The sequence below is a fragment of the Eumetopias jubatus genome, unplaced genomic scaffold (genome assembly GCF_037043125.1).
Source record: "Eumetopias jubatus isolate StellerSeaLion01/CBP00866 unplaced genomic scaffold, mEumJub1_p1.0 scaffold_17, whole genome shotgun sequence".
Taxonomy (NCBI): domain Eukaryota; kingdom Metazoa; phylum Chordata; class Mammalia; order Carnivora; family Otariidae; genus Eumetopias; species Eumetopias jubatus.
The window spans coordinates 71,159,698-71,364,795 of NW_028274823.1; the positions used below are offsets into that span (position 1 = coordinate 71,159,698).

Genomic DNA, 205,098 nt, shown 5'->3' on the forward strand with positions numbered 1-205,098 from the left:
CTTCTCTGGGGAAATTTCACTTTCTTTCTTGTGTGTTCCTAATTCTCACACTCCCATAGCCATTCACACCCAGTTTTGGCTTCCCTTGTTCTCATCTCATCCGACACGGGCTACTTCTGGCTTTCCGCAAGCCCCCAGCTCTGATTCCTCCGTCCCCACCCAGCCCACCCCTTACCCACCCAGCCCACCGCCTGGGTGGGCCTGCGCATGCCCTCTCCACCAGCAGCCTGGAAAGGTTTTCCATGGTGCCCCACCTGTTCCCCAGGCCTTAGCTGTTTGGAGAGGGAGATACATTTTACTCACTCCAGCCAATCAAACATTCAATTCCTGGGGCTCAGGAGTTGAACTTCAGAGAGAATCCCTGAAATCTGTAGGGGGTAGGACTGGGGAGCCATGTGAGGCTGGGCCTGGGAGGGCCACGCTGGCTTCATCAGCCCTGAAGTGCAGAACGCAGGTGCTTTAGAGAGAAAAATGAAGCAATGGGCAGAACGGGGGGCTCTGGGAAGGGGCAGGGAAACCAGGTCTTGTGGAAATCTCAGTTCTGAAAACCAGTTCCTCTGGAGCCTGGCCACATTTCCTGAGCTTCCCTTTTCTGCTTAAGCAGAGAGGATTCTGTTTATTGTAGCCCTAACCATTGCTGCTCTTGGCTTTACTCTTAATTTGGTGGGGAGATTTAGCTGACAACATCTGCCCCTAGCTCAAATGCAGCTTTATTCTGACACTAGCTTTACTACCTCAAGAGGAAATGTGATCTAATCTAATCTCTATGTGTCATGGGCTGAATTATGTCACCCCAAAAGTTGGACACTGAAGCCCTAATTCCCAGTTCCTCGGAGTGTGACTGTGTTTGGAGACATGGCTTTTTAAGAGGTGATTAAGGTAAAACGAGGTCAGTAGGGTGGGCCCTGATCCAATGGGACTGGTGTCCTTATAAGAAGACATTAGGACACACACACACGCAGAGGGAAGATCACATGAGGACACAAGGAGAAGCCGGCCGTGGGCAAGCCGAGGAGAGAGGCCTCAGAAGGAGCCAGGCCTGCCGACACCTTGACCTTGGACTTCCAGCCCCCAGGACTGTTGCTGAATGACTTGTTGAAGCCCCAAGTCTGTGGTGGTTTGTCATGGCAGCCCCAGCCGACCGAACGCCATAGGTCTCCATCCTGGCCTAGGGCTTGCTCATACCTTCCTCCGGAGGCCAGTGTCCACCCCCTGAAGGAGCCCCTGTCCCTGAACTTCAACACAGATGGCTAACATCTCTTGCTGAGGCTCCCCTGGCCCCTCTCACCCCTCGACTTCCTTCCTCAGGCCAGGCATCCCTTCCAGTGTCTCTCTATTCATTTTTAACTTGCTTCGGCCCCTCCCTCATGTTAGGGACCCATCTATCACAGCCTCGAACTAAGGAAAGGAACAGGTGAGCCCTGGAACGCTGCTGAGGCTGACTGCTCCATCCCAGGGAACCCCAGGGGCTGGACAAATCAGAGCCGTAGCTCCTGGTTGGGTTGGCCAACAGTGTTGCCAAACAAACTCAGATACACTCATCGAAAGAGAAGCCAACGATTCAAGAGATGAGGGTTTGGACAGGAGAAACAGGGAAATTTATTTCGGCTGCCAGCAGCCAGGGGAGGTGGCAAGCTCAAGCCCTTGCCAACCTTTCCACCTGCAGGATGGACACCTAGAGCTTTACGGGAGAGGCTCAGGGGGTATGTGTGAGACAACAGGCAGAGAGTGCGTGATCACGGCTGCAGGGCAGGACGTGTTCAGCCCACAGTCACGGGCAGGGAAGCGGACGTGTGGGGGGGTGGTCTTCCAGGCATTTCATTGCTATCAGGGCTTTGCTGCTCTGGAGGTTGGGAAGTTCCAGTCATTGCAAAACACCTTCATCAGTGCCTCAAGAAAGTGCGACAGGAAATAAGCACGAGGGGTTTAGTCAGCGCACGAGGTAAGCAGTCTTGTCTATTTCCGGTTTTAACCATCGGGATCCACGGCCGAGCAAGACTCAGGTCAGCTGAGCAGGTGCCAGTGGCCTCACCCGTGCGATGGCCTTTCTCAGCGGGCCCTACGCTGTTGACAGTGACCGGCATTTTCACCAGATGGCCTGCCATCTCAGACTCAAAGTCATCTCGCTGTCCAACCTGGTCCCCTTGACAAGCTCCCCTTCCTCAGACACAATGTTCATTTCTTGATCCTCATCTTACCAATATGCCCCATTTCTCTGCTCCTCTTTGCAGCAAAACTCCAAAGTGTCCATTCAGTTCTCTCCCTGTTTCCCCTCCTCCCATTCTCTTTATTTGCATGCTAGACGTACAGTGTATTTTACTGTGTTTAATTTTTAAGTAACGTTAGAGAGAGCCCGGTCCTTGGCCTACCTCTTGGTGTCCTCCGCCATCTTTACACGCCCTCTCTGCACCCAGCCCCTCAGACGTCTTCCCCATGCCTCTCTCCCACACTCCAGGCACGTGCATCTTACTGCCTCTTGACTTCCTCACTTGGAGTCCCGGAGATGGCTCAGACCCCACACATCCCACAGTGAACTCCTGACCATCCCTCAAGAGCCAGCCCCGGCTGCCACCTTCCATTCCCGGCCGAGGCATCTCCTGATTTGCAGGGACTCAGGGCCAAATCCTTGGGATCTGCCTTAGCTGCTTTTTTCTTCCCATACCTCACCTCCCGCCTCACAGAAATCTTGTTGGTTCTACCTTGAAACCATCTAGAGGCTGAACCTCTGGCCTCCTCCTCTGTTCCCACCCTGGTCTGAGTTACCATCCTGTCTCTGTCCCTTTCTGAAAGATCTTTCTGCTTCTGACCCCCCACCCCCCCACAATCAAATCTCAACATAGTGGTCAGTGCCACACCATGTCACTCTTCTGCCCCAACCACCCCCCCACCACTGCCAGAGGCTTTTTGTTTTGCTCAAAATAGAAGCAAAATCCTTATGATAGCCCATGGGACCCTACATTCTCAACTCGGCTGCGACCTTTGGCCCATCTGTGACCTCTTTTCCTTCACTTTCATTTTGTTCCAGCAACACTGACTTTCCTGGGTTCCTCTTGCAGGGCAGGTTAGCTCCTGCCCCGGGGCCTTTGCACTGGCCACTCTGGCTCCTGCTTGGGATCCCCTTCTCCCAGGTACCTGCTTGGCTAATTCTCTCACCTCCCCTCATCCTAGGCTTGGATCTCACCTGTTCCACAGGGCCTGACCATCCACTGTGCACGCACATCACTCACCCTTCCCTTGCTCTGCTGGCCTCTGTCCAGTGCACCTTCTACCTCCCGGCATACTGTTTACTTACTGATTATGTGCAATGCCTAGTGCCTGTCCCGCCCCTCCCTCGTCTGCTAGAACAGAAACTCCAGAGGGAACCTAAGTCTGTTCTGTCCCAGATGTAACCCAAGTTCCTAGAACAGCGCCTGGCCCCAAGCATGTGCCCAATAGATATTGGTTGAAGGAAGAAATAGAAGTCTCCTCTAAGCCCATCCACCACTGCCCTGCATTCCCTGAAGTGTGAGGTTTCGGAGGCATCTTTCACACCGAGCCTCCTTCCCTTTGGAAACATCCTCGCTCCACAGGTGCCGTCTGCCATCCCAAGGCGAGGAATGGTCCTCTTCACCCCAGTGCATCCTGGAATCATCTATTAAATTAATCTTCTAAACATGCTGCTTTTGGTCTATCTTGTTCCCCACCACAGCCTGTTGGATCAAGTTTGATGTGAGTCTCTCACGGACGTGGGTACCGCTTCTCTGACTTCTCATAACGGCAACCGAGGGCAGCTTCTGATTTAAAGCCAGATCAATACAGCAAGAGATTAAGCACAGTAAACCTTTCTTCATTCGGAAATCCAAAAGGGACTCGGGTAGAAACCTGGCTTGCTCTCGATCATGTATATTGCATTTTAAATTTTCTCTTGACCCCTTAATTGTCCATACCCCACATTTTGTCACCTTATTTATGGCCTTCCTATCAATTCCACAGGTGCGTGCTCTGTCTTTCAAGCAAGGCCATAAGTTCCTTGAGGGTAAAGGCTGTTTTATACAGCAATACCTTGATTAGACATTCCTCAGGAACAAGACTCATTTACTCAAAGTCAACTATGTGCAAAAATAAAAACAAAACATCTTCATAAATCATTCTAAGCAGAGCTGCCTGCTCACAGCTGTGTGTCAGAAATACTTCAGCGCAGTTTCTGTTTGTCTCCACGGATGCTGAAGTCGACAGGGCCCATCACAGGAGCTGGCAGCAGCCTGGAAGGTTTGTCCCTGGGCCTGGAGTCTCTTCACCAGGACTTGGGCCTCGGCAGTGCCATCTTCAGGCTCCTTGGGCGACTCTTCAGGATGTACCCGCAGCTCCCCGCTCCCACAGCCTCCTCTGGAGCAGATGGGTCTGGGAGCCTGTCCTTCATGTGCACTGATGAATGGTTGTATACACGACACTAGACGCTGTGAGATTTTCCTCTGTGTTCTTCCTTGGTGTGTTCCAGGAATCTAGAACAGACCTTGGCACAAAGCACAGACTTGAAAATGTCTTCGTGGAACAGGGGACTGTGAGCTGAGGAGGAGTTTGTGCTTGGAAATCTTGATCCCCAGTTACTCAATGAAATGTTCAGGAATTATCAATTATCTTCATAGGGAGAAATGTTCTCCCTCCTGCTACCCTTTGAAGCAAAAATACCCCTGAAATTACCCCTAGGCTTGTTAAACAGATCCGGACCTGCCCTGCGGTGACTTCCTCACTGCCTGCCATCCCTGCTCCTTGCTGGTCCTCGGAGGAGGACGGACCGTGGCTGTGTCCCTCTCTCATGGACCAACCTCATTGTGTCTACAGATCCTTTAGGCCTCTCTCGAGCTCTCTTCTCTCCTGGGCTCTCTGCATCCCTCATCCCCTTTGAGGTCAGACCTTGCTTCCCTTCGTCCTTAACGTTGACCCAGCCCTGCTCTCATCTCCTTTCCTAGGGTTTCCAGACACAGCAGGTCACGTTTCCAGAACATGTGGTTGTATTTGGGATCTGGTTCAGGAATTTTCTTAGTATCTGGCAGCAGCCTGGAAGGTTGCTTTTCTGACATCCTGGAGCATCCTGGAAGAAGAGGAACACTCTTTCTGGTGAAGTTTCGGACAAAGACATTCTTCCTGGGACTGAGAAGTCTTTGCTCACAGAGGTATAACTTGGTGCTTTTTTAGAATCTCCCAAGGAATTAGACCCAGAGCAAAAAAAGTTTCATGAAACGGAATTTAATCATTAGGGCCTGAAGCACAGGAACCCCATGGTGTACAACTTCATTTCCCTTTCACTGTTTAGAGAAGTTCTAGACCCAGCACAGACCTGTAATAAACACCTGTTGAATAATTGATCGACTGACAGCCAGCCAAGCATGCCGGATGTTTCTGTCTGGCTACAATGTCTGGGATTTTTTTTTTTCCCCCAGGAAAAATTGTGATTATTTTCACGGCAGTTATTCTCCAGCTCACAAGTTCTCCTTCATTTGTTCGTTATTCTTTCTTTTTCTCCCAACTTTTCATTTTGAAAAATTTTAAATAGAGACAAAGCTGAAAGAATAGAACAATAACCCCAGTATTGTTGGATTACACTTGGGTTCCACAATTAGCATTTTTCTACATTTGTTTTTTTTTCTCTCTCTCTCCATATATTTCTCTCTCTATATCATAGGTATATATATCTATGCCTATATTTTTATAACTCTGTCTATAAATATAAAAACTTTGTTGCGGCTATTTTGAAAGTCAGTTGCAGACATCATGACACTTCACCTTCTAAATGCTTCCTGCATCTCCTAAGAATGAGGACATTTTTCTACATATAACCACAGCAGCATTATCACAGCTAAAAATTAATAATCATTTGGAAATAGAATCCAATGTCCTTTTGTTTATTCTTAAGTTGGAGAGGTCTGCTTTTGGACCACACAATGACTTTGCTTTCTCCAAAACTGAATTCTAGTCCTTGCTCCTTATAGATTCCTTGGGTTTGACAGGTGTGGTAAGGTCCTGTAGTTCATAGAACACAGTTGCATTCTCTGGTTCTTGGATGATAAAGGGCTATTTGGGCCCCAAAGATGGATTGTTTCCAGAACAGACCATGTCCATCCTCAACAGGGGCAAAGGAAGTGTTGTTTTGGGACACTGAGGGCTGCTCTGCGCCCCACATAGCCGTTAGAGCTTCTCAGCCCATACAGCTATCCACCCTATGATCTCATTCTCTCTTAAATCTGTCTCTAGCCTCCTTTATCTCCTTGTATTATGGAATAAAAACACTATATACAAGTCAGCTCATCTCTTGGCAATTCTGATTCAGTAGGTCTGGGATGGGAATCTCAAGAAATTATATTTTTACAAAGCTCTCCAGGATTAGAAATCTGGCAGGGGGAAGGGAGAACGGAAAATCCCCCATGACATGGTCTGCCTACACAACACTTCTCTGTACATCTTATGTATGTGTGTTTGTGGGTTGTGTAAGATGACTCCAGTTATCTTTGGAAGTGAGTGGAGTATAAACTATAAATAAACCAGAGACTTCCTCAGAACATCCACACGCACTGGAGCTGATCTTGGGACTCCGCGTCTGGCGTGGGCAGGCAGGGTGGAGCGAGCTGGGGTTTTAGAGGGAGGTGACCTGGCTCTGCCCTTGGTGCTGCTGTCGACAAGCCCGGGGATGGTTTGGGATAACTTACTTGAGTTCTCGGAGCCTCAGGTCATCCTCCAAGATGAGCAGAGCACTACCTACCTCAGGAGGAACGCAGAGGGATGGTGTGTGGGAAGACACTGTGAAATCCGCAGCAGGAATCTAGTAGAGCCGGAGACAGATTCACCCTGGAACCCAGAGCTATCTGGGGGGCTGCTGGAGCAGGCACCGGGGACCTTCATTTACCCAATGAACTGAGAGGCCTCCCGGGAAAAAAGCTCATCAGAAAGGAAGGGAACTCATCCACAGGGGAGGAGGGGCAGAGGTATCTGAGGTTAGGGAAGCATCTGCCCTTCATCCAGAGGCTTCTCCTCGCTCTCCGGGGCACAGGCAGGGAAAGGCTCTCAGAGCAGGGTGTACCAAAACTAAAGGAACTGGGTTTTTGTCATCCCTGGGGAATATGGGCAGGGCAAGGGGCCAGGCAGCCTTCAGCTGTCCTGACCCTGCACCCCTGCTTCCTGGGGGCAGCTCTCAAGTGCACGGGCATTAACAGAGGTGGTATTACAGGGGGCGCTAGGGGCACAGCCACGGGGCAGGGGGCTGGCGGGCAGGCTTCCTGGGAGTCTTGGGTAAAGGGATGTACAAAAGGGGGAGTTGAGAGCATGAACACCACCTTCCAGCTGACAACACAGCATAGGCAGAGAGAACTTGGAGGGGCCGGACGTCAATTCGAAGCCACCAACAAGCCTCTTTCCCCAGGCCTGTGTGGCCTACGACCCAAGCATTTTAAGGGGGAAAAGAGCTATGGGGAATGAGGGACTATGGTGCTGACATCCCAGCTCTCATCTGGAGCTCCTCTCCCCACGTCTAGAGCACAAGAGGCTGGGACGAGGCCCCAGGCAGAAGGATCCATGAGATTAACAGCGAGAGTCAGGTGTCTGAGCAGCCCTGGTGGCCTGTTCATCATCCTTAATGGCTTGACACTCCCCTCATGTGAGGTGAGGAGCTCCATGTCCACAAGCCCGGGAGACTGTGTGGAGGTTTCTGGGGATGTTTCCAGCAGTGTGGGTTGCAGGGCAGGCAAGGAAGGGAAGCGGTGACAGGAAGTAGCTGGGCCGCGGTCGCTCTAGACAGAGGCTGATGAGAGGGGGCGAGTTTCACCAAGCATTTATGGAGACTGAAAGGAAGTCAATGATTTTTCATCCTGAGGGTTTGTGTTTTTTTGTTTGTTTTTTTTACTGAAGTATAATTTCATATAGAGAGTGAATATGTCATAGGTGTACAACCCATTAACTGTTTCCACACACAACACAGCCGGTAAGCAGCACCCAGATCACTAGCCTGAAGGTCTCCAGCATCCCCCAAGTCCCTGCTGTGCTATTTTCATCAGGCCCCAGCCCTATCCCTCCAGGTGACGCGTTTTGCCTGTGGTGTGGGCAAATGTTTCCTTGTCACTCACATTCCCAGGCTCTGCAGCCCTCAGAGCTGCCCTGGGCGAGGAACGTTAACCGCGTTTCTCGTCCATATAAAACTAGAATAATAATGACATTTGCTTCATCAGGCTGTTGCAAAAGATTAATAATAATCACATAAAATAATATACGAACGGCACTTGGAACAGTGCCTGGCATGTAGTAAGCACATCATTAATGTTTATATTTTTAGGGCAATTGAATTCCTTAACTTAAATCACATTGACGAATTATTTCTCAGTTGCGATACAAGTCAGGAAATTTCTGGGAAGATTGTGGCAGGTGGTTACCACATGTCTCCATGGGGTATGCGGGGTTTGAGCTTCTGTCACTAAGAGTGGCACCTTTGAGGGACAGTGGTCCTTGACTCACAATGGATGGAAGTGTTCTACTTCAAAGTGTCCTTTCCCATTAAAGCCAGCCTGTGGTGGGTCCTGGGACTCTGACGGGACCTGAGCAGTGTTCTTTAATCTCCCCTTTTGACAAAAGCCTCTGTGTAAACACATTTCAAAATTTTGCCGGGGGCGGGGGGGCGGGAAGATTTCTGAGATCCAATCTTAGTGTTTAATATTTTGGTCCTATTGAAGGCGTAATAATTTTGTTTTTCTGTTCTCTCTTAGCTGGGTATTTTGCCCTCATTCAAATATTTGAGGCAAAGGAAAATGGAGCTATCAGATTATAAAAAAGTTTCCATTGTATAAAGACACAAGTATCATTAAATTGTACAGGGCTCCTGACATTTCTGACAACAGTTACCGGCACGGCACGGCAAACTGGCAGGAGAAATATCTAAGTTATATTTATATGTTGCTACAAATATGTAGCTGTTCATACTGTACTATACAGTCAAGAAAAAAGCCCTGAGGGCTTCCAGCATGAAAATCTTACATTGATAAATGGCAGCCACAGTGCTATATGGTGCCAGGGGCTGAATAAAGGGCAAGTCAACACTTACAGAGACTTTGCGCCTCAGCTCATTACCTATAAAAATACAGAAACCATGCACGAGTGACTGACAGTGTGAGTGGAGGTGTGGCAGAAGAAGCAAAGGTAAAAGAAATGGAAAGAAGGAGCTACATGTTGTGCTGGCTGCCTAGGGAAAAGAGATGCATGGAGTTTAGAGTGCAGGGTTGTAAGAGCTTTAGCCAAATGATTTCAGGCTTCCACACCTTCCCTAATCTGCAAAATGACACCAATATGTTCTTCACCCAGACTCACCACTTTCTAATATTTTGCCATATTGGTTGCATTATCCTCTGTGTCTATTTCTTCTGACCTTTTGGGAGTAACTTGTGTTCTATCTCGCCCCTTGAACCTTTGATCTTTCCATTCGCATTTCCGGAGAACAAGAATCCTCCTGCGTGACAGACAATAGTGCCGTTCTCACCATCAGAAAGTGCAACACCGCGTGATTCGCTAAGGCGTGCTATAGTAGGTAACACGATACTGTTTCCTAATCTATGGTCCATAGTCCAATTTTGTTAATTGTCTTATTCATATCCTCCACAGCGTTCTTTGGTCCCCAACACAGGATCGTGTATTGCATTTAGTTATCATGTCTCATTAGGGCCACTAATCTGCAATAGTTCTTTGCCCTTTCCTTGTCTTTCATAATAGTGACGTCTCTGCAGAATACAGACCAGTTATTTTACAGACTGTTCTTGAATTTTGTTTTTTTCCAATATTTATTCATTATTAGACTGAAGTTATGAATCCTTGGCCAGAATACCAAAACTGTGAAATGTCCTTCTTGGGGCATCTGCAGACACAGGATATCCATCTGACTCTCATGAGTGATGTTAACTTTGATCACCTGGCCAAGGTATTGTCCAGTTTCTCCTCTATACAGTTACTCCGTTCCCTCTGCAACGAATAAGTATCCTACTGAAAGATATTTGAAGATGCTATAAATATCCTCCTGATCATCAAACTCCCCTTTCACCAACCAATCTCTACTGGGATGGTTGCAAGATGGCGATTTTCAATTTCACCGTTCCTTTCACATTTATCAGTTGGCATTTTCTGGGAACAAAGATCTCTCCCATCTCCTTCATTTGGTTATCTATTTATTATCAGCATGTACTCAAAGATTCTTAATTTATTCAGTATTTATTTTGATATATATATGTCTAGATTTAGCCAGTGGGGGCCCTTCAAGCTGGCTCCTGTGATGTTTTAACATTCCTCCACCACTATTTCTTACTTTCCATTACAACAAGATCTTCTAGGCTCATTAGTACCTTCTAGGCTCTGGTCATTGAATCAATCATCTCTCCAAGGAAATCTTACGGCAGAGAATGGTGTTAGAGACCAAGATCTGGTTGCAAGATGTGCTCATTGCTATTGTGATATCATTGCTCTGGGATCTTCTCAGTGGACAGATCTAGGGAACATGCACATGTGTGTATATGTATAAATATATATGTACATATTTACAGCTCATACTGCTAATTCTGATTCCAAATCTACTCCATAGGAATCTTCCTTGCCTTCCTCACCCTTTCCTTGTCTTTCATTATAGATCATTTGGTATCATATCTCTCTTCTTTCACAGTGAAAACCCTAGCTCCCCAAAGCAATATATTTTCTTTTTTTTTAGGATTTTATTTATTTATTTGTCAGAGAGAAAGATAGAGAGAGAGTGCACAAGCAGGGGGAGCGACAGGCAGAGGGAGAAGCAGACTCCCCAGCAATACATTTTCTTATATGCTCAGTTGCACAATATGCATAAAATAGATTAATTGCCACACCATAACACTATGAAAAACACATAAGGAAGAGTTCAAAAATTGCTTGAATTTCTTTCATTCTCTAGGCTGGGGTTATCTAACCCAAGTACTTTGTTCAAAAGGTGTGCATATTAGTTCTTTTACCCCCTTGCAGTGTGGTTATGTTATTCATTTGCATTATAGTTGGGTTCAAGTCTTTCTCTTTGGATCACATTTTTAGGGCCTCCCATCTTTGTTGGTTGTATTTTACTTTTTGGAGGACATCAACATGTTTCCAAAAGTCAAACCTAGGAAAACGGTGTACTCAGGGAGGTGTCACTCCTCTGTCCCCTCTACCCTCTCGCCCTTTATAAGTAAGTCATTTCATTGTTTTCTGGTATATCATTATTGTATGTGTGTGAGTGTGTGTGTGTGTGTGTGTGTGTGCGCGCGCGTTGCCAAAAAAAGCAGATATTTGTATGTTTTCTTATTTTTCCTTATTTCTTACAAAAAATAGCATATAATATATATACTCTGTCGCAGTTTGCTTTTTAAATTTAATAACATATCCTGGAAGTCACTCCATATCTGTTCACAGAAGTCTTCCTTATTCTTTCTTATAGTCCAGCCAACAGTGTTTTGTCAAGCTTTTGAATTTTGTGGGGTGGGGAGAGGGATAAATCGTTTCTCTGTACTGTTAATTTGCAATTCCGCTATGAGTGAAGTTGAGCATTTTTTCATATGTTTACAGACTCTTAAGATCTTTACCGTGAATTGTCTTTTTATGTGTTTTGCCCATCTCAATGTCTAAGTTCCTTATATATTAGGATATTACCCCTTTATCTATGATATGTATGGAAATAATTCTGTCCAATTTGTCATGTCTTTTTTCTTTTTTCAAATTGAGGTAAAATACACATAACATAAAATTTACCGTTTGAACCATTTTTAAGTATATAGCTCTGTGGCACTAAGTACATTCACACTGTTGTGCGACCATCACCACCATCCATCTCCAGAACTTTCTCATCTTCCCAAACTGAAGCTCTGTACTTAGGAATTCTACTACTCTAGGTACCGCATATCAGTGGAGTCCTATAGTATTTGTCTTCCTGTGACTGGTTTATTTCCTTGGCCTCACATCCGCAAGGTTCAGTGACTTCAGTGACTTCAGACTGCCACATCTAGCAATTTTTTTTTTTTTTTTGACTGCTAGGTCTGAAAGCTACAGACTTCAGACCTGTTGCCACACAATGGAAATAGAGTTCCATCGACTTTTTTTCTACCCTGCAACACTGTACAAAGTTTAAGCCCCATCTTATGTCCCTTACTCTATAACATTAATAACGGTTTTACTCCTCTGGTCAAATCCTAACTGATACACAACTGATACGCCTTCATTGAGACTTGAAGTTTTGGCTATAAATTGTCCTTCTCCCATGTTCTTCGGCCTGTTCTACTTTGATATTATGATCACAGCTCCTCCTTTTTTTAGATTTTGGTTTTCTTTCCTTTTTTTTTTTTAAGATTTATTTATTTATTTTGAGGGAGGAGAGGCAGAGGGAGAGATTCTCAAGCAGACTCCATGCTGAGCACAGAGCCCAACTTGAGGCTCCATCTCAGGACCCTGAGTCATGACCTGAGCCTAAAACAAGAGTCCAATGCTCAAGTGACTGAGCCATCCAGGTGCCCCTCGATTTGGGTATTCTTTTATAAACAGATTTGAAAATCTTTTTTTTTTTTAAGATTTATTTATTTTTTTGAGAGAGAGAGAGAGAATGAGCAGAGGGAGGAGCAGAGGGAGGGGGAGAGAGAATCCTCAAGCAGACTTCCTGCTGAGTGCATAGCTTGACTCGGTCCTCAATCCCAGGATCCTGAGATCATGACCTGAGCTGAAATCAAGTCAGACGCTCAACTGACTGAGCCACCCAGGCGCCCCTTGAAAATCTTTTAATAGGCAAATTAGGCCCTTTTGTAAATGATATCGTGATATGGTTTGATCTCATATGCTCTGTCATATTATTTTCTTTTACAATTGCTACATGTGTTATGATATACTTACTCTGTTTTTTTTTTTTTCTCCCACTATCTGGTATGTATTCTTTGCTATTTTAAAATTTTTTCTCCTGGGTTTTAGAACAAGGTTTCTGATATCTAGGAATATATGTATTTTGCTTTGTGGTCAAGTTTTATATTTTTATGTTACCCTTAGTTCCTTCCTTTGTTTCTTAACCTTTTAACAACTGGGTGTGCATTTTATATGGTCTCCTTTGACTTCCACCTATTGCCTTTTTATAGTCAATGATATGATTCTGTTTTCTCTTTTCTCTCTCCTTTCTCCTTCAATTGCTTTTAGTTGTTGGTGTTTTACTTTACCAGAAATTATAATGTTTACATACTATTCTTCCACCAATTAAATATATAAATTGTTCTCCATCAGTCATTTTGCTGGCTTTCCTCTGTTTTCTCTTGGATGGGGGAAGCCCACTCTCCAGGAAAGGCATATAATGGTCTCTGAATTTTTGCACTCAGTTCCTTTCTGTTTGTTTATAGCTGCACACAAAAATCCTTGGCTGGTATTTGCTCACATTGAGTTTCTTGTAAATGCTGCTCCATTGTTGCCTTGCTTTGTAGGTTGTTCTTAGGAAGTCTGACGCCAGCCTAAATTTGTGATCTCTATAAGTAATTTGATCTTGATGCCTTTAAAAGCCAATAGTTTTACTAAGATATGTTTTGGAGTTGATTATTCCAGAACAGTTTTTCAGGGTACTTGGAAGTTACTTTTGATATACAATTTAAATTTTTTCTTATTTTTGAATTCTCTTCTGGGATTTCAGCTTTCCCCCAGTTTTAATTTTATAATTGACCTAACTGTATAAGCACTGTATAAGTTGTACAGTATAATGACTTGACTAACATATATTGCGAAATGAGGAGCACAATAAAGTTGACATCCATCACCTCATAGATACAGAAAGAAAAAAAAGTGTTGTTTTCCTTGTAATGAGAACTCTCAGGACCTACCCTCTTAATAACTTTCAAATGTGCCATACAGCATTATCCATCATGATGTAGTTATGTTGAATATTACATCTGAGATTACAGTTTCTTTTTTTGTTTTTTGTTGTTGTTTTCTTTTTTCTTTTTTTAAAGATTTTATTTATTTATTTGAGAGAGAGAGAATGAGAGATAGAGAGCACGAAAAGGAAGAGGGTCAGAGGGAGAAGCAGACTCCCTGCTGAGCAGGGAGCCCGATGTGGGACTCGATCCCAGGACTCCAGGATCATGACCTGAGCCGAAGGCAGTCGCTTAACCAACTGAGCCACCCAGGCACCCTGTTGTTGTTGTTTTCTGCTTCACTGGTGTTTCCACGTTGAGGACTCTAGTTCTATGTAGTTTGGTTCTTCTTTCCTTTCATTTCAACCACTTCTCTTTGAACACTTTTTGCTTCTTTCTTTACCTTATTTTCAATTTCTTGATTATTTTCTTGCCTTTCTTCAGTGTCCTTTTACATACTTTTTTTTCCATTGAGGCCTTTTATTTGCAAGTATGTATTACATCCCTAGAAAAAGAATCCCAGGATTTTCTCTCCTGTGTGTTTTTGTCTTGCTTGTTCATGGTCCATGATGCCAGCTGAGGTTGTCAGTACAATGAAACCAAACTGGCGGGATGGGAGAAGGTTATTCTGCCATTTTTCTAGATCTTTCAGTTGTACATCAAATCTGGGGCTGATCACTCCACACTTGTTTAACCTGCCCATGAGGTTCACAACAATTTTCCCTGCTCTGTGATCATCAATGATTTCAATTTCGCCAATGTAACCATGCTTCATCATCACAGTGAGAAACAGGACAATGACTTTGGAGCACGGCCTAATAAGAACCTGGCGTTTGCCTCTCTTCTCAGCATTGTTAATGCTCTTGAGAGCATCTGCCAGGACATTCATACGCGCCATTATGGCGGCACAGAAAGATGGCAGAAAGAACCTTTTTACATATTTTTATTTGACTATATTCTCCCGTGGGCATTTTATAATTATTCTTTGTTTCTCAGAGAGTACCAATTTCTTTCCTGAATTTGATAAACTTTTGTTACATTTCTTCCTAATTTTTGTCTAGTCTGTTCTTAGTTTTTGAATTTCTGATTGCAGTTGTCTATATGTATGCATATATATATGTCTGCGTGTGCACACAGGTCCACATACATGATGCTTTGGTCAGTTAGGTAGTTTGATCTGTGGTGTTACAATTTCTCCCGCTTCCTGGTTTTATGTGTGTGTGTGTATTTTCATTGGCTGAAAATGTTAGGATTCATTTTTTTTTCATCATAAGAAATGTGATTCCTTTTTTGTTTTCTTTTTGTGGTAGCTTTGTATGCAGTCAATCTGATGTTATTCTGTTACTAGGAATTTTGACACAGGGTTCCCACTTCAAGAATGTTCTCTTCTATCTGTAGAGTGAAGTGAAGTTTTTAATAGATAACGGTGTCTGGGGGAGGGACTGACTGTCCTTTATTTCTGTAGGATCTTTTATTTGCCCTTTTTACTTCCTTCTTTCCCTTCACTACCAGGCCTCCAAAGGGCATTACCCTTTCTTTATTTATTTGACTTTTCCCAGAAGCAAGGCTTCTTCAAGGCTGCCACCTCCTGTCCCATTCTCTTTCAAACCTCTTCCCTGTTAAGTACCCGACCTGTGTTCAGCTTTAGTTCTTGGTGTTGGACTTTCTCTTTGTAGAGGCTTTAAGCCCGGACTTCACTTAAGTCCTTGGCAATAGCCAAGGGAGCTCTGCTGGAATTTGATGTCTTTTCTTTCTTCTACTTACGAAGTAATTAGAAGTTCAGTTCACAGCATTGGCATTCTGTCTCCTAGCAGGGCTGACGGCTTGTTGGTGTTTGTATTTTGCTGAAGATGTGAGTAGGGATTGAGATTCAGACAGCTGCCATTATCCTCCAGACTGAGAAGCTCCTGAAATCACTTTTGAAATACCAAGTGCCAACTAACATTTCTTTCTTTCCTAGGAGTACGGGAAACTTTGCGTGTGGCAAGGGCATCGTCAAGGTTACACAGATTCTGTTACGAGACAGATGTGTCTTCCTGAGATGTTTATGTGTTAACTCTTCTTTTAAGAAAGCAACAAATTAAAAGGAAAAGATTGAAAAAAATATTGCGTCCCTTCTTCCTCTTTCATGTTTATTAAAAACAAAATAAAACAAAGAATCCTGCTATTCAGGGCTGTCCATTCTCGGAAAAATATTCGCTTGACCTCTCTTATTCTACCTGTGGGCCCCCACCTCTGACTAAATAATTACATAAAATTGACAGCTGGGGATCAGGGATGTTTTGCTGCAAGATTAGTAAGAAAACTGCAGAAGTCGGGTCCAGGAGGCGGGTTTGCACCAAAACACTCAGGTGGGCCGGCCAGTAAGAGCGAGGCCGTTAAGGGTCTGAGGCGGTCCCCAACACCCGAGACCCAAGAGGTGACAGCCTCGGCGGCGCGGCCGCAGGCAGCAGGGACCGCCAGGGTCCCGGGTGCATGTGCACGTGTGTGCGCGCGCGCGCTCCGCGCGGTCCCGGGCAGCCACCTGTCACTCACGGGGGCGGAGGGGCAGCGGCGGGGAGGACGCAGAGGGGGCGGGGAGGCGGCCGGAGCGGGGCGGTGCCGAGGCCCGGCCCCGCGGAGGCCCTCCCGGCGGAACCCCCCCCCCCAACGCCAGCCCCCCGCGTGCTGCCGCCATGGAGACGCGGTAATCCCCTCCTCCGGCCCGCGCCCCGGCCCCCACAGCCGCCGCCGATTGGTCGCCCTTTGCTCCCTGACCCGCTCGCCTCCTCCGAGGCCGCCGCTTCCTGCTCGGGCGCCGCGCCGCGCCGCGCTCCCGGCCCGGGGCGGAGCTCGCGCGCCAGGCGCGCGCCGCCTTCGCCGCCGCCGAGCAGCAGCCCGCGCCGGAGGAGGAGCCGCCGCCGCGCCCTTCCCCTTCCTCCGCTCCTCCCCCGGCCCAGCTCCCCGCCCGCGCCGGCCCCAGGCAGCACTCGCGAGCAGCGGCGGCCGCGGCCGGCGGCCGAGAGGAGAGAATGCGGCGGCGCTCGCGGATGCTGCTCTGCTTCGCCTTCCTGTGGGTGCTGGGCATCGCCTACTACATGTACTCGGGGGGCGGCTCCGCGCTGGCCGCGGGCGCGGGCGGCGGCGCCGGCAGGAAGGTGAGTGGGGCGCCCTGCCCGGGCCCGGCCACCCCCCTCCCCTCGAGCCCCCGACTCCCCTTCCTCCCGCCGGCCCCTCCCGCGCCGACGCGCCCCCTGCCCGGCTGCAGACGGTCTGCTCGGACGTGGCCGGCCGGGCACCGAGGGGGGCTCCCGCCCTCCTGCTCCTCGGCCCGGACCTCGGCTCGGGCCCCCGCTCCCCTCCCCGGGCCTCCCAGCCGATTCCCCAGGGCACGGGGCGCACCCGGCCCCTCTGCGCTCGCCGGGCTCGGGAGAGGGCGACCCGGCGCAGCCCCGCAGAGCTGGGGACCCCGGACACCTTTCTCGGTCGCCGTAGACGTCCCCCTCCGTAGACGTCCCCCTGTGTCTCCTCCACGTAATTGAAGTTGAGTCTTGTCCGGCCGCCGGGAGCCCCATCCCCTGCGGTGGGAAGTTTAGCGGTGGGGGTGTTGGGACACACAAAAGGGGGTGGGAGGCGTGGAGGGAGAGGCGGCTGCCTTTCCAAAGTGTCATGTACAGGAGAGAGGAGTCCCAAGTTTCTTTTCAGCCTTTTGATACAAGCCGCTGCAAATCCCCACCCCTTTCCCTCTTGTCACCCCGCGGCCAGGGATGGTGGTCGGGGGCGCAGCTCGGGGTCTCTGCCCCTTTCTCCCTCTGCCCATTGCCTCTGGCGGGGGGGGGGGGCGGAATGCAGCCAGCCCCGCGCCAGATAGAACGGACTCCCTGGGCGGGTGTAAGCGGAGGGCCAGCGCGCCTCTGCGCCCCGAGTGAGGCCGGCCACGGACATCCCGGAGCCGCCCCCCCCGACCTTCCCCTCTCCGCCCCGGCTTTACGCTCTGGCCGCTCGGCCCCCGCCGCCCCCGCCGCCCCCGCCGCGGCCCCCTGCGCGTTCCTTCCCCTGCCCCGCTGCCGGGTTACGCGGGGATGGTCCCTGTTCTATGGGTGTGCTTTGAGCAGGCTCCCAAGGGCCGAGTGGTTAGGCCGTGGGGACCGTGTGAGCCACCTGGACCCCCCGGCGTATTCGGGAGGAAATCGAGCGGCCAGAGACGCCCCGACGGCGGGGTTCTGCGGCCGTCGCCCGCTGGGAGCGGAGGGCTTTGGCTGTGCACATGCCGCCGGCGGGGTTGTGCTGTTTGGTGGGGAAGAGGCTTTGAAAGCCGCGTTATCTTTTCCAAAATCCTGTAACCCTCATTACTGTGACGTTTAGTGTCACCGCAAACCCAGGAAATTCTGAGTTAATGGAGGTGGACCACGGGTTGGGCTGGGACTAGGGAATGATATTCTGGAACAAGGCAAACGGGACTGACTGTATATGAACAGACTTTTTAGCCTTAAAGTCAGACACCAGTGAAGTCAACGCTGAGGTTTGGCTGCTCCAGAGACTGCTTCAGAGGTTTCCCTCCTGGTTTGTTTCTTTCTCCCATTCATTCATTCATTCTCACCTGAAGGTATGAGATGGAGGTAGTAGGTATCTTGTTTGAGTCTTGAGAAATTGCATGGGTTTGCTTTATCTGGAGGGGGCAGAAATGAAAAGTCTTTCCATGTGCTGAATTGGCCTAGCTTAGTTCTGAGCCAGCAGTGCTCTTTGCCCAATTTTTTCATGCAGGGAACTGCTGTATATGTACCTGAAGTCTCTTGTTTATTCACCCGGTAGGAGCAGTGCAGCCCTTTGAAAACTACACTCATGTTAAACTGGAATTATTTTCAAAACTTTGCTTTGCAGTTAAATGGGCCTTGGCAGGTCCACATGGCCTGGTGTGCCGGTAGGACCTGGCAAAGCCTCTGCCTTTCATGCAAAAGAAAAACAAACAAATAAGCCGTACTGGTATTTCTCTTTCCTTGGTTTGGCACTTTCATTAGTACATGTGATTAGAAATAGCACAGTGTGGCCTTAGCATCCAGAGAGGCTGATTTCTCCCTGGTGGGCTTCATTCAGCTGCTGGGTTTTGATGGGTCCTCTGTGTTGACCTCTGAAGTGGTATCCTTAATTAAAAAAAAAAAAAAAAATCCAAGAACTCTTCGTGACCTAGTGGCAATAGGGAGGTACAGGGATCAGGTAGGAAAAAAATGTGTGGAAAATGAACAATTATACATGGATTGGTGATTTGGGATTCTATTCTTTCTGTGAACGAACCATAAAATTTAATCCTAGCTCTTAGAATGGTTTAGTGATTTGTCAGTTGAGGAAGAGGTGTGTAAATGCAATAGCTTTTGAAATCGCAGTAAAAGACTCATTAACTTAGTGTTGTGGACCCTGGTATAAAAGTCGAAACCGTGAGACTATTCTGGAGGGCCTGAATAGAACCCCGCTGTCCTGAATTGCCGAATCTAGAGTATAGAACTGCATAGTATTCCTTCCTCCTGAAGTGTTTCCATGGATTTCAGGACTAAAGAGTCTTCAAATTTAGTTCATCCTTATGATAAAATATGTAGTTGATCACGTGGTATGCAAGTAAAGGCAGAATTTAAATACTAGTGATAGTTTTTTAGATGCAAGTGGAATTAATGTTTCTTCTCTTGTTTCATACTATGCTATAGTAAGTCAGGGCTCTCATTCGGTATTTAGCCAATTTCTCTCTGCCCCGGCGTTTTTCACGGGGTACCAGGCTTCAGTATTAGGCTTTGGGGGATTGTCTGATGGGAACGTGCATGGTGTTTCTGCTGCTTCAGCACCTCTGCCCAGGCTTGTCACTGTGTGCCCTCCTGTAAAATAACTCATCTCAGGACTGTTATTCTCCATTTGCCAAAACCCAGAAAGCCAACTCACCTCAGATTGCAGATCTAATAAAGTGAATAGGAGCAGGTGCTCGAAAGCAATTGGGGCATTGCCACACCATTTGGGACTCAGTGCTGAGGTTCAGAGTGTGCGGTCAATCAGTTTATGCGTAATATTGTTTAAAATTATTTCATTTGTATAGATCTCTTCGCACCTCCCGTAGTTTGCTCTTTCCCCCTAAATTAAAGATTTGCACTCTGAGAATGCCTTTCCTTTAAGCCTCTTAAATACTTTAAAATTTTAATCATGTTAAGTCTTCCCCAGGCCTTGGCAAGTTGGCAGTGGATGGAGCTGTATAGGAGAGAAGGGATTTCTGTTGTAGTGAACCTGCCTCTGGGTAAAGTGTGGCTGTTGAGGCTGGAAAGGGAAGGGTTTCCCAGTATGTGAAGAATGATCGCTCCTGAAAGAGAGTGTGTCCAGCCTGCGACTCCTTGTCTGTGCTGCTCACATCCTTGGGAGGTAAGGGAAAGTGTTAGCTGAAGGACATGGCCAAGGGCCTGGGCAGCCTGTTTACTTTCCACCACCCTTCCTTGATGAACAGGCACAGTGCTGCAGCCCTTGCTGTGGGGGTTCAAGGGTGGAGGACTTTGGGGGTGATCTTGTAAGAGGCATTTGGGGGAGGAGGGAGTGATGAGGGGCCCCAGTTGGCTGGAGCATGGGACATGTGTAGGGGAACAGTAGGGTTTGAAATTGGAGAAGGATTTGGGGACTAGGCTGTAGAGAGAGGGCTCCGCACGCCAAGCTGACCTGTTGGTTCTTAATTTGGTCAATCCTAAGGAAGCAGTCATGTGTTTTGAGCTGGGTAGTGGACTTTCACGGGAAGAGGAATAGCATGAATCCATTTATTGGTAGTGAGTGACCTTAGCTCTCTACCCCCTTGGTGACCTTTACTAATTAACTGAACTTCTCTGACCCTCAGTTTCTCAGCTTCACAGTGGGGATCATCATATTCATCTTGGGGCAGCAAGCTCAATGCCATTAGTAGGTGTTGAGGAATAGTAGACACCGAATAAATGGTTTTGAGGATTGGGGCATAAAGAAAAAGTAAAAAGCCGAAATACTCCTTGAAAATATATTGAACCAGGAATCTGCAGTGTCTTCTTGCTCTCTGGAAAATCGTTGATGTTTTTATTTTTTCTTTTATCCTTTATCCATTCCTCTGAGATTGATTTGTTTGGTGTATTTGGGTGCGTACTAAAGAACCTTGAATGACATTAAGGACTGCCTTTTGGGGAAGTGGTCCAGACATGCCAGCTCTCTTGGTACCCAGCTGTGGTTGTCAGAGTGGGGTTCCCACCTGTGGGCAGCCAGCAGGAAAGCTTGGGTGGAAGACACACCTTTCTCTGGTGGTTGTATGAACAGTGGGAGTGGCTCTGTGTATGTGGCCCTAAGTGGAGATTTCTTGTGGCAAGGAAGCCGGCCCGCTCCACTCCCCACTAGGACCTGGACTCCCCTACTCTGCCTCTGCAGCCTTGCTTCTCCAGGCAGGAGGGGAGAGGCTGTGACTGCTCCTCCTGTGACAGGTTTGAGGTGGGACATGAAGCCATCACGGGCCTTGATGGGTGTCAGTGGAGTCTGTGGGTGGACGCGCAGGAGGGGACCCATACTATACCTCGCCACCTACAATCAGTTTGGAGTTTAAGGAAATTCCATTTGAGATGAGAGTTTGAAGCTAGGGTAGGGAGGGCAGTAGTGGGGGTGGGGGGGACTCTAGCCAGAGAATCTGACAAATGGCACTGTAATAGAAACTTTTCTCCAAGGAAAATCAAGTTTCCCTGTTCCCGAGTTATGTTGTGGCTGCCTTGGGTGCTCAAACATAATGGAAACAGATTGTGACTGATAAACAGTGCCAGAGCAGTGAGCGCTTCCCTTAACCTTCTAGCAAACACGAGAAAGCTGCTGTACCCAGTACAAAGTAGGGTCAGCTTGCTCGGGCTCTCAGACCTTGAGGTAGGGCTGGGGAGACCCAACCGGTAAAGTTGTGTGTGGGCTTCAGGCCCTCTGTCAATCTCTCCACTGTACCTCCTCGTGCGTGGTGGGTTTCCTCTTTGCAACAGAGGAAGAGGTAATCGAGAGGTGGTCAGGAAAATGATTGGGCATGCACGCATTTATATCTATATATACATATAATATCTTGTTTCTGCCATTCATGTTTTTCAGATCTTTGGGGAGCGGGAAGTTAAGTTTGGGAAAGATGTCGATTTCAAAGCAGGCAATGCTGTGCCGCCTACCTTCTAGCAAAGCTGAGGCGGTTGGCTTGGTGGAAGGAGGAGGAGGTGGTGGTGGTGAGGGTGAGGCTGCCTGGGGCAGAGACCCAGGCGCACGCAGGAGTTGACTTTGAGGTTCTGGCTGAGATCCCGGGAGAGACACAGGGTTTTTCTGGGGAAAAAAAAAAATCTATGAAGTCCCCTAGCTGGCCCAGCAGAATTCGTGGGAGGAGAAAATAGCCAAACCTGGCCAAATCCACTCCCTTTTTTTGTTCTCCTGATTTTCTCCTTGTGAATCCTGTTCTGGAAGGTTCGCGTGGATGATGCTGAGACATACAAGCCGGGTGGATGTCCAGATGGAAACGCCCATACAGTGATGCCACACAGATTAAAATAGGGGGTGCTTCCATACTGGTTGTTAAATAAATGCCCCTCTCGTGACCTCGAGGGACTCCTAGCCCCCGGCTGTCCTGGTCGCTTCCCTTGGGATCCCTCCTCCATGATCAGCAACCAAAGAATTGAAACCTGCCACCACAGGGACCTTTTGGACGCTGAGTGTTGAGTATCAGTCCTGTAAGTGTGCCACTTGGACCCAAAGAAGTGTTGGCCTGGTCTCACTTCTCTGACCTGAAAGGTCACCTTTCCCTTGAGGGAGTGTTAGATTGATTCTCTGTTGCTACTGGGGACCCTAGTTCCCCTACTGTTGTCTTGGATCCTTGCCTCCAGATTGCCTCATTGGTAAAGTTTTTGAAGGCGGACCTTCTGGCACTTCCACGAGCAAACCCTCCTGGGTGGGTTTCAGGATAGGCTGGGCCTGGTGAGGAACTCTCCTCCTTCGAGAATTAGATAGAAAGTGTTGGAGGGAGCACCCCAGTAGACACTCGTGCCCTCAGGGTGGAACCTGACCTTGTCTCTTAGCTGGCGTGAGGATTCTCTAGCCTTTGGTCATGTGCTTGACCTGAAGAATTGACTCCAGGTGAGGAGGTACCAGGAATGCCTGTCTGGTTTGCCTGGCCACTCAAGAGAGCCTTCTCCACCTTTCTCCTTTCTGACCATGGGCCCATTTCTAGGAAATAAAAACCAGACTCGAGGAGCAAACAAGGCCTTGCGTGGTGGACCATATCCTCCCCGCCCTCGGCCCCTTGCCCTGGGCAGGAAGCTCTCTGTTCCTGGCCTCACTCTGCCCCTCACAGCCTGGGGTGAGACATTCCGTCATGTCCAGTATTAGGGGCCCGGGAAACATGGCATTTTCTACACTTTGGGTTTCGTAGCGTGCTGGAATGTAGAAGAAGTGATTCTTTGGGGCTGGGTTTGAAGAAACCAAAAACGGTCACATAGAATCTCACTCGTGGGCCTAAATGGAAACTGCTTTCCTGGGCTTTGGGAATTCTATGCTGTGTGCCCAGTGTCTTCCAGGAGCTGGCTGTTGGGCAGCAGCAGCTGAGGGTGGCTGTCTGGGGCCGTGAAGTGGGCCACTCACTGTGGCTCACTGAGCTTTTGTGGGGCCGCCTGCCTTGGCACACTGTCGCCTGGGCCTCTGCCCTCCCCGGGTCTCTCAGGCCCGGAGCGCCGGCCACCCGATCCTGCCAGGGCTGGCTGTTTCTTGCCATCTGACTCTTCGGGAGGAGGAATGGTCGGCACGGCCGGGACAGAGTTACTGGATTTCCAGAGCCCAGCTCCGGACCTGTGTTTTGTCAGGGTCAAGGGGCCTTTGGGGGCGTGGTCAGTCCAGATCAGCGTTGCTCAGTCTTGATCCTGGTTGTCATTTCGAGCCGGATCATCTTGGTTGTGTGGGGTTGCCCTGTATGTGGTCGGGTGTTTAGGGGCTTCCCTGGCCTCCACCCCATATGTGACAACCGCCATATGTCACTTGGAGGACACAGTCCCCCCTCATTTAGAGCCACTGCTGTGTCTCTGTTAACTTTGATTGCTTTTCTTCTCCCTGTGACCTTTGCAGACCCTGTTAGACCCTTGCAGAACAGGACGGCCTTTTCGTGTGGTCTGGGCTGGAGCCCTGGGCAAAGGGTTTTAATCTAATAAACACTTGCCCTGTTAGCACCCGCTGTGTGCCAGGCCCCGTCCTAAAGCTGCTGTATCCATATGAACTCAGAGACTCCTCGTAACAGCCCTTTTGTTCCTCTCATTTTACTGATGAAGCCCGAAGCACAGAAAGGGTAAGTCACTTTCCCAAGGTCGTGGAGCCAGTGGACGGCAGACCCAGTCGTCCACTGGGAGGCCTCTGTGTGGACCCCCGGAGGCAGGGGGCTTTGTCCGCAGCATAGGGCCCGGAGGTGTGTGCCGGCCCGCGGCGTGGCCTGTGGCTTGCTCTTGGGAGCTGGGCTTCCCCTGCTCCCTTCCATGCTTTTTGGCACTTCCCTCATCCTGCTGCACCATGTCGGAACATTCCTGGGAGGCATTTTGGAGCACACTCAGTAATGCTTTGATGGTAACATCGGTCCATTTTGCTCTTTTCTTCATTTTCACCTTTTGTGCCGGGAGAGGTTTGGTGTGTTCTTATCCGCCCGACATCTGCGTGTCCCGAGGACGACATCCTCAGCTGCCCCTCTGGCAGGAGCAGAAATGAAAACAGGCTCTGGTCCCTTTCATTCATTCTTTCAATGAGTATTTCTTCAACCCCTGCTATGTGACAGGCACTATGTGGGTATTTGGGAATATGACAGTGAATATAACAGACAAAATCCCTGTGTTCATAGAACTTTCATTCTTGGGGGGGAGGGGGCGGAGGGTAGCTAGACCAAAACATGACAGGTAAGGAAATGACATGGTATGGAAACAGGTGCTAAGTGCCATGGGAAACACAGCAGCATAAGGGGCTTAGGAATGGGTGGGGGTTGTCGTGTTCCCGCGATGGTCCCTCCGGCTCGATGGGGAAGTGAGGCTTGGGCAGGTTTGAGCCAAGACTGGAAGCAGGTGAATTTCTGCTTCACCTGGGGCTCACTCTGCTTCCCATGCAGCCCCTTGTTTTAGCTGTGTCCTGTCTTTTGGTGATACTTCCTTTTGCTGGCTTTTGCTAAATTGAGCTGGTTTTCTTTCCCATAGGTTGTTGCCTTTGGTTTGTCACAGATGAAATTTCTTCTGTGATGTGGAAATCTTGGGTCTTCTTGTTCCAGTGGTGTCTTGGGTGATGTGTGTACTCCTAGTGAAAATGGTATGCATACTCCCATGCCCCCGGCTCCCACTTCGGACCTGGGACTGCTTGAGGTGCCCACAGGTTAATTTGCTCGTTGACTCAGTAGAATGTGCTTGTGGAACAATCTCGTTGCCTGCTCTCTGAGCTGATCTCTGTGAAATGCTAGGTTGGACCAGGTAAGCATCCATTGTCCATTGTTGAGTGCACTAAGTGACATTGCACATGGGTAGAGTGCTTTCCACGCATATTATCATGTAATGAGAAATCCTTGTGGGTCTCTGTGCACCTGCTCTAGCGCAGGATTTCCACTGTGATGTAATCTCCGTGAGTTGCTGTGGATGATGGGGCTTGTTGATTCCTGCAGGAAAACCAGCCCATAGGTTTGAAACCAGAGGTCAGAAACCTGCCCGATACCAGGGCTTTGGAGAGGTCCTTCTCAGCAGTGTGGGTTATGTTGAGGCTCTGCAGTCTGTAGTATTTGTGGGAAATAAAATGGACCTGTGACTTCATTGCCCACAGCCGTTGTAGGGAGGTGGGATGGTAGGAAATTGCAGGTCCTCCTGGTTCTCACGGGGAAGCATCCAGCTGCTTTTCAAAGAAAATGTTGGCATTTATGAGGTTATTAGATATTTTATGAGTTTATGTTTGGTGCCCCCAGTGTGTTTCTGGGTACAACAACTGGAACCGTTTGCATGGCAGCAAAGGAAAGGTAATTTTCAAGTCCTTCAGACTTAGGAGTGGTTGTGGTGGTTTCTTTGTCTCTGCTTCTTCAGAGGTCAGTGCGGGGAGTGAACTCTTTCTTTGTGGAAGGGTGCTGCTCTAGAAAGATGACACACTTCAATTGAAGGGTCCTTCGTAGCTGAATCACGCGGGAGAGCGTGAGTAGCTGGTGTAAGTTAGAGGTCCGCATTTGGGAGTTGCCCATAAACTAAGCACTCTTGTTATCAGGCGGTGGCGAGTGGCGGTGACTGCTGTCCTGGATGATGGGCTGCTTGGCCCAGCGGGGACGCCTTCAGGTCTCATTGTCTTGGCACTTTCTGCCTCAAGGGCTCTCCCGTTGACCTAGATTTGGAGCTTTTGCTCTGTGACCTTCACGAGGCTTAACCTCTTTTCTTCTCTCTTCACTGCCCCCTCTGCCCAGTTCCGGGCCTTTCCCTGCTCCCTTGTGCCAGTCAGCTCACCCACCTGCTTTTCTGCTGCTCACTCTTGATAATCACTGACTTTCCCCTTCTTAGAGAATATACCTCTTTTTATCATATCTAAAATGCCATTCTTCATGAAACCATTATTTTATGTACCACCAGGCAAGGAAAAAAATGCTGTTCATTGAACTGTGACACAGTGGTTTCTTCATCAGTTAACATTTTTATTTGTCTACTTATTTAAAGAGCTCTTTTAGACTTAATTAGACATTGATTTTTCCATATATCACCCTTGTACATAGATAAAAAGGAAAATGCACATGAAATACATTGGGTAAGATGCTCTTAAAACTTTTCCAGTGCCTAGCTTTTGACTCAGAGATATTTGTGCCTGTTTTCCTCAAAGTCTTCTGTGTCACCAAGACCTTTCGTGATGCAGCATTAAAAAAAAAAAAAAGAAATCAATGAAAGCGCTAAAAGCTCTTGGTTCTGGGCTCTTAATGTAGCTTGGCAATTACATAGAGTTAGCCAGTTTTTGACTCATTTGGGAATTTTCCCTAATTCCCCAATTCACCATCCATTTCTACCCCATTTGATTTGGTTTCTAAGGATTATGAGTGCTGTCTTGTCGTTTCTGAGATTTTCTTCCAGGCCACTGATGCGCATCATGTGGGCTTTGCCGCTGGTGTGTTGTATGTTTGAGCATGTGCTGGTCATGACAGGTGCATCATGGCCCTTGCCTGACCCACAGCATCATAACGGTGTCCTTTGTTGTGAGGTGCATCCCAATTTCATGTTGAACTGTGAAAAGTAGTGCAAATTAGAATTGACGAGTTACGGTCTTCTTTTTCTCCTGTGTGAGATAACTCACCTTTATGAGAACACAGCCCTGGGCCTCCTGTCCTTGATAAAAGAAAATGGTAGCCCTCATTGGAATGTGTCCATCTGTTCACTCCCAAATCCCAGGATCCGTGTAAACAGAAGTTTACTTCTTTTTATTTCTTTTCTTTTCTTTTTATTTTTGAGAGATGAACAATGATGAGCATGAACCCATTCAGAAACTCTTGGGAGCATTCTCTGTCTACATGTTAGCCTATTGAATGCTGGGATCTGCAGAAGTGAGCAAGGCACTCTGTCTTGCTTCGTGGAGCTCAGAATCATGGAACAAACCAACTAGAGAAAGACCTAAAAAGAAAAAAAAAAAAGAAAGAAAATTAGGGGTAAGTTGAGTAGGGACTGGATAGTAGATGAAATGAAAAGCATCGTTATTGATTTTACTAGCGGCAGCAGTGGTCTTGCGGGGTTTGTTTTTTGAAAATTCTTATCTTATGTAGATCCAGTCTAAAGTGTTTATGGATGATGACACCAGGTCTGGAAGGAAAACTATGGGAATTTTACTGATGGGTACCTGGGGTCCATCCTACTATTTTAGTTTTTGTACTTTTGAAAATTTCATTAACATTTAAAAAAAAGTTTATAGATGTTTGTAGCTAAAACTAGCAAACTGGGTGAAAACTAATTTTTTTTTAAAGATTTTATTTATTTATTCGACAGAGAGAGACACAGAGAGAGAGGGAACACAAGCAGGGGGAGTGGGAGAGGGAGAGGCAGGCTTCCCGCCAAGCAGGGAGCCCGATGCGGGGCTCGATCCCAGGACCCTGGGATCATGACCTGAGCCGAAGGCAGACGCTTAACGACTGAGCCACCCAGGTGCCCTGAAAACTAATATTTTTTTAAAACACAGCTTGAAGGCTGAGTGATGGAGTCAGTGGAAGGTTTCTGCTCCCAGTTTCTGTTTTCCCAGGCGATGCTGCAGCCCCAGCTGAGTGTCTTATAGTTTGGTCCAGTTCTGACACGGTCTACCTGGAGACAGTGTGAGATGCTGCAGGTCAAAGGCTCCATCCTACAAGATTGTCCTCTACTTCTGATGCCAGTCACAAGCCCAGGTTTTCACCTGTGCTTCTGACTGACGGGCTCTACGTTAGAGGTTCCCACCACCCTTTTCTTGGGTCCAATTAGTTTGCTAGAGCAGCTCACAGAATTCAAGAAACCCATTTACTGACTAGATGACTGGTTGATTACAAAGAATATCAAAGGATATGAATGGACAGCCAGATGAAGAGATACACAGGGCAGAGTCCCAAACAGAGAAGCTTCTGTCCTCGTGGAGTTTGGGGCCTGGCATGGTGACACGTAGAAATGTTCTGGTTCTCCAGCCTGGAAGCTCTTCGAACCCCCTCCTTTGGGGTTTTTATTATGTAGGCATGATTGATCAAATCATTGGCCACTGGTAATTTATTCAGTCTTTTGCTCCCTACCGGTCCCCAGAAATCAGGGGGGGTGGGACTGAAAGTTCCCAGCCCTCTAGTCACATGGTTGGTTCCCATGGTGCTTTCCAAAAAGTCACCTCATTAACATAAACCCAGTTGTGGAAGGGGCCTTGTTAAATGAATAACGAGACACCCATTTCACCTTTCTGGCTTTGAAGAGTTTTCAGGAACAGAGGACAACAGACTGAATATTATGAGAAAAGATGCTCCTGTTGCGCTCAGGAAATTCAAGGGTTTGGGCAGTCATGAGCCAGGAACTGTGGACGAAGAGCATATATGTATTTCTCATAACTCATGGTATCACAGTTAGGGAAGATCTACATCAGCCTTGTGTATCCTCTGTAATTTAGGAATATCCAGTGGTGATTCTTTCCAAAGGATGCTTCAGAAGTTGCCTAAGATCCTGGAATTGTCACCTGTACCAGCAGGAAAACACTCTTACATTTGATACCATTTCTTCTATAAAAATTATCTAGGGGTGCCTGGGTGGCTCAGTTGGGTAAGTGTCTGCCTTTGGCTCAGGTCATGATCCCAGGGTCCTGGGATTGAGCCCTGTATTGGGTTCTGTGCTCAGTGAGGAGTCTGCTTGTCCCTCTGCCCCTCTCCCCATTTGTGATGCTCACATGTGTGTGCGCTCTCTCTTTCTCTCAAATAAATAAAATGGCTTCATAAAAAATTAAACTCTTAGGAAATGGCTAGTTTTGATGATCGTTTTGGTGGTAGAGTATCAGTTAGGGTGTTCTGTGAGTTTGCTTGCACCTAACCAGCCTGCTCATGTGGCCCAGAGACTGTATCACCCACCACAGTTTGGTGTGGATATTAAATCACATAGACTACACCCTTCTCATCGGACAGGTTGGAGTGGACAGAAAACACGTCTCTGTGTTTAGTCCTTCTGCTAGCTTTTCCACTCGTCCTGGGCAGTTTGCGTGTTGTAATAAACAATCCATTAGGAGCCGTGCATGATTTGGGAAGACGGGGTAGGAGACCTTTAATAAACATGTATTATTCCTTTTTCTCGTTTCCCCAGCAGGCTATTATTCCTAACACCTCATACTTTACATTGGATTTGTAAATGAGCGATTTGTGACAAATGTATGATAATTCATGTTTTCTGGAAGGTATAATTCCTGGTACTTCAAATTTATATCAGCCTTGTCACTGAGATGCCCCAAACACTCTAGAGACATTGCTCGTTTATCTTTCATTTCTGCATGCCCGGAAGAATGTCAGGAGCTAGTTTTTCTTCCTGCATTCACGTGTGTGGTTTCCGGCGGGCCCCAGGTCGTGAACTTGCCCCCCAGGTCATGCGGTAGCAGTGTCGGGGCTAGGATTGTCATGGTCCCCCAGCTACCTGAAATATGCCTTTGGAGAAAGCTATGGCTGATCCTGGTTTTAGAGCTGCAGTCCCGGACCCAGGAACGAATTACAAATCACAGGTGCAGGCCTGCAAGGTGCGGATCACTGGGGCTGGGGGTCATCTCTGTCACCTTTTTCACTGCAAGCTGCTGATGTGTGTGAGCTGGCAGTGAGCTAGGTGGGGGAATGGTCTAGGTTCTTAGGCGGTCTGAGCTCCAGCCTGAGTGTGGGTGTCACAGAAGTAGCCTAGCCGGTGTGGTCCGGGCCTCATAGATGGGCTCCCAGAGGCAGGTGGGGCCTCCTGTGCAACATCCCTGTGTGAGAGATGCCGAGGCTCGTGCTCTGTCCGCACTGTGCTGGCCCCAGAATGGCATTTCTGAGGATCTGGTCTGTCTGGTTTTTCACGCAAGCATCGGAAAGTGCTGAAAGTGCTGGTGTCCTTACCACCTGCACCATAGGTGTCTTCAAGCAAAGCTGTCCTCAGTACTGTGAGATTTTATTTTAGGTTTCAGCAGCAGCCAGGAGGCCCCTGTGGAGTGCTAGAGGGTGTTCAGGGTCCGAGCTGCCACAGAGCGGAGTCTCGATGACCCAGGCTCCGTGTGTGACATGAGGTGACTTCTGAGCACTGGGAGCTCGGCCCGCTTGGCCCCCTAAGAGCTGGTGTCTGGAGGGGGACTGAGTCTCGGGGGGCAGCTCAGGAAATCCACGTTGGGGCAGAGCCCAGAGAGATTGTGCAGGGAAGCTCTCGGCAGGGGAGCTGGCTCTGGGGTGACGTGGCTGAGGGGATGTGTTGCACGGGGGCGGTGGGCCTGGGTTTGACGTCTGGCTTCTCCAGTTAGCTATGGAAACTCAGGCAAGTTACCTAACTCCTCTGTTCATCAGTTTCCTCATTTATGTGTCTCATCGGGTTGTTCAGAAGAATAAGTCAGAATGGGGCCTGGTACTTGGGTAGTAAGTGCCCCTAACCGCTGGTGCTGATGTAAACTCTCAGGTTGTTAGAGTGACAGGTGCTGGCTCCCCGAGCTGGGCGGGGCTGCCCTCCGTGGCCGGTGTTCACCAGCCCGGGGCTCCTGTGCCCTCTGCCGTGTTGAAGCAGACGAGCCTACTTCCCCAGGACGGCCCTCCACCTCCATGGACCTTGCCTGGAACCTTCGCCTTGGAAGGAGGGTAAGGACATAAGGGATTACTGCAGCCCTTGCTCCTTCTCCAGTGAGGAAACTGAGTCCCAGGGCGAGTGGGTGAGTGGGGCAGGGTGCCTGGGTGGCCGGGGTGGGCACGGAGTGGATGCGGGGTCTGCGGACCGGATGCAGGAGGTGGCAGGCCGGCACCTTCTCCTCCAGTGCATCGTTACTGAGAGCTTATTTCCCGATTTTACCCCTTAATCTCTCGTCTTTGCAAATTACACCAGGATGTGGTTTTTAACTATGTGACTGTATAATTAATTTTTTAACTCTAATTGGCAATTGGTTTTTTTCAATATCTTGAGCTGTTATTATCCGAATGCAGCGTGTTATTTGAAAACTTTTCCACAAGGTTTTAATTAGTAAACGTTCTTTTAGTTTCATTAGTTCAGTTTCTGGCTTGCTTTTGAAACCGTAGGTGAGTGACAAGTGGAAGACAAATTAATAATTGTGGCAACGCAACAAAGCCGTCCCCCCCCCCCCCCCGTGAGTGCTGAGGACTAGTTCTGTCAATTAGCATGGTGTTCGTGTGGTTTCCTCTGATGCCTCTAATTAAGACAACTTACAGCTAGACTGCAGATTAATAGATACACGGCATGATGATTTCAAGAAAGAACAATCCATGCAGAACCCTGGATGTTTGGTGATGATAACTCAAAGAGGCCGGGTTCCGATGCTGCCGGTACCCTGGCCTCCATTTCCTCATCTGTGGAAAGGGTTGTTGGAATTTCATGAGCTGACGGGGGGTGGTGGTGCTCACCAGTGTCATGACGGCCTACTTTTATTTTTCCCGGCACATGGGCTTCTTCTCCTTTTCCGCAAAGGCTTCTGGGGGCTGACTCTGGGCTTCTCTGCTGGACAAGGAGGTTTGCTTGGAGGAAGACACCCTACTGGGTGGTGACATCATGGTGTGACTCACTGGACTAGGGGTTGGGCATGAAATCAGGTGCAGAAGCCCCTGTTGGTGAAAGCTTTCCTTTCCTTGGTGGTCTGTCTCCCTTTCTTAGACCACATGGAATCGCTGGGCATATGTAGGGAGGTCCCTGTTCTTAAGGTGAAGCTGTGGTGCTGAGGAAGACCAGAAGTGTCACATTGGGGTTACATTTTTAAGATATCATAACTGGTCAAAGTGCAGTGTGGTTCTCAGGGGCACGAGAACGGAGCAGACCTAATGGATTAATGGCCTGAGGGAGTGAGCTGATGGGAGGTCAATTTCATGGGTGTCTGCCTTCAAGTCCTGCCTTCACAGTCCACAGACGTTCAGGCTGGGCATCTCCTCCCAAGGCCTCTGGAGCTGGCCCACCCTTGGAGATCCCGCCAGTGCCCCATGGCCCCCAAGGTGGGCTCTCCTTGTCCCTCCCACTCCGTGCGGAGCTGGGGGAGAGTCTGGCTTAGGAACTTTCCATACGGTCTGCAGTATTTATTTGTTCCAAGAAGGGAGTGTCACATTGTGAGAAGGAGAGTTCTGGCTTTGGATGTCTGCACACAGAGGAATAGTGGACAAAGCCTAGAAACCTAGGCCCTGCCCGGCCTGACAATCAGGACGCCGCGTGCTCAGAACATACCCATTTAAGTGCTAATTAGGCACCTGGGATGTTGGAGCCAGGGAGCCAGGCTAAGAGATGACCTTTAAAGGTTGTCTGCAGACCTCTGATACTTGCAGCACATTGAGGTGTCTGAAGATAGAGAATCCCCATTCTAAGGCATTGTTCTTTCCTTTAAAAAGGCTGTCTGGGCTTGTTAAAGGTGCCCAGAGAGTTTAGGAGGTGGACAGCATTCAGCATTTAGTTTCTTCTGGGTGGTAACAACGGGGACACTATGTTTGTGCTCAGCGTCTCTGGAATGATTGGGACCAACTGTACCTGTGTGTGTATGAAGTCTTGAAGATCGCCCTGGGCATCTCTCAGCCTTTCCCCCGGGAGGGGGCCCTACTGCTCTGTCCTCTGATCTGTGTGCCAGTGGAGGGAAGTGGTGCCTGGGACAAAGGAGGAAAGGGACTGGAGCTGGGGGTTGGCTCGGGCTCTTCTCAGCAGCCCCTGACACTGGGATGTGTGCCCATGGGGGAGGAGATTTGCATCTCCAGAATCCTGCTAGTCCAGCAGTTTGCAAGGCACGGCCTTCCACTGTCCCCGGGTCCCTCACCATGGGCCACTGTTGACACCCAGGAGCTCCCCAGCCTGCCCTGCGGCGCCATGTAAATTTTGATTGCCTGTATCCCACAGGCTCTTGAGCGTCTTGAGGGCTGACATGTGCTTAGCTACTCCCCTTCCTGCCCTCCTCCCTCTTGCAGAGATGCATTAGCAGCCATAGTGTATCGAACCTGAGGGAGGCTTTGGGGAATGAGGCCCTTGTGGGCCTGGGAATCTGCATTCTGGGAGGGGTGCAGGTTGAAGGCCAACAAACCGATATTGGATAGCCCTGCGTGGAGCTCCAAGGGGGCTCACGTAATCAGCAGAAAGGACTGGGGGGGGGCGGCATTTGGGGAAGAAGGATCTAGCCATGAGGATGTGGTAGAAGACGGTCCAGGCATGGAGAGGAATGTGCAAAGGTCCTGAGGCCAGAGTGAATTTGGTGTGGTTGGGCAACTAAAAGCAAAAAGAAAGTGGTGAATGGAAGCATGGTGGGCAAGGGAGGCACCAGGTCAGTAAGCATTAGGAATTTATTCGTGTGTGTAATTGGGTACCCTAAGTGTGGCTCAACACCCGACACACAGTTGGTGCTCTGTAAACCTTGGTCAGTGAGATGAATCTCAGACTGGTGGGGTCACCGTGATGAGAACGGCCGTGAGCCCAGACTCAGTAGAGGGTCTGCTGTTTGGTAAACCCTGCCATACTATTATAACACATGCTCGCCCCTGCCACCACCCTTCCCTGGGCTTTTCCCCTGCTGGGTGACCTAGCCTTCAGTTATAAGTCACTTGCCCCTTTATGCACTGTCTCCGGTCTGTAACAGCTGTGGTCTGGCAGACGTGGTCAAGGTAGAGAGTCACTATCATTTCTGGGTGTAGGTCTGGCTTTTCCCCAAGTGCAGTGCATCCTAGAGCGTTTTTTCCTCCAGAAATACTGCATTGCTGTTGCGGCCAAGCAGGCCCCCGCTGTATCTGTGTGCTGTTAAATCACTGGGCCTTAATCAGTGTGGGGGAGCCGCTTCACCTCGTCGGAGGAGTGCGGGGAGACCATCCAGGGATGCTGAAGTCGAGGAGAGAGAGATAATGAGCAATAGAATTATCAGTTGTTTTTAAAAACCCTCTTAGTTCCTTCCAGCTGTATTTAGCAAAGAGTTTTTCATTATGAGCTCTCCTTCCACCAATTCATCATCATAAAACTGCTCTGCCTTTAGATGGTAATCTGGAGGCAGTCACCTAGGTTAAAGTAGTCTCTGGGCAGTCTGGCTGGGGGAGGAGACCTGCTGATAGACTTGGAGTAAGCATCTGATGTGCTCTTATTCATTACATTCCTGAGTTTTGGGAGCTACCTCTGACTGCTTATTTTAATGCTCTGTGCCTTCGACGACCACTTATGAGATAAAGCTGTGTTGATAACACCACCTGCCTTCTGTTATAGCGGATGGGAGCTTTAGGACATCGGACAGATAGGATGGAGGTGGATTTATGTTGTGAAATGTGGGGACACCTCTAGGCAATACTCTGGGAGGCCATTGGGTGGGCGCACAGTGTGTTCACACCTCAGTCAGCACCCCTGAAGTCATTGGACGCTGCTTGCCAAGGGAGCAGGCTCTTCAGGAGCATCTGTTGGAATGCCTGCAGCAACTTGCGAAGTGTTTGAAGCCAACCTGCCAAGTTCAGGGAGGAACACAGGTGCCACCGGAAATGTGCCGAGCAACAGGGGAGAGTTCTGTCCGCCTTTGTGGAATGTAGAGAACCAACAAGAGGATTTTACTCCAGGACTTGGCATTCTTAGGAACCGAGAAAATTCTGTCCTCCCTTGTTTGGAGAGTTTGGAGGTACAAAATAATGAGACCCAGGGGGATGGCATCTGGAGTCATTTGAACAAGAATTTAGAATGGATAGTGGTGATGAGCACATCCCTCTGCCCTGCCCTGAGACGTGGTTAGTTCAGCCTTTAAGCACTAGTGGGTGAGTGGGGTGCAGGGGGCTGGAGAAATGCCTAAGTCAAGGAAAAAGGGAGAACAGGGGAAGAGGGAAGCCTGGAGAATTTCCTACAGCACGACTCACTCCCCTTTGGAGGTTGGAGCTTTCTGTCTCTTACTTTTTGGGGGGTGTTCTTATCGGCTGGGGAGGAAGACAGCTGTAAAACGAGTTCTTTGTGTGTCGAGGGCATTGATTACCCTTTTTGCTCCTTGTTCCTCCTTGCCCCCCACGCCCACCCCGCAGGCCGTAACTTCTGCAGAAATGAGGATTCAACTGCAGACTGAACCTCCTGCATTGGATCTCCTGGAGCAGTTAATAACTTATTATTAATAACATGGATTTAGGGCACAGCACTTTCTCCCCAGCTGTTGTTGGACATGCTGCTTGTGCTCTCAGGAACCCATAGAGTGTGCACAGAGAGGTGGCGTGGGCAGCTTGGGGCTTCAGAGTCATTGCCTGGGTCCAGTCTCAGCCCTTCTTACTGCTGTCTATCCCCGGACAGGTACCTTCCTTAAGTCTCTGTCACCTCCTCTGTAAGATGGAAATAACAGGGCCTTTTCTGTTACAAGGATTGAATGAGATGTTGTCTGTCCAGCACTTAGTATAACCCTGTGCCCCGGCACATGGGTAGAAAGTGCTCAGTATAGTGTGTATGTGCGTGTGCATGCGTGTTGTCTTTAACTCAGCTGAAAGTCATTCTCTGTCTGCAGCTGCAGACACGTGTCCCTGTGCACGTGCATGTACACACACGTACAGCCATGCACTCCCACGTCTTTGCTTCTTCCTGGCTGAAAAGGTATATATGTCATTTTGTTAGAAATACGAAGTTTCTTTGTGCAGTCAGCGTGCTTTTTGTCCACCACAGGGAGAAACGTGTTTCACCAGGGAAGGTGGAAATGAAGATCCTGCTTCGAAGCTCGCTTCTGTCCCCTTCTTTCACGTGGCAGGCACCAAGCAAGCATCTGGTACAGCCCCTTCAAAACCCGTGCACGGTGTTCCCAGAGAGACGGGGACGTGGCATGTTAGGGCATGCGTAGTGTCCATATCTTAAGAGCTGCCTCATCTGATGACCAGTACCAATTAGTGAATTTCGCAAAGGGAGTAGACGCGGAGTGAAGGAATTTGCCCGAGGATTGCCCTTGATTTGCTGCATTTTGAAGGACTGCAGTGGCCTCGGACTCTGTTACACCTTACTCTGCCCCCTTCCTTCTCTGTGTCTTAATTGGTTTTCCTTGCAGCTTACATCTTTCATCCCCACCCCACCCCCAAACTATTGTCCAGCGTTTCTCAACGTGGGCACGCGGGAGGAATACCTGGGGAGATTTAAGAGTACAGATGCCTAGGACCTACCCCAGACCAATTAAATTGGAATGTTGGGCCACAGGGCTGAAGCATGTTTTAGAAAAAGCTCCCCACACCCGATTCTCATGCAGTCAGGTTTGGAAACAGTTGGTCAGAAGGCATTACTGAGAGTTTCCATCTTTTGGCCGTAACTGCTAAACATCATGGAGTCCTTGCATGTGTGTTTGGTACATTTTGTGGACTTTGGATTTGAGTTGGGTCTTCTCTCTGGGTGCTTGATTTTATATTCAGAGTTGAATATTGACGAACATATAACGGATTGCCCACTGGATTACCAAATGAGGCTCTTTGTCATAAGTAGTTATTCTTGAATCTCTAAGAAGCTTGCTGTTTACGATAGAAAATAATGATTAAAAGATACCAAAATGACAGTGTAGAGCTTAAAGAAAATATAACTTTTCTTATAGGCTCTGGACTGAATGTATATAGGGAGTGGGGTATTCAGTAATTGAGCAATCATGGGTTTTATTTTTCTGTATTTTTTTAATCTGGGGTTTGGTTGATTTTGTCTTTTGGGTTTGTTTTTGTTGTTGTTGTTTTTTAAGGAAGGAGGTTTGACCCCGTAATGTGGAGTGTCAGTGACCGTGTGGTTGTAAATCTCCAGAAAAAATCATTCCAGACAACCTATTCTGGATCTTGCATCAACTGATTGGGAGGGTTGGGAACTTTTTCATAATTAGAGGACACTGACATTTGTCATCAGACTGCCTGTGAGCCACTTATCTGCTGGGGGGAAACAAACAAAGCTGTCTGTCCTGGTCTGACCTGGAATCGGTCAGTGCTACTAAGCTCTCTGCACAGCGGCCTGACCGCTTCCCCTCCACAGCCTTGCACATGCTCATTTGAATGGAAGGTAGAGGGCCTTCCAGGAGCACATCTGTCCTTGTCTCCCTGCTGTTGTCACCTCTTAGGATGGATCACGTCGTGCATGTTGAGAAGCAGAGTGGGGAGGGAAGGGCTAGAGGTCCCCGTGCTTCTGAGGTTTCTGAAATCCATGGGCTTTGGCTGATTTCTCTGTTGAAGGATAAACTGGCCAGAATTTAGGAATGCCATGAATAGGTTTATCCACGGGGAGGTTGAAGTTTTGTGTCTGTTTTCTTTATTCTGCCCAGTTGTGTGTGTGTGTGTGTGTGTAACACATTGTAGAAACAGTTGAGACCTCCATGATTATTTTCTTCAGAATACCTGATAAATTTTCCTGTGTGCAAATCACATGTGGTCAAACACATAGTTAAAAAAGAGAAGGCACTCAGCTGTCTCGGACAGAGCTTTGAGAGAGGAATTGCCACAGGCCCAGGGTCTCACTCTGGGTGTCACAGATTTAGAAACTCAGTTGTATTAGTTCACCTTGGAAGTTATCAATCAAAGATTGGGGTTTCCATGAATCAGAGTTGTAAAATGCTGGTAAATAAGATTGACAGTTCATTAACTGATGACGAGAAGCATGTTGTTGTAAGAAGGCTCCTGGGGGCTCATGTGCTCACCCACAACATTGCTGGGTGAGCAGCTATGTTTTCTGTAGCCTTATTTCCCTCTGCCTATGAAGCTTGATGAATTGGCCTTCACCATTCTGGGGATATTTGTGTGTATAGAATCAATACCCTCTCCCTAGGGTAGCAGTGGAGACTCATTTTTCACAAAAACCCAGTCTGCAGTTTATTAAACCATTGTCTCAGCCCCAAATCCTTCCAGACTCCACTCTGACGCCCAAGCTTGTCAGCCCATTTCTGCTCTTGTCAGCAGCTCATGGGGGGTGGGGTGGGGCAGCAGTCAAGGGACCAGCAAGACGGGCAGCAGAGAAGGGACTTGGTCCTTCCCCTAGGCTGCCTCTTCCCATGAGCTGCCCTCAGGGACACTTGTCCACTTCACTTGTGGCAGCTGAATCTAGTTTTCCCGATGCTGGAGAATCCGCCTCGTGGCCCCCGCTCATTGTAGCATCCCGTCCTCAGAGCCCTGGGCTTCAGGGCCCCGTCTCTGAGTTTGTAAGGGTCAGGCCTTCCAAGTTCTCCCCTTTATTCCCTCCATCCTGGGGGCGATGGCTGCTTAGTTACCTGGTTAACAACTTTACACCTAGTTAATGATTTCTATTAGAGTCCCTCTGTTCAAAAAGCTGGTGTGGCATCTGAATTCTCTTTGGATCCTGACTGATACATCTGACTTTGTTTTCAACATTCTTTAGTATTCAGCCGGCAGAACTATTTCCTGAGACATATTGGTACTTAATTAGATTACGGTTTATGTTACGTTCCTTAGATTTTTTGCTGAAGTCATCCTGATGAGATTATGTTTTCGATTCCTCCATGAGATTTGAGACATACTCTCTTCTCATCAGCTATACTTATAAATCATCAGCTAGAGTGAGCTATTTCCTGGAAAGATTGCCCTAGATGGCAAATGCCATTCATTCTCTTCGTTCTTTTGGGCTTTATTTTCAGAGGGTGGCATTTTCCAACCTTATCGCCCAATTCTATGCCCCTTATGTGGCAACTCTGAAATTTTCTTCAACTTCTAGACGATGGTTCTTGTGTATTTAAGCCGTATATACTTCTAAAAAGCTTTGAGGCAGTACATAAGAAAAAGCATATATATTGTGTGTAAACATAGACTCATTAAAACCAGAGTTTAAAAATCTAGGGCCCAGTAACTTGCAGGGGTGGGGAGGTGGCAGCATAAGGTGGGGAGAAAAAGGGGAAGAAAATAGAAGTGCTCAGAGAATTAAAGGTTGAAGGAGAAGGAACATTGAGCATCTCCGTTGGGCCAGATCCTGGGTGGGTGTTGCCCGTCTGTGTTGAGTTTATTCCCCAACATAATCTTGCCCGATGGGTGTTATTATCTCCATATATAGAGCAGGAGCCTGAAACCCAAAGAGTTGACTGGATAGGACTCCTGTGCCCATGAACTTTTTATCCGCTGACAGCGGACTGAGAGAAGTGCCATCAGCTGCACACAAAGTTGGATCTCGGGAACCAGAGGAAACATGTTGGGTTACATAGCCCTCATTCTTCAAACAAAATGAAGCACTTCCTTGTGAGAGACAAGTATTTCGTAGCCTTTGCACTTGATAAGAATCTCCTGGACTTTAAAGGTCACTGCACGTCCTAATGGATAGTGTCAGTTCAACAAAAAAAAATAACGAAAACCAAATGCAGAGAGGCACACGTGGCCATTTACTTAAGTCAGTGCCTGAAGCTGAAGCAAGGACACGGAGTTCATCGTTGGGTAAAGGCATTCTACGAGAGAGAATGATGGCCTCTTTGTAGAGCCCACCTTCTGCAGTTCTGACCTGGTCACGGAGAAGACCTGGGGGCCGTTGGCCGCACGCCTCCCTGCATGTCACTTCATTGCTGAGACGCAGCATGAGGCGGCTGCCAAGGGGGCAGGCTTCTGATAAGCGGGTTTGAACCCACCCTGTACCCTTTATTGGCCACGCAAACTTGGGCAAGCTGCTCAGTCTGTCCGAGCCTCAGTTCTGTCACTCAGAAGATGGGGGTAATAATCGTGTTATTGTTCTTTTGATTTAAGTCCACACAGTTTCCCAAAACATCTCATGTGAAACGCAATGTATGTAGTAGAAGCCAAAACTATCAGAAGGGAAATAGAGCCAAACAACTTGGGGAAAGGAGATAAAGAGCCGGGTGGGTGGGGACTAACCTTGAATACTGTTAGGTGACTGTTAATTGTCCCCATGGTCTGCAGGGGCCTGGTGATGTCCGCCTTGATAGACGAAACAGATTCCGATGTGGAACCTAACCTGTGTCAGGTGTGCTGTGCTCTAACTCCTGTTGGGGTGGCAAGGGTTAGGGTGAGTGATGTGGACAAAGCTCTCGGCGCAGGGCTTGAGTCACACGTGGTTCCCGGTCACTGGGATTTCACTGTGATTGCACACTGGCCCCTCTGCTCGCGGGGCCTTCTGGTTCCCAGATTGTTGCTGTCTGTCTCTGATTGAACAGGGTGAGAGAGGAAAAGCAGTCAGAGTGAGCTGGGGACCCAGACCCTGGCCCTTCCTCATGCATCCAGCTTGCAGAGGCCTGGCGTGTGGCAGTGGGCAGCGGGCCTGTGGGGCTGTGACCGTCCGTCCTGTGGGTTGGGCGGACTTCGGTGTGGCCCCTCCAGCGGGCAATAAAAACAGTGACCCCGAGAACTGACTGTGTACCCCATACTCTTCTGAGCATGTTGTGTTGTGTGTGTTAACTCCTCTAATCCTGCTAAACACTGCATGAGGCAGTGTTACCCCTCTGTGGACAGACGGCTGGGTAAAGAGGGGTTAATCGAGGTGCCTTAGGTGGCAGACGTGGAAATAGGGCTGGGCCTGCCTTTAACCGGCACACGCCACTGCTGTCCCCATGTGGCGGGTTCCGGTGGCGTCAGAGGAGATGGTGACTCTGGTGTCCTGTTGTGAGAGAGGGTCTCCGGCGATGTCCCATCCTGACAGGCTCTCCCTGTTCGCTTCGCATGCCCCTTCTCCGTCAGGGCTGGAATCCGGGCCAGTCTGCTGGCTTCCTGGACCAGTGGACCGCCTAAGGGAGGGACACTGGGCTCTGGAGGCCCAGTCTGAAGAGGCCTGGTAGCCTCTGCCTGCCTTTCCTGGAGCTGGGCTGCTGTGCTGTGACATGTCCCAGCGGCTCTGCTACAGAGAGAAGCCCTGGCGAGCTGCCCTGGAGGCTAGGACACCCCACGGCGGAGGTGGCGTGGAGGAGAGCCTGGGCCTGGGCCTCAGGTGACAGAGCCCCCCCCACCCCCTTATGCCCAGCACCTGTGGCCTCACCCTGGGGACGCCGCTGGGCTACCAGAACTGCCCAGGCAACCCAGAACATTCCAAGATGCAAGAAATCATTGTCATCTAAGCATTGGAGGAGGGCTTCCTGGGCAGTGGGATGTCCTGGGTTCTGCCGCCTGTCAGAAGGTGTTTGCTGTCATGATTCGTCTCACTGAGCCGGTCTGGCTTCAGTTGGGTTTGCTTTCAGGTTTTTGTTTTTTTTTAATACAATTTTTTATTAATTTTATTTTATTATGTTAATCACCATACATTACATCATTAGTTTTTGATGTAGTGTTCCATGATTCATTGTTTGCATATAACACCCAGTGCTCCATGCAGTACGTGCCCTCTTTAATACCCATCACCGGGCTAACCCATCCCCCCACCCCCTCCCCTCTAGAACCCTCAGTTTGTTTCTCAGAGTCCATCGTCTCTCATGGTTCGTCTCCCCCTCCGATCCCCCCCTTCATTCTTCCCCTCCTGCTATCTTCTTTTTTTTTTTAAACATATATTGTATTATTTGTTTAAGAGGTGTAGATCTGTGATTCAACAGCCTTGCACAATTCACTCACCATAGCACACACCCTCCCCAATGTCTATCACCCAGCCACCCCATCCCTCCCACCCCCCACCACTCCAGCAACCCTCAGTTTGTTTCCTGAGATTAAGAATTCCTCATATCAGTGAGGTCATATGATACATGTCTTTCTCTGATTGACTTATTTCACTCAGCATAACACTCTCCAGTTCCATCCACGTCGTTGCAAATGGCAAGATCTCATTCCTTTTGATGGCTGCATAATACTCCACTGTGTATATATACCACATCTTTATCCATTCATCTGTTGTTGGACATCTTGGCTCTTTCCACAGTTTGGCTATTGTGGACATTGCTGCTATAAACATTGGGGTACACGTACCCCTTTGGATCACTACATTTGTATCTTTGGGGTGATACTTTCAGTTTTAAGAAAACCTACAAACCAGCCTGCATTTGTGGCATCTTCTCATTCTAGAGCCTGTCAGTGTGGCTTGAGCCATGATAGAAAATTTTCCCTTTTCAGATTTTAATTACTGAAACTGAACATATCAAATATGTAGTTATCTGTGATAATTATGACTAAAGAATTCCTTATCAATGCAGCTTAGTCATTTGCTTAAGTGATTTAAATATGATAGCTGTTAATCTGCATATCTTGTCAAAGGGAATCATGAGGGGCAGGGTGATTAGGGGAAATGCTGGCTACATCCTACTGAGGGGGCCAAGGGGCCATCCTGAGGGCCCCACAGCAGGTGCTCCTTCCTGCCCTCCCTCCTCTCCAGGACCTCTTCAATGTTTCTGTATTTGACCCTCATCTTATTTGAGAGTTTTTTTTTTATCCATTAGGTAAAGTCTTTCTTAATGAATAATTTTTAAAAAATATTTTTTAAAGATTTTATTTATTTATTTGAGAGAGGGAGACCAAACATGAGCAGGGTGGAGAGGCAGAGGGAGAGGGAGAAGCAGACTCCCCGCTGAGCAGGGAGCCGAATGTAGGGCTCGATCCCAGGACCCTGGGGTCATGACCTGAGCCGAAGGCAGAGGTTTAACTGACTGAGCCACCCAGGCACCCCTCTTAATTCATAATTAATTCAGTTTTCCAATCTCTTCCCCATAATCCTTAGCAGCCCTGGGGTTCCGGGGGAGCTGTTGTCCATGTTGGATCTTCTCATGACGCTTCATGTATTTCTTCTCAAGGGAAGAATCCGTTTGATCTGAATTATATACAAGCGTAGAATCAGTGGGACCTGAAACCTGGAAGGGTTTAATTCACTCTGAGGTCCTCCAACTCAGGCTCCCATTCAGTGAAGACTTGCCTTCAGCAACAGATGGTAAATGGATTCTGCAGAATGAGTAATTCCTTCATTTCTGTCTGAATGGTTTGTTTAGAAGCAAACAAAATGATTCCCTCTTCCTATTAAATTTGTTGTGAGAACATCAGGATCATACTGAGTTACTGTCCAAAGCTATGTCTGGGAGGAGGGGATGGAGATTTCACAGTTCAGGCCCCGGATCACGGGGGACCTTGGTAACATTACCCGCCAGACTGTTAATTTAATCAGCTATTAATCCAGATCGTTAAAACACTAGGTACTTTGCTCAGGAGATACAATTTTTATCATGTTGAGATAACCATTTTTCAGCGTATTTTCAGTATATTTCCTTTTCCATAGTGACCATTTTTGCTGGTGGCGGTTCGGTGACATTAAGTCCGTTCACGTTGTCGGGCATGCGTCCCCACCACCCATCCACCCCCCAGAACTCTTTCATCTTGTAAAACGGAAACTCTGTCCCTATTCAGCATTAACTCCCAGTTTCCCCTCCCCCAGCCCCCATCCAGCACCATTCTGCTTTCTGTCTCTAGGAATTTGATTCCTCTAGGGACCTTGTGTGAGCAGAACTGTGGAACATTTGTCCTTTTGTGATTGGTTTATAACTCAGCATCATGTCTTCCAGATTCATCCACATTGTAGCATGCGTCTGAATTCTTTCTTTGTAAGGCTGAGTTATATTCTGTTGTATGGAATGTAGACCACGTTTTGTTTTTCTCTTCCTCTGTCAATAGACGCTTGGGTGGCTTTCAGTTTTTGGCTGTTGTAAATAACGTTGTTTTGTACATCTTAACTTTAAAAATGAAACAATTATCTATGATATTTAGAAATTCTGAAATATCTTTTTATTTATTTATTTTTTTTCTGAGAGAGAGATAGCATGCCCGTCTCTGCCACACAAGCAGGGAGGGGCAGAGGAGAGGGAGAGAGAGAATCTCAAGCCGACTTCCCACTGAGTGCGGAGTCGACATGGGCCTCGATCCCACGACCTTGAGATCCTGACCTGGTCCGAAATCATGAGACAGATGCTTAACCAACTGCGCCAACCAGGCGCCCCTGAAATATCTTTTAATAGTAGAGAATTGTGGTAACATGTACCAAATACATGTTGTATCATACTTAACTGGTTGGCCGTTTAGGGCAACGCACGTACCTGAGTCTTTAGGTTGGCCTCTATAAAATAGATGATACTGCTAATTCTGCTTTGATTTCAGAGATCAAAGATGAGTTAATATGTATGAGTGCCCCTCGTAAAAAAGAGTATATAAATGCTACTAGTTAATACCAGAATAAATTCTGAATGTCCTTGTTTACACTCTGGGTAAGTAGACATTTTATAACCGTGTTTTTCTAGAAACTTCAAACACTTTACACTCACTGTTTTTAGCATAGACTTGAACTGTAAGGGGTTATTTGTGGGATTACGAGGTTTGAAGGCATATCTAAATATTTTGCAAGTTCTCTAGACATCCTATACTCTTGTAGAATGCTAGAGTTTTCTCTTTTCTGCTGTCTTCTCTCTTTGCTCGGCCCTATCTGTTCCTATAAGGTGTGAGGGCCATAATGTAGGATAGCATACTTTCTAGACTGCATGTACATGATTTTTTTCTTTTCTTTTTTTTAGGCTCAGTATAGATAGTCTTTATTGACAGTGCAAAATAGTAACAAATCCAGCATGATGGAAAAGGACGTGAGGCATGGCTCCCCTTACCCTTGAGGGCCCTGTAACCAGGCAGGTGGTACCAGGGCATTTGACTTGACTGTGGACGCTTTGGGCCCAGCATCCTCTGAAGAACAAGCTCCCAGGCAGGAGGGCAATACCCCAGAAGTGGCATGGGCTATGTCCTACCCTAGGCTACTTGGCCCCTACCCACCACACACCTTGACAGCTCAGCTCAGGGTAGGGGTGTTAGGGGACTGGGTTAAACCTACCTCTCTCCAAACTTGCGTATCTAGCTACCTTCTGCCTCAGTTTCTTTCCTCCCAGTGATTGGCCAGGTTGGACCACCAGGCCCAGTTGGTAGCCCAGCCCGAACCAATGTGAGACATTCCTATAACATACCATATTTTAGCCATTGTGTGGGTTGCAGACTCTTGGAGGCTGCTGGGATCACTGGGGGCTGGCCCTAGCCAAAAAGACCCTCTCTAGGGCACAGACATTAATCCAAGATGATAGGCATCGAGGCTACCACCCAAATGTCTTATGGATTTGCCATGTTCCCTTTCAGGATGTATTTATTGATTGTACACCAGGGACTGCCCAAGATGTGGCATGAGATGTGGGGGAATTCAGTCCTAGATGAATCTGGGACATTGGCTAGAAATTTCAGCTGGTCTGGTGTTACAGATCCGATCATATGTTAAGTTTCAATGTTCCTGATCACGCAAAATCACATGCACGAGAGAAGGAGATTCTGAGCTTCAGCAGTGTCATCTAACCATAGACTTTTAATTGCTTTCTTGGCAAGGTTGGCCTTCCGTGTCCTCCTGTATCATACTGGCCATCTTTGATGGTGGCATTTCTGCAAAGTACAAGCGACCCACTGTGGTTCCAGGGTCAGCTGTGTGTGTGTCTGCCTACGTGTACATTTCCCCGACACCTGCTTGTGGACCTAGAATAGTCTTAATGCCCCCTGGCCCAGGTTTTCTTATCCTGGCATCGTGTGGTCTGTTTTGCTAATTCCCAGTCATGCACGCAGGCTGTTCCACAATCCTACAACAGCAGTTCCAGGGTTCTCTGAACCCCAGGCAGGGGGTGGGGGAGCGTGGCAGGAGCACGTCACATCAGACGTCTTGGGGAGTCTAGGACAGTAAACAGAGTTAATACATATTCTGTGCTGCAAGTTTCTTGAAAGCATTAAATGATGAGTGTGTTTGACGAGTCTGCCGCGAGTCCATACAGCTCTGGACTTTTCTCCCCTGGTCCGTGTCCCACGCCGCAATGCCCAAGAGAGGCCGGCAGGGAGACCCAGCTCGGTGGTGGCATAAGTCACATGCCGTGCCCACAGCCACCGCGAGGCTGTTGGCAGCTGCCCCTGCCCTTGGAGGGTTCACTGTGGACAGCTTAATGGCATTTTGGCCTTTGTTCCTGGAAGGCTTTTTCTTCCCCCCATGTTGTGGGGCCGCCAGGCAGGAGTTCCTGGAGTCTCCCTCCATCTGGCTCCGCAGATGGCTTTGCCGACCCAGGCAAGAGGGCCCTGTCCTTCTGTCGGGCCCGGCGCCTGCAGGAAGGGCCAGTTGCTCCCATCACTCCCAGCTTCTTGCCGTTCTAGGGTTCTGAGACGTCTGGCTCCCTTTCCCGTGGCTGGTGCCCCGATGCTGCATGTGTGAATAGTTAGCGAAGAGTATTTCTTTCCTTTCCCCTAGGAGCCGGGTGCCTGGAGGGCAAGGCCCATGGTTTATCCCAGCTTCTTGTGCCATCTGTGGTGAAGAGTGGGAGTTCAGCGTGGTGTTTGTTCAGTGAGCGATTGGAAAATGAAGGGTCAAGTTCTGGAAGTGGCTTTAACGTGCTGCAGTTCCAGGCAACGTGCCCACCAGTCTGCCTCCGTTTTCTAAATTCTAAGGTGTAGCTAATATTCCTCAAATGGCTCCAGAGGGCATTGGAGCAACTTCCTTGGTTCTCTGCGTACCGTATGCCTGCTACTGCCGTGCAGAGGGGGGCATCCAGGGTTTGTTTTCAACAGTAGGAATCCCGTGAGGTGTAGCTTTACTCACCTGATCCCGCAAATGAGCAGGTGCAAAGAGCTGCATAGCTTGCTCGTGGTCACACCGCTCTTAAGTTAGACAAGTGTAACTAGCATGCAGGGCTGCCTCACTCCACAGTCTGTGTGTGTGTGTGTTCGCATACCTAGAAGTATATATATGCACGTACTTACATATGTGTGTGTACATATTTAGGAGGTGGGGGCTACACATGTATACATGCATGGTATACACACACACACTCCTGGTATATGACACATTCAGGAGGTGTGTGTGTGGGAAGTATGCATACACACACACACACACACACACACACGTACATATGTATGTACCGTTGACCCTTGAACAACAGTTTTAACCGTGGAGGCCCACTTATACACAGATCTTTTCCAATAAATAAGGCACAGTATTATAAATATATTTTTCTTATGATTCTCTTAACATTTTCTTTAACTTACTTCATTGTAAGTTAGAATACATATACACAGTATGTGTTAATTGGCTGTTTATTTCCTCTGTAAGGCTTCTGGTCAACAGTAGGCTGTTAGTACTTAAGTTTTGGGGGACTCCGAAGTTAGACGCAGATTTTCGACTCTGCAGGGTGTTGGTGCCCTTAACCCTCGTGTGGTTCCAGGGTCAGCTGTGTGTGTGTCTACAGACGTGTACATTTCCCCGACACCTCCTGCATGTGCTGTACACCAGAGGTGCCTCGTTGTAATTCTGGCTTTGACAGTAAACGTTGCACAAGCCTTTCCCCCAGGCTACCCTTCTTTGAGGGGCTATGACCCCTTGGCCCTTGCGGTTGGCTCCCATCAGGTGCCTGCCGGGTCCAGTCGCTCCTGCACCCGTTTTCTCAGACAGTTCTGCCTACTCTTGAGCGAATCAGGTGCTGGGGTGTGTCTGCTGAACTGAAATGCCTAAGCCTGCATGGTATATTCCCAGTTTGTCAAGACAGAGAAAACAGATGCCTTTTTTAGATGACTTAAAAGATCCTTGACACGATCCTCATGGTATTTTAACAAGTTTTAAGTCCTGCTCAGCCAAACTCTGGGCCAGGAGTAAATGTTTAATAAACAATATAAAGGTGATGGAGGAAAAAGCATGGATCTTAAGTGGAACTGTGGGGTCTGTGAGTCTGTGATGGATTATTGTTCCTGCTTTTTTTGTGTGTCATGATTCATGTTCTTCCTGAGAGGCTTCCTCTCTTTGCTGAGGAAGCTATATGATATGGATTCCTTTCCTGGCCCTTTGGAGCAGGTTGGCCTGGGATGGAGGGTTGATGTGTAGTGAGATGTTCCCAGGGGAGGTTTGGGGACAGTTTATGTATTCCTCTTCAGTCCCTCTGCCAGACAGAAGCCCAAGAAGTGGTTGGAGCGAAAAGTCGCCTCCTAAAATTAGCTCTCCTTTTCGTTTCCCCAACGGTTTTTCCTGGTTGACACAGGTACTCTTTGCCCTTCTGGGTGAGCCATCTGCATTGTGTAAAAGTGCAAAGACAAATTGTCCATCAGAGCAGCTTATTTTAGGTGCTAGTAAATTTTAAGGGCTTACAAGACCCGAATCTGTTTCTGTTCTTCCAGAAGAAGCACTTTGTCCACCTGCAAAACAAGCCTGTTTTAAGGTCTGAAAAGGAGAGACCAGACGAAACCCCTTGAGGGCAGATGTGCCTCGTTGGCTGCCCCCGGAGCTACTGCGGCTAGGCGCACTGGGCACCCGGGAACCCCTGGCTGGCAGCTGGGCTTTCCCTGCTGTAAATGCAGGGGCGGAGCGTGCTCAGGGGAGCTTCTGCTCGGGATGGCAACTGCAGCTCCAAAATAAATCAGTAATTTTGGTCTCTAGAGTGAAGTAGTGTCTCTCTGAAATTTTAAGCCCAAATGGATGAATTCCTGTTTTAGAATTCCCAGTTTATTTTCTGGAAGAGCTTGTGGCAGATGTGGTTTTGTGGGGAAAGTTTATACCCTGTTCAGGGTCTTTGAAGTATTAGTATCTGCAAGAGCGAGGTGGAAATTGCTCGTCAATTTGACCTAAGGCTGCACGGGCTTCTTGGTTGAAAGGACATGCACTTAGTGGGAGAACTTGGGAGAAGCTTGTAGTTTTTTTGTTTTTTTTTTTTTAAGAAAGAGCAAACTAAGTCGCTCGCAGTTTTTCAGGTTGGCATTGATGGAAACGCAGATTCCGTGGGGCAAATAGCAAAGAGACGCTTGGGTGGTGCAGAGGTTGAAAACGTTGCAGTAACCGTGACAGTGGAGTGCCAGGGGGCTGTTCTGGGGGCAGCAGTGATGAGGCTGGGTCATAGGAGAAGAGCCGAGAATCCTCAGAAGTGGCACGGGGAAGGGTGTTATTTGAGGGCTCCCTCTGTGGGACCAGAAGTGACATTTTGCTTTTTGTAGGTCATACCAAGGCTGAGACCCAGGTCTTCCTGAGGCGGTGCTGGGAATACAGCACTTTGAGGTAAGGGGATCTGACAGCCCTCGCCAAGTTTTGGAGAAATTCTCACAGCCTCCACTTCCTCCTCGGCGAGGCTGTCCAGAAAAACAGTTGCTAGAAAGAGCTGTATCCAGAGGCAGAGGGTTGTGGTCCTTTGTGTTTCAGGAGTCGTCCCTTAGATTTCCAGGAGCCCCAGATCCCCTTAATGGGTGTTAATAACCATCGTGGACTCTCAGTTTGCGCGTCATGGGACCTAATGGGGCTTTTACTCTCTCCGCCTTGGTTTATCTTGTTCTTGTTCATGGATATAAGTGACCATGCTGCTCTCACGTGAAGGGGATTATTTTTCATTCAGCAGGAATGGGATTGAGTGTGGAGATAGATGCTTTCCCACAGCTGCCTTCTTTCCGGGGGATGAACATCCACAGCCAGGAGCAGGCTTCTGTCCTCAGCCTTGGGGCTTGACAAGAAATGCAAGCCGGCCTCCCTCCTCCCTCCCGCTGGTTTGGGGCAGATGTGGGCGGGTTGCTGGGGCTTGTCTTTATCTCTGGGGCTCTCAAGGATAAGTTGCTGCTTCCAGGAGAGAGATTCTTGCAGGATTTTCTGTGTGGCTCTAAGGAAGGGAGGAGGTGGCTGTAAAAGAAGGGCGGGAGGGAGGAAGGAAGGAAAGAAAAAGAAAAAGAAGAAAAAGAAAAAGAGAAAAAGAAAAAGAAACACCAAAAGCCCCCGAACCCATAATTACCATGTAGCCACTGTTGCAGTTAAACCTGATTTTGGCCTCAATTCTGGAACAAGTTAGCTGTTTAGACAGACCCTTTATTAGGCAATGGCTGGTTATTTATCCGTTTCCTTCCCTAGTCATTTACTGGGGGCGAGTTGCTCCTACCTGACCTTGGCTGATTTCCATGCAGCCCGTCCTGGAGTGACGCTGTGCTTCCCCAGCAGGATTCCTTACTCGGGGTAGGCGCTTGCCCCAGAGAGCCGTGAATTGGCTTTAATTAACTAATCGACTCAACCGACGCTCACTGTGCGCTCACCCTGCGAGGCTCGCACCGTGTCCCTTTTCAGTATATGGCAGCATTCAGGGTACTGCACCCTCGCTTCTCTGTGTCGTCCCAGGATGTGGGACGGGGATCCCAGCCTCTCTGCGGCCGGTGTCACCCTGGCTCCTTTCCCTAAAGCTTCATGGAACCACTCTCTTAAAAAAAAAACCCTGAAATCCTGTCTTCTGGGGAATTGGGCATGGCTGGTTGGGGAATCCCTCTCCTCCCGTGGTACAGTGGGTTGTCAGAACCAGCTGGTGGGCCTCAGAAGGCCGTAGCTGATATTTTCCCTTGAGGATCTGGATTCTCAGCCCCCCTGGTGCTCTAGCATCAGAAATGGGAAGCTTTAAAGCCCCTGCCTCATTGGATACCTTGAGTCATAAAATAAATGTGATGTGCTGAGCCAGGGTGGGAGGAGAGAACGGGTGGCTGGAGCTGCTTCATGCCCTCCACCCACTTAGGCTCCCCTTTCTTAATAGGGCTTCAGAAATCCTGGAGTGCATAATTTGCAGCCACGGAGTTGTACCCCTGTCCCCTGTCGCTTCAAAATGTAAATGAAACTTGCAGGGCTGGGAGGAAGGAGCCCGCATCACTGCTCTTTCCCTGGGTCCCGGGAGGTGCGGCAAATGTGCCGCTGAGCAGCCATTGGCCCGTTATTACTAGTCTTTGCTGCTTGCGCAGCTAATAAAGGGGCAGAAGGAAGCCTCTATAAAGGCACTTGGGGCTTTGCCAGGCTGAGTCACAGCTGATTTAGGGAAATGCCACACAGGACGCCTTCAGTTCCCCCCTGTTCTAAATGGAGGTTTGCAACTGCATACTCAGAGAATGAATCAGAGTGGGGGGAAAGTGTGCAAGAGAAACTCAGCAGAAATGGAAGTGTGGGAGAGCCACAGAATGGTGCTGGATATAGAGACCCACACCTTCGGTCCTGCTCAGTCTTCACAAAGGTGTGTCCTGATGCCAGAGGTGAGGGGGGAGGGAAGGAAGTGGGGGACCGAGGTGGAGTAGATCCATTCTGTTAGTTTAGCCAGGCTTTAACCCTGGCTGGCACAGGGTACCCTAGGCATGGAAACCTCTCTCCACCTTATCAGCCTGGGGCCTGGCAGTGGGCTGGGGTGGCGAAGGCCAGCTGGAGGGAGGCGGCAGCCCTTTCAGACTGGAGGGCCTGCATGACATGTCACCTGAGAAACTTTGAAGAAAGGGTCCCCAGGCCCCATTCCAGACCCACTGAGTCAGAATCTGCAGGAGGGTCGGGGAGTCTGGAATGTGTGCAAGTTCCCAGGGGTTCTCATTCTCCACTGGACACCCACTGCTCAGTGGGCTCACACTGGCCTTGGACCTTGTCCAGCGAGGACCAGAACCTGAGTTCCAGGCCACCCTGGGGTCCTCGTCACACCGTGTCTCATTGATTCCAGAATGCACCTTTTTTTCCCTCACGTTTTAACATCTTTGAAATCAGGATGCATCTTACGAGGGACGGTGTTTCATGGTTTAATTGATACCATTTTTCTTCCTAAGTGGTGTGTAAAATTAGTGGTGTGCCCGGCAGTTGATGGTGGCTCAATTCAATGACCCATGTTGCTCTTGCTTGAGCTCTTGTGGGAGGAATATGCTCCCCCGATGAGGCCTGCCTCATCTGTAACTCATGGTGGTCAGCACGGGGGACGCATTGAAGCTTACATAAACAGTGGCATGCGACAGTGAGGACTTCTGTCCCCGTTGTCACAGTGCGGCTTTACAGGAGACTAATACCTGTGTTTTACTCTGCTTTGGGGTTCATGTCCCATTGGTTCATGAGGATGATTATCCCCATTTTACACTTTGGGGCACTGGCCCCCAGGGAGTGGCTGAGCAGCTTGGTCAGGATGGACGGTTAGTAAGTGACAGAGGAGCTGTGTCTGACACCAAGTCCAGTACCCCGTGTGCCTGTCCGCGGGCCCACTGTCTTGCCAGCCTGTCCTGCTCACCTCTGTTTACCGCCCTTCCCTGTGCCCCGATAGTGGTTGGGTGAACGCAGTAGAGATGATTCATTCTTTCAGTCCAGTCTTCGAACCTGACTTCTCAGTAGCCAGTGTTGTGCAATAGTTGTACATTAACCACTTGGAGATTCCAGGAAGGAGGGCACGCAGACTCTTTTGGCTTAGGGCTGCATGCTGGAGAATTGCCAGGCATTGTCTGCTCTGTGTCCTGGACTTTTGAGTGATCACAGAGTTCTGTGTTCTTCGCACGGATGAGCCACGGATCTCTGCACAGCAAGTTTGTTCCTCTTTGTGAGCTTGGTCATGCCTGTCAGGGAGGGTGTTCCATCGCCCCACGAATTTCAGCATAAGGAGTGGCAGCGGGGGGAGATAATGACTGAATGCCTGCCGCCAGGAGCTGGTGCATCCTTGTGGCCTGGGGGCGGGTCCCCGGGCACCTGGGGCTCCGTGTCCCTGGGCCCCTGGGGCTCCGTGTCCCTGGGCCCCTGGGGCTCCGTGTCCCTGCAGATGCTGAAGCCCTTGGCGATTTGGCCTGCTGTCTGGGGATCGGGTCGCTGAGGTTGTGACCTCAGTGCCGCTATTTGTGTTTCGCTTTAGTCCCTGTTCCCTTTACATTGAAGGCTTTGGGGGTTGAGGTGGGAACTGGATGATGTAACAGTAACGAGTGAGGATCTAGTACTTACTGTAGGCCAGGCATCTGTGAGAGTGCATTTGGTGATACTCCTTCCTTATCAGCCCTCATTTAGACAGTCCCTCTTAGCAGGTTGGCCATGTGCTGGTGTCGCGGGCGGTCCTGGGGTGCTCACTGCGCTGCCCCGGTGTGGCGATTAACACACTCCCTTTCACTTGCACAGGCGTTCATCCCGTTCACGTGCATCATCTCATTTAATCCTTGTAACACCACCACACAAAAGGCAGTATTATTCTCCCCCCATTTTCAGTGATAAACGGAGGCCCCGCATTTGTGAGACTTGCCAGCGGGCATGTGGCAACAATGCGGGGGTCACCCTGTGGATCCAGATGGGCCGAGCCCCGAACCGCGCTGGTTCCAGAAGCTAGACGTCAGTGTCCGGGAGGCTGGGCTCTGCAGGCAGTCTTGTTGGAAGCTTGTGTCCCAGCAGTAGAATGGGTGCTCTGGGGGTACACGTCGTGGTGAAGGGCCTGGCTGAGGCAGAGATGGGGGGTGGCTGGTAAACGCAGGCCCTTACCTCCTCATTCGGGGGGTGGGGGTCAGCCCACCATTCTGTGGCCCTTCTCACAGACTCTGTGTGTGTGTGTGTGTGTGTGTGTGTGTGTGTGTGTTTTAAGCTGTTGATTAAACAAAAGAGAATTAGGGAGATCTTCTAACTTCCAAATAGAGTTTCTATGATTAAATGTAGTTTACATATTGCTGCTAGAGCAGGAATTTCAGAGGGTGGTTTATATGAGTAATTAAGACAAAAAATTTTCCTAGGAGATGTTCATGAGACTTGAGATGTTAAAAGTCCGAGTGAAAGTTCAGAGGAGGGAGAAGCAGAGCCTGTGCAGTCCCCTGGGGAGCCATGGTGGGGATGAGGCTGCCTCTTAAGGGCAGTCGCGTTGTGCGCCCAGATTCCTGGACTCAGCGCGGCCTTGGGCAGGGCGTGCACCCCCCTTCTTCAGGCAGGTGTGGACAGGTGGATGCTAGCGGTGCGTAAGAGGTGTTGCTGAGAGCTGCTGAAGTCGGGGTCACTGGCTCGCATGGCCCAGGGTGCAGGGTTGGGCTACACACAGCAGGGGAAGACAAGCTAACCGCCACGTGGAATTGTTGAGCCCACGGAGCTGATTTCACACCCCACTGCTGGCCTCCCCTGGCAGTTGGAAAGCACTCCCCTAAGATCGGTGTCTCCCTGAGGGAAGTGGCTGCCACAGCCCTGTGAAGGGGATCTGGTTGCTTTGGGCTGATTGGGGCCAGGTGCTTTGGGAGTAGTGGGTGGGCCCACGCAGGTGTTCTTGCTGCAGGCACGAGGGAGCGGGGAGAGGCGCAGGCTGGCGACCTGCTGCGGCAGTGGGCATGGGGCCAGGCTCCCCGTGGCGTGTGGCAGGGAGCCACCAGCGGTCAGCGGGAGGAGGGCCACCAGCCCTGCCAGGTGCACAGGCTTCATGGTCAGTCTCTCTGGGACATCTGTCTGCATCTGGGGCCACCAGTGCCTCAGGGTCCCCAGGGGTTGCCCCTGGATTCTCTGGCGCAGCTGGGGCTGACTCACATATACCTATTGTGGCTTGATTACTGTTTAGGTCACGACTCCGGCTGCAACATTCTGAAATTGCTGGATCTATAAAGTTTAGACCTACTGACGTTTAGAGACGGTGAAATGGGGGCAGGCAGAAGCTGCTCAGGTTGGACACGAAAGGGTTAACAGCAGAACTATAAATGGGCCCTGCTTATTAAAATATAGCTCTTGGGGCGCCTGGGTGGCTCAGTCGGTTCAGCGTCCGACTCTTGGTTTCGGCTCAGGTCATGATCTCAGGGTCGTGGGACTGAGCCCCACGTCGGGCTCTGTGCTCAGCTCTGCTTCTCCCTCTCCCTCTGCTCCCCCCCATCCCTAAAATAATTTTTTTTTAAATCATAAAAGGAAAAAGAGGTGGCTCTTTCCTTTTAGAGATGTGCATTTGATTGGCAGATCATTCATCAGGATTCACCAGAAACCAGCCAGTGTTTATTCAGCGATTGTCCTGGGCTCCGTGGGACGCAAGAGAAGTGTAACGTGCCAAGACCGTGCTCACCCGTGAGGAACAGGGGTGACCCTGCTACGTGAAGGCCAGAGGCTTGTTCTGTGGAAGACCTGATGCCAGGGCAGCCCTCGTTCAGGCTCAGAGTCTCTGGGGGCCGGGGACAGGCATCAGCAGCCGAGGTCAAGAACCACTCTTCTCAAATAAGTTGCCCCTTTGCTACTACCAGAGCCTCTTTCCTGTATCTCTTACAATGCTCGGTTACTTTCTCCCTGGCACCGTTGTGTACCTGTTTATTTTCCACCCCCGGGAATTTGTAAGGGAAGGAGGACTAAAATTATACCCTGGGCCTTGAAGAAGAAGCAGGTGGGCCTGGGCAGCCGGGGGCAGGGGGCCCCAAATGACCCTTCCAGGTTCACACCCCCCTGTGGCCCCCTCCCGGTCACTGCTATCGTCACACCGGCCTGGGGATGGGAGAGCTGCCCTTGAATTCTCTTGCCCAGACATGAGCACACATCTCTTGCTTCGAGTTCTTGTAACACAAATGGGTCCCATCTGGGCATTTTGGCAGAGGGCTTTGCAGCTAGAGTGCTGGTAACCAGTTTAACTAGGTCTGACCACCTTCTTGCAGTTGGGGACTGGTTTGGGTGCCCTGCCTTCTCCCGCCTTCTTCCATGGGGCGGCAGCCATCTTGCTCACAAGTGGACTCGGAGTCTGACCTGCTTTGCTTGGTTTCCCTACTTATGAAGGGACGGAAATACAAACATCCATCTGCTGTGAGGCCTGCAAAGGCTTATTAGCTCAGTGCTGGTGCTGACCAAGCACAGTGAATGTAAGCTGTTTTTCTGGACACCACCTGCCTCGCCCCACCCAGACCCCCAGAGTCCTAGAGCACAGAGAGCCCAAGGAGAAGCGGGAGGACCCTGGCTACCTATATCCTGCTCACTTGTTTTTCTGTCAGAAGACCTTTCTTCCCCAGATGACCATTACCCACTCGCCCATAGGACAGGAGGAGCCTAGCAGCAGTGCCAGAATTGGGCATTTGGGTTCCAGGGGTCTTGAGGGAGGCTGCAGACCAGAGGGATTTTAGGAAGCGGGCCTGACACTGGTGCCCGGGTGATCTGGGCAGGAGGGCTGGGGGCACAGGGGTCAGCCCTGGGATGCAGGGCGGTGGGAGGGGCTACGCTTAGGGAAAAGCCTTCAGGCAAGCAGGCAGTGAGCCCCCAAGTCAGAGGGCCAAAAAGTCCATTTCACAAGTGTGCTGATCGTTTACCTCACTTTGGACATGGGTTAGCGATCGTTCTGCGTCTGTTTCTGTTTCTGTCGTGGAATCAGAGGTGGAGAACCACCTGCGCAGTCTGTGCTCCATGTGCCTGTGACCTCACCCTCTGGTAGGCACTGGGGTGATGGTCTCTCCTGCTCAGAGTGCTAGCACGAGCAACTGGTAAGAGCCACCTCAGGACCTGACCGCCCGCTGGATGGTCCCTCTGGCCCCTCTGGTTCCTCCCGTCCTCTCAGTCTGGCCTGTAGCTCATTTGTTAGAGGCTATGGTGGCTTTTTTGTTTGTTTTTAAGATTTTTATTTATTAGAGAGAGAGAGAGAGAAGCAGACTCCCTGCTGAGCAGGGAGCCCGATGTGGGGCTCGATCCCAGGACCCTGAGATCGTGACCTGAGCCGAAGGCAGATGCTTAATGACTGAGCCACCCAGGCGCCCCGCTATGGTGGTTTTTAAGTTCTGTGCCTCCTTCACCCTCCCCTTTGTGTCTTTCCTGTGTGGTGGGGACATTTTAAGGGAAGAAAGGATCTCTGTCTCGGCCCTGTGCATGCTCTGAGGATGGAACACAGACTATGCTGGCTGTTCTCGTCTGAGTCGCTGGGCTGTCATGACCTGCAGGGGCCGGGGTGCCTCACTAGCATCACGCAGAGGCAGGACTTAGAGTGACCCCAGGATGGCTCATTCGGGTCTGTCCCCAGCCCTGTTATTTGGGGGGTGTTTGACTTCTGCCCTCAGTTTCTCCTCACACCGTGGGGATGGCCAGAGGCTTGTGGTAGGACTGAGTGAGTGAGTGTAACGGGTGTTGGACATGCTAATAATGTAATAAACTGCTCATGCCACTGCTGTTCTTTATTTATGTGGTTTCTGGACATCTCTGCCTACGCCCTGGGGGTCCCTCGCAGCTGTGCTTTTCTGTTTCTGTTTTGTTTTGTTTTGTTTGTCTCCAGGATTTTTCTAGGGACTCTTCCGGCTTGAGACCGGGAACGCAGATGCATTGAGTTTGAGTTCAGAGGGGTTTGGACCTGAGCCTGGCCTTCTTGCAGAAATGGAGAGGCTGTGGTATATACTGTTCTTTGGGCAGGTTACTGGCATGATCGTAGGGCCTCGGAGGAAATTCATGCTCTTCTCTTTAATACAAGAGGCACCGCTACCAGCAGAAGCTGATCAGGGATGAGTTGAGAGTGTCATGAGACTATGTGTGTGGGGTGGGTGTGTATTTGTATGTAGGTGTATAAGCACCTGTGTATATACGCATGTTCGTGTGTGTGTGTGTTTGCATGTTCCACGGTGAGGCTTTCCCGCTCAGTTCTGACTAATGATGCTCTTGGGGTCCTCCAGACACTGTCCCAAGAAAGCAGGTCAGGGACCCAGGTAGGCTTTCTCTAGCCAACTGAAATCATCAGGGATTGTTTTAAAGTTTTAACTTCTTATTTTTTTAAAGCCCAGAGCCAGCCCTTGAATGGAACCAAGTTTGCTGTTGTGCCTCTCACTGTGATTAGTTTGTTGCATCAAATTAATTGTCAGGATGCCTGGAACCAAAGCTTCCTAAAATGAAAACTGTTTCACTCTGGAATGTCTTACGAGGAAAGAGAAAATTATCATGAATGCAGAGTCTAGAGCTAAGGACCTGAAATTTGGGTGCAAACCCTTCTTGCTCTTTTCCGGTATTGGATTCACCTGCAGCCGCCTGTTTTTGTTGTTCTTTGATTTTTAATGAACATCCTTTTAAAAGGTCCTCTTGGTTACAAGCAAAAGCAGCCTGGCTGGGGCGGAGAAGGGGATTCGTTGTGGGGGGTGGGGGGTGGGGTGAGGGTGTGTCACGTGACTGAGAGTAGGAAGGCTGCCTGGCCTGGGAAAGCCAGGTGGGAAGAGGAGGTGGACGCAGCCCAGAGCACAGCCTGGGTCATGACTCAGACCGCAGCAGCCCCCGCCGCCGCCCCCCCAGGTCGCTGCTCCCTCCTCTCTCTGTACAGGGCTTTTCTCTGCCTTGGGAATCCTATGTCTGCTCGCCTTGGATTTGGCCTCCCAGCCTCGAGGAAGCCAGCCCCTCCCTGGAGGAACCGACCCCTCCCTGGAGGAACCGAATGGCTTAGCTGAGCGTGGGTGCCCGCTTCTGGTACATCTGGAGGGGGCATGGCGTGGCCTGTGTGCCTGGGCTGGGGCACTGCTTAAAGAAAGGAGGTGCTGGGAGTACCTGCCTTCAAAGCAGGTGTCTGAAGCGCGTAGGTTGCTTCTGGTGTCCGGGAGTCCAAAGGATCTGAAAGCACTTTGTTTCCAGCTCTGCTGGAGATGGTCTGTGGCCTGAGCTGACAGGGGACAGGCGGAGAGGGGGCAAAGAGGTGGCTGTGGTCTGTCTGGAGGCCCAGGGCTAGTGACTCTGCCCACGCCGGCTTGTTGTTGGTCCTCTCCCAGGTGATTCAGTGTAAGCCTTTCCTCTGGTGTGTGGTGTGAGGGTGGTGCAGGGGGACGAGGGAGGGCTGGGCAGGGAGAAAGGAAGCATGGCTGTCCGGTGGGGTTTCCTGCACTGCAGATGAGCTGCCGTGGGCTTGCCCAGGGAGCAGGGAGCACTCGGAGGCCCGGGTCTGGCCCTCAGCCAGGACAAAAGCAGACCACGAGCAAGCATCTTTCCCAGTAAAGCACGGCGTCTTCACGCACTTACAAGATGCCCAGCGTCCTCGCATCTGTCCTGCCACCAAGGCCTCCCTGATGACCGTGGGAGCGGGTGAGGGGCGCTGGGGAGACTGTAGGAGTGTCCTGGGTACCCCCCTGCTTGCCCGTCCAAGGAATGTCCCGGGCACCCTCCTCCCTGCCCGTCCAAGGAGTGTCCTGGGCACCCCCCTGCCTGCCCGTCCAAGGAATGTCCCGGGCACCCCCCTGCCTGCCCGTCCATGCACATCTCGGTGAGGCTTTCTCTCCATGCTGCCTGGCCTGCTGAGGTGCTTGACACCCACATTGCCTGGGTAGCAGCTGGACCTAAGGACCAGATAGTCCGTGCTTGTCTGTGCGGGGTTTTGACTCTCTTCTGCAGGAAGTTGCCTGCAAGATCGCCGTGCATCGAGCACTGTGTGTGGGTGGCAGGTGCGAGCCCCGGAGCCAAGGCCGTCAGAATGGTCTGGTCCAGTCCGCGCGGATGGCGCCCGGACCTCTGCTTCGGGCTGCATCAGTCCAGCTCGGAGAGGCGGGGGCCCCGGAGAAAGGGTGAGTCTTGTGCTCATCTCGTAGACCACAGCCTTCCTCGGACCCACTCCCTTTCTCTTTTCTTCTCTCCTCCTTCCTTCACAGCCCCGTTTGCCTGGCATTTGTGTCTCGTCTCTACCTGGAGCCAGAGAGCGCAGCTGCCCTCCCCGGGAGGCTTGTCCCCGAGCACCGGCCTGGGGAAGGGACTGCAGGAGAGGTGGAACAGCCAAAGACCATCCTGGGGCGAGAGTTGAGCCAACAGGAGTTGCCAGTGGAGTGTCCCATAGGGCGTGCTGAGGAGTTGGAGGGCGCGGCCCGCTGCTGCCTGGGGGTTTAGAAGCTGCCAGTGGGTTATGGCGGGTGGTGCGCAGTGGGACTCCCCAGCGTAGCCAGCACGTGGGAGTTCAGATACTCGTCTTGTTGCCTTCAGAGCCCAGCAAGGGATGTCAGCTTGTTGGCGCCCGATGAGATAGAAGGTCACGCTCTCTCTGATGGTGCTTTCAGGGGAAGGGGTCACTGGTGCTCCTGGGCTTGCGGTCGGAGCGCTGATTTGGGAGGTGGGGGGCCCCCCTTCCCTGTGCCGCTGTGATGTGCCGCTATGGGGAGCGCAAGTTGCTGGTTCTTTTTTGTGGCCTAGGGTCAACGTGGGCTGTGTCTCCGACGTACAGGGTGAGGCAGTGGGATGCAGGACTTGAACTCTGCAGCGCTTGATGTGACAGAAGGAAAGTCCTTCTGTGACAAGCCTCGGTGTCAGAATCGCATTTGAAGGGAAGGCATTTGGACGGGGATTTCCGCTCAGTTGGGAGCTGGCTTCAGGTGGGGATGGAGCTTCCTGCCCGCTGGATGGCGAGCCGAGTGACCCGGGCTTTTGGGAACTGGGCCACCGTGGTCCCTTTCTGACCATGCTGAATCCCTTCAGTTTAGCTTCCTGGTGATTTCACACCTCATTCTAGTCGTCATTCCTGCCCTTTCTCTGCTGTCACCTGGTGGCTTCAGACTGTTATTTGTGAGGGAGTTTTCTCAGGTGGCTCTTTGTCAGGGAAATTCAGGAAGACACTTGAGGTTAATAAATTGACAGATGTTTTTCCTTGTTACTACCTCTTTATCTTTGAAAGATTTATTTTTAGGTGGCAGTGAGGAAGGGGGGATGTCTTAGCGAGAGGAGGGTGATTGGCCGTCAGTAGGCCCTGGAATGACCTGAACGCTGGAATTAGGGCTGGGCCGACCAGGTGGGTAGCAGGCTCCAGTGACCTGGTGAGTCCTGATCTGACAGCGAGCTGGCTTGTTGGGATGGGAATGGTGCAGTGGGCCCAGGGAACGTGCCGTCAGCTCACCTTGGCGTCTAGAGTGTTGGATTGGTCCCTTGATCTTTGCGATAAACATGTGGTGTTGCATTAATAACAACAGGATGCATGGCCGTGCGTTGTTTCGCCATTTCCAGCGTGCAGGCCTTACATAGAGGAGGGAGGTTTGTCATGCATAGTGACCAGGACTGTTGCCGTGCCTTCTGGGTGGGCCCCCCTCCACTTTAGTCCCCTTCGGGGCCACTATCTGCAGAGGCACCCGAGACCTGTAGTGTTTGAACCATGAGTGATGGGGCCAGGCTCCCCGTCAGAGTCCCGGGTTGACGGCTGGGAGGAAAGGCCGTGCGTGACCAGGCTTTTCTCCAGCTCGTTCAGGTCTCAGCTTTCTCCCGCTTCTGCCCCACAAGGACTGTGTGTGGCTCAGTCGGGCTGTGACCACAAAACCCCACACATGGGGTAAACAGCAGGCATTAACTTCTCACAGTCCTGGAGGCTGGAGGGCTGAGGTCAGGGTGCCAGCACCATCCGGCTCTGGGGAGAGCCATCTCTCAGGTCACTTTCTTCTGTGTCCTCACCTGGTGGAAGGGACCGGGAAGGGGGGGGGTCTCTTCTGTGAGGGCACTACCCCCGCACAGGACCCAGTCACCTCCCCGTGCCCCGCCTCCTAACACCATTGTATTGGGCGTTAGGATTTAAACACGAATTTGGGGGCAACACAAACATTTGGACCATGGCCTCCAGGCGGGCAGCTTGTTCCTCATGTGGCTCCCGCTCTCCTCACCTGAGCCTTCGCTCGCGCCATCTTAGTGGCAGTGCCATCCCAACCTGTATCCTTACCTTGCAGGGCTTGATTTGGAGCTCACCTCCTCTGGGAGGCCCTTGCTCTTAGTCCAGCCTGATTAAAAAAATCTTGTGGAGAAGTGCGAATATACATAAGTAGACAGAATATTATTATGAACTCCACATCCTGTTCCCCTGCTCCAGCCTTATCAGCCTAGGGGAGACCTTGACCCATCCGCGTGCCCTCTCAGGCAGCCCCAGAAACCATTGTTCTCATCTGTCAGTACTTTAGTATGTATCTCTAAAACATAAGGGCCCTTAAAACAACTCATAGTACCATAAATCATACCTTTGGAAATTAGCACGTTTGTTAAATCATCAAATATTCAGTGGTTCAGATTTCCTGTTGGTTCATAAACGTCACAAATTTATCTTACAGGTTTTTTTTCTTGACTCAGACTTAGATAAAGTCACCCTGATGATTCATTTGCCTTTAAGCCTTTTTAAATCACTCTCTCTCTCTCTCTCTCTTTTTTTTTCTTTTTATCTCTCTTGTGGTTTTGTTTTGTTTTTGCAATTCATTTGTTCAGGGAACCGGCTGTTTGCCCTACACTTTTCCACAGTCTGCCTGTTGCTGGTTGCATCCCCGTGGTGTAGGTGAGCAAGCACCTTTGTGCTCTTTATTTCCTGCAGATTGGAATTTGGATTTAGAAGTATGATCAGATTCAGGTTTGATTTTTAATTTGGGGGGAGGGTGAGCAAGATAACTTCATCATACGTGAGGTCACGCTCTTCAGTGAGTGTCCCACGGTGCCTACTGGGTGTCTCTCCGTGATGTTAGCGGCTGTGGATGACAGCATCGTGGCATTTTCATTCTGGAAACCATTTTTAATTTCCTTGCTAGAATACTTCTAGAAAGGAAAACTCTTCCTCATCCCCTGTCGGCTTTACCTTGTGGTGCTGCCCATATGGGAAAGACCACACACAGCTTGATTCTTTCTCTTTTATTTATTGGTTTTCAGTCAGCTGTGCCCAAATAGAGTGTTTAGTTGGTTAGATTTCGTTTTGTGTCATTATGAACTCATGGATTTAAATATGTGTTTCAATTTATTATAGTTTTTATCCTGTTTAATGTTCACATTATCCCCGCCTTGGTCAGTGAGCCCTTCTCTAGGTGGCTTCTAGGACCTTCTGGTGTGATCTGGTCGCCTTTGGTCACTGTCTTGCTATCTGGTATGGAAAGATTTCTGGGATCACATTGTGCATTTTTTGCCCCAGACCTGGAATCAGCCATTTTCCCAGAGAGCCTTGGTTCCTTTTATTAGGAAGTGGTGTTTGTGGCCACTCTCTGGGCCCTGGGGTAGCTGGCTTCTCATGCCCCTTTCTGCGCTTTCTAATACCTGGCTGACTATTCTGCAGGTACTGCCACCATATGCTGGAATTATCTGTTACCCCATGACTCCTTCCATTACCTCGGGTATAAGTGTCCCAGGGTCATTATCTGGCTCGTCCATCTTTGGATGCTTAGCCGCCAGCACTCATCTTGCCACACAGTACATCTGAGCGCAAACACCTGCTGACTAAAAGCCCCATCAGATTTGCAAGGGGTTTCTTTCTTTCTTTTTTTTATTTTTAAGATTTTATTTATTTATCTGACAGAGAGAGAGAGAGAGCATGAGTGAGGGGTGGGGAGAGGGAGAAGCAGGCTTCCCACTGAGCAGGGAGCCCAGATGCAGGGCTCCATCCCAGGACCCCGAGATCATGACCTGAGCCAAAGGCAGACGCTTAACCGGCTGAGCCACCCAGGCACCCCTGCAAGGGGTTTCTAAAGGCTACACGTGAGTTTCTCCAGGTCCCCACTCCCAGCCTGGGTTACGATGAGTCTGTTACATTAGTAAGGGTAACCTCTGTCTCTTCCCATAGTCTCATTCATTTGGTTCTAAGTGGTCCAGGGGTTGCTGCTCAGGAACAGCCTTTTGATGTTGTATGTCTCGGTCTGCTCTGTGGATGTTGCCTGTACCCTAATCAGCCCTGGCCAGGACTTTTCCTGAGAAAGAGGAGGTCCCTGCCAAGGGTGTATCTCTTGGAGTTGCCAAGCTGCAACCCCTCTTGGTGCCTGAGTCCTATCAGCACGTCCCTGGAGTCTTTGCTTTGTGGAACACTGTGTTCCCTTTTCAGATGGAACCCATGCACTTCTCCCCTCACTTTGCCAGCTGGACACCACTGTCCCGACCCTCGTGGCTCAGAGCTGGATGTGGAAATGCTCCTTTAGCTTCTTTTCTGCCCTTCCTTCCACAGGAGTCAACGTTCCTCTCTTCTCCAGGCTGCGTGCCTGGGAGAGAAAGCTTCTCTCTGGCACACACACACACACACACACACACACACACACACACACACACACCCTTCGGTGAACTTTCTAGTGCCCATGGCCCGAGGTCATCGAACACGGCCGGACATGGCTGAGCTCAGCCTAGCTTATGCTGCCATAGCTCCCACCCCTTGGTGAACATAAACTTTCCAGTGACGAACTTAATTTTGTGACGTCTAGACTGAATGGCTCATAAGCAAACTTTGATGTGGCCCCCAGGCTAGAAATGGGTTAACGTTGGCTTGGACCTCCCATCTTTCTCCAGGTTTATTGAAAGCATTCCGTAGGATGGGAACGTACTGGGTGTTTCTCCGTGTTCCCTGCGCAGGGGTGATCTGAGAGCAGTGAGTGAGCTGGAGCCGGTGTCCGGGTGCGATGGAGCTGCCTCCCTTTATACTCCGCGGATCTGGATGTCTGCTTCCCACTCTTACCTCTCTTCTGGAGCATCAGCCCTCCGTGTGCCTGCCATGTGCTGGCAGAGGCCCGTGAGGACCCGAGCCCCCCCAGCACTGGGAAAGCAGCTCCCGGCACCGGAAGAAGCACCAGCAAGGTGTTCACACGTGAACAGGCAACTCTGTCCTGCTGACCTGTCCTCCCGTCTTCATTTCCTTGTTTTGCCGCCTCTCGTAGTCTCTGCTTCTGCCTCAGTCCCCATTTCTGCTCCCTGGATCTCTCCTTCCTTTAGTTCACCTGTTTCCTGTTGGGCTACATCACTGGTGAGGAGAGCTTCCAGCACCATTTCTGAATACGCCAGGTTCGGGCAAGGAGACTTTTTGCCAGGCTTTGTTTCTACTGTAAGAGAACACCAGGATCTGTTTTTGTTCTGGGCACATGTCCCCTTTTACTGTGATCCTCTTGAAGATGGATGGTGTCACCCTTAGAACCCGCTAATGCTGTGTGTGTGTGTGTGTGTGTGTGTGTGTGTGTGTGTGTGTGTGTGTGTCCCTTAGAGGAGGGTTACACGGCAGTGGAGGGGGGATTTCTTGACTTTGCCATAAGGAAGAAGAGCAGAATGATGTCCCAGGCACTGCACCAAGCCCTTGACATACAGAGTCAGTCCTCCCCACAGCCCTGGGGGGACACACACTGTCACAGGATCCACATCGTGTAGCGCCTGAAGAGGGGACATTGGGAGGATAGCAGCTTGCTCAAGGTCACGCAGCTGGAAGGGGGGAGGGGAGACTGAGAATTTGCACCCAGGTCTCTCGGATTCTAATGTTTGCCCTTCCCTCTTGGACAGTCCTGCCTCTCGTAAACAGCCTAGCTGCCAGGACTTGGCAGAAGGCCGTTTTCCTCTCGAACCTCTGCCCCGCAAGCGTGGGTTGGCAGTTCGTGCTTCTCGCAGGTACGTTTGGTTAACCAGAGGCTGAAAGACCGACTCATTCATAGTTGGGTGGGAAAAAAAGTGGTGTAACTCTGCCTTAAAAAAGTTCCTTCTGCATTAGATCAGGGTTTAGAGAACATGAACCCCAGACCTCGAGGCCCCCAAGCCAGTCACGGCACACTGATCCTATGTCTCCCCCGACCTGGTCTGTCTGTGAAACCGACACTTTTTCAAGTTGTGAGTCGGGAAGCGGGTGTTCTGGGGAAGTCCTGTGTGAGTGTCTGTGCTGGCACTCTGTCGTCTGTTTCTTCGTTGTATCTTTTTAATGCCCTCCTATTCTTGTAAGGCTAGAGAAACCAGAAAACCACAGTCGATCAATCAGTGTGAGGGGATGTGAACAGTAGCGCTGTGTGTGTTTTCCTCCAGAGGATTTTAAAGGTCTCAGCTATTATTAACATTGAATTTATTATCTATATTTAGGATAAACCCACTAAAGATGATTTGGGGATGAGCCATAAGTCTGTGGTGTGTGTGTATATCTGCACACATGTGTAATGCGTGTACACACTTCTGGGCGTTCGCACACACCCATGGGATGCTAACGTCTCTGCAGGGTTGTGGCTCATGATTTTCTTGATTAGCTGTTGAAGTGCCCGGTGTCCCTCATTAGTAATAACTTATTTGGGGCTATGTTGAGTTGGGGAATGCATCGTAGTGATATATCAGGAATGGCTATAAAGTCATGAGACTGGATTTGTTTATTTTTAGACTTTATTTATTTATTTGAGAGAGAGAGAGAGAGAGAGTGCTCGTGAGGGGAGGGGGAAGGAGAGAATTCCAAGCGGACTCCGCACTGAGCATGGAGCCCGACGTGGGGCTCGATCCCACGCCTGCAAGATCGTGACCTGAGCCAAATGATGCTTAACCGACTGAGGCACCCAGGTGCCCCAAGAGACTGGATTTAATAGACTTCTCAGTATGGGTGCATTCAGAGGAAGGGCGATTTTCAAAGATGTTGTTTTGGGAGGGGGCTGCCCACTTATTTTACTGATGTTGTCATTGTTCAGAACAGTGTTGGCGCTCCGCCTTTGGCATTGTCATCAATAGCTGGTTTACGGGCCTGTGCGAAAACTTGCACTTGCTGTTCGGGACTCACTGTGAGTTTCTGACCAGGAATGAAATTACTGAGCTTGATCACCTGCCCTTTTTATCACTCTTGGCTCTGAGTGATTAGTAGCTGTTTCCAAAAATCAGATATGCCTTAAAGGTTGAAAATTATGCTGTTGGCTCTGGGGGGAGCCGATCCATTAGAGGGGCTCCAGAAATACTTTGCATAATGGAACCTTCGTGGGCAGATCAAAGGTCTCCCAAGGGGACTGTTTTGAAGGGTGGCCTACACGACAGGTGTGTGAGTCCTAGGACCTGAAAATAGCCCACCTGTACCCAGTGATGGCTATATTTGCATTGCCTCCACCGTTAAATTTAGACTCCTGAGCGTTTCAGGCTCCTGGGATCTGGCCCCTCACCACTTTTCAGTTTCGTTTTTCACTTTGGGATCGTCCTGCCTAAGCCCATGTTGTGACAGACCTTTACTGCATTTCTTAGAGGCCCCTTTTGCTTCTTGGCTTTCTGCTGACACGAGAAGGGGAATTGTGTGTGTGTGTGTGTGTGTGTATGTGTATAAAGTTTATATATATATTATTTATAAGGCAGCAGATATACTTAAGCCCTTCTCCTGTACTGTGGGAAACAATGTTTTAATTGCCTTCTTTTGTCTACTTTAGCCCCATGATCATAACTTTGGTTTGTTTCTCAGCATCTGCAGTTTTGAAAATGACTTGTGCCCTTAGCAGATGTGTTACAGAAACCAAACCCCAAACCCGCACGGTGCAAGCATGCAGAAACTGTGAGAATGCCCTAGAAATGCTTTCTTAGTCATTCCCCTCAGTTGGTGAACTTTGTAGGCCCCACAGACAGCTCTCGCCGTGTGATTAGAGCATGCACAGAGTGACGTGTAGGTGAGTAGAGATTTTGTCTCTGTCCTTTGGACTCCTAGTGGCACTTAACCTGCTCACATGCCCAGCTCAGATGTAAAAAGAAACCCAGATGTTCTCAGATCTGTACAATGTCACAAATATCATCCAGCATAGATTCGGATGGAGTTAAAGTAAGTGCAAGTTTGGATAGGTACTTTCTTGCAGTAAATTTTTATTATTTCCTTCTCTTTAATTGTTGATGCAAACATGGAGACTAGGCGAGGGGAGCTCACCAAGTCTTAAGAATTCGGTGTGTTGGTTTGCTGATTAACATTGCTGGAAGAATTCTCTACCAAAAGAGCCCTTCTTACCCAAGCTGTGGTTGTCCTGGGTTTGTGACAAGCTGCCATGTTACCTTGTCACCAGTGGAATGTTTAATGTTATTATAAAAAGCAAAGAAAATATAATTCGGAGTTCTCTCAGAATCTGCCCATGGCGTGAGAAGTCTCTCTGGTTGTACCGTGTCGGGAAGCGCCGGGAAGTAGCTGTGGTGTAGCGTAGTGGGAGTAATCCCAGGGCTCCTGGAACTTCAAGGAAGCAGGTTGCGGTTCTCCCTGGAGAGAGGGGAAGGGACTTCCCTGTGTTCCAGAATACACTGGATTTCTTCAGGTCCTTGGAGAAAGCGTGGATAGGGGTCTTGGAACCTTCTACTGATTTTTGCCCTGAGTCCTTCCCGTAAATTCAGCAACCAAAATGGGGGCCTTGGGGGTTTAGGGTCCATTCAGGAATATGGTCTTTCCTGGTTATTAAATCCAGGTTACTATGCTCTTCATCAATCATACGAATACTGGAAGATCATGGCATTCGTTTGTACCACCGTCTGTTTTCATGAGTATTGTTCTTGACCAAACAGACCACAGCCTGACTTCCAATTTTGCTTTATTTGTTGATGCAGTTGAAATGACTTGATGTGCCGTGTAAGCTGATCTCCACCAAGCTGTTATTCTTTATTCTTGTTAAATGTGAAGGCTTCCCAAGCCTGGTTATGCATTGTTGGCTGAAAAATGTTTGAAGTCAATAGACTTCCGAAGAAGGCTGCCAAAGTCTGAAGTCAGTACCAGTTTGGAGCATTTGTAGATAAAGATGGGCTAACCTGTCGCACAATTACAATATGGTGTCTCTTTCCCCAAAGCAAACTAACTGAGATGGGGGCAGGGGAGGAAGTTGTACAGGCAGTGGAGAAAGAAGGAACAGCTGGGAAAAGGTCTCTGTGTTTTCCAAATTCTGCAATTTGCTGGGTACCCCTTCCTGAGGATGTCATGCCAGGCCGGGCTGGAGTTTGATAGCATCACGGGTCTTAAATTAAAGGCAGATTGAATAATGAGAGATGAAAGGTTTGCTGTGTTTGGATGGTGAGTCTTTCGGGCAAGATTGTGTCTTAAATTTTGTATCTTACGATATCGCACCTATGGAAAGGCCAATCACATTTAAAGTCCAAAGTTGTGTAGAGGGTTAGTGGGTGTGTCTCATCAGAGCTCCTAGATTTTGGTAGGCCGGAGAGCGGGATTTGTAGCTGCCTCCAGGCAATGAGAAAATTATATTGCGGTGCGAAGAGTACCAGGCAACTTCGTGTTGGATGACCAGACTCTGAGAGCTCTTCCAGTGATATTCCAATCTTCCATTTCCATGAAAAGTGAAGCTGGTTTTTAAGCCTCTTGTCATGCTTCATCGCATCATTTCTTCAGAACGGGAACACGTGTGCCAGTCCTTCCAAAAGGGATTTTCGGCAGAGTTCCCGATGTCCCCTCCTGTCTGTCTTTGCTTCCCTCAATTCTGTGTTTCAGTGACCAAAATAGGCCAGACGTGGGTAGGACGGGAGCCTCCTGGGTGCTCGGGGCCTAGGTGGAGGCCACGTGGAAATGGAGAGTGGCCCTGCGGTGTGGTGAGGCTGGGGTGTCAAGGGGAAAGAGGGAGGGCCCCTAATGGGCTGGCGGGGAGGGAGGACGCAGGAAGGCCTCTTGGAGCGGGGACCCCTGAGCTGTACCTAAAGACTGGCGAGTTCCCTAGACAAGAGTGTATTTGCTGGCAGGGTGGGTGGCTCAGGGGACGGCCTGAGCAGAGACCCTGAGATGGGGAACTTGGTGGCACGAGGTGCCTGGAGGGGTGGGTGCGGGGACCGTGCTGTGGGAGCACCCAGTCTGAAGCCCGGAGTGGGGGTACGGGCAGGGCCAGATCGTGGGGGGCAAGCAGAGTGCAGAGAGGCGCCTTGTGAGGTGGCGTAGTCCACGGGGGAGGTCAGCGTGGGCTTCGGGGGCTCCTGGGGTGCTGTGAGGAGGGGGTGTGAACGGGACAAGGAGCCTGCTGACCGGGGAACAGTGTGCCTCTTCACCTTAGCTTGTGTGGGGGCTGTGGTTGAGGCCTAATGCGTGCTGATGCTTTGAGAGGGTTGGGGCTCGGAGGAGAGGGGGCCCCCACCCCGAGGCGAGTAGAAATAGGTCAGCACAACTGGGCCAGAGAGCAGGAACGAGGACGGCAAGTCACTGTCCATGCTCCCGGCCAGGCCAAAAGATAGCATGTCTCTGAGTTAGACGGGGGCCTCGGCTGCTGGCTTGCAGGCTTCTGTGGCCTCCGTGGTACGCTTTCCCGAAGCCAGCCAGAGCACCCTGGGCGGAGGGGCGGGCGACGACTTGTGGCACTTGATGACCAGTGCCCAGGCCTGTGCAGCTTGACGGCTCTCTACCTCAGGGCTCGGAGTGAGCAGGAAGGATTGCCACGGCTGGCTTTTGTTTTAGACCTAAGCCTTGAGGCTGTAAACTTCCAACCTAATTGCTCAGTCTGGGGGTTTTATGTTCCCAGTGGTCGGTTAATAGGACAGATGTTAGTATTTTGCAGAGCACTAGAGCCTGAGAAAGATCCATAAAACACCCTCCTGTTGGGTGCCGCGCGGCACTTCATTTGGAAAGAGGGACGGGGTCAGGGGCTCCTCCTAAATCCTGCTGTGACCCCCTCGTGCTGGCGTTGTGCGGGTGACTCCTTGTGCATTTCTGCGTCTTTCCTCTTCCAGCCGGTCTTGATGGTTTGATTGAAAACTCACGAGAAGTTGTTTTTTAAAAAGAATCGAATCTCTTGGAGCACCTTGCTGGGTACCTTAATTGTCCCCAGTGACATGCCCGCATTCTCAGTTCCTCGGTGCTGTTTGTCTGCTGCGCCATGCATACCGCTGGGCGTGTGAACTCTTTCCAGATGTGAAGTAATTGCGCTGTAACTCCCTCCTTGTTACGGGAGTATTGCTTCCAGGGCGTGTGACATAGAGCATCTTTGCAGGCGAAGACAGAGTGTCCTCGCGGTCGTGCCCTGAAAGCGGCGGCTGTGGCCCTCAGTGCTCTCCAAGGGATTCATTAACCCTGTGGCCTTTGTGGGCTGCAGGAGGGGATGCAGGAGCAAAGAGGGCTGGGCTGTTTGCCTCGGGGGCCATTTCTCTCTTCCTTGGCCGGAGGTTCTCCCTGCAAGCTTGATGGTTGCAGGAATGGTCTGTGGGTCCTTTCTAGTCCCCATGGGGGCGGGGAGCATGTGGGCCCCCAAAAGGCCACCGTGAGGCTCGGCTGTGACTTAGCGCCCTCCCAGCCCATCTGAGGCCATCTGTCCTGCCTTCCAAACAGGCCTCCTGTTATAGCTGCTCTCTCACACCCCACTCACCATCTGCAGCTAGTTCTAAATGCAGGTGCCCTTGAGGATCGAATACATGGGGTTATGGAGAAGAGCGGTGTCTGCAGAACCTTTGTCCTCGCGTTGATGGGGTCACTCAAGTGCTCGGGTGCTGCTGATTGTAGTGGTTCTTGGCGCTGGCCTCTCGGATGGTTCGCGCCCTGCCTCTTCCTCGGAGTGCTCAATCAGCCCGGGCGTCCTGGATCTGTCCCATTTATTAAATAAAGATCCTCAGCTGGTTCTTGTACTGGGGTTGGAAACACTGGTTTCTGGGTTTGTCTCCATAGACTCACCACTTCTTGGGCAGGGAGGTGACCAAGAAAGCAAAGCAGGAACTATCTTAAAGTAGAGAAGGGACTTTGATAAAGATGTTTACGTGAGACTTTTTCCTGGGTGCGTCTTGCCCGAATGGTCTGAGTATCTGAGCTTTGGCAGGGAAGCATCTTCTGGACCCGTCTGTGGCCCAGTCTCCCCTTCTCCTGAAGTTCCCCCTTGCCTCTGCCAGAGCACACTCTTCCGTGTGCCCTGAAGGGCCCAGTCCAGAAGAGCCTTCTCGAACCTCCATCTTCCCAGATCTGGGTCAGCGCCCCTAAACTCTGTCCCAGAGCACCTTGTACTTTCCCTGCCCTAGACTCCCTGTGCCTCTGCGTCCTTCAGGGCAGCTCAACCTGGCACATTCTGGATCGTGGCGAGTCCGTGGAGAGGAGCTTCTGGATGATCAGTAATACTTCCTGCAGCACCCATCACACGGTTTTCACTCAGTAGCCACATGGCCGCTATTCGCGGTGCATAAGTAATGCCGTGTATTTTGGGCACTCTCATAGTTTTGTGATGAGTTTGCTGTTCGTTTGTAGTCTGTTTCTAATCTGGCTCATTAGGAATTAGCAAACTTGTCTCATGCTCAAAATAGATTATGTTGCCAGGATTTAAAGCCAAATTCTGACTGCAGATATGCTGTGAATTTTTCTATTTCTTAATCCTTTTTTTCTTTGCTACCCTCTAGCCTGTGTGCTATTTGGGGAGAAAAGCCACAAATCTAAATCTTCTGAGAGGAGACAGTACACCGAGTATCCTTCGGGAGCGGCCACGTGCCCTGGTACTGAAAAGGTTCCTTCATTCCCTGACTCACTTAGCCTCAGCGTCTTCGAACTGAAAGTGGCCCCTGGTTGGTCCCGGTCCAGGCGCTTCGTCTGCAGCGTCCCTGAGGACAGGCCTCGCCTTCCCGCTGGGATTCCCTGAGCAGGCAGCACTGCAGCCTCGGGCTGTTGTCCGAGCCATGGGGAAAGGTCTGGGGGACCTCATTTGCCTTCCCTGTACAGTGCAGAGTTAGGGTAGACAGCCCCGCAGACACAGCCTCTGTCTCTGAAGTTTCTAGTCAGCTGATACCCACCAGTCTGGTCCTAATACCTCTCGCACATGAAGATCTCCCCAGTATTTGAGATCTACTCTCCTACTACCTTCCTCTGCCACCTGTACGTGAAAGAAACATCTCGGTTCCTCCCCGTTTTAGGATTTGGGGAAGTTCCTTCGAGCACCCCTCGGCTGCCCCATGGTCTGTGTGCACCTTGGAGCTTCCTAGCCAGCACTGTGCTCCCTTTGTGTGTGATCTCTCTGTCCGTTGTAGTAGTAAATGTCAGCGCTGAGCTGAGGCCACTATTGCTTTCCTTGTTAAGTAAATTAAGTGGCTTTGGAAAAGCACTTAACACAGGGTCTGGCAGTAAGAAAGCACTCGTTAAATGCTCCTTTCTAGATGCTTCTGTGTGTTAACTCATGCAGAGGTTCCACTGTGCCGGGAGCCCAGCTGGGAGGGGTCCGGGAGCCCAGTGTTTACCCCCACTGTTGGCTGGGCTGCCTAAAGGAGCACCAGTTGCACACAGAGGCTGTTGGGGGCTCGCCGAGGAGCCAGCCAGCGCAAGCCACGCCGTCTCCCGAGCACCCTGTCTCCTCTCCCAGGTAGGGCACCCCCGCCTGCGGTGCCCCACGGAGTGTCTGGAATTTCCACTTAGGTTTGGTAGTCTGAGAGACAGCTCCGTGTGTTTAGGGTCAGCCTTGGCTGATGATGGCTAAATCGCTTTAATGAGTTCGTTGGCCCCCAGCAAAGCAGCAAACCGGGTCAGGATGGCAGCCGGGGGGATGGGTGGACCTCAGGTCGGGGGAGGATGAGCTTTGGGGGGATTGGGGCAGGAGCAGCAGAGGGGCTGGCCCCTCGCTCCCTCCCCACCCAACTGCTTTCTGTTTCTCATGGGAGTGGAAAGCTGGAGGGCGAGCTCCAGAGACGTAGGAACGCAGGGACTTGGCCGCTCCAGGTATGGGGTCCCTGGGGTAACTCTTCCGAGCTGGTTTTTACAGCCCCAGAAGGGACAAAGATGGGGGGCATCAGGACCTCCAGCCCGGGGACTGTGGGCTCGCCAGATTTCTGGGGAAAGAACACACTGACTCCTCTCCTGGGAGGGGTTTGGTGGCCATCTGGCTGGCGGGACCCATGGTGTGGGTCCCTGGTTATAGACTGAAACTCCTTGAACCCTGGGAAAGCCCATGAGAGGGTTAGGTCATGGGCCCCTCCAGCCCACCCCCCAGCATGGCCTTGGGACGGAGATACCTTTCAGCTTGCCTTGCCCCCTCCTCTGGTTTTTGTTTCAGGGCTGGGTCTTGCTGATAAATGTGAAATTAAGGAGTCTTAAGGAAGGAACCACAGTGAGCCGTGGTGAGCTGCAAACTGTCTTGGGTAGACGAGGGACAGAATGGCAATACTCAAATGTGCATTTCTTCAGTCATGGACAAGCCAGTGGTCGAAAGAATTAAACGAGTGAAAACCAAAAAAACACGTCTTGAGCATTTTGTTGCAGAGGGAAGACCTGCTGATGAGATGCTTCTCTTTCTGAATACCTCTAAAAGTGTCGTGGTATCGGTTGTGCCAGCCTCCCCTTGCTTTGGAATTGTGTTTCTTGAGCTTGGGGTGAGAGGGTGGGAATCTCTGTATTTACCGCGTGCCCCCCTCCCCCCACTGTAGAGCTGTTGCACATTAACGATGAAACTCCAGAAGAGCATAGAAAGCAGAAAGGAGTAATATATAATCCGTATATATAAGCGACATTGCCGTGGCTCCTTCTAAGCTTTAGTCTCTTTGTTTCTCCATATACTTGAGGTAATAACATGTTAGGGGTTTTTTGGTTTTTTTTTTTTTTCCTTACTGGAAAATTTTAACAGTACCTCACAAGTATTTTTATATGATCTGAAAAGTGTTTTTTTATGAAGATTGTATGGATATGTCCCAGTCTACCTAGCTAATTCCCTGTTGGTCATTTAACTTACAGTGAACATGTTTTTACATGAACCTTGGCTACATTTTTCACTGTTTCCTTAGAATAAATTCCTGGAGTGGACTTACGGGGTCAGAGAGTTTGAACCTTGCTAAGGCTTTTGATAGTGTTGTCAGCAACTTTCCAGAAAGGTTGTACCAGTCTATACTTGGACCAGGAGCCTCTTTTGTACCTTTGCCGCACGGAAATGTTAACATTTGCAAATAAAATCTTTGTTCCTTGCCTAAGCGTGGTTGACGTTGCCATTTTCAACACTTTAATTCTATTGAAGAGCTTCCTGTGTGTATTAACTGATTCCGTAGCCTGTTTTTTCATCACTTTGTATACGCTGTTTAATAAGGGTTACAAATTACATCCCTTTGTCTATTTCTGGGGTTAATATTTTCCCTGACTTTTTTCTTGTCTTTTTTAAACAGGAGGACCTCACTTTATGCGTTTAAATTCTCATTCTTTTCCTCTGTGGTTTCTTCCATTGCTTTGAAGCTTAGAAATGCCCTTCCCATCTAGAAATCAGATAAATGATAATTACACATTCTTCTGGTGTTTGGTTTGTTTGCCTGATTTCTGTGTTTCACTCTTCATCCATCTGAATTTATTTGGCACTTCTGAGAAGTGAAAGTCAACCCAGACTTTCCCGCTCTCCTCCCGGAAGCCAAGCAGTGGTCCAGGTGTGACAGCCACTCACTTTTTCTTCGTTTCCAGGGGAGCGGTTTCTAACTGTCCCTCCCTCACCCTCCCTCCCCTCTGGGTTGGGGCCAGGTGGAGGGAGTCCCGGGCTGGGTGGGGAGGACTAGCTTCCTTGGGTCAGCCTCTTTGGATGCCAGTGATGCTCTGTATTGACAAAGCTCTTCCCCCGCATCAGCTCACGGGATGTCTCATGGTTGGGATCCTCACCCTCCTGGCCCACGTGAGGGAGAGGCACTGGGGGACGGGGAGGAGCTCAGTGAGTGCACAGCGCATCCTGGAGCATCCTAACCTGTGTGGTCTGCATTTCAGTTCCAGACTTCTCCCCGTGGGCCCAGCTTGAGGAAGACTCCAGTCCAGTCTTGGGGCCGCCCCTTGCTTGAACAAATCACTGAGCAGTCTGCCTCAGTTTCTCCATTTTTACGTAAGAAGAGCAGGAATTAAAGACCCTATCTGGCTTATATCTTGTGAAGCTCAAATGAGACAAAGTGCTTGAGAGCGTGTTGAATCCTCTAAGTCTTAAATAATGAAATGTTATATAACTTCAAAGCATTACAGCATCCTAAATTCAATCTTAGGTGTTAAGGATTATAAGAGATGCCACCATCTTATTATCCCTAAGAAAACAAAACAAAACTGTGACCAGGGTGTTCTGCCATCAATTTTAAGAGGGGCTGATGTCCATTTCAGAGATGTCAGGATGGTAAAAATCATGCATCTTGGAGCAGATGACATTTGGTGTTTGGACCTGCCTCTCCTGAGGGGTGTCCTAGCTGCCAGGTGTGGATTTTGGGTGCTTGTGTAAGGATTGCGGAGGAAGACAGTCATTGCGATACCTGTATTTTATTCTCCAATACTAAATTTTCATTTTGCACCGATTCCTGAGGCTCGTTTTTCCTCTTTGTAATTCTACTTTATGGTGCTTTTCTTAGAAAAGACGTGATTCTCCAAATTTCTCCATCTCATTTCCATTGTGCTGACAGAGAAACTCTGAATTCAGCCCAGGTGTCTTCCTCTTGTCTTTGAATTGTCAGGCCTAAGCCACAGAAGCCATCGGAATTTGCCTTCTGTGTGGAAGTCAGCAGCCCTTCATCCCAACCCCTTGCTCCCCTTGCCGAGATGCGGGGGCGGGGAGGGGGGACCCTTTCCAGTCTGGCTGTGAATTTGAATTCTGTCTCTGCCATTTATTCTTTGTGGGATCTGAGACAAGCGCCATCCTTCCGATCCTCAGTTTTTTCTTCTAGCAAATGAGGGTGAAAAGATCTTTTCCGGAGCCTTGTCAAGAGAATTAAATGGGCCGACGTGTGTAGAGCCCTAACAGCGTTTCTTGGGCTCATTCTAGACTCTCCGTAAACATCACCTTCCTTCTTGCCTCTCTTAGAAGTTGTAGGTGACGAGAGTGCAGGGGATGTGAGTTTCACTCTGTCGGTTGAGCCTGCACATACATTTGCGTGCCCTCTTGGATGGAGCCTGATCTGTTTGCTTCTTTCGTCTTTCTGTCCAGGGCCCCCTTCAGTAGCTATGTCTGGCCGCCAGCTCTGTAGATGACCCTGCCACAGACCTCGCAGCAGAGTAGGGTCCATACCTTGTTGCCCGAGTTGGCGAACTATACTTTTTACATTTAACCTAGCATTTCAAAATACAGTTCGGTCCGTAAGGCCTGTCTTGTGTTCTCTTCCGGATGTGATTTCTAGCCCAGTGTGGCCTCCTGACCTCCTCTGGACCAGACTCACCGTCTTCCCTGTCCAAATACCTTCATCCCTAAAGAAGGAGGTGTTTTCTTCAGATCACCAACGCGTAGGGCTTTGCTTCTGGAGCGCTGGACACGACAGAGACACTTTGGAAATCATGGGGGCAGTTTTCTTCTTTGATGCTGTTATTAGACTCTTCAAACCCCTGCTTGTCTGTAGCCTCACAGGACTTGGAGGGGGGCAAGTGGGAGGAGATTCCTAGTAATGTCATTTTGCAAGAAACTACAGTGTCATTTATTTGGTCCCAAGTCATTCAGCAAGAACATACCACAGTAACCCTCAGACGTGAGAGCCCTCCAGCAGCACGGCTTGCATCCCCACACCTCAGCCCCGGCTCTTCGGGCTCCTCACTTGGCTTCCTTTCTCCTCGGGCTTCTTTGACGGTGCACGTAGGGACGGGGGAAGGATGGGGGTTTGGGTGGGGAGAACAGCTTTTGGTAACCAGTGGGTTGCCCCTCAGTTAAGAGGCCATTTTGTTGAGACAAAGGAATGATCCTTCCCTACCAGGAGCTTCTGTTTTATACCCCACTTCCTTAGAGGAACAAGGGGGCTTCCCCGGGGCTTACTGGGTGGAGCCAGATGGTGTTGCTCATTCTGGCATGAATGGGTGCTGGGAGGCACAGTGCTTTGTGCGGAGGAAGCACATGGTCTGTCTTGCTGCTGTGGGCGCCATCATGGAACAGTGTGTAGGCTGGGTCTGTGCTGCACGGCAGAAAGCCTGCGTGGACGTGGCAGACGCAGCAGGAGGATTGCACTGGGAGCCAAGTCCATTTCTGACTCATACTGTGCTCAGCAGCAGTGCGCGTGGTCAGGTGCTGAGGCTGGGGAGTGGGTCTCACGCCTCCTCACCTGCTACCACCCGCTAGGGTGCTCGCTGGTGACCTGCGGCTGGCAGCCAGCCGACGCGCTTCTAGCAGTGAGGGGGGACTTCCTTGCTCTTCCAAGGCTGAAGAGTGGATGTGATTACTGAGTTAGCTGCAGGAGGGTCGTGGCCCCTTGCTTGAATTCTCCTAGCTCCGGGGTGGGAGCCCGCTGCTACAGACTCCAGCGCCCTGCCACCACCGTGCTGTCCGCTAGGCTTTCTGGATGTGTCCAGCTCTAGAATGCAGCCCAGTTAACAAAACACACTGAAAAGAGAAAGTAGGATTTGGCTCAGGATTGCTACTGTATATGGTTTAGCTTTTATTTTCCTTCCTTAATGAAAATTGAGACACAATCTCCTTCGGCTTCTGTTGACTTTATGTTAGGCATAAAGATTTCCTTCAAGACTTTAAATGTTGTTATTATTCCCTAGCTTTTTAGTTCTGATTTGTTTTACAAGTTGCTGTGCTTCATCCCGATCCTCTCACCCATCCCTTTTACCTTTTTCTCCTTGGATTTTGTTCAGTGACGGTTTGATAGAAAGAAGTGACCTTGCTTGTCACTGCTTGCATCTCTCCTGTGTCCTCTCACTGCGGCCCCGCCCCACCGCCTCGTCCGCTGTTCACCGTGCACCTGCTGGGGACCGTGGTGCAGAGCGCCGAGCCCCGCGTCTGCTCTCCAGGGACTTACAGTCCGCTGAGACCAGCTAGAAGCTGCTGGCTCTTTCTAGCCACTACTGACCACCGACCAGTGGCAGTCACCACTTCCCTGAGCTTCCCTTTCCTCGCTGTCGAAAGCAGGTAGATTCATCCCCACTGCTGAGTTTTTATATTTAAATGAGGAAATTTAGGTGAACATTTAGGAAATTTTATATTTAAATGAGGAAATTAGGTGATGTTTAAGCATGGGTCTATGTTATATTTAGAAAATTTCGGTAAACCAGGGTCTAACTGACAAATCTGAAGAGTCATGGTTTTTGCGTGGAAGCCCGTGTGCTTTTTCTTCTTCGTGCATCCGTCTGTGGCCTGGATTTCCTCGTGCGGCTCACTTCCACAGCGGGAGGCTTTTTTGCAAATATATTACAGTTCCATCCTTTCTCCTCCTACGCCTGATTCTGTCTGTGTTGGTGTTTAGATACCATCTTGTTTACAAACCCCCCTTCCCTGTCTCCTCAGGGAGAGGCCTGTGTGTGTCTCAGTGGTAAATGAATTGTCTAAATCATTTAGCATAAGGCAAAATACGGGGACTCCGATGGCATGTGCCTTTATACAACCCACTTATACAGTATTTAAATGTATGGAGAGGATCTTCTTTCTGATTACCAAATGATGATGTTAAGGGGGAGAAAAAAAATAAGACCTCTGCTTTCCTGGGTCCTTTGTGGGTTTGGACGAGCTCGATCCTTATTTTCCTGGTTTTCTGTCATCATGGGAAAATGTCAGCATTCCTTGCAAATATGTATATCTTGGAATAAACCACAAACTAAATAAGAATGCATGGCTATGTGATAAAGATTCTTAGAACCATGAAAACAGATGATGTGTTTTTTTCACAGGTGAATTGGGTCACCCTATGGGAGAATTGTAGGAGCTGATTTAGTTCAGAAACGTTCACACATTATTTCAACACTGTATCATGGAGTCTTGATACTAACGAGTGAAAGAAGGGGCCTTACCCATCAATTAAGACAGCCCCAGGCTTTAGGTCCAGACGCTGGCTTCAGACCCTGGCTGTGACCCTTACTTTGCTTAAAAACATTTTTTTTAACTGTAGTAAAATATATATAACATAAAATTTGCCATCTTAACCGTTTTTAAGTGTGCAGTTCAGCGGCATTAAGAATACTCATACTGTTGTTCAACCATCACCACCATCCGCCTCCAGAACTTTTTCATCATCCCAAACTATAGTTCTGTCCCCATTAAACACTGGCTCTCCCCCCACCCCCAGCGCCAGACTCTGGCCACCACCATTCTACTTTTTGTCTCTAGGAATTTGACTACCATTAGGAACTCCACATAAGTGGAATCATACAGTATTTGTCCTTGTGTGACTGGCTTATTTCACTTGTGTGATGTCCTGAGGGTTCATCCATGTCGTAGCATGTGCCAGAATTTTTTTTTCCTTTTAAGGGAATCTCTATGTATGTATCATGATTTGTTGATCCGTTCATCTGTAGGTGGACATTTGGGTTGCTTCCACTATTGTGACTCAACTGCTGTGAGCATGGGTATATGAGTATCTGTTCAGATCTCTGCTGTCCATTATTTTGGGTCTATACTCAGAAGCGGGGTTGCTGGATCATCTGGTAATTCTACTTTTAATTTTTTGAGGAACCACCATCCCGTCTTCCTTCACGGTTGCACCATTTTGCATTCCCATCAACAGTGCACAGGGGCTCTAATTTCTCATTTCTCTACATCCTTGCCAACACTTGCTATTTTCTGGGTTTGTTGTTTGTTTTTGTGTTTGTGGTTTTTTTTTTTTTTTCCTGATAGGATTACTTTGCTTTTTTGACCTTGGGTTGTTAAGAGAATTGAATGAGTTGACACTTGTAAAGGGCATCGGGCCTCCTAAAACGCTCCGCAGGCCTGGCTAAGCGATTTGTGTCAAGTTTAAGTTTATGGACAAGGAAACTGAGGGGAGACCCTGAGACAGACAGCAACACACACCCTTCCTCAGGGCCACCTGCTGAAGGTTGTCACAGGTAGCTCCATGAGTCACCTCGGGGCCACGTCTAGATGGTGGGATGGGGTAAGTCTCCTCTTTCTCGTATTTCCCAGTGTCATAACAGGTCCTCTCCTTGTTTTTGGCAAGTGATTTCGAAGGGACTATAAAACATTTTTAGTTTTCTGTGAGTTGATTATTTGGAACTTGGAAACTTATTATACTTGGTGTTTGTGTTGGTCCAAGGGGCCGGGCTGTTGCAGGATCAGGAACCCCTGCAGGGGCGGAGGGAGGGCAGGGGAGAAGAAAAGGCGGAGGAGGCAGGCATGTGACCATAGGCTGGGCTGCTGGTGGGTCTGGGGGTCTCCAATGTAACTTTTATAAACTGGGCATTGCCTGTTCTATTCAACCCCTTAATAAAATACATTTGCTTATTTGCCAAATGCTCTCTGGATACTTACTGGTCAGCTGCTTTGCATCCCCCTGCCTCAGCTGGGTGCCTAGGTAGGCTGGTTTTCATGGTTTTTCTCTGAATACTCACTTAGAAATTACCCTTTAAATGTTCATTTTAAACCCCAAGTGTGGGTCGGCCTGCATACGTACTGGGAGGAGGTGGGGAGACCCCAGCTGAGTCCCAGCAGTGGCTACTATTCAGAGCCCCAGCGTGCAAGCAGGCCAGCCCCTGGGCCAAGCTGGTTTTAGAGGAGAGGGCTGGAGGGCTGCCTCTGTGTGAATAGCTGGCGGAGAGAGTGGTGCTTGCTCAGTTTGGCTTCTGGTATTCCTGGAGCCCGAATCCAGAGGCAGAGTCCTAGAGTCTTTTCTAGCAGTGGACCCTAGGAATCAGGGCACTGGGGCGCTCGCCGGCTCATCACCTGTGGGCATCGTGACTTGGACAGGGTGCCCACTCTCTTGGCTTTCGGGTTCCACATCTGAAAACTCAGGGGAAGAGACCATGTGACTGGCTCTGTGGCAAGTAGTTATCTTCTGGCAAGAGATGCAGAGGGGCCCCCTTGTCCATCTGTCCATCTGTTATAGCAGCAGCAGCAGGAATCAAACACAGAAACTGGATCATGAGGCAAGTTGGAAGTGGCAGCAGTGTGGGTGTGTGCAGGTGGGTACATTAGCACGACATGCCGGCCCCCACTCTTCAGGTCACCCTGACAGTCCATCAGGAACCTGCCACGGAGGCCAGCTGCCTTTTCTGTGAATGCCGCGTTTGCTCTGTAAAGAGGTGTGACAGATGCAGAGGGGACCAAGGAGAAAGAGATTGTCAGCCCTGAATGCTGTCTGTTTTTCCTTGGCTTTATGCAGCTTATGGTTTTCACATGGGAAAGCACCAGGCCCACACCCTTATTGAAGCCCCTGGTTTTCCTAGGCCTCTGTTGCCGCTCTGATAATTCAGAGGGTGTTGGGCCTGTCTTTATCTGTGATACCACGTGGGTGTCATCCATAAGATGGCCAGACTTTCCAGCTGCAACAGCTGTTCGTTGACGTTTCTTTCAGGCAGCATTTGACTGTCAACCGTGTTCAGTGATAAATAGCTCATTTTGTTTCTCCCAGATAATGTTCCTCCTGTCATTTGGGCATTTGTCAGATACCAAGAGTTTTGTTTTTAATGGCTTTAATTGCTAACCTTTGAATCTTAATCAGTTTTAAAATAGCACCCTTTCAAACACAACCGTGCCTCTGAAATCTGCTGAAACATGCTCAACTTCCAAAAACATCACCCTTGAATGCTTTGCAGCCTGGGCCTGTAGCGAGGAGGTGTGCAAAAGCAGATCTGGGTCAGTATTTTGACCTAGATCATGATTTAGAGCAGGTCAGGGGAGTAAATGTTACTATGCTGCTTTGGGGCTGCGTTTCAAAGAGATAGCCCTGTTACACTCCCTGTATCTGGAATGACTGCAACTTAGGGTCCAGGGTGCTTTCGGGAGTGAAGGCAAAGGAGAGTTAATAATTATAGGGGGACAGTATCTCCAGACCAGGATGCTGGGGGGTCACTTGTATATTTCCAAATGACCACCGGTCCAGTGGCCTCCCCCGTGGTCTCTGTTCCTTGCTGCGAGAATTATGATTATGATCCTAATAGGTATATAGACTTTTAGTAATTTTTCTTAAAATTTTTTTTATTTTGAAAAACCCAAAGAAGTGGATGCAGTGAACCCTGTACCGACTCCCCTGTCAGTAGTCACTGCGCTTTTACTGTGCTTGGTTTGTCTCTTCCTTATATGCACTTTTTTTGCTGCTGGAGTTTCAGGCAAATCTCAGGCATTGTTTTTCTCCTTGTGATGCTTGCTTCAAAGGAGGCATCACTGGCCTGTGTCCCTGTTCTCACGAGGGGTGGGAAGAGCGGAGGGATTAGAGACTGGGCGGGGGGCGCCGGGGAAGGCTGCATTTAGAAGGTGTCAGATGCCCTCAGAGGAGCTGGCTGATTCGGGGCAGAGATTATGGTGAGCGTTCGTGAAATCGTGGCTTCCAAACATGGAGGGGAGGATGGCGACTCAGTTTACCTTTGGCAACCTTCGGATATCTCCCCTCAGGCCTTCGGAAAAGTTCTCTGAATGAGGTCAGGGTCCCTTTGCTGACAGCCTACCAGAGCAGGGAGAGAAGGGGCTGAGCGCCCCAGCCGCTCCACGGCAGCCCCCTCCAGAGTCAGGGCGTCTGTTCTGCTGTGACGGCCGCAGACTTTTTCACTCATTCTCCTCCTCCTGCTGTCTTACTACCAAGATTGTCCTCAGGCCACCGTTTCTCAGAGTGCCCCAGTGTTGCTTGTGGATGGGCTGATTCCAGCCGAGGCCCTCTGAATCGGAATCCCTGAGGGGAGGGGCTGGGCTCTGAAATCCACATTTTAAGTCCCTGCCCTGGTCTCCCAGAGCTTGGGAGTCTCTGGGTCAGGCCCAGGCCTTGAAAGGTGGTTTGTCGTGGAAGCCAGGCCCAGGTAGGACGCTTGCAGAGGACCGGCTCTCGTCTTGGTGGCAGTGGTTCTGTCTGGACTTGGAAAGATCCCATTGGAAACAAGGTCTCCGTAAATACAATTACGGAGAAAACAGGAGTTCACACTGCTCGTTTTCTTTCCCACTTGCCCAGCTCCTCTGGGACGTGTGTGTGTTTTCAAGAAGCTTAGGGCATGCGTTTCCATTATCCTGAGATTAATTATCCAGGAAGAGGGAAGACTGTACACTCCTTGTCCAGGCTGCTTTGGGCAGTCACTGCACACGTGTCTGGTGCTACTCAGGGGCTTTGGTTCCGGTTCTGATCTCTTGTGAAATTTCTTTTCCTTTGCTCCTTATTGATCTGTAGATGCTTATGGTTTTGGGCTTGGCTAAAAATAAGCACTTTTTCCTTCTTGCTCCTGAGCTGGGAATTAAAAAGACAGTCCTTGTACTTCTGCTCTTTGGAGTCAGGCATGAGAAAGTGATAAAGGCAGGTGGGTTATTTTTGCCCAGCCTCTTTCATGTGACCAGTTAGGGAGCCCTAGAGGAGCAGGGCCGGTGTGGGGGGGGAAGTAGGTTGTCCTGAGTCACCCAGCCACAGGCTGAGAACTTGAGCGTGCCGGTTCACATGTGTGCACGACCACCTCTCTTTCTCCAGTATTTTTAATTAATAATTAAATCGTGTTTCGGAATCTGTCCTCTCTCTGAGAAAGATCTTCCTTTTCTGTCTAAGTGTTGATTGGAGGCCGTTACCTCTCTCCCTTCCCAGCCAGGCTGATGTGAAAGCTGGCGTGCGTGGCCGTGGCACTCCACTCTGCCTTTACTGTTGGGTCAGCTTCTGCCGTGCATGCAGCACACACTGGATATCGGTGAGGAGCCAACCCTGCAGTCAGGGAGCTGGTGTTTTTAGAAGGAAAGACACCAAAATAATAATTACAATGCAAATGTGACCAGGACTGAGCCGGAGGTGTGGTCCATGCTAGGGGGAGGGGGCCGTGCCTAAGAAGTGTGATGATGGCAGGTCAGGGAGCTGCCCCGTAGCTCATGCTGCCTCGTATGCTTTGGGGGACAGGGGTGTGCTTGGAAATCCGCCTGTGAGAAGCGTGTAGGGCCCTGTTTATGGATGGAATGTTTCCCTGGCAGCACTTTGTGTGTGTGGGGGGGGGGAAGCCAGGCTAGAGGCAGGTGGGCCAGTAGGAGCTTCTCCCTGAGGGAATCGGGAGGGACGGGCTGGAGCCAGAGAAATGGGAGGCAGAGTCCGAAGAACCCGGGGCCTGCGGCAATGCTGCGGGAGACAGGGAGTGTGATGGCGTCACTGAGCCCAGCGAGGTGGCCGTCGGTAACGCTCCCGTGCTGTTCTGTGATTTGACACCATCCTCAGTTTGGAGGAATTACTTTCATGTTCCTTTCAGCATGTTGACACCTGACCGATACATATGGTAATGAAAATGCACACCCCCGAAACCTCTCCCTCTGTCATTTCCTGGCTTAGATTGATCATGAGGTGTAGTGATCTTCATTTTATTAAAAACATTTATTATGGTGGGGCGCCTGGGTGGCTCTGTCAGTTACGCCTCTGACACTTGATGTTGGCCCAGCTCATGATCTCAGGTCGTGGGATCGAGCCCTTTGTCAGGCTCCTCACCCAGCAGGGAGTCTGAGATTCTCTCGCTCTGCCTCCACCCCGCCCCTGCACTCACGCTCACTCTCGCTCTCTCAAATAAATCAATAAATCTTAAAACAAAACCAAGCCTTTATTATGGTACAGACTCTCACAGACAGCAGCCTACTTCCGGGTGTTCACTTTGCCTGCACTCACCTCCTGGCAGGAACCGCGGGAGAGCTGGGTGGGTGGGGACCTGGTGCTGCGGGGTGGGTGAGGGCCTCTCCCCTGGGATGGAAGACAGAGAAACACAATCCTCACCACCACTTTCCCGGCCCTGTGGTCCCTCGTCCCTCCCTCCCTCCCCTCCTGTGAGACCTTGGGAGTGGCCCTCCTCCCTTCCAGGGGAGCACTTGCCGGCTGATGGGCCCCCAGCGGGGGCTGAGGCTTTGGGGGTCACTGTCGGGAGTGCTACCTCCTCCTGCGGGGATGTACCTGCCCCTGGCACCTCCTCCCTTGCATGGGAGGCTTCTGTCTCTGCTTCACCTGGCGGGTGTTGTGGTTTCCAGCCTGGGAGCTTGCACTGAGCCGTATTCCGAGGGACGTTTGTTCACTGGAGGCCTCTGTACAAAGTGCTTGGATGGAGGGGGGCACAGGTCCCGGATCTTCATAGCAGATGCCACCCCGTGCGTCATCCTGTGCATCATCCTGTTTGCTTCTGAAACTCTTACACCTGCCGACCCTTCAGACAGGTGTTGATAATAATAAATACGGGAGCAGCCTTTTGGCTCACCGCTGTTTGTGTCCAGCCCAGTGGACACAGACCTCCTCCCCCGTCCCTGTTTTTAGGCTCTGAGTCTTAAAAGACAGAGGCACTGACCCAGCTGGCAGAAGCAGTGGCCCCACAGGTGAAGGCTGCCCCCATCCCTCCAGACAGCCAGATCACCCGAGAAAGTCCTGCACGTGCCCAGCACTCGCTGAGGGAGAGCACATAGTAATGAGCTACTTTTCTCCCAGGCTGACATCGGGGAACCTGATCCCCTCCAGGGGCCTTCTTGAGATCTGGACCATTTCAGTACAGTCTCCGTGATGGTGGAGTCGGGTGCTCCGCAGGGCCTGCTGGGCTGGGAGAGCACCCCTCCCCCCCCGTGACCCCCTCCCTGCTGCCGCGATGGCCAGATGCCCTGTTCCTGCATGTCTCTCCAGAACCACGTGCCTCACTCCCTCAAAGTCAGTTCCGGGGCCTTCAGCCCCTCAAGGGGCTTCCCTGGTTCGAGTATTGGTTGTCCGGTTGCAGGAGCTTCTGCTGCGTCTTCTGGCTCCTGAGGTCATCTTGTGGCCTCGATTTTGTCTCTCCTGGCAGGGAGTCCGTGCAGGGCCACTGAGGGTTTAGGAGCGCTGGCCCTGGTTGCCGCGTAATTGCAGGCTGCTGGGGCCCACCGTGTGTGTGCAGCTCTGTGGCTGGGGCCCTCTGTGATTATGTGATTCTTGGGTCTGGTGTTGCGGGGAGGGAGGTTTCCGAGCTGAACACATCGCGATTCTGGGATGGGCCACTGTCATCACGGGACGTGCAGGACTCCCTGGGTGCAGTGGAGTACGGCACAAGTTTTAGGGTCCTTGTATATTTAGAGGACTGGAAAAACCACTTGACTGGCGTGTGTGTGTGTGTGTGTGTGTGTGTGTGTGAGCGTGAGCATGAGCGCGCGCCCTGCTCCGTGTGCCACCCCGGCTGGCTGAACGAGGCGGGTGATGGGCTGTGTTTGGGTTTTGTTGTTCTACATCTCAGCCGTGGAAATATACACAGACAGATATATTGAAGAATTCCGTGTCCAGAGTGGGAAGTTGCAGCCAAGCGCTGTTCCCTTGTGGGATGGAACACCCGCGAAACCGCCTTACAGGCTCTCCTGCCTCATTAGGATTTCGTGTCTGGGGACCGGGCGCATCGCTGAGTTAGTCCAGCAAGGCCGCTCTGCTGGCCGTCAGAGCATCCATCCTGACGCGTAGGAGGACCTCTGCGGGCATCCCGCCCTGATTTAATCCTCACCACCACTTGCCATCGTGCCCACATCTTCCCTAATTATGCCGTCACACAGAGTGACAGCCACACAGCGTGACGGCCTCTGGAATGGGGATGGCTGCCGGGGCTCGGGGAGCCAGTGAGCCAGGGACCTGCCAGGTTGCTCTCCTTTCCTGGGCTGTGGAGCCAGGGACTCATCAGTTCATTTGGGGTCTGGGCAGCCCGCCCCCTGTATGTGCTTCTGTTTCTCTGTACAGAAGACTCACTTCTTTGTTTCACCAAAGGAAGCCTGAGATAGAACACCCAGAAGAGACTTCACAGGCTTGAAATAAAAGGCAGTATTTCATACATCTCTGAAGGTGGCATATTTGCTTCCAGAAACTAATGTTTGGATAAAACAAACAAAAATCCCCTTTTTTCTTTTTCTTTCTTTCTTTCTTTCTTTTTTTTTTTTTTTAACTTTTGAACCTATTTCTGAAAGCTACTTTCAGAAGATAGACTAAAACAGCAACTTCAAGCTTCCTTTTTGCTTCTGCTTTGTTTTCGTCAACAGCCTCCCCAGAAAAGTGAATGTCTCCATTGGAGATTAAGTTGGGAATTGGGGAGGGGTGTATATCTTACTTTATTTTGAAAGGAAAGTCTAATCTCTTCTGTTGCAAAAACTTTTCTTACAGAGATGTCTTGCCCCCTGTACAAGGGTTTCAGATCTCTTCTTTTTTTTCTTTTTTTGTCTCGTTTTGAAACTTGAAGCTCTACTTATAATTCTGCCCAGGGCATCCCTGTCGAGCTGCTGTGGAGCCGGGCCTTCCAGAAGAGGATGTGCTGGAACATCGGGCCTCCCCGCAACCTTCCAAGATGGCAGGAGGCCCAAGAACGGCCGTCTTCCCATCGGGGGGTTGGCCTTCCGAATGGGGGCTCTGCTGCTAGCCTCTGATGAGTTTTCGGGATGGAAGCCTGCTGTCTTCTTCTGAGCGCCCAGGAACCCGTCTTTGCCTTTCCTTCCCTGAGGAATCTGGCCTCGTGGTCCCAAACCAACTCACAGTATCCCCAGTTAGGGCCACCGTTTGCAACTCTTAGGGCTCGGGTGGATGCCGCAGGAGAGCAGGTGTGTTTTGTGCTTTTGTGTGATGTCATTCACCTCTTTTCGGTTTAAATTCTACTACCTGAGCTTTGTGGGGCCTCCTGGATCGGATTTTGTAGCTTTGTCAGCGTCGTGATCCCAGAGCCCTTGATGGTTGGTCACCGTGGCCTTCCTCTCCCTCCCTGTTCTTTGCATCCCTGCAACTGCCGGGAGGCAGGAGCCTGGAGGAGGGGTTCCAGTAGAGGTAGAGCCTTCTGCTTGTATCTCCAGCTCTGACTGTGTCCACCAGGCACAGTGCTGCACGTGTAGATCCAGGCGAGGGTGTTGAGAAAGGTGGGGCTTGTCCATCTAGGTGCCTCCAGGAGGCCAGTGGTGATGGCCCAGCCAGAAAGGGAAGCTGCCCTCAGGGCCCTCAGAAGCTAGAGAGGTAATGGAGGGCCCGTGTTTCCTTCATAAGGCACCGAGACCCTGACCACCCATCCTCCCCGGCATGGGCCTCGGAGGAGGAGTTCCAATTCTCTGATCGGCTCAGAATTGCTTTCCGCTGGGCTCCCTTCCCTCCTCGGCCCTGCTCCTGCCGCCCAGCTGTGAGGAAGGACAGCACAGCCCCTGGACTTCAGCTGTGTCCTCACCTCCAAGTGAACAAAAAGAAGGCCCTCAGAGGGTCTAGACCGTGGGTGTCCCTTTTACTTCTTTTGACTCAGGCTTGAACTTGTAGCCTGTAAGAGTACCTGACACCAGGCTGGAATCTTGAACAGGACTCTTGCCAAGACTAGGGCAAGGTTTTTCAGATTTTAAGTCACAACCCATAAAGCCGATCATGAAACTACTTTAGGAGGTTGGCATCAGTATTTAAAAGAAAAATTAATAGAAGAGAAGATACTGGAGCACGTCCCATATAGTAAAGTAGTTACTGTATAGAACTTGTTACGTATATATGGATGTGTGCGTGTATATAAATCTATAGTATATATATTAATATATGAATTGTGTCCTGGGTCTCTACATCGAACTTACTTCTTCCTGTGGGTTTTGGCAAAAAAAAAAATTTGAAAGCTGCTGGCCATAGGACAGGAATAATGGGAGAGGCTGGGGGGAGGGGAGGAGCTTGCGAATCTGGTTTAGAACACATACTCACGTTTTGGGTAAGTGTGACGAGACGAGTGCCATTGTCACGTGCAGCCTTGGTCTGCTCCTCTTTTTTTTTTTTTAATTTTTTATTGTTATGTTAATCACCATACATCATTAGTTTTTGATGTAGTGTTCCATGATTCATTGTTTGTGCATAACACCCAGTGCTCCACGCAGAACGTGCCCTCTTTAATACCCATCACCAGGCCAACCCATCCCCCCCCCAGGTCTGCTCCTCTTAAGTCACTCGTCTTCGGGGGGGGCAGGGTCCCCTCCCGTCTGCCCATCCCCCACATCTCCCTGCAGCACCCGTCCCCGGCTCCCAGGTGCACTGCCCGGATGGTGCGTTGCCCACCTTGGTTCACATTCGCAGGCTTCGCCTTCTTACCCTGTTACCTGTTTTACCACCCCGTGCCTGGCTCTGGTTCAGGACAGAAAATCACTCCATCTCCCTGGGCCTTCGGTTTTCTTGTCCACCACTGTGAGTAAAACTTAATACTTGGCGACCTGACTACAGTGCATTCCGTCTCTCGGAGTACACTTAAAGGAGATAAAACGAAAACAGAGAATGAGGACAGATACGCTCAGTGCCGTGTGTGGGACACACGGTAGATAACTCACCGATCGTCAGTTCTGTTTTTCTTATGTAGAAGGGTATTTCTGTAGTCGGATTTGACAAACTCCCTAAACAGCAATTTATGAGGGCTCACCCCTTAACATTTTAAAGATCCACCTTTCTTTTTTCTTAACGTCCCAATAAGCACATTTTAGTGTCTTAGGGAAACAGAAAACATCCCCATGATACTTTCTACATCGAAACCAGCGTTGCAGTGACCTTGGTGTCCTTTCAGAAGACACTTCGCAGGGAACGTCCAGTTTTGTCTGAGGACACCTTCTCAACTCACCAATCACCGGTCCCCCAAAGTGCCCTCCTGACCCCCCACCCCTGCTGTCTTTTCATAATTGCAACCCAAAGGTCTCGGTTGTGAAAAGTTCCTTTTGTCAGACGCACTGAGCTCAGCCCATCTGGCAGTGGCCCTGCTCCCTGCTCCCGCGAGATGGATTACAGCCATTGTAATTCTGCTCCCCACCCCAGCTCGCCTGACACACCAGCAGCCCGCAGGAGGCTGTGGGGCCCGGGGGGCCTCCAGCTGGTGGCCCTGAACAGTCCGTCTCCTGCCTTCACTGGAGTCTGGTGGAATTGATACGTTCATAAAAGCTACTGGTGTCCAGGCCTCTTCCCAGCTTCTGTGCGGATTTATTGTGTGGGCCTGTCTGCCTGGGTGTCTATCTCATAAAGACTCAGAAATGATTTCTTTTTTCACCCATTATTTGGAGAGCATAATAAGTCTCTGTCAGATTAGCTTCTTGGAGGCTCGACGCTTTTTGAAAAGAGCTTGCATAATCAGTGTCTGTTGAGCTGTTACGCCAAGAACTGATCCCCGTTGGGCAATGGGAATGTATATTTTGTGCGTTTTAAATATTTCACTGTTCAGTCCCATTAGAAATCAAGCTACCTGTGCTTGGAATCAAGATGTGGGCCCTTAGTCACACGGTGGGTGAGTTTTTCTCCACAGGGGATGAACTCTCTGTAGAGCAAGACCAGAGGCCTTCAGCTCACCGACCTCCACTCCAGCTCTCCCCTAGTGAGAGCCTGTGCTTTCCACCTTTGTGAGAAACTGTCTTGAGTCCAGTAGAATGTGAACAAATAGCTGCAGGTCAGTGGGAAAACAAGCAGCTGAGTGAGAGGTGTCTGGGCCTTTCTATTTGTATGCTCTGCCCCCGCTGTGAAATCTCGGGGAGAGGTGGTCTTGTAGGTGTCCCCTCAAAAAAGATACGATGAATCCTAACCCCCAGTACCTCAGAATGTGACCTTATTTTGAGGCAAGGTCTGTACATGAATGGTGTCCTTATAAAATGGGGAAATTTGGACTCAGAGACTGGGCTGGGTGGGGTCTAGGTTTGGGGCTTTGTTTTCCAAACGTCAGGGCCCTTCCCAGGTGGGGCTGGCTCTCCACTTAGTTTTACTTTTTAAGTACTTGAGTTTCGTTGTGGTGCCTATGGCTGGCTTCCAAGCAGTTTCCCGGATTCGTGGGTTCCCTCCTGTCGAAGAGCGTCACTTTCCCCCCACATCTGGGTGGGGTGAGTGTCCTCTGATTTCTGCCCGAGGATTCTTGAAGCCATGCATGCTGAGTTCTGGCCCTCTCCGTCTCCTGCTGCCTTGCTCTCTGTCCAGAATCTCTGTCGGGTCACTGCGGTTGGGCCTGCTGCCTCTGACCTGAGGGAGAGCGGCCCCACTCTGCCTGCCTCCTCACAGCCCACCTCTCACTCCCAGTCCGTGCGTTAGCTGGGCTGTCTGTCCCTGAACCAGTAATTGGCATACAATGCAACCAGGGGCTTTTTCAGAAGGGCCATTAATTCAGAGGTTTAAGAAGATGAAATTCTGGCTTATCAGAAATTGGAATGTGTGGGGATAGGTCGCTAAGTTCACCACCCCAGATGTTATGATGGGGGTACAAGTGTGGGGTGTATGGCCGCACAGGGCCTCGTCCCTGGGGCTGGTGGCCACAGGGTGGGGCTCTCCCAGCACAGTCCCATGGGCAGAGCCAGGCCTTGTGGGTCTGACGCTTTTGTAATCTGAAGACCATTTCCGAGAGCAAGGGTGATTATTAACCCAAAGCTCGATTCCCAAGTGAAGAGCGCAGAGGAAGTCACAAAAGGTCGAGAATCGCCCGGTCTCCTGGAGGACAGAGCGCTGACCAAGAGAGGTTAGATCAGGGGTCAGATCAAGAGAGGGCCCTGAGGGTTCTAAGAAGGGAAACATCAGTGCCCACAGAGTTTGCTCTCGGGCTCTGAGCAGAGGACAAAGTGGTGCTCTGAAAGGGCGGATTCCCCAGTGGCTTACACGTGCAGACACTGTCCATGCATTCGGATTCATTTCAATCAGTGCCTGAAACATAGAGGATGAAAAGTAGTGTTGGGAAGGCAAGTGCTCTGGCCGCAAGAAACTGAACATCCTGTTTGGGAGACAAGAAACAAGAGTTATTTAAAGAATGCTTTGGTTCTCTCATTGGAGATAAATGCAGTAATTAGGGAATTGGTCAAGTACAATAGAAGGCAAGGTCAGACTGGGCTGTGTTGCATTACGATTTGGAGAAACTGTCACACAGGAGGTAAAATTTGGGCCAGAACCCAAAAGCTGGCAGAGAATCCGTGAAGGCAATAATAAGGTCATCCTAGAAGAGATTTTATTTAAGGCCATGAACTTTGTAGTCAGGTGACCCTGGATCAAGTGCCACCTCAATTTCTGCATTTAAAAGCAGAGAAAATACAAGAACTTACTGTGCAGAGTTGGAATGAGCATTGATTGAGATGGATGTGAGCCACAGAGCGTGGGGCCTGGCATGTAGTAAACATAGTGACAGCAAATAGGAAAGCTGCATCCTGTTACTGTCACCTCTGTAGAGTGATTGCCTAAAAAACCCAAAGGATAATAACAAGTACCGGCAAGGATACAGAGCAACCAGAATTCTCTGGTTGTTGGTGGGAAGGCAAAATGGTGCAACCAGTTTGGAAAACGGGTTGGCAGTTTCTTACAAAGATCAACACATGCTCCATGCCACCAACCATCTCACTTAGATATTTTTCCAAGGGAAGTGGACATTTATACGCTCACAGAATTCATGATGACTTCATTCATACTTGGCCCACACTGGAAATGACTTAGCTGCTCCTCAGCTGGAGGATGGATGGGCGAGCTGTGGTACAGCCGTAAGAAAGGGCGTGATAGAACCCAGAAGGTCACTTGCTGTAGGATATCACTCACGTGATGTTCTAGAAAGGCAAAGCCAACAGAAGGCTGACCAGGGGATGCCAGGGGGCCGAGTTAAGGTACACAGGGGAATTTTGTGGTTGATGCAACTGCTCTATATCTTGTGTGTGGTGGTGGTTCACGATTGTGCACAATGGTCCAAACTCACAGAACTGCACACTAGAGTGAATTTCGCTGGATGTAAATGGCACCTTCATTGAAAACAAATCATGAGCCAAGTCAAGGAACAGAGAGAACCTGCTGGAACAGGTCTGGAATTGGGCAGCGGGAGGAGGGAAGGGGTCAGTAAGAAATAAGCTGGGTGGGTGGAGTAGAGGCTGGCTGCAGGGGATTGAAAGTGTACCTGAGGGGATGTAAAATGGTGAGCCTTCAGGACTACCCAGGCAGTGGGTGGCAGGGTGATGGTGGCATTTTGGGTTGCTCCAGGGACAGAAAAGGGCCTGGCCAGGGGTCACCGTATTTCGCCAGCATGTGGTGAAGCCAGCACACAGTGGATCTGTCGAGGGATTGTCGAGAGGGGCTTGAGGCCATCACTAACATATGCTGCCTGTTTTAGAGATGGGGTCACTAAGGTAGGAAGCCAACAACTTTTGTTTTGGAAAAGTGCCCAATATAGGAGTGCAAGCTAAGGCCTCTAGTGACACTGTCAGACTTCGCATACTGGGCCAGTGGGCGCGCTGCAGAATATTTTCAGCCAGAGATCCCCCTGTTCAGAGGAGAGCAGAAGCGGCCAGCAGCGGGCAGAGCTCGAACCACCCCATGAGATAGCTGGCCTGGCCTATGGTAAGGCTTCCCACCATCTCTCCCTCCAGGGAAATCAAGTCAGGTTGACTCTCCCTCGGGAGCTCTTGCGTCTTGCCATCCGAGCACAGGTAAAAGATTTTGCATCGTCGGCCTCCAAGTTGGTCGGAAGAATGCTGTCTGATGGCTTTGCTCATGTCTACGCAGAGCCGTGAACAAGCAGGCACAAAGAGAGCCAGCCTCGGAGGCGGGGTTTCCACGCAGCCCCAGCCCCTGCTGCTCGGATGCCCAGCGCCTGGGCAGCAGTGTGTTTATTCTTGCATCACATGCCTGAAGTGGGTGAAGGGACAGACCCCATGTGTCTGCCGAGGACGCTGACACTACCTTTCGATGAGACAAAAAGCCGGGGTTGAAATAGAGCTTTATCAGAAGTGTGCTCTTTCACCCATCCGTAGTCTGTAAACATGCGAGCTTACCCAGCCCGGGAAGAGCACCAGCCCCCACCGCACTTTTGGCTGCTATCCGTGTGATGTTTTATTTACACAGGGAACTGTCTTCTCTATTCTTACTGGTTGCTTCTGCCTCCACAAAAATGTCTAATGCGCATGACTTGTATTTACACGTGGCGGATGCCAAGTCGTCCCACCGCTTTCTCTCAAAATGTTGAGCACTCCCTTGAGTTTATTAGGAGGGTCTCAAGGAAGGAGGTATTCAGTGTGAGCCTGCAGGGTCAGCAAGAGAAGTTCGCCTAATTATTTTGTTTCTTTATTTGCATCCCTGCATTGCATTTCAGCCGGGTCTGAAGAAAACATTTAAAACTGTAGTCCAATTTGGGACCACATGGGTCAGACTTTCCTCAGTGGGAAAGGGATGGTCACTTTGCTCTGTGCATGGTCCTAGGGCTCCACACTGCCATGGCCAGCCTGAGGACCACACACTGAGTCCACAGGGAACCGTGGGGTGTGCTGGGGCCTCAGGGTGCCAGAACGCCCAGGGCCATCTTGGTGCTGACTGGGCGGGCTGCACCACTGAACACGGCAAAGATGTAAGTCGGATGTCTCACGTGGAGCAGGGCGAGGTGAATACTGGTCAGTTCCAGGAGGGAAACGCAGAGTCTTCCCACCACCTGCAGGCACACTGGCTCTGACCACAGTGCTCCTCCCCTTCCCTTCATCCCTTTTTCACCAGGGTCCTGGTAGACCAAGATGCCTTTAGGGAACCGGAATCCTGGGGGAGTGCCAGCTTTCTGAAGCCCTTGGCCAAGCCCTGTTTGCCTGTTTGTTCCCAGCTCTGGGGGAGTTGGCCAACATGCCTTCCATTCCTGCCTTTCGACCCAGAATGACTACCGAGGGTTTTGGAGGGGTGGGTGGGGAGGCTAAAGTCACAACCCTTGGGGTGTGTTCTCTTTCTAGAAGGCACCCACGCAGGTGCTTCTTCCCTGGCTTCTGGGCCAGTGTCCTAAGCCTCTGCTCCCTGGTCAGACCTTCATCTCTTTTCTCCAGGATGACCACTGTCATCTATAAGTCCCTCCTCAGGCGCCTGGATGGCTCAGTCGGTAAAGCGTCTGCCTTTGGCTCGGGTCATTATCTCAGGGTCCTGGGATCGAGGCCCTCATTGGGCTCACTGCTCAGTGGGGAACCTGCTTCTCCCTCTCCCTCTGCCTGCAGGTCCCCCGGCTTGTACTCTCTCTCTCTCTTTGTCAAATAAATAAATAAAAATCTTTAAAAAAAAATTCTAAAAGTACCTCCTCACTTCCTCCCACCAAAGACTTCTCCAGCCCATCTTCCATTTCATAGCAAAGGGATATTGTATTAGTTTCAGGATTGTAGTATTAATAGCAGTATTAATAACAATAGTAATGTTACTGAATATGTAGTATGCATCAGGCATTATAGCAAGAAATCCTATACGGTGACCATCAACTGCTGTCCCCACAAGAGCTGAGCCTTAGGGAGGGTGTAGGTGTGCCCAAGATCACAGTGCACACCTTGTACTCAGCAAGAATACCAGGTGATATTCCTGAGGACGGGGCCTGACCATGCAGTTATCGCTCCATCTCTACTAGCTAGCAGAGGACCTGGCATATAGTAAGCATTCAAAAACAAACTTGTTACATGAGCAAATTGGCTCTATCAGAGATGGCTTCAGAAGCTCAGAAACTCTTTCAGCCCTGCTGATGCACCGGCTCTCCCGGATCCTTTTTTATATTGACTCAAGGGCATGAATAATATTTAAAATGGGGGCCATTGGCTCAGACTATGTGGATGGTACTGGTTTTACTCCATGTAGAATCCTATGACTGAACTGCCCTTCCATGTCATGCTCCCACGGTTTTTATGGGCAACAGCCGTGGAAAATCGCTTCCTGTTTTCTGTCAGCTGTCATTGAGGATTTCCTGTATTATTTCATTCCACATCCTTGTCTGTTATGCGTTGCTGCCTGGCAAGTCACCCTGAGGCGCAGTGGCCTAAACAGGAATGATTTATGACTCCCGACGACCCTGTGGGACAATGCCTGTGCCGGTGTCTCCGTGTCCGGGGCTCACGTGTGTCTCTGCAGTCAAGTGATAGCTTAGTTGGCAGGCTGGTCCAGGACGGGCTTCACTCACATGTCCCGCAGGACTGCTGGCTGTGGCCTGGGCTGTCTCAGCTTCCAAATGGCCAGGTTTAAGTGCCAGGAACCTCAGTCAGCTTCCTTACAGCGTGGTGGCCCCAGAGGCTGTGTCCCGAGAGGACACGGACAGTGCACAGGCACTTCCAAGCTCCACCCCTTGCCTCGTGGTTGCGGGCGTCCGATTGGCCAGAGCCGTCACAGGGCCACGCCCAGCGACCACGAGGGGCAGGCCCTTTACCTCCCCTTCCCGCGGGAGGAGGAGCTAAGACACATGGCCGAGTATAATCCGCCACAGTCCATTTCCCAGATCCGTGACTCATGACAAATTTAGGATTTTGCACCAGAAATTCGGTCTCTCTTAAGGTACTTATGACCTCACTTGGGAGCTGAAAATGCAGTTCGTTGAAGGGTAGTCATCGGATCTGAACGGAGACGCTGACTCGATCCTGGAGCGTTTTGCCTTTGACCGGTTACTTGCATCTATTTTTTCCTGCTTGTGACTGATGCTCATTACACCCTAGTTCTCGTTCCTGTTACTCCTTTTACTTCTGTCCTTGGGAAGCTCAGAGTTGAAATTCAAGTCAGCCACAGCATCTTGCTTCCCCATTTCCTTGGGCTCCGTGTCCCATCTCCTTAGTGTTGCTCCTTGGGTCTTTTGTTTTAAACTACCCAATCCCTTTTGGAAGAAGATAGGGTAGAAACCTTTGGTAAGACCCACTTGCAAAATTACTTAAAAAGTTAAAAATTCCTGGCACTCCCAGTTCATTGGTTTTGCTGGTAAGCCTCAGGGTTCTAGTCCTAAGCTTGTGTACACAGGAATGAAAGTGAGTTTGCATGTCCTGCTTGATTTGACTCAGATGAACTTTGCCGCTTATCCCAACCACGTAAGCCAGCCAACTTTCTGGTGCCTTCCTTCCGGCACTTATTACATCTGGTCCACCACATCCTCAAGGTGTTATGATGAGGCTTCTGTATATGAGCATCTGTTGTGTTTAGGTACATTTGCTCTAGTCCTCCCGGAGGCTAGCATTCTGGATAATGCCACCAAGAATTAAAGAGCTCGGTAATTTATAAAATTCTAGAAACTGGATTTGCATCTAGTTCTTTCTTGTTTCAAAGACAATGGGTACATGAATCTTTGGCCTAAGGAGAGTGAATTAGCAGATCAGCAGGCTCTTTGGAATGCAGCGTTAAAAAAAAAAACAAAAAACTAGGGCACCTAGGTGGCTCAGATGGTTAAGTGTCTGCCTTCAGCTCAGGTCATGAGCCCAGGGTCCTGGGGTCGAGTCCTGCATCGGGCTCCCAGCTCCTTGGGAGCCTGCTTCTCCCTCTGCTTCTCTCTCTCTGTGTCTCTCATGAATAAATAAATAAAATCTTAAAAAAAAAAAGATCTCAGTGTGCAGTAGAGGTGATATACAAGCACCACTTGGAATGAATTCTGTGGAGTCGGCACAGCTTGGTGGCCATTCCTGAATCCCACAGACTCTGTGGGTCTGCAGTGGAAAGAAGGCTCGTGACTGGTTATCAGTAACTATGGGGTCTTGGGTAACTCAGGTGATTTCTTGTGCCTCACTTTTTATTGAGAACCTACTATGTGTCAGACCCTGCCAGCATCATCGTCATCATGCATGTTATCCCATTTAATTTTGCAACATCACCATGGGTGGAAAACACGATTCCTATTGCTGTGGGCTCCAGAGCAGGAATCTGAATTTGCCTGCAAAGCCTGAGTCCCCTGTAGCGGATCACCTTCTCCCCAACTTTCCCATTATGATTAAATGAGATAAAGCATGTGAATAGGAAGAGCAGCCTTTGAAATGAAATACTAATGTAAGATTGTAATTTTCTGAAATTGAATAAGAGAAGATAAGAGGAAGGATTCCCCAGTTACTGTCTTACAAACTGGGAGCCGGACACTTCACTTAGATGAGCTGGATTTAGTCATTCTAACTACCCGGGTGGGCACGGAGTCAGCCAGTCCGTCCCAGACCTGGCTGGGTGTTGTGGATGGAGCAGGGACCCTGGGCCGGGGAGACCTGGGTATGACCCTGGATGCGCTTCCTGTTTGCCACAGGCCTTCAATTCTCTTTTTGGTTCTCAATGTTCTCGTCTTTGAACGGAGGCATTAACACTGCATCTCCAGAATGCTAAGAAGAATGACAGAAAGAGCATACATCCAGCTACCCTACTCCTCCTGGCACTTAGGAACTTTCTGTAAATGTCTGTTCTGTGGAGATGACATCACCGCCATTGTCATTCCCATCCCCTCCGTGTTCATGTTGGAGGAACGGGCTGTCGAGCCAGGGACAGGCAACCTGGTGCAAGAGCACGCTTTGCTTTCTCTCTGCGCAAGAACTTGCCCATGAACTGAGTGTTAGGGCCCAGTGTGCCTCTTAGTTCAAAACGTCAGCGCCAGCAGTGGCCATAAGCGCACAAGATCAATTTGGTCTTTCATTGACCAGTTTCTGGAAGTTACACTCAGTAGGGAAACATGCACACAGAGGAGACAGGCCCCTCCATAGGCCTGGCAGTGCCAAACCCTGCCCAGAACAGCAGGGGCCCTTCCAATTCCTGGGGGGAGGGGAGACCTCCCGGGCTTCTAGAATAGTGTGTTGACCTCACACCTTGCAAGCAGAGGCCAGGCTCACACCCGTTTCTAGGAACAGCCCCTGTGCCCCCACAGGCTTCCCCAGCCGCTTTGGGCGGTATCCGTACCCTCTGGCCAGATGCAAGCCAACTGCCATGATGCCTTTAATGATGTGAAATAGTGCATAAGTTGGAAGTTCCAACCTAAACGTGTCTGTGTTTAAATTTATTATTCATGAAGGTAATTTAAAAACATGACAGAAAGTTTGAGAAGTAGAGACAAAACTCATTATTCTTCACTCTAACACAACCATTTTTATTTTAGTGCGTTTCATTCCAAGCTAATCCATATGGCTACGTAGTTTTATATAGTTGTTTCATTGTGTACATAAAATTTTGTTTCCTGCTTTTTCATTTAACATATTATAAGCATTTGCATATGGCTGTGTGATCCTTATAATTTTTAATGGTTGCATAATATTCTTTTGAGGGGCTATAACATAATTTAACCAACCTCTTATTGGTGAATACTTTTTTTTTCTTAGAAACAGTGCTGTAACATTCATGTATAAGATTTTTTCCTTATTCTGGGTTAATTCATTAGGATATGCTCACAGAAATGCAGTTTTTTAGCTTAAAGGTCTTAAGTGTCTTTCTAGTTCTTGATGTGTGGTGCCCAGTTGCTTCCCAGTCAGGCTGAACTAATTTACACCCTCTCCTTTTGCTCTTTAATAAGATAGTGGGACCTTTGCAACCCATGTTGTAATACCACATACTGGAATAGTGTGGAAAATGTCCCAGCTGTCGGAGGCAGAGAACGAACGTGTAGATAAATGTGCCAGGGGTGGAGGGATCACACAGCTTGTCCCTGACCGGAGCTGTCTGTCCTGTCCCACGACAGAACACAAGAGGGAGGGAGGCTCCTGGGGCAACCAGCATCCATGGAACGTGCCAGCAGACGGTGCCCAGCTGGGTTGGGCTTTCCCTGTCTTTGGGTGCAGAGTCTAGCTGCATGCCCCTCACACTAGGGGATGGATGTGAACGCTCCTCATGGCTTCTGTGATCTGAGGGAAATAACCTCCAAAGAAAAGAGCCTGGAGCTATGGAAAAAACACTAATAGGCGGGAGTGCTCCCACCTCAACCGCCTTTCCCCACGTGTTTGCTTATCTATAAAATGGGCTGATGATGGACGGCGGGTGTTCTGTTTGCACAAATCCTTTGTGAAAGAAAAACTTGGAATTAATAAAATGAGAGCCCGTTGAGAAAACCAGATTTCAGACAGCCATTCTAGGGTTTTTAGGTGATGTTCATATGGCAGGCCGGGAGGCATCGAACCCCAGATGAAGAGAATGTTAATGAGAACAGTAAATTTTAAATTCATAAAGGTAAATGCTGCGTCGTTCCCATTTGCTGTTACTCATTGTTAGAAACTTCAGAAGAGTCCTCCCCACCGTCTCACTGAGATGCTCATGGGTTTGTTTTCCTTCACTGCACATGACATGCATCTCCTGAGCTGTGTCTCACACGTGGTGTCTCTGGTCTTCTAGCCACACGCATTGATTTTCTAAAAAGACCCAGGTGGGTCCACATCATCTTCCTACTTTTCTCCTGGAGATGCTCTTCAAAACAGGTCTGATGTCCATGGAGGATCTTTCCCTTAGAGAGTTCTGACTCCCAGTGGTTACAGAGCTGAGCAAGGAAGGAACCAATCCTAGGGGCCTTGGGCCCCCAGCAGGTGGGATTTACTCAGCAAGTGGACAAGTGGGCAGCACCAACTGATGACAGCGGAGCATTGGGGCGCAGTTCTGTAAGACCCAGTCCAGCCGTGAGCTGAAGCAAAGTGGCCAAGCATCTCCACTAGGGTATTGACACACAAGTCAGGGTGCTGCCAAGCTTGGAGGAATGCTGGTGGCCGTTGGGGTGGGGGAAGGTGGGGTGGCGTGGGTGTGGAACGTAGAGGCGAGGTGGGGAATCTCGGCCACCTGTCTTTCCCTGCTGGCCGTGCCGACGGCCTGCTTAACCTTTCTCTTCCCGCTTTTTTCTCGTCTACTGGGAATTATTATTTCCTAACTTTAATATACAACTGATCTTTGCAAAAGTCACGGGGGACATAATTTCCTTTAATTTTTACGATTTTATTTAGAGAGTGTGTGCACGAGCAGGAGGAGGGGCACAGGGAGAGGGAGAGAGAGAATCTCAAGCAGACTCCCCGCCACGTGCAGACCCTGATGCAGGGCTTGATCCCACGACCCTGAGATCATGCATGACCTGAGTCAAAATCAGGAGTCAGGCGCTTAACTGACTGAGCCACCCAGGCGCCCCAGTAATTTTCTAAAATACATTTTCTTTTTGTAAAAAAGACATTTTCTTGTCAAGGTTGCTGCAATTCAGCATTTCTCTAAAGTAAGAGAACCTGCTTCAGCTAATGTTGAAAATTCCAGAACAAGAAGTAGAGCAGCAGTGAAGAAGGGGCTTTTGTCTGAGACCCCCCCCTTCCCCCAAATAGGAGAAGCTGTTTCTCTGTTTACAGGAAGAGAGAGGTGGAAACAGATCAAGTAATAAAAAATGAGGCCATAAACGGCTCCTGAAATAGCTAGCTTGTGGGCTCTAATTCTGGCAGCCCATGCCTCTGTATTAAAACGCCTGCTTCTCCTGCGTTCGGGAATGTTTATGACCGGGCCCGAGAGCCGTCTTGCTTCATGAACTCTTACTTAGAAGCAGGAATAAGGAAAAGCTGCATGTTAGTAGCCTGCTGGCTCCCGCCTGCTCTGGGCCACCTACTGCTTTGGTCATCTACTGTGAGCATGGGGGTTTAGGATGGCTCTTGCAAAAGAGAGTTGTGGTGTGAAATAGATTGCTCCTGGGCTCTGTGTCTCATTGCAAAAATTGGCTAAAAATTAGCATTTATCAAGAGATTCACACCTTAGCTTCCTGCGGGGAGAGGGAGTGGAGTTAAAATTGCTCTTAAAAAATTGACAGATACCCTAGAAATACATAGCTGACAGATGTTGGACCAGGAGTGTTTAATGTAATTATTTTCCTTTTATGTAAATAAGATCTATGCACCCATTTAGTTTAAAAATTTTTTTAACTATTTTTTTAGAAGAGTTTCAGATTTGCAGAAAAACCAGGAATACCAGTGCAGAGATTCTCATATACCTTGTAGCCAGTTTCCCGTGTAATGACCATTTCAAATTAGTATGGTACATGCATTACAATTAAAGAACCAATACTGATACATTATTATGAACTGAAGTCCCTACTTTATTCAGATTTCATGAGTTTTTCCCTAATGTTCTTTCTCTTTTCTAATATTTGGCTAGATCCCACATTACATTCGGTTGTCAGATCTTTCTCGGCTCCTGGGCTGTGACAGTCCTCAGCCGTCCTTGCTTTTGATGAGCTTGATGGTTTTGAGGAGTCCTGGTCAAGGATTTGGTAAAAATATCCCACATTTGGGGTTTATCTAATGTTTTCCTCATGATGAGACTGAGGTTTAGGGTTTAGGGAAGGAAGACCAAAGAAGTAACATGTCTGCATGTTAACAAGTCAGTGAATGTGCTAATGATGGGGAGGAAGGTTGATGTCCAGTAGCCTGAGTAGTATAAGAAAAAGAGGGGTGAGGCAGGTCCCTCAGATTGGAAGAAGGCAAGTTTGATGTTCTCAGTAATGGGACTCAGTGTCTAACTTGTATAATGCCTTACAGCCCATTGGAGCCCTGTCACATTTCATGGGATAGGATAGAGGGGTTTTTAAATTTCTATGTTGCATAATGGAAACCTGAGGCCCTGAGTTGCCCAAGGTGATAGAGATAGACCAGGATCAGTTTCTCATTCCCACGACACATCCCGAAACTTTCCTCGTCACATCTCAGGCTCTAGAGTTTCTGGATTGAGCAGGCACATGAAATGTCACTGATGGACGTTTCATCGGTACATGGCCATGGGGATTTAAACGGGAAGATTTTGACTAAATGAAGGCAATTGAATGGCCTTGTATGGAGTGAGTGTGCAGGATGATGCACCTGGCCCTCTGCATGTTAGAAAAGTTAAATAACAGAGGATAAAAAGCAATGTTATTCTAACTCATGACTTCAGTACAGTTGATCATTACAGCTCCCAAATAACGAGCAGCCCCACGGTATTTCTCACCAGCCCACGTTTCTTTGAGACGACACTGTACAATAAACAAAGCAGTGACCTTTATTTGTGAGCAAGTGATTATGTATGAAGCAGCCTGTGACTTGAACCCACAGTAGAAATGTGCCCCTTCTATTTTAGCAGCTTTGAGTTTCATGAACTCAGTTGGAGAAATGAATGGGAAAGTGAAGCCAGTGGTTCTCAACCCAACTGTGCATTAGAGAGCTGCCTGGGGAGCTTCTAGAAAACGCCCACGCTGGGCCCCATCCCCAAGCTGCGGCAAGGACCAGGCCTTGGAGAAAGCCAGGAGACTTGGCCTTTCTGTCTTCTTTCTTCTGTTGCAGCTCTACCCAGATCCTGATGCTAAAACCCTTCCTATCTTTTTTTTTAAGATTTTATTTTTATTTATTTGACAGAGAGAGAGCGCACACGAGCACACACAAGAGAACACAGCAGGGGGGAGTGGGAGAGGGAGAAGCAGACTCCCCACTGAGCAGGAAGCCCAATACAGAGCTCGATCCAGGACTCTTGAGATCATGACCTGAGCGGAAGGCAGATGCTTAACTGACTGAGCCACCCAGGCGCCCCCCTTCTTATCTTTTGATACTTACCTGAATAAAGGTTTTGGAAACTGTCAGGAGGCTGCCGTTGGACTCTCACCCTACTCTTCCAGCTTGTTTGACTCGCTCTCCCCAAGCGATGAAATACGGCGTTGGGGGCTCTCACTGGTGCCCGTGCACAAAATGCATGTTCAGAAATGGTTGAGTGACTGAGCCTGCATGGTTCTGGTCCCTACGGTATATTATGTCCCCTTCCTATTCTGATGATGATTAGGAGGGAGGAGAACACTCTTCCTCTTAAGTTATTGCTTTCAGTGGGAACTCTTATTTAGAAGCAGAAACCTTATTTCCCCCAGTTATTTTCATGTCTCATTGCTTTGATTTAAAAAGAGATTATTATCTAAGTATAATTGATATACAATGTTCTAGAAACTATCTCTTTTATAAATGCATAGATATCAGCGTCTGTAGGGTACAGGCTTCTGGTTTTAACTGAAGTTTGGTCATGTTCAGAGTGACCTGACTCCTAGCCTAGCTAAGGAAGCTTCCCCTGAACATTCTGTTTCCCAGTGAGTTAAAATTATATTTACCAATTTGTTAATGGATCACATACCCTATTTGGAAAGTAAAATTTCAGTAGTGACACTTTACATCAGCAGGTGTTTTCATCCTCTCATAAGAAGACCTAGGAATTATTCCTCTGCACTAATCTGGTGGGATACCCACCCTGAAGAATTAGAAACAGTAAATAGTCCTTCTGTTCCTCTGTGGATCACTTCGTAATGAGAATGCTGGGGTGTGGGAGGTCTTGGTCTTTAGCAGGAAACTAAGTCTGCTCTTTAAAAAAAAATTGCTTTCAAATAAACAATTTAGTTAGTTTTCAGTGTCAGTGGGCTGTGGAAATATAAATGATCACATCTTTTTAAAAGATCTGGCTATCTGACCTCCCCCCCCCGCCCCCCGAACTTGAATATTGCTGTACGGATTGGTTGTGGTGGTGGTGATCACTGAACAGTCATTAAATAACAGTGGAAAGTAGACAGTTGATGAGGAAAAAAATCAAGTAGTCATTCAGATGGTATTTTTGGTTACTTAATCTGCCTCCGAGCATATGGTCTAGTCGGCTGAAATAATTTAACAGTGACAAAATATATTTCAGTAACGGCAGATTAAAAACCTATTTATTTTCTTTTTTCCTTCCACAGTGATATTTTTATCTCTGTTAACAAATACAATGTTAGCCATTTAAAATTTATGAAGACGGCCTCTGCTGAGTCCGCAGTATACCCCGACCTTTATCATCTAGTTTTATGTGGGTAAGCATGTTTGCTTCGATGATGGTTCATGATTCAAACGTGTTACTGTAAGCGGTGTTAGTCTTTATATTGGACTGTGGACAAGAGGTCAGCGTGAGATGAAGTAAAACATTTTTTACTGGGCAGACTTGACCCTTTTGTGACTCATCTCTTGGGACGCCCATCACCTCATGGCTCCCATACCCCAGTGTGGGGATAACTGTCTGGGTCACAGCAGTGTTCTGTCTCCCTGTGGAATATTCTGTCCTCATCTCTGCCACTCTCAGTCTTAGGCATTGACACACGAAGTGATTTTAGAATGTGCTCACCAATTCTTTGGCGGTCTTTCTCTCAAAGTGTGGGATCTAATTCCCCTCCCCTTGACTGTGGGCTGGACATAGTGATGTGCTCCTAGTCAGCAGAACGTGCTGGTGTGACAGCGTCTGGTCTCCAAGACTAAGCTGTAAAAGGAGTCCTGGTGTCTGCTTCTCTCCCTCTGTCTCCCCCAGCCTTCCTCTCTTCTCAGATCTCTTACTCTGGGGGAGACCGGCTGCCATGTTGTGAGGGCGCTCAAGCAGCCCTCTGCCTGAGTCCGTGGTGAGGCACGGCGGCCACTGGCCAGCAGCCATGTGAGTGAACAATCTTGGGAGCAGCTCCTCGGCCCAGTCAGACCCAAGATGGTGGCAGCCCAGGCTGACATCTTCACTGCAGCCTCATGGGGGACCATGAGCCAGAGCCACCCAGATTCCTGACTCTCAGAAGCGGTGTGAGATAATAAATGTTTCTTGTTTCAAGCTTCTCAGTTTTGAGGGTACTTGTTTTGCAGTGGTTGATAACACGATAAGTCACGTAGCCCTTCTGGGTCGCTTTTCTCATCGGGGACAAGAAACAGTGACGAAACAGTGCCCCGAACAAGCTGATGACAATCTATTCATACACAAAAGGCTGCTCGCAAAACCAGCTGACCCTCTCTGCTGCCCCCACACTGGCCTTTTTGCCCCGACACCTGGCGGGACACACTGACACCTGGCTCTGGCAAAAGCCAAGCCCACTTGTTATTTATTTCTTCTTGTTTTGAAACAGAGACAGATCATATTGGGAATATGATGGGGAATATTCTTTTAATCACTGAAGCTATATTTACACTTAATTAATTTTCATAACTACTCAATAAGCCAACCTACTGGATTTACTGTTTCTGAAAAGAATGCCGTTTTATTAAAACTCGTTGCTCTTTTATCTTCTTGGAAACAGGATGAATTTTGGCTATTGTACTCTCTAATTACGGTAGATAAATAGATATCACTTAGTCATTTATTTCCATCTGATCTCTGTCCCGGCCTGATTTAATGCCATTTGTGCTCCAGGTAATAGACTGCTTCTGTTGTACACATTTGTAAGAACAATGTGGGTGAAGGGCATATCTAGAGCTTCTAAAGACTCCATGGAAACTCACCCAATTCAAATACGAATAATAGCAGCTGAGAGCTCAGGTCACTTAGTAAGGAGAAGGACAGGAAATTGAGTTTACATTATATGGCTCAAACACTGTTTAACAGAGGCGAGACTGTCTCGTGCCATATGGGGCTCTCCGGGTCTTTCCTGCAGTGTTGTCAAAATGGGAAAGTCGAGCTGGGCAACAGCATCCTCCCTGCTCCATGATTGGTGATGTGGTTGGCAGACCTCTGCTTAAACTTCCCTGACAGAGTCCAGTGTTGGGCCAGAACCACTGAGCCTGCCCTTGTCCACATTGGTCAGCAGCATGGGCTGTCTGTGGGTTAGTCATTATGCATCGGTGTCGACAGCCCTCCTCGGAGGGTGGAGGGTGGGAGAGCCAACGCAGAGATGGGGCTGCAGCCTGGGGAAGAAAAGCAGGCTTACCAGATCACGGGCTTTGGATTCTCTGCAAATTCTGACCCAGCATCAAACCACATCATTACTCCTCTAATCTCAGCAGTTTCTCCTTGTCACTAAAAAGAGGACCTGTCTGTCACTGCATCATTTTCTCTTAACAGGGAGCAGACAAATAGATCAGTTGGTAGCACATCCTGGCTGTCAGTGGGTCATGGGCACGAGCGGCTTCTCCACATATTTACATTCCACGCGTTTCCCCTGTGAAACGAGCCACTGGTGTAAATAAGTCTCATAATGTATGTAGATGTATGGCGGGGGGGGGTGGTTGTAATGAAATGCTTCCGCTGCAGAGTGGGTGAAGCCAGTCAAATCAATCTGAGTAAGTAGCGTGGGTTTTTTTTTTTCAACTCTGTTTATTATTATGGAACCAACATACAACCAGCACCACACTTGGTGCCCCGTGGGGATATGCACGAAATGTGACAAGGCCCTCCTGCCCTCCAAGGACCTCAAGTGCTTTTGGATACCAAACGTACGTGAAATAGGTAGAAAGTATAAGAAAGTGCTGGGTCTACCTGGTCCCCAGGAATGCTCGGGCCGTGCGACCTTCAGCTTAGTGGCCCAGTGGATAGAGGCTGGTGGTATCCTCAGACCCCCATGGCTTGAACCCGAGGCTCCAGCTCCTGGGCCACAGCTCTTCCCAACCTGCTGTGTGTCCTGCCTGCCCCTAGAGTGTTAGCATCTCCCCCCCCCGCCACTGCGGGACCCATTCTCACTCAGCTCACACCCTCCCTGGATGCTCTCACATGCTCACTGGCAGCTTCCATTGTCTCCTGCCTTTCCAGAGCTACAGCCGTGTGTGTTCTGTGTTTGGTATCTCTCTGTAACCCCAACATTTCCCAAACAGACTCATCTCTATTTTCCAGGGCCCTCCTTACCCCACCCACACTACTTTCTCGTGTTCCTGAGTGGTGAGTGCCTCTCCTGGCTGAAACGTCCAGGTAGAAAACCTGCAGCTCTGATTCCTTCCTTCCTTCTTGCTCTCCCCTTCCAGTCACTGCCCCATGGCTATGCCGACCTCCTCTCTACATCTCCAGGATCCGGATTTGAGCCAGCTCACCATGGTCCCTTGTTTCATTGCCCTCATGGCCCCCTGGCCTCTCTTCTGTCCCCTCCATCTGCTCCCTACGCTACAGACAAAGCGATGTTTCTGGAAAACAAGTCTCAAGTCTCAGTATCTTGCCGCTTCCATGTCTGTTTTCTGTCTTTCAGGCTCTTCATTCCATCACAAACTTCATCTCCCTACTCCCATCATTTCATCTTGCCAGGTCAATTCTTGACCCCCTCAGATCTCTGCCAAGGTGCCACTTCTTGTGCACAGGCTTCTCAGAGCCTTCTCGACACTCCTGCCAGAGTGCCCTGCCCCCACAGTCTTCAGGGTGTGTGACACTGTGCCATCATTGTTGGATGCTTGTCTGCACCCCATCGGGCACGCTCGGCCAAGGTGCAGCTGCCTGGTCCCCACCATGTCTCTGGGGACCTTCTTCAGTCCAGCAAAGGCCATGGGTCAGGGTTACGGGAAGAGAGTGGAACATGACAAGTGTGTGGAAGGGTGAGGGGTTGACAGGTGGTGGGTCGTACACGGGCAGTGGCTGTCTCAGCCAGTGAATCCAATCAGTGATCCTGAACGATCAGGAACTTACAGTGATCAGACATATCCTGAGATGAATGGTTAATACATTGTTTTGCTTCACTTGTGTTTATCTAGTTGGTAGAGGGCGAAGATATTTTATCTAAAGGCAGTACAGGAGAATGATTGAGACCACAGAATCAATACTAAATCCCCCGAGGTTCGAATCTAGCCTTGTTGTGTCCTTTGTGCTACGTAAGCTGTCAGTGCCTCAACTTCCTCATCTGTAAAATGGGGCTAATAAGAGCACCGTAAGGACCGTAAGGAAGATCAGTGTGTGTGCAATGTTTAGAATGGGGCTTGGCACCTCCTAAGCGCTCTGTTAGCGGCCTCAGCAGTTCCTCCTTTTCTTCCTCATTTTACTCTAGGAGCAGGTAGTTACCATGGTAATTTGCAGTTCTTGACTCGGGAGTCCAGAATAAAAGAGTCCTTTGCGAATGACCTCTTAGAAACGTATCCTTGGATTTTTATGATATTGTGAGACTCGGGCTCTTGTAACTTGGTTTAAATTGCATCCTGATTGAGAAGAAGCCACCTTTAGCTTCTTACTCACTGTATGACCTGTGTGGGCAAACCGCTTAGGCTCCCTGATCTTCCACATCCCCATTGTGAAATAGGAATTATAAACGGCCAGGGTGGACGTGGCAGGGACGAGAACAGGTGGTGCAGAGTAGGCATTCGTAAATGACACTTAGCGTCATTTCACCTTTTTGGGACTTAGCCATTCAGCACGTTCTGGGCTCCAGCTTTAGTTTTGTGGTGGGCGTGGTGGAGTGGCAGGGGGTCGGGAGGTTAAGGAATGTTGCTTACGGACTCGTCAGTCTTGCCTGTGGGGAGAAGGAAGCATTTATTTGGCAAGAAAACATGGATGGGTGACCTGCCTCACTGTTGATTTTGTCGACGGTACAGCTAATGCCTTGGTTCTTACACGTAGAAAGTAAGGCACAGGCCCCACCAGCAACTTTCACTTTTGATTTTGTTCAAGTACAAGGTTAAATGGTTTGATCCATTAGCCAGTGTAATGCCTGTGGGAGAAAAAGTTATTAGCCACAAAATGCTACAAGCAAGCTGCAAAATAAGAATTAATAATGCTTAATTAAAAGTCTGCACAGCGTGACTCTGGTTACTTCGTTACTTACTGAATTAGTATTCACATTTTTCCATATATTGTAAAGGCAGTAGGTTAGATTCTCTCTCTCCCATGCATTTGCCAAGCTTGCTGCGAAATCATTGCCGATAGTAAATTGAAAGTTTATTTTTAACCAAATAAGCTCAAAAGCCAAGTTATAAACACCTTTGGAAAAAATTTTGCAGTAAAAAATACTCGAATTGGGACACAGATACATTTTAATACGTTTGTTAAAATGCGGGATAAAATCTTCAAAATCCCAGCACTTGGGGCATTGAAGGCCCGAGGCCTTGTGACAGCTGGGTGGGGCTAGGGCTGCAGGGCACAGGAGGGCTCCTCACCAGCCCGCTCTTTCTGCGGTGGGGTCATCCTCCTGGGTGCCCCCACCCATCATTTCCATGGTGACCAACCCAGCTGCGTCACTGAGGAAGCAGCTGAAGGAAAAGCTGGTCTCAAGACGGAGGAAGCTTAGGCGTGGTTTCTCTTTAATTCCTGTACCGTTTGAGTAAAAATGCAGATCATTGGCAAAGCAAGTTGCATTTGGGAAAAATGTGTCTGATTTGGCCCAGACCCTGAGGATAGCCCTCCTTACACAGCTCACTTTACATTTTGAAGAGCCAAAATGTCTCCAGTGGTCAGCTTTTGCACAACACACAGCCCATGCTGGTCCAGAGGAACGCTAGCTGGACAGACCTGTGCGGAACTGGTCGGGTCGCCCCCGAGGGAGGGCTTAATGCTGCAGATCATCCCGACAGCATCTGCTTGGCTCACAGAAGTCTGTGTAGGAAATGACTAGCCATGGGACATTTCTGATCTGGGTTATATACAGAAGCCTTTCTTCCTTGATTCGCAGAAATCAGATTCCAAGTAGTTGAAAAGTATATTTAGCTCTGTGGTCATGGAGATGTTTTTTAGTTTGATTTAATGTTGATGGATTAGAGTAAATTGTTTGTGCAGATGAGCTGAATAAATTCTGCCAGAGCTTATATCTTATTCTGGTTTCACATTAAACCTTTAATTTACAGCTCTGTTCCATTGGCAGTCTTAATAGAGTAAGCCCTAGGAAAAGCTTGGCTGGTCCTTTCTCCCTCCACTGTTATTCAGTGGAATTAAATCATTTAGCAACCTCAGAGGAGGGCTCCAAGGGGCCTGGAGGGAGAATTGGGTCCTAGGGTGTCCTTAAACCATCTAAGATGTCTGGAGAGCTACCGTGATTTTAATGGCTTTAATTTAACCACTATTGAATTATTTTATTTAATCTACTTTCCCCATCTCCCTTCCCTACCTTCGAAGATCCACAGAGCCCTGGGAATTTCCGGAGTATTTCCTGCCCATGGATATGCAGTGCAAATGTAAAATGAAGAGGGAAGCGGAAATCTTCCTTCCCACTCCCACACTTTTCTTCCCTCGCCTCTCCACTGTCTGAGAAGTCCTGGGATGGAGGTCCTGGAGATGGGCATTCTCTCTCTCATCATTTGCATCCCCGGGGCTCACTGGCATCCTAACACTTACTGTTTATTGAACTGGTGAATGCAGGTGTGCTTGAAAAACTGATCAACTTATTTGGTGTCTTTGTTCCCCTTAGGAGGACTGGAATGAAATTGACCCAATTAAAAAGAAAGATCTTCATCACAGCAACGGGGATGAGAAAGCACAAAGCATGGAGACCCTTCCTCCAGGTACTGCAGCAGCCCCTGGGGACCCATCCAGCCTTGGGCTGGTGGCTGGTGGCTAGTGGCTGGGAAGTCCTCTTGCTCAGAAACTGAATGAGCTGAATGTGGCCTATGGAGCCTGAGGGATAGAGAATGGATTTCATAGGGCTGCTGGAGACACTGCCCTGTAGCAATGTTTTGGGGACTTCCTTCAAGCCCATTAGTGGATGGTGAAATAAGTTTACTGGGAGATGACCAAAATTTGTTGCAAGAAAAAAAATAGAATAAAATAGAAAACACAAGATAGTATATCGGTTCCCAAATTTTTTTGAAAGACTAGTTTTTAGAGCAGTTTTAGGTTCACAGCAAAATTGTGTATAAAGGACAGAGATTCCCATATACCTCCTGCTCCTACACGTGTGCACTTCCCCCAGTGTCAACATATCCCACCAGAGTAGTCCACTGCTACAATCAGGGTACCAACATTGACACATTACAGCCACCCCGAGTCCATAGTTCATATTAGGATTCACTCTTGGTGGTGTACATTCGGTGGGTTTTAACAAACGTACAGGAACATGAATCCACCATTACAGTATCCTACAGTGTAGTTTCACTGCCCTAAACATCCTCTGTGTTCCGACTCTTCATTCCTCCCTCCCCCCAATCCCTGACAACCACAGATCCTTTAACTGTCTCCATAGTTTTGCCTTTTCCAGAATGTCATATAGTTAGACTCATATTACTGTATGTTGCCTTTTCAGATTGGCTTGTCTCACTTAGTAATGTGTAATGAAGGTTCCTCCATGTCTTTTCGTGGCTTGTTGGTGTGTTTGTTCTTATCACTGAATAGTATTTTGTTGTCTGAATGGACCACAGTTTATCCATTCACCTACTGAAGGACATCTTGGTTCCTTCTAAGCTGTGGCAGTTGTGAATAGAACTGCTATAAAGAGCTGTGTGCAGGTTTTTTTGTAGCTGTACGTTTTCAGGTCAGCTGGGTAAGTACCGAGGAGTAAGACTGCTGGATCATAAAGTAAGACTGTGTGTAGTGTTGTGAGAAACTACCAAACTGTCTTCCAAAGTGGCTGTGCCATTTTGCATTCCCACCAGCAGTGAATGAGAGTTCCTCTTGCTCCACATCTTCAGCAGCATTTGATGTTGTCAGTGTCTTTAATTTGAGCTATTACAACAGGTGGGAAGTAGAATCTCATTGTTTAAATTTGCATTTCCCTAATGGTATATGATACTGAGTTCTTTTGATATACTCATTTACCTCTGTTTATCTCCTTTGGGGAGGCATCTATTCAGGTCTTTCACCCATTTTTTTAAGTGGATTGCTAACTTTCTTTTGAATTTTAAGCACTCTTTATATATTTTGCTTAACAGTCCTCCATCAGATATGTCGTCTGCAAATATTTTTTCTCAATCTTTGGCTTGTCTTCTCATTTTCTTTACAGTGTCTTACCTAAAACAAATTTGAATGAGGTTTAGCTTTATCAATTCTTTCATGGATCACGCCTTTGATGTTTTATCTAAAAAGTCATCGCCATACCAGAGATCATCTAGGTTTTTTTCCTATATTATGTTTCAGGAGTCTTACAATAATTTGGTTTTATATTCAGGTCTGTGATCCATTTTGAGCTAATTTTTGAGAAGGGTATAAGTTTTGTGTCTAGATTTATTTATTTGCTTATTTATGTATTTATTGCTTGCGTGTGGTTGTCCAGTGTAAGTTTTGTGTCTAGATTTATTTATTTATTGCTTGTTTGCCTGTGGTTGTCCAGTTGTTCCAGCGCCATTTGTTGGAAGGACTATCCTTTGTCAAAGATCAGTTGACTATATTTATGTGGGTCCACTTCTGGGCTCCAACTTTGTTCTTTCTCTTTAATGTTGTATTGGTTATTCTGTTTGTTTGTTTGTTTGTTTGTTGCCTTTTATATACTTCAGAATCTGTTGATACCCACAGAATAACTTTCTGGGCTTTTTGTTTAGATTGTGTCAAATTTATAGATCAAATTGATAACAATGGACATCTTGACAGTATTGAGGCTTCCTACCTGTGAACATGGAATATCTCTCCATTTATTTAAAGTTCTTTTTATTTTTATCCTCAGTTTTAGAGTTTTGCTCATATAAATTTTGTGCCTATTTTGTTAGATTTATACCACACTTGGGGGGCACTAAAGTAAATGGTATTGTGTTTTTAATTTCAAATTCCCCTTGTTCATTGTTCATACATAAGAAAGCAATTGACTTTTGTATATTAACCCTGTATCCTGCAACCTTGTTGTAATTACTTATTAGTTCTAGGAGTTTTTGATTCTTTTAGGTTTTCTACATAGACAGTCATATCATCTGCAAACATTATACTTTTTGTTTCCTTGTCTTATTGCATTAGCTGGGACTTCTAGTATGATGTTGGAAAGTGGTACACATCCTTGCCATATTTCTGATCTTAGGAGGAAAGCTTCTAGTTTCTCACCATTAAGTATGAAGTTAGCTTTAGGGTTTTTGTAGATGTTCTTTATGAAGCTGAAGAAGTTTTCCTTCTGTTCCTAGTTTGCTGAGAGTTTTTATCATGAATGAGTTGGATTTTGTCAAGTGGATTACATTAATTGATTTTCACATGTTGAACCAGCCTTGCATACCTAAGATAAATCCTGCTTGGTCATGGTATATAATTCTTTTTATACATTGTTGGATTTAATTTGCTAATATTTTGTTGATTTTTGCGTCTATATTCATAAGAGATATTGGTTTGTTATTTTCTCGTAATGTCCTTGTCTGGTTTTGTTGTTAGGGTAATGTTGGCTTCATAGAATGAGTTAGGAAGTATTCCCTTTGTGTCTATATTTTGAAGGAGATTGTAGAGAATTAGTATGGTTTGTTCCTTAAATGTTTGGTAGATTTCACCAGTGAACCCATCTGGGCTCAGTGCTTTCTGTTTTGGAAGCAGATTTCTTGTAGATAACATACAGTCAGTTGGGTCTTGTTTTTTGATCTGTTCTGACAATCTCTGTCTTTTAATTGGTGTATTTAGACCATTGCCATTTAAAGTGGTTATTAATATAACTGTATTGATATTTACCATATTTGTTACTCTTTTCTATTCCTTGCCCTTGTTCCTTTCTTATTTTTGTCTTCCGCACTTTTTTCTGCTTTCCATAGCTTTCATTGAGCATTTTACATGATTCCATTTTTCTCTCCTATTTTTTCCCTTAGTTTTAGTGATTGCCCTAGAGTTTGCAATATGTATTTACAACTAATCCAAGTCTAATTTAAAATAGCACTAGCCCTCTTCACAGTGTATCTTATAACAAAATATTAAGAATTCTTTCCTCCCATTCCTTATATCATCACTGTCATTCATTTCACATATATGTGTGTACATAAACATATATATAAGCATACATAATCAAATACATTGTTGCTATTATTATTTTGAACAAACTGTTATCATTAGATGGATTAAGATAATTAAGATAAGAAAACTAGAGTTGTCATTTTACCATCACTTATTCCTTCTCTGATGTTCTTACTGTCACTCTGGAGATCTGAGTTTCTGCCCTGTATCATTTTCCTTTTCTCTGAAGAGCTTCTTTTAATAGATCTTGCAAGGCAGGTCTACTGGCAACATATTGCCTCAATTTTTGTTGTCTGGGAAAGTCTTTATTTCTCCTTCACTTTTGGAAGATTATTTTCACAGAGTATAGAAGTCTAGATTGGCCTTTTTTTTTTTTCCCTCTTAGCACTTCAGATATTTCATTCCACTCTCTTCTTGCTTGCATGGTTTTTGAGAAGTTGGATAGAATTCTCATCTTTGTTTCTCTAACGCTGTTTTTCCCCCCTCTGTCTTCTTCCAAGAGTTTTTTAAAAAATCATTAATTTTCTACAGTTTGAATGTGCTATGTCTAAGTATAGTTTTTGTTTTTATGTTTTCTGTTTGTTTGTTTATTTTTGTTATTTATCCTGCTTGGTGTTCTCTGAGCTTCCTAGAGCTGTGTTTTGGTGTCTGACATTAATTTGAGGAAATTCTCAGTCATTATCACTTCAAATAATTCTTTTATTCCTGTCTCTCTTTCTTCTCATTCTGGTATTCCCATCACATGCATGTGTACACTTTTGGTAGTTGCCCAACATTTCTTGGATACTCTGTTCTGATTTTTTTCAGGTTTTGTTATTATTTTTTTTTAATCTTTGCTTTTCCATTTGGAAGTTTCTCCTGTCTTATCCTCAAGCTCAAAGATTCTTCCATCAGCTGTGCCCAGCCATCAGCACCATTCTTCATTTCTGTTACAGTGTTTTTGATCTCCAGTAATTCTTTATGATTTTTTATGAGAATTTTCATCTCTCTGTTTACATTATTCATTTGTCCTTCCATGTTGTCTACTTTTTTCCATTAGAGCTTTTAACATATTAATTATGGTTGTTTTAAATTCATGGTATGATAATCCCAATATCCCTGCCATATCTGAGTCTGTTTTGACGCTTGCTTTGTCTCTTCAAACTATGTTTTTGCCTTTTAGTATGCCTTGTAAGTTTTTCTTCAGCACTAGGTATGATGTGCTGGGTAAAAGGAACTCCAGTAAATAGGCCTTTAGTGATGTGGTGATCAGTTCTAGATGGGGAAGGGATTTTAAGACATATATGAAGAGGAAGGGGGAAGCCATAGTCATATGATAGGTCTGTGCCCCTGGGCTGTCAGCTTCACAAATGCTTCTCAGTTTCTCTCCCACAGAGGTGGGACAGGGTGGCCAGAGGTGATTAAAAAGGAGTATTTCCCTTCCTCCATGTAGAAGGCTAGGGGCAGGCTGGAGTTGAGTATTTTCCTTTCCCCAGGTTGCTTAGGCTCTGATAAACTCCCAATAGGTTAGCTGTGATAAATAGTTTCTCTTGTGGGCAGGCCTTGTTAAGAACAGAATGCTCTGGCATATTTCAAAATGATTCTTTTTCTTCTCCCCCTGCTGGAAGCATGAAGAGATCTGTCTCCCAGTATTCATGATGAGAAACCGAGTTAAGCTCCTGGAGGTAAAACTCACAGAGGCATGGGGTCCCACCTGTGGCTGATGCCCCTGGAGTTTTTATCTCTTGGGCTTGTCCACAGTGACCTCCTGCTGTTCATCCACTACAGTTCAGGTTTCATTACCCAGATGGGATTCCCCCAGAGGTTGCTGCTCCAGCAAGCTGTGATTCTCTGTATTCACCTGTTGGTCTCTCCAGTTTTTAGAGTAGCAGGGTGCTCTATGATCTCACTTCTCTGAGTGAGCTAAGAGGAGTTGTTGGTTGATTTTTTGCCTTGTTCAGCTTTTTGCTTATTATTAGGATGGAGTGATGACTTCCAAGCTCTTTACACACTGGACCAGAAACTGGAAGTTGGTTCGTGGAATTTTTACTTTTATGGTGATGAAGAGTTTGTACATTCGTGTTTCTTACTGAGGTTGGATAAACATCACCCCAGGGAGTATAGGCTCTCCTTTGTCAACACCCTTCCCATTGTCCCAGATGCACTAGACGGGAATGTGTACATGCTCGCATTAGATGTATCCATTAGGGTGGCCCCCTCTCTTCTTCCCCAACTCCTGGATGAGTCATGCAGCCCGAGCCAGAGTTCCTTCCTATGTAAAACAGGCATTACCCACATAGTGGGGAGCATCTGAATGGAATACTTAGCTAATAAGCTTTTCTTTATTATAATAATAGGATATGCTTCTACTGTGTGGATTAATGAGAGACTTCCTGTTAAACAAGTGTTCTAGTGGATTTTAACACATATATGAAGAGGAGGAGGGAAGCCATCTTCAGGACATATACTAGAGTCATACTCTAGTTACAATCAGTTCAGTGTGGCATTGACCCTGGCTTTCATGTTTTCAGCCGTTATATAGTTGATTTTCTTCAGAGATAGGAATGTACTGATTTTCCTCTTTTTTGAGTTATTACTAATAACTTTTGATGAAGGCACCGTGTCCTTTTATTTTTCCAAAGGATTTTATCTGTTTTCGTTGTGACCTTTTTTTCTCACTAAATCAGCATACACATGAGTTTTTCCTTTAGAAGTTATTTTGCTATGATTAAGAAACATATTTCCCGCAAAAATGACGGGCACTGCCAGACTTTTGTGGTCTGCAAGGAACCACTGCTCATCGCGCTTTCCACTGTGTAAAGTGGGTTGCTCAGAAACTCAGTAGCTTCCTGTGTTCTAGGTGTTGGATATCTAGCAGTTGTAGACAGATGGGTAGGAGGCAGCACGAAGCTGAATATAGGAGCCTGGTGTTTTCCAGCATGGCCACAAAACCCACTGACAGATGTAAGAGCCAGATTAAAGATAGCAGTGATGCTCCCGGGCAACGGCACCAGCTTCTTTGACCAAACACCCTATTAGCAAAAAATATTTTGAGTATATCTCACTCTCTCTCTTTCTTAAAATACTCCTAGATAAAACACATATTACCATACTAATTTATTGATGCATTCCAAAGCATATTTTAAATATGATATTATAAAGGATTAGGAAAAATACTTGAAAATCTCTACCGTTTCTTTACCCCAGAAGGGTGTCTTACGTGTCCCCACTCTGGACACCTCTGCTCTTGGGTCAGCCGTGGCCACAAAAGCCCAGGTTATTGTTTTAACTCGATTTCCTGTCCCAGCCCCGCCTACTTTGGTTAGAATCTGGAATTTCAATAAAACATGCCAGTCAAGTCGCTGTGGCCGAGGGGAGGCCTGGAGGCTGGGGTCCCGGCCTTCAGTTTCTGTTGGAAGCTCAGTCACGCATGTTCCCATTCGTGGGGCTTGTGGCGCACAGACCAAGCCACACCCTGAGCCAGGGCACAGCCGAGAAGGGTTTTGTGAGCGCTGTGCAGGAGCAGAACCACAAATGTGAGTGCCAGCAGCCGAATTTATAAACAACCGCATCCAACGTTTGCCTTTTAGAGACCTGTGATTTCCTCACCAAGTTCTCCAGTCGAAACCCAGTCCGTGAAGGAGGTCTGGGACTTGGGGTGAGAGATCTGGTCAACATCATCTTTCACTTCTGTTTATTTCTGCTGTCATCAGGGAGTTCGGGTGTGGTTGTGAAGCGGGCTGCTCTTGACCTCAGGTCACGCGGGCCAGGAATCCTTCTGTGGAAGTTCCCTAAATTCAGCGGTCACTCCGTGGATCCTCCACTTACCTCCATAGAACTGCACCTTGTCTGCGTCACGGGCAGCTTACAAGTCTGATAGTTCTCCGCCAGTTGGCTAAAGAAAGGAGGGAGTGCTTTGCTTTCTTCGCTCCCAGGGTGGGTGTCCTGGTGCCCTGCAGAGGAGGCCGTGGTCATGCTCATGGGGAGAGTCCTGCTGGCCCCGCCCATGCTGCCAAGGAGTCCACTGGCTTCAGAGAGGGAACACAGCATCCTCAAGTGGACACATTCTTCTAGGACGACTGCTTTCTAGAAGTGGAGAAGGAGCTGCAAGATTCGGGAACCCCAGAGCACATTGGGCTGGCACTGCCCACGTCCTCTTTCCAGGGTTTTTGCCATTTCTGAAGTAGTGGCGCATAGCCACTGGAACGTGAGAGCGGTCTTTGAGGAGCATAGGGCTTGGGGACAAGGACAGGGCAGCACCCTGAGCCGGGCCCTGGGCCTCAGGGCTCAGCACCGCCCCCAGGTATCTGGCCTTAGAAAAATAGTGACTGTTTTGCAGTTCCATTTTCCTTCTATGTAAAACAGAGACACTTTCTCACTGAGATCCCTTGATTCTGTTGTTTTAACTCCATCTTTCTGTTGCCTTTCAACCTCTCTTCCCAGATTAGAATCACTGGTTGCACTGCCTTGGCGATGGGGTAAGAATACGTCTTCGTGTTCTCGCCTCCCTCCCTGCACATTTCACGTCTGGACTGGAAGGCCTTTGGTCCTGAGGTTCCAGGACCAATTCTTCCATTTCAGCCCCAGAAGTTTCTTTTTGGTGCTGATTTTTCAAAGTGTTGTTTCAAACAGAGTGGTTATTTGTCAATTTTTTGTTTTTTGAAAATCTGATGGAGACGAATTTTATCTTTTCTCCCCCGCCCAGGTACAGAGAAAGCTTTCTGCTTTGAAAGTTAGTCTCTCCCAGTATTTGGCCCTCCTGTGCCTTCTCCTCTTGTGTCCTCAGCTTCTCTCGATCTGACTGATGAGATTAGCAGGCAGGATGGCCGATGGTCCAGGACGATGAAGAACAGAAACGAGCCATGGGTGGCAAGGCCCAGGTCTGTCTTTGAGGCTGGCTGGGGACAAGGCCCTTCGTAGTGAGCTCTCGTCCTTCAGATGGTGATGTGTCCTTTAAGAGCAGATTCTCTTTTTGTCTTTCTGAAACCGTGGTGTCATGCTCATGTTCCATTATAACCTCCTGTAAGGGGGCGAGGCCTCGAAAAAACACAGAAGGAAGGGAGAAGTCCTGATTACATTTTGGTTTGTCTGGGAGGTCCCCCACCATCCATCGTGGTGTCTTCTCCCACCCCAGCCCGGCCCACTGTTGCTTCATTACCCAAGACGGTTGATTTCTCAAAACAGAAATTGCTCGCGTTCACGCAAAGACGAATGACATGGGAGTGGCAAAATGTGTAATAGAACCTCAAATCCCGGTGTGAATTGCCGCGGATGCTAATGGAAATGTTTTAGCTTTCCTGCTTCCCACCTGCCCAAAGAAAGATGAGATGAGCCACTTGTGTATTTATTCAGCATTGCTGCAGAGTCGGGAAAAATGCTCCCCTGACCTTTTCTCCTTCTGAGGGATTTATTGGGCCCCCGCATTGTGCGCTTTTTTTTTTTTAATCGTGGTAAGATACACGTAACATAAAATTTACCATTTTAACCATTTCTAAGCATACGGTCGAGCGGCATTAAGCGCACTCACACTGTTGCGCGACCCTCACTCCATCCCTCTCTAGCACTTCCTCATTTTCCAGACCGGAACTCTGTCCCCATGAAACGCTAACTCCCGTTCTCCCTCCCCCAGTCCCTGGCTGCCACCATTCTACTTCCTGTCTCCGTGAACTTCTCTCCTCTCGACACCTCAGATAAGTGGAATCATACGGTACTTGTCCTTTCGTGACTGGCGTATTTCACTCTGTGCGGTGTCCTCCGGGTTCATCCATGTTGTAGCCTGGGTCAGAGTTTCCTTGCTTCTTGGGGCCAAACACTCATCCCCTGTATCTCTCTGCACCGCGTGCCCTGCGAGCCACACTGTCTGGGGAGCCCCATGCGACAGCCGTGGGACAGCGAGCTCCGTGTGCCCCGCTGTGACCCAGGCCCGAGGTCCAGGAGAAGAGAATATGTGGCTGAGTGTCCTTCGGGGAAGCATCTTGTTTAAAAACAAGCAATATGCTATTTGTGGAATATTTAAGAAATTCAGATAAGCAAAAATAAGAAGATTATTCACACATAATTCTACCACCCCAAAGTAACCCTTGTGACTCTGGCACCGCCCATTCCTCCACACTCGTCCTGGGCGTATAGCCAGGCTCCTGACTAAGGCGAGCCAGTGTCTACATCCAGATGGGCCAGGCCCAGGTACAGGAGGCCTGGGGCCCTAGACACAATGTCTAAGTCAGCTCTGGGGCTTTTCAGTGTTTTCGTGAGTTCTTATAAAACATATCGAATAGTCTACCAGGCAAGTAACACTGCTAAGGATTTGGGGGATTAGCTGGGAAGTCTACTCACACATGCTCCTCTCTCCCGGTCATAGCACCTCAGGGTTCTCCCTGAGTCTGTCATGGAGGACGCCTCCCGCCTCCCTTCTCCTCCCGGGATGGCTCAGGGCAGGCCACAAGCAGCCCCTACCAGCCGGTTACATCGACATTTTTATACATGCGGCACCACACTGGACTTGTTTCTTCTGGAGTATTCTATCATAAACACCTTCTCATGTCCCGAAATACTTCCTGTACAGCATTTTTCATGACAGCAATGTACCCATTACCTAAGCTCCTTGAACTTAGCCTGTATTGTAGAACTTATAGAGGGTTTCCAGCCAACATCCATTGAGGTGAATCTTTATATGCCCTTAATTACTTCCCTGAAATAAATCCCTAAAAGAGAAACTCCAGGTCCAAGGCATGTGTTCAAGGATTTTTTTTATATCAATTGCCAAATTGTCTTCCAAAGAAGGGGGCCTGTTTCCTTGCACCCTAGCCAGCATGAAAAGACAAACCTTCTAATGTCCTTCCACCCCTCCTTCCAACAAGTAAGAAAAAAAAAAATGAGGACATCGATCAGGTCAGTAGCCAGAAGTGTGATAAAGCTATTAAAGTAAAATTGTCTGAAGCTTTCTTAGTGGAACTTGAGCATCCAGAACAATTCAGATGGTGTCTGGAGCTCTCCATGCTGGCATGCCACACCTGAACTCCTCTGTTCCGCTCCGGGCACAGGGTTTTCCGAGACGCTCATAAGCTGAAGTGGGTCCAGATGATGTGACTCAGACGTGAGGGGGCCGGAAACAGCATCTGATGAGGAGCACTTAAAATAACGGCATGTTTTTACAGAAGGGCTTAGAAGGGGAAAATGGAATCGTGATGTCCAAATGGTCAGAAGGCTGCCATAGAAAAGAGGCTGAAGTCTCATTTTTTTTCTTTTTATTTGAGACTCCAGAGAGTGGAGGTCACAGGCAGGCAGTTTTTGTTAGTGGATAAGGAAGCCTGGGCCAGCAATTCTGGCTCCTCTTGAAACGATGACTTCTCCATCACTGGAAACTCCTAAGTAGTGGCTGCATGCTAGGGGTTGTGATGAAGAGATGTTCCCACACTTGTAGAGAAATAGCTTCCCTGGTTCCTTCGGACTCCAATCACAGAGGACGTCAGCATTCAAGAGACGGGCGCGGGGCTGCCACTCAGAGACTCCATCGCACCGGCCCCCGGGGCGGGAGCGGGGCTGGGGAACTGAGAGGGTGCTTGCCGGCAGAAGTGGGACCTGCCCAGACCTGTGGGGTGCCTCTGGTGCTGCGCCAAAATTCCTTTAAAGTGAGTTGTTGGCCACAGTTGGGAAGAGAGAGACCTGGGTTTGCGTTGTGGTACCATCATTTTGCACGTTAACCTCTAAGTCTCAGTTCCCCAATCTGTAAAATGGGCACAGTAATAACACATATTTTCCAGGGTGATTGTGTGGTGTGGATTGGGTCTGGGTGAAGTGTCTGTCCTGTGGTACTGGTTAATAGGCTCCCTCTTTCTCCACCTGTACTTTCCTTGCATCAGCTTCCATTCTGTTCACTCTGATACTTCTACTAATATTCGGGATAAAATAGGTGATCAGTAGAGACCAAGTACAACAAACTAGGTTAATTATAAATTAGACCACTGTCCCTTAGCGGAAACATGAAAAGTTTCCATTTAAAATTTGGAAAAGAAATGCATGAATTCAAGCCAGGGGTAGATCTCATAATGCAAAGCAGAACTGCTTCATGGTGTTTTATAGTTATTTTGATGGCACCAGTCATTTTGAATAAATTAAGGGTACTTACCCTATAACATTGATTTTTTTTCCTTTTATTTTCATTAAGTGATTAAAGAACTTTTAATCTCTTCTTCGAATTTCCTCTTCTTTCGTCCTTAAAAATGAGTTGTGTAGGATTTCTTATTCCAGGAGACAGTTTCTCATGGGTGAGCAAAATTTCCTGTCATACCAGCTATCCAGTGATGAAAAATAATAAAGTATTATTTACATGTCTTTGTCATTTAGATGGATATATTTGTTTGCAGTCCCAGCCTTGCCCTGGTCTCCTCTTTCATGTTGTAGCATTGTGACCTTCTAGAGGAACAATATTAGGGACTTTTTTTTTCTCTTAAGCATAGTAAAATTACATTCCATTTGAGATCACCAGGAGGTTAAAATAAATCTGAGGGCTTTGTCCTTTGATTTAAAATACATTCTATTTCCCTTCTTGGCTGCTTTCCCGGAAGAGGCTTCTCTGTTTTACACAGACTAGCTTTCAATTTGTTGAAGCCGTCCTTCCCGGGGAGGATTTGAGGGTAGCACTACAGTATGGCACAGATAGCCCCCCAGGATCCAGAAGCCTCCTGCCCCCGCCCGCACCCCCCGAATGCTGGCCCGCTGGGACACACGCCGGCCCAGGCACTTTCCTTCCCCTCGTACACCTGTCCTCGGGGACACACGGCAGCACAGTCGGGATCTGCCAAAGGACCATCCCACCTGAAGTCGCTGATGTGGAGACCACGTGGGTTGGTCCCTGAGCACTCGGGTTTTCATGCGTTTTGTGGTATTAACCCTTTGAAGGTTCGTTTTCATTGACGGACGTCATTGTTGCCTTAAAGATGAGGCTTAGTGAACAGGAAGTTTTTAAGAAAGAAATGACGTTGTTTGGAAATGTGGCATTCTTTTAAATTTAACTGAGCAAATCATCCAAATGCAAGTAGTTCCCTGGTTAGGAAAGTGTCTTTTCCAAAAGATCAGTTTTAGGGTTGGGTATGAGGAGCCTAGAACGAGCTTTTCTGTGGAAATGCCGTCCGGGTGGCACTTCGGACCCCTGCGGTAGCTGGAACGGGCCCCAACCTCGGGCCACAGAGCGGGGCCTCCCGTGGGCCTCAGCACCTGTGCTGCCCGCAGCCTCCGTCGGGGCCCCGCGGACCTCGTGTGCTTATGATCGCCACCTGGCCTCTCTGCCCAAGGGCTGCTCTGTGGGTCTGCAGTGTGGATGCGATCGGGGCGGGGAGGGGGCTGGGTGGGAGTCAAAGACGGGAAAAGAAAACCAGAAGAAGCTGTTGGGCCTGAGGTCGGCGTGGCCGGGGAACAGGTGATAATGGCTGCAGGGTGGGCAAGGGTGCGTCTGCAGTGTGGACCAGCAGGGACGAGTGGCAGGAAGTTGTCTTGTCACTACCAACCTTGGGACGCCTTCCCTGCGGGGGCCGTGAGTGGAGACTCGTGGGGCCCAGGTGGGCGGTCTGGTCTGTCCCTTCAGGTCCAGGCTCTTCTCCGCCAAGGCGGTTGCCCTGGGCCTCCCCCTCCCCCATCTCTGGACCTTGTTTCTTGTGGTTGGAAGGCTAGAAGGGGATTGGCCCCCACTGGGGGTCCTCGGGGTGTTGATCCGAGGGTGCTGGGCAGGTAGTACTCTCGCTCCCTCCGGCCAGTAGCCGGCCCCTCCCTGGACTGGCCTCTGCTCCCCGCAGAGACCAGATCGGGCAGGAGAGGAGGGCCAGAGTTCCAGCACCCCCATGGATCTGTGGGAGCGGCCACAGAACGAGCCGAGGCTGCAGGCAATGCCCTGGTTGCAGAAGGCTCCTTTTGTGGCGTACTTTTTTGCATTATTAAACACGCACTGTGTGGCAGGTTCACAGCTGGGCCCCTGCCTGGAAGCAAAAAGAGCAAACAAGCAAGCAAACAAGCCAACAGACCAGGCAGCAAACAGAGTTGCGGGCAGGCGATGTGAGTGTGTGTGCAAGGCGCACCGGAGGTGTGCCGGGGCCTGCGCAGGGGGCTGGGCGGCGGCCGCAGAGGGAGGCCAGCCCTGCCCCTGTGCTCAGAGCTAGGGCGCCAATGGGAGAACGCAGAGCTCATCCCTTTCTGTTTGGTTTCCATCACCTCTTTCTAGACCCTGATGTCCACACCGGAAAGGTGCACCCGACGCGGTGAGGAGGGATATTGCAGGCGGAGCTGGGTGAAGAGGCGCTGAGCACTCCTGTCAGACTGCTTTAATGAGCGCGTCCCCAAGGGCAGACCAACCCAGAGACAGGCACTGCCAGGACCCACGGGTGTCTGCAGACCCCGCTCTGCAGTTCCTGGGGAAGGGCAGCGCACACACGGTCATCTCTGTTTTCAAGGGTGGACTTAGCTCCTTCCTCGGCAAAATTTTGAGTTCAGTTCTTAGAGGAGAGGAGGTTTGTGGCAAAAGCTGTGGTTGGAATGGAGCTGTGATTGAGGAAGAGGGAAGAGGAATGCTGTGGTGAGAGGCCGTAGCTGGGAACACCAGGAGGGCCTCTTGGAGGAGGTGGCCACGTTGAGAAGCCGCCCCGCCTTGCAGTGTTACGATACCTCATTTGTTACGTACACATGGCACGGGCTCTGCGCAGATGGGTGGGAGGCACGGTTTAGTAAGGGTCCACAGGTAGACTGTAGAGGGTGCAGGGATGAGGCTGACAGGAATGGGAATGAGATCTCAGCCGTAAACAAGAGGTGCCACACTGGGGGACTGGGTTCTGCTGTGGCTCCTCGTTGAGGAGTCAGGACAGGCTGGGGGTGGACAGCGAGGCCGCGCACACTGGAGGAGGGCAGAGACCCCCTCACAGGTTCAGGGCCCACGGGCGCTGGGCTTAGAGAAGAAAAGATGCGCTTTTGGGGACCTGGGACTCATCCTCGGGTGCAAGCAGGGTCTTCCTGAGCAGGGAGTTGAGGGGGCGGGTGTTTGGGGGAATCGTTTACCCCCCACTGAGCATCCATCCTTCCCACAGCCAGAACCACTTCCTGGAGTGCAAATTTGGTCAGCACTCACCTGCCCGAAGATTCTGTGCTCCCCGGGATGTGGAGAATACAGTTTGAGCGCTTGAGCCAGGGCTGAGGCTCAGGGCTGGGCACAGACTGGCCTCCTTCTCTCCTGTCATCCCCTGTCTTCACACCCCCTCCGCTTCCTCCCATTGCATCTTCCAGGACAGCCCTCCCAGGGCCTGGCAGGCTCCTGCTCATGCCTCAAGACACAGCCAAAATGCCCCTTCTCCAGGGCTTTTTCTGCCCTTGGCTTACAGACTCATCTTGGCCACCTGGCTTGTTGGCACTCCTTTCCCACAAGGTGCACGTGTGTAGCTCAAGGGCAGAGGCTGCATTCCTTCTTGTGTGCTTGCTCAGGGTTGGCATTTTCTCCATACTGGCCCGTTCCACACAACCTGGGGGAAACAGAAGGCAGTGAATGTTTTCTCCAAAATTGAGAACTTCCTTACAGTAAGTTTGCCCAAAATAGAATGGCTGTCTTATGCAGTGAGCAGTTCCCCGGGACTGCACATGTGAGCAGGAACAAGATGCTGAGCTGGCCCTTAAAAGAGAGTCTTCCAACTGTCAGATGTGACAGGGTGGGTTCCGGGCCTCACCAGGAAATGGGAAGGTAGAAATGGGACCAGAAACCCATTCCCACCCTGTCCCGCACGCACATGGCCTTCCCAGGCGGCCCAGGCCCTCCCTCCCCATCCCCTTCTGAGCAGAAGGAGGGCGTCTGTGTCTGCGGCTGGCCCCCGCCGGCCCTCACGGTGGGGTGGGGGCAGGGCAGAAGGGTGAAGGGAGGCACCCCCTGGTATGCAGGGTAGGCTGCTGGGCACTGTGCTTCCTGCCCCCAGTCCTGGGGTATCTGTCTCATCTAAGAAATTCGAAAACAATTTAAGTGAGAAACTGAGGGGCCTCACTGATCATGGTATAACTGACAGTAAAAAACTAATATTATCTGAAAATAGGCCACTCAGACTCCCGTGTTCCACCCTGGGCTCCATCCTGACCGTTCCTCTTCCGGGCAGTAACACCCACGCTTCCGAGCAAGCCTTCCCTCCCCTCTCCCCTGCCCCACCTTTGAAATGTGATGGCATCACATTGTCCCCCTCCCTGAAGCAAGCAGAGACCGACATTGTGTTGTTTTTTCCAAGTGTTCCCTGGGCACCGCAGGTAGGGATGGAGGAATAGAGGTGCAGACACAGGTTACCTTACCGGTGGCCCGCCTTCTCTCTCCTTGCGGGCAACAGAGGTGGGAGGCAGAAGGTGGGCCGCAGGGAGGGGTGAACTGCCTTCTCCTGCGTGTTCTGGCCTCTGCTCACCTGGGCAGGTACTCACAGGAACCTTGGAAGGCAGATGAGGCACCCGCGTCCAGTGCTTCCCACTCATTCCCCAGGGTTGGCTGCAGAGGTGGGACACCCAGGGGAAGCCTTGGAGGGGCCGGGCGGGCCCGGCGGCTCCCAGCAACCCTCCCCAGTGAGGATCAGTGAGGATCCGAGGTAGGGGTTACATCAGCAAAGTGGGGGTGATCGTGTTCGTGTGTTTGGCCCGTTCTGCCTGTGAAGTCAGTAAATGTTGGACGGTACTCAGTGGCTTAGGAACTGTTCTTGCTGTCATGGCTTCATTTATGTTTCATCACAACTTCAGAGGTGGAATGTTGTTCTGCTTGCGTACAGTCCTGAGGGTTAGGAGGGGTGGGGGGACTGAGCTCACGCCTGGGTCTCGGGCCCGGGCCCTTGCCCCTCCAGGCTGCTCCTCTGCTCAGGTTCAGCGAACACTGGCTGTGGACCTCCAAGCCCCATCCGTGACCCCAGCATCGGTGCGGGACCACCGTTAACGCCACGCCCTCAGTTTCTCTGCGCGGCGAGCGGCGATCCGCCCGGCGGGCTCACCGGGCCAGCAGTGTCAGCGAACGAAGGGAAGGAGCCACCGTCCGGCCCGGGTGGAGAGCGCTTCTCCGACATGGGTGTCAGCTGCCCGAGGATGCCACTCCTTAGAGCCATTCTGAAGTTGTGTTCTTCGGGGCAGTGTGCAGGATTTGGGTTGCTTTTTCAGGATCAGCCTTGGGTGCCTTAGACCCAGGGGGAGACCATCCATAATAGATGGGTCAACAAGTGTGTGCGTGCAGTGCGCGTGGGGTGCTGGGGTCCATGGGTGAGAAATAGCAACAAAACAGATTTGGCTCTGGGGTGAGGAGCTCCTTCCCAGTCCAGCTGGGAGGGGAAGGCATGTGTCCGGGGTGATGGGAGGCAGGTGGGGCAGCATTGGAAGCCGCCTGCTTCTCCGAGAAGCTTGACCTTGAAGGGCAAGCTTGACCTTGAAAGGCAAGGTGGGCTTGGGGCTGGCTGTATGTGCTCACACGGGGTGGGGGATCCTCCCCTGGCCGCACTGGGCACAGACAGGTGTCTCGTCCTACCCACACAGTGACCATCAGAAAGAGTCTCAGGTTTACAGAATCATAGGTTTCAGCACTCCCAAGGCCACACAGTCCCTCCTTCCCAGAGAAGTCCATCTTCTGGAAATCAGTTTCTTCATCAATATTTTCGTAACTTCATTTAATAAAAGAGCTGTTTTCACGGGCCTTCTTAGGGTAATATCTGCTTTCTGCTGTCGTGTTCTTTAACTGCAGGCTGTTTTCCCATCGTCTTTGGGGATGAAGCTGGTCTCTGGCTTTTCCTATAACATTTTCTATCTCTGGGGTATCTCCTGTCCACTGCTTCTGCCTAGCCAAGTGCACGGTCACTAGATTTGCATGTATTTCTGTGTGTTTGTTTTCTAAAGCTCTTAATTTGCAAGGCTCTTTTCTACAAATTTTAAAGAGGCAATAGAAGTGCAAGATGATATATGAGTGGCATTTTTTAAAAGTCAGGATATTCAGACATTATATCTACTGTTTGGACTATTTCTCTCCAACCTGTAACTTATGCCCCTCCTGTTCTGGGGGCTCCCCTTGCTGCCCGGAATCAGACTGGGGCATATGTCCCCCCTGGGAACCCTGCTCTCTTTCCTGCCTCTGCCTCTTCGGGCGGCTCCAACCTGAGGAATTCTATATAATACAGAAATAACTCCTTTCTATAATGGTTCTTTAGCCCTGCATTTTTCAAATTACAGGTTGTGACCCTTTATTAGAGGATCTGTCACACCCACGTAAGGAAAACAGAACAGACTAGATCTTCATTGCATTTGTGTGCATACACGCATGTCATGACATCTGGGACAGGAGAGAAAAACGTGCATCCTTTAGTCAAACATGCTCGAACGTCCCTGCTGGGTTCCAACGTACTGCTAAACTTTTATGAAAGAGAAACCAGTTACAATCTGTCTCCAGGAAAATGGTCTTATGCCGTGGGAAAATTAATCGTCACAAGTCAAGGCAGAGCCCCCAGGAGTCCTGATGAAGATGTTCCCGAGTCGGCAGCAGTCACGGTGGGCTGCCTCTGAGTGGGTTCCTACCGTCTTTGGAGGATGGCTTCTCCTCTGTCACTCCTACTCATTGTTCAGATCTCAGCTCAGGTGGGCCTTCCCCGGGGAAGCCTTCCCTGCTTTCCCTGACTGCATCAGTTTCCTCCGTTAGTTGCCTCCATAGAACTACAATTCTTGCCATCAGGACACCTGGCTCAGTTTTTAATCATACATTGATTAGGATGGTCATTTTATTGATTGTCTTCCCTCCATCTTCTAGAACATGACCTCCACAGGACAGGTCTGGTTTTGTTCATTCAGGAGCCACTGAGATGCCTAGCATATAATCCACACCTAGTATAAACCAGTGGCTTGGGGCCAAGTCCCCCCAGTCGACTGACATCAGGCATCCCATAAAACCCTCTGCTGTACTCAGGTCTTTTCCAGAAAAGGGGCGGGGGTCTGATAGCACAAGATGCACAGGTGGGATTGAAGCCCCAGGAGCTCGGCAGAGGCCTTGGCCCTTAGCCACTGCTCTTTCCACACACAGACCCACACCGACTGAGAGTGAGCGGACCTCCTTCTTCCTGTCCCCAGGGCTCCCAGTGAGGCTTACGTAGAGCATAAGCAGAATTAGCGATGGAACATCTCTTGGGTGACGGTCGCTTCTCTGGCTGTGGATGGGGCTCCACAGTTCCCGGTTCCATCGTTACAAGCTCCTAGTTGCAGTAAAGAGTATTCAGGCCATTAAGCATTAGTGGGAACCAGCTCATTTAGATTCCATAGTAAGTGTTGCACGTATAGATTTTAGCTGCGGCTCTGATTTGTGTTAGTCTGAGCACAGGTGGGTGGTTTTTCCTCCTCTGTCCTCAAGAGTCTATGAGGGGGAAGGCAGAAAGGTGGGAAAAGAGGAGGATTGATAAGTATTTCTGGGGTTGCCTTAGCATGAAAAACATGTTTCCAAAAAAAATGTTTTGGAAACATTTTATTTTAGGTGGGAGAAAATGCTGACCCTCTGGCTGGCTCCCATGACCAGACATTTACTGGGGGCACGATATAGTCATGGCCAGAGAGCTCGTGAGTTTTGAAACTGCTTTTCCATTTGAGAGACTGGACCTCTGTGACCCCAAGCATCATTTCCACGGCAACCAGCCGCGATGAGATGGGGGGTTTTGACCTTGCGGGACAATTGCAACAAGAAGCAGATGAGCTTTTAGATAGAAAATTTATTCTATGGCCTTGAACAGATCTCCTGTAAGGGAATCTCAGTTTCCTCATCTCTGAAATAGAGAAAGGAACCAGACATTCTTTTGATTGTATGTGGAGAGATCCATGTTGGAAAAGCACGTATATAGGTCTTGTTGATCTTTACTTAACCAACCCAACCAACATTTGACGTGAGGCAGAAGAGCTTTTGCCCGCACACATTGGTCTGTTCTGGGTAGCTGTCAGCAGGCCTGCTTTCACCTCTCTGACCAGCACCTCACTCTGTTAACCTGGCTTCCTGGCTGGTCGTGGACAGGCGAGCTCACTGCCACCCCAGGGCCTTTGCACTGCGGTTCCCTGGGTATTTTCCTGTGTTCTTCTCGGAGGGCTACGTGGCCCACTCCCTCCCTCTGTCTGGGTGTTTGCTCCAAGTCACCCTATTAGAGAGCCCCATCAGACACCCCATATAAAACAGCAACCCCCGAATGGTCTGCCCCTTCGTGCCTTTTCTTCACAGCACTGTGACCACCTGGAATTTCATGAGCTTCATGGGGCAGGGTTGTTGTCATAGTTTTCTTTTTGAGTTTGGCTTGAATTTGCTACACCTACCGAACTGGCACATAATAGGCCATTAAATCATCATGAAGAGCCTTTTTTCATTGTTTTAAATTTATTTATCTTGAGGAAACTGTTTCAAAGGATAAAAAACTTGACCACGATCATGAATGTAGCAAGTGGCGAACAGCCGTCTAAAGCTGGGGTGGCCATCAAGTCCTGAATTTTCTCTTTCCCTCTGAGAGCGGATGGCTTCGCACGCTTCTCCAGGTTCTGTCCTCATCACGCCCGGGCTTGTCCAGGCTCACCCCACCCTGCAGTGCTTTCTTTCTTGTAGATCCCAGGCTACTGCCAGCACGGCACCTGTGCCAGATCCTAGGAAATGCTCCCCAGTCCACTGCTGTGTTCCTGGAGAACCCCGTGCTTGGCCTTCTAGAGCGGCAGCTGCGTATCTGATCATGAGTCAGGGCGCCGCACGCGTGGACAGGCCACCGTGCCTCCATTCCCTCTGGACGTGTGTGCTAGGAGGTGTGTGTGGTAGGAATGGCTTCGCTTACCCCCTCGTGGGGACACACATGGCAGCCGCTCCAAGAAGAATCCCTGAGGGAGTCTCACCAAAGGGTGTTCTTGGGGGTGTTATTCCTTGTTGAAACATTTATTTCTGTGGGGCACCTGGGTGGTCCCGTCGGTGAAAGCATCCGACTCTTGGTTTCGGCCCAGGTCCTGATCTCAGAGCTGTGAGTTCGAGCCCCACTGGGCTGCACACTGAGCGCGGAGTCTGGCTGGAGAGTCTCCCTCTCCCTCTGCCCCTCCCACTCATGTGCACGCACTCTCTCTCTCTCTCAAAATAAATAAATAAATATTTTTAAAAAGACATTTATTTTTGAGTTACCTGACGTAACATGATGGGATGCCTTATGTTGATTTTGGACATTATCTTTTTCACCATATCTGAGGTGCTTTGGGGCATCACCGTAATCCCTGGGCAGGTGGGACAAGCAGATGAAAACCTCCTCTCTTACCGTGCTTATGCATACTTCGGTGGGCAGAGACTGTTACTCACTAGACAACACCTGAGGTCCAAGTCTAACTTCCCTGTTGCAAACTGTCCAACGTATGGACATGATGGTGCTCACTCGGGCTGTTCCCAGCTAGTTTGTCGATGACAGTTGCTGGGGGAGGAAAGCCTGGGCACTAATCCCTAAGGTAGCACAGTTTCTGTGGTGTGTGCTGGCCATGCTGGGCTCATTTCCCGGTCCCACACCCTCTGCTCTGCTTCTTCCAGGAAAAGTGCGGTGGCGGGACTTTAACCAGGAAGCTTACGTCGGAGGGACGATGGTCCGCTCCGGGCAGGACCCCTACGCCCGCAACAAATTCAACCAGGTGGAAAGTGATAAGCTGCGGATGGACAGAGCCATACCTGACACCAGACACGACCAGTAAGTACGGAGCCGGGTGTGGGCCCGGGGCTTCACTTTGCTTTCCCGCAGCCCAGTAAGTAGCTTTTACTGTGCCACTAACATTTTTTCTGTTCCTCCGGGCAGCTGACCATGTGTTGTGTCTTTTATGGGGTAGCAAAGCTAGGAAAAGTTCTGAGGCACACGGCAATGGGACTTCACCCACGGGAAGTGACAGGCCCATTTGGGATCGGATTCCAGCGTTGCGGATGCCCCGAGGCAGGATCCGGAGGCTGCGGGTTGCTGGCCAGAGCGTGGGAGTCAGTAGGAGAAAGTTGTGTTACTGGCCTCATGTTCACTCATCACGTGTCATTTCTAAAATCCATCCACACGCACAAGCATCGGTTCCTGTTGTTCACGACCTCGTTGGCAGGAAGAAAATGGGAATTCTTGCTTATTAGGACAGTGTGAGTCGGAAATGCTGTAGGGAGTAGAAAGGGGAAGGAGACGGCCTAGCAGGGTGGGTGTGAAATCGAGACAGGAGGCACAGGGTGACCTCTGACCACAGCAGGAGCTCTTGTCTGCATCCTTCTGTTGATTCTTCAGGGCTCTGGGACCTGAGAGTAGAGGGCACCCTGGGGTTTATCAGGCTCGGCCAGCGAGGTCTGCAGCCATACTGACGTGTGCTCGCCACCACTTACGAGGGGAGTGGTATCCCTAGCCCTTACTCTTACCTCTAAGCCTTGCTGGTTAGAACCTCTGATTGGGAGGCTGTTCCCATGGGCTTTGCTGGGGACTCGTCTTGTTTCGGATTGTTAAAAAAACAAGCAGCTGCCTTTGGAGGGCAGCTGCTTTCCTGGGTGCTGGGTGGGCGTTCCTGCTCACTGAGTAACTTAGGGAGTCGGTCCTCTGTCAGGGCTGGCACATGATGGTTGCACATCTACTGCGACTTAGACGCTGTGTTTGGGACCTGGGATTCCAGTCAGAAAGGTCTTGGCCTGTCCTGGCGCGTGGGGGATGACAGGTGCACCAGGAAGCAAAGGGGTGCAGTACCCTGAGGCTTGGACAGTCTGTTCCAAATCAATGCATTTGGGGCCCCCAGGAGGTGGGAAGGCCAGGAAAGGCCCCAGGGAGGGGTGGGTCCTGAGCTGGAGGCCTCCGGAAAGAGGGTCAGCGATGTGGCTGTGACAGGCTGCGCTGGGCTTCCCGGGAGCCAGCCAGGGATCCGATTGCTCTGGGTGTGTGTCCAGGGATTGACAGGAGGGTAAGCTGATGAGCGACGAAAGTCAACGAAATTACACACAAACACATCTTAAAGTTTGCCCTTATTTTGTAAGGTAGTAGCATATGTGGAAAGTATTTGTCTTCTCTCCTACTTTCAGGGGAACTTGACTTAACTGTGTAGGTACCAGTTAACTGCCAGTGCTCACTCCCTTAACAGGTCTCTTTGCGTTCTAGACAGCTCTGTTCACCCATAGCAGCGCGTAAGGATGCAGACGTATAAGTCTTTGGACTGGGGAAGTAAGCGTGCAGTGTGTGTGTGTGATATATTTAGTATATGAAACATATGATCGATATGTAAATGTATGTGATATTAAAATCCTACCATTTTTCTAAATCCAGTCCAGGAGATTGCTTAATATCTCCTGTGATCCATTCATTCTTCTTCAGGGGCAGTCCGTCCTGATGCTGCACTCCTGGTTAAAGTCAGCATGGTTAACTGTTTAACACCCTCTCTAAAATAGAGTTTGCTGACCTGGGATCCAAGGACCCCAGGGAGGCCACATGGAGGCTTTGGGACCCTTGAAAGTCCCATCCCAAGGTGTGGATGTGCCTGCCTATCTGGGGGGAGGTCCCCGGTGCCTGCATCCCCACCACCATCCATCCCCAGGCTAACTGTGCCAAATGCTCTTTGGGGCACCCTCACGCCATCCTCCGGACTCATGGCGCTGGATACAAAGGTTGTCCTCATTGCACGGGGAGGAAACTGAGGCTCCCGCTGTGTTAAAACTTGCCCAGTGATTAGGAGCAGCCAACTTAAGGCCAGAAAGGGGCAGTGTGGCTTTTCAGAGGGGCTTGGCCTAAACCCGAGAGAGTGGTTAAAGTTCTAGCAGAATCGAGCTCCGAAACCTTACCTGGTGGCTGGAATCCTGTTTGGAATCCTGTCTCCGTGAGATGGTGCGCGTGTCACTGCACCGTTTGGGTATGAGTGGCTTTTCTGCTGTGGCTCTCCCTCCACAGACTTTTCCTTTGAGCTGCGAGAAAGTAGTGTCTTTGGTGACAGCCCATCAGTGTGTGGGCTGTGGTTCTGCCTCCATTGCGAGCCCCTTCAAAGTCCCCCAAACTATACATAGACAGACATAGCTTCTTTTCAGTTTTTGAGATAGGAGTTTGTCCAAACAGATGTTTGACTATTCATCTCATGGTGGGATGTGTTATAGGTGGGGCTAATTTGAGTTCCAGCTACTGTGTCACGTTCATTTGCATGTGTTAAAGGAACAGCTGGGACGCCTTCCATGTTTGTTTGACTTCGGCTAAATTAAAGTCTGCCCAAGTCCGTCGGATGCCTGGAACCGAGCCAGTGTGCCGTCCTCAAAGTGTGAGCTCGAGGAGAACTGCTCGGATTAAATGTCAGGTTAAGGAGATCAGTTACCTCTGTGACTCCCCCCCCCCCCACCGTTTCTCTAATAAAGAGCGATTAAGGCATTTGACCTTTCACACAGATGTCACTTTTTTGTTTCTGCAGTATCCCCCTTGGTCTAGGATTATGGAAACATTTGGGTTCAGTCTTCGCTTAGAATAAATCTGAAAGCAATGCACGTGGTTAATTAAGGACAAGGTCTTTGGAGTCACCCAGATCTTGGTCACAATCCCAGAATCTCCAGTTCTTAATTCTGTGGCCTTTATCATTTATAAGACGATGTCGCACGATCACCTCTGGTTACTGTGAGGATTAAACAGAATGTTCACAAGGGCTACTTCCTCCTCCCGCGAGATTTTGTGCGAGAGCCACATCAACGAGGCAGCCCTTGACCTTGACTGCCTCCCCTAGGAGTGCAGTGTCCTGGCCCCCATGCCAGCATTCCTAATCCCCCACGCACTTGATTTTCTCCATAATTCATATCACCACCTACACACCAAACAAAATAAGTTTGACTTATTTACACGTTCGTCTGTCTTTACGCCTAAGAATAGTGAGATAGCATGTCCAGGGCTGTTATTGGACAACTCACGGCACTCCATAAACTCGGTACGTATTTGTTGAGTGAGTGTATTGCTTAGCACAGAGCTTGACATATGGTGAGTGCCCACTGAGTCATTAATGATGTTAAGAGTCATAAAAAAAATAAAGGGGAGTGAGTGAAAGGGAGATTGTTAAGCAGTGGAGATCAGATGAGCCCCAAGATGAACCCCAGATAACTCTACCGTGTTTATGTTCCTCGGGACTGGAAGGCACTGCAATTACACTCCACTCCTTAGTGTTTGTCGTTTGGGACAGATACAAGGAATCAGGGATTCAGAGCCTTGCAAAAGCAAAAACAAAACACAACAAAAACTCCACACATTTGGGCTGTTTTATTTACCTTTTTAAGTGTATAAAAAAATACCGTGCCAAAAAAAAAAAAATCCACACATAGAAGCAGGAAGCCTAGAAAAGCGTGTGGGAGTGAAATCCTAGATCTGACATACAGGAAACCCTTAGAAATTAGAAAGTGGAAGCCCATGCTATTCTTGAAAGTGCAGTTTCTCCACTCCAAAAAAAAAAAAAAAAAAAAACTTCTCTACCTCATTTAATCTTATTTGAAATCTCAAATAAGCTATCACGACTAAAAGCAAATTAAAAACTGATGGGAATTTCGAAAGTGCTTTTCAGACTATTTGTTTCTACCCCATCCCACCTCTGGGAAGCTGTTGTTACGGGCCTGGCAAAAGATCATGCAAAGCAGCATCAGACAGATCCAGATACATGCATACTGAAGGGGGGGGGGCAACGGGATGTGCTAATGGATTGGATGAGGGGTAGAGTTCCAAGGTTTATGGCTAGAACAAGGGAAGAGACAGGTTGCCTTTAAGTGAGATGGGGGAGGCTGAGTGGAGCAGGTGTGGGGGACACATCCGGAGTTAACATTTGGACGTGTTAAGTTCCAGATGTGTTGTATGTGATCAGATATGTGTCTGGTGTTCAGGAGAAAGGTCTTGGCGGCAGTGTGAACTTGGGAATGGTCCGTATGCGGATGGTCCTTAAAATCATGCGATGGATGTCATCTCCAAGGCAGGGAACATAGAAATAAGGAGCGGCCCAAAGACCAAGCTCTGGATGACTCCTCCGTTGAAATTTTCAGCTGCACATGTGAAGCCAAGGCTAACACTTGGAGTATGGGCCAGCATGGTAGACCGCTTACTGTTTCCTGCGGGTGATGAGAAGTGTTGCCTTCTTGGAGTAGGGGTATGAGAAAGCCTTTCCAGCACCCAACTCAGAAGAGTTTTGTGTTGTTTGTTTTTGGTTTGCATTTGAGCGCGTGTTGTTTTGTTTGCCCGGAAATGTATCTGATGGGAAAGTCAAGTCCAGAAATCAAGTGCAACCCAAGAAGTTTGTAGAATATGGTTCTGTTCTTCTTTTCCCTGTCAGCCAAACGCCATTCCTTTTCATTTATGTATTCAAGGCGCTGAAAAATGAGCACTGCTTGGTAAAAAACAGGTTTTGCTCAGGTTGCAAAAGTTAAATGATTAGAAAGTTTCTCTCTGTGTCACCACCCTTTCCTCTGATCACTAAATTAAAAATGAAAGGTTGTGAAGCTTTTTTGAGTTGAAAACTAAAATCCTGCTCCTGAGGACAGGGCTACCTCGACTGCATCCCACAAAGGATCCTTCTCTCAGAAAGAAGTGCATCCAAGTTGCCTACCTAATGGATTCATCTGGCAGGCTCAAAATCGACAAAACGCTGTTTTTACTCCGTCTGTGAATGAGAGTTGTAAGGTTTGGTTTGGTTTTGCTCAGGCTCATCACTGAAGGGCTGTGTTTTGAACCAGTGTTTTCAAATGTCTGGCCGTAACGCTGCCCAAACACAGAGATCAGGACTCTTGAGGGGGCCATTCTCCCTTTCTTTCTTTAATTTTTTGGAAAATTTCAACAAGAGGGCGGGCATATTAAGTAATGGGCTGTGCTGTTTATTCTGGCTGGAATGTCAGCATTGATGTCAGTTATTTTAAGAGTGGCCTATCAGGATTAAAGGTTGTGGGGAAGAATATGATCTAAACTTCTCATTGTTACTCAGTAGGAGTAAACACTGTGGAAGCCAAGAAAAAGTTTTCTACGTAAACTCAGCTGCTTGGAGGGACACTGGCGTAGGCAATCATTATAGGGCTCAGAGCTTGATTTTTAGGAGAGCAGAGGACCCGGGGAAACAGAAGTGCATCTCTGACGGGAATCTGGCTCCTCGTGAGTGGGTGCACGAAACGGGGGGCTCTTTGGGGGCCCAAGGCTTTGTTTTCATTGCACATTTTTTCTTATAAAAGTGGTGTCTTATGAACACGTGCAGCCAACCTCCCGACGTGGCACCTGCTTCACGGCAGACTGTTCAGAGCACCTGCTCCCTCTGCAGCTCGGCAGGGCTCAGACCCATGAATGTCCAGCCACCCGCTTTGCAGACCGAACTGCACTTCCTCTGTCCCACCAGGCAGGGTCCCGGCGGAGGAGGCAGGTGCCACATGAGGCATGCTCTACGTTCAAGCGGCCTTGTGGGCATTTGTGGCCAGGGGGGCAGAGGGAGTTTGGCTGTAGCATAACAGCGAACCTTTAGAGTCTGTTCGATAATAACAATAACAGAATCCTTATTGGACATTTTATCAGTCATGGCCTGTGCCCAGCCTTTCATGCACACTGATTGTATTTAATCTGCTAGCATTCCTGCCAAGTAGGTAGGGATATTATTCTTCTGATGGCATCATCCACCGGTCTCCAGAAGCCTGTGAATTGAGAGCCCGCCTCCAGAAACCGCAGGACCCTCACCCAGGAGGCAGAGTCGCTGACCGCGTGCTGGACGGAGGTGGTTTCCCCCTTTGTTGTTTTGTCAGCAGCAGCACATTTAGGGCATGGCAGGCACTTGGGATATCCCCAGCCCCCACTAAGGCACCACCTATATCTAGAGCCCCGAGCCCCTGGGAAGTCCGTGCCATTGATGGCGTGTCTGCAGGGTGGATGGGGAGCCTCGGAAGCTGGGCCACTTGCCTGTGGCTGAGCACGGCGGTCAGTGGAGGAACCTGAGTGCCATACACCTGACCGCCCACTTGGAGTTCCGTCTCCAGTGTGGCTGTCTTGCCATCGTTCTTCACAGGTGTCTTTCCCACTCCTGGTTTTCAGGCATGAGTCCTGGCATGAGACCTAAATGCACCTAAAAAGCAGCAAGAGTTGGTGACTTAGAGCCAAATGCCTGAGACACATCAGCTCTCCGCCAGCCACATGCTGATGGAATCCTGAGAAATTGAGAAGAAGCAAGGTTTTTGATTCTCTCCTTCCAGTCTCAGCTTCTCCAGGGAACGTAATGGAAGAGTGTGCTCTCTTTCCGTTCCCACGGGAAAGGTCGTCTATCTTTTCCCATGCTTTCATTTCTGACCTTTTTGTTCTTATATTTAAAGCATATCTCCTGTGAGTAGCAGCTAATTGGGTTTTGGATTTTTATCCACTGTGACAATCTTGTCTTTTTAATTACAGTATTTAGTCCTTTTACATTTAGTACAAGTTCTGATGTATTTGGATTTAACGCTAGCATCCCTCTGTCAGTGTCCTATTCCCACCACCTGCTTTGTGTTCCTTTTCCTCCTCTTTGCTGCTTCTTTTGGTTTAAGTATTTCTCCCTCTATTAGCTTGTTGCATATTTTACTTAATGGGAATCTAATATAAATGAATAATTTTATTATTTCCCAAACAATGTGCAGACCTTATAGCTCTTTACCCCATTAGCTTTCCTCTCTCCTTTGACACTCTGTTGTCATATGGTTTAATTCTCTCTTTATGTGTAAACTCCACAGGACATCTTCTGTTGTTTTATGCAGTAAATGTCTTTTCAGTTTATTCATATATTTATGTTTCCGTTTTTCCTCATTTCCTATAATTTTCACTTTTGCACCTGGACCATTTTTCGTCTGTCTGAGAACTTATGTTCATACCAGTTTACTAGCAATGAATGCTATCCTTTTATTTGTCTGAAAATAGCTTTATTTCACTTTTAGTTTTGGGAAAAGTATTTTCACTGAATTTAGAATTCTAGGTTGACTGTACTTTGGGCACATTTAGGTAGTCGTTCTGTTGTCTTTGGGCTTCCATTGTTTCTGGTGAAATATCAACCGTTAATCTTACTGTAGCGGTTTTTGGTTTTTGGGGTTTTGGGTTTTTTGTTTTTTTTTTTTTTTTTTTTTTGCAGGCATTTTAACTTTTTCCTCTGGCTGCCTTAAGACATTGTCTTTGGTTTTCAGAAACTTCACTGAAATGTGCCTAAGTGTTTTCTTTGTATTGAACCTGTTTGTGTTTGTAGATTTCCTGAATCTGTAACTTCATGTCTTTGGTAAGTTTTGCTTGTGCCCTGTTTTCTCTCCCCACTTCCTCTGGGCCTTAATTACATCTTTGTTAGATATTTCTAAATGTCCTGTGCCCCTCTTGTGCTCTTTTCCTTTTTATTTATTCTTTTTTATTCCCTGTGCTTTAATCTAGATATAATTCTGTTGGCCTTCCTTCTGGTTCACTGATTCTTTCCTCTGCTATATCTGTTTTGCTTTTAAGTCCATCTGCTGCATTCTTAATTTCAGTTGTTGTGTTTTGTTGGGTATGAACAAATATAGAGATATTTAAAGGCTGGTGTTTCATCCTCCAAAGAGGATTTAGTTTTGCTCCCTGGCAGACAGTTAAAATAGGACAGATCACCTGGGTCAGGTCTGGAATTGAGCTGCCATAAAGCTGGGTTTCAGTCTTTCATAGAGTGCCGGTGAATTTCCAGTTCTCTTTGGCTACTAGGAAGTAGCCTTTTGGGATTCCACCTGGAAGTCCAGGATGTTTTTTAGGGCCTCTTTTCCTTGGCAAGACCTGAACTCCAGTTCTGGCCTCCCCAGCTCCATGCCACCTGCAGAACCTTGCCTTGCCTTGCCTCCCTACCTGCAAAGCCCTCACTTCTGCTTGGCTTATCCAGTCTCTTGGCTTCACACTGCTTGAGGGGAAGGGGATCAGAGAACGTTGGCCTTACTCTGGGGGCCTCTCCTCTTTCTGGGAACCTGGCCCCGTAACATCCAGCTGCCTCGTGAAACTCTCCAGTGCCTTCAAATAGATTTTTTGGTGTGTTTCATCCAAAATTTCTAGTTGCTTTTAGGGGGTAGATTGGTCTATACCAAGAACTTTACTATCACTGAAAGCAGGGAAAAAAAAACCTGAGTGTTCTCTTTGGAATCTAAATTCAGTCTGAATCTTGACAGTTCATAGATTTTGCCCTAAGCAGCACTGTCTATCACAAATGAAAATAAGTAGAAATAGCTGTGGACTTGAGTGGTTAATGGCTCTGTCACCTAACTCCCAAACTAGGGTTGAAATAATCTCTGTAAACTCTGGGTTTCTTATCTGCAAAACCACGATAATGTATGCCCTCTCCGTCTTACACATTGCTATTAGGCTCAGATGTCTGTGAAAGAACTTCATAAGCTGCAAACAACTACACAAATACAGGATATTATTGTATTGTTATTCTGTGTGACTAGCAGCTTATGTACATGAGAAATCAGCAAAGTCTTTGAGCAAAGACTGAATTGTTACTCTGTTAAGCTTTGCTCTGGATATGTGCATGCCTTTGAGGACAGACGTTCAGCCTTCTCTGTATGAATGCCTCCATCGTGCTGAGGGGCAAGTGGGTCTTCTCATGCAAGCATGACGTTGAAGAGTGTTGTTATCGACCAAAAACAGTTGAGGAAATAACTTTGAAACGGCGATTCCACCTATTTTAGAAAGAAATTAGAGCAATAAAAATGGGGGTCATCAGCATGCTGTTGGTAAATGAGATGAATCTCTGGCTCTGAACAAATTAGCCACCCACTTGAACACATTGCTTCACCATCACTATGTAACTGTTAACAATTTTTCTTTTCGGGCACCTGGGTGGCTCAGTCGGTTAAGCGTCTGCCTTCGGCTCAGGTCATGATCGCAGGGTCGTGGGATCGAGCCCCATGTCAGACTCCCTGCTCAGAGGGGAGCCTGCTTCTCCCTCTCCCGCTCCCCCTGCTTGTGCTCTCTCCCTCTCTCCCTCCCTCTCTCTCTCTCTCTGTCAAAATAAATAAAATCTTTAAAAATTTATTTCTTTTCTTTTTTAACGGAAGGGTTTTGTATATTTTAGGAAATAGTCAAAATAGGATAAACTGTGTTTCAGCCTTTTTAGTCCCTTGGGCTGTGTATTTTACTTTTTCTGAAACAATATGATTTCAGAGATTACTTGGGACTTTTCTGATGAGCTGGAAAGAAGCGGCATGGCCCATTGATGGCACCTGCGTTCTTACACCTAAACATCTGCCTGCTCAGCGGTATAACTGACTGCTTCATGTGTGTCCTGGAGTGTTAGGTGTTAGTGGTGGAGTCTGTGAGAACCCAGATCTCCATCCCAATCTGTAAAATTACAAGTACAGACTTTTAAAATAACACCCATCTTAACTATACTGAATCAACTGTGATTTCCTCCATCTGACAGTGATGAGAGAAAAAGAAAATCCACGTCTTTGGAAATTCGAGTCTATTAAAAGAAGGAACTATCCCAATAGGAAAATTGCACTCGGATTTGAAGTTTTATATTCATTGATTTCTTTTGACTCTTGCCTTCATGCATTCATTTAGCAAGCATTTGAGGACTTACTGTGTGACAGGTATTTTTCTGGTCACTAGGGAAACATCGATGAACAAAACTGATTAAAAAAAAAATCTCTGCCTTCGTAGAGCTTACATTGCAGGGGGAGGGGGAGGAGACAGTAAAAGAAGTGATTAAATTATATGGTATAAGATGATGTTAAAGGCAATACAGAGAAATAAAAGAAGGGTGGGGTCAGAGAGTGTGATAGTCAAGGTCAAAGGTCCCATATTAAGTGCTTAGGCACAGTAAAAGAAACAATCAACAAAATGAAAAGGCCCCGACAGAATGAGAGAAAATATTTGCAAATCATATATCTGATAATTGGTTAATATAAAAGATATATAAAGAGCTCATACAACTTATAGCAAAATATTTAATAATTAACATATATAATTTAATATATAATTTAATTAAAAATGGGCAAAGGACTTGAATAAACATTTTTCCAAAGAAGATATATGAATGGCCAGCAGGTACATGAGAAGGTGCTCAGCATTCCTAATCATCAGGGAAATGCAAATCAAAGCCACAATGAGGTGTCATCTCATACCTGTTAGAGTTGCTATCATCAAAAGACAAGAAATAAGATGGGGCACCTGGGTGGCTCAGTCGTTAAGCGTCTGCCTGCGGCTCAGGTCATGGTCCCAGGGTCCTGGGATTGAGCCCCGCATCGGGCTCCCTGCTCCGCGGGAAGCCTGCTTCTCCCTCTCCCGCTCCCCCTGCTTGTGTTCCCTCTCTCGCTGTGTGTCTCTCTCTGTCAAATAAATAAATAAAATATTAAAAAAAAAAAAGACAAGAAATAAGAAATGTTGGCCAGGATGTGGAGAAAAGGGAACTCTTGTGCACTGTTGGTGGGCGTATAATTGATGCAGCCTCTATAGAAGACAGTATGGAGGTTCCTCAAAAATAAAAACATAGAGGGGCGCCTGGGTGGCTCAGTCGGTGAAGCATCTGCCTTTGGCTCAGGTCATGATCTCAGGGTTCTGGGATCGAGCCCCGCATCGGGCTCCCTGCTCAGCAGGGAGTCTGCTTCTCCCTCTGCCCCTCCTCCTGTTCGTGTTCCCTCTCCTTCTCTCTCTCTCTCTCAAATAAATAAAATCTAAAAAAAAAAAATTAAGAATAGAGCCACCCTATGATCCAATAGTTCTACTTCTAGGTATTTATCCACAGGAAACAAAATCACTATCTTAGAGATAGAGCTACACCCCCATGTTTATAGCAACGTTATTTATAGTAGCCAATACCTGGAGCAACGTAAGTGTACATTGATGGATGAATAAATAAATGAACTGATGGACACACACACACACACACACACACACGCACGCACACACTGGAATATTACTCAGCCATAAAAAAGAAGGAAATCCTGTCATTTGTGACAACATGATGGACCTTGAAGGCATTATGCTAAGTGATATAAGTCAGACAGAGAAAGGCAGATATTATGTGATCTCACATATAGGTGGAATCCCCCCCCCAAAAAAAAGGAAAAAGAAGAACAAATTGCTAGAAAAAGAGATCAGATTTGTGATTATCAGGGGTGGGGGTGGGGGCAGAATTGAAGGCAGATGATCAAGAGATACAACACCCGATTGGAAGTAAGTCCTAGGGGTGTAATGTCCAGCATAGTGACTTTAGTCAACACTGGAGTATGCTATGTTGGAAAGGTGCTAAGAGAGTAGGTCCTAGGAGCTGTCCTCACAAGGAAGACTACGTGTCTTCCTTCCTTCCTTTGTATCTGTGTGAGATGGTGGATGTCAACTAAACTTACTGTGGTAATTACTTCACAGTATACATTAAGTCGAGTCATTGTGCTGTGCACCAATTATATCTCTGTAAAACGGGGAAAAAATAAACAGGTCATTAGGGAAGGTTCTCATGGACAGGAAGGCATTTAGGCAAAGATCTGAGGGAGGGATAAGGGAGTGCCATCTGGACAGCGGGAAGGGGTTCCCTTCAGGGGACGTGGCAAGGGGAAGTTCCCTGAAGAGGGAGTGTGCCAGGCAGGCACATGGGTGCGGCCGGGAAGCCAGCGTGGCTGGGCAGGGGGAGCAGGAGATGTGACAGGAGTCAGGGCATCTGGGAAGCCTGGAGGCTTATTATAAGGACTCTGGGTTTTCCCCCGAGAGAGATGGGAGCCACTGCACGTTATAGAGCAGAGGAGCATCATCTGAATTAGGTGTGTAAAGGATGCTTCTTCTAAAGGTGGCTGTGTGAAGACCAGGCTTATTGGAGCTGGAGTGGGAGATGCAAGGAAACCAGGAAGCCCGTGGAAGTGACCCATCCCTGAGCCCCTTGGGCCACTTCCGTCCCATGTGAGTTGGGGCGATAGCAGCGGGCATCTCATGGGGCTGTGGTGAGGGGTGAATGAGTTAACACTTGTTAAGTTCCTCAGCACACGGTAGGTGCTGCATGAATATCAGCTGTGGTCAGGGGAGCCTTGCTGCAAGGACTAGGGGGGAAACTTCGATCCAAGTGGACAGTGGAGATATGCAAAAATCTGGAATTCGGGGACAAGCCTGGATAGAAGTTACACGTTTGGGATTTTGAAGCGCATTTGAAACCATCCTGCTATCCATCCCTGAATGTGTGTTACTAAGCACAGAGGTATTTCTGATCACCAAAATGGTTTCGGTGTTAATAGGTTTGTTCTCCATGGAATTTTTCTCCTTTATGGTGATTGTTGGATTTCCTTTGGTACTTACGCTGTGACCCTTGAAACCAACACCTTTTTATGGTTGTGATTCGTTTTTATATTCTCTTCTATTAAGTGCAAAGGCCAAGGTAATTCTTGTTCTTGATACTCACATGCAAGTGCTACGTTTGGACACTGGAAAAGTCCCCGGATGTTGTTCTGAGCTAGAAGTAAAGCAGGGCCCTGCCTGTCTGGTTTGGGTTGTCTGATCCATACGGGCCCGTGGGACTGTGAGTGGCCCATGTGACATGGAGTGCCTTTCTCTTCTTCTGGCCTCCCTTTCAAATGAACTCCTTCCTCTCCTTGCCACTCTTGGTCCAGTCCCTGGCTCCTCCCCTAGGAATTGCTGCAAGCACCTACCTCAGGTGTCTCCGTGCATCTCCGGACCCCCTTCCCCAGGTGCCACTCCTACCTGCTCCTTCCCATGTAAGAAGTCACAGAAGACCACAGCAAGCGTAATCCACCCCCCTGGCCTTGCATCAGCATCCCACAGCGGCTGGCCCGGCCTCCTCCCCTGGCTCATCCTTCAAGACACGGCTCACCTTGCTTCTTCCAAAGGGTCGCCTCCAACCGGCCCCATGCCAGGGGCTCCCAGCCCTCAGCCGACATCCCCCGCAGCCCATCCCCCCTGTGTGAGGGAGGGGCTCCCTTGTTTCTGGGCTCACAGATTCTTCCTCTGGGTATTTAGTAAGCTTCTTGGGGATACAGACTGTCTGTACTTATATTGGCTTCCCAATCCCTCACTTAAACTCCTGAGGAATTCAGATTTTTTTTTCGCTCCAGATAGATACTACATAGATAGATTTATTACATAATATCCTTAATTCTGGAACAATACCTTATAATTAAATGCTAATATTTTTTGCGGGAAAACTTAATGAACATTCACACGAAGCGAGATGAATAAAGCTGATAGACCTCACTCTGGGTCACGTTTTGCTGCCAAATGAATTCGGGTGGGCTCAGGTTTTGCCACGAAATAGGATAGGAGTTTTTTTGTTTTGTTTTGTTTTAAGAGTTTCAAATTTCAGAAGTGTAGATCAGGAATTATGGACTCCTGGTAGGTAAATAAAGAAGCGTAGCCAAGCAAATGTCCTGCTGCTGCCACATGATGAATAGCAGCTAGACCTCGAGGGACCAGAGCCTACTCCTCCTGCACTGCATAGTTGGAGATTAAGACAACCCAGGTTATCAGATGTGTTCGCTCTCGGGTATATTAGATGGTGGAGGAGAGGTCGTAGAGGGGAATAGAGACCCCAGGAATAGTCTTCAAGCAGCTCGATCTCCTGGAAGGCTTCTGGAGTTACCTGGGGAGGTTTACCCTGGAGATTAACACCTAATGCAGTTCCTGGCATACTTTGTAACTCATTCACCCTCCACCGCTTGCCCAGGCGGGGCAGAACCGTATCTCACTTGGTGGAATCTCTTATACAATGACTCCGTTGGCACTGTTGACTCCAGAAGCCCGTTTGGAAAGAGGTGCCCAGCAGCACACAGCCGTGTCATCATCTGAACACACTTTTGTCACGGCCTCCAGGATGAGGGGAAGAGGGTCCTAGGATTTGTCTATTCCAGGGTGTAAGCAGTTCCAGCCCCGAGGGGCTCAGGGTAAGACACGGATGACAGGGCTGCTGGTGGTGGCGATGGCGACACCCCCTCCCATGGTTGGCAAACTGTATCTTAAGCAGCTGTCCGCATTTCATCTGCACAGTAGTGAGCCACCCAGAAGGACTTGTCCTACCTTGCATAGGAGAGCTTGTATCAGACCTCCTCAAAAGACACCTAATTTCTTAAAGTTTCTTTTTCTTTTGACAGGAGCTTTTAAAAAGTAGATACATGTTTGCTGTGTATCACCCCCTCCCCCCAAAAAGGAAATCATACCAAAGAGTTAAAAGGAATGTCACCTGATCTAAAGATTTCAGTAGGCAGGGATCAGTATTAGCATTCTTGTGAATGTCCTTTCTGATCTCTTATATTATCCTCCGATAGTTAGTTGCATGTAATTATATAAAAATATGTTACTATATTTGCTCTTTGGCATTCTCCTTTTTTTCACTCATTGATCCATAGGAAACATTTTAAATATAGCTTTCCTTTTTAATGGCTTTATATATTCCATTTTATGTTTATTTAGCTAGTTCTCTGGTGATGGAAGTAGGGATTGTTTCTTTTCGGTTTTAATGCTAACAGTGTTGGGGTGAGTATTTTTTTTTTTTAACCTTTTTTGCCCACTCATTTGAAAGGAAGTCCTGTTTTAAATGTCACTGTATTACTTGGTTCTGAGAATCTACCAGAATGTATTCTGTGTATTGCTGAGTTTGGCTACTATTTTATTTTGGGTTTTAGATGAAGATTCATAATTGAAATGATCTGTGGTTTCCTTCTCTCCCTGCCTCCCTTCCTCCCTTTCCTTCATCTGGCTTTGGCTTCATGTTTATGCTAACTTTGTAAAATAAATGTTAGAACAATCGTCTTTAAAAAAAAAAAAAGATGCTTAAGAAGAACTTATTTACAAAGGACTTGTTTCCTAAAATTCACCTATAAAAGCCATCTGAACCTAGAGCCATTTTTGTTTTACTCAAAGCAGTCCTTTGATGACTTTTAAAAATTCTCTCATGGATGTTGACATATGGTAGGTTTGTCTATGTTGTATTTGAATTAATTTTGATAGTTTATATCTTCCCAGAAGAGAAGTTTCGCTCGCTTTTCAAATTTATTGGCGTGTGTTGTGTGCATATGCACTTAAGTCTCTGTTCTGTTTAGAAATGCCGGGGGTTTGTCTCTGGGTTTTTTTCCTTCCTCTACTTCTTTGTCTTTTTACCCTTTCTTGCTTTCATCCTTAGGAACCAAGTGCTGGGATTATACATACATTCTAAGATTTATCTGTTTTCCAGCATATTCATGTCAGCCTGTGTTATTTTATATTTTCTTCCCTCTGCTTTCCTTCCCCCCACCCCCGTTAGAACTGAATGTTTACTTTATGTCTGTTAACATTTGTTTCTGAGGGCTGCTTTGGCTGAATTTCCCCTATTATGAAATGTAGCATTATAATTTTTGTTGTTGTTTAAGCCTCCTGTTAAATGACCTTTTATTTCTCACTCATCTGGAATTCTACTTGTGGATTCTTTTTTAACACCATGCTTATTTCGGAGAGAGTTTCAAAATTGTAAGAAATTGATTTTTTTTTTCCGTTTAAACTTAAGTCATTTTCTTTCTTTCTTTTTTTTCTTTCACTGTATTGTGGGGTAGTCAGACATCGCAGCATGATGATTTGACTTGGAGGACACGGAGGACTTTATTTGTGGTGTGAGAGGAATGATGGCCCTGGTAGCCCCCTGCAGTCGAGTTTTTTGGTCCCTGACGCTATGCTAAGCACTTTGCAAGCATTATTCATGTCATTCCTGCACCAACTCTGAAGTAGCTGCTCCTCCTGGTACTATGGTTTTATACTTGAGGAAACAGAATCTCCAGGTTGCGTAACTCTAAGCAACAGCAGTCTGACCCCAGAGGCTACAATCTTTCCTTCTCATTTCTAAAAATATCTGATGGGGTTTTTTTTTGTTGTTTTTTTTTTTAAAGGCCAGTAGTATCTATCATTGTTTCAAAGTTCAAAATTTACCTGTTAAACCAACTGGATTAATTGCATTCAAAACCTCTTGATCCTTATAATTATCCACCTGATAGAAGAAATTGAAGCCCCTACTACATTTTGCTGAGTTTCTGTTTATTTCTAAGAGTATTTGCTTGATATGTTAGACTGCTGTGATTCGGGACCTAGAAATGATATATTTATGATGAAGTATACCTTTATCAACATAAAATTACCCTCTGGCATTGCATCTGATGTTTTTCTGTTTTGCCATGTGTTCTACTTTTTATTATGTTAATCTCCTACTCGATTCTGCTTATTCTTGATATATTGTTGTCTTCGGTTAGTTTTCTTTTTGCATTGTTGGTGTCATTTTGATTAAGGTTTGTCTTTTGTAGGCAACCAGTACTGTATTTTTATTTTTAGGCCAGCCTGGTGGTGCGAAGTGTAATAGAACGCTCTGCCATTTTCATGGTGGATCTGTTCTCTGGTTTTTTTATGTCATCCTGTTTTTTTCATGCCTGCTTTTCTCACCATTTTCTTTCCTCTCTCACGTGGAAAACATGTGTTTTACTTTGCTGGTCTTTGGTTTTGTCAGTTGTTTTTCCCTCTTGTGGCTAAGAAAGTTTGTTTCCTAACATGGGCGTCAACTAGTTGCACCTTTCCATGTTTATAAAAGTTCAACAAAAACACTGAAATTAAAGGAGTGTTGGTTTAATGCCAAGAATAAAACCGTATATCTTTCCAGGTGACGAATTAATATGCTTTTACTTTCTCCCACTCACTTTCTGGTTTTGTTGATTTACCTGGAATTTGACACAGATCATTGTTGAAGTTATTTTATATAATCATTTTATTATATTTTATATAATGATTTTTTTAAGCAGTGTTTCATTTGCACCACCATATATTACACAAGCCTGTTTGTGTTGCTGAAGTAGTTTTCATGCATCCTACCGTACCATGCCATAAGTTGAGTCTTGGTTTTATTTTTTTTTAATTTATTTATCCTTAGAGGAGATCTTCAAATGTATTTTCACGCAGCTCAGATAACTGAAATGCTCCGTGAGCTTGCTTACCCTAAGAATTACTTTCCACTCCCTACGTACACGAATGGTAAATTCACAATGCACAGAATTCCTGTGGCGTGTCTTTTTTTGAAACTCTTCTATGTTGTTTCATGGTTTTCTGTTTAGTATTCTGATCGGGTTCATTTATTGTGTTGTGTCTGTTACGATACTTTAAGCAAAAAGACATTTTATTAAATTATTTAACAGGAAGTCTGGAGGCGACCCCTAGGGCTCCTTCAGCTGGCTGAGAACTGATGTCCCTGCCGCTGTAGTCAGCATTTTTTGTTTCCCTTCTGGTTGTAAAAAGGCTGCCATAGCTCCATGCATCACGATCACTTTGAAGACAGGAAGTAAAGGGGTCAGAAATGCTCTTTTCTTCAGTGGCTTTTCTGGAAGTCTGCCCAGCAGACTTCTCTTATAATCCCTGGGCCAGAACGAAGTCATGGCTCTTTGTGGCTGTGACCGAGGCTGGGAAAATGAGTTTCTCTTGTGGCAGTCAGGACTTACCTCAGGGGCTTGGCAGTTCACCCAAAACAAAATCTGTCAGAAAGGAGCAAGAGAGGGTGATTTTTGCAATACCGAAAAGGACGTACGCTCCTTGAGGTGTGCCTAGAGGCATCCCACAGAATCGTAGGATCGGAAGGACTGAACATAAAACGTAATAACTGTCAGTGTCCAGATATGTCAGACGGCCTTATCATTCTTTACCATAATATGCCATTCTGTCATCAACTAGAAGTTGGTGTGTTTTCCCAAGATTCCAGACATTGCTGTTACATTTGACATGAGCAAGGATTAGGGAACCAAACAAATTACCCTGACCTTGGTTGGAAAAAATGTGCACACACCATGCCAAGACAAACATGGGGTGTTTGGTTCTCTGTATGGAATAGTGATAGGCTGGGGCCACAGGGGCAGTTAAAATAGTGAATCTTCTACTTCAGGGTTATATTCTTACGCTTTTGTTGTTTTAAGATTTTATTTATTTGAGAGTGAGAGAGAGAGCAGGCATGCACAAGCAGGGGGAGGGGCAGAGGGAGAAGCAGACTCCCTGCTGAGCAGGGAGCCCTACAGGGGGCTCGATCCCAGGACTCCAGGATCATGACCTGAGCCGAAGGCAGACGCTTCACCCACTGAGCCACCCAGGCACCCCTGTTAAACTTGTCCAGGGACATAACGAGCTGTTTGCCGTCATCTGTGTGAGGGAATGGATCCGCTGCAACCTTCAATGACTAGTCATCGTATCGTTATATGGGAAGTTGATCTGTGTCCGACAGTCAACAACACAGAGCAACTAACTATATCTTTGAAAAGAGTGGTCCCTCCAAACATCATCCTTGATGGCACATAGCTTTCTTCTACCAAGTTCGAAAAAGTCAGAACTGCTGCTCAGTGGCCACCCAGACTCCATTATTTTGAGGCCACGGCCGAAAGAGAAAGATACGGAGCAGAAAAGAAAGCCCACTGCCTGATCAATCCCTAAGAGAGATACTCTTAAAGATTAGCTTCTTTGGGACAGCAGGGAGCAGATAAATTAGAAGCACATCTCTGCTCAGAGCAGTGACCATAAAAACTCAATCCTTGGCAACTTGGAAGCAGAGTTGGTGTCGCTGAGCGGGACAGTTGGTGCCTCGTGTCCCAGGGGGCAGGCAAGGGGCAAGAAATGGGACATATGGTTCTTATTGTCTGATGCGCAGCGTGGGCTTCCCTCCAGAGAGGACAGCTTTTTCCCTGGCATCGGGAGGAAGGAAAGTGGGCAGTCCTGTGCTCTCCGTCTCTGCACGGACTCCACGCAAACGGCGAGCAGGAGCAGATGACAGAAGCTCAGATGGCTTCATCCAGGGCTGTAGTTTTCACAACTTCCAATAGCTCTTGACTCCTGAAAAAGCGTTCAGTTAAAATTTAGTGCACGTAAAGCCAGAGGCAGTAAAGGGCAGTTGATGGCCTTTGAATGAAAGAACAGTTTTATCCCATCAGACGTGCTTGCTGCGGGCCCCACGGGGAAGCCTAACGCTTTCCCGCCTTGGGAGGAGGACACCTCGGATCCTGGGCCTGGGGTGTTCTGTGAGTGAAGAGTGTGTGTTCGTGCGTTGCCCCCCGCCCCCAGGGCATGTGTGTGCTTTCTCCTCTGGGACCCCTGGCTTTCCAGGGGCATCAGAGGACTTCCCAGCAAGTGTGGGGAATGGTGAATTAGGCCGGCTCGAGTTTCTCGTGTCACAGCAAGGATAAGCATGCTGTTTTAGGCCATGCCCCGTTCCGTACGCGGTTCAGGATACAAGAACCGGCAGTATTCGAGAGAGCTCTTTTAGACTAATAATTTCAAAGCAAGACAAACCCATGGTGATTAATGGGGCTTATTCCCATCACCTGCCAACTAGATTTTTAAGAAGCTTAATTTCAGATGGGTCCTTTAGAGGTTTTGGAATGTCTGAGGATTTGGTTCTCTTCCGCCTTAAGAGACCTCTGTGGAATAAGCTCCCTAGCCATTAGGACTGATCAGAAATTAGTTGATTAGGTGGAATATAGTGCCATGATCACTGCTGTTTTAATTAAATGAACACTATATGACAACTAGTTAGCTTGCTTCTTTTTTTTTTCTTTTTTTCCTTTCAGTTTTGCCTTCTTTTCCATTTCCAACACCCACTCTACACCAGGGTCTGTCCAGCCTTCCTAGAACTCCACAGCAAAACGCATGGTGAACTTGGCCATGGGAGGCTGATTATCTGTGGGTGGCCCGAGAGGAAGTGCCCGAGAGGCATCCCACCCATTCTGGCCTGTAAATGCTTTTCATGCTCTGAAGGTAGAGGGCCAGCCTGTTTCAAGTACCTCCCACCTCCTGTAGTGAGTCCAGACTTCACGGGTGGGCTAGATCTTCTTCCACGGGGCCCTGGGTGTTGGGGCCTTATTCCAAAGGCCTCAGACTTGACTCGAAGTATCGGGCTTCACAGCCATGGGAGGGTGTGAGGAATACAGCACAGGCGGGGTCCTTACGTGTTGGACACTGGGACTTAGCTTGAGGTGGACGGGGAATGGGAAACCAAAATCTTCTAGAGAAGTGGTTTTTAACCTCTGTGCTCTGTGGTCCATATCAGAATTGGGTGTATAATTCCAGAGCTCCTCAGATGAGTCTAATTACAGCTCCCTAGTAGAGGACCAGTGTCCGTCAGTCTTCTGCCAAGTTTCTTAAAATGAGGCCTAAGAACAACCTGCTTCAGCTTCACCTGGGGAAAAGGGGAGCTTCTAAAATTAGATTCTCAGGCATCACTCAGACCTACCCCGGGGGATGGGCCAAGGCATCTGCATTTTCATAGCCCTTCTGAGAGTCTGACACTAACTGTCCAGACTTCATGGCGATCGGGAGTCCAGGCCCCGCCCCCAAAGGACATTGGTATCCTGAATGAAGAGTATGTGCCTGGTGGGTGCCCTGGCTGGACAGCTTATGTGGGAATCGGCAGCTCCCATGGGGACGGCTGTGTCAGGCTGCCGGAACACACACAAACAACAGACCCGCTCTTTTTTCCCCATTGAAATGGAAACCATGGAAGTGGTCTCTGTGGGGGAGCGCGAGGGGACAAATGTGCGTTCAGGGCCTCTTTGGGGTCACCTGCTGTTCAGAGCCTTCCTCTGAACAGACAGTGAGCAAACGGGCTGGGACGTGAGACAATCCACTTGAATCTATCTCGAGGTTTTGAAACGTCCCGGCCTCACCGTCTGAGCTTGACCCTCACACAGCTTCTCCCGGTTGGTCTCACCTGGCCGACAGGTGTGCGTGGAGTCTGGCACACTGTCAGGTGCTGGGTGTGCTAGAGACGGCGGGGCACGCAGCCCCAGGGCTCCTTCGGCAGCTCTGTCTCCCCGGGGCCCGGCCCGCGGTGTGTACTTTGGCATAGGATGGAGACCGGCCACATCGCTCTTCCCTGGAGTTAAAAAGTGAATCATTACACCTCAGGCCACTTCTCCCCATTTCATCCCACCCTTCTCCTGGTTGAGGACAGAACTGCTTTTGTTTCTCCGTCCTATAGAATTTGGTTGGATTTGAAGCCACCTGTTTGTTCCATAGGGTAACCCAGGCCCACTCTGTGACTCAAGAAGGTGGGAAAATACAACAGGGTAAGTACACTTACATGCAAATAGACATGACAGAATTATATAGAATAGTTTTTTAGGAACGTGGAAATTACCAGAATCACTCAAGAAATAAAAAATATGAATAAATACAAGCCACGAAAGGATGTTACAGCAATAAAAAGTTTGCCTTCCCCACATGGACAAAGCTCAAGTGGGTTTACGTAAAACACAGGCCAGTTTAAAGAACAGAAAAAGAGGGAAAGCTACCCCGTTTGCTTCATGAGGGCAGGAGTACCTTGCTATGAAATTGGAAAAGGAAAGCATAAGAACAGAAACTTGGAGACCAGTCACGGTTATGGTTATAGAGTCAAAAGATCTCAACCAAATCCTCACAAATCTAATACAGCTCTATTTAAAAAAAAACAAAAAAACATAGCCAGTTAGAGTTTATTTTAGGACTACAAGAATGACTGAGCAAAGACACTGTATTGATACAATTTACCTTCTCAATGGATTAAAGAAAAGCTAGGATCTCCTGGGTGACTGTGTTAGTTAAGCATCCAACTCTTGGTTTCAGCTCAGGTCATGATCTTAGGGGTCATGAGATCGAGCCCCGCATTGGACTCCATGCTCAGTGTGGAGCCTGCTTGGGATTCTCTCTCTCCCTCTGCCTCTCCCCCCCAGTTGCATGCATGCACTCGTTCTCTCTCTCTCTCAAATAAATAAATAAAACCTTTTTAAAAATAAAGAAGAAAAGCTATATGACCAACTTAATAAATGGAAAGGGAAAAAATCAGCAAAATTTAGCACTTGCAAGGGAATTTCCTTAACCCAATTAAAGGTATCAATAAAAGATCCGCTGCAAACATTATGCTTAATGATGAAAATCTAATCACATGGACATCAAAGATGGGATGGAGGCAGGCACGTTCTCTACCCCATTTTTTTAAACCGCATTTTATACCGCAGGCCATCACCAGCGCCTTATTAAGACAAGAACCATAATATAGGTAAGAAATGGAAAGAAAAGGACAAAGTGTGGATGACTTGATTAGCGGAAAATCCAGGAGAACCTACAGACTGTCAGAACAAAGAAGGGAGCCCCGTGAGGCTGCGGCACAGTGTCCATCTGCAGAGACAAGCAGTAGGACTGGCCTGTTAGGAGACAGGACAACAGACCCCACTCTTTAGAGCAAGCAGAACATGGTTAGGAATAAATGCAACATAAGATGCGCACAACTTTTCTGGAGAAGATTAGAAAAATACAAAACATAACTGAAGGGGGTGCCTGGCTGCCTCCCTCAGTGGAGCCTGTGACTCTTCATCTTGGGATCCTGAGTTCAAGCCCCACGTTGGGTGTAGACATTACCTAAAAATCAAAACAAAACAAAAGCGAACAAAAAACCGTAATTGAAGGACCCAAAAAAACCGCAGTCGATATTCTAAAGATACCAATTCTCTTCAAATTAATGTGGGAATTCAGTACAGTGTCATACGGTGCTTTTTCTCATGAAACTTAAAAGAACTGATCTTTAAAATCAAAAGGAAAAGCACATAGCCCCAAATAGCCAATAAAAGCCTTGAAGAACAACACATCGTAGGCAACCTCCCTTGTCGGATGTGAGGACTTACTTCCAGTTAAGGCAGTGTGGTGTGAATGCAGGGTTACACGAATAGATGAACAGAACGGAAGTGGAACCAGAAACAGAACTCTGCATATAAAAAATGCAGTGTGGGGGCGCCTGGGTGGCTCAGTTGGTTAAGCCGCTGCCTTTGGCTCAGGTCATGATCCCAGGGTCCTGGGATCGAGCCCCACATCGGGCTCCCTGCTCATGCAGGAAGCCTGCTTCTCCCTCTGCCTGCCGCTCCCCCTGCTTGTGCTCTCTCCCTCTATCTCTGTGTGTCAAATAAATAAATAAAATCTTAAAAAAAAAAATGCAGTGTGACAGCAGCGACATTACGAATCCAGGAGGAAGTAATGAGCTATTAAGTGGTGCTCAGACAACGGATCATCCACGTAGGAAAAATGAGATGACAGCCCTCCCATTCATGAGAGTATCTATGGGTAGGTGGAGAACGTGAATGTTAAAAGTATTTGTAAAAGTTAAAACATCTGGAAGAAAATCTACGAGAATATATCAGTGACCTTGGGTCATGAGAACATGACCCCAGGGCCACAGTTTGAAAAGCAAACTTAAAACGTACATTTGACAGAAGACATCACACACAAAACTAAAGGATCTGCCACAGACTTGGAAAAGATTTTTACAGTGCATCTGGCAGACAAAGGATAATGTCCAGAATATACAAATTGCTGTCATCGAGTAATGGTGAAGTAAAAATCTAATCAAAAAGTAGACCGAAAATATGAGCAGGCAGTCAACAGAAGAAACACTCCAGTCAGCTTATAAACATATGGAAAGATGTGTGGCCTCTGGTAACTAGGGAAATAAAAATCAGAATCCTAAGCAGCCATTTCTTACCAGTCTGCCTGACAAAATTAAAACACTGTGACAGTACCAAGGGGTGGTGAGACCATGGAGCAATATGAACTTGACCTTGTGGGTGGGAGTGAAACTGCTAACAGCCATGTTACAGCACAGTTCGACTGTCTCAGGCTCAGTTGAAGAGGGACATAATCTACTACTAGCAGTCCCCACTCGTGGGTAGATAATGCAGAGAAGCTTTCTCAAGCATGTAAAAAGACAGTGTCCACTGCTGCATTATTCCTAACAGACAAGTTAACAATCCACAGAAAAGGGGCGCCTGGGTGGCTCAGTCGTTAAGCGTCTGCCTTCAGCTCAGGTCACGATCCCAGATCCCAGGGTCCTGGGATCGAGCCCTGCATCGGGCTCCCTGCTCCGCGGGAAGCCTGCCTCTCCCTCTCCCACTCCCCCTACTTGTGTTCCCTCTCTTGCTCTCTCTCTCTCTGTCAAATAAATAAATAAAATCTTAAAAAAAAAAAAAAAAAAACAATCCACAGAAAAGGGACGGAATGTGCTGTTTGCCTTCTGTAGGCAGCTAGCTAGTCAGCAGTGAACGTGAAGTAAATAGAGCAATGTGGATTAAAACAGGCGTATTCCCGAAAGGTGCAAAAAGCAAGTCGCCGTGCAGTGTCACCCATATAAATTTCAAATACACACAGAACAATACTATATATTTTTTTATGAATAGGGACATGTGTAGTTTATTGAAAACATACATAGGGATAATGAAGTACCAGATTCAGGATGGTGGTTACCTGGTGAAGGTAGGGTTTGAGGTGAGAAGGACACAAGGGACTAAACTACCACCTGTCATGTGCCCCTGTTGTAAAATTAGGTTTTTTTTTTAATTTATTTATTCATGAGAGAGGGGGAGGGGCCGAGGGAGGGGGAGGGAGAGAATCTCAAGCAGACCGTGCTGAGTGTGGAGCCCGACGCGGGGCTCGATCCCATGACCCTGAGATCATGATCTGAGCTGAAATCAGGACACTCAGTTGACTGAGCCCCCCGAGGTGCCCCGTAAAATATTAAGACTTGATAAAAGTGAGTGGAGGGTGTATGGCTGCTTGTGTAATGCTCTCTAGGTTGTGGGTATGACATCTTCCTCGTGCATACACACACCGATGGCGATGGGGTAGAGGTTGCCTGGGCAAAAGCAGCTCTCCCCAAGAAGCCATGGGAAACTCTTCACCATGGTGGGTGTAGCGTGGTCCAAGGTTTGACCCTTATCTTTGCAAACCCAGAAACTTTTGCTTTTTGCTTGTTTATTTGCTTCCCCCACCCCCCCCCACCCCCGCATGCTTTGCTTTGTTTCATTGCCAGCAAACCAAAGCTAGATTTGTTTCTCAGGGGCAGACTCAAAAACGGAATTCACAGATTGAATGAACCCAGAATGCCAATTTAGTAATTTGTAAAGAACAATACATAGGACAGCACCCACTCAGCCTCGCCTGAGCCTGGGGGTGGGGTGTTTCCCCCTTGAGCTGCTCCCCGGGAAGCAGAGACATGGCTGGAGGGTGACTCGGGGGCACGTGGTGAGAAGTGTCTGCTGCAGAAACTAACATCCAAGGTTCCCGTGGCCAGAAGATTTCCTCCAACGCAGGATTCCAGCTTGTAATCAGGATACAGGCTGCGTGTTATGCTCAGGGTCGTGGGGTCTACACATCCCTCTTTCGGGACTGGCTGGAAGCACCCCGCGGGCTTCACGGAGGGGCTGAGCATCTCTGAGGCTGGGAGACCAGAAAATGCCAACGTGGGCTTGACATGGTTTGAAACGTTGCCTTTTTACCTTTTCGGGTGTGTATATTTGCCATCTCTTCCATCATAGAAGCCAGTCTTTATGCTGACATAGAGTAATGCTTAATTACTAATTTAATGACTAAATTAATTACTAGTCAGCCAACGTGCTTGGTATTTTCCTTACAAAATCTGAGTTGAATGGGCATTTCAGGGAGACGGAGCATATTCACCCAGTGTTTCTTCATTCCTGTGCCCCTCCGTTTGGCCGTTATGCCCGTCTCACTAAGCGTGGCCTTGCTCTGCACATTGTAGATGCTCTGGAACTCTCTTTTATCGAAGCCTGCTTCTCCATCCCCCACCCTTCCATCCACTGAGCTCTTCTCGCGGACCTCGGAACCCTTCCTCCCCCGAGTGACCATGCGGTCGTCCCCCAGATCGTCGTGTGCATTAGTCTCTCTCATGCCCGTCACATCGGCCTCAACTCCAAGTTCCTGGAGAAAACTCCATGCTAACCACCACGTGCCAATGACAGGCACTGATCATGCACAACTACCAAATGCGTATTACACCCCTGACTTATAATTATAGTGGCCTTTCCCATTTTCAAAGGTGCTTTTTCGTACATTTTTATTTGATTTTTCCGGTAACCGTGCAAGATTATGAGAGCCACGTTCGCAGATGCCACAGTCGGTAACCAAGTCTACCACGGGCCCTTTGCGGAAATACTAGGCCAGCCAGGATGGTGGTGAGCCGTGGCATGCTGGGGGTGGAGTAGGAAGACATACATTATTCAACTCCTGCATTCTTAAACAGAGCCCCTAGCTTCCCAGCGCATTTGGGGATGCATCTGAAGAGGTGCTTTGGGTTCTTTGATCAACTTGATGATCAACCCCAAATATAACCCCCACATCAGAATGACTCTGCCCCAGAGACAAGTTCGTTCTTCAGAAGGGCTCGGGAGCACATAGTGGTTGAGATCAGCCGTTTTTTCCATTCCAGCCACTCAAGAGTTCAGTTATTGATAGCCGTGTGGTCGCAGAGCAATTTTAAAACTAAACTCAAGACTTAAAAAAGAAAACCTTTGTGTCCAGTTTTTCAAGTCTGCGTTTTACTGGGTAGGACGTTACCAGAATGACCGCTCTGCTACCAGACCCATGGAGACTCAGGCCAGCTTGTGGCCCAGAGCCCTGTCTTGCGTCCCGGGCATCCCACAGCTTCCAGTTCGCGTCGGCTGCAGACCCGTCCCGCCACGGACCTGAAGGACGCTGTGGTTCGTCCTCCGCTCCCCAAGAAAGCTCCAGTAGGAACGTGCCCCCGGCAGCCAAGTCCCCCGATGAGCTGCTCTATCGGGCCTTCTTTCACTCACTCTACAGTAGTGAAGACTGGGTGGCACGGATAGGAGTCTTTAAATGCAAGATTTATTCTGTTTCTTTTTAAAGAAATTCTGCACTCCCCCCTCCCCCTTCTCTTGGCTCTGAGTGAGGAGTTCGGATCTGAATCCACACACGTCCGTACACACATACACTCTTAGCTCACGGGGTGTAAGATAGTTCTCAGTTTTTGCTCGTTATCCCTCTTTGCCTTAAAAATGTGATGCCTCTTAAAAATGGCATGCCTCCTGACTGCCAAGCCCTAGCAAAACTTGGTGCCTTATGAATATGCAGAGGAGTTTTCCGTAAAATGATGTGGCTGCAGCAGCCCTTTGTGTTCTGGAAAAAAAAAACATTTCCAGGGGCCCCTTGAGACTTCGCCCGTGCTCGTGGAGAACGAGGCTTCCCGAAGAGAAGAGGAAGCCGGGAGAATAGGGCATGATTGGATTGGTTAAGTGGACGATGATTCGAGGAGGAAAAGTGCTTCCCTGGTTGAATCTGTCCGTGGCCGCGCTGCCCCCCACTGGCCTGGGGGGCCCCTCACTGCGGAGGGTATCGCTCTTCCGATGCTGCTCGTTAGCATTACGGATTGAGTCCCGGGGAAGGACTGTCTTCGGGAATTTGTTTACAACTGAACCTTGCACACCCTTCCTTAATCCAACAATTGGCTAATTCTTAAAATTGAAAGAAAAGGAGTAACAGCAAAACTAGCCTATCCGTCTACTTGTCATTAGAGACTCGGCTGTCGGGAGCCATAATGAGGTACCATATTAATTCCAGAATGTGTTTTTGTCCCCCGGACGACAGTGACGGTTAGATTATGTAGTTTTCTCGTGTTAGTGAAAGTCAGCCTATCCAGATAACCAGAATAAGTAAAAAGAAGTCCGTTTTGTGATTCTGAATTAATTACTTCTTAATTGCACTGCTTTTCTCGCTCCTTTTCGAAATTTGCTTCTCTGAAGTCATTTTCCCAGTCAGGAGGGAAAATTAGTGTCTGTGGGCCATTTTCCTTTCAGATGTCCCCGTTCGTGTGGAATTGCTGGCCATTGTCCGTGAGCTGCTCGCTCGGCCACTTGAGTCCTTAACTGCTTAAATGCTTTTAGCTGTGGCTGAGCTCCAGCGATGACTTTAAGAAATCTGTCTTCTTTTCCCACTGATTTGCCATTTAAGATAGAGGCCTTTAATTTTGGAAGCCGATCCCTCACAGCCGCGATAAATGGCGTTAAGAGCTAACAGGTAGAACAAGGTTTTTAAAGTGGATTGGCACCATGGAAGGTTTCCAGCGGCTTCCGTGCGGGTGGCAGTATGCTTCACTGCATGAAGTGCAGGGACAGTCTGCAGATCACAGAGGCCAGCAGGGACGGACCTCGTGGTGGGCGCCCACGGACAGGTCCCTACCCTGCTGCAGGCTCCCAGCAAAAATCTTTCACTCTTTGGACCTTGGGTATAAAAAGACTGTTCCAGAACGGTTTCTCTCAGGGCAAAGAGGCTTTACTGTCTCCCCAGCCTTTTTTCAAGCGGGTGTCCATGGTACCACCATTTTGGGGGAAACTCTCTAAATGTACTGAAACCCCAAGTTGATGGTTGCCTCGCGGTCCTAACAGGCTGCAAGCCCGCCCCAGATGTATTGCTCTGTGTCTGGAACCATCACCTCCATGCTTGCGTGTCCTCCAGGTCGACGGGGCCTGCCTTGGAGGCTCCCTTATGATGGTTTCTACTGAGCTGGGTCTACCTTAATGGGTCATTTCTGCCTCTAGTGTGGGATACTTTAGCGTCTTCAACCTCGAGCTGGCCGAGTCCTATTTTTGAAAAGAGCCATTCCTTGTCCTCGCAGTCTTGTGTCTGTTTGTGGAGAACAGACGTGAGAAGTGCCTTGTGTTGACCCCCATAGTTTCTCCACACTGCCCCCCCCTTCGCCCCAGATCGACTTTGTTCAGAGGCAGTCCCTGGGTTCTTTCAGTACTCCTTAAAATGAAAGGTGAGAGCGGGCGGGCTCAGGTTCCCACGGGCCCACACCCTGCCCCAGCCTTGCAGGGTGACAGATGTGTGTCCCTGCTGCCTTGGGGTGGGGGGTGGGGGTGGTCGGTGGGACAGAGCCAGGTTCCAAATACAGCTTTGCCAAGATTCCCAGAAGCCCCACGTGTGCTGCAGAAATGAGAAAAGAGCATCAACACACAGTTGGCCCCACCCCCCAGAAATAACCACTGTGAATTGTGAAAAGCACATCTCTAGAGGTGTATCTGCATGTGAGAATAAATTGGACTTCACTGTTTTAAAACATGCTTTTTTTTTCTTCAGCGTTAGAAAGATGTTCTCAATATGTTACTTTTCGCCGAAATCATCTTTTAAAATGTAACTCCGGTTGTGTTTTTCTGTTTCCTTATGTCCCGTTGTCACTTTCTCTCAGAATGTGCCGGTCCCTTCTGCAGATAACCAGTTCGTCCGAGAAGGTCCACCCCAGCCGGGCGGGCTGCTTGCGCTCTCCAGAGCCTTCCCGAGACAGGTCCGGGTTCTTCGTTCAGAGAACCGTCTTTTCCCTTCCCTCAGGTGTCAACGGAAGCAGTGGCGGGTAGACCTGCCAGCCACCAGCGTGGTGATCACGTTCCACAATGAAGCCAGGTCGGCCTTGCTGAGGACAGTGGTCAGGTGAGGGCAGGAGAGGCCCCCCGTTGCCCACCTGCTGCACCTTATGGGAGGCGTTCACTGGTAGGGGTGCTGGACACGGCCCCGCGTCCCCAGTGCACTCGGGCCAGGGCTGTCTGTGGGGGGGACAGGCAGGTCCCTTGACTGCAGCATGAGGAGTGGCTGATGGCTTCTCCAGCCAAGGATTGGGACCAGCACATGAGAATTCCCCACCCCAAATGATACCCCTTACAGGCCTCCAACCTTTATTTTTCTGTCTCCTCAGTGTGCTTAAGAAAAGCCCTCCCCACCTCATAAAAGAGATCATCTTGGTGGATGACTACAGCAATGACCGTAAGTACCATGTCAGATTCCTCCCCCATGCCCGGCCCTTCTCCTGGACGCCAGCTTCCCTTAGTGTGGGTGCTAATGATGAGTTTCCTGAAAAGGCCAGAAATCAGGGCCCGCAGAAAGAAGAGGTGCCTCCTTGATGCCCCAGGACATCCTCCACCCACAGATGACCGAGATTCACAATACTTGAATACGAAGCCCATGTAAACGGGGTTCCACATGTTCTGCTTCTCTCTGTCCCTAGCTGAAGACGGGGCTCTCTTAGGGAAAATTGAGAAGGTGCGGGTTCTCAGAAATGATCGGCGAGAAGGTAAGACTCTTTTCTTAATTGAATACCAAGACAGTTGAATTCTGACTTTTCCCGAGCCCGGCAATAACTTAAAGAAATGTTTCAGCTAAAAGAACAATTAACTTTCTAGTCTTTTTTGTCTGTCTGTCTCTCCCAGAGCCTCTTGGGAGCCTCTCCCTGCAAAGCCTAGGGAGGACATTCAAAGCTTAATTGAAATTGTTTGTATACTAGGGCAGGAGTTCAAATTATATTTTTATTTATGTATTTAGAAAATTGGCTCCTCTCTTCCTTTTACAATCTAGGAAGTCTTCTCAGTCCCTGGAGTACTAGGGTTTAGAAGAAAAACAAAGATTTAGCAATGAGAAGTTTAATGACTCCATGCTCCAGGCATCTGATAAAATAAGGGATTCAAGTTTGACAGCCCGCTGAAGGTGAGGCATCCCAAGAAGGGAGATAGCCCTGCAATTACATGCTTATTGGATTTTGCAAATGCCAGCTTCAAAACCTGCTGTCAGTCTTATCTGCCGGAGCTGGGCTCATCGAGTCGACTTTATTGGCAGGTATAAGAGAGACTCCAAAGGGGGAAAGTATTACTTTGAAGTGTCTGGAAAGGAAGCTAAAACCACAATGTAACATCCAGTGTATCAGTGCTGTTGGAGGGCATGGTGGCTGGCATCTAGACTCCACCATAGTCCGGAGAAACCTTTCCGTATAGGAAGATTGCACAGCTTCAGAACATGCCATTTTGGTTATTTGAGGATGACTCTGTTGATCTGGAGTGGTGCTTGCATTCCCCGATCAATGGACACTCTTTCTTCTGGTTCCCTGGACAGTGCAGCTGCAGACAAGCAGTGCAGTTTTTCTTAGCACGAATTTCATCCGCCATAAAGTGATTGAGCCTGTTTGGACAATGCCTTCAGCACCATATTTTAACAAACTCAGGTCATCAATCCAGATGTTCAAGATACATAAACAGTGGGACCGGCCTTGCTCCTAAGCAAACTCTATTTGCTGGACTCCCATCTGTCTCCCAAGCTTAGAATAAACCAAAACTTTGAGATCAGACTGAAAATCTTGCCTTACATTTGCTTCCAGATGAACTGCATAATACCTTTTTGAATTTAAACCCAAAGTGTCTGCTAGCACGGGGGAGGGGGGTGGGAAGGAAGAGGTGGAAAAGAAAGAAATTATTTTTCACGTTGGCATTTTATAACTGACAAATCACGTGCTAGCCTCGTCAGAGAGTGCCATTAGCCTCAGAAATCAGTGCTTCTAAGTGCTTTAAGTTAGGATGTTCACTCGGGTAAGAGCCCATATTGATGCTTTGTTTTGAAATGGGATGAGGAGGGGCCACTGGCGGAAGGGAGAGGGTGGGAAGTCTATATGAAGCAAATGAAGTGTGCGATAGCTGAGTGAGAGAACGGACGCACACAAAGGTATATGTGTGCTTGGCTGTACGTGTGTGTGTGGTGTGTGTGTCCCGTATATTTGAACATATAGACGGATGCCTACAGTATTGCTACTAGATGACAGAGAAAATCACTTGCATAAAATACGCCTGCGAAGGAACAGCTTAGCTTCATCTGGCGCTGAGGATTTCATTGTGCCAGTGATTCTTCATCTCGCTGTTCATTAGAATCAGCTGAGGAACTTCAAAGATGACCTTGGCGGAACCCGTGTGCCAAATTCTGTGTTCCTGGGATGGTTACCAGCTGAAATCTCCATTTTTTTCTGCCTTCTGATCGTTCCTTTTCACGGACTGCTTGGGGTCTCTCTGTGCCTGGGGATCAGGAGTCAGCCGAGGATTTATGGGGAGGTTATCACCAGACTGGGGGCTGACCTCCTTTCCGGGATCTCCTCCTTCAGTTTCCGGCCACTCCAGAGACCCTGGACTCTGTCCTCTGACACCGCAAGCCAAAAAGGCGGTGTTGCTATGGGTCGTAGAGTAACCATGAGAAACACCACATGCATGGGCACTCCACTGGTTTTCTTCTTTTAAGAATTAAGGCATTTCTGCCTGCTTCTGACTGCTATCTGGCCCTTTCCAATACTTGCTTTTTCTGTTTTGATCGGGGTTTAGAACTGTGCTCTGAGCAAGGGTTTGCCCAATACAAACTGATACTCTTGCCTTCGCAACAGCAGAACTGGAAGCCTTTGTCTCTTTTCCCTCCCGTGGCGTGTAGCTCTATAAGAACCATTGAAAACCCATTTGACTACTGTGTATGAAGGAACTTAAGACACTGGTCCTCACTGGTTGTGAATAGTCACATCATCTTCATATACAGTCATCCCCCTTATACGTTCCAAAACCCCCAGTGGATGCCTGAAACCACTCGTCATATGGGACCCTGGATAGACTCTTTTTTCTTAGGCATACATACCTCCAACGAGGTTTAAGTTATAAATTAGGCACAGTAAGAGATTAACAACAATACGAGTAAAATAGGATAGTCATAGTATACTATAAAAAAGTTATGTGGATGTGGTCTCTCTCAAAATACCTTATCCGATAGCACTCACCCTTCTTGTCCTGACATGAGATGGTAAAATGCCACGTGATGAGATGAAGTGACGTGAGGGACAGAGACCCAGTGACATAGCGTCAGGCTACTACTGACCTTCTGAGGAGACATTAGAAGGAGGGTCATCTGCTTGCAGACCGCAGTTGACCGTGGGTAACTGAAACTGTGAAAAGCGAAACCACAGGCCAGGCAGGGGGTGCTGTATAGAGCCCAGCATCCATCGCAGAGGCCATATATGACCCCCTATCCAGTGACACAGATACCACTTGTGATGAGACTTTGCATGATTGTAAAAACCCTATATTAGCAACGGGTCACAAGTATATAAATGGTATTAATTTGACCGATAGTGGAACTAATTTTTTGTGTAAAAGCCAGTCACCTGGGGTTTGTCATGTATGTTTTTGGGCTGTGCTAAGTCTTTGGAAGACAAAGATATTTGCAGCACTGTTCTCATTACATTATCACCACCAAATGGGCTCCATCAGCCCCTGGAAGCATCAGAGTAACACCTTCCATGGCCCAGTTCATTAGAAAACCCTGTCACTGTGTCACAGGAAAATCGTTGTAAAAGTTCCACACTTGAGTTGCCCGACAGAGGAGACTCCAGTTATGTAAAGGCCTTTCTCAGAGGGCGAGTCTAAGACAGTTGTCTTCCCAGGCACCCAGTGAACTTGGAAGAAGTCGTCCCGACAGAGCTCTGTCTTGGTGACCACAGGGCAGTACTGCCCCTCCCACCCAGGCTTGCGGGGGGCGGGGGGGGGGCGGGGTCGATGGCGGGGCTGGAGGAGCTCATCCGTGGCCTTTGTCTCAGGTACCCTGATGCGCTTTTGAAATCCCTTCCGCAGGCCTGATGCGCTCGCGGGTCCGGGGGGCCGACGCGGCCCAGGCCAAGGTCCTGACGTTCCTGGACAGCCACTGTGAGTGCAACGAGCACTGGCTGGAGCCCCTCCTGGAGAGGGTGGCCGAGGTGAGGCGCGGGGCTCGCGCTGTGCGGCAGGAAGTGCTGCTTGGACATCTGTTCCTAGAGTGTTGTCTTCACCATAGGAATCTACGGCCGGGGAGAAAAGCACTTGACAGGTTGGGTGGGGGGTGGTCTCCCGCGGTGCTGCTCGCTAAGAAACCCAGCCTGCGGGCTGGTGGCGGGGCGGGTGCCCGTGACCACACCGTTGACCCGTTGAGGCTGTCAGGGTGACCCGTGGCGCACTCTGTGTACCTCTGTCTCTAGAAACATCATCAGTGGTATTACTTTTGGCCTTTTGCCATGTCTCTTGCCTTTTACTTGGTCTATTGACTTTCTTTCCTCCCTCCTGAGAAAGTGTTTCTTTGGGGTGATAAAACAAACTTAACGCAAGTACTAGAGAAATAGAGAATGAACAAGTCATGCCTTTTACAAGTCAAGCGTGACAAGGACATAAACAATGGACAGTAAGTCATGGAATACTAGCCACAAGCTACTAGTAATTACCATAGGACAATGATGTTGATCTTGTACACTAGCAGTTGTTGATAGGATGGATGATATCTAGTGCTCTTTACTAACCGCATGTTAGGCACATTACCAATCACCTTTAATCCAGGTATTACCCCCATTTGACGCATGAGGGACTTGGGGTCCAGGGAACTTAACACATCCAAAATTCATATAGGAGGCAGAGCCAGGGTGGCCAAGAATGTTCGAGCCCATCCCTAACTGAGCCCTCTTACACATCGCACCCACCTAGCCGAAAGAGGAACCCCCGGGAATCTCCACCCCACCTCTCCCGGGCCAGTCCCCACAGCCCCAGGCTGTCCCCCAGGGAGGCAGAGGACACAGGGAAGCCACGGCCCAGACGCTAGCACGTGCGAAGACCCCATGCGTCCACGGCGGAACTGTCAGAATTATTTCCAGTACCCTCTCCTCAAGTAAGGACGGAAGGCGTGGAAAATTGTAATTCTCACTAGTTCCAGTCCTATCAAAAGAAGTCAAGACAAAAGAAGTGGACTGAGAATTTGAGCACATTATATGTTCTTTGACTCCCACGCCCAGGTCCAGCCGGAGCCGGGCAAGGAAGATCGGATTCTCCGAGCTCAGTGCCCCGCACGGGGGTTTCTACCCTGTAAACTTGCACCTGGGGGGTGATGGAACTTTATACTCTTCTCTCACGTGTTCCTCTGATGTATTCTGTTCTTAGCTCTGCAGCTTCTGTTACTAATTTGTTTTTCACAGTCTTTCTTCTGGTTAACGCGGGTTCTGTAAATGGCTCAAGGAAAGCATTTACTCTTTTGTTAACTAGCCGCATGGGGCGATGCCTCTCACCAGCATCAAGCATCTGATTTTAAAGAGGGCAGGGAAGTTAAAAGGCCTTATGTTCACAAACCACCAGAATAATAACTGTGGCAAAAAGAAATGCCTCCAAGGGGGAAAAATGCTTTGTCGGGTAGACTCACAGGGCAGACATACTTCGAATCTGGGATTCTCGAGTTGACTTGGGTTACCTTCAGCTGTGATGATAACCATGTGCTTCTCATCACACATACCTCGGGCCCACAGAAACAGATTCCTAGCATCGTGGCGTGGCTGTCTCAGCCGGGCGTCCCTTCCCGAGCTTGACCACAGCTCACAGGATAGGATACGTAAGGACAGCCGAGCTTCGATTCTGTCAGAAGGAAAGCAGCCCCGTGCTGGGAAGTTTTGGCATTTGGGGAAACAGAAAAGAATGCTGGGGACACACAGGTGCAGGCCTCGCCATCAGCCAGGGCAGCAAACGCCAGAGGTGTCCCGTGGCTACAGCTGTCGGCTCTTGGGGAGCGATTCTCTCTGCCCCCCCCCCCCCACTGCCGACTTCAGTCGGCACAGAACAGACCCTGTCCGTGACAGTGAGGGCGGGGCGCGTGGGATGGGGAGCCCCCAGCCTCCGTCTCCATGGGCCTGGGGGCTGGCAGCTGGTGAGAGGGGCGGCGGGTGTCGCTGAAGCCGCCGGACACCGATGCCTGCCTCCGGTGGGGCGGGATGCTCTGTTTTGTTTGTGATACTGACTCCCGTCTTTTGTCAATCTGTTTTTCAGGACAGGACTCGGGTCGTGTCCCCTATCATCGATGTCATTAACATGGACAACTTTCAGTACGTGGGGGCGTCCGCTGACCTGAAAGGCGGTAGGTGCCACCCCTGGTCCGGCCTGCCTTGCTCTGGCTGTCTGCATGGCGGCTGATCACTGCTCCCGCTCGGTGTCATGAGGGACAGTGACAGCAGCTTGCTCACCGCCAGCGCACGTGCCACGAGCAAAGGGCGTCTCGTGCCCGACAAGTAGAATCTCATAAAGAGAGAGAAAAATGGCCTTCTTTCCCTTAAAGAACTTCCTGTGCTTCCTGTTCCCCTCTTATCTCTTTGACCTTCTGTGGCTGTGATGACATGTGTGGCTTAGTACACAGTTTCGGTGTCATTTTTAATCGGAGAAGATTAAGCCTTTCCAAGTCGGAGTCTGGGACGAGGCGTCGCCAGGGCTGACAGGCGGTCTGTGGTGAGCATCACAGAGCCTGGGGTTTGTAGCGTGAGAGGGCTGGGCTTGCCTTTGCCTCCTTCCTCTCTGACACCAGCTCCCCTGACAGCCTGCGTCTCCCAGGTGGCAAAGCCCGGGTCAGCCAGGTCATCCCCGGCTCCTGCTGACCACCCAAGCCCACTCGGCACCCCTACACCTGGCTTGGTTGTGGACCCCTCCTCCCCACCCTGCTGACCATGCACATCCTGCTGTGAAGGGCCACACCAGCTTCCTGTTGGTCCTCACAGCCTCTGGATGTGCTCCTTCACACCCAGCCCCCCTGGGGCCCCACGAATAATTTGTCTCATGCTCTCCACCTTCTCAAAAACTATCAGAGGCCCCAAAGACCTTCTGTTCACATGGGCTGTATGTATCAGCATTTGCTGTATTAGAAATTAAAGCCAAGAAATTGTTAAAACACAAGACAATGCAAGTACACATCCTGTTGTCCACCAGCGTGCCAATATCACACGTTCTGCAGCTTCTGGAAAACTCCATCATGTACTTTTGAAGGAGTGAGCATGAAAGAGGCATGTGAGGTCTTAGTGTAAATACGAAAGTAGTCTTGATGGGATAGACCCCCGAAGGGTCTGTGGACCCCCATGGGCTCCTGGACCGGGCCTGGAGAACCACCGAGCTCACGTAGCGCCTCATGGTGCTGAGAGGTGCATAGGAATCACGCCGGACGCCTCGAAGGAACTGGTCACATGACGTCTGGCTCTTACTGGTTGTCTTTCCATCCCTGGGGCCGGGGGATGGGGTGCGGAGGGCGGTGAGTGGCTGGCAGGGGCCCAGCAATGAATGCTCTGTGCTCTAAAACTCAGCTGTTTGGCAGCCACACCTCTCAGAACTCAGCTGAGAGCCAAGAGGTCAGCAAAGACTAACCAGAGCAGCTAAAAGAGATATCAAAGCTTTTGCCTTCTGTTTGTGTAATCTATTCACTATTGATTCTTTACACCTGAGATCCATGGTTTCTTTTCTAGCTGTCCAGCTCCCCAGTTGCTTTATGTGAAACAAGGGGCTTCTTTTCCCACCTTCTAACACTTGGAGCTGATTAGAGGAGGACTGACTATTCCGGACAGACACACAGACACAGGATTAACTGACAGTCTAGTGTCAAAAAAAGACCGTGAAACCATAAAATGGGGCACGGCCTCAGAAAACAGAATGCTGAGACAGTCAGTGGGAGTCGGGTTTTTGACCCCACCTGCCATGTCACCGTGGGCCGGCCAGTTCACCTCTGTGCCTCAGCATGCCCATCTGAGAAGTGGGGAGATGGGAACGCCAGCCACGGGGGTAGTGAAAGGATGAGAGTAGCCAGCGTGAGGTCAGTGACGTGAGCAAGCAGCTCCCCCATCCCGAGGCATCAGCCACAGGATGGTCACGGTGGGAGGACTCTCCTTACATCAGGAGACGTAACCTTCAGAAAAGATGCTTAGCAAATGGTGAGAAGGTTTGGGGTTTTAAAGAGGACCAGTCCCTAGTTTTCAAGAACACCTTAGTGTTCAGAATGTCTTCTTCCCCCCAGGATTTGCAAGAGCTGCGATTGATGGGCTCTCTTCTCCCATAGCAGCTGCTTATTCGAGAGCCAGTGCAGGGACACAGATGCCCTGGGGCAGGGGGTGGGGGTGAGGGGTGCAGGCCTCCTGCTGGATCAGAAGAAGACGATGCACCAGATTTCCTCTAGGAGCATTTTCTCAAATCCCTTTAGGAAAAAAAAAAAAAGGATGATGTTTTTAGCAGATTCTCAAAACCTAATAAAGTTTGTCTCTTTGGAACAAATTAATAATAATGACCGTTCAAAAAATGCAGGTAATATTATGTCACCTGGCCCATTGGGGCCTTTGTATTGTCTGTTCATAACACAGGCAGGACGTTTATTGTTTCCCTGGTTGAGGCAGGCCCTCTGCCTCAGGGAGAGCTGGGCTCTTCAGGAAAAGCCTGCGTGGAGCCTGCCTCAGTCTCCCTTCCGTGCTGCTGTCCCTGCCGCTTGACCTCCCAGCAGCTCGCTGCTTCTTTGCTAGCCTGCCGCACTTGGCAGTAACAGCTGGGAGGCCTTTTTAGTCCCCTGCCTCTGGTTGGACCATAAAGGATACTCTGCTGGCCCAGGAGACCCCCAGCCCACGCCTCCCATCCTGCTCTGTTCAGGCTGCAGACACAGGGGCTGGCAGGGCAGTTGAAATTTGACCTCCGAGCACACTGAAGAGAAATCCAGACTTGGGCACTGCACAAGCCCTGCCGACCAATGAAAAGCCTGGTGGCACAGAGCTAAAGGATAGACGGCCCTGGAGTAGTTAGGTTTGGCTGTCAGACCTTTGGAAATGCAGTGAGCCACCTGTCACCAAGAAGTGGTCTCCTCGTGTGTCTCGAGAGCATCAGCAGGTGGGGTGTGCTGGCGCCCACTGGCTCGATGCAGGGTGCCTTCTGAGTAAGGGAAGACCCAACAGCTTGGGCCAGGGGCCCACAAATGTCAGAAACCGTGTCCTGAGTGACCTGTGGATTCTAAACGCGAATTAGGACAGCTGCCATGTTTCTCAGAAATCACAGCCTGCTGCCCGCTGTGCCCCTTCCTTTGGCTCGTTTTCACCTAAAAGTTTTCCCTCTGCCACCTCGCCCCCCATGGTTTATCCCTATCAGAGTTATTCTCAGGCATTTAAATTGTAGGAAGGCCTGACCCACATTTTCTGTTTGGGGTGAGCTTTTCAGGGAAGGAGTCGGTCGGTGTATGTCCTCCCCACTGGCCCCCCCGCTCCAGGTTCTTCCCTCTCCTGCTGCTTTAGTGGTGGGTGTTTTTATTTAATTTTTTGCTGTGGGTGGTTTTCAGTGAGTCCAGTCCAAATATCAAATACGTCTAAAACTCTGAGGGACAGAGGTGCCAGGAACGCACTCAGTTCTCGTCAGCACCCTAATGTTTTGTTTCTTTTACGTGGCCGGCAGGTTTTGACTGGAACTTGGTCTTCAAATGGGATTACATGACCCCAGAGCAGAGGAGATCCCGGCAAGGGAACCCGGTCGCCCCCATAAAGTAAGTGCCGGAATCCTTCCGGGTGCCCCTCCCAGGTAAGACCCTGGCTCTGGCCCCATGTTTCCTAGAGACGTAGTTAGACTCTTCATTTTCCTGCCCGCTGCCGACACCGTTTCCCCTGTCCTGGCTCAAGGGAGAGTTTCTGCCACCGAATCATAGAATAAAGTACTTTGAGATTTCCTCAGATGAAGCCTAACCTATAACTATAGGAGGCAGATCTATGAGTTCTGGGAGTTCCCTCACGTTTATACTGTAGAGCGGTTTCCAGCAGGGCAGGCTCTTCAAGTTGAACTCGGGGACCAGGGAAAGGGGAGGGCGGGGGAGTCCTCTCGACTGCTGCCCTTCCTGGTTGGCTTCCCTCCCTGAGCTGCCTCTGCTCTCCTGCTGGCCCACAGAAGACAGAGCTTGTAGCCATTAACACCTGGCTTTCAGAGTCAACCACCTGTAGCTGGGCGTGAATGTGGGCTACCTCTTCAGGCTAGACATACATAAGTGGCAGCATTGCCACAGACTTCTGGCACTGACTTCCGGGCACTGACCACCCACACTGACTTCTGGGCACTGACCACCCACACTGACCACCGGCACTGACTTCGGGCACTGATCTCCGGCACTGACTTCCAGGCACTGACCACCCACACTGAACATCGGCACTGACTTCCGGGCACTGACTGACCACCGAGCACTGACCACCCACACTGACTTCCGGGCACTGACTTCCGGCACTGACTGACCACCGGGCACTGGCCACCCACACTGACCACCGGTACTGACCTCCGGCACTGACTTCCGGGCACTGACCACCCACACTGACCACCGGTACTGACCTCCAGCACTGACCACCCACACTGACCACCGGTACTGACCTCCAGGCACTGACCTCCAGCACTGACCACCGGTACTGACCTCCGGCACTGACTTCCGCACACTGACCACCCACACTGACCACCGGTACTGACCTCCGGCACTGACTTCTGGGCACTGACCACCCACACTGACCACCGGTACTGACTTCCGGCACTGACCACCCACACTGAACGTCGGCACTGACTTCCGGGCACTGACTGACCACCGAGCACTGACCACCCACACTGACTTCCGGGCACTGACTTCCGGCACTGACTGACCACCGGGCACTGACCACCCACACTGACCACCAGTACTGACCTCCGGGCACTGACCTCCAGCACTGACCACCCACACTGACCACCGGCATTGACTTCCGGGCACTGACCACCCACACTGACCACCGGTACTGACTTCCGGCACTGACCACCCACACTGAACACTGGCACTCGCTAGCATTTATCCAACATGACAGTGTGCTCCAGACCGCCAGCACTCGACGTTGAGTTCTCAGGGCATCTCCTGGGAAAGAAGTAGGGGCTCAGTTAGCCCCGTCCCAGGCTGAGGAAGCACAGCGGTGTTGGTCCCAGCTAACGGGAGAAACTGGCTCCAGGACGAGAAGGAGACTAGCTGACACTAGCGAGCATTTCCCGAGTGTGCTGAGGGCTTGTACATATGATTTTTTGAAATCCTCTAAGGAAACCGAGGCACAGAGAGGCCAAGCACTTGCCTAGGGCCGCTTGTCAGTGAGTGCCTCCAGCTTCAGTGGTCACTCTCTCTAAGGGGACACCTACTCCGCAGTGGGAGTGCCTGAACAGGGCAGGTGGGAGGCATTTGAAGCCAGCAGTGAGAGCAGCCCGAGCTCCAAAGGGGGAGCCATGGCTGTGCTGGGGTTTTTAAGGTCAGCTTCTAGACCTGACCTTGGCATTATAATGCAGGAGATCTAACCCTGACCTCTGGCCCGTCTCCCTCTCCCCTTCCACCCTCTCCGCCTTTTCAGAACCCCTATGATTGCTGGCGGGCTCTTCGTGATGGACAAGCTCTACTTTGAAGAACTGGGGAAATATGACATGATGATGGACGTGTGGGGAGGAGAAAACCTGGGTATGTGAGAGCCTGTGTCTTCGCTTTCCAATTCTGATGAAACGGTGGCCTTTTCCTACCCACCAAGGGCATCGAAAGGAAAAATGGAAGCTTTGAGGAGGCTGTTAGGCAAGAGCAGGTGGTATGCAGGGAGCCAGTTGGAAAAAAAGAAAACAACTGTAAAGACCTTAGTCACCATTCATCACACACCGTCAGTCCCCAAATAAGTATAAATAGCATCACTTCCACTACAGTGTCTGGGGCTGGGCGTTAAATCTGTCGCCCTAAGTTAGAGCACAGGATGCTAGAAGACAGGCCGTCTCCTTGAAGGGAAAGGCAAGTTCTTTAACATCCTTTGGATCCGAGGGTTTGGACAGCGAGCCTGTGGGATCCGTGTTCCTCCATGTGGGGTGGAAACCAGCCTGCGCCAGCCTCGTGGGGTGGACTGAATTGTGCTGCAGGAAGTCACACAGAGCCGAGAGGCCTTGGCGTTTAAGCCCTTCTTGACTACGTTGTGAGTGGTTTTAATTTGGTTTGATTTTTTTTTTTTTTTTTTGGTTTTTGTTTTTAATAACCCATGCAAATCAGTTTTCTTTAGGTTTAGGGACAATGAAATTTTATAGACTTCGGTCCGCATTACTAGCTGCATCATATTTATTGCGTTAAAATAGAAAGACTCTTCTTATTTTGTTTTATTGTTTGTTTAGGGTTTTCTGCCAGGGGTTCTGAACTGAGTCTCCTCAGCCACTGTTGCTATTGAATTCATTACACCGGCCATGGGTGGGCATGCCTGGGAGAAAGCAGAGCCGGGCAAGGACGTCACTGTCATTTTTAGTAGTTTTACCTGTAACAGAAAGTTGGATATTTTTTTGTTTAAAAGAAAAAAAACGAGACTAGGCTTTTATTTTTCTCTCATTTTATGATGTGAAAGTTTGTGATAACATCTCCTCTGCAGAGCATTTGTCTGCCGTGGTTTGATGTTGAAAGCTTCTCTAGGCTCAATAACTACACTGGGACAAAGGACCATGAGTCAGACTCCTTTTGGCTTTTTTAACGATACGTTGACAGGTAGGGAGGACTTGTATTAAAGTCGTTTGAGCACGAAAGGCTTCAGAAGTATTATTAATCTTCTGAGGAGAATTCTGAGTCACCCTCGCTCCACAGACGTCTCCTGATGGCTTCGTGGAGACCTGGCCAGCCAGGACCCCCCAGTAGGACAGTGCATCACTTAGGTGACCATCTCCTGAAGCCACCGAGTGGTTTTCAAAATGTGTGCTATTACGTAAAAGCATGGATTAGGCCGATGAGGTGGTGGCCAGCCTTGTGTCACAGGGTAGAGCGTTGACTAAAACATCAAAGGGGACATTTCACAGAGACCAGAGGAAGGGAGAGAGTTTTCTTAAATGACCTGGTTTGGTTGTTGGTGGTGGTGGTGGTTTGGTTTTATATTCATGGAGCTGTGCCATAGGGGAGGTTCCCCAGAAGGGCTTGAGGGGCCTGGGGTCAGGGTGGGGCGGGCAGGGAGGGAGGGGCTGGAGCAGCCCCTGCCTGGGCCCCGTCTAGCACCTTCCCTCCCCTTGCCTGGCTCGGTAAAGCCACTCCCGATGAGTCTTCCCACTGTCTTCAGAGGTCAAGCAGGCATATGGGTTCCAGCAAGGGAAGTCCCCAGTATGATTCTTTCTTTCTGAGACCGCTGTGACTTCTTTCTCTGAGCACTGGCTGCACATCCGGTGGCTGTCCAGCCTGCGAGGCATGTGTGGACGTGTGTCGGGAGAGGTGTGGGGTGCAGGGATGCGGGAGTAAAATCCAAAACCGCCTCCTCCAAATACACCCACCCCCCAAACTAAAGAACCACTGCAGCTTCTGCTTTTCCTAGCTGGTCGTGTGGGCCTAATGTAAGCAATTAAAAAGACAAAGAACCTGATCCTGAGCCCGAGGGAGACACAGGGGTCAGGTTCCTTGGGCATAGTTGTCCTTTGTACCGTGTCCCCACAGCAATTAGGATAGAGGCTATCTGCTTCCAGTATATTAGTTCATTTTATGCTTTTTTTTTTTTTTAATTAAAGGGTAGCTAACACACAGTGTTACAATTTCATTAGTTTCAGGTGCACAACATAAAGATTTTTGACAACTCCGTACACTTCATTTCATGCTTTCTTGAAGGACCGAGGTCTTCACTAAGATCTCAGAGCAAAGGCCGAGATGCAAACACAAACTGCCTAACTCAAAATCCACCAAGTTATCTTGAGGAACCATTCCCATGTTGTAGTGTCGCCGAGTTCAAGTGAAATCAGAGCTGAATGTAATCGTAATCCTATGTGGCCTTCAGAATCTCCAACCAGATCCCTGAGTGGATCCCCCCTCCTGGTTTAACAGCTTTCCCATAGAGAAGGCACAGGACCTTCCTAGCCCCCAAGTTTGAATGTTCCAGTTAGGCAAACGTATATTTAAGTTTTACGTCCTGAAATACAGAGAACTTCTTGTTCAAAGTGTTGTTGAATGCTAAGAAAGGAAGTCAGAAGCCCTTCATTGCAGAGGCTTGGGTGGTCATGACCTTGTATTTCTCAAGGCTGTGAGGGAATTGGTTACGAAAGGCCTGGAACAGCTGTGTGGATCACTCATTTCCAGCCACTGGGGTGTTCCCTATACTTCAGCTTGCCGGACCCAGGCCTAGGAGCTCCCGCTGTTCTGTCCAGGTGGGAGCATGTGCCTTCAGCTGTGCAGTCTGGGCTCCTGCTGTCACAGGCCAGGCCTTGTCTGGAGGATTTCCCCAGCACCTCGCTCGGGGTCTGTGATAATCCCACCTGACTTCTGATCCTTCTATACTCGCAGCAGTGACGGCTAATTCTGTGGATTCTGTCTTGCCTCCTCACTGTGTTCATGATGTTGAGGAAGTGCCCTTTTATACCAACCACGACGTCTGCTGCAGGGACTCGGATGGTTAGGACCTGTCCTAATCACAGGTGCCTGGTCAGAGGGTCCTGGGCTGTTCCAGACGGGCCAGCCACGTGCCGAGCTTTGCCCAAGTACAGAAGCATAAATTTTGAAGTCTAAGAAAAGCATTTTTTCTCCAGGGTGGAGAAAGCCCAGGTGCATAGTAGTGCTCGGTGCGCGGAAAGTAAGTTTTAGAGAAAAGCGACACGTACAGTGGTCTGTTGTAGTTAAGATCAGAGCTTCATTGTGGGGGCATTTCATGCCTTTTGATGTTTGTGCACCTTCATCGATGCCTTTTCTAACAGTGTTGATACTAAGCAAGTGCAAACGTCATACCCCGTGGTCACAAACCAGCTAGTGAAGTATTTAGTGCGAGCATTTCACTGGTTGATACTGTGATGCTACATGGACATGCGTGGTCTTATGCCCGGGGTCCTTTATATTCAGAATAGACCAAAGATTCACATTTGTCTCAAGGTGTCTCATCTGAATCTGAAAACTGTTTCCATGTGCTCTCTCTCTCGAATTTGGAATAGAATTGTTTAATGAAGGCATGGGATTTGGTAACATAGATCTCATTGGCTTCCATAAATCAAATCTGTGCTAAAATCTAAGATCGCACATGTCCCAGCGTAGGTAACGTGTTTGACATTTTTTTTCTTTTTGTCTACGTCACTTTACATTTCTGTAAAACAACACTGTTGTGGAGACACCCTCCTAGTGAACCTGAGTGTGAGCTTTTGTTCGATTTTTTTTGTGTCTCCAACTTTATTGAGGTCCTGTTGACAATTTGAAATTGTATACATTTAAGGTACACGACTTGATGATTTGACATATGTGTACTTTGTGAGATACTCACTGGAGTCAAGCTGATTACCACATCCGCCTGCACCTACTTTCCAGATCGTGCCATGGAGCCGGGAGGCCCAGGGTGTGTCGGATGTCTCCACTGTAGAAAGTTCAGGACCATGTTCTGGAGGGAGGCAGGTTCCTTATCCCCATCTCCTTCGGCCATTGAGGGCACGAGAGCCCTTCGATGGGATGGTGGTGGGTGGGCGTTGGTACGCTCTGTGCATCACCCTGTCTCTTTCCTCATCTCAGAGATCTCATTCCGCGTGTGGCAGTGCGGTGGTAGCCTGGAGATCGTCCCCTGCAGCCGCGTGGGACACGTGTTCCGGAAGCAGCACCCCTACACTTTCCCGGGTGGCAGTGGCACGGTCTTTGCCCGGTAAGTGGTCGTGACAAGGCCATTGGGGACCACCACCCAGACAGCACTTAACCTGGGGCTGCGTGGAAACAGGTGTCCTTCGTTGGGACACCACACGCCATTGACAAGGATCGCCCGGACGCACAGCAACGCGCGTGCCTCTTGAGGGCAGTGTGCTGAGTGAAAAGTCGCATCCTCTACAATTCCACTTCTAGGACAGTCTCAGAAAGACGCAGCTGTAACAGTGGAGGGCGGACAGGACCGGGGCAGGGGAGTGGCCACAGAGGGGCAGCCGGCTCGGTGGCCGGGGTAAGGGTGCTGTGCTGCGTCCTGACGTGTTGGTCATCACACCGATCTGTACACGCGGGAAAGCTCATACAACTGTAACCCCAGAAATGTATGAGGAAACTTGATTGTAGAGAAGAGGAGCTTGTTTTTTTTGTATGTATTACCATCCAAGGAACAACGTGTGAAGAGTGTGTAAGTTAAGCCGTACTGAATTCAAGCCAGGAAATCCACACAGCATGTAGATAGGATCTGTGATAGATAATAGATACATTTTAGCAAACATAAAGATGCCAAATGAAGAGCTTTCCGAAGAAAATAGGCAAATTACCAGTCGTGGGCCCACGGTTTTTTCTAGGGAATTCTTTTCTATGCTAAAGATAAAACAGCATACAAGCCAGCCCGCCTGGCCTCCAGGAGGTGGGAGTAGTCAGCCCAGTATATGAATAGCTAAATAAGATGATCGCAACCACTGATAAATGCCATGAAACAGATAAAACGTGGTCACGTGGTTGAGCATGAGCGGAACACGGGGAGAGGTTCTCAGGGTGGCGTGCAGCCAGGGGACCCCCGAAAGGTGGGAGGGAGGAGCTGTGGACTCCCTGCAGGATGAGCAGGTCCTCGGTGCCAAGGTCAGTGTGACTTCAGAGCAGGAGGACCCCAGGGGGGACTGGAGCCTAGAGAATGAGGGGACAATAGACAGGGTGGGGGGCTAGACCGGCCCCAGCCAAGCCCCCCTGTGGGTTGTGGGAAAATGGAGGTTGTTTTGAGGCCGGGGGGGGGAAGCTGCTGTAGGCGCCTGACCTTTGAGCAGTTACCTGATTTCTCTGTTTTAAGCTTTAGAGAGCGAGGTGACACCAGGAGGAAATGATGGCGCAGGTGTCCCTCCCCTCCTCTCCAGGAGCAGGGGCGGGGGCCGTTGCAGTGGCCCAGGGCTGAGAGGAGGTGGCCTGGACTCAGGGGCGCCAGGTTCCAGTCACCTTCCGGCAGGCAGCATTGACCGTGGCCTGGCAGTGGCCGGGGACCGAGAGCCAGGAATTAAGAGCAAGTCCTTGGCCTTTGGTCCTACAACTTTGCTGACCTGCTGCCCCCACCAAACTAGGAGCACTTGAGAGAGGGTGGAAGTGAGTTGGGGAGAATGGCTAGCTTATCTCTTGTATAGTATTTTAAAACCTTGATTCAAAGTACAGATCGCACAATACACATGTATTACACAGAAGTTAGTTTTAGCATAGAGATTCTGGGTTCTGGGAAACTTAAATGAAGCCAAAGAGCAAGTAACTTCTCACCAAATTATCTTCTTTCAAAAGCCTGTCCTTTCTCGAAGGTTGTCTAACTTCATTACTGCTCTTTATTAGAAACAAAAATATGTTCTTATCCAGTGAGCTCTACAAAATCAAACAGTGATTGATATGTTTTTTTCCCAGGGACAACGCGAGATTCCTCCCCAAAACCTCCTGGGTAGACATAATCAAATACCCAAATCAAAGCCATTGGTCACTACCAGCACATGGCAGGCCCTTAGAAAAGAATCTGTTAACATACACAGAACATTGCTTTATACGCTTTGTTTTTTTTAAAGCACTCTTCTTTAGAAGGGAAACTTCCTCACTCTGTTTCGTGGCCCAGGAGCCTGAACACTACAGGCCTGGAGAGAAGACAGACCCAGGCTTCCCATATTTGGGGCAGCAGAGATCTGCTGGCCTTCTGTGAGGCTCTGTGGCTCTCTGCCTCCATGGACTCAGCTAAAAGATAAGGAGGTAGAATTAGATTATTTCTGAGATCCCTTTCCAGTTCCAAGTTCTCTCTGATTTCCTCTAATCTGTGGCATTAAGGTGTAAGTATTTCATGGTTTAAAAATTTGGGACTTCACAAATAGCTAACATTTATATAGTGTTTTGTGTGCGTCTGGCTGTTCTGAGTACTTGACAAATACTAGCTTACATCATTCTCATAAAACCTTATGAATGAAGTGCTATAAAGGAAATCGAGGCACAAAAAGGTTCAGTCCCTCTGTCCAAGTTCACGCAGCCGGAAAGTGCCGGAGCTGGGTTGCCACTTGGGCAGTTGGGCTGCAGACTCCATGTCATCACCACACATTGATCTTTTTAATCTAGATCCATAGGGGCAGCTAGTGTCTGAGGTCACTGGAATTCATCCATTAGGTACAGATTATAAAATGGGCAACGGAACAGGGTGTGGAGGCTGATCTCATTTGTGTAGGTTAGTCTGTCAGTGAGAAAGTGAATGATGAATGAGTGAGTGAGTGAGTGAGTGAGTGAATGAATGAATGAATGAATGGAGCAAGTAGCCCCAGTGGGGTCTTCACGTTGCTTTACCACCCCTGGGTGTACACGTGGGCACCTGCACTGAAAGGGTAAGGTGATGTGACCCACCTGCAAATTCTTACTTCCTGTCCCTGGTGATGGCAGCCACATCCCTTAAGACCATTTGAGAGTGATCCAGCCCAGTATGGTTTTCACTGCATTTCCAGTTAGCTTCCCGCAAACCCCTGCAGAGACCGGAGGGCGCTGTGTGTGTGCTTGAGTGGTATGTTAATTAGAGTTTCCCCCAGGGGCTGGGGAAGGTCCCAGTCAGAATAGCAGTGTGGCGGTGGGGTAGATCCTTAGATGGATGTTTAAAATGGTTTTAGGTGTAGAGTTAATGGCAAGACTTTACTAATATGATTGAAATTAAATAGAGGAAACCAATGGTTTAAAGTTAGTTTCTGACGGAACTTTCTTCTGTTACTACCGCCAAGCAGCAGAGCTGGCCCATGCGAATCACACTTTCTCTTTGCTGCCTGCTTCCTGGTAGAACTGCTTTGCCCTGAGTAGAGGGGTGGGCAGGGGGGAAGCGCAAGCGAGGAGAAGCCGGATAAATCAAAGTGGACCCTTCTGGGGGCCACTGTAGCCATAGCACCAAGAGGACTGTTTGGCATATAGTAGGTACCCAATAAACGTTGGAATGAATGAACTGAAACTAGCACTGAGTAGCATGTGGAGCCGGCTCGTTGAGGCTGCGTACATATCTTTCTCTAGTAAGTAGACAGGTGTTGCTTTGCATTTAGGAATTAAGAAATAACTTAATTACTTAATGACTTAAGTGATTCAAAACCACTGTGTGATTGGAATTCACAAAACCTTGAAGCCATTAGGGCTAAAAGGGACCTAGGAGATGCTTGAATCCAATCCTTTCATCTTACTGATGAGCAGTCCAAGTCCCAGAGCACTGAAGTCGCACAGCAGGTTAGGGATTGGGCGTAAGTTGAGGCATGAGCCACTTTGGAAGCCTCCAAAGTAAGAGTATTTAATGGCTCATCTGAGAAACAATGCTTATGCTCCAGCATCGCAAGCACTTCAAATTTTTAGATGCACATGGCTGTACATATGTATTTCTTACAGGGCGAGAGTGAAAAATATCCTCAATCTCATTGCCAAAGATAGCAGTCTTATAATGTGGTGGACCCATCTCTCACCCGCCCCCCCTCTCTTCTCCTCCCTGCACACACAGACCTCCCATGCCCTGGTCTCTCACCCAGCAACTGGTCAGGGACATCGTTCCACGGCTGCAGGTCAGATGGCCACCAGGATTTTCAGTGACTGCAGTCATCCATTTATTTCATCATTTCCCTGTCGATGGTCATAGGGTTTCTAAATTTTTTTTTTTTCCCATTATAAACAATGCTGAAGTGAGCATATCTTCGGCTACATATTCTCCTTGAGATAAAGTTCTAGAAGTGGGAACTGCTGGATCAGAGGAAGGGGTGTGTTCATTCATATTGTCCTGCCTGTCTCATAAATGGCATTCACAACAGTTCATCCTCTATTGCACAAAGAGAAAAAAAGGGCTATACATCACTCTGTGTGAAAGATAGATGCCCCGAGTAGAAATTATTTTAATAATCGTAGCTCAGGTAATTTGAAAGGCTCACCATTTAAAAGAGACCTTTCTGATAGAGAAAAGGAATTCTTTTCAAAGATGAACATTGCCTCCCTAATATATTTATTTTGGAAGAACATAATGTCTTCTATATGGGTTCTTAAGGAGGGGTGAGTCTACTTTGGAACCGAGTCCAGGATATGGGAGCAAAGAGGCTCACGGTATGAATGCTGCTTCATACGTGCGTGAGAACAATGCAGGCAGGGTCAGATGCTGCCGCCCACGCACGTGGGAGCCTTGCACGCCGGCCGTATATGCAAAAGGAGCTTGTTGCGGTGGCCTTAAATGATCATGCCTCATGGTTTTTGAGATTGGAGCACATGGTTTTCTTGCCTGGCAGAAAAGCCCGCTCTGTGTGGGTCCCTCTAGCACGGTGCGGTCAGTCGGAGCCCCAAATATGGGGCAGAAAGCTTCTCTCCCCTTCCCATCGCTCTTCTTGTCCAAACAGGACACTCTCTCAGCTCAGGTCTGCAGGGAAAAAAGTCTTTTTAATAGTAATTCTTATATATTTGTAACTTTTCCCCAGAGCTATCTAGTAATGTGACAGCCGTGATGAGGACCATAGAGGCCAAGGATTTCTTGGCTCTACTCTTCCGTGCCAGCCTCCTGTGCATACATAATGCAGGTTACCGCGGTGACACTGCGTCCTTCTTGCTGGTCCAGCTCCAGTCTCTTCCTCCTGGGACCTGCCCGTGCTACAGTTCTAACTCTGATTTTTGCTCTTTGACAATCTGTTTCTGTGAAAGGTGAGAAGGCCGGTTCTGTTGGTTCAGTAAGCACCCGCTGAGTGCCCGCTACCTGCAAATCCGGGCCTGGGCGCCGAGCGGGGGGACGGCCTGCTCTGCATCCCTGTCCCAGCTGCCGGCCCACCTTGGAGGACCTTCCTAAGTAGCCCTCCAAGCAGACAAGTGCACACGGAGTGATGCTGATGGAAAGGAAGCAAATCACAGCTCAAGGAAATTTATTTTGTTTCTAGTAACACCCGCCGGGCAGCAGAGGTCTGGATGGACGAATACAAAAATTTCTATTATGCAGCAGTGCCTTCTGCCAGAAATGTTCCTTATGGAAAGTAAGTGTCACTTGAGCCCTCTCGTGCTGCTTTGCTCGGGATCCCAGGAGGTGGGGGGAGCCTGTGGTCATCCCGCACCCCACGAACCATTCTGCTGCCAGAGTCGGGGACTGTCGCCCAGGTGCCAAAGCAGGGGCCTCTGCTCAAGGCCGGGCGAGGGCCTAAGGCAGGAAGCACGTGGGAGGTGGGCTGAGGCCACGGGGACCGGAGTGTGGACAGTCCAAGCTCCACCGCCTGCCTCAGTCCTCTTAGCAGCAGCTTTCCAGATTTGATGTAGGGAGCTTGTCCGTTCTTAAAATGGTAAAGGAATCCTGTGTCCCTCTTCTCCAGTATTCAGAGCCGGTTGGAGCTCAGGAAGAAACTTAGCTGCAAGCCTTTCAAGTGGTACCTGGAAAATGTCTACCCAGAACTAAGGTAAGCCGCCGGGGATCGGGGTCTCGCTTTGTAAGGGCCTAGGAGCCATGGATGTCAGAGAGGCGGGGAGGCCCCGAAAGGTGACAAGTGAAGGTTGTGCCCCTGGCGAGAGGCCAGGAGCTAGGGCTCGCAGGGAGAGCTGCGTCCCCTCACCCCGCGGCTGTCCCTAAGCACCCCTGAGAATGCGCTCCCCGAATGGTGGCCTCCTGCTGCGTGACCTACCCATTCCCCACAGAGGCGGGAATAGTCCCAGGCGGCACCTCGTTTAGCTCACGCCCTGTTGGTGAGAGGACAGGGGCTAAGTGACAAGGGCTGTTGTCTCACAGGCTCTGTAAGCCGCCCGAGGAGCAGCACCCAGCACCCCCCCGCCCCCCGGCGTGCGCTCTGGGCCCTCCCTGCCCAGCAGGTGCCTCTGCCCGGCCTCCCTGTTCTGGTTCCGAGGGCCTCGCCCTCCTCGCTCGTCTTGCCCTCGTGAGTGAGCGTCCAGAGCTGAGGTCAGTGCCGACCTGGGCAGAGATGGAACAATAAATCCGCTACGCCACTCCCCTGGCCCGGACCCCCGCCCACCGCGGCGCCCCCTGCCTCCCGGGAAACGGGAGCACTAACGCCACTCCCCTGCTTCCCTCCAGGAGACTTGCCCATGGCAGACGTACTCTTCTGCGTCTGCTCTCGACGCCCGCTGTTCCATCTTAAATTAATGAGAGTTCTGTATCCTAAGGGAGCGCTTGAGACCCTCATCAGAGGGCCTGCGGGGCTGCGGGTTTCGGGATCCATCCAGACTTCATCTTCGTAAAGGGATTGCCAGACAGGTTTTGCTTTAATGTGGCACATTCCTTATTCTGCATGTTCCCCGAGCATTTCCTGGCGGGTCGCACACCTCCGACACAGGGGCCGTGAATGCGGGAGTCCCCGCCATTATCTTTCGGGCTAACAGCTCCTTCAGAGCCCTTGTCGCAGAGATTTGTTTGAGAGTTAGAGAATGCGGCTTTGCCTCAGCATCGCTCTTCACAACCATCGGCCCCTGGAACTGTTTCCTGTGCCGGAGAAGTGGTGTACAACATGGTGCCCCTGGCCCGAGGAGCAGGGAGAGCAGACGTTCTCCTCCCTCCGGCCCCCTCTGTGACGGCCGGCTTTCACTGGGGCCTGCGAGCAGAGTCGGTCACCCGGGGGAGGCCCCTGGGCATTGTCTCTCTCTCTCTGCCAATGCGGCACTTCTCACCAGGGCTTCGCGGCCCCGTAATGCTGCCCACTTTGCTTTTGCTGTCACGGTCTTCTGTGATTTGCTGGGTAATGATGCCAGACAGTGACATTAAATGCAGCTTCACCGTGAGGATGCCCATGATGTGGGGTGACATCGGGCCTGTGCCACGTAAGACCATATCCAGAGCATCGAGCACCACGGCAGCAGGCGAATCCATCTGCCCCCACCCGTGCCTGGCCAGGGAGACCCCGACCCAACACTCGCGTTGTGTCTGTAGTAATCGCTGCCATTCACTGGGCATCTCCTGTGCGCCAGGCACTGGGCTCCACGTGCTCACAGTGAAACGATGTATGTGATACGTGCAACGGTTCTGCTTCACAGGCGCTGTGCAGAAGAGGGGTCTGAGGCCTAGAGAGAGGGGGGTCCAAGAGATGACACAGCTGGTACGGGGCCCGGCCGGGCGCAGACTCGGGTGCAGTCCTACGGCATGTGGCCCCCACCCACTGTGCCCTGTTTCTGTTGGTGGCTGGCTGCCTGACAGAGCCACGCAAGTACTCCCCTCTACTAGGTGAAGCTCAGATCCTAAGTCTGCTGGAAAACTCAGGGCAACAGGATCTGACCTCAGGAAGTGCTCTTCTAAAGAACCTCCAACAGACCAACATTGAAGAGTATAGGAGCTTTTCCTTTCCAGAAACATTTTCCTGATAGGGAAAGAATGCTTCTCCAACTTGAAATCTTCACTTAGGGTTAGAAATCCAGGACGCCAGGACGTGCGCGAGATGCCGCCCGGCTGACACAGCCCACCTGTGGGGGGAGTGGTACGGGCCGGGGGGTGGGGCCTTCCTCTCGAGGTTCCTGCTGCCAGAGACGGAATCACTGAGCAAGGGGGTGGGAGCCGGGGGGCCTGCGGAATTAAGCAGATGATTCTCCTCTTGCTTTCCAGGGTCCCTGACCACCAGGATATAGCTTTCGGGGCCTTGCAGCAGGGAACCAACTGCCTGGACACTTTGGGACATTTTGCTGATGGTGTCGTTGGAGTCTATGAGTGTCACAATGCAGGGGGGAACCAGGTATGTGAGGGGGTGGGCTTGAGCCCCTGGAGGCCCAGAGAGAACAGGGAAGGGGCCCTGAGCTCACAAGTCCTAGCGGCTGCCTTTCTGTGGCCCAGGATGTGTGAGGTGGCAGCTGGCCCGAGCTGGTCACCCGCTAGCAGGCAGCTGCAGGCTCTGGTGGGATGCCCCAGACCCTGACAGCCGCGTGGAGCCTGCCGTCAGCCTCAGGCCAGGGCACAGTGGTTAACACATGCAGCACTCCTCCGTCAAGGCAGGCCTGCGGGGCTGGTGGCCTTCATCTCCTGCTCTTCCTCCGCCTCCTCGTCTCCCTGCCACCCCTGTCATCCCTCTGGCGTGTGCTCGTCCGCAAAGCACCTGTTCTGCGTCTGCGTCTCTGTGATCTCCAAGCATGCTGATGAACACCTGCCTGGGTCCCAGCTTAATAGGCACAGACCGTGTGGCTGCTACCAAGGTCATTGTTGGTCCCTGCCTATGAGATAACACTGGCTTAGATAGAAAATATTCATAATTACTAGCTTCAGTCTGACACACGTATACACACACAACTCGTCTCGGAAGCATAACACACCCCCACCCCGAACTTCTGTCCTCATTGAAAACAAGACAGAGAAGTGAAGGCCTGTTAGGCCTAACCATGGCCTACGTGTTCCAGAGGACAATGTTCTAGAAAGCAGTTTTCCCATAAGAAAATAATAGATATTTGGTAAAATATGGGCTTTGTGCACAAAAAAGTTTGGGTAATGCTAGGTGCTCTTAGCTCCTTGAAAATACGCCAAGCTCTCAGAGGACCTACAGTTTAAGTGTGGGCGTGGGGGGGGGTTAACTCAGTGTATCCCAGATTTATTGAATCCCAGAACCTTCTTTAAATAGAACTATTTTTTTAAAAGAGAGCACCTGTTTTCCTGTAAAGTTGGTTGTTCTGAGGCCCCCCAGGGAGTATCTAGGCAGACTGCAATCCCCAAATGCTTTACCTCCTCTCTTCACTTGGTGATGTCAGCAGTTGCTTGGACCAGTGTGGACATCCTAAATTAGACAAGGGAGGGAGAGCCGGTTTCAGGCGGCGGCCAGGGCCGGCCCAGCACGTGCATGCCGCACCCGGGCCCCCAGGGTCTCACCTCTTGTCCTCGGAGCACAGCCCCTGGCTCCTGTGCATGCTCCCCAGGGACAGGCTAGGAGCTTTGGGTGAGCACACACAGCTGGCCTCGGGGTGCAGCCTGACTTGTGGATTCTGAGTATTTCAACCTATGAGAGGTGGGTCCCTAGATGTGAGGAGTCGGCTGGAAGGAGGAGAGTAGGAGGGAAGATTCAAGTTGGCCGAGTTTGTTGGGTGGAGCCAGGAGGGGGGGAGGGCGCCATGCCTGCCAGGAGTGTCTCTGTGTCCTTGTCAGGCCTTCGGTCTGAGGCACTGAAATTCACCGTGGCCGCACTTCCTGCTGGGGACCGTGTGGGTGTGGCTCTGTGCCCCAGCGATGCACACAGCGGTGGCGACGCGGGGCCATGTGGGCGCAGGTCTGACCGCAGGGAACCGTGCCGGGACGAAGCGTGAAGGGGTCTGGGGCTTCAGTGTGAGGCGGGGAGGCTGAGGGCGCAGGGAGAGGCGGGGTTTTTATCTGTTTCTGGCCAAGGCAGAATGAAAATACTCAAGTGTTGCCTTCCAAAAAATGAAGCTTTGGGAAGACAGGAAACACAGTGCATCTAATGAGTCTCCGGAGCTAGCTCAGTTTAATCTGCGTCAGAAAGGCGGTGCTTCGGGTCTGGTAAGCCCCAGGGTGCTTCTGGTCTTGGTGGCAGAAATTCAGAAATTGGCTGCTTCACGTGGAGCTGGGTGAAGGGTGAATCTCGCCTTCGGTCTGCATGTTACAATTCAGAGGAGGTGTGGCCCTGAGTTATCTACCTTCTGTACTGTTAGACTTGGATTCCAAGTTGGCCTCACCCCCCTCCCCCATTTAATCACCGGGGTTTCTCTCGGTCACATTTGCAATGTTCTGATGATTCAGTGACCGTTGAAGGGTCAGCCCTTTATATTTTAGCAGCCCTACCGGGCAGTGAGAACTCTAACTCTGTGCATTTGAAAAGTTTGTACGGTCGGCGGCTGTTAGTGAAGGATTTCCCTGTGCTCCGCACCCTCCCCTCTCCGGGCTCAGGCACCAGCTTCTGTCCCGGGCTCTGTGCGTGGCTCTTGTGCACTCAGCATGGCCTTGGAGATGGATGGCACCTTGTACTGCACCGCTGGTAATGAAGCCGGTGGCCGCCAGGCAGCAGGCTGCCATGGCCTGGGTAGTCGCCCCTCCACCCCACCGCCGTGAGGGCTCGTGGCCATGGCTCTGGATCCCCGGATCCTTTCTGCAAGCTGGTCTCTGAGCCCACGAGCCCTGCTCTGCAAGCCCGCGGGGAGGCTGAGCATCCTGGCCTGCCCAGTGCATTGCTGCTTTCCACCTGTCTGCCCTGCAGTTTTTCATAGTACCCCCTTTTCGTCTCAAAGGTGTCCTGGTTGTAGTCGCCATGGTTATAGGCACGGGAGCTTGGTGATGACGAGCTGCTCTCAGGATGCCATTCTGGGGGGAGGAGGAGATGGGGACAGTGTCGGAGGCCCCCCAGAGGCGGCTGCACCCGGCTGTGCGCACAGGTGACCGTGCTGGGCCGCGGCCCCGCCAGGCTTGGGCTGTCCCGGTGCTGGGCTTGGGTCTGTTGGCGAGAGCATGCAGCATGGCCTGTGCAGAGCACTCCGTTCCCTCTCTTTTCCCTTTTGCTGTTGGGAGACCGTTGCTGTTCTCACACTGGGGCTGGGGGAGCTTGCCCTCCTCCCCGCGAATGTCTGCTGAGTGCCCCCCGGGCCAGCCGCTGCGTGCTCAGGGGTCCTGGCCAGGAGGACCCGGCCCTGTCTGCCCAGGGAGCAGCGTTCTACCGTCTCTGAGCCCTCCCCCCCGTGGTTTTGTGCTGGAATTGCCCTGAGAGCTCTCCAGAAATTCTGATGCCGGGTCCCCTGCCCGGAAAGCCTGCTTTCATCGGCCTGGGGTCGCAGAGCACTGGGGTTTGTGAAAGAAGCTCCCAAGGTGGGTGATTCTAAACGAGCAACTGCACAGTGAGGGTTTTCTAGCAGGGGAGGCTACACCAGTGCGGGACAGGCAGTGTGACCACGTGGTGTACCTTCACTCACACACCGGGGACCACATTCCTCCGTGGACCAGCCTGCGGTCCGGAGAGCTGCCTTCTAGATCAGTACCATCCAGCTGTGCTTTGTTCGCTGAAAATGTTCCAGATCGGCACCATGCAGTCCAGTTCTCACCGACCCCAGGTGGCCACAGAGCACTCAGAATGTAGCTAGTGTGACTGAGGGTGTCAGGTGTTCATTCACTTGACTCAGCAGGTGCATAGTTTGGCCACCATGCTGGCGTGTGTGGGTCTGGAGGCGGCGGGAAGCCAGGGCTCGTGCCTACTGCTGCAGATGTTCCGTGAGTAAGTCCCATCCCAACGGATGGAAAGCGATGCTTTTTTGAGTGGTGTGCCACATGGGTGAGAAATGAGAGGGTAAATAACGTTTCCTAACTGCAAATAGGGTACTGTGCTCTGGACGAGTACGGTTTCTTATCTGGTTTCTGGCGGAGCCTCAGCAGACACACAGGAAATGGGAAAATTAATGGCCGTGCTCTTTTAAGAGTGGCAGCTCAAAAAAGCAATTCTTAAATATTTATGAACTTTATTTTACAAATTCAGATCATTGAAATGCAACAGAAGAACAAAGTGGCAGCCAGCTCTGTTGTTTGCACAGCTGAATTAGTTTTCCTGGAATTCAGTGTAAAGTCTGCTTTAAAATAATTAAGCACACAATAGCAAGAAGGTTGTAGAAACATTCGTACGTGAGCTTTCACTGGGTATCTGCAACCCTTCCAACATCTTTTCAACACCTGCTTCCAAGAAGCATCTAGAATCTTGCCCACGAGTGGGGGTGGGTTGGTGCCATTCCCTCACGCGAGCCTCGCTGCAGGCGTGATGCGTATCTGAATGCATGAAAGGCGGGGTGCATGAGCTCCTTCCTGGGACCTTTTGGCCCCGAATGCTGCCCTGACGTACAGGTGACGCTGAGTGCCCGTTGGCGCCTCAGAGGCGCCAGCTGTGGAGGGACAGCATCATGGAAGGTTGGGATTGACCCTCAGGGGTGGCGTGGGGCCCTTCCTGGAGAATGCTCTGCAGAGCTCACTGCCAGGAGCTGCCGATGGCAACAGGTGGGGACAGGGCTCCGTGCTCGCAGGTTTGAGGGATGCTAAGGAAAACAGTCCGAGCACGTCCTGCTAGGCTCAGCCTTCCAGAGCTGTGAGGACCCTATGTGTGACTTTGCAGAAAGAAACGTGGCCCAAATTCACTGTTTCCCAAACTTACTTGACCTGAAACTAACTTTTCATAGAATCCCTCATGGAGCACACTTTGAGAAACTCCTCATTAAAAGGTGAGAACACTGAAGCCAAGGAAAAGGAGGGAACTGGCCCCAGTCTGCCTCCCCGCTAGGAGAGAAGGAAGCCGTCAACAGGCTAAGGGGCTTCTCCAGTCCCTAGATGGGCCGCCTGTCTAGGGCAGACCATCTGTTCCAAGGTGACCGAGGTGCTGAATAGTGAGGCTTCTTTGAAAGATCATTTATTCCCTCTCTTACCTCTGTCCCCTGAGAACAGAAAAAAAAGAAAAAAGAAAAAGAAAAAGAATTTCTCCATAGCACTTAGGAGTGCCTAAAGTTACATAATACATTTATTCATGGGTGCGCCATTCTCCCCGCTGGAGAGCCAGCCTCCGTGAGGTCGGGGCCTTGACTGTCTGCCCCCCGCAGTGGGCTGGGCCCTGGGAGAGCACCTGAGGCATTGCAGGGTGCCGTGGACCGTCGCTGGAAGGATGGCTGAGTCGTAGCAGCTTTCCTGGGCAGATAGCAGAAAGGGACAGGGTGGTAGGGAGTGTGTCCAGGTGGAATTCTGGGTTGGAAGACGCTTGGCCGCTTCTGGATCCTCAGGGCTCACTTGGGTATTTACCCCTTTGAAAGAGGTTCAGGTCCTAGAGTGAAGGTCAGAAGCTCCCTCCTCCCTGTCCCACCCTTGGCCCCGCCCAGAACCTTGTGCCTGGGGCCTCGCTCACCCATCTTCATTCTCTGGCTTCCTGCCCTTTGAGACTGTCTTCCTTAGCACTCTGAATAAATGGTTGTGCTCTCAGCCCTTAAGGGGTGTGTGTGCGTGTGTGTGTGTGTGTGTGTGTGTGTGTGTGTGTGTGTTTCTATTTGATCATGGCTCAGTTTTCCCATCTGTAAATGGGGGTAATAACGGCCTCTCGTGGGGCATACAGTGGTGCCCAGCACACAGTAGGCGCCTGGTGTTAGCACGAGGGGTGTGTGTATAAGTACACAGATTTAGGGATCTCAGACCTTTGTGAGCATCAGCCAGTCAACTCACTGCTCAGTAGTGAGGTTACATGCTGCATATTTTGCATAAATGGGCCATGTATAATTTACCATTTTCACGCGTTACAATCACATTCATAAAGGCTGTTTCCAAACCACACCTGCAGGGGGGCAGAGTCTTTCCAAAATAATGCAGGGGGAAAAGTCGACCCTGAACTGTCCACCTTGGGGGATCCACGCATGGGCCACCGTGTTTCCAGCTCACCTTTCATGGTAGAAAACTGGGTGTGGCACTCAGATGTGCACCCGGGGCTAAAATAGTTCACACTGTTTATCTTAGTTACTCGTGTTCTCAAAGCCCTTTCATCACATCAGTCGGTGAACTTGGTGCTGCGCTGGGAGGCTCCCCCTAGCACCCCCAGGTGGAGATTTGCCCTTCGGTAAGAAGTCGTGTGTCGGCCCTGCGTTGGCTGGGGGGCTCAGAGTCTCTGCTCGGCAGTGTGACCCTTTCCCTCTCGGGGCCCCATCACTCACAGCCCTGTGCGTGATGCGGCCCTGACCTCCAGTGTTGTGCTCCAGGAATGGGCCTTGACGAAGGAGAAGTCGGTGAAGCACATGGACTTGTGCCTGACGGTGGTGGACCGGGCACCAGGCTCTGTCATAAAGCTGCAGGGCTGCCGAGAGAACGACACCAGACAGGTAGGGCGCCCCTGCCCCTCAGCCCGGCCTTCCCGCGCCCCCCCGCCCCCACGGCCTTAACTGCAGCGCTGCTTCGTACGGTCCAGCTGCCCTGGTCGGACCTCGGCTCCGGCTGTCCGCCATCTCCCACCGAGCTCCTGGCACGCAGCAGGCACTCCGTGAATCTCGTGCTGGGTGAACGTGTGGTCGGGGCGTTCGTGCTCCGTGCGGGCTGTGGGTGCTCAGAAGGCCGCTGTGCTGCCCATGTGCACCGGCTCTGGGCAGCGTGCCTTCTGGCCTGTCCCCTGTGGGCGGCTCCACCATAAGTACCCCCATCCCGGGTTATGTCTTTCCATAACTTCTTTTTTTCTTTAAACATTTATTCATTTATTTTAAAAAGAGAGAGAAAGAATCAGCAGGGGAGGGGCAGAGGGAGAGGGAGAATCCCAAGCCGACTCCCCGCTGCGCATACAGCCCAACATGGGGCTCAACCCCACAACCCCGAGATCATGACCCAGCCAAAATCAAGAGTCGGAAGTCCGACTGAGCCACCCAGGCGCCCCCTTCCATACCTTCTTGATTGATCTGTTTATATCTGTTCCTCACTCTCTAGCCACACTGGAAAGGAAGGGGCCACATTTGTATGTTCAGCTCCTACGAAGGTGTGTAAGCACCTTCTCTAGGCTGAGGGCCTCGGTAGGGGCTCCCAGCACCTCCAGGTGCAGGTAAGCAGTGCTGCTGGTGTGTTCTTCAGAAGCTTCTTTGTAGCAGCCACTCATACATGGGCATCCTGAAAGTGTTTGGTGGTGCCCGTGAACGCGGGAGAGGGCCGGGGGCCGGGGGCCGTGCACGTGTGCGTCTCAGTGCTGGGCATGATGCCTGGAACCCCATCACGTTCTGCCTCATCAGACCCCCCACATGTGGAGGCACAGACCTCAGGCCCGGGAGCGGGGAAGCACAGCCGGCTCACGGCTTCTCCACAGAAGCGCGGAAGCCCCGGGGGCCAAGCAAGGCAGAGAACTTGGCCCAGGCCCGGGGCCCACTGAGAAGTCAGCGAAACACTGACCTACTAATAAGTACTAGAAAAGAAAGTGAGGTTCGTAACCACATCACCAAAGGGAGGTGTTTTCATTTTGTTTCATTCTGTGCTGGTAAACCCACAGCCCTGAAGGAAAGATCTCTATTTCTTAAGCCAGTGGTCTGATACCGCTTATTTCTGATGACATTCTCATTCTTTCCATGCCACCGGATATTTCGAAGAAAAATTGCGTGTTGTTACTTACTCATTAAATATTTTTGCTTTTTAAATTTACAAAAATGCTAAATGAGTAAGTTCAAGTAGATGAGACTTTATACACACACACACACACACACACTCTCTCTCTCTCTCTCTCTCTCTCTCTCTCTCTCTCAAGTATCTGTGTGTATATATTACTTTTTCCAAACAGTTCGGATTGTTTTTACCTTCTCTGACATAAGCCCCCGTGGTAATTTGGAGGCAAGCCCTTTCTTGAGCCATGAGGGGAGTGACTAGTGTCAGAAATAGAAATGCAGCCACGAAAGGGCCTTCTAACGTGCCAACAAGTGGAGACTGGCTTATCCTCGTACAGTCTCTTTTTATGAGATAGGGGAGTGTAGAGAAACTGAGGCACAGAGCCTACCAGAGCCAGGAGCCTGAGTGCGCTTCTAGTCCAAGACGGATTTCCACCAAAGGGGAGGCTGAGACCCACAGGGTCAGCGCCTCCTCCTTCAGTGTCACCTGGGAGGACCAAGGCCAGAACCAGGTCCCTGGCTTAGATCCCGGTTGTCAGGGAAGTGCTTGCATCTGTCCATCCCTGGCCTGCTCATGGGGTGCCCCCTGTCCCCTACACTGCAGACCCCCAGCCTGGTTTCTGATGGACACTTAATCTCTGGAGGAGTTCAGTAGGAGTTTGCCTTGTTTCCAGAGCTGACAGGCGTTCCTGGTGCCATCCCAGTTCTTGGGAAGCCTAACTGATACCCCTGAGACGCTCACACCACGGGGTGGAAACATCCTGCAAACAGTTCTTCTGACCCCGAGGCTTCACCCGGTGCAGAGCCGTGTGGGGGCTGTTTCAGTAGAGCCTTGACGGTCCAGAAATCTGACCCAGGATTAGGGCCAGAGCTGGAGTTTGGTTATTTTTTTTTTTTTTTAAAGACCTTGCATTTAGCTGAGGCTTTGACACCTGACAGGCAGAGCCCCTCCAGAGAAGGGGATCAGATGCCGTTCATTCCACGTTCTTTGTCAAGCCTGATTCCTGGCCACTCAGAGCGACACAGGGCTGTCGGCTGCGCATACACACTTTACATGACAATGGAGGAGACCAGCGTGAGGACTGACTGACAGCCAGGGAACCAGAGAGGAGGGATGATGGGCAGGCAGCGGTGACCTCCCCGTGCTCATCTGACTGCGCTGAATTTCACTGTTGGCAGAAACTCCAGGTTAGCGGGCGGCCTGAATGAGTATCATAGGGTCCTTACGAGAACATCCCAGCCTCCTGTTCTTGTGCAGAAGGCCGGCTCTCGGGGGGGGGGCAGGGTCCTCGGCCTCGCTCTGCCTCCTTCCCCTCCCCATCCATTTGCCCTTTGAGAGGACGCTCCTCAGCTAATTTTATCTCAAAGCCGCACCGTCTTGCCAGTTGGAGTATTTGGTTTCCAGGCACGTCTGTGGTTCGTGTTTTGTGTGCATTTGCAGAGTCAGAGGGGAAGGGGGGCAGGAGGAAGAGAATTCAATTCCACGGTGTCAAAAGGATTTGCAAAAATACTTACAGAAAGGAGCTTTAGTGCACACAGTGTAAAAATTTAATTAGAATCACAGACTATATTAATGAAGGGAAAGCTTTTGGGAGAAAAAAGTGTGATAGTTTTTTTCTTTTAAAGAACAAACAGATTTTGACATGGGGGTGAACAACAGGGTGAGGGGGCCTCAGACTTCCTTTAGGCTAGGCTGTGGGCTTTGTTTTCTTGTTTGGTTGGTTGATTAGTTAGTTGATTGGTGAGTTGGTTGGTTGGCTGATTGAACTTGGTTAGCTGGTTGGTTGAGATTGGTGGGTTGGTTGATGGGTTTGGTCTTGGTGGGGGAAGGGTGTCCACACTGGAATAAGGAGACGTTAGTTACATGCTGTGCTTTACAAGAGTCACATTTGGAACTGAGCAAATACTGCTTGGTCCCTGCCGTGCAGAGCACTGGGGGCCCCCGGGGTGGCTGAGACCGGTTTCTCACACCCACCAAAGAGCTCACAGACTCATAGAGAAAACCATACAGTATAGAAACGGGTTCCTCAACATGATATTCTGTCCACTCAGGCATCTTTTTCCCTCTCGTTTGACCTCACCCCATTCTCCTAGTTTAATTGAGCCTAAGGCCCTAAGTGGGAGCGTGGAGGTGCCCAGGTCACGGGCTCCGGGCAGGGCTGCCGTCCACTAGCCAGGGGCAGGATTGGGGTCCTCTCTGAGCTGGCTCAGCTTTCTGGGGCTCCTTCCTGGAGGTGAAATAGCATCAGAGGAGGCCTTCTTGTGGATGAATGCACGTTGCCGACAAGAGACTCCCTACCTCAAGTCCTTGCGCTAATGACCGAGGACGGGCAGGTGCCCAAAGCACTGGTGCTTGGATGAGGGGACAGCCAAAGGAGGGAAGAGGTGGGGCAGGGTGCACGGCCCCTAGCAGCCCAGAAAGGAGGTTTTGAGTTGCAAACCAAGGCAGAGAGCATAGGTTTCTTTCCCTGGACGCTCACCTGGCCCTGGGGCTGCTTTGTCTTGGGGCAGAGGGTAACTCCTCCGTTATGATCAGAAACCAACCCCCCCCACCCCCCGCCGCCAGCCCCCGGCCACCACCACCAAAAAAAAAAAAAAAAAAAAAGGCTTGGGTTTTTTTGTTTTTAGTGTAGCTAGGAGACCCTGCAACTGGATCTGTATCGTGCGGTTTTGTGTGTGCTGTGATCGTAAGGCACTCTCCTGTCTCCTGCAGAAGTGGGAACAGATCGAGGGCAACTCCAAGCTGCGGCACGTGGGCAGCAACCTGTGTCTGGACAGCCGCGCGGCCAGGAACGGGGGCCTGAGCGTGGAGGTGTGCGGCCCCGCCCTGTCTCAGCAGTGGAAGTTCACGCTCAACCTGCAGCAGTAAGCGGAGCCCGCCGGGCCGCGGTAGCCCGGCCCCCACGCCGGCTGAGTCTGGAGGTCACGTTATTGATTATGTTTCTTGAACTTTCTGCGAAACTATATACCTCAGTATTCCATCATGGTCTGAAAGTCGGAGAACTTGTGCGAGGCACGGGGCCTGGGCGGACACCGAAGAGGCCCGGAAAGAGAACCGCTCTCCTCGCCCCCCAGGAGGCGGCCAGGCCCCTCCTCCGAGGCCGCGGCCGCCCACCCCCGGCGACACCCCCCCCCCCCGCCCCCCCACCCCGGGACGGCCGAGGCGCCGCCCCAGCACGGACCAGTGCGGGGCAGGGAGGGCGGAAGGGGGGCCGTTGCTGCGTCACCCCGAGGAGAACTCTTTTGAAATCTCCATTTTTGATCCCATCGAAATCACGTCTGGTTTCCACAACAGCGAACCGAGTCATTTTGCAGGTTTACGTTGTATTCCCCTGTCCCTGCTCCTCCGTTCCCAGCTGTCTTCCCAGCACAGACCCCCTCTTCCACGTGACGTACTTGCTCTATTTGAATATGAACTTTTCTATGGTGGGACACTAAATATAAATATATATAAAGGAAGAATGTACGGTCAGTTCCCTATGGTTTCTGTAGGTTGTCCTCATCTTGTAAATTGCCCAGACAGCAGTTAGTTCACGGCCGGAAGTAAGAGGGACGGGGCCCTTAGGGGGGTGGGGAAGGTGGGCTCTGTCACCCCCCCCCCAGCCCCATCAGTGAGCTGGTGCTACGGGGCCGCTGGGGGCTTCCCTGCCACTGGGCCTCAGGAGGCTAGGGGTGCGGGGGAGGGGGGGCGGACTGCCAGCCTCAGCCCGGGCACCTCCGTGGGCTTCAGCTTGGGAGTCACTGCTAAGTGTCAGCATCCACCTTCTGTGCCCTTGGTTTCTGGAAACCTGGATGCGCTACTTATTTTGACAAACATTACTTTGGGTCTTTTTGAATTAAATTTCTTTTCCCTTCGGGAAAAAACAAAAACCCAGCGGCCTCCCAGCTCCCAGTAGGTGACAGTAGGAAGCCGTCCTAGGCTGGCATTGGGCAAATCGTGGGTGTCCCGTGAGCTGGTCCCTGGGCTCTGGAATCTGGCCTGCCCACACCGTCTCCCTCGCAGGCCCAGGTGCCTGCTTTCCGTCATGAGGCATTGGGTCAAGAGTTGGGAGAGGCGGAAACCATCCAATGCCCGATCAGCTGACGTGGAGGATTCTGGGCACAACACAGGAGGCGTGTGCGTTAGGAAGCAGAGATCAGTATAACCACGAGCCAGTGAGGAACTAAGTCGTGACAGGAAGAGATGCCCAGGAATGTCCCTGCAGAGCCCCCCTTGCCTTTGCAGTGGCCCCGCATGCCGTGACAGGGCAGTCCCCGGCCCCCTACGGAGTGGCCCTCCTGCACTCGTGTGGTCTCAGAGAGGCTGGCCACCCCAGGCCACCCCTGGCTGCTGCGGAGTGGGATGTGCATCAGAAAGGCACATCCTCAGGCCCCTTCAGGGAGGGCCCCCGGGGGGGGGGTCACAGAGTGAGAAGTGGCCCCAGAAGATTCTGCAAAGTGCCACTCTGTTCCCTGCCCGTTTCTTCTAGGCAAGGGGACGCTATTGGTCTTTCTTCCTTCGCTGCACAAGGCCCACGTGTGTTTGCTCTAGGTCACCGGGATGGGGTGTAGAGGCATGGCTCGGGGACTCTCCTGCGGCTTCCCTTCTGCCCTCTGCCCAGCAACCGGATGTACCTTCAGTGGACAGGGAGGCCATAGCTGGATTACCAGTGCACAGCTGTGTCTTCAGAGGCTGGTCTTGACTACAGAGAGGCCTCGGGGAGAGGGCCAGCTACCTGTGCAAGGCTGTTGAATGCAGGTGGGGCCGGAGGAACCAGACTCAGCCCGAGCATCTGGGTCCCATCATCAGACCCCGTCCCCTGTGAGCCCCTGCCATTGTTTGCAAAAAATACCCGGTGGTTAGCAAACACATTTGGCCTTGATGTAAAACAAATTCGAGTCAGTTTCTTGATGAGTCCTTCCCCTACACACCCCAGCCCCACCCAGAACTCTCACCGAGTTTGTACCATCGGGATGGGCCGACCTGGCCCCTTTTGGGGTCGCTCCCCGTCCCTGAGCTGGGGGGCGGGGGGCTGGCAGCCTCGGACCCCGCGTTGTGAGCAGAGGTGGGGCTGGGAGGGCTCCCTGGAGGTGAGCTATGTTTACAAGACAACAGTGTGCCAAAGTGACTTACTGCGGTTGCATTATTTCTTAGTCATCCCGACGACCCCGCCCTCTCACTCCTGTTTTTACAAGTACAGATTCTTTCCTGAGAGCCCTTTGAGCAAAGCGTGGCGAAGCTAGTTGTCCTCTGTGGTGGTCTTTCTTATGTCTTCATCAAAGCTAAAATGATGGTCTCTGTGAGTATGTTTTGCAAATTCAAAATATAGTTTGGTAATTTTTTTTCCAGTTGATTTTTAAAAAGAACTGCTGTACAGAGCTTGTACTTTGTCCATTTTATAGATGGAAACCATCCTTGAAAATTGTTTAACTTAAATAAAGAGAAGATACTTTATAGATAATGCTCTCCGGCGTGGCTGTGGTCGTTCTTGGCGCTTTCCTGGAGCGGGGACTAGCGTTGGAGGGCAGGGGAGACCGTCTGTCCTCCCTGGGGGCCCTGCTCAATGACCATCCCTTATCGCACTTTTATTTTATTTTTTTATTTTTTTATCGCGCTTTTAAAAAACACTCGCTTTTTACTGCTCTGCCCTCGTGCTGTTTATTCTTATTTGTCACACTAACCATTATCGTCTGTGGAGTGTTGATGATGTGCCAGGCCACTGCGCCAGGCCCTGGAATGCGTTCTCCTCGCCCGCTCATGGTACCTGTGAGACAGTGTGACGGGCTGCCTTTCCCAGCTGGCCCGGGAGCCTGCCGCTTGAAGCCCTTCACCTCCTCAAGGTCAGGGGCTAACCTGCTCAAGGTCACGCCACTCCTGAGTGCTCACCTGGAGTCAGCCCTCGCACTCAGCGCCTGCACCCCAAACCAGGGTGGGGGGAGGAGGCAAATATTTTCACAGCTTTTACGGTATTTAAGATCCATATACTTGTTTGCCAGTTATCGGGGGCTTCCCAGTGCCATCTGAGGCTGGCTGAGGTCCTTCCCCCTGGTCCTCAGCCTTTTAAAATGCCTGCCTTTGAAAAACCCCACAGGCGGATCAAGAAAACACTAGGTGGCCTATTCCTTATTTGGCAGTTTGGATGGGGACTGGGTGCCGGGAGGGGGGCACTGAAAACACTGGCCCAGACGAGGTGTTTTCATGTTCCAGAGACCACATTTCTGTGTCCTCCTGCCCCCATGATCTGAGACAACCAAAAACAAGGTTCTCCTGCCATGTGAGAAACAAAGAGAGCTCTTAGCATCATTGTGCAGTGTCCCTCAGAGTGCTTTAGGAATGTGGGGGGGACGGGTCCTGTGGGGGGGGGGGTCCTGCTTTGGCATCAGGGAAAAGTTTATTTATTGAAAAACTCTGTGTGGTGCTCACCATCCTGAAGACCCAGCAGGGGAGGAAGTGTTCAGCACCAAGCAAGAGGACAGGTGCTCTGCAGGCTCCGAGTGGGGGCTTTGCAGAGACGCAACTAGTCAGGTGTGGGCTCCCAAATGCTCTGGAAGGAGTTTCGGCTAATACAGGGGGAGTGGTGCTCTGTGAGCTCTGGACTGGAGCGGAGAGGATCAGATCTGCAACATTTTTTAGAGTAAAGTGTGTAACCTGACTCAGCTACTTGATTCTGCAGTACATTCCACACTTTTAAAACATATTCAGCCAGAAAAATAAAATCTCGTCTCATGCTCTGTTCTGTCCATGGACCTACCTAAAAGAAAAAAAGAAAATTCTCTTCTTAGACCAATTTACTACTATTCCTAACCAGTTTACTAATAATAATGTGTAGGTATTGGATTTTCTGTATTATGCATGCTGCAAATGATATACATCGTTTCCAAAAAACAGTAGGGCCAGAGGGTCCCAAAGCAGTAACGAGAGATGGCTCAGCAGTCCCCGCCTGAGCCCCTGGGGGCCCAAGCCCCGGCCTGGGGTGCCCGCAGTGGGACCGGGCTGCAGAATAGACCATCGTGGGCCTCACCCCACGTTACACCCACGGGGGAGCCAGACTTTGAACCAGACCTTCAACGCAGTTAGGAGAATAAAGACGGCCTCAGAAAAGGCGCAGGCCTCCTCGGTGCTGCGTGGAGAACTGTCTGGGGGAGGGGGTCGCCATCCGAGCGCCGGCACGTGAGACCGCGGCGTGGCCAGTGCAGGCTCGCTGACAAACCTACAGCAATGAGCTGTCATGTTGCTCTCGAACTGCAGAAGACTCTGGCAGAGCACTTGGAGTTGAGCGTGAGAAATCTCGATTACGGGCGGTTTAAATTAAAAGAGACATTTCCTGTCTTGTATAACAAGGAATCCAAAGGTGATAGGGTTCCAGGTCAATCCCGGGGCTTGATGTTGTCCGGGAACAAAACCAATGGCTTTCTGCCTGACCAGCCCCGCCTCCGCCCCTCCCAGCCAGGCTCCCGCTCCTGGCTTTCTCCCCTCCCCCCTCCCCCCTCCCCCCTCCCTCCCTCCCTCCCTCCCTCCCTCCCTCCCTTCTTTCCTTCCCTCCTTCCTTCCTTCCCTCCCTCCCTCTCTCCTTCCTTCCTTCCTTCCTTCCTTCCTTCCTCCCCTCCTTCCTCCTTCCTTCCTTCCCTCCTTCCTTCCTTCCTTCCTTCCTTCCTTCCTTCCTTCCTTCCTTCCCTCCTTCCTTCCTTCCTTCCCTCCTTCCTTCCTTCCTTCCTTCCTTCCTTCCTTCCCTCCTTCCTTCCTTCCTTCCCTCCTTCCTTCCTTCCTTCCTTCCTTCCTTCCCTCCCTCCCTCCCTCCCTCCTATCTTCCTTGCCCTGCCTTCCTTCCTTTCTCCCTTCTCTTTTCCTCCTTTTCTTCCTGTCCTTAGAGAAGACACATCTTTCCCATGAGCACCCCACCCCTGCTGACCTCTCAGGCCCTGCCGCCCAGAACCAGGTGCTCAGGTGCGTATCCAGCCAGCAGCTGTCCTCCCCTGGGGCCGTCATCCTCCATCACCACGTGGGTTCTGCTGGCGAGGAGGACGGGGAGGGGCCGGCTACCCATTGGACACCACGGCACCCACCACGTTTGCCATCTCCGAAGGAATTCTGGAAGAAGCTAGACAGGCAGGGGCAGCCCCGGGGTTGCAGGATTCCCGCATCCTCGCTGAGCGGTGGCTTCCGGCTCTCCTGATGTCTGCTGGCAATGTGGGGTTGCCGCTGAGGTTTTCAAATGACTAAAACACATGGCCTGGGATTACAGAGACGACTAATTAGACTGAGACACAATTATCAAAATATTTTTATAATACGTGAGCTTCTCAATGCATTCAATAACGAGGCCTCCTATCTAATATCTACTGTAATTTCAAAGTCGTGATGAGTGTGAACATTTTGAAAAATCTGCAATAATTAATGTAATATGAAAATATCTCTGATTTTTTTTTTAAACTGGTGATAGAGTTCCCAGTTTTATATTCAACGGGAGGTTCGTGGAAATAAAGATGTCATTTTTTTCCCCATCAAAGTTTCTGGATCCCCTGAATTCTAAGAACCTCAGTGTGGATGACATCTGTGAGCAACGTCTGTGATCTGGGACCATCCCTCAACTTCAGGGGCTCTGTCTCCTTGCTGCAGCATCAGCTGGAAATGGCCTGGGAGGCAGACCGAGGCAGAGGGGAATCTGACATTGACCCCAGACCTGGGCTCCCACTCTGATTCCAAAGGTCAAGTGGGAAGAGGTGCCCCTTGTGGACAGACTTGTGTGAGCCAAGCACGCTGAGACTCCTAGTCACTGACTTTGCATTTCTCTTGAGAAATAATGGCTAGTAAATGCCTTGGGCGAGTGGGCCAGGGGGGCCCCCGGAGGAGCTGCGGGGGAACCACCTGGTCCTCAGAACGCCCAAGCACCGGTTGAACCTATGACATGTGGACTGAAAGGGGCTGGGATTTTCCAACCAACTTCTCTCCATATTGGAGCCACATGGGAGATACAGGGAGCAGAAGATGGCCCAGTGAGCAAGGAACTAGAATAAGGACTTGGGAGAAGTGCCCCTGCTAAGAGAGATGGAGGGTTTCCCGACGGCCCCGGGCCTGGCCTCATCCAGGAACCTGTCATGTCCAAGCCCGCCTTGCGCGGACTAGCTCGGCGGTGCGGGGTGCGTGCGGGGTGCGTGCCGCCCACCTGCCTCATGGAGCCCGGCCCGCGGGCCTGCTGGGGGGAAGGGGGTGGGAAGCGGCGGAGTGTAGCCTCCCTCCAACGCCACTGTTGGCTGCCAGGCGGGACCGAAGTTTAAGGACAGGGAGTCAGGCGTGAGGGGAAGCAAGGAAGGCAAGAGGAAGGAGGTATTGGGGGTGACCCCAAGACCCCCCTGTGACTTGCCAGACCCTGGAATAAAGGCGTCGCCCTCCAAGTCACCCCTCACCTTTACAGCCCACAGAGCAGTTGTCACCCCATTTCACCATGAGGGAAACAGACACCCCCAGAAAGAAGCCAAGCCATTTGTCCAGTTTACTGGCACAGCACCCACGTCCGTCCTTGTCCTGGCCCCGTCGGGGGGTGGGCGCTGGGAGCTGCGGAGGGAGGGGCCGGGGGTCGGGGGGGCGTTAAGGGGGAGCGCGGAGCCCAGGTACAGAGCCGCGGTGGGGTAGGGCAGTGGGTGGCCCCCCGAGGCCTGGCGGAGGGACAGTTCGGGAAGGTGAGTGAAAGGTGAGGCCTCGGGAGTGGAGAGATGGCATTTCCACATTGGTTGCTGCCGCTTGCCGCCTGTGTCGCCTAAGGAATGTCGCTTACTGGGGTCTGTGAAATGGGCACAGTGGGCTCGCCTCACGGGATGGGTCAGGCAGAGCGCCTCCCTCCGGGGCCCAGGCTCCAGCTGCCATGGGCCGCCGTGGTTTCCCCTGCGCGCTTGTGGGCACGTGTGGGCCCCAGAGGGATGGGGGACCGCAACCGGGCAGCCCAGGCGATGGGCGATGGAGACTCTGAGTTCTCAGTGGAAGGTTCCCGCCGGGGTGAGAAGGGGAGAGGCGTCAGGTCCGCCATCACACGTCCCGGAAGCCGCACCAGAGGCCTCAGAAGAGGGCCGGCCAGCTAAGCGCCTCTCGGTTTTTTGTTCAACATTTTACTCGTTTATTTGAGAGATTTTATTTCTTCATTTGAAAGAGAGAGAGAGAGAGAGTGCCTGCACAGGGGCCAGGGGCAGAGGGAGAGAGAATCTCAAGCAGACTCCCCACTGACTGGGGCTCGATCTCACCACCCTGAGATCACGAGCTGAGCCAAATTCAAGAGTTGGACGCTAAACCAGCTGAGCCACCCAGGCGCCCCTCCCCTCTCGATTTTAAGTGTTGCCCTCCGCACAGCCACATGCCAGGAGCGAGGCACGGTGCGAGCGGGGCCCGCGTCTCTCCAGCAGGAGACAAGGGGACAACAGCCACTGGAAGGGCTGGCAGGGAGGGGGTGGGCAGGACACAGCCGCAGAGTGACGTCACTACGCATGTGGGTCAGTTCTTAGGAGGTGGTAAGTAAGTGTTTAAGGCTCACTGTGGAGCCGCAGTTATGTGCCCCCAACCCCCAAAAACTTCGTGCTGAGGTCCTAACACCCAATACCGCAGGATGTGACTCTATTGGGAGATAAGATCTTTAAACAGATGAATAAGTTAAAATGGGCTCACTGGGGTGGGCTCTAATCCAATATGACTAGTGTTCTTATAAGAAAAGGACATTAGGACAGAGACGCAAGTCCAGAAGACTGGACGAAGACGCGGGGAGAAGGCGGCCGTCTACACACCAAGGAGGGAGGCCTCTGAAGGAGCCAACCCTGCCAGCACCCTGATCTCTGACTCTGAGCCTTCAGAATTATGAGGAAACAAACTCCTGTTGATAAGCCGCCTAGTCTGTGGTACTTTTCTTGGCTGACCTAGCAAAACCATGCAGATTTTGGTACCGGGACATGGTTGCTAAGTAACAAATACCTAAAAAGTATGTGAGTGGCTTCGGAACTAGATAATGTGTAGAAGCTGGAAGAGTTTTGAGGAGAATGTTATAAAAAGCCTAGATTGCCTTGAAGAAACTGTTGGTGGAAATACAGACATGAAAGACAATTCTTCTGAGGGCTCCTCGGGAAAAGAGGAGAAATGGTGTGTAACATCCCCAACAGGCTGCTGCTGGAATATGGCTAAAGGTGCTCCCGACGAGTTCTCGGACGTGAGGGACCAGCGACTGGAAACTGGAAGAAGGCCGTCCTCGTCAAAAAGTGGCACTGAACTTGGTTGAAGTGTGTTCTAGTGTTTTGTGGACAGAACTAGTGAGTGATCAGCGTGGTGCCTCGCTGGGGAGGTTTCCAAGCAAATGGAGGCACGGCCTCGTTTCTCCTTGCTATTTGTAGTCAAATGGGAGAGGAAAGAGACAAATTGAAAAAGAAATCAGAACTTGAAGAGCTGGGAAATTCTCAGCCTGTCTACACTTTGAAAAATGGGAAAGAGATTATGGGTGTCACTTAAGGATCCGATCAGCCTTCTCCACAGAAGCCAGGAATGGAGATGAGCTTATGCAGGGAGGATCCGCGAAGAGCTTCCCGTCGGACGGCTTGGACCCATCAGCCCCGTCCCATGTGGTGTAGGAATTTTGTAGCAGCAGAAATGCCAGCTTAGACCAAGGGGACCAGAGAGGAGATAAAACGAAGGAAGGCTGGTGGGCTTCTGGGATCCTGCCGGACAGCACAGCAGGACCATGGAGCTGGGAGCACGCCTTCTCCTTTAGGCAAGACAAGAATGACCTTGGGGCGCCTGGGGGGCTCAGTCGTTGGGCAGCTGCCTTCGGCTCGGGTCACGATCCCGGGGTCCTGGGATCGAGCCCCGCACCGGGCTCCCTGCTCCGCGGGAAGCCTGCTTCTCCCTCTCCCACTCCCCCTGCTCGTGTTCCCTCTCTCGCTGTGTCTCTCTCTGTCAAATACATAAATAAAATCTTTTTTTTTTTTTTAAAGACTTCATTTATTTGACAGAGAGAGAGAGCACAAGCGGGGGGATCGGCAAGTGGAGGGAGAGGGCGAAGCAGGCTTCCCGCGGAGCAGGGAGCCCGGTGCGGGCCTCGATCCCAGGACCCTGGGATCATGACCTGAGCTGAAGGCAGACGCTTAACCATCTGAGCCACCCAGGCGCCCCATGAATAAAATCTTAAAAAAAAAAAAAAAGACAAGAATGACCCTGAGGGCAGTCCAGAGGTCACAGGGCTGCCACTGCCACAGTGGCCCCAGGGCACGGGCCCGGAGGGACAGAGCTGGCTCGTCAGGGGCACTATCCTGGCTGGCCCAGAAGGCAGAGCAGAGAGCCAAAGAGGATTATTCTTGAGCCTTAAAATGTAATGGAATTTGCCCTGGTAGGTTTCAGACTTGCTTAGGACCGTCACCTCT

At 49.5% G+C, this 205,098-nt stretch overlaps 1 protein-coding gene and 1 pseudogene across 1 annotated transcript; one reads left to right on the top strand and one right to left on the bottom strand.

The window, feature by feature from the left end:
- Window positions 1-14,376: 14,376 nt before the first annotated feature.
- Window positions 14,377-14,769, bottom strand: LOC114210359 (small ribosomal subunit protein uS8 pseudogene; annotated as a pseudogene).
- Window positions 14,770-16,805: 2,036 nt separating this feature from the next.
- Window positions 16,806-195,856, top strand: GALNT2 (polypeptide N-acetylgalactosaminyltransferase 2). The gene is made up of 16 exons (XM_028104528.2): window positions 16,806-17,008; window positions 111,081-111,174; window positions 132,027-132,180; window positions 161,575-161,673; window positions 161,936-162,003; window positions 162,245-162,310; window positions 165,660-165,781; window positions 167,859-167,946; window positions 171,267-171,354; window positions 173,201-173,304; window positions 177,319-177,445; window positions 182,628-182,720; window positions 183,051-183,134; window positions 185,279-185,405; window positions 191,362-191,481; window positions 195,446-195,856. The coding sequence occupies exons 1-16, from the start codon at window positions 16,883-16,885 to the stop codon at window positions 195,599-195,601; spliced, it is 1,716 nt and encodes a 571-aa protein (XP_027960329.1). The 5' UTR covers window positions 16,806-16,882; the 3' UTR covers window positions 195,602-195,856.
- The last annotated feature ends 9,242 nt before the right edge of the window (window positions 195,857-205,098 follow it).

Excerpts from the sequence above, each read along its gene's own strand:
- GALNT2 (XM_028104528.2), top strand. The coding sequence starts at position 16,883 with ATGCGGCGGCGCTCGCGGATGCTGCTCTGCTTCGCCTTCCTGTGGGTG. Across the intron at positions 171,355-173,200 it reads AACCCGGTCGCCCCCATAAA|AACCCCTATGATTGCTGGCG; the intron begins GTAAGTGCCGGA and ends CCGCCTTTTCAG. Across the intron at positions 183,135-185,278 it reads AATGTCTACCCAGAACTAAG|GGTCCCTGACCACCAGGATA; the intron begins GTAAGCCGCCGG and ends CTTGCTTTCCAG.